The sequence below is a fragment of the Apteryx mantelli genome, chromosome Z, assembly GCF_036417845.1.
Source record: "Apteryx mantelli isolate bAptMan1 chromosome Z, bAptMan1.hap1, whole genome shotgun sequence".
NCBI lineage: Eukaryota > Metazoa > Chordata > Aves > Apterygiformes > Apterygidae > Apteryx > Apteryx mantelli.
The window spans coordinates 71864827-72153184 of NC_090020.1; the positions used below are offsets into that span (position 1 = coordinate 71864827).

The window sequence follows — 288358 nt, forward strand, 5'->3', positions numbered from 1 at the left end:
AAGAATCTTAGTCCCTGCATATTGCATGCAGAATGGTATAACTACAGTTCATGTCATGCTTCAAACAGAAACATGAATATTTTCAAAAATCTGAAAATGTGATGGGTGGCCAAGAAATGCTCAAGTATTATTCTGCTAAGTGTCATATAATGCCTGGACAAATGTTTGGACATAGTTGTGCACCAGTAACAATGCTGCATTTTCAGAGGTCACAAGCACCTGTGTTTTTTAATCCACTCTGCTGATAGTGACCAGGATCATGTGAACTTCTTAGGAGGAAAATCTGGTTGAACAAGAGTTTTCTTGGTGAAAAGAAACAACAGCATGCTGAGTTTTCTTGTAGTTTCTCTTAATCTATTCCTTCTTTTGGGGAAGAGACTGACGTGTGTTCTGCTGTGTTAGTCCCAGACTGAGAACAGCATTTCAAAGCATGGGGCGGCCTTGAGAAGATGCTGTGGCTCTTTCTGTGTGCTTTCTGTGTGAGTGTTTCCTTCTGCATCAGTGCAGTGTGCCACAAGAGCAATGAGTGTGCAATTCAGTTCTGTGGGAAAGAACTTTAAATATCAGACTCCAAGTACTTCAAGTGAAATGCTGATACTTGCTTCTTCAAACAAAAGAAGTCTTTTGTTGTACGCTGATAGAAGCAAGCCAGTCTCCAGTCAGGCTGTCTGTTGAATGCTATGTTAATCATACTAATGTATGTCTTTAAATGTATTTAAAATTACACTTGACAATTTTCACAGAGCTGCATGGTTTCTTGTTTTTGAAGTTCTTGTTCGTAACATGATGATTTTTAAGCTTTTTCAGTTTTCCTTAAACTCGGTTCCAATGAGAGGCTGATCAATCAGAAGGTGCCTTAGCTAGTAGGGATGACAGCTTCTTCAGATGGGATTAATAAATGCTACCTGGTAACACAGTGAATCTCATCAGTGCAAACAGTAGCAGCACATGTACAGTACAGCACAATATAATATAAGATGTTCCAGGATTATCTAAATGGTGGTATCACTAACAATGTCCATTTTGCCTTCTAAGTTACCTGTTCTGCAGAAGTTGATACCAGGCCAGGGACATGCAGGAGATGCTGCATAAAACTGAATCATAGCACCATGTGTCAACCTGTGACACAGAGACACCAAAATAGAAAGCAGACACTGCTCACATGCCATTTCCTGGAGCGTTTGCAGTGAGCTGTGTGTAGCTTCTATTTACCTTATGGTAGCTCACCTAGGCTTTGCTGTCCAATATCTATTTTGAGCTGTGCTGAATCCTGTCACACTCAACAGGAGATGAACTTGGAGAAAAGGAACAGTTTATAAACTATAAAATCTCTTGCTGCAACGGAAAGAAAATGTGTTGGTTGTTCATGACCATGTCACACCAGGCAGAAACGCTGTAATCATGAGTTCCATAAAAACAGTCTAAATTATGTGAAGTTCTTATTGCACTGTAAAAGATGCAGTAAAGTTAACTTTAATCTAATGATACATATAATAACATTATGACATAATTCCTATGCCTTAATACAACTGACCTTTGTATCCTTTTTGTATTCCAGGCATAACTTGGTCATGCTTTCCTAGGCACAGCACTATGGCATGCACTTTTGAGTTTTGAGTAGAGCCTTTAAAGTACATTTCAATAATATGTATGTATGTACATCAGGCCAGTTTTTCTGTAGAGCCTCTGAAGGGAGACTTGAGAAGATGGCACTGAAACCGACTATGGAAACTTTGTAGGAACCTCTGGAACCAGTCAACAGAAGAATTTGCTGTGCTCAAGTTTCCCCACCACTGTGGAGATGTGGATTTGCCAGGAGATTGATCAGCCACTAATGTTGGCCAGGCCATGTGGTATGATCACTATCCTCTCCTTCAGTTACAGCTGTGGCTGTCCCTGCTTCTTGCCCTCAGCATGTTCCTTAGGCTGTGCATTTTAAGTAAGGAGGCAGAGAGGCTGCATTTAGGGAAGCAGTGCAGAGCACAGAAACTCCCTTTCAACACAGCAGATTATACGGAGTCAGATTACAACTGTTGTGTAAAAGTCATACACCCTGCTTCAAGTGGGCTGCTCATTTTTCTAAATAGGACAAAGGCAAATGTAAAAATAGGATCTGAATTTATGACCTAGAAAACCAAGAAGGTTAGTAACACAGTCTTTGAAGCAATTGTATACGTGCTAACTGGGTCATATACATTTGTGGTCTCACAGTTCATACAAGGAAGTTATAAATAGATGGCAGGAGGAAATAACATAAGAAGTGACAAATGGGAGGCAAAGCAGATACAAAGGTGCCCCTTTGATTCTGTTCTTCCCTTTTTAAAAAACTTTGTAGACAAAGACTTCCAAATCCTGAACCCTGGTTTCAATAATGGAGTAAATGCAGTGACCTTATGATTTTCAAAACACCTCTGCTATAATTGATTCATTTCAGTCATAGGAAGCTTAGCAGGGATGTGGAGAGTTCAGCTGGTTGGTAGAAAAGACTGTGGTTCAGGGAGTTTAGTGGGAGCAACCCTAACCTAACCCCTTCAATAAAAATTTAATCATCTTCAGCATGTAGGTCCATCAGTTCTATGCTCTGCCACTGCATTTGCTGGACTGGAGACAGAGAATGCAAGATGGGCTAGTTCCTCCTTTTTCCTAAGTGACTAACAAAGAGACTTGATGGTAGGATCCTGTATGTGCTCTAATTTTCAGGGATGGTTAAATCTGTGGAGATATTTATTCCTATATAACTGAGGACAATTTTTTTTTTTTCCTAGATATCATGGAAGGGGCTGATTTTTGAATAGGATAAACACACAAATGCCTCCATCTATTAAGTCATTACATTTCTGCCTTAACTAATGGTGTTAATTACTTTACAGGCAACAAATTCCTATTGGATTTCTAACTCCAACTGCAGGGGGGATTTCCTACTTCTTTTCTCACATGAAACTGCCAACTAGTGTTCCTGATAAAAGTATTGTTTTATTTTGTCCCAGAGGTGGCTGCACATTAGCAGTGACCATCAAGATTTTTTTTTTTTGATCAAGAATTCCAGCGTTCATTGGGTGCATTGGCATTCATTTGCATGAAGGACGCTCCATAATCTAAACTTAGTTTTAATCAGCTTGTAAAACCTCACCAACCGGCAGGATTATCCTCTATCACAGCATTTTACAACAGGTTTGTGTAAGAGCTCTCAGGTTTCATAAAAACAAGATACTCAGCACTAGGCAGGAAAGAACTAGAAGTTCTAAGTTCCCTGAAACTCCTGAAACAATATTTTGAAAGTTTGATCTTTCATGAGACATTTTAAAAACTTTTTTAGAAGTAATGTTGCAAATACTTTACTTCAGGATGAGTGATAAAGGGCATAAACAAGCCCTAGTTTCTCATACTGGTTGAACTCATATGTAATGTCTTAAAATATTCTGAGTTATGCAAGGTTTCACTTAATTCTTCTTCAGGGATGAAGCTCACCCTGTTGCAGTGAGCCAGTGTAAGACCAGATGTTGCTTAGCTGCTATTTATATGCATGGGCTTCATGCTGGCCGACTGCTGATTGGACTTTCGTTCTCATCCTGAGACTCTTATTAACTTTCTGTCACTGGCTTTGCTTGTTGAAGGTCATTTCTAAATCTCTTCATCTCATTCTTCCAGTACTTGACAGGTTGCCTTTCTTGCCTCTCTCAAAGGCTTTATTTTGCAAAAAATAGATGGTCCAAAGCTCTATGTAACTCTGAGCCTATCCATACTGTGCAACGCCATACATCACTGCCTACATGCTTGAGCAAATGGAGCCCTGAAATCAGAAGGATGGCCATGTCAGCATGGTGCTGCCAAGCTCATTACCCGGGCATGGTATCACACTGGTGCTGCTATCCACTTCCAAGACATGAGCTGGTAAGCTGGTGCTGGGCTATGCCATGTAGACAGACCGGTTTGGGTATGTGCTAGCTCAGGGATCTCTGTTTTGCACACCCTTGCACAATATAGACATGCTTTCTGATTTTATTCAAAGGGCTCTGCCCATCCTTAGCTCTACACAGGCTTTATTGTTATAATCATGCTGATGTTACATTTTTCTAATTATTCTGTTGTTCAGTTGGGTGCAAATAAGTCTTTGCTGGAATACAAGGTGTTGTTTTTACTTGCACATGTTTTCAGTTGAGCACGATATGCTGAGGAGTCATGGACGTTCAGTCCTTGCCATGTTCCTGGCTTAACCACACCTTAAAAAAGCTTTTATATAATACAGCTTCAAAAAGAAGAATGTTACTAGATTACACACTGAAGTGATTCACCTCAGGTGCAGAACTTTGTGCAAAAGCCAAACCAATTGTGTTATGACATAATTTCTTATTTGCAGAACTATTCATGTGTTATTACACATCTTGTTACAGCACTGACAATTATCCTGGCCAGTCTGTCTGGGCTGTTTGGTATAATGCAGTGCTGAGTAGTGACCGGTAACAAGCATTTCTGTTTTATATGATCTCTGTTGCCTTTGGGTAGAGAATCTGTAGTATTGTTTCCTGTATTGCCAGAAAGCAAGAAAGATGTGAAAGTCCATTTTCAGAAACAGCAGAGAGTAATCTTAACAGCTCTTACAGCTTACATCCTGTGAACTGAAGCTGCTCAGCATCTCCTGGCATCTGACCCCTGCTTAACATAAATGCAGTGACTCATGTCTCATGTGACAGATTGGGTGGTATAGTCCAGGATCTGGACATAAATGCACAGACTACACCAGTTTGCTCATTCAGAGTACACAGTCACATGCCTGACTGATTTGCTGTCTACTCTGATATAGGAAGCCAGATGGTCATGGCCTTGTCGCTCTCTCTTTGTCTAGGCCAGTTGGAATTACAAGGAGAGGGAGAAGGACTGCAGTGGTACACGGAGGATGTACAGTGTATGAGGGAGGGAAAATCACCTGAGAATGAAGAACCTAACCACCTAACCCACAGGTGGGACAGGCATAGTTATGAAGAGCAGTTTGAAGTTTGAGTTGTAGGGAACCTCTGCTTTCTCCAAAGGGAATTTGTGACTCAGTGATCCAAATCTACAAGTTTTACTGACTTTGTTAACCCCAAGTAGTTTGGCTTGCTTTCTTCTCTTCCTCTTTATCTTGCATTCCTTCTCAAATTTTCCCTTCTGTTTTCCCCTCATCCCATCCACTCACCACACAGCTAAATCAACTAAGGAGAGGCCTGTACTCTGGAGTGGAATGTAATTTAGAATTGACTTTAAAGATGCTCATCTGAACATTCTTTGATACAAAACATGTCTATTTACTAAGCACAGGCCTAGATACAGGTAAATTTCTCTGCAAAGTAGGGGAAAAGCAGCGAATTCATTTGTGGTGCACTCTGCCAGTTTTTTAGGTATGAGAGTCAGGTCTTTTAAACCTAGCACACCTAACCCTAAGGCAAATCTCTTGAGCACAATGATTACAATTGATGAAGTGAATGGCAGTCACTCCATGCATATAGTAAAGATATTGCTAGGCATACCATGTATCTCAAACGGTCACTCATGACATGTATTTCTATGATGCAAACCTAAGGGAGGAATAAAAAAAGTCTTAAAGCTAGTCCAGAGAATCTGACTGCACAGTGTCCCAGAGAGCAAGCAGTAGGTAGTCATCAGCACAAGGCTGGGGACTTCCCCACCCAGAAGGCAAATGTTGCAGCAGAAATAATGACTTTCACTTTTGATAGCAACACCCACACAAGGACAAGCACATGACTAGTCATCATGTGATCATTTTGCACTGACACAAAGAAAAAATTAGACATCTCACTAAGATGGACGTTAATCTACCAGAGTGCTTTATTTATCTGAATATTTCTCCCCAAATCCTTTTTTGTGGTGCTGGATGACTTCAACATTTTGAAAATGTGAGCAGATTTTGTTCGTTTTCTGTTTTTCGCAGTGCAAGGATGGTGAAAATTAGCCACATAGTTGAGCCCTTGTGCCGGCCATGACTCTAGGAAGGCACCACAGTCATGTCAGAATTGATTTGGCAAGTGTTGATTCTGTACTTTTCACTGCATAAAACTGATAAAAACACATTCATTGTTCCATAGACCTTAGAATATGAAAGAAACTACATTTTAAAACAAAGAAATGGGAAAGGGAAGACATCAATATTTGAAAAGGAAAAATATATTCAAATTTTAATGATGGTGTTAAATAATAGAGGGAAAAACCCACTATAAATACCCCTGGCAATGTTCTTTTCACAGAATGCAGGATTCAAAGTCCATTGAATTCAATGAAAAGACTCTACTTGACATCTAAAGGCTCTAGATGATATATAATACTATTTGGATCAGATCTGTAGCCAGTGTTAATCAGCTTAACTTTTCTGGCTTTAACTGCACTAAGTCCTTTTACTGCATCTGAGAATTCTGGGTTAGATCCAGTATGAAATTGAGATATCCACAGGTTTGGTGCCAAAGTAGCTAACTCCTTCAGCATCTGGCTCCCACAGTGTTATTCTAGATGCAGATGCACTTATGTACTTAAATTTCCTGCACAATGTGTGGAAATAGCCAGGTGCCTGAGAAAAGTATCTCCAAACCCCATAAGCTGCCAAGAGCTGGCCAGTACAAAATGCTAAGCACAGAGCTGTGCTGTGGTGGGGTTTGTTGGATTGTAAATCTCAAATTAGTGCTTCAATTCTGTCCAGTTTTTCTTTCAGCATTGAAGTTTTTCACTGGACATAGTGCTTGGCTTTGTGGGGTGTTTTTTTTTTTTTTTTTAAGTACTTGGTCTTCCACTCATTGAGATCGCAATTGAAATTCCAGTTAAATGACAAATAGAAAGTACTCTGGGTGTGTGACACAATCTTCAGCAGTAGCCCACACCCTAGAATAGCATGCACGCTTGCAGACATGTATATGTATACTGGCAGAAGTATGTCAATCTGGCATAATAGGTACTGACATTGTGCCTGTATTAACATTTAATTGGTGGTAATTTCTTTTAATCTCCTGACAGCAGTGTGGAATGGATGTGGCATGTAGGAAGCACAGCTAGAAAAATGGCAAATAAAATGTTGGAAGTGCATACCAGAGCTTGATTCATGGAGTTAGAGAGTTTCTGTCCTTAATCCTCTTCCTTTATAAGGTGATTGTGGGAAGGATCACACATGAATTATGCAGTGGTCTCAACATTATTTGTCTGTGGGCAGGCTTTCTGAGGGCATTAAGGCTATTGTGGAAGATGCCTCGCCTGAGTGAGAAGAGGATTAAAGAATCTGACATGAACTAGACTATGCGAGCCCTGCAGTACAACCCAGTGTACAGACTTTTTTTAAAGACAGCAGGAAATGAAGCCAGTCTAGCAACTAGAAAGTATAGCCAAGTCTGCATCATGCTGCATTCAAACTAATTAGCTTTACTGGAAAAGGACTGTTTGGCAATATGGCAAAATAGCTTTCAGGGTCTATGGTGGCTTTTCTGCATGGAGTTGCAGAAATGCAGGCTGAAATGCATTCAATGCCCTTGAGTTCTCCTGTGTGCTATATTCCTTATCTATATGGCAAAAATATTTTCTGATTGCTTCCTATTTTTGCAGGCCACAGCTGTCCCAATGTCACTTGTTCCAGACCTCCTATGGTGGTCTTATGCAAAAGTTCCAGCTCACTTGGATCCCTGATACAGTTCTGCATTTTGCAATGAAGCTGAAATCTATCTCTCCTGCAGAGAGGAGTTGTTATGAGGAGTCCTGTTGTGTGATGATAGCAATGTCCTCTCCCAGAGATCTCTGGAAGCAGCACATTTCAGAACATGCAAGCAATTGGTATGGTTGGGGCATGTCACATATCAGTCATTTCAGCTAGTGGGTCCATTGTAAGGCTGCATAACTATCAGGGCTACAAACATAATCTATGGATCAAGAAATTGGGCATACTGAACAAGACATTAGAAGATCATCCCCTTCTAATGCTCAGTGTAAACATTACAAAGTTGAAAAAGGTAGATAATGCTTACCAGGAAGGCTACGCAGACCACCACCTGCTTTAGATGCCTTTGAAGGGTGATCCTTAGATGCTGAACACTGATATCTGCCAATTAAAACCTAAGTGCAAGAGTAATTCTACACTTCAGCTTCTCCTTGGAGCTACAGTATTGAAATCAAAACTGCTTTTAGGCACTCCCATCTACTCAGGGTCTAGAGCATGGAGGGATCTTTTGAAGGTTGGTAATATTTTTTTGCTTTTGCTTCAATCTCTGGAAAAGACAGCTTTTTGGCACTTTCTGTTTGATCTGTTGCTCACAACAGAGTTTAGAAGGGTGTTAGACAGCCAGCCTCACAAAGGAGTGTGCTTCTCAGCATGCTTCATTTTGGTGCCCTGTGAGCTAGAAATGCTTCCAGGCTTGGTCAGTGCTGGGACAGAGGCTGACTGGATGCTTTCTTGGAAGTAGGTGTCCAAATGCTGCCTAAAAGAATACCTGGGCAGCTGTAAATAGGTCTGATCTTGCCCGTTCAATATGTAAGGCTTGATCCTAGCATGAGATTACAGTGACCAAAATATATGAGCCCCAAGGTCTGGCTTCTACTTTTCCGGGTCAGAATGGGAAATCCAGAGCTGAGGGAGACATTTGCTCTCCATTTGGCACAGGCAAGGAAATATGGTTGCAAAGGTAGAAAACTACTGAGGAGGGCATGGGAGGGCAGGAAAAGTCAGAGCCAAGATGCTTGCTGCTGCTAGGCATCTTGGGAGATGTTGACTTGTAGGGGGCATTTGCTATTGGTCACCCAGAGTGGCAGCAGCAGGGGCAGGGGCAGGGGCAGGGGCGGCTTGGCTTTCCCTTGGCCCTTGGCTGCAGCAGGAGCATGTGACATACGCTGCAGGGAACTTTTCCCAGCTATCATCTCAGCTCCAAATATCTTTCTCCTCCTCCCATGCAGGAATAGGCCAGCCCTGTCTTCTCATCCTTGGGGCAAAGAAGTCCAACTTTGTCACCATCGCTGAAAAGCTTTGAGCTGGCTGAGAGCAGTGGTTCAAGGCTGTGGCTCTAAGTGTTTAAATGTGGTTCATCATGGTTCCAAGCAGGCCTGAAGTCAGGCAGAAAGGAAGGCTGTGGGTGCTTCAGGGCCTGTATGTAGCCCTGTAAAGCCCTGTGTAGAATAGTGCTCTGTACACAGTGCCAGACTGCTACCACCCACCTACCCCACCTCAGGATCACTAGCATGCCTGTGCAGTCCTTACCTACCCTGTCCTATGTGGGACACTTACACCCTGGGTTTTCTACAGGGAAAATAATACACTGCTGTATACACCATATGTGCCAATATATGCAGTTGCTTCAGCTGAGCAGAGGTTTTACTGGGACTCCAATAGGGATTTAAGTACCTAAATTCCACCTCTGTCACATTAACACTTTTGTCCTTGTTGATTTTATAAACAGCATCTATGGTTTTTCTGCCATTGGATCATGCACGTAAATCTCATTGTTATTTTCTATCACTAGCCCTTCCCAAGGTGTGGAAGATTTGCTAAAGACCTCTGAACATCATTCCCTAGATGCTTGACCTGGAAGGCCCATATTAAAGCAAATACACAAAATCCTTCAGTTTGACCTTTGAAAACAGGAGTAGCAAGCTTCATTGCTTTAGGCCACAGGACATACTGCTATGCAGTAGGAGGGAGCTTAAGTTAATGTTTCTAGATAAATACAACTGCAAAGAAAAACAGTTCAAATAGACTTCCTTCCTTCCCAGGCTTGCTTGAATGTTAGTTCAGAGAATCTTTTGAAAAGTAATATAAATTAGAAATACAAAATAGGAAAATACCTACCCAAACAATCACTCTGATTGCACGTTTGCTATGTTTTCTTATTATGCATATATAAAATATGCTGTAAGAATACAAATGACTTTAGATTAGATAAAATAATATCCAAGTTATGTTTATTAAAAATCCTTAAATACTCTCTTGGAAAATGCAGATCTCAAATACAATTTTATGTTTCAAAACATTTTAAGACCCAAGATGGTGGCTTTGTTGCCCATACTCTAGCTTTCAGCCTTGAATTAGGTCCCCCTCATGTGTATAAACAGGGCAAGTTGCAAATAAAATGCCTATTAACTGTTGTATTCCTGGTTTTCCTCCTGCACTAGTCCTCTTTAGTCCCCACAACTTTCTTCTTAATATTTTAGTGACTCTTCTCCCATGCTCCCTCATTTGCTCCGGACAGTCTCCTTATTCAGGAAGGGCTACATTTACAGGGTGTATTGCAATCTTAACTGGGCCCAGATTTTCAAGAGATGAAAGCAACCAGTCTTCAACATTTTTATAAAATGGGAATTGAACTCTTTGGGTGTTGTGACTGGTGCATGTGTGTGTGTGGAGGGATGCAAGTGCCTTTGAAGATATGATCTAGATGGAACTTATCCACGCTACTGTGATACAAATATACAATGCATAGTTACTGGATAATGATGTCAACAAACAGTAAGGCAATGAAAATGATTAAGGCTGAATTACACTGTAAAAATCAAGGTGCTACAACTGGTTCTGCTACAGGTACTCTCTGTAACCTTGGCCAAGTCACGTATGATCATGCTTTTGCAGATATCTAGTTATTGACAGTAGGAGTTAGACGCAGATGTGCTTTGGCACATCCCAGAAGGGTATTTATCATTGTCTTTTAGTGCCTAAACATGCTTAGATATTCTTCTCCTTAACCTGCCAATAATAATTTCTCCTTTTTCCCTAGCTTTTGTCTGTGTTATCTGTTTAGACTGACAGTTCCTCAAGGCAGGAACTGTCCCTTAATGCCCTGCTTGAATTCACAACAAATGCCAAGGGATTTCAGTTGATGCCTCAAGGCTTTCTGATAATATAAAATATTAAAAACAATAATAAAGACATACATACTGCCCAGGAGGAAGTATAGGGCTTTCCTCTTGCAGGGATCTTTTTATAGTGTTTTTCACTCCTATCTTAGAAGAAATGACTGTTTAGCTTTTCAGAGAGATGCAAATGGGACATTGAGTATCAATAATACTCTATTGCTCTAAATTTTAAAGAAAATGACAATTCCTATCAGAAATTGCTGACAAGGCGCATCTGTTTTCAATAAATGCATTACTTTCATATATGTCCTTTTCTTCAGAAAAGCTTTTCAACTTTTCTGTAAGCTCTTGGATATAATTAATCATGAATTGATTCCTTGGGGTTTTCAGCTTGATTTACCTTTAGAATAGCTTCAATGTTGACAATATGTACTCCCCAAAATGATAAAACCTGTTAACTGATAGACTGCAAAGACTCTCCTGACAGAAAAGAAATGCTCTTGGCATGGCACCCCAGTAACCCTTAAGGAATTTCATGTTATTCAAGATGGACAAGATAAGTCACTAGTGAAGTGTTGACAACCCTGAAATATTCTGGGTTATTAAGTCAAGTCTAGAAAGCATAGACCTTGGAAGAGTTTCGTAAGCTGAGGGAGCCAGGGGAGATGGAGAATTACATGCAATATTGTTCTTTTGTTGTAGACTAGCATTTTGAAATGTCTCCCTGCAGTAATTTTTGTAAACTGTGAAATCTGACTAAAAGATAGCTGCAAGGCATAACAAGAGAAATTAAGATTTTTATTTTGGTTCTTTTTTTATTTTAACTAAATCTTGTGGCACAAAGCACAAGAGCAGGTTTTGCATGTGAATACTAGCAGGGTGAAATTACTGGTTTGCATGTCACAATCCTGTACAAGTTTTCAAAGGGCTTTTGGTGTTAGTCTATTTTAGGACTATGGGATGAGGTTAGACAAAGATTAGCTAAACCTCAAATTAAGCCTAATATAGATCCAGGTTATTGCTATTTACCTTGACTTAGTAACAGGCAGGGTCTGCTGTCAATTATGTGTGACCTCACAGTGACTTCATATTGTAATCAAACTTGTCTGTAGCAGCCTGTAAGATTTCTGTAAAACTGCTTTTAGAGCAGATGTGTATCCTGGCTTCTGCCAACTGCTGTGAAAGCTGACAAACTGTGCTGTTGTCTGTTTGATAGATAGGCTCTTACAGTTGCTGAGGAGGGTAAAACAATGAGCAAAGTTTTCTATACTTTTTTCATCACAAATCTTTCAGGTGGTCAGAAAGTAGTCAGCATGTGTACTTGACGCTGAAGTAAGCTAACAGATGATCTGTGCATGGTCCTGAAACAAACTCTGAGCTGCAAAATGCCAGAGGTTTAACTCAGGTTGATCACATCTGAAATTTGATGGACTCTGAACAGCTCTGAACTGTTCAGTGGCCCTTTTCAAGTATTATGTGATTCTCAAAGTATTGTTTTATCGTCACCAGGAAGGTTTTGCTGTAAAATAAAAAACATTTTTCAGTTTAGTAGTATCCTTTGCTGATGATTTTGATATCTCTAAAGATGAGGATAGATTAGATGTGTCCTCATTTAATTCAGGAAGATTCTTACTTTAAGAAAGGCACAGTTTTATGCTAAGCTCAATTCTAGACTTTCATGTAAGAGAGCAGTCCCTTCTGAACAGTTGCCATTTCAGGTCTTCTAGCTAAGAAATATTTTGAACTGGGGTTAAATGCTGTGGGGGCAGGAAAATGCACTTCAATATTGTTTATCTTCATGGGGATCTTACCAGAAGCATGTACAAAGTGGTAGCTCTGACTCAAAGTTTTAGGACAGGCACCCTTTTAAAATGAGTTGCACATGAGCTTGTTAAAAAAGGATGGTTCTGAACATGCCATTTAATACTTACTTGTGGATATCTGGCTGTTCATGAACTTCTGACATGAGTGCTGCTGCCTGAAGACATCTACCAGAAATGTTCTGTGTAATCCAGGCAATGGAAAAACATCTCTTTGCATTGAGCTGCCCTTTGAAATGTTCTGCATTTTCCATTAAAATAACAACCATACATTGGAAAGATGAATTCATTTTAGCCTGACTTTCCCTCCTGCCCTGATATTTTGTGTGAAGCTGTTCTGCTAGTTGTCCAAAACTGCTGTCATCAGTAAATTTCATTTGAAAGCCCCCACCAATCTTTTTCAGGGCAAAAAGGGTTTTCTGATGGTTTTTGTATGAAGAACTCTGTGAAGAGTTACTGGTTATAATCAGGATTTTCTCTTCGATAGTCTACTCAACTGTGCTACAACAAAAGTAGTTAAAACCCAAAAGCACTTGTATTTTAAACAGCTTGGAAATATTTTAAGTGCAAAACCTTATTTCCCCTTCCTCTGGTGCATACTTTTCTTTTCATGTGGCAAGAAGCTGTGAATCATCCTGGGTGTAGATTCCAACCAGATATCTCTCCCCTGCTTATCTTAATGGGGATGGCAAATAGGAGTCAATGCGGAGTATGTGCAGGGAAATGCAACCACGTAAAAGAATCAAAATGAAAATCTACTCCTGTTCTGGCATCACTTTCTTGACCCTCTGATTTCCCCAGCTTTATGGGTATGATGATACTAGCTGTCTTTTGAAGAGTTCTCTGAGATTTCCAAAGTGCATGGTCCAAAGACTGAGAAGTCCAAAGGCCTACGTAACCATTACTTTACTCAGAAGAAACAAATTGCATGCACTGCATAAATGTAACATTGTCAGATATAATGGCAGTGCTGACAATTTTTCTGAAGACAAATGGGAAAATTGTTTCTCCTCTAAGACATTCAGTGACAAACATACTACTGAGGTCAGCTGAGATCAAAGACTGTCCTGGAATTCATGAGCAATTTTATGTTTTAAACCATTAGAGTTTGATACGCCTGCTTACTAAACTGGTTTACAGCTAAGCCTTGTAAATATCACAGATTTACTGGTTTATATGCTTTCATTTAAAATGGGTTGTACTTGATCTATCTTTTTGAGGGGACTGTTGTGCTTTTATCTTGCTTTTAGTAAAACTTCTGGGATATAACATCAGGTGTTGTTTAGGCAGTCTCAGAAAATATTATCACTACCTCCTGAACAATAGGTCTTTCTAAGGAACGTGTAAATTGTTCTTTGAAGTTCAAGTCAACTAAGAATTAAGGTAGTCATAAACAGTAAATAAAAAGGAAATCTGGGGTCAAAGGGCAAAAAAGATGAGTCAGATTTCTCTCCATCAGGGTTGAGAAAAGACACACAAACTGCAGATCCAAATCAGCGGCATTTCCTTCAGAGCAATCATACCATTTTCCGAACTGCAGCATCTTCTAGAGACTGCAGACCACAGAGCCTCCTACCATCACTGAGGACTTGTCTATGTAACCAAAAGGAAATGGAAAGCTAATTTAACAAGACATTAACACAAGTCAGTATCTAGTGCAGACAAGAACAAACCTTGACAACAGTGTCCTAACTGGAATACTAACGCAGGACTGGAAAGGGCCCCAGCAGCAAAGGATTCCTGCCTTGCACGCAGATAGCAAAAGAAGTTCCTCCTGTGCCACAGCCTTCTGCAGTCCATTATCCACAAAACATTTTCTGAAGCCTTTTAACAAGTCAAGACCTCTAGTACTAACCTCCTAAAGTCACAACAAAACAACCTGCCAAACTGCTAAGACAGTGTTCCCAGTCCTGCAAGAGCAAAGGATTTGTTAGGTGAAAATGCCCACAGGAACCTCGGAAATCAGAGAGTCCCCTTCTACAAAATGGTAAAACACTGTTGTCTTCTTTGCTGCCAGATGGACTTGGAGAAATCCTCCCTCCAGACTTAGTACTGCGAATTTAAAAAAACACTCCAAACAGACACCTGAGAAACTTTCCAAAGGCTCCCAGTTTCCTTTTCATTGAGGAGCATTTGTCCACTCTACCCAGTATCCCTTTCTGTCAGTGACCAGCCTCTCATGCTTCAGATCACAAGGGAGATACCACCATCACATCCGCTTCACCAGAGTCTGAGCTACCATCAAAAGAAATGAAATTCTTTATGCCTTCCGGGTGATGCACAGAAGTGCTGAGGCATAGTAGGATATAAATATTTTGAAATATACATCCTTAACAAAATCCTTCTAAGATTACTCAGGGTTAGGTATCTGTCCTGCTGTATGAGCCTTGTTCCTCACTCTAAGGAAATCGTACTGAACATCCCACTAAAAATTTTTTTAACAGTGCTACTGTTTTTGGTGCCTGATAATCACAGTCTTAGGGGCAACAATAATTATGGATATCAGAACTAGAACTTCCACAAGCCAGTTGCATAGAGTCTCGTTGCCTTGCATCTTACTGTAAAGCAACAGTGTGCTAAAACAATAGAGCAGGTTTCTCAAAAAAATTCTGCTTGGATCATGATGCTGCAAGTTCCATATGTAAGGAATGAATAATGGAGTCTCAGTCTAGGAAGGAACATATTTTCTAGATGCTTCTGATGCATCTCATTTCAAGGCCAGCCTGCCTCAGAAAGCATCTATCCGCATAGGAACATCCTTTGGGAAGCCAAATTACATTAAAAGCATTTCTATCATCTTCTTGAGAATTTTACTGAGTGAGCTAATTGTTCAGCACATTGTTCTGTTTTTAGGATGTAGTGTATGGGAAGGAGATGAAGAATGTTTTGAGAAAGCTGGATAAAGCTGTTTTTTCTTCCTGTGAGAAAACATATTATACACACAAACACATATATACAAGTAAATATAAAATCCACATCATTACCACTTCAAAACACATTTACTCTTTGCAAGTATTTGGAATGAGTTTATAAAACGTGATGGGATGAGGTAAATTCCCTTGAGAAGAAACCTCCCAACCCTGCATTAGCCAAGGAACTCCCAAGAAGGCCCTTATAGTGCCTCTCCCCAAGGGAGTTTTGAACAAATCCTAGGCTGTCTCTTCTCAGAGACAATGGCAAATTTCATTTTTTTACCCCTTAAGCTTATTACCAAAGACTAAGTGAAAACTGGAAGACAGTGAGTCACATGGGATTAGGAAAAGAAGGAGAAAGTGCGTCCAAATTTTAGGGCTTGACTGCGAAGAAGACGATCTCAGAGCTGGTTTTGACTTTACTTTACTCATTTAAAAATATTTTCTGTGGTGCCAAGATACTGATCAGCATATTATGAATACCACAGATAGCGCTGATATTGCTGACTGTGGCAGATCCATGGAGACCCACAGGTTTGCAGCATGCCATCGGAGTGACAGAACTCTAAATGGAAACACTGTCATTTTTTCCTCATGTCTCCTTTTTGGCTGTGGGTTTTTCCATAACAGTTAGAGATTCCAAAGGAAATAAAGCACAAGCAAATAAATGAATGGACTGTGGTTAGAAAAGGAAATGTTTATTCAAACACTAGAATAATGCCAGTTGTAAAAGTCTGGATGCTTCTTGTATGTTGCTGTTTCTAAGGACATCCAAATGGATAATATTTACAAATGGTGGGCAGTATCCAAGAAATCTTTAGTTTTATACCAGATTAATTTATCTGCTCTCAATGTGCCATTGGCTTTTGCTGAAAATCTATTGCTCTGTAAGCTTGATCTGTGCATGACTATTTTCATTCTAGCTTTTCAGATACAGAAAATATTTCAACTACAATTATGCAGAATCCCACCTATTAGTACTTTTCAGAGCATAATAAATAATAGCATATTATACAGCCATGTTAGAATGAGAAAGAAATGAATCTTCTTATTTGTCTTAAATACATACAAGCTCTGTGTGTGACACTAAAAAAAATCTGTTGTCATCATGGTAAATAAGCTGGTGTTTGTAAAATGGATATACTTTGAGCTAAAGGTGCTGTAAGATACTTCCATCATACACGCTAAAGAGTAATCCACAGCCATACTCATTTTCAAAGAATAACTAAAGTGAGCAGCTTGGAAGAGAGCAGCAGTTAAGGAGTCTTTTAAAGAAAAAGTTACTAAGTTACTTCCCCCAAACTCATACTCTTTTGCCAATTTCTTTCTCTTAGTTTAACCTCAGATGTCATGGGATTGACGTACACAGCCTGACATTATTAATAAAAACAACAATGCCAATAGTGATAACATATAATTGGGACTTGAGAAATGCTACCACTAATAACATCAAGCTGAGAAAGAGGTTGACTTTCTTTTGGGGAGTTTAGGGAGAACCACTCACCCTTTGATTTATGTACAGTTGTTTTAGGTTCAAAATTCAGCTCAGAATGTACACACAAAAATGTTGTTCTTCCTGTTAACCGATTAAAGGGAATTCCACTTTCCCTTGCCTTGAGGTAAATTTTCTGCAATTTTGTAATCATTTTGTGTTCACATGTGCCCTATATTCATTTGTTCTTTTATTTTTTTCCCATGCTTTACCTCAGTGAGAGCTATCTGGAAAGGTTTGCTGTGAAAAATCAGTTTCTGTGTACCTCCATTGTCCTATTTGGTGCTGAAAAAGGAGAGTGCCTTCAGTTCTTCTTGATTAAAGATACAGGACAGGATACTTCTGTTGCTGTTTGGTTTGAAATTTTGTAGGTGAAACCACCTGTTGTGGATGAGGCAGAACAGGATCTCAGGTCTGGGCCTTCCATGGCTGCTGTGCCTGAACCACGAGGATAACTTCCCCTTTTCCAAATTTTTGGGAAACATTCACTCTTATGTGGATGAAGCAAATGCTTTGAAACCTCAGCTATTCCTCCTAAATAAGTAGGGAACGAATTAAGCTGAAGGATGGTTCATATTGTTTTTAGCTCTCAGTCCGTATGCTTCACATATTTTCCCTATTTTTTCTTATCCATAAAGCAGATGAGGTAGCTTTTTTTTTACCTGAGGGAATCTTAATTCATTTTAGGAAGGAATGAATTCACAGTCATCTTGACCAAACATAATTTCTAGTTTCAGTCCCATGGCCAATAATGGGTCATAGGAGTTATTTTGGATAATGACAACCGTTTGCAATTCTCAAGCCAGAAATCATAATAGACCTGGCAAACCAACCATCTGTATTTGCAATTAAATGTGACTACACCTTTTTAGGACCTTTTTCTTCTCCTATATTAGTGAGCTTGACAATGCAGTACAACATATATTAGACATGTAACATGGGGAGAATCTTATTTCACTATTGAAATAGTGAAGACAAATGTGATCATATATTCTGTTACATAGCCTAATAATATCAGATTTGCGTAGCACATTAGGTAAAGTCAACAGTCTTGTTTCTTTAATAGTAAGCACCCAAACATCTATATGCTTAAACACAAAAGCTGAAAAAATGTTAATTTTCCTTGGAAGAGTGAAACTTATAAAAATGTCCTAAATTGTAAACTCCTTTCTTACCTACATCTACAGTTCACAAACACTTTAAACAATATGGTCAAAATTACATACCAGCTGTTTAAGTCAGATCACTTAATCTATGTTTGGTCATCTGTTTCACTTTCAGTCACCAACAGCCAGCATTGACTTCATGGCCCTGAAAAATTTCACTGCCAGAATGAAATGAATTTATGTCGATTTATGTTTTTGTACAGAAAGTCGTTAAAAATTCTGGGATAAGGATGTCACACATTGCATCTACAACTGGCAGTGTGTTCTCACTGAGCCTGGAGTATTTGCATCTGGAAAGCTAATCTAGGAAAAGGAGTCAGAACCAAAAGTGTATTCTAGCCCCATTCTAGCTGCATGCTGGCTATCCCCAGATAGCAAGGATTTTAGCTCAAAACTTTAGTTTTGGTCTACCTAGTCATAAGAATCTCTCTGTGGTTTTAAAATAAAATGGATAATTTTGCTTTGAGTTTTTGAGTTCCTCTGAGTTTGAAATTTGGGAGGAGTATGAAAAAGAGCAAGAACAGATAAACATTGTACCCCTTTCTCCCACTACAAAACTGAGCCTTTGTATTCTCTGAAATTTGACTCCCAAGGACATGCCATCAGTCAGGTTAACTCTTACGCACTCAGATCTTTATGCCAGCATGGTGATAGTGTAGCTGTAGCACTCTCCAGAAAGCACCATCATTACTTACTGATGAGTCAAAAAGCTGTAAACTCTTCGGATCCCTAATGGGGCAGGGAAAGTGCAACAGAGCAAACCCAGAAAAAGGAACAGGAATTACAAGTTCTGTGAACCTGCATGGGAACCTGCTGTGCTAGTTGGGCCCATTGTAATACCAGAGGGGTAGTTTTTAATACACTGACACTAAAACCAAGTTATTAAAAGGATGACAAAAGCTTTTAAGCTATGCTTAGGCCACCTACTCATATTAGGAAACAACAATCATTAGAAACAACAGCAGCTACATTTTTGAATAGTTCTGTGGAATAAGGTGGAGTCCCTTAGTAATTAATAATATTAAGGTTTATTTTTTAAATATAACCAAATCATGCGCACCCTAGGATGGCTGGAAGGATATCGTGACAAATGTTAATGGTGAAGCATGGTTAAAGGTCTGAGGGGTTCTCTAGCAGCACAGCAGAGAAAAGATGTATAAGTGGTAGCTGAACAGTTAGCAGAAACCAATGTTCAAATTGTTGTAAAAATGTAATTTCTCCACCAGAGAAGCCTTCCTTGACCTGGTGTGAAGCATAACAGCAGAGTGCTTTGATACAGATATTTTTACCCCATAAGTGAGGAAAGTGAAGAGGGGAAGATTCTGGGGCTCTAGGATTTGTTAGTGTGTTTTTGTGGAATACCTGATCTGTCTGGGAGCAGGGACAAAGACCCAGAAGTCTCCTCTCCGTGGAGAAAACCCTAATTGCTAGACTGCAAAGCTGTTCATCCTCTTGGACTCTACCTTCTTCCTTATGAATCTTTTTATTTCTTACTTTACAGAGGTACAGCTTTGCTGGTGGGGCAGGGGCTGCCCAAATGGCAGCCTTGCAGCCTTGTGGTTAGGGGACCTTCCTGGATACGATCAGTTCCCCCAAGAATATACCAAAACAACTTTGATTTCCAACTTCTTGAGTAAGCATACCAATCACTCGCCCAATTTAGTAAAAGCCAAAAGGTGGACAGGGGAGAAGGAGGAATACCAAGAAAGCCAGAACGAAGAGCAGTGCATAAGCTGGTGTGTGTCAACATGCTCTGAGGCACGTGGGCAGGGTGGGCGTGCGCTGCCGGGCCAGAGGCCACGTGAGCACGAGCCATTCTGGGCTCGTGCCTTTTCCCCGATGTGTTTCACAAGCTGACATGTAACAGGTAGTCGTGCCTCTGACTGTAAAAGGGAGTCTCTAACCTGGCATGCAGGGACATTGCCTCATCAGAAAAGGGCTCCTTGCACATCCTCCTATTTTGCATGACTACATTTGCATACAGCTCTGACCTACTTAAAAAAGAACTGCAGTTTAGATTAAAAAACAAATCTCTCTTGAAAAACTGCACTTCCATGAAAGCAGATGCATGGAATGGGAAGATGAAAAGGTCTCACAGTGCTGTCAGTTCCTTGCCCTGTTGCTAAAGAACTACACTTTCCCACAGACATTTTTTTTCTTTTTTTCTGGATCAAAAGCCAAGGGAAGAGGTAAAGTTTCTGCAGATCCCAAGAACTTTGATAAAATATACTTGGATCCAAATATTTCAGGTATAAGTACATAAATATCTCCACATAAAAAGTATCTTCACCATGGACGGTCATAATTATAAAAACAACTACCTGTTCCTTCATGAATTGCACAAGCATTTATAAATTTTGAATGGAAAACTCTGGACTTAAGGTAGAAACAAGGGATGTTTACAAATTCCAAAGTTCCCAAGTGAGGACCTACAATAAAAAGAGACCTTCCCACCTACATAACATACTGTAACTATGAGCATTTTCATTCAAGTGCTCCCAGCTATCTATGTTAAAAAGGTTTAGAAGAAATCTTGACTTCTTTTTATATGGAAAAGACCTGTAACACTACTGAATAAAGGAGAGCTTTTGATATGTTGATACTGAAAAAAGGCATGCAGTCTTCTAGAACTGTGATAGTCCTTGCAAGATTGTAAATACTGATTTAATTTATACTATTTATATCTGGTGCAGGGGCAAAGCAACCCATGCAGTCAGTATTGTATGTCGTCAGTGAGAAGGATCCAATAAAAGGATTACCTTGCAGTCCATGTGCCAATGCACTGGCATTGGTCAGCACCATCTATCATTTGGAAATATATATTCAGTGTAGGTATCAAGTCCTAATCTCTGGATGTTGTTCAAGAGAGTCAGGAGTTGGACTTTACTCTCATTTGTGATTCAGAACTTGGATACTATTAAGCTGAAAGCTCAATAATGCATACAGAAATTTCCAAAGTATTTAATGAGAAAACTCTAACTTGCAATGCATATGCTACAGTGTATTAAGGAAAAATTCCCTTCCACTGTATGCTAAGAAGATACATGCAAAATATTTAGGGTTGTACATTTATAGTAATATGCTAATTGTTAGTATTCCTGAGACAGCATAGATTTGCCTTCCTTGTACAACACCTATATTCATTAGAATACACTATTATCTATTAGTATATTAAGGTATTCATTTTAAATTTAAAAAAAAGTTAATAATGCCAGAATAAAAGCAACAGTGCCTGAAAAATTAGATTTATGATGCCTCACTGGACTTCTGTATCAATACCTTTAGTTAAGCCATCAATTTATGATTTATGCTGTACTCTACAGGATAGTGGTATTAGATTGGATCCAAAAAACTCTACCTTTTTCCCCTCCTCCCTGGAAAGGTAAGGATTGCAATACTGAACTTTTAGGCACTTACAAGACTCAACAGCTCTGAGTTAGATGATTATATGATGCGTGAACTGCCTAAGAATAGGACCCACAAATCTGATGCACTTGAAGATAGCAATGGAAACTACCAATGCCATGTGAAAAGTTTTCCCACACCCTTTGGAGATTTATACGCACACCTCCTCTTTGCATTCATAGCTCTATTCCAGCTCTTTATGAATGTCGTCTCTCTTACCTGATAGCCAAGTTCATGCAGAAAACCCAGTTTCAGTTCTTTCCTCTGCTTTCAAGAGCAACTTCTTCCACTTCTAGTTACAAGACTGTGAATCGAAGTGTTGCACATAGGTGGATGCAAGATTTTCACAGCTGCTATTCTACATTTTCAGAGACTAATTAAATATTAATTAAACAGTGATGAGAGAGGAAAAAAAAAGCAAGAGAACCACTTTATAATCTAATTGATAAGGTGTTTAGCTAAAGAATGGGCAACTCAGTTCCAAGTTTAAGGAGTACTTAATAATTTTAACTATTCGCATGAAAGGACGTGGGAACTCTGGTCTCCTTCTCCCCGTGTGACCTTTCCCATTACAACACCACAGATTGCTTTGCTTGTTTTTTCTCCTGTCTCCTTCCTCCATTTTCTCCAACAATTGAGTAATGAGCTATTCCACGTGAAGTAGAACACACTCGAAAGGAAACAGTTGGACACAGTCTTTCCCTTGTTCCTTTTTCTGTATGGTAGAGAGTTACTTATGAGGCAAAAGATAGTTCAGATCCTGCCAGGCAGATGAAAGAAATTAGTCTGCGTCTCCTGTGTTTTGGGTCAGCCTTCTAACCACTGAATAATGAAATAAAATACACTTTTTGCTCCATAAGCGGTATATTATGTGGAGGCAGGTCCAGCATGACTGTTGATTTAGGCAAACAGGGAGGAATGCCTTGATTTGTGATCCAGAGGGGCTTTGAGGTGGGATGGCTCAGCAGTGTAAGGGTTTCTGCAGTTCTGCATGAGCCCAGAAGCTCTCAGACGTGTAGAGTTTTATTTCTGAAAATTCAAGTGCCCTGTGTTTTTAAGTGTGTTTAATTAAGATGGCAACTGAGGAGCTACATTTTGCATTTGGAAGCTACAGAAAGAAACAGAGACTAAGTCTGTTGAAGAGACTTAATTTCGCAAGTCCTCTAAAGACTAAAACTCTCGCCCTTCACCTTGAGATATTTGGTAATGTATGATTCTGCTCTCTTGAGACTGATATTATCTTGTAAATATCCTAAGTATGGATGGAATATTGCCATTTAGCATTATATTTCTTTTCTCTGTAAGAAGAAAGGATGAAGATGTTAAGAATGAAGACTAACTGTAAGAATGCCCAGATGGAGTCAAACCAAAGCCCATCCTACATGGTATCCTGTCTCACAGTGTCCAATCTGACAGCTCTGGGAAGTCTTATAAAACCAGGACAGGTATGCAGTGATATCCACTTAATTTCTGTAATAATGTTACATCAGTCTGAGCTGGAAAAAGAAGGTGAATCAACAAAATGAAAAAAAAAAGGTGCAAGAACACTATTAAATAAATGACGCTAATTGGAAAAGTAATTGGTTCCCTTTCCTCTTTGCTCTTACCATAATCTGCAAATAAAACCAAAGCTGTGAATGCAAGCCGTGCTGGCAGCTGAATGAGCCATACAAATTGTCTATAGTCAGAGAGAATTAAATTATGCCAGGGTACTGCTTCCTGTTTGTTTACAACACAGATGTGGGATCTTAATTTCTTGGGCTTCGAAGTGCGTGCAGGCTAATGGGGCTAGGACAAAGTGGGCAGGTGGAAGGGGAAGGACCACAGATGGATTGAGCACTTGCTGAAGACTTTGTCAAAAGCTCAATCAGAGCATTTCAGAACTGATTCCTTCTCTGAATTTTTGCTTTTAATAGTGCTGCACCTGACTTCTCAGTTACACTGGAGTATATCTGGAATAACTCCACTGAAGTTATTTTATTGTGTATATCTTTGTTATGGAATTACACTAATTCTGTTTATGACAGATGCTGAATGTGCATGACTAAGTACAAGTTTTGAGTACTTGCTGTGTGTTAAAATTTTTGCACTAAAGTTTAATTTAAGCATGTGCTTAAAATGAAGTGAACTCTTCACTACTTTAATGAGACAAGGTTTTGCAGCTGAAGCTTTGCCATCTAAAGTTCATTATCTAAATTTGTCTAAGTTAAATGGCTTTGTTTCCAGAGTTACTGAGTACCAAAATGTTCATTGACATTGTATAGGCATGAAACAGCTTATTATTTAGGTGTGTACTCATCTAATGCCCAAATTCAAACTATTAATCGTTTTTATAACAACTGGCAGTGCATTTAGTATTTTCATTTCTTGGACTTCTGATGGGTTGATGTCATAAGATTAGTCTCATGTGATTAAAGGAAAAACATCAACATAGTATAAACAGCAATGCAATAAGAATATTGAAGATTAGCATGCTGTTTTAATAATACTCCTCTTTATCATATAGTGCATGAAGTTAGTATGTTCTGGGGTAGCCAAAGCTTCTCTGCGGTTTCTTTATGGGTTTATGTTTTGTTTCTGTTATGATAATAAAATTGCAACTTCTTCCTTTACAGTAACAGCAGCTGCTTAGGAAAAGAAGCAAAACGAACCACAGACAGTTGTTAAGTTCAGACTGTACACCTACATAACTTAGCTTTGTACCAGAAAGTTATGTGGAAAATAACAGTGAGTTCTTGAGTAAAAGACTGCCATTTCAGTTGCAGTATGCTGTGTGTTGTGAAGCAAATACTTTCAAAGTCTAACCACTTCCTGTATTTTGAAAGCATTAACCTAGTCACACAGGCAGTTCAGGAAGCTAGAGTATAAGGGAAATTTCCTTTTTTAAAATATAGCATTACTCCACCCTGCTGAATTGCATGGAATTGCATTTTTTTTCCAAAGAGACAAAAAATTCAATCGATCAGTTGTGTCTTATGAAACATTGTCTTGTTAAATCAGTTTGCAGCCATGCTGCATTTTGTCCGAGTATCTGCCAATTTGCTTAGATGGTAAGGTCTTTGGGCTTTCAGCTGCTTTCTTCCGCTGTATTTTTGTACTGCCTCATGCAATGGAGGTCTGACAACTGTCTGGGATTTTGCATTACTACAGAACAGAGAGTTTTGAAAAGTTTCTGAAAATAAAACCCGGCTGAATGGTGATGTAAGATACTGCAGCAGCTGGGCATTATGCAAGATGCAGGAGAGACCTACTGAGATTTTTGGTAAAATGCAAATACATGTGTTACCATGGTACAGGATCACTGGAAGGTTTGAATAACAAATTGCATTTGGCTATCAGGATTTCTTGTGCAGCTTGCATTTTCTTGCATCTTTATATGGATGAAATGGGAAAGATTTTTTGGCTAATCTACTCTAAAGTTAATTACCAGAAACTGAAGGTGCTGGGAGAACAGAGAGAAGAAAGGTAGCTAGAAGAGCTGACAAATGCTGGAACACATTTTGCAAATATTCTGAGCTCAGATCATGTCTTGCAAAAAGTGGAATGGTTAGCAAATGATCAGTTACTACATTCTTCAATTGGGTAAATGCCTGCTGTGCCACAAGGCCCCTGGAAGTCTCACACATCTCTGGTGAGACGGGGAGGCTTGATTTAATTAAGTCAAATGACGTGGTGGTTAAGCATATTCTGTCCCTCCTCAGTGGACCTTTCTCAAGTCATTTATCCCATTTCCTTATTCTGTTATTTTCTCCTTCTTCCTTCTCTGTTTCTCTTCTTTGTTTCAGTCTCAGAAGCACAGGTTTGCAAACCCTTCCCATGCCTGTCTTCAGTTTGTGTTTTCTCTGTCATGGATACAACAAAAATCTCTCATGGAAAAACACCAGAGCCAGGCAATAAAGAGCATTAATCTCCTCTCTTTTGACAGTCTTACCTGTACTTTCTCCTCCAGTCTACTTCCCTTAGGACAATTGCAAGCATTTCAAACCCCTGAAAAGCTTCAGACAGCTCCTACAAATCATGTCAGTCCGTCTTTCCCTCTGAAATTACACTGCCTTAGACCTAGAATGGGCAAAACTCAGCACCAGATCAGTAGCAGCTCTGGTATATCTTGGCTTATTTTTTAGGGGCATGTGGGGCAGGACCTGGAAGAATCCTTCCTTTCCAGGAAGGACAAGATAGTTTTCAACTGTGTGTGGAAAGGTTCTTGTTGACGGGTTTTTTTTGGTGAAAATCTGCCTTCTTTTATAGTTTTCCTTTTCTTCTAAAGCCTAAAGTCCTTCTAAAGGACACTGTTTACCTTACTTACCTTAATTACTTACCTTACTTACCTTACTTACTGGTTATCTTACTTTACTCATTGGAGAAATATAAATATAATACCATTAAATATGTTTCTAATAATGTTGTAAGACCTCTGACATGGCTGATTTCTGAGGTGTGTGAGGGAGTACAATTCTCATGCTTGTGATTTCATTAAGCATTGCATTTGTAGGTGGCTTTTCCTGTCACTGTAGTTTAATTAGACAGTACCATCTGACAATGTGCAGCAGCATTTGTGGTATCAGTTGAAAAGGAAAAAACACTGAGCAATGACGTTCAATTGACATCATAAGCCAGACATGCATACCTCAATTAGACACCAGTTTTAGGGATGGGAGGTTGTTGACTTCAGAACTGTGAAATATGTTCTTATATTTTTTCTTTCTATGTAGATTAACAGCGAACACATAATAACCACAGTGCAGTGGAAATAGCCTGTAAGAATTACTGATGTGCTAGTAGTAGCTGCAGAAGGAGTTCACTTTGTGTTCGCTTTCAATGTCATTTGTGGTCTTATAAGAACAAGGAAGTAAACTGATAATGTGCTCTTATGTCATTATGGTAGCAAAATAATCTATCTAGCATCCATGTAGATGGACTGTCAAATAACAGAAATGCACAAAGGTATTGTGGCAGCATTGTAGACATGTACGGACACTTGCCCGACCAGTTAACATTCAGATGCACCCATCTGGGTCTGTGAAGATGTCTGGATTAAGAACATTTATCAGCAGGTATTCACTTTGTCTATAAATTCACTCTAAATGTCATGTGTTTCAGAAAGTTAGGTATTCATGATGGTTTACTGTAATAACAGAGCTTTGGTCATTCTTTATCCAACAGAACTGAGGACCTAGCCAAATTTCTAGTCCCAGGTGTCCCACTGTACTGGGAAATAATCTGCCTAATGCTTTTAAACATCAAACTTTGAAACATTTAAGGTGATACCAAGGTATCAACTATGTTGTCAAGGTTAGGATATTCCTGAATGAAGAAGAGTAAAGCAACAATGTCTAAAACTTCAGGCCAGATTTTTAGCCTCATTGCACTTCTTTTGTGCTGTCAGGCACAGCAGAGCTGGAAAGCAAGTTAAACTGGCTGCTGAATTATTGGAGAAACCCACACGTGGGCAGACCTGGCATAGTGACTCATTGTCAAGCTTCCCTTTGCCTTAGGTATAAGTGCATAGCTGAGAGAACGCTTAGGCTATATCTGTGCTCTGACAACCCTCAGGTGCTGAAATGGCCCTTATATAAACCAAAACCAGCTAAAGTGGGAATTGTTATACCCCATGAGATGCACAGGGAGGATGCTGGCTGGGACTCTGGCTTTTATTCCTTCATGAGGAGATAGGAAAAATATAAAGTTTGCACAAACATGTAGGAAAACATTGGGTAGACAGAAAAGCTTGTCTGCACTGGCTTGTTTCTTTGCTCTTTACCATCAGAGAAGAATTTGATTGCCAAGCTAATTTGTCTTTTAAACTCATTTTAAGAGGTCATAAATGAAGTCATTGCTGAGGATACAGCTACACTAGAGGCACCAGTGCCAGGATCCTTTTATCTATCCGTCGACTGTGTGTTTCTGGAGTAGCTGTCCAGGCCTTGCGCCAGGTCTGCTGTGTGTGGGTGTGTGAATGAGCAGGTTATTACTGCAGTGGCTGGTGGGGATAAGGAGGCCTCTTCCTCCTGCCATGCCCAGACGTATTCACCTTGAAGGACTCAGTTACTGGAAAATGCATGAAAAAAACCCACTTTGTTGTTAGATTTATGTTTAAAGAAGTTTATACATAAATAAGTTTTTGAATTCAGGGATTTGTTGCAGAAGGTGTTAACCTTGTATGAAAAGCTAATGGTCTCACAGTGATCTTGCATCCACTGTCTATCTTTTCCCATAGGTGCTAATCTGGCTATAAGTAAATGAATAAGGCTGAATCTGGTCTTTTTTTAAAAAAAGATGTATAATGGATGTATAATGTAATAATGTATAATGTAATAAAGGATGTATAATGTAATTTAATCTTGCACAAAATGTCAATGGAAAGATTTGATTTGCATGGTATGTTATGTTCACAAAGCCTAGATAAAGTCCCTAAATAGCCATATGACTAACATCATTCTTATTTTTAGGTACTAGTAAACAAAGGCTATCAGAAGTTTTTGTCTTGCTTTGTCTTTGTCTCTTTTCTGTAAATAAGTCCACAGATGGGCAGAAGGACAAAAATCCAAAGGATGAGAACCCAGCCCCAGGTAACAAAATGTCATGTGAAAAAGCAAACCTATATGCCATTTATCATGAAGAATAATATCCTGAAAACATGCTGTAAAATAGTGTAGTATATCCTCTTATCTGTAAGCTACCCAGATTTCATGTTTACAAGTAGAAATATAGTCTTATCCTAACACCTTATCCTTATCCTAACAGCATATCCTGAACAACATTGTTCCCCTCTGAGGTCTGAAAATTATTAATCTTATAACACCCATCAGAAACAAACATCTCCTATATAAATCAGTTCTAACTGCAATCTATGTTTGGTTGAAATGATTTTAATTTAGTCGAAACATTTCTGTCTTAGTATCCTTTATCTTATCTCCTTTATCCTATATGACATAGTGTCAAAGTACTAGTATAGACAATACTGAAGGGAAGTGAAAAATAATCTCATCAATCACTTGTGGATTAGAACAGCTACAAAAGAACAGATCTGTTAAGTAAGAAGTTTGTCTTTCAACATGAAAATTCTTCTTTTTCAACAATCAAAATGGATTCTCTAAACCTATTTTTTCAAAATGCACATTGATGGATGGAGCATTTGTAAAAATTAACTTAATGAGGCATTCAGCTTTCCATGCCTCTTGGTTCTTCATCTCAGGAAAGATTCTTTTCAAACAGACTCCCATTTGCTTCCCACACAATTAGATACGTCAGTCCCTTCCCTCCAGTATGACAGTAGAGGTAATCAGAGCCCAGATAGAATTATTGCCTCTGTGATTTTGGGGAGGAGGGGAATGGAAACATATGAGATATTGCAAACTTTTACATTTTCAACGAAGAATTGAAATTTACCCCTACATTTCAAAATGGCAGCAGCTATTTTCTACAAAAATAAAATAAGAATGATTTAATTGAAAATCATATTTTTCTGCAAAAACCATTGCATGAAAAATTTTAAGCTGTTATAGTACATTATGATGAAATACACTGCTTAGTGAGTAGGAGGAATTTATATTCATGGGAGAAGATTTATATATATATATATATATATATATATATATATGGTGTATTAATAACATGAAGCTGATTTAGCTGTTCTGTATCAATGAGTCATATCTAATTTAAACTCCAAAATGTTATCATAATTTCAGTTCTATGCTTTGCTTTAAAGTGTGCCAGCACTAGAAAACCTGTGCATAAGAATAATTCCATGGCAGACCATGTAGTTCATCTTACTTATCTTTCATTGCCAAAGGTTGTCTGTGCAATCAGTGGAGACAGAGGAGGTGCTGTCAGGGGAGTGATTGACCCCAAATGCCTTTTATACCTCTCCAAGGATGATATAAATCGCTCATGGGAGGTATCCTCCTCTCTTCTTTGACTGTAGTGGTAACTTCAGCAACTACCTAGACCAGATGCTTATTTCCGATGGCTAGCATGAAATAATGTGCACCTCATTCTAAATATTCATAATTAAAAGAGACCTGCCACATCTTACGCAACTGATGATAGGGAGGCAAACTTACAACACTTGGACAAAAGAGGGAGAGACAACTCAATGTGTGTTTGTGTGTGTGTGTACAATCAATAAGGTTTTAATTATATTCCCCACACACTCCACTGGTGGAAAGCCTTAATCAAGATACGAGCAGAAGAAGGGGAAAATTATATTTAACATTAGCACTTTCAGGCAGGAAACATAGTCTCAGGAACATTTTAAAAGCAGAAGGCTCCATCCAGCATGTTCATTGTTTGCGGATCTCCTGCTGACTGCGGAGTGAGTGCCACACACTTGGGGCTTGGCTACAGAGAAGCCAAGGCACAAAATAGTTATGTGCTAATTATAAAGATCTGGTGTGTGCCTTTCCACTTTGATGCATTTTCTCCTTTGCAGTATTTCTTACTATTTTGCCTATGGAGTAAATTTTGTCATAGTCATGTGGAAACAAAGCAGAACAGTTGGAAAATCAAAGCAAATGCACTGCATGAACCTGCAGCACTTTATGAACTATAGGGCAAAAAGTATTTGCCAAAATAGGTTAGGAACATCGAAAGCTCAGAGACTTGGAACAGCAGTTGCATGATAGGAAGCAACAGTTAATGGCATGCCACTTCTCAACAGATGTGCCTGGTTTTCAGGATGGTATTCAATGGATACAAAAGTGCCTAGTTTTCCCAGCTGATCTCCAGTTTCTATTCTTCCCAATAAGAAGCTGAAATGTTGCACAGAGTGCCCTGGATCTGTGAAACTGTAATGAGATCTTACATGAAAAATATTAACTACATTTTCCAGAAAAAAAAAAAAGCTTCTTCAGAGCTTCTCCACTTTTTACCAACTGCTACCTCTGTGCTCGTAAATCAAACTATTTGAAGAACAGATATAAGTGATACCAACTCCCTTCCACCTTGACCTTGGACTTCTTTATATAGTCACATTTGTTAATTATGGGAGTAGCTGATGTTATCACCAGGACTTGTCCATTACTCTTACTTTAAACATGAAGAAAAACACAGGAGTTAAGGCCAGCATTTTCAAAGTAGCCAAAATTTAGCTATTACTGTGTGATTTACAGTAAGTCCCTTTCATAAAAAAATTGGAAGCATCTTATATTGAGTCTCTGGGTTCAGTCACTGACCCTTCTAACTTTCAAACCAGCTGAGCAAGCACAATGACTGCTGCATTTTCAGAGCTCAGTACCTCAATGCCTGATAGACACATTTAAGATAGATTAAGTTTCCCCAAATTAGGATGCTTCTAAAACAGTTTTAGGTGATTCACTTAAAAATCATGCAATGACAGAAATTAGGTATCTCTGTTGTCCAGTCTAGCACTAAACCCACTGGCTTATTTCTTCAGAAGTCCAGCACAGATTTCTGTTTGACAGTACATGAAAATGGTGATTTTTTTCAGTTGCCACTCAACTAAGCAGCAACTATCAAACTGTAAACACATATTTCTCTATATTGGTTTAGAAAACAGTGCCAGATTATGAACTAAGTAATCATGTTTTATCCAGCTGCCTTGTTCAGCAAACATCCTGAAACTAGTGAACCGAGCTTAATTTAGAAAATATTTGTTCTGCATATAGCTTCTTCCCCCAAACACATCAGCTCTGTATCATCAAGAAGTTTGGGTGTTTTTTTGGTTCATTTTCGGTATACACAACATTGTTGTACTTAGCAATACAAATTGCACTTTCTATTCTGTAATGTACAACACCATTCAAGTCTGGGACATAAATTAAAGCAAAATAAGGCTGATGAAGGTCTTAATTGTAGGGGTGATAAATTATGTTTCCAAGACTCTCCTTATGAAGATTTTGTTTTCCTTATTCATCCTGTATCTGCTTGAGGATTTTCTCACGTGCTCCTGAAAAGCAGCAGGCAGTCAGATCACAGGACAAGAGGGTTAGAAACCAGATTTAACTTGAAAAAATGGAGATGTAGTCAGAAAGATCAGGATGGCATTCTATGGGTAAAATGCAAAATGCTGTACTTAGGCCTCAACAAACAATTGCATAAATAAAGGATAAGGTCAAGTGGTCAGATTGCAGTTCTTAGATCTGGGGATGGTGGTGGATCCCAAGCTAGACGAGAGCATCAATATCGTGTTGCTGTGAAAAAATAAGCACCAGACTGGTCTGCATAGAGCAAGGCACATGAACTATACTTGTGCTCGATCCAGCATGGTTAAGGCCTCAGTTGGAACGTTAGCTCCAAAAGCTGGTGCCATATATAAGAAAGATTTAGACTTACTGAAAACAGTGCAAAGGAGAGCAACAAGAATGATCAAAGACTGATAAGGAAAAACTAAATGAACTGAGGAGATTAGCTTAAAGAAGAGAAGATAAGGGATGTTGGGGAGAAAGAAGTAGGCAGCATGGCCCCACTTTTTAAACATACAAAAAGCTGATGGAAAACTGAACAAAATAATTTTTCTCCCTCTTCCCATGGCACAGATAGCTCCTAAGATCCTTTCCATGCCTGTAGTTCTTACAGCCTGTGATTACTGAATATTTAACTGAGAAATTGTCAAATCATTCATAGTGGCTCACTGACTTGCCTCCTTACTGATCCTTCCACCTGAGAGTTGCCTCTGAAGAATGTAATGTCTAATAGGTGTAAACCTGAGAGTCTTCTCTAGATATATTAGAAGGAATTGCTTCTCAGGCCTAAAGTATGCATCCTTTCTCTAGACACAGAGTAGACACAGAAAAACAGTGGTACATCTGTGTCTGTGATAGCAGTGAGACATTAGTTCAGTCTTTGCATGCATTTGACCTCTGACATTGCCCCTGAGAACATGGCATATGTCAGCTGCTGGGAGATAGCCTAAAAGCACCAAGCTCATTTTTATAGATTTTAGGAGATAAAGAACTGATCTTCCACTCTAGCTTTCTTCCTAAAAGAGACCTAAAGTTTTATCCAGAAATAATGCATGATTTCACTGACTGAACAGTTATGGCGGGGCCTAAACAATCACTGAGCTAAATTTGAACCAGGGATTTAAAAGTAAAGATTTTTCTTGTTCCCATAATCATTCTAACCTTCTCTGAATTATTTAATTACTGTGTTCGTGTCTAATTAGTATGAGTATGCATGAGATTATTCTTCCTGAATGAAGCTATCAGCAATATTTTGTGATGTAGATGCTTTCATTTAAAATAATATTCTCAGTGCCAATAATCTGTCAAATTTAGCTAGTTTTTCAGTCTTTCATATCTACATAGGATAAAGGATCTTTTGCCATGCAAAATAGTGTGATACAGCAATGGGAATTCATGAGACTTCTGTATTAATATGTTTAGGGGTAGCTAAAACAGTATCACACACTGTTAACATAACAGAGAGATTTGCTTCAGAGGAAGGGAGACTGCAGCAGACCATGACTGTGTATCCTGCTTTTTTAAGGAAATTCAGTTCAGTTGTGCTGTGCTGCTGTAGTTCCACCTCTAACAACTTTGGAGCCATTGGCCAGATTCAGCCAAGCTTGACAGAGATGAGATTTATAAATGCGGTATCTGGCCTTGTGTAGCCTGATGAGCTGTCCTCATGGTGCAGAGACCATGTGTCCTGCTTGGCTCCAGTGTCACCACATTAGAAGCTGCATCTTGCACCAGCAGGCAAAATGAATGTAAATACAGGCTATGGAGAAGAGGTGGAGTCAGGGCATTACCAAGCAACCACGGGACACAAAGCTGTAGGGAATCAGGTTTCAGCAGTTCTGCTGCTCATGAAACGTTTTTCAGAGAACAGTCAGTGTGCCACAGAGGTCACAGATAGCTTTTTTGTGGGTAATCTTTATCTCTCTTTTCCGGAGGTTTTGGGTTGTATTCAAAGCAAGAAAAGAGAAACAGATTTGTATAACAAACTGGCTGATGCATATCTGTTCTTCAACAAGAAGGCTGACCAGCTATTAATTCTAATGTGGTTTAGAGCCAAACAAATAGGACTAAATCTCCTCCCACCCTGGCCAAGCCCGGATAGCCGAGCTTGGTGCCAGAGGGCTCCCAAGAGAGACAAAGTCAACTTCCCTGGGCCACAGAGAGTCCTCGTCTACAGCAGGGTGGAGCCCCAAGACTGTCATAGCCCTTCCTGCTTTTGTGTCCCTTCTGTGGGGAAAAACGGCAAGTCCTCCATGCTGCAGCAGAGCCGTGCTTCCCAGCTTGTCAATTCTCCATTAGTCTATAAACTCTCCAAGTCTTTCTTCACTAGTTTGACTGGAAATGAGGCTCCTTGGGGACATTTAGAAAAGGGAAGGGCTGATTGCTTTCTTAGGCCTACACATGTCCATCATGGTGAGAAGACTTAAGGAAGTGTGAAAGTTATCCTACTTCCAGTCCTCTGTAACAACTAGGGGCTAAGGCTGATCTTGTGGTTATGAAGATATATAAATGGGAAGGAGTGACTAAGATGTATTCAGATATCGTTCGTCTCTTTATTTTGCTTCTTCTGACCATACAAGTGCAGCAGTGGCACTTCCCTATCTTCCAGATCTTCAGTGAGGAGTAATTCATCAGGGGCTAAGCATGGTGCATAGGATGAATGTTTCTAGATGAATCACACAGACAGGAACACATCTCCATCTAATTTTGATCTGCACTTTTAGAAGTTGGAGTGATCTGAACTCACTGAACTCACACTTAGGCCCTGATTTGGACTCCTACCATACATACCATGAGAAACAGAGCAACTTTTATAGTGCTTCCCTTCATCAGAGTGGAAGTCTGAATGCTATCCCCCTGATAATCGATTGATCTGGTTTTAATTTGCTATTAGCAAATACCACATTTTTCTGTGGCTGATTTGCATCCTGCAGGGACCATTTTTTTCCCCCAAACTGATATTGCAACAGGAATAATACTTAGAACATTTATAGTGCTTTTTTCAGGCTTTTTCTATAAACAGTTTGTGAACGGCTTTTCTTTTTCTGGTTTCACTGCCTGTCTATTCTGGCCACCCAAATGGACCCTTCCTCTTAGGGCTATTTAGCTTCCTCTGAAACCTGGCAGTGAGCTAAGCCTGAATTTTTTCAAAAAAAATTTTTTTGAAAGAAAGAAATGCACAGCTCTGAAAATCAGTTCACAGCAGTTCTGCTAAACTGAAGTTGCAAATCGGATGCTAGCATATTTATTTAAATCAAACACCTGCATGTAGAACCCCAAATACATTAACCTACATGCCTGAAGATGCAGACAGCAGTTGATGGTGCAGATTAGTACCTAGGATCTTTACTCACCTATTGCCTTTAAAGTTTTCTATTTCTTGCCTCAGTACAGCCCCAGAAAAGGCAGCAATACTGAATATTAGCTGAGTTGACCACATTCTAGCCACTGTTTTCAAAGCTAGTAAAGTGTAGGGTATGCTCTTGGTTGCTGTCAGCAACTAGCAGTATTAACACTCCCTTCCGTTTTGCTACAACAAGAGGCTATTAGAAACCTAAGAAGTTTTTTTTAAGAAAAAAGAAAGACTGTTCATATAAGGCCTTAGAAGTGTGAGCAATCAAAGCTGGTACCGTAGAACAAAAAAGCATACCCTCACTTATCGGCATGTATGTGAAAAAGCTCAAAATGTAGTGTATTTACTTGGATGTATTGTTGCCTTGGGGGACTAATATTTAGGACTCAGAAGTTCCTATTCCCTGTAACCTGAGCAGAATACATCTTCCATTATACACTCCAGTTCCCTCTTGCTGGAGCCCCAGACACCTGCTAACTCATACAAGATACGGTTTCACCAGGAAGCCTGACTCTTGGGGGGATGATAGGACACAACTATCTAGTGTAGTACTCTGTACAACACTGACAACAAACAGTAACGGCACTCTCAGTGGAAAAAAAAAAAACCATTTTCTTCTAGAACCCCTTTCCCTCTGTAATTATTTTGTGTTGGAAGTGAGTATTCATGTTTTTGATGAAAAATAAAAAAATTTCAGAAAATTCAGGTATTTATGTAGAAAGCCATATGTAGCCAAGTTCCATTTTTTCTAGCAAAAGTAAACCACTAAATGTAAGTCGGCAGGACTGCTATCAGTGCAAAGCCCTGCTCAGACTCTAACTAACCCAAACTCACCAACTTCAATACAAAAGATTTCCAGGGACTTTACGTTGCCTTTAAGATAGGACAGGATTTGGCCCTTTATCTTTTCTTTACTTTAGGTGGTCCGATATTATTGCAGGTGAACTTGGAGAACACCTCCTCCCTCAGGCATATGACTCGGGCACAGAAAGTTACCTTAAACAGAAGTATGTATAGCATTTGATTATGTTTAAAATATTAGGGTTTGGTGGGAGAAAATATGCTTATTTGATGTCACCTCCTTTTATTGTGCAGCTCTCATTACTACCCCTTGTTACTATCACTGCTAGGACTTTTACCATTATTCTATCAATAACCTTGCAAAAATGCTGTGGTCAGAGTCCTCATGAAGACATTGTGCAGACTGTACCTTGAATGAATATGTACATATGACATATTTGAAATTGGTGAAATAGTTTTGAAAAATCTCATAAATAAATAGTTATAAATCAAACACAATGGAAAAGATAGCACGAGATGTTGGTGTTTGCTAAACAGCCTACAACCAGTCTCACAGTTCCAGTGTTGAACTGATTTGAGAGAGAGAGTCCTTTTCTGGACTTTACTGTGGTAAAGAGGTATCTATAAAGGGTCTTAGATAACAATGCTCACAAAAGAAATAATGGTGGTGATTGATAGTTGCCAGCAACTCCGTTCCACACAAGGAAACAAATTTCATAATGCAACAAAATGTTATAAGAGCTCTAATACTGTTTGAATCAAAGAAAGAGTTGGAAAATACTTTGAGAACATTATCTGCAATAATGATATCCCATTAGATGATTTTATAAGCCTTTCATGTTAATTTTCCACAATTTCCATTTTTTTCTTGGTATGAATATGCGAAAGAAATGCATTTTAATCTGATATACCTACTTACTGGAAGATTATTTTGTATGTTGTATTGGCTTGCCAGTCTGTTAGCTTTGTGTTGGTTGGTTAAATAAATCAGACAGAACTTGAGAAAATTAATACTACATAGCTGTGTCAGAGAAAAAAATATAGCTGTGACTTGACTGCCAGTGTATGCGTATATGTATTCACCCACATACTTAGTATATGTATGTGTAAATTCTCTCTTACACACACACAGGCACACACAGGTTTAATGTCCTTGGTTTTCTTCTTCTTTCCAGCTGCAACTGACTTAGCTCTCAGATATCCCCCAGTCCAGCATGTACCTAACTGTTTAAGGTATTTTATGTGATTACTATTTGTTGGAAAAGACATTTGCTGAGGTGCACAACATCTTTTTATTGAGGTGCTCCCCATATTTCCCAGCTTATAGCCTACTTTATCCTGAATGAAACTTCATTGGACAATAAGGGGATTTTTTCTAGTTTATGGGCTTTTTCCTGTAGACTGCTTAAGTTATTTCACCAATAATGGAGTTGCTTTTCAAAGAGAGCACAAAAAAAATCTTTTCTAATAGAAAATGTCAGGCAGCTGAAGTATATGGGTTTGTATCAGTTCTCCAGTAATAAAATAATCTGAATGACAAATAGAACAATAGTAAATAACCATTCAAATGCTTACCTCGTGCGCTGGTGAGTCACTGCACGAATGCTTTTGACATGCATCCTTTCTCTCAAGCTGCCTGATTTATCTACACATTGTTTCCCATGTGTCTTGGACATGCAAGGTTGGGAGGGATCTCAAGAGATCCACATAAGACATCCTCCTGCTTGGAAGAGGACCGACTATCCTAAGACTGTCTATGACAGATATTTGTCTTAAAATCTTCCAGTGAAGGACATTCTCCAATATCCATAAGTAGCTTTTCCAGTGCTTGACTCTCTTTATTGTTAAAAAGTTATTCTTGATAGCAGCATTTTTTACAGAACAAACTATACTGAATTCTTCTTTTCCAGCCCCCAGCGGGCATGAAGAGCAATTGAATGCCTTCATCACAGTGTTAATGATTTCTTCTTTTTACTCTTCATTTTCCTAAGCTAAACAATCCAAGTATTTCAAACTGCTCATCTTACCCTGAGGAAAGTTTTTGGACAGGGGACGAAATTTTTGTTTTAGTCATTGTCCAGTTGATAGCATGGTGGGTGTTAAGCCTGAAGCTGTTTTTACAAGACAAATAAATTAAAAGAGCAACAACTGATCTGTGGGAGTATCTTGCAGAATTAGCCTCATCACAGACTGACGTAAAACACACATACTTTCATAGCATGTGAGTATCCCTGTTTAGCTATTTAATCACAGCGATGTGTGGGGCATTGCAAATGGACTCCTTATATCCTATTTCTTTCCAGTTTATGGAAATTTTACCAAGATCATCAGGAGTGAAACATCTTCAGTCTCATAAAGCATCAAATTAACTTAAAAAGGGTTAATTTCATCAATGAAATGGAATTCTTCAGTTATTCTACAGCCTCAGCAGTCTGCTTGGCCCTCATCTTGCACTAGTTCATTGATGTCCCAAGAAACCTTTATTTAGTGACTTTACTGCATATAGTTCTAAGACATTACTATGAATTTGCTCCCTTTTCTGTGCAGTTTAAATTATTAATATACCATTTGAAAAATATCTGGATTAAAAGATAAGTTAATTCAGGAGAAAAAAATCCTTAAAGGTCTCAAACCCATGATTTTCTTTTCAGCTAAAAACAGATAGGAAGAAAAAAATCAGCTTAAAAACTCGGCGGCAAATAAGCCGTGAGTCATGCCATCTCCTTTGGAAAGAGATTAAGGTTATGTTTTATTCCAGCTGGTGTGGAGGGCAAACTCTGTAGTTCTCAAACTCCTATTGAATTAATGACTTCAGTGGACACACAAACATATTGGGTAACATGGGCTAACACCCACATGAAACCAACATTCCCTCTGGAAACAGGCTTATAGCTGAATTTAAGTTCGAGTGAGCCTTTCTCTGCTGCACCTCTGTGCCTTGCGTCTCAGCACAGGACTGTAGGGCCGGGTCCCCTTCTGGGGAGCAGAAGCTTCAGAGGCTGCAGACCCAGGAGCAGCCGGGTGCACAGGGAGGCCCTGGCACACCCCAGGCTGGTTGGAGCTCCTCCGTTTCCTGCCCTGCTGCCATCTCACCAGAGTGTGAAAATGGGGCATAGAACTGTAACCAGATCCCTTAATTGCACTAATTCTATCCCTTTATGTCCCTTCTTTCCATCTAAGAATTTTGCATGTAGACAGGATTCATCGTGACTGATTCATATAAACGCTGAACAAATCTGATCAAACAGACTGTAATTGAAAGGCAAAAAGTTTGTGTTAAAATTATTAATTTCAGGATATCCAAAAACTATTATAAATTATTATGAACATTAGTTTTGGGTCTGCGCTAAGTGTCCTGAATCTGCAGGAAATTTGCAGGGCACCGTCTGGTTTACTAATCCCCAAGCATGTCTCTAACAAAATATTTCATCTTCTTCCACAGAAGAGACATTGCAAATGATTCTTTAAATCACGAATTTCCAGTACTAATACTCTAATAATTCCAATACAGTACTCTTATGATGTGTTTTCTGAGGGTTGCGGTTGAAATAAGAAACTTGGAGGCAAACATTTAGCCTGAAAGACATAGCAAGTGTTAATAAAAAGCTGTAATATGCACAAGCCTTATAAATTCCACCCTCTCCAAAACAGGAAGTTCAGCCTGCAAAGTTAACAGCTCTACATTGATTTCGTTAACCTTTTAAAAATGTATCCCTTTCTCTCTGAGTGCTATGTGTAGTTGTCAGCTACCTTCCTTCTAGTTCATAATTTATGAACATAAATATAATGCACCTATTAGCTGATTTATCTCTGTAATTATTTTTACTATGTGTTTTAAACTACATTATTTTTATCCTAAACATTGATTTCTATTTGTAGAGAGTGAAATAAACTATTAGGTTTATTTGTATCAACCTTAATAATAGCATCTGTGCCTTGCTTGCCAAAAGCCCCATTAAAGACATATGTTTTGACTCAGTAGTTCCAGTGGTAGAATGAGTACCATTTCCTAGCAGCTGGAGTTAAACTGGTTACTGAAAATTAAACTAAGCAAACTGAGAACTACTTGCAAAGAACATTTTTTGTACTCTATCTAGGGTTTTGCAAAGTACTAAAGTTTGAAGCTTGAGCTTAAAAATAACTCCTCCTAAGCCTTATTTCCAATCAGATAGTACCCACAACTTGTTAATATGTGCATGAAGGAGGACATGTTATTTGAACATGGCATGTATTGGTGATTATGTGCCCACTAGATTCGCCTAGTAATGTATAATAGTTGCAGATGTTTATCTTGAAGCAACACTAATCCTGGAACAGTGCACAATGTGATTCATGAATGGAAATGAGAAGAGAGGAGCTACAGCTCTTTTTCCCAGTAGCAGCCTCACTACTTTATTTTCCCATCCCAACAGCATGGAGTTGTGAGACTGGATTTTTGCCCAGATGAAAATCCTGCCCATATATTTGACATCTGATTTTTCTTCCATTTAGAAAGTGTTTTACCAAGCAAGCTGATGGGGGCTGCTAAGTAAGAATCACTTTGATTTATGGTAAAATCTCAACATGTCCAGTAAAATTCTTGAAAAGTTTAGGGGAACCTTTGGAAAGATGAGGTGAAATGAACATGAATTCATTTCATGAGAAGTCTGGATCACAACTTACTGAGAGCAAAGAAAAGAAAACACTTCAGTGGCTTCTGTGAGTTACAAACAACACTTGAAAACACTGCTCTGAGGACAACATTGTCACAGTGCTATAAACAAGTAAAATCACAAATAAAGAAGAATGTGTACTTCAGAAGACATGCCTCATTTCTTTCCCTCTAATCACTAAAATTTACATGCTTACTATTAGCTGTGGTATATGCATCAACAAATTTGTCCTGAATCATATCAGAACTGCACTGAGCATAAAATGAGAAAAGAGCACATCTTTCTCAGTTTGTGTCTAATGTAAATTTGAAAAACGTGGTCATCAGAGCAAGGGCGGAAGGAAAAGCTGTTGCAGCCAGTTCACTAAAATATCTGCTAATATTTAGTGACATATTGTAAAATGCTCACTTAATTGTCATCTTGAAAAAACATCATAATAAGACTAATAAACCAACACAGCCAATGTCTAGAAATATCAGAAGAGGCTCACGTGAATTAGGAACCTATATTCCATTCCATATATTCTATTGAAAAAATAGAAGCTGAGTGCTTAGCTCCCTTAGCCTCCAGTCCTACCTTTTATATCTAGTATTATAGTTAAAAATATTTTCCCTGTGATGACTAGAATGCAGTTCTGCTTTCATCAGGGAAGTGTAGCTCTTCAGAAATCTGAGGGAATGGCTTCCTTAACAAGGTTCAATTTTGACAAACTGCGCCATTGAAGAAAATTAAATTAGATGTTACAGACAAGACTTTGTGATCAGAGGAGTGTTCCTGGTTTTGTACTTCAGAAGATAAGTAGTGTAGTGCAGGTTGATTCTTTTTTCATCTGGACGGGTCCATCTATATAAATACTGTATTATCACTTTAACATTTTTCAGAATACAGCTATACAATCAGAATTTATGAAGAAAGGAAGAGGGTACATATAAGCACTGAGGGGAATCTATCTGAAGTTTTGTTATTTATGGCTTGATACAAGATAAAATCTGAATCTTTCCCCTTTTTTATCATATGCACCCACATCACACACAGATAATGTGCTATGGAAATAAACCCTGTGGATTAGTGAGAAACAACATGTGCCTGCTTCCCCCAGCTGTTCAATGAAGTGGAAATGTTGAGAGATCTGTTATCCTCTCATACCCTGTGGAAGAATAGGGTTGCTCTTACATGACCTGTATACTATATTCCAAATGGCCAAAAATAAAGATAGGGTGTAGTCAGTATGAACAAGGAACAAGAAAAAAGAAAGATGTCCATATTGCTTTGGAGAATAGCTTCAGTTTGTTTTATCTACTGACTGGAATGTTATGAATAAAGTATCTTCTAACCAAAAATTGCAGCATTTCCTTCTTAAAGGAGGAATTGAATAAATAAAAATTTTTGAAAACTAGTTCTTTGCAGGGTTTTTTCCGGCAAAGTCAACTTTATTTTTCTATTTTTTGATTTGACACAGTCTGCTAGTGATTCACACTGGGCATCTGGGAACATCTTATAACCCAAGATGCTATTGTAAATGGATCATTGTATGATGGCATCTTGATATGACATCCAACACAGGAAATCTCAAGACAAAGTAAAATTGTTTAGTGGAATGCTAGTGGGAACTATGTACTTTTAATTAAAATCTTTGTCTTTTGAACATTTTTGTAAGAAAAAAATATATGATAGTTACAATTGAATTGCAATACTCTTTACAAATGCTCTCCACCCTATTTCAATTGTTTGTAACAGTGAGAAAACCCTTTGCGGCTGAAAATTAGTAGGCTTAGCTCCAACCGAGATTTGTTTTCCTTTCTAATTTCTCCTCCAGAAAATAAGTGCATAAAACCAGTCCTCTTACTCTTTATGATCCAGCAGATACAAAAGAACAAACCTGTCATTGCTAGATTTTCCAGCCAGGGGTTCTACTCTGGGAAGCACTTCTGATCCAACACTTTATAAGCTTAATCAGGGGTGCTCTGTCTGCAGCTGATGGGCCCTTGACATGACTTGGGTCAGGAGAAGCCTCCCCAGATGCCAGCTGCTGTTAACAGCCCAAGGGCCAAGGTAGCAGCCAGCATCCCTGAGGGATGAGCAAGACCATGCCGTGCTCCCATGTCCAATGCTCACATCTTCAGCACCCACAATTAGGTTGGGGAATAAATGTAAATTTTCCCAAATGTGGATTAATTGTGTTTGCTGCTAGTCTATACCAGTGACAAGAGCTGCAAAGTGTACTGACTGTAATTTCGGTTCCCTTTTGTTGACCACGTTGGAGCCTGGTGTGATTCATGAGCAGATCAGATGTCCTTGCCTCAGTCATAACAGCATCCCTCAGAAGGGCAAGGCAAAGGGCAGGGTCAATAGCGGCTTCATCTCCTTGATTTTAATTCACTTCTGCTTATCCACCTGACCCTGAAGGCCACTTGAACCAGCGTGGCCATGCTAAAGGGCTCTAACCTGACCTAAACTCACAAAACCTTTTCATTTTCCTGAAATACTTAAGGGGATTTCTCAGCAGTGGCTTCTGTGAAAGCAGCATAGTGTGGAGTAATAGAGTAAAGCAAGCAAGTCACTTTTGACTTTCGTTACCATCTCTGTCAGTGGCTGGCCCTAATTAAAATTTGTATCTTGCACACACAAAGCTATGTCACAAAAACAGCACTGCCAGGATTTTTAATACGAGCAAAACAATGTATTTGTCTTATGCTTGGAAATGACTGAATCATGTTGGCTGAATTTTCTCAAAGTTTTTTTCACTGGAGGCGGGTATCCAGATGAGGAATTTTATTCCAGAAAGTTTATGCTTGACAGTGTGATAAGGAATGGAAAAATGTCTTTTAAGGGAGGCATTAGGTACTGTCATCTTCACCTTTATTACAGTAGTAAGAAAGCAAAACATTATTTATATCTGATAATGATTTAAGGGAATAAGAGTTTATTATATGTCCATTTTACAGGTAGGACAGGGATTCTGGGAAGCCTTGTCCCAGGACTTGCAGCTGAAGGGCCCACTTGCTCTTGGAAGGCAGTCTGATGTGGTCCATGAGACCCCACTGAGGATGCAACATAAATTCATAATTTAAACTCTGAGATTTTACATCTGGATGGTAACATGTCGATCGCCCCAACTTCAGCAGGGTGCATGCTTGCTGCATCATATCATTTGCATGTTCAGTTCTTGTCAGCAGGTGGATTTGAACTGATTTCTTAGAAGAAGCCATTGAAGACTGGCCACAGGGATTCTCAGACAAAGCTGAGGTGTGACTCATGTCTTAGCCAGAAGTCTGAAAGTGGATTCTTCTCTGAGAAAGGCAGTTCTCTACAGCAAGGTTTTTCTGTGAATTATTCGTTGACTTCTGAATAAAATTACTCCTCCAAATTTTACAACTTCTACTTCCCAGTGAACATTCTAAGAAAGTAACATTGGCAAGAATACTTACAAAAACAGGATGTTTTAAAGAGACAGAAGGATTGAAGAATGATGGTAGATAAGAGAATGGTACTGAAATCACACTTCTTTCACTCTTCTCAGGTCACTTATGGCAGTAGCTGTTACAGACCACTGGAAAGTAAGGAAGGAATGAACCTCAAAATGCCCATGGTCTGTCTCTATATCTATACCAATCCTTACAGATGTTTGTCTAATCTATTTTTAAAGGCAGATGATGATTATTCTTCTTAAAGTTCATGATGATTCTCCAGGCTGCTCAGGCTCTATATTCCAGTGTTTATAATTGGCTTTAGGATTAGACAGCATTTGTTTGTGTTTCACCTGAGTTTTCAGGGCAGTGAAAGCACAATACTTTTTTGTCCTATTTGCCAAAGAGAAGGAGAACTGACTATCCCCTTCCTTTCCTGAGAGTCTTTTAGGTACCTGAAGGGACATATGTGCCATATTCTACCTCAATCTTCACTTCAGTTCCCAGACAACCACTTTTCTTCAGCTTGTTTCCCACAGCTCATGTTTTCCAGACCTCTGAGCAGTTTGCCTACTCCCCTCTGCACTCTTTCTGTTTCGTTCACACCTCGCCGGGACAGTGCCCCAAACTGGGCACAGCGCTGGGGCCTGCAGAAGGATTACTTCTCATCCTGTGGGCTATATTCTTCTTTATACATCCTGTCTTGGTGCTTACATTTTCTTTGCGATAGCATGATGGTGACTCTTGTTCTGCTTGCACTTCATTATGCTCTTTAGATCCTTTTCTTCCAAACTGTTACCCAAACTGGTTGTTTCTGTGTTCATGCAGGGGACTCTTCTTGTCTCCATGAGGCACCCTGCGCATCTCTGGTTTGTAGTGAGTATTGTCAATTCTAATCATTTTCTCTAATATGCCAATGATCCCTGACATCGCTGCACATGTAATAAACCTGCAGTCTTTTTGTTGCCCCATCATCAATAGGAATATTGAAGAGGACTGGATTGTGATGCTTGTATATACGATTTGTTGAAAATTTAATCTGGGAATATCCCAGTAATTGAAATTTAATTGGGTGATCTGAGATGTCTTCCTTTTATAAAAGAGCCCTGCATTGCCCTTTTTTCAATGTGTGAGTCTAATAATTTTCAGAGGTAATCACTAACCAGTTCTGAGGCTGCCTTGGCCAGTTCTCTGTGCATCATAGCTTGTCAGGCCCACATGTTTTAAAAAAAAATCCGTCTTTTGAAGATCTAGTTTCTAACCTGCTCTTTTCTTATTCAAGTCTGTAATTTTACCCTTTTGTCACTGGTATTAGCCAGCTCTTTCTATTGGATCTTTTTAGTGAAGATTGATACAAAAAAGACATTAAGACCTTTGACTTTCTCAGCATCATTTGTCAATATTCTTCCCACCTGTTGAATATCAGGCCAGTACTTTCCTTGATCTTCTTTCTACTTCTAGAACAATTTTCTTCACATCTCTTGTTAGCTGTATGTCATTTAGTGTCTTGCCCTTTCTGGTTTTAATCATGACTTTTTTTATGCTTGTCCTTAGCTATCTGTCCTAGTTTCCACTTTCTGCATATTTCCGTCATGTGTTTGAGCTCTGTGGAAGGCCTGTGTGCTCTTTCTATCTATCCCTTCCTTCCTGTGCATTGGGGGTTTTAATCTTGCTGTCATTTCTTCAAAGGACTAATAGCTCTTCATAACCCCTTTACACCCTTACAGTTGTCTATCTAGCCTTATTATCTGGGCTTCCTGAATTCTGCTTCTAGGAGTCCATTCTGTTCTTCTATTCTTGTTTCTTCATTTCCTAAAAATAAGGATTTTGTTATTTCACACTCAGTCTTGCCCAAGTTGTCTTCTACCTTGTCATTCTTAACTAGTTCCTCCCCTGCTAGGATTTAATTTAGGGAAGTGTCCCAACCAGCCTCCTTACCATCTATGAAAAAATAATCACGCTCATTCCAATTATTCTTTGCATAGTTCATGTTTTGCTCTGCTTTTCTGACAAATGTTTTTTTTTCAGATACTGTATGACACAGTGCATCAAAGAAAGTATCCAAGAGGCTACATCTGTTACATTGGGCAGCCATGATATAAAGTGGAAATTGGACTTTCTTATGAGCAGCGCCACAAATTCTGACTGCTCATGGTTGAATCAGCTGAAAATATCAACCCTATTTAAGCAAATATTGTAGAATAATACTGGAAGGAGTAATAAAAATTCCAAAATGAGTCACGGTCTGAACTGAAAGGGAATAGGATCAAGCACACTGCTTTTCGTAACAGTTCATCACCTTTTAGAAGAAACTTCCTGACCCTCCGAAATACTGGACATAAAAGAATGGAAACCAAGTGCTAATTTTGCACTGAGTAGTTATGAGGAAGTTCTTAATAGAGGGCATGCATTTATCTGGTATAACATGTCTGCTATTAAATCTTAGTATATCAGAGGGCTAAAAACAGAAAAGAAAATCATTTTGTAAAGCTTCTTTGGAAGGTCACGTGTTTGCTGACTGACACAACAGCCTGATGGTTAGTGCTGTGGGGCTACTGCTGCCTTCTCGTCTCACAGATAGCTATACTGAGGGGGCACCACCAAACTCAGTCCATGTGGCCTGTACTGTGGTTTGCTTTACAGGTTTGCACTCTATAAAACCTAATACTAGAGAACCTAATACTACTTATTTTTTATGAGTAGTAAATTTGCTGAAAAAAACATAAAACTGGGGAGGGGGAGAAGGAAGTAAAAATCTTCACAGTTTTGAATTAAAACTGGGAACAAATTATCAAAATCCATCTGACATCCACCAAAATATTGATTATTCCTTTTGAACTCAGTCATATCTAATCTGAATAAAGAAAGCATTGAGCAGTAGTCACAACCACATGATTTTGTAAAGTAGTCACTGCAGAGTACAGTGATGATTGACTAAATGTTTGCATGCATCCATCCTCTAAGATGCCTGAATGTTTTTAGAGTTTTTACCTCTAAATTTCCTTGCTTTTTTAAGTTTTTTGGATAAGTGTTTAATCTGAGGGGGGGGGTATCATATCAAAATGATGCTTAAGTTACTGAGATATATTCAGCCTTAACTCTGTCTCTTCAAAATGTTTTGGATGAGTGGGAAAAAATAAAATGCATTTCATATACTGCCTGTGCAGTGTTTTAAAGGTGCCTAAAGAGGGAGGGGAAGTCTGAAGGTAGGGGCCTGACCTCTGTTGTATGCCAAGAGCCAGACTTTCTGCTATTCTATTTATTGTAGTTCACATTGTGCTAGAAGATACTTTCTGCTCAGAAAATTGTTTTTATGTGCTCATTGCAGAACAGACTGACTCATTTTTAGCAAGTGTCTTTAGCTGCATTCCTAATTTGATAGCCTATATTTGTATTTATTTTTCATTCACTTTAATATAGTAATGGGCTATGATCATTTTTAAAAAGATGATTAGGCCTTGAGTCCTTATGTGTTAGCAGTTGTTTTCCTTTGTGGTAAAATATCAAATACAGCTGCCTGACATTGCTTTTAAATTAAATTACCAAAAGCACTGGAAAGGTATTATTTGCTATTTTTTCCCCTCAGTTACATTTTAATGTTTAAGCACATGCATTTTATTTAAGTGGAACCTGTCAGCAATGTCAGCAGCAGTTTTGCATAGCTAGTGCAGAAATATAACATTTTTATGGGAAGTACATATTAAGGGAAAAAAAAAGATGGTAGTTCATTTAAAGGGGATTTTCAGAAGTACTTCATAACAACCAATAACACAATACATATATGCAACTCCTAAGATACCTTTTATTACTCCAGTTAACTGAGGCCACCACATCCTTCAGTGTTTTTACCTGCATTAGTGGTTTCATGAGGTAGAAAGCATAATTTCAGTTAAAGATAGGGACCCGAGAAAAACAGTGGTTCAGTGTTGCTTTTATTTTATTATGGTGTTTTGCAATATCTGGTATTTTGCTGGAAAATTCCCAGGTCCTGGAAACAACATTAAAAGGATTGTAAATAAGAGCTAGCTTGAACATGTGACATGATTACCCCCCCCAAACAAAAACAAAAAAACAAACCAGAAGACAAATAACAAAGAATCTTTTTTTCTTCATTTCCTGATTTTTTCAGGAAATGCTAAGGAGTTTTGAATGCTTTGCTGTCTCTTGTGATTTAGAAGAAAGATTTAGAAGAAAGAGTGCTGATTTCAAGTTTTTCAAGTTTTTCCTTCAAGTTTATTAAGCTGCTGAAATAACATTGTGATTTACACTCCTGATTTCTAATGAAATCATAGAATCATAGAATAATTTAGGTAGGACATCTCTAGTCCAACTCCTTCAAAGCAAGCCCATCTTTGAAGTTAGCTTAGGTTGCTTCAGGAGCTTGTCCAGGAGAATTCTTCAGATTTCTCCAATTTGACAGCTCAAGTCGGGATGCCTCCAGCAGGTGAATGCAGCCAGGGAAGTGCGCATGGGCTGTGGCTGCAGTGACTATGAGATGGTGGAGTTCAGGATCCTGCGAGGAGGCAGCAGGGCACTGAGTAGGATCGCAACCCTGGACTTCAGGAGAGCAAACTTTGGCCTCTTCAGGGACCTACCTGGAGGAATCCCATGGGTTAGGGCCCTAGAAGGAAGAGGCATTCAAGAGAGCTGGTTAATATTCAAACATCACTTCCTCCAGGCTCAAGAGCGGTGCATCCCTATGAGTAGGAAGTCAAGCAAAGGAGGTAGGAGACCTGCATGGATGAGCAAGGAGCTCCTGGCAAAACTCAACCAAAAGAAGGAAGTATACAGAAAGTGGAAAGGGGGACAGGCCACTTGGGAGGAATATAGGAACGTTGTCAGAGTATGCAGGGATGTGACGAGGAAGGCTAAGGCCTGTTTGGAATTAAATCTGGCTAGGGATGTCAAGGACAGCAAGAAGGGCTTCTTCAAATACATCAGCAGCAAGAGGAAGACTAGGGAAAATGTGGGCCCTTTGCTGAATGGGGTGGGTGCCCTGGTGACAAAGGATGCAGAGAAGGCAGAGTTACTGAATGCCTTCTTTGCTTCAGTCTTTACTGCTCAGGCCAGCCCTCAGGAGCCCCAGACCCTGGAGGCAAGAGAGAAAGCCTGGAGAGAGGAAGACTTTCCCTTGATCGAGGAGGATCGGGTTAGAGATCATTTAAGCAGACTTGACACCCGCAAATCCATGGGCCCTGATGGGATGCACCCACGAGTGCTGAGGGAGCTGGCGGATGTCATTGCTAAGCCACTCTCCATCATCTTTGAAAGGTCATGGAGAACAGGAGAGGTGCCCGAGGACTGGAAGAAAGCCAGTGTCACCCCAGTCTTCAAAAAGGGCAAGAAGGAGGACCCAGGGAACTACAGGCCAGTCAGCCTCACCTGCATCCCTGGAAAGGTGATGGAGCAGCTCATCCTGGAGGCCATCTCCAAGCATGTGGAGGAAAAGAAGGTGATCAGAAGTAGTCAGCATGGCTTCACCAAGGGGAAATCATGCCTAACCAATCTGATAGCCTTCTATGATGGAATGACTGCCTGGGTAGATGAGGGGAGAGCAGTGGATGTTGTCTCCCTAGACTTCAGCAAGGCTTTTGACACTGTCTCCCATAACATCCTCATAGACAAGCTCAGGAAGTGTGGGCTAGATGAGTGGACAGTGAGGTGGATTGAGAACTGGCTGAATGGCAGAGCTCAGAGGGTTGTGCTCAGCGGTGCAGAGTCTAGTTGGAGGCCTGTAGCTAGCGGTGTCCCCCAGGGGTCAGGACTGGGTCCAGTCTTGTTCAACTTCTTCATCAATGACCTGGATGAAGGAACAGAGTGCACCCTTAGCTAGTTTGCTGACGATACAAAACTGGGAGGAGTGGCGGATACACCAGAGGGCTGTGCTGCCATTCGGAGAGACCTGGACAGGCTGGAGAGGTGGGCGGAGAGGAACCTCATGAAGTTCAACAAAGGCAAGTGCAGGGTCCTGCACCTGGGGAGAAATAACCCCATGCACCAGTACAGGTTGGGGGTTGACCTGCTGGAAAGCAGCTCTGCGGAGAAGGACCTGGGAGTGCTGGTGGACACCAAGTTAAGCATGAGGCAGCAATGTGCCCTTGTGGCCAAGAAGGCCAATGGTATGCTGGGGTGCATCAGGAAGAGTGTTGCCAGCAGGTCGAGGGAGGGGATCCTCCCCCTCTACTCAGCCCTGGTGAGGCCACATCTGGAGTACTGCGTCCAGTTCTGGGCTCCCCAGTACAAGAGGGATGTGGCACTACTGGAGCAAGTCCAGCGAAGGGCCACAAAGATGATTAGGGGACTGGAGCATCTCTCTTATGAGGAAAGGCTGAGAGAGCTGGGCCTGTTTAGCCTGGAGAAGAGAAGGCTGAGAGGAGATCTTATTAACACGTACAAGTATCTGAAGGGAGGGTGTCGAGAGGATGGGGCCAGACTCTTTTCAGTGGTGCTGAGCGACAGGACACGAGGCAACGGGCACAAACTGAAACACAGGCAGTTCCATCTGAACATGAGGAAAAACTTCTTCACTGTGAAGGTGACAGAGCACTGGAACAGGTTGCCCAGAGAGGTTGTGGAGTCTCCTTCTCTGGAGATATTCAAAACCCGCCTGGATGCGATCCTGTGCAACGTGCTCTAGGTGACCCTGCTTGAGCAGGGGGGTTGGACTAGATGATCTCTAGAGGTCCCTTCCAACCTCAGCAATTCTGTGATTCTGTGATTCTGTGATTCTGAATATCGTCAGGGATGGCGATTGCACAGCCCCCTGGGCAATGTGTTCAGTCCTTAACCACAGTCACTGTGAAAATCTGCTGCACCATGTGACTGTTGCCCTTCTTCTTTTGCTGTGCACCTCTAAGAAGAGGCTGGCTCAGTCACTGCCATAACCTGCCGTTCAGTAGCTGAAGGCAGCTAGGGCCCTCCTTGTCCTCATCCTCTCTGGGATAATCAAGTCCTGCTACCCCATCTTCTCCTTGCACACTGTGACTCCAGCCCCCCAGACTGCAAAGTGGCCCTTTGCAGGGGTCGCTGTGGTTTTTCAATGTTTTCCTTGTGCTGGGGGTCCAAAACAGGACAGTACTGTAGGTGTGCTGCAAAGCTGAGAAGAAGGGAATATCGTATCTACCAGCCCATCAGCTGTACTCTTGCTAATACAGTCAGGTATGTGGTTTGCCTTCAAGAGACAGCTTGCTAAGAGGTTTTGTTACAACGCAAGCCGATCAAGTTCTGTAAAGGCTGCGAGTCTCTCTTTTTATTTGGAACAAATACGTCGTTTGCCAAGCTGTGGTTTCTCCATAGACTCCCGTCAAAATCTGATGTTATTCATCTGATTTGACAAAAAAAGACACCCAAATAGGTTTAGCTTAACAGCTTCACATCTGTGCTTATTTGCTCCCCTTGACTGATTTTGAATAGGAAAATTCAGGTAGTTTGAATATACATGAGCTGAAACAGATGCTAATTTTAGAATAGTTTTATTCATACAGACAAGATTTAAAAATCAACCCAAACTGAAACCACAGATTCTGCTGTTCAGATAAAACAGAAGTCTTCTGAACTGAAATGTTTTCTGAAAGCTATTCAAAGAAACTTTTTATTAAATGGTCACCGCTCAGCCACCTCAGATCATCCTTTCAACAGGTAAAACTTACTGTTCATCTGTTTGAATTCAGGTTTAATTCAGAACACTGTAGTCTATCAATGAGAAAACTGAATATACATGCTCATCTGCAGATGTATTCAAGAAAAGATATATAAAAATGTCTGGACAAGATAAAGTCATTTGTTCTCCTAGATATTCTCTGGGTATTTTGGAGGAGGGTGCAAGAGGTTTACTTTAGAAGTATGGAAATAAGGCTTACTGAAATGTTTTCATGTGAATACAATATCATTATAATATATGGTGAATAATACTATTTACTATCCCATGAGCTGAATCAAAATTAATTCTTTCCAGTGGTCAAGTCTTCAGCATACATGTCTTTGTATTTCTTGGTGACATCTACTATCAGAAATACCAAAACAGTGGGAGAAAGATATTTTCATATATTCCTAGTTTAGCCAAAGCAGGAAATACTGAAAACATTGCAAGTCTCAAGTGTTCTCATGAAATTTCCAAGTTGGCTGACCAAAGAGCTGAGATGATTATGCAATCTGAACCACTGAACAAAATGTGTTTATCACTCGTCGTTATTAACAAATCGTACTCTCATTAAACAATCGACTCATTTAGTTGACACAGCTAGTGATTCGAAACGGTGCTTATCATGGCGATTGCACCTCTGTGGTTATGAAATTGTTTGTGACTTGCTCACCTTGACTGTTTGTTATTCATTATTTGTGCTGTGTGGTTTGTTACCAGACCCAGCTAGTACTGTTTGCACTTCTTGGCTGAATGACTGAAACTTCGAGATTTCTGAACAGTAGTTTGACTTGCAATATACAGTGTCAGATGAATAATAGCCTGCCTTAAAACTGATGAAAATTCTTGAATGTATTAATACTTGCATAGTGTCTTAACACTAGAAATTTATGATTATTGTGACCTCATAAGTCACAGGCAGTTAAATCCTGACCTTCCACTTGCAAAAGTGCCCAAGAGACAGCCTTTGCGGGTTTTGTTGTTCTTGCTGCTCTTTTTCCAGTCTATCATATGGACTGACTTAAAACTAGTGAAGTCACAATAGAAAAAAAGAAACAATAATTTGTTCTCAACTTTCACACAGCAGCTGAGGAAAAGATGAATATGCAAATACTTAACTGTGGTGATGCACACTGGTATACCTGAGGGCCCGTATTTAGATCTACACTGGGGAAACAAACAGGTCAGGGACGGTGTTGGTTGCTTGCTGGAGTCTTCGTTCACTTAGTTAATGTGAAGCTGTGGGTCCATTTAGCTGGTAAAGGCCAAGCAGATTTCCTGACAACACCAGGCACCAGAACTTCTCTCTGCTTCTCTCATCTGCAAAGCCTACGCTATAGAAACCAACTGCCAATACCATCGCTACACCTTAACAGAGATATTTTGTACCCTATTTTTAGCTACCCTGGAGAAATGTTTTGGAGTGCTGAGCTCTGCCAGAGTGAGCCAGTAGCTGATATGTGTTTGGACAATGTGCTTTGATGTTTGTCAGATGCCTTGAAAGCACCTTTATGCCTGGCCAGGTTAAGGTGAAAGCAAATAAAAGCCTCTTATTTATAAAATCCAAACACAGCCAACATGGTTAGAAAAGTCATGAAGAAGGACGACTAGAAGTAAAAGTAAATCACGCATGCATCTACTTCTCCAAGGCTTTTCTCACTGTCTGGTAACAGCTAGCAAGCTGTTTAGCCAGTTACCAAACCTGTGGCACTCAACACAATATTTATATCCTAAAGCTTGCAGTCAGTGGGGAAAATCACAGTTTCAGGGAGAGAGGACATTTTCTACTCAGTCCCTTTGTGAGTCAATCAAGGATTCATTCAGATTCATACCCTTGCTTTTCTGTGCCATCTTTTCCTTCTCAGGTAAAAACATATTCCTCTTCTTAATTGGAAGATAGATTTGACATATTTACTCCAGGATTCTTGACTGTCCTTGCACTTAATTAGACAATTAATAAATCCGTACTTTTATAAGTATATCAACTTTTCTGTCAGGCCAGGGGACATTCATAAGTTGTTCACAGCTTTTGAAACATTATTTTTCAGGCCAAACATATAATTTAACAACAACATTTACATGCAGATGTGATTAATCCCTGTGGCTCATTGCAGGCTCTTATTTGTGATGGGACCTGCCAATAATCAGCTTCTGGATGATAATTTCAGACCCCACCAGGGTCTTCTCTGTGCCTACTGCTGTCAGGCCTGATTTTGCCATGATTGCTACTTGCTCTGCCCCTATTATAATTTGGGCAATTCCTTCCTGGGTAAATACGTACTACCTGTGGTAGTAGAAGAAGCATGGCAACTTGATAAAGCTGTCTACACAGCTCAGAAAGCTAGGCCTTTCTCAAGGAGTCTGGTGATTAATGAAGCTGAAGCAATGCTGTTCAGAGGCAGGTAGCAGCTGCTAAAGCTGGACTGCTCCACACCACCATCACTGGCAGTGTAGCAACATTGGGGGATGTTCAGTATCATGATCCACTCAAGACCGCTGCAATATGTAAAGCACAAGCATAAGAAATCTAATAGGATTTTACTTTATGTTCTTCCAAATCCACTATGAAAGGAATACAAATAATGAATAAAATATGTATCTCTTGTCATTTATGGATATGTTTATTTTTCATGTTTGTTATGAAAAGGACTGTCTAATGAAGCCAAATTATTGTGGGTTTTTAGTGTCTTCATTACTCAATCATTTGCACTCCAGCTATCCTTGTGAAATTGTATGGAGTTTGTTTTTGCAGACTACGTACTTAAGGGACCTTAAGCAAACTGGTGCCTTTCATAATGCTCCTCCTGATAGCATTTTAAATACAGTGATTCATCTGATGGATCATTTAAATTGACTTAAATAAACAGAGACTTCCAGTAAGAAATGGAAATGGAAAAGGTGCTAAAGCAGCAGCCTAGGATTTTTCAAAAGGAAAAGAAGAGAAATGATTTACATTTTTGTTTTCACCTGTAAGATGACACCTCCTGGAAACATCAGGAGATATAACAACAGATTGTATCCCCCCCCCCCCCCCCCGCTGACTTTCTCACAGGTAATTGTTACATCGTCACAATTTAGATTCAAAATAGGACTGAGAGACATGAACTTGCCTAGACAGTTGGCCACTGTCTTTCCCATTGGTGATCACTTTTGACATGGAAGTTTTATTTTAAAATACTGCTTGTTTTTTCCTTTTAAAAATATGCCTAACCATGGCATAAATAGCTCTGCCTTCATGGACTGAGTTAGTCACTTTTGAACATCAAGAGCACCATTAAATTGTGATTTTACTTTTGCATTCACACGTTAAAACTTCCTTTCCAAACTTGAGTTTTGAGCTTAGGGGCTGCTACTATGTGGACACAGGCCTGCATTCAGGAACTGGGGGGTCCTCCCCTGCCCTGGTCTGCTTATGGGCGCAGAAAGTCTCCAGGACTCACTTCTTGAGCAGGGACGTCTTCTCATCCCACCCTGCCATGTGAAAGTCCGCCCAAGAAGTCAGTCCATGCCCTGCCAGTCTGTCATCCAACATCAGAAATGAAATATATTCCTGATTTTGCTCCCACAAGTTCTGCTAATGCTTCAGTTTATCCATCTCCTGTTTTAAAACTTTTGACAACTTCTCACCTACTTATTCAGAGAGTGACCTAAAAATGCAAAGATATCAGCTCTAAACCCTTCTCTCTAAGCTCTCTGACAATGCACAGCAGCTCATTATTAATTTTCATTGCACTAGCATGTAAATACGCAGAGGGAAACCAGGACCCTACTGCCTTTGCAGATTTCCAGAGTGGCTGTTCTCTGATATGTGGGCACTGTTCTCTGGCAGATGTACAGTGCCAGTCATCTCTGTAAAAATAAGCTAATCTATATAACCAGGAATGAAAGGTCTGTGTTTTATATAAATTCAGTCAAAAAGTCCTCAGAAATATTCTTTTGATTCTTTCATTTCTTTGTGAAGCAGTGATTGGTGAACTCTAGGTTGAGTATTGCACTGAGCATATCAGATAGATGCAGAATTATTAACACCAAAAGTAAAATGGCTGGATGTGCAATAACCTGCACCAGTGCAAATTTTGTGTGCTTGAAAATGGAAAGCACGCTCCAGAACTCTACTGCACGCTATGCAGACATTGACAAAACCTCTAATCACATATTGCTGCATTAGTTTTGAGGTATGTTCTCAGTTACTTTGCTCTGTTCTCTGCCTTCAAGCTTGCTGTCATCTACTTTGCTTAGTCTTACTCACATAGATATCAGTAGAAAACAGAAGTGTGTTATACTTTGTTTTTTAATCACATGAAATGAGCAAAGAGAGCCAAACTGTCATCAAAGGAAACACCAGCAGAGCAGATTAAGCTAAAATTTTGAGCCAATGACCTAATAGGAACTTGTCTTGTGAAGCATCTCCAGAAATTCTACTGATTGTGGTTAATGGGAGGAATTAATAATTTGAATCAAATATATTCTTTCCCCAAAATAATGTAGTTCAATAAAGAAAAAGCTGATTTTAATAAATCTTCAATTGAATTATTTCCAAAGAGGTTAAATAAATAGAGTATTATAGTTTGGTTTCAGCCAATCAGATTTCAGGGTTCGCCAGGCTATGTTTCATTTGGTTTTCACGCAGCCCAAACTGTGTTTTTTGATCAACGCGTTGTATATTGTTTCTGGTTAGCTGAGTGTTAGCTATTGGTCTCTCCTCTCCCTCACCTATGGGAAGTGGCTGCGTGCCTTAGCAGGGGCTGTATTATCCAGACATACAGACAAGCTGTCTCCTGAGAAAGATGCAAGTGAAAAGGTTAAGCATATAGAGCAACTTAAAAGGAAATCTTTCAGAAAAGTTTGAACTAATATGCCATCTAAGCCTTCCAGGTAAATATTATACAAACAAACATGCTGAAGATGTGAAAAGTAGATGCCTCAATGTTATAAAAAGTAATATATGTAGATTTTGCATTCTATGGAAGATTCAAAATCTGGGGATAGTGTCAGGGTTCAGAATGAAATGACTCCTTCCTTATTTCATCTAGCTTTATCTACTCAGTCTGCAGAAAACTGTCACCTTCATGCCTCTCTCAAAGTGAAATGGAGCTCAGCAAGAAAAACCAGATTTATACATACTTTAGTAAGGGCAAACAGGAATATCAATACTCAGCAGATTGCGGAGAGAAAAATACTAAGCTAAAACTGTCAGGGTATGACAAACTAGATCTTATGATTTTCTTCAGTTCTGCTTTCTAGTAGGGAAAGAAGACAAATGGAAACAGTAGGACAAAAAAGGACATGCAATGTTAAAAAGGTCAATTTAATGATGTCTCTCATTTCCTCCTGTAGTGCAGTTACATATACAAAAGAACTTGGGTTTGTATTTTGTCTTCAAAAGCAACATTTCAGCTGACAAAGACACACAGGTCGCTGTTAGAATTTTCTCAGAAGAGAATTGTCATGACAAAAAGGTAAGCAGTTTCCAAAAAATAAATAAATAAATAAATAACAGAATACTCCTGTAAGTCCTATAAAAGTGGGTGCAGAGATTTCTCTGATTTTTCAGAACTAATTTAGAAAGAAGGCACAGACATAGTAATTTTGGAATAACTTAGGGGACCAAACAAAACATATACTCACAGAAATAAAAGATATATTTACGAATTGAATAACACTGTATCAGTAGATCAATGGACAATTTAAACCTTCATCATAGCAGTATGAATACTTTGAAAGATCTGTAGAGACACTGTTTTTTCAACAGACAAACCCAGAAAAATGTAACCCATGCAATTTGTGTGGGATTTTCCATAACGCATAAATACCCTAGGAAAGGGAACACAGTCCTATGAAAATCAGTAGGAAATTTTATTTATGCTAAATACTGTATAGTCAGTTTTAAAATTTCCTTCCCTTAAGCAGGAAAATCAAACTTTAATACATTTTAGATTAAACAGGAATTTCATGATGACCTAGTTGTTCATTTTTCCCATGATGAGAGAAATCTTTTTGAGGGTCCACTACAGTGGTACAGCTATGATTTGAAGCCATAACAAAAGTAGGGGGGAATCAAATTAAGTTAAAGAAAATGAAATAACAAATGCACACACTCACACATGCATGCACACAACACACACACACACACACACACACACACACACACACACACACACACGCACAATGCATTTTGTGCCACAAATGGTCAACCTGTGGAGTTCTTTGCTGCAATAGATCAGTCTCAGACCTGATGGCTGGATAGATAAGAAGAGATGGTTAAGTAGCCCAGTATAAGATGGATATTAGTACTTCATTCTGAAAGGTTTAAGGAATTCTTAAAGGTTTAAGAACATGAACGTGTCAAAGGAGCTTGTGATGGACTGTACAGCTGAGTAATCGTAATGTTGGTACAAAATATGTAAGAGGTGATATTGGTGTGAAAAAAGTGAGCAAGAAACGTACACTTGGCAACATACAACTTAAAGATTTTAACACCTATTGGACTTCCTTGAAGGTTGGGTGGCCTCACATTGAAAATTTGGGATCATATGTATTTTCAGATTTTCCACATTCAGACTTGTTGGTATCACCACCTTGCTAATGATCAGCATATTGCTAATAATGAGTTTGTGATCAGACCAGAAATTGCTGACAATGACTTTAATTGTGGTAGTTCTTTATAGGATGGGTATTCAAATAAGATACTTCCTTTAATAAAACAATAATTAAATCCAAATTATTTTTCCATTTTTGACAAAAGTATAGTTTCCAGAAATGTCAAGCATCCACCCATATTATATTTTTTCAGTGTATGCAACATTGTTTCTCTAAGTTATGGCTAGAAACAGAGCTGGAGAGGCAAGATCTGCTGCAAAGAATTTCAAAAGTGGATTTGAAGGGGACTTTAAAAGTGTAAATTATGTAATTTTTTTTTGCTAGTTTACCAGCTCTGAAGAATATCCTATTTGATGCTTTACTTGGGCAATACTAGAATTGCTAAGTCTTTTCTTACCCGACTGTAGTTTATTAATTGTTTTAGGTTAATTGGGTTCCTGTTAAATTAGATCAGTTTAAACATGTTTCCAACTGAAGTGAGAGTCTATGGTCTTCTGAAGGATTTTGACTGTCAATTTTATTGTTTCTTTTTTTCACCTGGGAGAAATGCTGAAGAGGTTTTAGGGATTTTATCATGACCTGTCATGACTTAGTTGAAATGGCAAAAATATCAGTCATTGTATTGGAGTGGTTAACCAGTAAAAAACAAAGGATTAAGTACAGTCCAACTAAAAGTCAGGTTTCCTGTCAAATTGCTCAATTGTATTCTCTTTAGTCTATCATGACATCATCATTCAGCAGTTCCCCTGTCATCACACAGCCTTGGAAGAAAGACAAAACCTGAATTTATACTGCAAAAAACAAGCCAAATGAAGGGAAGATTTGCATTTGGGAAAAAAAACAAAAACAAAACACCCATATTTCAGAACAATTTTATGTCTTACAAAGACACAAAAGACTGCCTAAGTCCAAGTCTTATTTTTTTCCTCTGCCTGAGGATTTAAAGTGGCGTGAAGTTTTTCCTATACAAATGCCATAACTATGGAAGGAAAACAATATATCATGCATGGGCAGAGCTGTAGCGAAGTCAGCGAGCCTCTGTGTGGGTGTACAATACATCACAGCCTAGGGAACTATATTTCAGGGGCTGACTAGAGACTATGTTGTAACTGGGCCAGAAGTCTTGGGATGAGTGTGTGCTGGATGCTTCCTGCCTTTGATCACGGCAGATTGGTAGTGACTGCCAAGCCTGAACAAAGAGGCGGAGCTGATCTAGACCAAAGCCACAGAGGCCAGCTGCAAACAGAGACCAGAAACATGGGAATTTGGGGAATTTTTGATCTTTTTTCTTTAAGTATGGGAACTAGGCAAAGAAAACTAGCAGCTGATGTGACAGCAGAAGATGGCCAAAGGAAAGAGGATGCAAATAAAGTGTTTGGCTATGGAAGCTGGGCTGCATAGCTTCCTGATGAAAATTATCTAGGTGTGAAATGTCAAAGGATATTTCTCACTGAAGTGAACATTTGAAGACGAGGAATATAAGCCGGAGGTGATGGTGAGTTTTGAGTGGGGATCTGAAGACGCAACAGAGCTAAACAGAGAAAAAATCTACACAAACAGGTCAAGATTTACAACATCTGTTCATCTAAAGCACTTAAAGAGCTTCTTCATCATCTCTCCAATAGGAGTGTATTGTATTCTAACAAAAAAATTAAATTTTTAGCCCACTACTCCCAGAAGACATTTTTACACAACATCACTTCTCTTTGTATTCATAGTTTTGAGCCAAATTTCTTCATGACCAGCTTATACTTGTTAGCTCTTGTGCCAAAACTGTCCTGTAAAACAAGTAATCCTTTTCCCTCCTGGTTTCCCCTCCAGTAGGGATTTATAGACAGCAAACATGCTCTTAATTTTCCTTCAAACTTCATTTTCCTAGACTAGTCAAGGATCTCTAGTGTCCTCAGCTGTCCATTCCTCTGACCATCTTATTAGCTAGTCTCTGCATCTGATCTATTTTGAATCTTTATTGAACATGGATGATTGGAACATACAATATTGTAAATACATCCTCACCAATATCTTGCACAATACAAAAATATTTCTCTCCTTGAAAATCCTGGGAATGTTTTTGCCTTTATTTATAAATTCATCACTCTGAATTTTCATTGTTATCCTGTGGTCAACTCATATCTGTGGGTTTCTCCCCTCTCCCAATATTTCCAGCTAATCATAAACCCTCATATCTGTGGGTTTCTCCCCTCTCCCAATATTTCCGGCTAATCATAAACCTCTTCTTTGATCATATTCTTCATTCCCAGACCTTGCATGTCCATGAAATAATTAATTTCCTCCTGTCTGTTACTCAAGTTAAGAATGTGATTTATTTTTGTGCACTCTCCTACCTTTTGAGTTGAGTTAATGCAAATATTTAACAATCTCAGCCACAAGGCTGAGCATGAGAAACTCTACTAACATTCAGCCTGATATTTTCTCTTTGAGCAGTACCAGCTGTCATTTCCTCCTTAATCTTCCCAGTTTCTGATGTTTGCTGAAGGATACCGCATCCAGCTCATCTCTCCTCCTCCATGCTCCTGCCTTCTGCTGCTGAGCTGATTCCTCTCTAGCAGCATTCTTCTCTTGTTTTGACTCCTGGACCAAATTTCCTTGATCTCCTGTCTTTCTTCAATCCACAAACCTCAGTCAAATCTCCAAGTCATTCCACATACTCATTTGGTTTAGGGGTAACTGAGTGCGTCTAGTGGAAGTCCTTTCTTGTCCTGTTTTCCACGAACCCTTTGTTAGGAAGCTCCTGTTCTCACCATCACCCAGCCCTCTCAGCTCTGTCTGCCCACACCTGATTAACCTGTAATTTGTTTTTCTATGACTTTCAGTCCATCTATGCTGATGGCTAATCACCTACTTCTCTCACTATGTTGCCAATTTCAAAAATAACAAATGAGGATATTTCCTCTGAGCTTTTTTCTGTTCATACTTCTCCCCATTCCTTTAGCCTGCTTTAATATGGTCCTTCGGACAGTCATCACTCAATACATTCATGTTCCTAGGCAATCTCAAGTCCCTTTTCAAGGGCTGTGAAACACAGCCTCTAAAGTTAGAGAACACGCTATGGGCTGGGAGTAAGTCTGTCCTCAACACAGGGCTGCTCACCTGGGATGTTTGATTCAGAGCTACAGTTTTCATTTTAGTAGCTCTTGGAGCAAATTACCCTCTGTGGATGGGGTAGTGCAAAGGCAAGGCATTTAACCAGCCCTTCCCCAGCCGGCTGGACTGGGCACAGAAGCAACAACTTTGTGCCACCAACTTCTGAGAGACAAGGAGCAGGGGTAAAAGAATATGGGAGAATATTTATCCTCATCAGTTTGGAAAAGCAGGACAAGTCTGTCACATTGAGAATCATTACATTGGTCTAATAAACTCAAGGGAGGTCTTAAATATACATTGTGAGTGGCTGATAATTTGATTCTATATTTTCTAAGATTAGCTCACTTTATTTTCACATTTCATTAACATTATTACCTTTTAAGAATAGCTCCGTTCTTTTTAAGAATGGCTCCATATCAGTCCTGACTAACGTGAGTTCTGTGGGACTCCTCAGTGCAGTCAGTGTTCAAAAAAACCACCAGCTGAACAAAAGCAGTCTGAAGAGACTGACTGAAGTTAGTCTCTCATTATCAGAGTGAACGTCTCCATCATTACTTCTGTAAGTGAGAAAAATGTGATTCCAAGTATTGCTTCTGGACCACTGAGACAGCACTCAGTCATAACATCCTAGTGGCAAAATCAGAAACGTATAAAGTTGTAAACACAACCTTTTAAAGAACATGTGACTCAGAGCTGATACAAAGATTTCTAATTTCCTGGGTGAATAGAAAGTTTGGTTTGAGCAATATTCCTTCTGGATCCACTTAAAGTTTAATGCTCTGCAAACAGAAATGTTACTGGGGAGATAAATAATCCAGCTATGTGAAATAAACACACAGGTAAGTCATATACTTAATCGTTTTACCTATTAGAGAAAGGATTGACTTCCTCATGCAATATGATAAATTCCTCCATTACCTTAAATAACTTTTCCCTCTTCTTCCTCTTTTTATTTTCCTTGCCATGCTATCACCCTTTCTGCTGCTCTGGAGAGTATATCTTTCAAATCCAGCATGCATTTAATGTAAGTAAACCAAGGCATGAATACTTGAGGAAGCATTAAATCTACCTAAGAAATATCTATTCAGAAATGGCAAATATCATGTTTTGTCACTTTATTAATACTTCATCTCAGTTTTGAAATCTTGATGTTGAACCTGTCAAAAACATCCAGGTAATTACATACTATTCAATACAGTGACTCAGTTGGCAAAGTTTCCAAAAGACTTGGGCTGTGATATCCCTAGACAAGAATAATCAGTCTAGATTAATTATTAAATAAAATTATATTTAAAAAGGAAAAAGAATTACTGATATCTGTAGTTACTTAGGTAAAATTCCTTATCAGCTTGGAAGTTTAGACTTGGGAGTCTAAACTTCTATTTTTGAAGATGACGTAGGCTGCTCATGCCTTTAAAAAGCAGTTATGTCCTTCATTTATTTAAGATGTCTCAGAAAATCTGTTAGGTATATGTCTGTCTCTTGGGGCACCTAAATATGTTTGTAAATCTGTTCTTGGCTGCCTAAATTGTTTCTGAAAAAGAGAAACTGTTGATTTAACTGTTGTTTTGATGATGACCTAGAGGAATTTCATATAGAACTTGACTCCATTGCTTGAATTGCTGGAGGTGATAAAGACAAAAATTAAAATGCATATATTATATCTTGAACTGCTGCATATATTCCTTTAAAAAGTCCATACAAAAGGTTTTGGGAAGAAAAACAAGTGGTATGTTCAAGTATAAGCTGATAGGAAACCAAATACAAATAGTTGAACAGAACAAACGCCAGTGACTCAGTCAATACCTGGGCAGCTAACTGAATTTAAATTTCAAGTCACAGTTGAACAGCTGCAACAGTTTACCCTTTCCAAAATGCAGCCTAGATGTCAACTCTAAGTGAGACAGTCCCATGCTAAAATGCAGACGGTGTCACACTGAACAGACCCATCACAGACCAGTTCTCCCGACAGGGACAAACACATCTTCCATTTGTATCCCAGGAAAAGCCTGAGGACTCAGGAACCAGAAGAACACGGGACGAGCTCTCATGCTCAGCATGGTACCCGAAAGCGTGGCTTCTTTGCCTCAGCCAGCGAACTGCAGCAGCATGTGGGATCAGTACTATTGCTTTACGGAAAAGGCACTTCCCGCACTAGCTCGACACGTCGCTGAGCAGAGCTGGGTGTCATGCAAATGTGCAGGGTCTCTGCTCCCTTCAATGCAGGGCACCACCTTTTCAGTCACAGTACGGGCAGTAGGAAGAGCTGTATGTGTTAAAGTAATATAAAATACAGGATACATTGCCCCAGTGACCTGTAAACTGCATTATATAGAGCAGAGTCATCTATTCCTAACTACTTTAAGAATTGCTCTACCAGAGAAGTTTAACATCAGGTTGAATATTGTAGTGGTGGAGGAAGACGTAAACTGTCTGCCATGTGGCTAAGGGCTGGTTCCTGGCTCCTGAAAGCCTTGCCTTCCCATGGGGTGGGAAAGTGGTGCTGCCAGAGTGTGTCATGCCTCCCAGAGGGTGAACTGTCTTCGCAGGCAGCTTTTCTGGTAGGATGAGTAACGGCCACTCCAGAAGGTGAGAAGGAGCCTGGGCCTCTCATGAGTGTCATGGCATGGGGTGCCATCTCTTTTCTTCAGCTGTCGCACTTGCTGGTATGACTTAGGCATCGCTATATACTCACGCCTAGTTGATATTCAACTTATTTCTGTGAACTTGGCCATCAATGACAAAAGAAAAAAAAAAAATCTAATTGATGGAATTGTAAGTGCTGACCTAAATCCTATACAAGTCAGAATCACACAGAAGCAATTTCCACTTGGATCACAACATATATATCCTGAAATTATGCTACATTTTTCTCTCTGGAGATAATTATTTTGCTAAAAGGAATCTCTTTGGAAGACAAAAACATTGATTCCTTCACTGACTATGAAATTTGGTTTAACTAGGTGCTTTCTGGCAGAAAGTGTGTTTCTGTGAAAGACACAAATGCGGCCGTTTAGTAGGTTACCATTTGTTGGAGTCTAGAAATCCAGAGTGTGTCCCTCATCTGAAGTACCTTCTGCTTTCTTTAAGGAAACCAGAAGTGATGTGTTTGGACGTGCTGCTTGGAAATGATGATTGGTGCAACCTTTGCGTCAGAGATGTAGTCAAACACCACATGTCAAACCATCCCTAATTTCTATCTTTGTCAATAGGCTAAAGAATTCCTGCTGTTCAGAGAGTAAATGTCCTGTGAATTCTTTTTCTCTTCTTGGGCTAAGGATGGGTGTTGTAGCTTCTTCCTTAATAGAACCCAAATGTTGCGCTGATATATAAATATTTTATTCATGCTAAACAATCATTTTAAGTGTTGTTGAATGCTTTAAAATCTTCCAGGCATTGTTTCCAGTTTGTGTGGAGGAAGCAGGTTGGCTTTTGTTTATATATAATGCAGACACAGACAGTTGATTGTTGTTATATATTTGCAAACCTCAAGAACACAGTGGTGCAACTGAAGGGCTTTATGCAAAGCTCAGCACTGAAAGAAGGGACCTAGATTTTTTTAAAAGACCATCCACTTAGGTACTGAGATGAGGAACCAGATTATCAGCACATGTTGACCTTACATATTGTGGTGACAAATCCAGATTTTTGTTAAGGACTCCAATGGGATCTGAAACCTCTTGACAATTTAGATGTTTTCTAGTCTGCAGAAGGTTTTAACTACAATACTTTAATGTAATTTGTTTTGCCCACATTTGCAAGTAGGTTGTGTTCAGCTGACTTTGGTGTAGACAGGCTCCGTCGGCGATGGGTGGTTGAGGTAGGGCAGCTAAAGCCTGGTGCTCACTTCGGTAACTGATTTCAGACATTCTGGCATTGAACCTAGGGATCTGTTCAAGGGTTTTGAAACAACAGTGAAACTAAGCAGAACAAGTAACAGAAGTCCAGGGCAATACAGTAAATCTAAACATAAGCATACCAACACTGCTGCTGGTATCTGAGTGCTATCGTTTAAAGCCAGTTCAGGTATTTCTGCCTAGCTCTGTAGTGTGCCTTGCAGGCTGACTCAAATTAGCTCCGGCTCCCTCTGAAGGAAAGCTTCAGCACATGGCTGTGTCTAACAAGCATGGTGAAAAACCAAGGGTGTGGGCAGGGCTGACGCGGCTCAGAAGGCCGACAGCAGAGAAAACCACCTTCAGTTCTGTTTGTCCTTGAGGCCAGAGATGGCTCGAGGCCCCAGACAACAGAGGCTGATGGAAATGTGTCCTTTTTCCTTCCAGAGGGTATCAGCCAAAAAACATCTTGGCTTCAGGTGCCTGAGTGCAACCTTCTGAAACCTAATTCACAGCAAATGGCATCATCATGTGAATCTTTGGCAGATGATTCTTTAACCTGTGCTCTGAAATTTCACTCACCATGTTGTGCACGTAAAGGGAAAAATAAAATCAGTTATTTTCTTGTCTTCCTTTCAAATATGTTAACTTTTATGCTGAGTCACATATTGTTAATATTTCCTTAACCAGAATGGCATCAAAGTAACCTTCTGCTCCCTGCTATCACAGTAGACTGCTTTGAAAGGCCAGATTTAAATCGTCTATTCCCAAAACAATTATTCACAGATGGTTTCTGTGGTTGTGCGGTGGCGGACAGCTGATGCTGCTCTCCATGAAATTGTCAGTAAGATTTCTGTTCCCCACTTACAAGCAGAGTCAGGCCTGATCTGGTGTAAGAGTTTAATACTTAAAAAGTACCACCAGCCCCATGCAGCATCTTGGCAGATGTTCTTGCTGTGTGGACTGATAGCAGCTGTTTGACATTTAAGCTGTATTTTGTAGCATTATCCAATTCCAAGCACACTTGGATTTACCCACCCAACTGTTTACCCACTAAGCACACTGTCTTTGAACATGCTGTATTTATCAAAAATCCAAGCACAAGCTTATAAATTATCTAGGCTGATTTAAGAAAACAGTTTAAAATCTGTTTTTACTACAAACGAAAGCACACAACAACATGAACAGCTGTAGCAAAACAAAGAAATTCTGAAAGGAAGTTCTGCAACAACTGGTACTGATTGTTCCAGTGGGGAGCTCTTTCCTCTGACACCCAACATGATTGCTCCTGGAAAGGTGTTTTTTCACAGTAATCTAAGAGATCCAGAGTGCATGAGGCTAACTTAAAAAATAAAAAATTCTCCCTGCAAAAAACAAGAGTACGTGTACTCTGTCGTCCAAAGACCATCCACAGCTGCTTCTTTTTTTTTCCCCCTTTTGTACAACCCAAATTGTTTATGTAATTTCCATTAATAATCTTGATTATTTTCTGAATAGATCTATGTGTAATACCTGTCAGCACAAATACCTCTGCAAAAACTTGGAATCATAATCAGAGTATTTTTAGGAAGTGAATTTTAAGTTTGTGCAAAAATATTTGTATTCATTTTTCTCAAGTTTTTCACTGCAATATATGGAAAAAAGGATAGAAATTATGCTATTATGACAGAAACATATGCATTTATGTTGCTCAATTTAATCACAAAGCAAGCTGAAGAATTAATCTGGATCCAATGTAAAATCCGTTACAGCAACTCGTAATGAGTGACTCACCCCTCAAACAAGAGGGTTTCAAAAGTACCTGACATCAGAGTAATGTCTTTTATACTTGCTTTAAATAAAGTTGAAGCATTTGTGCTTTGCTAGTGCAGACAGAAATAACCTACTCCACCACAAATATTAATATCACTTCTTGAACTTTGGGTTTCTTTCAGAGTTGTGTCATCTTTCTGGCTGGAAGAGTCTGGGAGCTTCATAACCCATAGTCGGATGGTTGCAGGCCTGTCACCCGGGGAGTGTTTAATGGTGGGGATCTGAAAAAACAGTTACATTTGCACAGTCATTTTCTTTTTCAGAGAGGTATTTAGACACTGGGCATTAATAGCATCCTAGAACCGACATTTACAATGCAAAGAAATGTTTTTAAGATTAAAGCAACAGGAGTGTACAGCATGTGCTTCTTTTCAGTGCTTGTCTGAAATGATTGCTTTAAGTGCCAAGGAATAATGACCCCCAAAATGTGCAGTTCTGATTCAATCCCACATTAAGCTTTATGTTAAATTAATGTCACAGCATGGGGCATAGCATTTGTGTGACATAATATGAGTTGCTTTTAGATAACAGATATTTCTTTCTCTCTCTCTCTTCTATTTTTTTTTTAAAACACATTTCTTATAGTGCAGCAGGGGCAAAGCCTGTGAATTCTAATTGGCATGTGCTGAGGAGCAAACACTGCTCATTGCCATAGAAGGAAGGAGATGGAAAAAAAAGCAAAAATAGGAGACAGAGAAAAGCAGCATAAAAGAGGAGTAGGAAACAGAAAAAACAAAGGAGTAATGGAAAAAGGGATTGGCCAGCACCCCACGTTCCCTTATCTTTGCAACAAGCAGTTCAGAAACACATGTACGCACTTTACACAAAGAAGGAGAGATCAAAAATAGAGATGCGGTAAACAGTAAAAACAACATCCCACTCACGATGCTCTCACGGACAGATGCCGTAAGAGCAGTTCCCAGTGACTTCAGGGGCATTTGCTTGCACACGACTGATGTGGCCCCAGGGCCCCTTGGAGGCCAGGGAAGAGAAATGTGGCAAGCAGAAAGGAAAGTGGCAGCCGTAACTTCCCCAATTATGCAGAAGAAGTACCCCCCTGAGACAGCGCCAGGCTCCCCAGGAGCTCCCCCCATCTTGCTGTGATAGTCCACAGCATCATGAACAGAGCCTGGGGCTGCCTTGGGGGCAGACGCCCCCAGAAACGAGACTGACTCCAGGAGAGCTGCTTTTGGTGCCTACAGTAATTTTTTTCAAGGTAAATGCCATAATTCAGCTGCCGCAGAAAAGCAATAATCTGAGATCTGGACAGGTTTTATGGAGCGGACGGACCTTGGATCTGTTACTGTGCTGTGACCAGTACCCGTACCATGGCCCCTTGCTATTCCTGGCCAGCAGCGAAGACCACGCCATTAAACTGCTGCTCATTTCAGTTCCATTTTTGAAAGCTTAGCTCATCTGTTTTGCTCACTTATCAAATGTAAAGGGGCAAATAAATACAACTGAAGAAAAAGTTTGTACTCTGATATCCCTCTCGTACTGGCTACCCCTATCTTGCCTGATTTATGTTGTCACTTGCAGGGACATGAAAACCGCTTTTTATGGCCCTGCTGTGATGGTTACTTTTGTCTTCTACGTACACAGCGGAAGAACAATATTGCCTTAGGAATGGGGTCAGCTATTCCACTGGTTCATCCTATACAAAAGGTTTGTAAATGTAAACAAACAATTTTGTTTCTTTTTTGCTTAAAATAATGATGCACTTTTTTTTTTTTTTTTTTTAAACTGAGGATAGTATTCCTGTCCTTGGCCTTTAGGTCAGCAAGATTTAAAAGAAACCTGCTTAAAGTCTGTGTGTAGGAGCACCTTGATTAAGCTGTCCAGCATAAAGAAGTTGTGGTGGAGTTCCCACTAGCCAGCTTTGCTCAGAAGAAAGGCTGTCGTTGCTCTGCCGGTCTGCACAGGACAGAAGTAAGAGTCCAGTTACTGCCCATCGAGCCGTGAAGCTTGGCAACAAGAAGAAGAAGGATCAACGGTTGTGAGAGGACACAGGGAATTCCTTGGCAATGAATTCAGAATGCAAAAAATTCCCTTTGCTGCAAGCGTCATTCCTGTAAGCAAAACCCAGCTCATTTCTTCTCCTTAGGCTTTGCCTCCACCTGCGCTATTTCACTGGCAAACCAATAACGCTGCTCAGCAAGAGCACAGTACGTTTATACGCTTACCTCATAAGATAAGCTCCAACCTTGGAAACTAGAGCCCCTACTCAAGAAGAAGTCTTGTTTACTCTCTGTATCTTTTCAGGAGCCGTTCATAAAAGGTGGATACGTTGGTAGTTTCAGCAAGATTCTCATTCTTTACAGGTTTCTGCAGGATCTTGTTTGTGTTTAATGGGTCTTTTGGTGATAAATGACTCATATTGCTCTGAACTGAAAGTAACTGGCCTTTCTTCTGCGCAGTTCCTGAAAATGTGCCAAAGAACCTCACTGCTCTACTTTACATAGCTTGACTATATTTAGTATGTGCTATACCACAAACTTTAAGACAGTCTGTGAATCCTGCCTTTGTTCAAGAGATGAAATGATTGTAGGCTGTTGTCTCAAGGGAACATTAACATGCTTTACTGTCTCCTAGTTGTCCAGCTTCATATCTTTCTTCCTAAACCTTCAGCACTGTGTGCCGCATAAAAGCAATGTCACTGGTTCATATACTGTGTGGGAAGGGAGGTTTTTTTTTTTTTAAAGACAGGTTTTACATAATGAACCCTTGGGCAGACTTCTTCCTCACAATTTTCTCCTTTTATTCAGAGGAGATAAATGGGCAGATAGAATGTGAATTAGTTTCTTTGTTGAACTGTAAGGTGCTGGATTACCACCTGCTGGTTTGTAGTGTTTTGTACTAAAGAGATTTCATTTTTGAAAGGTGAAGCAAAACTACGTTGAAAAATTGAAAATTGGGGAAATTTTCTACCAGAATGCTTTTAAATTTTATTTTTAATTGGAATATACTTGTCAAAAATGAAACATTTTGTGGGAACATCAATTTTCATGAAAGTCTGGTGGAAAGTGGGCTTTCTGTTTATTAAAACATCTGAAATTGATTTATTTCTTGTGGTATTTTGGAAGTCTTGGTGTGGTCATGTGGCTCCTAAGCACCTCTAGGTTCTCCTTGAGGATTATCCCACAGCTCAGGAATCCCAGTTTCACAACTTCTCAGCATTTTAGCAGTCTTGTGGACCTGGCGCTAGGAATTTGCAGGCTCCTGAGCTACTCAGTATTTAGAAGCTTTGACTCTTTTAAAAAGATGAAAATGAAATATCACTGTGATTTCTGGAAATCTGGGAATTTCCCAGTGACAATTCAGTGGAGATATTTTGCATTACCTTGAGAAAGACTGTTGCTGTTGGAGTTTGATGTGTCCTTCCACATTGCATTACAAGCTGATTAAAACTTCTTACTACTATGCAGATTTACAGACCAGTCCATAATGGTCCATGTGTTACAATTCACTTTTTTCAACAGTGGTTTTGGATTTTGTTTCTTACTTGCTTCATTTAAGAAGATCAGACTTTCAGAGAACAGCTGAAGTTTAAGGAGTATCCCTTATAACTAGCAGCTCTGAATTAGAATATCTAGTTTAAATGTAAAGTGAGGCTCCTCCACTTTAAAAAATGTGGTCTTATGTAACTTTTTTTTATAGTCCTGTGTGAGATTTGAGCAAAAGAAGTCCTGGAAGTGTAGACAATATTGTGCAATAGCTCGTGATGTGACTTGCTGTTTTTTGTAGGAAGGGGGAAAGCTAGTGAAGTGCTTGCCTAAGCACATTTTAGGGCATTTTACAGGGTTACTGTTTGTACCTGGAATTTGTGCAAGACCTTCCCAGAAATGGGTTCACAGAAACAGATTCCTGAAGTGGCATATTTGGAAAACACCTTGAAAATTACTGTGATGATTTTAGGAGCTCTGCTAAGAAACTTAGCAGCATAATTCAGTGGCTGGCATTGTCTTCTGATACACTGGAGGTTCAAAACCTCAAAATGATGCTTACAGCAGGAAACTGATTTCTACCACTTACTCCCAGATTCTTTCTCCGACGCATGATAAGCAAAAGGGCTGTGGCAGTTTCAGCACATCTGCGCTTACGATTTTAACACCAAAATCTCTGTATTCTAATTTTATCTTAAGTATCTGAAGAAATGCGCAAATAGAAGCAGATGTCTTTGGGAACAAAATTAGCAGAAACTTAGGAACTAGTCCAGATTCCTTGGGAATCTGTATTTTCTCCGTTGAGCTTGGCGGGTCCTGCTTTTTACGCAATTGTGTTAAAGGGAAATTGCAACTGCTTTTGAACCAGCTGCCCAAAAATGTTAACTTAATTGGAGCCAATGCAAAAATGATGCTGCAGTGTTATCAGGGGACACGCGTTCCCCTTTTAGAAAAAGGGAAGCTGTCAGTGTCTGGGAGAAAGTGATGGCTGCTCGCTGCATCCTGGGAGAGGGACAGCTTTGACCTGCCCTGCGGCCACCCCTCCGGGTGACTCAGGAATTTCGCCGATGGTTTTGGGATGAAGCCATGCTCATTCCTCGGCTGGCAGGAGAGTCTGTGTGATGCCGGAAACTTCCGAAGATGGAGAGAATAAAATGGAAAGGGCAGGGCAGCTTAAAAATGTCTTAAAATAAAAGTGTTCTTTTAATCATCAAATAATTATAAAATGTCAGAAATTCCAGAACTTGAGAGAAATGTATTAAAGATGGCACTGCTCAATGAAGAATGACACACTCTTTCCAAAATATCATTCGCTTCCTTGGTATATATGGAGGTGGGCATACACACTTCCTCCCACTCTGTCTCGCCACTTTCTTGCTTTCCTGACTGTATGTAAAAAACATTAAAAAGTAGTGAATTAATGGAAATTACAGGACACTGAATTAATGGAAAAGCTCTCTCTGTGGACTTCTATTACTGTACACAACCATGCCATGTTAGTGAGACATGAGTTATTCTAATTTACAATCTTCATCTTACTAATCAGAATGAGTCATTTAAGTGTAAGTGTTTGCAAACTAATGCTGAGCCTTTCTGTACATGGGGCAGCAACTCATGAGAGAAACTCAGCATTCCAAACTACTTCGTGACCAGCAAGAAAACGGGAAGGGATGCAATCTACACACTAAAGATTTCCTGTTACATTGTTATTTTAGTGTATTTGTAGGACTACATTTGATAGAAATATTATTATTTTTTAACTCTGTGGGTAGAGAATCATTTTCATTTAAACATTACGGTGCTTACATAGATGGCCGATTTTTCCTTTCATTCGTTCCTTATTTCTATTTCACGTATAAAAAGCTTTGTGAAAAACACCGGTCATCTTTCAAGACTCCGTCAGTCACTGTGACGGGGTACTTAGTGAGATTAAATAAAATTCCCTTTTTAGTACTAATCGTAATGAAATACAGATGTTTGATGTCCTCCCTTTTTGTCAGTGGCTGCACTTCAGAGCAATATTTCTGATCTGCTAACAGAGCTGTAAAAAGTATAACTATATTCCCAAGGGCAACCATTTCCAACTGTATTTGCTCTGAAACAATATTTGTTTCCATTATTTGCTTACATGCAAGCACACAATCAAAGGGCTGTTCATATTTGTGTTGCATGATCGTTTGACCTTTCCCCCTGCCTTACTTAACTAAGGTATCATTTTTTAATTCAAAACATTTCCTCCCATGTTACTAATTCCAGACAGTGTGAAAAAAAACAATAATAAATCAGTCCACCATGTTGCCATGCATTTACTGTAAGATCTTAATTATTAATGCCCTCTCAAATAATTAAATTATCAAGGATTACTGAATCCCCCAAAGATAACAAGCTCTCTCTTTAAGGTCCTGAGAACAGAATATTCAGCTTTAATTGACCTCAGTGAAATTGGTCAAGTGCTTAGATGAAAGTCCTATCAAATGGCATTTAGGCACATGATCCTATTCCCAGAAAGCTGATTGGCATTTTGCAACTAACTGCAATGGAAATAGGATCAGATTGATCTGGTAAAGTATATTCCTTTATAAATGATGTTTAATAGCAATTTGGTTTGTAGAGTGAAGGACTCGCGCTCAGCCACGCTCCTGTGCATCAGCTGAGTCACAGCAGTGTCTGTGTGCACACTCCTTGTCTGCGGCAATGCACAGGGATTTATACCAGGGTGGTGTTTTTTCACTGAGCCCGAGCTAATTCAAATTACTTTGCATTTGCCTAGGGCAGGGAGCCTTCTCACGCACTGTTACCGCAGCTCAGCCAGCGAACAGTAACTTGACAAATAGCAGCAAGTAACTTTGATTGTTTATGGCCATGTTTGTATGCATAGCCATGACTGGATCAAAATGACACTTTGGAAAGCTTTGATCCACTCTGAGATTTTACTTCTGAACCTGACAATTGAAAAGAGAAGAAAATGTTCGGCGTAGGAACCTGAACAGACCTGAATGTTAAAATACTTTTTAACCAGGCTGCAACGTTGGTTTTGGGATGCCCTTATATACAGTGATTTCCTTTTCTTGTGTAGGATTTCATTTACATATAACCGCAGTGTATCAGAAAAGGCAGTTTTGCCTGAAACAGTCACATCTGCAGCCCATTTCTGACAAGCCAATGTTTTGTCCCCGGCTTGATAGACCCATGACGCAGGTTAAGGCATGGCCTTAACCGAGGGCCAGCGACACACAAGAGAACGACTGAGTTAGTGTCAAGATGCTCGTGATCTTGCTGCAGTGTTTATGTAGAAGCGAGCTGAGTGGGGGCAGTGCATGTGCCTTTTAATCCTTGGGGAAACTCCTCGAGCGCTCTCCTGCCCCGGCTTTCCAAGGCCCCGCATACGTAGGGTCCCTGCTCCTTGCCCCAGGACGTGTGCAGCCTTTGGTGGCACCACCATCGGCACGTCCCAGCGAGCCACATAGCCTGAAATCGCTGCTCGCCGCCGTCCCTGGCGAAACATGACGCTAGCCCTCTGGGCACAAAAAGCACAGTTTTCAGAGCCACAGGCACAACAAAAGCGCAACTTTTACTAAAGACATTTAAGAGGCTTTTAGGTCATCAGGCTGATGTGCAGTGCCACAGTGTGTTAGCAGTACAGCAGCTGATTAATCTCATAACAAATCTGTTGCAGATAAAACACGAGACAAATCAAAGTGACTTGTTATGTAATCCTGGAATTTTTCATGGTTGTTGTTGGCCTGCTGTTACCCAGCTACTGCCTGGTGATAAAAAACAATCACAGGTGAGCGTGATTTCATCCAGCACCTTAATACACTATACATATAATAAATAAAGCTCTTAATTTAGATTCTGACAAGCTAGTATTGTAATTCAAAGTTCGCTATATTTTCCTGTCACCCACACCTAGATAGATATAATCCATTCTAAACATGCAAGCAATTTTAGTGAGTTACCCGTCTTCTTTAAAAGAAATCCTCCCTTAGCATGCATCTAGTTGTGTTACCTTTCTACTGACAGCTACCGAATCCAGAAGATTATGCAGCCTTGCTCCGGAAGGTGAGCCCTAATTTATTCCCTGACATGCTTCTTTCTTGTTATGGTGGATAGGGATAGGGGAGCTGTGTCGCATATGCAGCAGAAGTTGTGGCTCAGCTGAAGCTTTTGGGACCACTGATGTTTAATTAGTCGAGATCTGTGTTTGGCTGTTACCTAGGTTTTGTTTTCTCTCTTGATTTTCCGTGTTTCTGTGCACTTGCAGTATTTCTAATCTTACCAAAGTTAAGAATGGCTGGTACCTGAAATACTAGAAGTAAAAAAAAAGTCTACAGAAAGATAAAACCTCTGAAAAGCATGCAAGAATCTTCAGATAATTTTCGGGTTTCCAAACGCAAACCAGCATAAATCTATAGCAATTTTGCAGAAGGGGATGAAACAAAAGCAGGATAAGGATTCATCACTCATTTTAATGCTAATAAGAACTTTGTTCTAAATATTGCATTACTGTTTCAAACATGTTGGCCAAGTTTACTACATTATATGCTATTAGATGTAGATTTTCATTAGATTATTTTTCTTCTCTCATTTTTTTCTTCCTGTTTTCTCAGTCTCTCTAAATTTAGGACTCTGGCCCCTCTCAGTTGAATCAAATCAGAAAAATTTAGTGCTGAGTTTTATCTGTCTGTCTGTATCACAGACAAAACACTCTAAACATATATATTACACAGCAGAGCTGTGTGAAATGATCTCGTATGCATGACATGAGTTTGCTTGCAGGTTTCATTAAAAAGCTGCTTGCTAAGAAGATCACTTCAATATGCTTCCTGAACCCAATTTTAGAAAATAAATTATGTTTCTGTATTGAAACTGAATGGATGAAAGGAATGAATAAAATGAATGAAAATTCCCAGGGAAAAGAGGTGAAATTCAATGAATGTGAGTTATGTAATCTTATCTTGGGGCTTTGAATTATTTGCCTCTGAAAGACACACTGTAAAATGTGAGAGAAACCCAGAAATAATTTGTTTGATCCACACAATATTTTTTTTTTTTGTAGAACAAAGAGCTAGAGGCGGCATACTGTCAGACACTCAAGAAGTGTTACAACACTCAGTAATGCAAGCCCCGGAGTGCCTTAATACAGTTATAAAATGGATCTGTGTAGCTATAAAAAGAACAAGTAAAAAGGATAAAACCTCTCTGAGTAATTTCCAGGTCTGCATCATAATGGACTCATGTCATTCTGTATAACTACTAAGCCATAATCAAAGAACAGTGATTCACCATTAGGCCATCAGATTTCTTGAGTTCACAGGGCAGTTAACAAGACAAAAAAAAGACAAAGGAATTTAGGAGTTGACACACAAGAAAAAACATTCATCTTATCTAGTGCTTTGGGTTATGAAGTATGTAGTACATGATACTTCAAATGTCTCACAGTAGACATTTATATTTCAGGTAAAAAAAAAATTAATTCTAGGCAGTTTTATTCTGACTCATGAGGATTCGCAGCTGAGTACAACTCTGGTCATTCTCATTTTTCAAAATGAAAGTTACTTGCTTCTGCAGAAAATGTCTTTGCTTCCAGAGACATTGCAGGTTTGAGTACAGCTGGCTGACTGTGTTGCCTGAAAGTTTATGTCCTGTTCAGTACTGTTCAGCTTTTTTTGCATCTTTGGCATACCATCTCTTAATCTTCTTATGCCTTTTAAAATAAATGTTCTGCCTGAAAAACCTTTCTATACCTTCTGGGGTATATTCTACATTATCTCTGAGGCCTTTCTCAAGGTTTCTTGGGGATTCTGTTCTTGAGACAAACTCTTCCCAGTTACCTAAAATGAATGATCATTCCCATTCCACTCGTACAATTTAGATCAGCGCATTTGAGGCACATATATGTGCCCGACACTGCATTGTTCAAATCCTCTCACCACCTATTTTATTTAACTGCACACCACTGTATCACAGCAAATCCAATTGTCACCAGTTTTACAGCAGGTGAACTGAAGCATACAGAGTTGAAGTATAAATCAAAAGATATCTGAGTACCGAAATTCCTCTGTAAACACCTTAATCACAACTGACCCAAGCTTTTAAGTTGTTTGAAAGTGATACCAATACAAAGATCTACATAGAAAGGAAAATGTCTGGACATATTAGCATGACATCTGGCTGCAAAATGACAAATAGTATTTAGCAAATACTATTAATTCATTTATCTGGGAGAGAATTCTGGCTCCTCACGTGCCAGACTCTCCTTCTCAGCTGTGGGCTGAGCTGCATGGTCGCAGGAGACCATCAAGGAAAAAATGTGTCTTACTTCCCTGGGAGTTTCTCTCTGGTTTTGCAGGGATTTAAGTGTAATTCCACATTTCATGCTAATATTTAATTCTTTCTAGTATGTCAAGCAAAGCCCAGAACCATGACAGTTTAATGAAAACACTGACAAGTTTGTTTTACACCATTTGACTGGTGTCAGCCTTTGAAACACTTCCATAAGTCAACAGCAGGAGAGTGAGAAGAGAGGGAACATTTGTCAGGCTTGCACAAGAGCACTGACATTGCTGAGCAGAGAAGGAATGAACTAAAAAGAATTTTTAGAGGCGCCAATGAAAAAAGGATTTGTTCTGTTATGGCTCACCCATTCCCATCCTGATTTACACATGTCATTTATGCCACCTGTCACTTTTAATTAGCTCCTAACAGGAAGGAGGAGAACCCATTAGTAAGAACACTGATTCTTCAGGCTGTAGATGCCTTTGGCATCCTGAAAACCCTGGAATAGCATCCCTTTTCTCCTACACTTTTTGCAGGTCAGCAGTCTGTGAGTTTTGGGGATTTTGATTTCCTAACTCCATTTACCACACACACATTTTGCCCAAAGGAAGTATATTTGGGCATATCTGGCACCTGGGCTATAACTTTTCTTGAAATGAAGCATTTCCTAGAGCGAATCTTCCACAAATATGTTGCAAAAGTGAAATAGCATTTTGTCCAATTAAACAGGTTTTGTCACCATTTAACTACCAATTGTGTTAAGAACAGGAGTTATTTTCTTTGACTGGTATTGTTTAAAATAGACCGTTTAATAGTTCTAAGTGGATTTAGCCAGCACGTGGAGGAGCTAGAAATGAACAGAACTGTTGGCTAATTGAAAATAATATGATCCATTATTGGTTTTCATTGGCTTTCCCAGTGGGCATTTCCTTCCAGTAAATGCTCCCAGCTAAATGAGATTTAGTGAATTTTGTCTGTGCTGCCAAGCATTAATAAATGACTTAAAAATCCATATATTCTTTGAAAAAATGGGGGGGTTGGGAGAGAAGAGAATGAAGTCCTCTGTCTGGAAGGGAACTCATTTCAGCCCTGATTCTGCTGTCAGGGAAGTCAGCAAGAGCAGGGTCAAACCATGCAGAACTCATAATTAAGTAAGTGTAATCCTTACAGGAGGTTTTTCAAGTCTTTCCAAAACAAAAAAAATTGTTATGGTAATGGCTGCAAATAATCAGTATGAAAAACATGAATTCTCTTTTGCCAAATGTCACACTTATTCCTGTATGGTAACATCATTGGTCTACTTCACAACAACACGATTTATTAGTTACTTTTTTGGAATGTGACTTCTACCATCATGAGGATGGCCTGAGTTATGAGTCTTTTTTCAGGAAACTAGATATCTCTCATTATCAATCACTTATAGGGAAGTAGAGGGATGAATTTCAAGACTCTTCTTCCTCTTTAGTCAATGCCCCACATAACCCCACATAACCCTCCCAGAAGAAGAATACATTATATATTCCCTTAATATTTCTAATGGTGTTATTCCCCTCAAAGAGACTAATTAAAATCTACAAAATAACTGGACAGAATTCTTTTATTTTTCATTCTCATGATCTGTTAACAAAAGTAATGACTGGCCATTGTACCTTGCACTTCACTTTGTCCTCCTGAGGCACCTGGAGCTGTAGTCCCAGACATTGCATGATGCCAGCTTCCTTCCGCAGCCCCAGTCAGAGAGGACTCATCAGCAGATAACATTGTGATTGTACTTTATTAGTCACTCCATTTTGGGGCCACTCACATCACATAACTCAACTCCCCACCACCACCACCATCAACACCTTGCCTATCAAGGAGCATTACCTTTGCTTGAAATACATTGCAGCTTCCTTCAATATTTATGCTTGGTGTAGTGATAGCCTTAGGAGCTATAGCCATGAACAAGGACTTCTACATGCCAGATTAAGCATAAAAAAAGATGACTGCCTGCTGAGAAAGGTTTACAATGACTACAGCCCTGTTTCCTGGCATGATGACTTCTCTCAGAGGGAAAATAAAATTACAATGGCCAGTCATTGTTTTTGTTTTAATTTACATGTTTATGCATATGTGCATGGACATAAGAAAATGTGGTGCATACATGTAGTGATTATTCCTAAAAAATTCCCGGTTGCCTTGAGAAAGGGAATGATATTACCTCAGTACTTCTAGTGTTAGTAGTAGCAATACCTTCTAACCAATATGACAACTGTAAGCAGGAGATGAAAGGAAAATACATTAAGAAATCAAGTGTTGACTGCAGGAGGTAGAATAATGAGTCAACCATATGGGAAATGAAGGTCATGAAATGCTTGCCTGCATCTTACTCTGGGAGTTGCCTGGAAGGTTAGCAATGAAACCTGAAACTATATGAAACTGGCTTGGTTTTGTATTGCATTGCAACTTTGAAATTCACAGTAGATTTCTCAAACCAGGCCACAAAAGGCCTGCAGGAAAGCAGTGTGGTGCCATGACTCTTTCAGCCAGCAGAAGCAGGAGCTGTAAGCCCAAAGGCTCAGTGCAAGCACAGTGTGGCTCTGCTTGAGGGCTGGCCACTGTACAGCTGAATTTGCACAGCCTGAACTGAGAGGCCCTGCTGATAGACCACTGTGCTGTGTGCACGCATCCAGAGAAGTCCTGAAACATGAGCCTGCAACTAGACAAAAATACAGAGTAATGAAACACTTGCTTAAGTCTGGACATGAGGCAATAAGGCAATCTCAATAGTATTTTTGTTCATTGGGTCCTATACCAACATCTTCCAGTAACCTGCATCTGCTAGCTTCCAGTTTCTGGCATGGCTTTTTGGCAGATTCAGTTTCCCTTTCACTCATGAGGGATATTTGGTTTCTGCCGAGACCAAAAGACTCTGTTTTTGATGGGGTACTGAAAATTGAAATAAAATAAAACCTTTCTCTTCCATTGTCAGTCATCCTTAAAGCTTACCGTTTTCATCTTCTTAGCATGTCTCATTGAGACCCAAGTCTGTCTTTGAGATCCAAGTCTCTTTATTGGCTTCTTCAAAAGCCCTTTTTAAAACTCAACAAAGTCTGGAAGGATACAGAAGATAGGATTCATTTTTCCTATGCTGCATGTCTCCAGCAAAGGTATCTACTTGCAAGGCTGTTGTTTAGGCTCTGTGCTCAGAGGGAAACCAGGCACTTCCTGGGAACAATTCATCTCATCCAGAAATTCTGGATGCACCTATATCACAAGCATGGAGAAACCTAAGCTGTCTCCATGCAAGCCAGCTTTGGTTTGAAATAGTATACCTATGACATTGTTACCCTGTGACTGTTCTAAGAAGGCTTATTAATCTCCAAATAAAATGTTATTAGGTTAGGCACAGAACTGCACAACCTGGCTTTGTTGCAGTTGTACAGGAACTGGTCTTTTGCACTGCTCCAGGAACATTTGCTAGCACAGGCTGGCAGCAGCTCAGGAGATCTCTGCCTGGCACTTTGTTTCACCTGGAAAACCTAAATAATCTCACACTCCTTCCTGACTTCTCCCTTCTCTGAAGATAGGTTTGAAGGAATAGAGCATAACAGCCTTTAATTCTCCTGAACCAACATTTCTGATCAGGAGCACCGGTCCTCTGCGCTGAATTTAGGTGTATGTAAGGCCAGACCTTGAGCTTGTCAAAGGTGTCAGCTCCTGCAACAAACAGTGGGCAGTTCTGAGATTTCTTTTGTCATAGTTATGTTATGCTTTTTGTTCTCAAGCATATTTTTTGTTCATCTGGGTTTTTTTGCTTGTTAGGAGAATTCATTCATTTATACACAACAGGCAATGAATGCCCAAAGGACACGCACTCAATGAGCCATAGTTTCCTATTATATGGAACACTTCCTGCAGATTTGGCCTTTTTGTTTGATATGGTTGTTGAGCTTATCCATTTCCTTTTTTATCCATGCTGATAGTGTGGAAAAATAAAATCTCAGAGCTCAGTAGTTAGTTACATAAATGTCCTATTGACCTCTTGCCCGGGCTGATGACAAGGGTAGTCCTGTAAGGTAGAGGTTGCATTATCTGCAACGACATGCTCTCTGCACTTTTCAAGTCCACAGTCTCATGACATGCCTGGCCCAAGCAAAGGCGTGCTGCTTTCCATGCACATCCCAGGGAGTAGATTTAACCTCTGGGAGCTGCACAGTCCCTTCAGCTCTTGCTGCTGCCCTGAGTAAAGAGAGCTCTGGGAGCACTGGTAGGACATGCTGGGAAATAGACCAAATTTTCCCCCTCCCAGACTTCCCCGCTGCCTACATGGGATATGGATGGTACATGTGGCACCATCTCACATCCGTACTGAAGGCACTTGCAGAGCAAACTAGAGCAGTGGTAGCCTATCATCTGCTTAGTACTGATGTGGAGAAGGGACCAAAGTACCACGGTTGATAAGTGCTCCCTAAGCAATGGGATATAGTTTCTTTTCTTGCTTGGACGAGAGTATTAATTATTTTCCATTTTACTACAATTGATGTATGTTTATACTCTCTCCCTCTTGGCCTCACTGTCAGCTCAGAAAAGGAAAACTTCTGATTTACTCATGTGAACACAGATGCACATGTAAATATTTATCTTAAAATAGTACATTCACATGTGGATTAGTCACTTTCTGAACAGCAGCATCTGAGACTTTCTGTTATCAATACTGGCTCTTGCAGTACTTTCTGCAGAATTTGAATGTACAGATATAGCCACTGACTGGAGGTCCAAAATATTTAACGAGAAAGAGAGCCTAATACAGCTTAAAAATCTCCATCTTTTCTAAGTCTATAATGTCACTTGAATGTGACTTCAAGAAGAATTCAGAACCTGATTCCTGGACCAGGATTAGCATTTCTTGTTCTCCTGCAAATCACATAAAGAAAATAAATGTGAGATCTATCTACCAACAATAATTATGTCTTTCAACTCTTTGTCTACTAACACTGCCAAAAAGTAGTATTTAAGATTATGCACAAAGTTGTATTTCTCCTCTATAATTAGAATAGAAGCCACCTGCAGTAACTGCTCACTGATGCCTGACTAGCGTTTTTTAATAATTACCTTTCTTGTATGTATGAATTTCTAAGACAGCTCATATGAAGAGGAAGAAAAGCTATGATCACACTCTCCAGTGATCATCAAATGATTATAAATGCAACAAAACTTTTCAGCAAAAATTTATTTTGACTATTGGTAAAGTTTTAGGTCAAATACTCTGGTTTTTAGGAGTTACCTCAACTTTAGAAGGATCTTACCTCTACAATTCTCTCCCTCTCCTTCACATTCCCTCTTTTTCAAAGGGAAAAAGGGTATATTATGCACAACTTTTGGTTGTAAGTTTAGCCAAACTTCTCACAGACAAAACATCTGCAGGGTTTAGCCTTGGCTACTTATACTGCTGTGAACAATGCTCTGATGCCAGCATCAGGAAGCATGAGATCATATGATGTTTATAGACCAGAATGGCATCAAATGTAGGAAATTGCCTAGTTATTTCCTTTACTAAGTACAAAACATTATATTTATTAGTCACTTAATTATGATTTCAAAAATGAATTTGTAATGATGGAGGGAGGACCATATTAGTCAATAATTAGGAAAATGAGAAACCCGCATTTATTAAAATAAGTCCAGCCCTTCTGTTTCCTGGATGACAAAAATTTAGGAAATATGATTTAATAAGGTATGCTATCTTATTTTGGAAATATGGGAACGAATTGTCCCACTGAACATGAAAGGAGTTGGCATTTCAGTGGGGCTATATTCCTCTGTTTAAAGAAGTTTTGCATCCTCTAAAGCACAGGCATTTTGACCATGATTCACATGCTTATATTTTTACCTGTAAGATATATTATTTTAAGCACCACACTATAGCCAATGAAATAAATGGAATATAACATGCAAGTAAGTGCGCATTTCACTGAATTGGGCTCTTTGAGCAGTTACTGAATATTATACCTTTTTCATAAAGCTTAACAAATGCATTAGAATAATACAATTTCCATTCTTCAAAGTGCTTATAGTTAATACTTTACTTGGAAATCAAGCTACTGTATTTTAAAACATTTTCTTAAACCATATCTTTTCAAATAAATATCATTTACATTACTGTTATGAATTATTCTAATAGTCATTTTTTCTGCTGGTTATACCTAACACTCAGAAAACTCATCTTTTATTTCTGTTTAATCTCTGTTAGTTAATGTCCTCATTGTTTACTATCCCTTTTATAGGGACGAAGAAATAATCCTTGATTCTATAAAAGTCATACTTGCCACAATCCCTAAATAAAGTTAACCATAAAAGAAATTAACATTTTTCTTGCTGAAGATTAAGTTATTGTTCAAATGGGATCAGAGATGTTGTTACACGTCACTAAATGTGTCACTTCAAGAAATTGTCTCTATAATTCAAGTATGGAAGTGAATTATAATTGTGTGCAAATTTAGATAAAAAATCTACATAACCAAATCCATTCATCAGCAATCACAAGAAAGAGTCCAATCTAAGAAGTATCAAGAGCTTCATTAATTCTGCGCTGAATACAGAAACAGGAAGTGAGGATATAAATGAGAGTAATACTTTGGGCAGAATGAAATTTGTATGATTAATCCAAACATTATACAAGCAGATCTACTGACTTCATAAATGACATGCAGATGTAATTAGGATTTCCCAATGCTTGTTTATTAAACTGTCCCTAAACTAGAGATCTGTAAATCAAAACCCCAAATAGTAAGATGTAAGCTGGGAATTTGTATGTGCAGCTTATATTTATGTTAAAAAAATTCTTATTTAAATTTAGGTTTTAAAAGAGACTTCCTTTAGAGGTTCTGAAGGAATTAAAACAGCTTTTAAAAACTTACACATTTTGAATTTATATATGTATATTACTTGTACATATAATTTAATTTGGCTTTATAAATATATTGCCATTACAATACACCTGCATGCACAAATAGAAAGAACAGTACATGAAGCAAATTGTAATTAAACACCATTATTTTTCAACTATTTTCTTTTTTTGGAATTTTTTTTGAATTCTAGGATTTTTTTTAAATGCTCCAAAACTGTAAATTGGGAATCCATCCACAGAGGGATTGCTCCCATCTATAAGCCCCATGTGAAAATGGCTTATAAAGAAATATATTTTCAAAAGAGTAGTCAGATTTTCTGTCATCTCAGACTTGGGAACACACTGTACAAAGCACTTAGCTGGAACACAAGGATTCAATAAAAAAAGTGGAGTTGGCCAGTGGATGGCAGTTCCAGTACATAAGAAAATGTTGAAGTTTCAAAATTTTTCATTCTGGGTTAGAAGGAGAAAAGAAACCATCCAAGCATTTTGGAATGAAATTGTGTCGAAACACTCCTTTTTAAATTGAAAAAGTCTGTTTTCTTAATTCCTTTTTTGTTTCAATGAAAATGAGCCTTAGATGCTATATTGAAAACTGTATTGACCCAGTGACATGTCTATAAAATGCTGGCCTTGGCAAAACATTATAATTCAATAAAAATATAATAAAAAATAAAAGTATATGATGTCATCAAGTTTTCTAGTGACTTGTAAGACAAAGTACCACCAAAATCTCAGTAATTATGCTTATAAAATGGCAATCATAAGCATTATAGCATCTTGGGTTAGGACTTTAAATTAATGATCTAAAAATTATAAGCTTGGAATCCTTTCCCTACTTTAAGAAAAGGGTGGACCCATCTGAGTAGCATGAACATAATTCATAATTTCCATTCAATTTTTGGCCAAAATCTGAATGCTTTTACCATCAACTTTTCCCACATAGGGATGATACTGCTCAAATATAATGACAGAGTGATGAGAAGAAGCTTATTTTATGGCTTTTTTTAGCACTGCTAAAGTGCTTATTCTTTCTAATAGATCAGAAGCCCTAACCATTAACCACACAAAATTAGTCACTGAAATCCACTCACCATCATGATACTCCTGTTCAGCACCTTCCTGTAAAGAAGAAAGCTTTCCACTAATACGTTCCAAAATTTTGAATGCTCTTAATGGTGTCAAATAATTTTTGTTTTAGTGATAAATCCAGCATATTCTGCGCTGCTGGAAGGCAACAAGGTGAGAAGAGCAGTGGCTGTACTCATGGGTTCAGCTGTAAAACCTCTACGTGGTGCTGCCCATCAGTGGTGGCAGAGCACCGAGGCTTTCACTGCATGCGATGGTATTCAGGGGTCTCACACCACAGACTAGACATCGTCTCATAGGCAGGAGATCGGAGGCTCTGTATTGAAACTCATATGGTGGTGATTTGGACTCCTTATCCTCAGTTCCCTGCACACCTCGGTACCCTATGAGCAGGGAGACCTCTCTCCACCAGTGACCCAGGAACCTAGGGAGACTCCCTCCTAAATGAGGTGCCGAAACCTGATCTGTGTGACTATCCCCCCCTGTAAATGCTAGCACTCAAAAATAGATGGTTGCAGGCTTCCTTTCTTATACCTTCCCCTTGGCAGCCACTGTTGGCCTCTACCTGAGACAGCAGCGAGCAAAGCAAGTCTTTGACTGGTCCCGCACGGCCCTCCTCTTATGCTCTTTGCTGATGGGCACCTCTCATTTGTTTTTGAACCAGGGACACAGAATATCCATACCCCATCTACTCTGAGGTCCAAGTAATTTATTCTCCTTCCTGTGAGTGTACCGCTATCGAACGCTTTGGAAGTGCAAGGCTCCCTGCCCACAGCACAGATTTCTTCCCAGCCTTTCTGAATCGGAAGTGGACTTACACTCTAAAGTGTGTGTGTGGGGGGTCTAACAGCTTTTCAAACTTCTTCTGGAATAAATAACTCCAAGTGCAATTGTTATGTTCACATCTCCTATATAAATCATAGTCCTTCTTTGAATCTTGTTGTCCTTTTGACCTCAGTGACTGTACCAAAGAAACACATACAAAGAAGTGTGCAAGTTTCTGTGTGATCACAGCTACAGCTCGCAGCCTCAGCAGCAGTTCTACAGTGTTTTACAGGAATCTCAAGAACTGTTTCCTTTTTATCCTTAGTTCAAAGAAATTAAGGGAATCAAACATCAGCTATTCTTCCTAACCACATACTCTTGTGGGCTACTTTGAGCATTAATGTTGCCCTTTGAAATTGGTAGCCTTCTCAGTATGCATTTCTGTAATTAGCAGCAATGATTAGGCTTCACATTTTTTAAACCAACAATACTTTGAAATGAACCTTCATCACATATCAAACATTTTTTAACGGATTTAGTGGACTATACAGTTCTTGCCAGGGCTTAGCCTGAGAATGGAGAGTGTAAGTGGGTTCTCAACACTTCTCTTTCAACATATATGTTGTACGCATAAGGTATTTTGCCTGTATAAACCACACAAAGCATTTGATTTTGGCTGTCCTACAGAAGAGGAAGGTATCTTCTCAATCCATGTAGAACTGAGGAGAGCCACAGTCCATCAAAAGCTAACTGCTACAAGACTGAGATGTAGCTGGTGGTGGCCATAAGAATATGTTTCAGAGGGAGGTTGGAGCTGTTGCCCATATGAGCTACGAGTCTGTTAGTCATCTACTGGAGTCTCTTTTAAGCGAGAGAAAACCACTGAGCAGCACAGAATGAAGTTTATTTATTCTTATGTGATTAGGTTAGGCTGATAGAAAGGTGCTGGTATCTCAAGGAGCCTTATAGGGACCTAGGAAATCCCAGTACCAGACTGGATTTTAGGCTAATTTCCATGCTTGGCTGTGACTGAAAAGACCAGTTAGCAATTTTGCCATGGCTGGCATGTTGCTATCTGTATTGTATGTCATCTCACTACATCTTTATACATATAAAAATACTATTAGACACTCCTCAACTGTATCTTTTACTGCATTTTGAACAAAATGTACACCCCATGCTAGGAAATGACACTTGGGACCAGATACCACATAATGAAAATGCTCAGGCCCGAGAAAAGGGTTTAAGATATTTATTGACAGAGAGTTTAGATGGTAGTAGCCACCACCACAGAGCCCAAAAATCCCAATTCTCAGCAGCGACTGTAGGGATGTAAAAGAAAGCATTTAACTTTTACTGCTGTTACAGCATGGAACAGACAAGGAGTAACAACTCTGTCATAAACCCCAAATGAATTATGAATATAATGACTGCACTAACTAAGGCCAGGCTTGAAAGCAGAGTTGTTACCAAGATGCTCCTTGACAGACTCCAGTGGAGGGAAGGAAACTGCCTGGTCTTGAATGAGAGCTATGGAAAAGACCATAGAGGCCATGGCTCTTCCTGAAAAGAGACAATCTGCCCCTTCCCTTGCCTCATCCTGGAACTTATGGTAGGCAGGACTGTTGGAGTTTCCTGGAATAGGAGGAAGATCATCCTAAGGAGTACATAGAATATCAGGTATTAATATACAGAATGTCTGAATTAAAATTATGCATTCAGAAGTCAAGCAAGCTATTTAATTTTCAGTGACAGGCCTTTAAGTCATTGTTTTACAAATACCATATGATTAAGTCATTGCTACTATGCCCAGCATTTTTCCTTTATTAAAAAAAAAATCTGTATGTAGTAATATCAGCTCAATAAGAGTTCAGTTTATGAGTTTTACCCAGACGATACTTGGTTTAACTTTTATTTAATTTTGTGGTGGCTGTAAATCAGGTCAGGAAAGAGGAGGTTAAAAACCAAAGCACAGACTGTAGAATTGCAGATCATTGCTCAGTGTCTTTGTCCTGTGACTGTTTAGTACATTTGGGAAGGGAGAGTTGTGCAGAAACAGCAGTAGTGGCAGAGGATGACACAGATTAGGGAGAGAAGGTGGCACAGATCAGCATCTCCCTGGGGTGCAGGGGCCTTCGTGTGCTGACTGTGCACACTGGCTCGGGCGGGTTATGGCTTCTGAGTCAGGAAGGGCTGGCAATCAATTTGACTGCAGAAATCTGGCATTACACCACAAGATCCATGGTGGATCTGGCGTAAGAGTTGCTGAGGAATCAAACCTCTTGGCAGTGGCAGAAAATGACCCCATGAGAGCTGCTGACGCAAACACTGTTGGGTTACCCCAGGTGTGAGCTGTCCTGCGGGCCCCCCGTGTCATGCAGCAGAGCAGAGTTAGATGTCTACATACAGCGTTATGGTCTGGAAACCCTTCATGTAATTGCCATCTAAAGTAAATTGTTTAAAACTCTGTAGTTACCTTAGTTTTGACCTCAGCATTCTCCAGATGCCTAGAATTGCAGCTCTGTTCATTTCTAAGACTGCCTTGTGTCCACAGCACTAAACACTTGGAACTTAATTAACGCTAAACTGGCACCCCAAAGCGAAGCATGCCTCTTCTTTGAGGCCTTGAAGGGATTTATCCAGGAGGCATTTGGACAGCAGCAGAACTAGGCACTTGACAAACACAGCTGACACTGTCGCTTTCTTTAAGAACTTGTTGTGTTTGAAATTCAACTCTCCTCCTGCTCTTGACTAAGGAGTCTGTTAAGGAAGACTGAGTGACTGACTCTCTCTCTCTCTCAATTTATTACAGTGTAAACAAAGGCAAATAAGTCATTTTTCTGAAGGTTGCACTGGAATATGGCAGCAGAAAACAAATACTGTCCGGCTTTTGGAAAAAAGATTGTTGGTGCCTACACTGGGAGGGGATCTGGGCTGTGAATATTGTGTGACTTAGGGAACTTCCCAGGACCTACAATAAGGAGCATCTTGAGCTCAGCACTTTTCATCACATGCTTGATCAAGCTGGCTGCTCTCTGAGAATAAAATTCAGTACTCTGCCTATTCTGAATGCATGTCTTAGGCATCAACTTTTTTCAGATGTTGCACAAGAAACCAAATGGTTCTGGGTTTCACTAAGAGCTTGTCTTTTAAATGCTTCTTTTTTAAATGAGCTTTTTGCAACTCTTGTTCATATTCTAGTGAGACAAAAGAAAAGCTTCATTTGACTGAAAGTCGCAGAATCATAGAATATTTTAGGTTAGAAGGAACCTCTGAAGGGCAGCTGGTGCTATATCCTGCTCAAAGCTAGCTTTTAAGTTAGATCAGGCTGCCCAGGGCCGTCAGCCAAATTCTGAGTATCTCCAAGGTTGGAGATGCCACAGTCTCTCTGGGCAATGTGGTGGTGTACTTGACTGCTCTCACTGTAAAACCTTAACTTCAAACCACTGCTCACTACACTTTGAGCCTGATGGTCCAGCCAGTTTTCTACCCACCTTGTAGTCCATCCATCCAGTCCATGCCTCCTCAATTTGGCTTGTAAGGATTTTATGGAAAAACACGTCAAAAGCCTTGCTAAACTCCAGACAGTTGCCATCCGCTGCTCTCCCCTTGTCCGCAGAATCAAAGACATCTCATGACTGAAGACAATCAGATTAGTCAGACATGATTTGTCCTGGGTAAATCCATGCTGGCTGTTCCCAGTCACCTTCTTCTTGCTCTCAGTTCAATGAGAGCTGACATTATATTAATATTGTTAACTTCTACAATGTGGGCTGACCCTTTAAAGGTCTCAGTTAAAGATTCATCTCTGATTAGCTTATTTCTCTGTCCCAGGATTACGTACGTGGCAATCAGGCCTTCTGTGTTAAAAATCTTGCTTGAGACGCTTTTACAGCTGCTCTATCAGACGGAGATAAGAGGTTCATGCTGGTGCTACACACTTCCTGACCAGAATGGTTTTAATTTGCTATGATGTAAATAAGTATGTAAGATGAAGGGTAATTGAAAATCTGACCCATGAGGCCATTCACTGCTTTATGTAATGCTGAAAAAGTAAAAATGAATGAAGAAGCCCAGGCAGAGTCAGTATAATTACCTACTCAATTTCATACAAATCATACTTTGCAATAACAGCTTGAAGATCTTCCTGAGTGAAACTCATATGATTGGTTGGACCTGAACAGATTGAGGATGCTCAGCTTTATGCTGATAGTTGCCATGCAAAGTGCTCTTCAAACACTGACCAGGGTGAGAGAACAATATAAATATCAGTAATGTAGACTGGCTGCAAATCAACCCATTTTATCACTCAGTTGCTTTTGTAAATCACTGAGACATGTGCTAAGTAAATCTGTCGCTAGCAGGAAAAGATTTACAGGGTAGAGGGAAGAAGGCTAATAGGACTAAATTCTGCCTTATTAGAAGTACTGGGCATAGGCTATCATCACACGGTAGCAGAGAGGCTCTGCAGTTCCTTTCCCAATCAGCTTTGAACTCAAGACCTGTCTGGCACATATCTTTTAGGCACCCTCTTCTCTTTTGCCATGAAAAAAACAGATTGTTCCTAATGACTTTTATTTTTCATGCAGGTAATTTGTAGTCATCGATCATTTTGCTCTCCCTTTCACCAATTAAGCCTTACCTTAAGAGTAGCACACCCTGTACTTTACATATCTTCATTGTCAAACTTCTCACCTGCAATGAGAAATACAATGTATTGTGGAGTTCATGAGAAAACAGAAAATATTTTACTGCTGTGTTAATAAGCATAAAAGTTACAAGATTTGCTGAAGTTAACAGCTGAATGAAATAATAAAGATCTAACTGTTGACCTACAACTTCACAGTCTTTCATCCTTCCTATAATTTGCTATGTCATCTGTAGATGAAAAGAGTCAGAAAACATTGGAAGAGAAGTGACTAATCTGTTTTGGCATTTTGCTATGCTATTGTATTTTGCCTGTTGGCAGGTAGAAGAGTGGCTTGCTGGAAAAAAAACAAACCACTGCAGTCTGACACAAGCTGCACACAGACAGCTGGAATATATTGTTACTTTACTGCTGAGGAACATGAGAATACATTTCTTTTTATTGTTTCTTATTTTTAGGTGAGAATTCAGTATGGTAGGAGAAGTGACAGTGCTGTATTTTATTTGAATGGGAAGTTTTAATTCAACCTGTTTGCCATTAGTTATCACTATAAAATTCCATTTGATGGAGTGGTCTAACAAAGCGGTTTAAGAGGGGCTGGCTTTATTAAAATTATTTATACTGCCAAACGTGTTTTGGAAATATATATTATCTCTTGATGGGCTCAAGCTATGGTTTATCCATTTTATTCTATAGCCAGGAGGTCTGTGAATTGAGGACTAGATCCAATTAAGGATTTACAAATTCAAGGCAGGAATTCAGTGAAACTGAAATATCTAATCAAAAACTTAACAGCAGGGAGACCTGGGTTCATGTAGCACTTCCCTGTATGACCTGATGCCCTCAGTCCTGCCTTTGTGCTTGTGCAGAGCTCCCCTGCTTTGGGCAGGCTGGTGCCAAGACTAATGGGGGTTCAAAAACAAGTGCAAGGGCTGTCTTCATCCTGCCCACTGAGGCTGTGCCACTGTGCAGAGCAAGGGGAAAAAAAGCTTGCGTCTATAGCCTGGTAGTTTAGACATCCAGCAGCAGGTGAGAGGTTTGGATCTGGTGCTTCCTGATGTGGCTCCTCTAACCATCCTGGGGCTGCTGAACCCGGCACCAGTGGGTGGTCATGAAGGAGGTGGCTGGGCCATTCAGCTGGAGCTAAGAGGGCTGGGTTTAAATCTCCTTAGTTTGGGAAGGAAATCATTTCAGGCTTCCTACTTCCCTAGGTGCTGCAAGAACCTGACTGTTGTGCAAAAGAGCAGCCTATTTCCATGACTTCCTGGAAACAAAATAACATATTCTGTTTTATCCTTTGAATGAAAAATATGAAAGGCACCTGCCTTCACAAAGGGGTTCTGGGCTGCAGACCCTGCATAGCTAAACAGACAGCCTGTGCAAAGCATCTCGGGCTCCGAGAAGGATGGGATTTTAGACATACCCTTGTGCTCAGCATTCCCTATTGCCAGGTCCTGGCAGAGCCTTCCTCAGCACACAGGCTTTCTGAATCACTCTTGTAGGGCTTCCAGCTCTGTGCATGCCCTATGGGAACTGGGCAACTCACAGGGGTTCTGGATTTGACCTTATGGTCAATGTACTTAAAAGCTACTACACTTTTTTTTTTTTTTTTGCTAGCTGGCCAACATGTGAGAATGTTAATGGCTTTTAATTATAAATTGCAATTACCATAGATTAAGAGAGAGAGAGAGAGATGAGGAAGCTTTGATGATTCTTGTGTCTGCTTCACATATGGGGATAATCCTGATTCAGCAGCTGGTGGTGTTGAAGACACATTTATATGAACTTCAGTATATTAAGCTTATTTCTGTCCAAGGCAATTGAAAGCCAGCTAACTCTATTTAAGATGGAGCTTCAGAATACTTATTCCAGCACACCCATTCTTGTGATTTTTCCAAAGTTGATCTGAGCAACTTGAGAGGTTTGTCTGCTTACTTTTCTTCATTTTTTTTAAATCTGTATTTGTTCTTTGCCCATTAAAAGACATGTCCACCTGTTTTAGGCATGTCCACACAGAGACATTAACAACCTTGATTTAAGCGCTAGTCAGTCAAAACAAGGTAAGACTTAAGTAAAGACTTCCCTCATGGAGGAAAAGGTGTTGTGGTCACACCCCTCCTGATTTTTTTTTAAATATTGTGACAATGGGTGTAAACGATGAATAATAATTACTGTAATTGGCTGGCATTCCTCACTGTATGAATTTTAAATCTGAGAATATTAAACACTTTATGCCTCAGTTCAAGTTTTCCTATAGCTGTTTGGAACATACAAAGCAGAAGACTGTTGTCCAAATATACACATTAAAATTTTTCCAAACAGACAGTGCTGCTGTATTATAAAAAATGAATCAGGCATTGCAACTTTTAACTGATATTAGCCCAAAACAAAGCTACTGAACTCAAAAAAACTCAAAGAATCCTGAAAGAGAGATAGAACATTGTCAAGTGTCATGAAACTGCTTGGCATCACTGTTACCTTCCTTCTTGTATTTGGTGGTAAAATACAGTGGATATGGACCATTCCATCCCTAAATAATGCAACTTCAGTTGAGCTGGAGCTCTAACTGGGTGTGAACTCCCTCTGGATGTGTCAAGACATTGCTATACAAGCATCCCAGTCTCTTGAATACGAGCTGGATTTAATACAAGTTTCTCCCCTTTATCTTTTTTCCTCTGTCTCCATCTTGCTGCAATTAACCTTCAGCTGTCTCCTCTCCAGGAAGTGTCATCCCTCGATTTCTGTCCATACAGCCCTGGTTAACTAGGCATCACCTGCAGCTCTTCATCCATCAGCATTGCCAGTCTCTCAGCAACAGTACAGCTATGGTTACAGCTTTCCCAAATTATGAGATCTGCTGACAAATCATGGGATTATTTTTGAAGATTACACTTTTTCTCACATTACTCTCTGGTTTCTGACCCATGTTATCACAAGACTGGCTCTAGCTGCAGACAGACATTGTGCTATTTATGGATAAAAACTGTGCAAGTCGACAGCAGTAAGGTTTTGCATGCAGACAGGCACCAGGTTAAACAAGAATCTTAGAGCGACCTACACTTCATGCTAATTTACTAATGAAGAAATCCCCCAGCTGCAACTCAAGTGAAGTGAAACTTTTCCCTGACCACACCAAACAAGATTTATCATGATCAGAAATTGGGAAAGATTTTGATTGGTTTGATCAGAGAAAAACATGGTAGTCATCATCTATGGATAGAAGTCAGGGCTGGTCCCACTGTCCTCAAACTCCTAGATGGGGTAAGGGAAGGGAAGGGAGCAAGCCAGAGTGAGGAATGGGTGATAAGGGAGATGGTGTGCTCCAAATCCACACTCCTTACAGAAACTCAGAGAAAGGGCTGAGCCATTGACACGAATCCTGGATGGGGCAGAATGATGGAGAAGGAGAATGAGGAAGGAGAATACCATGTTGACTGAGAGGGACACGTACACATATCTGACTCCAGGATAAGTGTTAGGATTGCTCAGTTTAAATTAGGAGCAAGCCAAGGGTGAGTGAAAGGAAGAAGGCATGATGCATCCTGTATGAAGCCAGGTACCAGCAGAGGTGTGGATGACTCGGCCGCGTACGTGACTCAGGTGCTAGGCATTCTGACGCTGACTCCTCACTGTGATCTCGGGCAAGTCACAACTTTTCTTTGGGTCATGTCCAGCCTCTGAGTAAGCAGGCTGAACTCCCACTGCAGTCAATGCAGTCGTATTTACATATGTTGGCCTGGTATTTCATTGAATGCTTTGTTTTGTACATCTGCAAATGACCATTTATTTGAAGAAATGCCAGAAGACCAACTTCTATAAAGAATTTGAAGTTGGAAATGCCAAGTCAAGAAGGGCCTGAGAAGGAATCAGCTAAATAAACACCACTATCAAACTAGTGATAAGACTTCTAATCCTTGTTAAAATCACTGATCCATTTTTCAAATAACTGAGCATCAGTACCCTGCTCTGAAGCAAATAGGTGCTTCAGGCATTTGATGCCTCTGTAAATCAGACCACACATTCCCCTTCTGACATGTTAACAGGTCATTAAGCCCTGTTGTGTAGTCTCAGATCAGCCAGCTGTTCTACTTTAATTAGTTCCCATGAACATTCAAAATAATTTGTTTTTATTTTTCTTTTCTGGCTGACTTTTCTATCTTGTGATGATAAACCACAAATTTCATTCTGATTTTTTTTCCCCCTCCAAGTAACACTCCCAGTGTGAGGATCAAACAAATAAACATATCATAAACAAATCATTGCTGTAGGGCCTTTGTTTGAATCTGTCTGGCTGTCCAAGATAACACTGATCCCAGCAGAAACTCAAATCCATGCATGACAGAGCCCGCCATGGGGCCCATACACTGAATTGATGGGTAACTGGTAGTGTTGCTATCGTTTCTCTATCCCATTTCCCCAAGCTAACTTTTTTTCTTTTCTTTTTTTTTTTTTTTTGCCAGCCAGGGCATTTTCATGTAATGAATTCCCTTCTGTAGCAGGGACCTAAGACAGCAGCAGAACGCTTGGTCTCTCCAGCTGTTTACCTATGACATGTAGTTTTTGTGGCTTTGTGTCTTAAATTTTGTTAGCAATGCTGGGAAAGTTTCCTGGTGTGTGGGTATATTTGGCATATGTATATTTAACTGGTTGCGGAATTGCAGAGAACTGGACTAGATGACACAGCCGGCCTCTTTATTCCTTCATCCTAAAACCTGTGATTAGCTCAAGTTAGCTATTGTTTTTTTAAAAAAAAAAGTGCACAGTGCATCCTAAATAATACAATAAGTCAATTTCTAGCTTTCTAACCATAACTGAACTAGATGCAGATACTTCCAAATTAGGGGGAACTTCCCATTTGGCATCTGAACTGTCCTGTGTTGTATAAATAGGGGCAGACAGGTGATGTTTAGAAAAGAGAGAGATGCTAAATCAAACAAACTGAAACTGTAACAAGATGGTGTACTTTATAATGTTATCTGAACAGCAGAGCAAAATAACTGTATTCCCAGAAACTAAATCCCAATAGCTGTAAGAAAGCCATTACAGAGATGACTAAGTGGTATCTCAGTGTGTGAACACTATGCGACAGTGATTCCCAAATTGACCATCAGGGGAAAGGGATATCAGAAAAGAGGGGACTTGACAAAACTGGAAAACATATAAAGCAGTGAACTGATATGCTTGAGTCAACGAAAAACTAAACACAGCTGACTACCATACCCAAGGGACAAACTGGAGTCTGGACTGTTCTGGTGACTCATTCTGCGTATGTAAAGGGTCTACTTAGGTGGTGATCCAAGAATGTTAATGTTTCCCCATCTTTCTGCAATTTTAGGGTTGCCTGTTTTTCTGTCTGCTGCTTCCCTTTAACATTCAGTATGAACTTTAAGTGCCAAACTCTAAACACGCTACTAGTTCAGCCTTTACCTGTGTAAAATATTGCTTATTCGATAAACTTCCCAGTTTACATGAACATCAACATACACAATGTTAACATGCACCAAAGCACTGGATTTTCAAAGAACCTGTGATAGCGCAAAGGAAAGGAGCTATGGAAATTTCTAAAACACTAACTTTAAAAACAAACAAAGTTCACTGTTTTTCAAGTTTGTTACAAACCTGAATTTTAAGCCAGACAGTCTCAGATTTGCAACACTTATTTGTTTATATTGAATTTACCCCAACGCTTGTAAAGCTTCAGATTGAACAGTATTTCTAGGACTTATAAACTGATGCATGTTTTTGGGCAAACAGCATGTGAAACTTAATGGTTTTACATAGATTGAATCTGAAATCAAGAGAAATTTGGAATTTCTGTCTGAGTTTTGAACTGAAATTTGAATTTGTTCAGTCCATTTCACATTCCTCTAGCAACCAGAAAACTAACTACCCTTTTTGTTTATGGAAAAAGCACTATGTGTACTTGAGAGCTATTTGTAGTGGATAATATGAAACTGTACAAAACAACAATGGTAAATTTAATATTTTTTTTCTTCTGAGACCACCAATAAGAAGAGCAGACTGTTTGCTCAGATTATATGTAAACATCAGCAGGCATTTTCAGATGACATTTATCACAGCTTGCTGCAAGTTGAAAACCATTTTCTGTTGCAGGAAACATACATTTTATGAGTTACATACCAAAACTATCTCGCCAGTTCCTCACAGAGAGAAACAGGTGGGATTCTCTAAAGTACAGAAAGTTCTGCCCTAGCTGCTCCGCTGCAGTCTGCAAAAGTCCACTGACATCCAGTGAAATAGAACTGGGCCAGTGCTCAGCATGTTGAAAATCCCACCCCACTTTGCACGTTTGCAATTTTGACACACTGGCAAAGGCATCGTGTCCCCTTTAACACAGTGGTGGAAAGAGAGAGCAGGTCGCCAGTAATGTTAAAAGCATGTTTTTGCAGATGATCTTTTAAGATGGTAAGGAATCATGCTGGCACACAGGGAAACAACTTTTTTATTTCACCTCATTATGTAATTCCCTAAAAGTGAACTGAAAACCATTTTATCTGGCAGGACACACTTCAGGACTTGGTATTTTCCTGGCACTCACTGAAAACACTGCTTTGCATCTCTAGCTGTTCTGGGAGCAGTGTCTTTTATGAGTCTTTCTGCTCTCCAAACAATTAGGTCACTGGCTCAAGTGTGAGTTGGAAACCCACCCGCCCACCACAGACAACGACAAACCAGATCTGACCTTTAGTATTCACCAATGTGATTCTGAAGGATTTCAGGTAGTTTGGGGGAATGGTTTGAATACCACACTGTGAAGTAGTGAACTGAAGTAGTGAAGCTACTGTAGTGAATGAAATAGTCTGAAATAGTTTATTTGTGATCTTTTTTACTGTGCTTAATTACAAAAAGAAAAAACTTACAGAATTATTTAATATTACAGGGTGATATATACAATAGTTACCTGGAGGTAGAAATACTTTGGACACGCATTGCCTTAGTCCCTGTCAAAGCACCCAGAATAATACAAAGCAGAGCTTGCCTGACAAAATCTGGGACTGATTAAAAAGAGAGGCAGAAGGTCTTGTGCATGGAAGAAGAAATAATAAAGCTCTGAAAGGGGAGGAAGGCGATCATAAAGAAAGCTGCCAAAACCTTTCCAGCAGGTCTCACCTGTAAATCCCTGTCTCCTCCCAAGAGCCTCTCGTTTTCCCTTCCCGAAGCCGCAGCCAGGCTCCAGGCTGCAGTCTGCCTTGGCTGAGGATCATCACTGGCCTCAGCCCTCCGAAGCAGGGTGCCATGTCCAAGCTGCCTTTCGAGATTGGTCCCCAGCCTGTCCATCTCCTCGAATCGTACCCAGGATTTCCTGAACAGCCCACCATATTCTGGATAATTCTGAAAAAAACAAAAATTTAGGAACCGGCTCTGCTCTGCTTTTCTTTTAGAAAATGATTGGTTTATCGCCAGTGGAATTGTGCTGAAAATCAGGGAATTGTTTAACATCTTAGCAGTAAAAGAAGTAAATGGACAAAACACTCGTGGTTCGACTCAGCTGGCAATGGATCTGAGCAGAAATATGAAAAAAAAGAGAAGTGGGAAAAAACTAGAGGCTGAAAAGCAGAACCCACCTGCAATTGTTGTTCAACAACTGATCAACTAATAATTGAACAGAGAACAGAGTTGAAATTATTTAATGTCTCTTAGTTGAAACAATATTATTACTAAAGTTAGAGACAAAATCAAGTAATTAATGAATCAAAAATTGCAGCTAAATAGTGGGGAAAAACCCTTCACATTGAAACTGGATTAAAACACTATCTGTTTTCAAGAAAATCAGAGTTAACATTGCGTGGATTCCAGAGATGGGCAATGTCTTCTTCTCAGTGACAGTAAAATCTAATTTTAAGATAATTTAGTTGTTTAGGTTAGATCAAACACTGATCCCTCAGTATAGTAAGAACTGTTCCTCTGTAGCACATTGCCACAGAAATGGCTCAGAGCAGAAAAGTGCAAAAATCCTCGTCACATGATGCTCATTAAAATAAAATGGTGAAGGTGATAGCAGCTGTTTACCGACCTAGCTTTCCTCCTTGTCCGGAAAAAAGAAGAAAGCAAAAAATAAATTTTAACGCTGTGTTTATGCCAAAACTTTGTTCTTATCTTGCTGTTGGTTCAGCTCCACATTTCCACTTGAGGCTGTATTGTGAAATTGCAGTCCAACTTTAAAATGAGAAAGGCCCGTCATCTACTGTGGTCAGGCTAGCTCACAGTTCATAGCTTTGTGGATTTTGTTTTTCAGCTATTCAGTGTGGTTATGGATGGAAGTTGAAGTTGATCCAAACAGAAAACACTTTATAATAAATGCATCAAAGGCTTTTTAATGCTAGGTTTAGAAAGGAAATGATTTTGGTAAGTGGGGTTGGGGGGAGGCCTGCACTTTATCAGTAAGCTTTTTAATGAAAATTTAAGTTTAACACTTCATTTTCTTTGGCACTTGGTTTTAAACTTTCCCTTCCTTCTCCTTCACTTTTTCTTTTCTCTCCTTTCCCTCCTCCCCTCCTGAAAAAAAGGAAAGGATGGAGAAAGAGATGGACAGTTATTATGGGCAGAAGGAAGAAAAATACTTACGTGGAACAGGTACCAGCGGGACCTGCTGGCTGAGTTTTTTCAGTGGATCACTGCAGGGTGTTTCAGCTCTGGTTATCTGCACAATGAAAATTTCAGCTTTCTGTAAGACCTGCATGTTCCCGCTGCTGCCCTCAAGATATGCTGATCAAGCGTAATCAAGTCTCCCTTTGGAAGACCAGATCACCTGTAACTTGACAATACCTGTTTCTCTTTTCTTATGTCCATTTTTTTAACCTCTCTTTTCATGAATGGAAATACATTCATTTTTCAAAAGGACAAAGGTTTTTTGAAAGGTAGTATTCAGACTCATGCAGCCTTTTGTTTTGTAACATCTGTTAAAGACCAGGCTCCTACATGATAGGTAATGGGCTGAGAACTTCCTTGTTCTCATTCTTGCTACTGAACTTTTTCTGACTCAAGTATATTGGGGCCATTGATGGTTGATGTTCTACCATTTACGATTCCAGCAAGAGATGTCATTTATTTTTATGATGCTATTTTATGCTTTTCATTTGGCTTGATAATTTATTAGCTGGTTTACTGAAGGTTGTAAGATTATTTACATGTCATGAAGGTTCATTGGCTGCCATTGCCTGTATATTTTCATGTGCATGTTTATGAAAGTAAACTGCATATTTTTACAAATGCAGACACATCACTTGGCCAGTTAGAAATGATGTAGGCAAGTTGACTGCAACACAGAAATTATAACTCCCTACTTTTTCAGGCTTAAGTGCTTATTCATGGAAATAAAGTACTTCAGCTCATCTCTTTTCTTACTAGAAGGTGGAAATGACCATAAGGTATGTTGGCCAAACAAAAAAATGCACTACTTTACAACCATTCCTGTGAACTAACATCCAGCTTCAGTAATACGCACATATAACATATAAATAAATAAATAAATAAATATTTTTTTTACACGTATATATATGTCTCCAGGATAAAGCAGGAGCTACTTTACTGAATTCACTGGCAGTTGAATAATGCAACAAAATGAAGGTACTGGAACCTTCCTTGATTTGCATGGTCAAATCTATATAAAATCAGTGTTAAACAGATTTGATAAAGAATTTGTCTCTCCCTTGCACTTACCTGAGGTTAATGACCACATGTGGTACCACATGTGGAGCATCAGGCCAACTTTTTTGAAAAAACGATTGCCTGCGATTCCAAATGTAGCAAAATCTGTCTGTGTTATCACTTAAATATGTTTGGATCTCCAAAACTACCTAAGATACCAGTGAAATCAAGAGCCTCTCAGGTGAGTAGAGAAATCTGTCTCACAGAAGGAAGTAAAATCTGGGGCAGTAGAGGCCATGTGCGGTGGTTAGACATGGTTAGATTGAGTAGTTAGGTCAGTTTGGCCACTCTCCATTGTAAATTACACACTAAAACAGGAAAAAACTCATTCACATATTTTACATGTCTGACAGACTTGTGAGTCTGTGCTGCACTCAACCAGCCAAGCAGCTCTACAGCTTCCTTGACTCCTGCTGTGACAGTTACATGGCTGTCCATCGTGTCCCTGCCAAACAAAACAAAGCTAATTTATCTTCTTTGTGGTTAATGGAAATACCTTCTCTTGTTAGGCATTCAAGGAGGTCAGCTGTCCAGTGAGACAGAGCAGTGCTCTTGACCCTGCAGCCTCTGGTATGACCCCAGCTGCTCCTCCATGGCCGTTGTTATTAGCAATTTCTCAGAGGAGCATTAGACAACTTGTAAAATGGTCTGTTGGTTTTGAGCTCCTCAGGATGAGAAAGGGCAAAGGAGAGCATTCACCAGGATGCCAAAAGGTTGCCAAGGAATTCCAGGCATCTCCCTGACAGCATAAAATTATATCCACTTGCAATAAACCTGTGGCTTAGTAGGTATCAGCCCTGTAAGTGTATTCAGCCAGGCACTCACAACCACAAATGTCATCATCAAATGGTTTTGGTTAATTGTTTTTCATAACTGCAGCATCTTTCACTTGGCACAAAAATGGAGCTAAAAATGTACTTTGACAGCTTTAGTGACCCTGAAGGCTGAAGTGACAGGGTATTTTAAAAAACAGCAACATCTTGCTGAATTTGTATACATTTAATTGCATATACAAATTGTCAGATTTAATACAATGCGTTGCCACAAGTGTGGCAATATAAATGGCAAATAAATGAAGTTGCAGAAACATTATTAATGACAATGTATATGCGTCACTGGCAGGCACTGCAGAACCTGCTTGATAAGACTTGCCTTCAGAGAGTGCATTATACAATCTTCAGAGAAATAGGACTGAACCTACCAAGGAGCAAGGTTTGATAGCTTCTCTGCCATGTGACAGCAAAGTAAGGATCAATTGTTTTCACTGCATTTTTAAAACAAAGATAAATGATTTTGGGGGGAGGGGGAACAGCAGTCCAAAATGACAGACTTCTGATATTTGTAATACTCTAAAGAATCCCTTCTAATCTTAATGATTATTTAATATTAATAGAGCCATGAGTGACCTGATCTTGTGTTGGAAATAGTCCTGCTTAGAGCAGAAGGCTGGACTAAATGACCTTCAAAGGTCCCTGCCAATGCATATTTCTATGACTATGAATTTTTGCTCTCCCAAAGCAGCACAAAGCTGTACTTCAGTGTTATATACCAGTTGTGTCAGCTTTTGTGGCTGTGAAAGGAAAATCAAACATTTACTTACCTATCCGACGGAGGTGTAGGGAGGAGTAGTTTATTTACACAGTGGTATGAAAATGTAAACTAGGTGTCACAGGACTATTACTGAATAACAGCCTTTGCACTTTAGAGGGGCTATGCAAGTGGAAAATCATTTGTCCTTCTGTTGCTCTGTATAGGGCCCTCAAGCAAATATAACTGAATTACTGAAGTCCTGTAAGCAATATTTTGGGGGCACAAAGTGGTTGGCAACCTATCTCTGCATGCATATGTGTGTTACGCTGTTACTGCAGGGAGGCTGCAAGCCATGAAACCGATGAGGGAGTTGCTCAGGCCCTTCTTTCCAGTCGTCCTTAGGCCAAACAGCAGATTACATGGAATAAAGTGGAAGGGATCCTCTTGTATGGGGTGAAATTCAGGGACAGGGGAGAAAAAAGATCTAATTTCAAAGCAAGGTCTGTCACACACACACCATGTTCTTTGGGGAGTTTCTTCAGGCTTTCTTTCCATGTGTGCTAGGAACGTCAGGGATGTTTAAATAATGTTGATAATGTGATACATCTGCAAAGCATTTTCAAGGCTACTTAGAGCAAACAGAATTCAAGTGTTTCTGTTCCCACAGGGCCCTCCATTAGCAGGGCAGTGCACTGGGTGATTTCAGCATGACTGTCAAAGTCAGAGACATGTGGCTTTGCTGTGCTAGTGCACTACACTCTGCTGAGCTCTCTGAACAATGTGGCTGTTAGAGGACAGACACAAGCAAGCACTATGCTGGAAGCTGAAGAGCAGGAGGAATTTTGCTGAAAAATGTATTTCCAAGTTTTCCATTTTGACCTTGCTTAGAGAGCTCGGAGATTGGTTCCCCATATTTTTTCAAAGTACTAAATAAGTCTGCAGAGTGACCTACCCTGCTCCCCCATTTACATTACCACTTGCAGATGAAGCGTTTCCCAGTGTTCCCAGCTCCAGGCAAAGGATATAATGTTTGGCTCCTCAAGAGACTTCTAGACAGCAGGTTAGGGTGAGACAGGCAGTATTTGACAGCAGTTCTAATTGTTGCAATAAGGAAATCAAATTGACGTTTAATGGAGGAAGGTTTCAGCACTAGGTATGAGGAAACAACTTTCTCATAAATTTCAAATTTTAAGACCTCCTTGACTGTTATTTTTCATGACGATTGTTTATTGCTTTTCAGACGAAAGGGCAAACTCATGCCATAAATACATTTCTAGAGTGTTCTCAATTATAAGGAAGCCTAATTTGATTCCAGTTCTAAAGCAAGATCACTCACAAGGATGATTATTTCTCTGCACTAAGACTTTCTGAGGAAATGTCTACATTTCTACCTTGATTGGCTTTTGCTGGAAGGGGAGAGTAACAGCTTCACAAATGGAATGACTATAACAATCCCTTCTTTCACTTCACTCCTCTTACTCTCATTTATTTATACTGCAGCAGCACCCACAGCCCTTAACTGAGGAGAAGTCTCCATGGCACTAGGCAGCATACAAATACAGAGGAAGATACTGAAGAGCTTGCAATCAAATAAAGCAATATTATGGTGCCTTTTCTTTAGCTACAGGAGAAGAGGCTAAGGCCTCAATTAGTTTAAGATCATGCTTAGCCCAAATCTACTAGATTACATTTGCAGTCTCTTCCTGACACTGTATCTCTTATGGAGCACTTGCATTAAATAAACCATATTATGGATTATGAGACAACATCAACTATGTTGATTCAAGTGAAAAAAATCAATATGAGAACTAAACACAACCTTGTGTTTGTCTCTTACTTTTTATAAATCCATCTTTTCCAGGTGTGAAGACTTCTTGTTCATCACAGGTTTTTCTCATGGAGATATTCTTTCAGAAAAATGAAAGTGAAGAGGGATCAGTTGAAACTTGAGGTAGGCCTGTTCTTGGCTCTGATGATGTAGAAACTACAGCGAGTGTTTTCAGAGGTCTGCCGATCCATATGACTTATTTTGGATACAGATGCACTTGACCTGGAATTAATATCATAAAAGTAATCTTATTGGTGCATTTTTAACTTGAACATCCTTCACCATCAAAACAAATCAATGGGATTTAAGAGTAGCTGCTCAGCTGTTTGTGAGAAAAGCCACACTTTATAGTGTAGTGTGCAGTGTTGTTTTAAATAAAGTTGCCTTCAGAGAGAATCATAAAATCAGGGATGTGTGTTTCTGGCACACTTTGCTTATTACGTATGGAACTGTATAAATAATGATAATTGGGTGTGGAGGAAAAGAAGTCCCCAGAAGTCCCAACAACAGAGAAAAACCTGTTCTGTGTTAGCCAAGTGAAAGACATGCCATGTGGGCATTTTATTATACACATCCAGTAAAACTAAAATACACAGAAAGATAAGTATTAGCAGAACAGAAAGTGCTCTGAAGATAAAGTCAAATACATTCCCAAATACCAATAGCGAGATTAAAATCTGTGTTCATAAACATTCAAGTTGTTATTATCAGTTTCCTGTCATTTAGGAAGAAATAAGCTGAAATAGATCTAAACAGGCATTATCAACCCGATTTGAGGCAATTAATAAGGCAGAAAAACTGTGTAACTGAGCAAATCAGGAGAAAAAAGAATGAAAAAATTCTGCTTTTCCCCTAACGCTTCTCAACTGAAACTTGAGGCTTTCAGGTTTTTGTGAAATTCCGAGAACTGCCAATAAAAGAGCAACAATCTAGAAGGCCTTTGCTTCATTTGTCCTAAGTAGGACACAGCTTAATTAAGCTTTAGCTTTCAATTTATTGCTTGCACATTTAAAGAACCCCATAAATATAAACAGGGTACAAACAATCCTTCAGAGATAATACAGAGCCAGCAGACACATACATCCTACTCACTCTTGATTTTTGGTTGTTGCTATTTGCAGCCTCAACAGCTCCCTCTCTGTGTCAGACATGAAGACCACATCCATCATTTGTGTCATCTTAACTACCACACATGCATGCAATGGCAGGATGAGCAGAATGGCCACGGCACTGCTCAATAGCAGAGGCAGTTTTTGCAGTAGTTTAGAAGAGGACTGCATAATTTTCCCACCCCTGTTAATGATGACAAAGCCTGTGTAAACAATTGCAACCCTATGAGTAGAGAACCTGAAGCTGCAACTCTTACTTCAGACAATATATAGTTGCGCCTATGTTAGACACTATGATCATTTTTTTGGCTGGGAGGCTCACTGTCCAGTGTTGCCCTGCACGAGGTGCTCAGGGGGCAGAATGATGGCCACAAAACAGAATAAACATGCTGAGGGGAGAGGAGGAAATCCTTCCCTCACACTTACAGAAGAGCCTGGATAGAGTTTTCCTTCCAAAAGACTGGGATCACCATGGTATGAGGTGTCTCTTTCAGAGTGTTATTGTCATTCTGCTGAGTAATCCCTTCCCAGATGTCAGACCCATTTATCCATTTATGCTGTCTTTTATCTGGGGAGGCTGAAAGTATCAGCTATTCTTATTTTCACATTTGGTCCAGTATGCAGCCTTTGCTCATGCTGACTTCTTCAGGAGCCCTTACTAAGTGTCTGGAATGGGGGACAAGGGAAGCAACTGTGAATCTCACGGGGCATCTCCCCATCCCATCTGCCTTGTCCTCCCCTGAAGCCTAATGCTATCAGGGAGCAGACTGCTTGCACATGGTCTCGTGAGTGCCTCAGGCAGCAAGAAGTAGGTAAGGCAGGTGGTGGGCCAGGCAGCCTAGCCTCTGACCCTGCAAAGATGACAGAGCAGGACTGATGTGATGGCAGGCACCTGGCAGCTACACTGAGGAAAGGAGGTATTGTGGAATGTTTAGCCTTCCCCTAAACAACTGCAGCAATAAATGTGGCCTTAGGTATATCTCAACCCCCAACCGGTACTCATGGCAAATACCTCTCTCACACTGCCTTCTCGCAGATCTGCTGGAGCCCTTTGAGCTTTCTCCAATCTGCTGTAATGTTTGCAGCTGTGTTCACTATTGCCTGTGTTGGAGAAATATAAGGGAAGCATGGATAGGGAGGCAAGGAAGTGAGGGTATAACATGACTGGAAATGGACTATATAGGTAAAACTGCTGCACCAGTGGACTATAGGCCCCAAATATTTTGCTTTCTCCTTGGCCAAAGAAAACTCTTAGCTGTGATGACTTGTGTAGACATGTGCTGTGAGGCTGGAGGGAGAACTAGCTCCCCAAAATATCCTGCTAGAATGACATATGGTATGCAAGACAATATTGCTCATTATATGTATTTTTTCTGTAACTTATTCTTCAGTTCAAGGTGTGTAATTTTAACAGAAATTATTTGCACCATCAGGAGTACGTGAACGTCTTACATGTCTTGGTATACTATATCAAAGTGCTTAGTTGATTAATTGTTGTGGAAGTGTCAGCTCAGACCTAATAAGTAAGTAACAGGAATCTTCATTCCTTTGCAAGAAAAAGCTTCAGTTAGCTTTAATTAAACAGGAAATTAATGAAGAGTTGCTAATTCTCTGCTCTCCAATTTATTTTAGTGCAGGCAGAACTTGTCTGCAAACCTGCTGTTTAACTGATGTAAACGTTATAGGTCTAAAATAATATTTCATAAATTGTGGTGCAAATCACAAAATTATAGGAAACATCATGAATAAGATGTATATTCATGATGTATGTATATCATATCATGTATATACAGTGTGACTATATAACCATCTGAATGATCAGGTGCAAGCTAGTCATTAAGATCTGATCTTTCAGGAGCTGGACATCCTGACCTACAATCAATTGGAGGCAAGATCTGAATGGGAGCACAAGTACCTCTACTTTAGGTATGTAGTTCTTGGTATAGCATCCAAGGCCCAGAATTCAACACCTGAGTTTACAGCAAGAACAAGTTGCCTCAGGATAGCAATACAAAAATCTGTGCATGGACTAGGGAGCTGTCTAGAACTGGCCAGCAGGGAACACTGAGGATGGGGCTGTGCCGCACCACCACCAGCAGCCCCTGGTACCTGAACAGGCTGTAGAGTCCAAGATCTTCTTCCCCGTGGGATGCAGACCATGGCATTGTCCTCTGAGGAAATGCCTACAGGTATGCTTTGAAAGTGCTAAAGCACCTCAGCAGCAAGTGTACCCATCTTTTCTATGACAGGAGACTGCCTGGGGTATTTATTCAGCCAGTGGACCCAAAGACTTAAGCCTGCCTCTCCTGTGCCTGAGAAGGATGTCCTAACAGCGGTCTGGGAGGTCGGCTTGGCCAGGAGGCTCTCTGTACACCTGCTTGTGTCTGTGCTGCTGTGGAGTAAGTAGCTCATGGGGTCCAGAAAGAAATACTCCTCTGCAAGAATCTGCTGACTTCTACAGGTGCTTAAACTAACTGAGAAAAGATTTTGTTTTTAAATACTGGGCTACAAGTAGGTGGTGAATTTTAGGTATCTGTTATGCATTGTATCTAGTGACTTCTGATGTAAGTCTTTGAGCAGGAACCGGGACTCCCCCTTCTCAGATGAGTACCTCAGGGGTGTGAATTACCTTCTTTTGGTTATTCCTTGCTGTGACCTATTATCAGTAGCTGTCACCTTATCACCTATTGGGGACCCAATTCTCAGACACTTGTCCTCAAATACTTGTTATTATCCCCAAGCTCCCAGCGCACAGGTGTGGAATCTACTTGAGGAGGAGGGGACAACTGTTTAAAAGATAAGTGCTATCTAAGCCTTTTACTAGATATAACATTGGCAGTTTTTACAACTCATTCTTCATTCCTTAAGGAAAACCCCTTTCCTTGTTTCAGCTGAAATGGATTTGAATCTTGGTAGCAGAGTTTTGCCATTAAATTACAAGAGGTAGATCAAAACGAAAAATTGGAGGCACACCTTCCCAGAATCAAATTGAAACCAAAATCTTTGCTTTTTTTCCCTCCTTAACACCCCCTCCTCCCTCAGAAAATGTACTTGAAAAATGCTATTTTTAGGTGATTTTAAAACTGTATTTAATTAAATATAAGGAATTTTAGTCTCAGATTTGTTTTACGATAAAATAAAAATTTCTTTCTGAAAATGTGAAAGCAAGCTTAAAATATCCATTTATTTTTGGCTTATGCTACCAAATTTGAGACAAATTCACTGATAACTTTGGTCTACCTGTGTCTGCATATTTTCATAAATAAAATGTTCTTTGGACCATGTTGCACTGCTTTTTATTCCTGATATTGCTGATGTAGTGCCAATTGCAACCCTGTGGAAATTAACAAGATTGATTCTTAAGTGCGATGTCTGTAGCCTAAAGCAAAGAAAAACACCCGCAGCTACTCATTCTCCCCTAGAGAACTTCAGAAGGGAGGGAGATCAAACAGGGAGGAACCTGATGAAGACCCTGCCAATGAGTTGACATGTAATAGAAATGGAGATAAAAGTTATGAGTCAAGGGGCAAGGCTATAACATGTTTATTTTACATGCTGTTTTATTATGTTTTTCTTTTGTTTAAAAAAGAGACATATCAGAAATTGGAAAGATGATTCTAGTTCTAATAGTATACAGAAATCTGGACCAGTACGGCCATTCTGTAGTATATCATCCTAATATAAGGCAATAGCTTCTAGCACAGGGATGCAAAAGTTATAGCTAAGAAAAAAAAAAGGAAAAAAAGACAGAAGAATTTGTCTCTTGTAAGAGCTGAAATAGAAAAACCTTTTAAAGAGTCTCATGAGGGCTCAGAAAAATTTACTTAAGGGCATCCTGTGTGCAACACACTGTCTTTGTTCACAATGTCACATTCTTTCTAAGAGCTAAAATAATAGAATCTGTTAGCAGAGCTGGAATCATTCATTAAAGCTACCAGTGGAGCAAAGAACAGCTGGTGGGAGGGGAGCATCTACCAGAGCAGAGGCTACTTGTAGGCTAAGAAGGGCAGCAACAAGAATTGGTAATCCTGGAAAAGAGTTACAGGGTTACATAAAAGTTCAGGAAGATTGTAACTAGGGCCCTTGACTCTGGGTGATCAAACCAAATCAAATGCAAACAGTTTTTGCTATGTTCGAGGCTTAAAAAATGGGAAAGATGCCGAGAATTTTGATATAAAGCCAAACTTTCCTTTCCATATTCAGGTTTATTTAAAGTTCAAAATAGGTCTACTGAAACATCAGTGCTCTATGGATGACTCAGGTTTGAGTTTTGCCAACAAACCCTTATCTATTAAACATTATACAGTGGAAGATTCAGCTTCACCTCTCTGCCTTTTGGCATTTTTCCACCCCTAAACTTTGATGGTAAAAAGTTGTCTGGGTTCTAGGAAAGTTCCATAAATGAAATGAATTAATAAAAATTACTCTGTTTGAATGGCTGTGGTCATTTTCCCAAACTGCACTCCTTTAGCAAGTCTCATAGATATGAAACATTTCTGTAAATAGGTACATCATTCAAAATTGCATTTTTAAAAATCTGAACATTTCTCAATGGCCTTAGAAGGGGCTGGCTGTATTTCATATATAAGAGTCAAGTCAAGCATCATAGAAACTGAAGAGGAATATCTTGAAATGCAATTTTATCTTGAAATGGAATTTTAAAATTTGTCATTTCAAATTTTAACTGGGATGGTAGGTCACAGTGTCACCTGTCCTATCACACTGCATGAACTAGCATTTTTGTGATTGTTTCCCATGCTATTAAATAGTATCTGAAGAGATCACATAAAGAAGAGCAACAATTGCAAGAGAGTTAATAAATGTCATCTCTTCTATGCTAAAAGTGAGAACTTTTATCTTCAAATGGAAGACTGATAGATACAGGACACTGCCATCATATCCTCTTTCACTGCCTTTTTAGGGTGACAAAGAACACATTGTCTAGGGAACTGTGCTGGGAAATCTGGAGAAGATGCAAGAGCATTCATCTATTCAGAAAGTTCTGTGAAGCAAAGAAAAAACAGTCTGCCAGCTACAGGATTCCTCACAATCATCTTCAGCTACTTATAGCATGAAAGTGTTTTCACTTTCAGTAATCTAAGCAGACACTCACACAGAGAAATCAACTCTATACAGTTAAGTATGTGTTCTGAAGAAAAGATTTCTAATCCCACTCTGCCCATAGAAAGCTGAAGATCTTTTGACCTCACACTAGCACAAAACAGGAACAACTCCACTGAAAAAGGGAGGAAGCTAAGGGAGGGTAGATACTTGTCCTTTGTATTTATTGGTCTTAAATTGGTTTCTGACATTAACCCTTAAGCAGTTTATAAATAGACAAATGCAATAGTCTACAAGTACAAAATATACCCAGAGACTCAGATATAGCCCAGAGCATAAATATACGTTGTGTTTGTTTATAATAGGTCTACAGCATCATTTTCCTGATATGGTCAGTGGGGACTTTGTAGAAGCGTTGATAAAGAGATATGAATGTGGTTATCCAGCAAGCAAGAAGTAGAAGGTTTCCAGAGTTTGAATATGCTGGTGATAACTAAGGAATGAATCTGATTTTTTTTTTTAACAATTAATTTGAAAATTAGTGCTCTTAAATGATGCAGGTAACTTCACCTCTAGCTCAGTGGTATTGAGTTGCCCAATTAGTAGTTGTAAAAAACTAGCTGTGAGGCCCCATGCATGCAGAGATTTGGTATACCTGCCAGAGGAACAGTACCAACTGTCATACCTCTTCTGCAAGGAGAAGAGTCACAGAATGGTTGAGGTTCAAAGGAACCTCTGGAGATCACCTGGTCCACACCCCCTGCTCAAGCAGGGGTCACCTAGAGCACGTTGCACAGGATTGTGTCCAGACAGCTTTTAAATATCTCCTAGGAAGGAGACTCCACAAGCTCTCTGGGCAACCTGTTCCAGTGCTCTGTTCACAGTAAAAAGGTTTTTACTTATGTTCAGATGGAACTTCTTGTGTTTCAGTTTGTGCCTGTTGCCTCGTGTCCTGTCGCTGGGCACCACTAAAAAGAGTCTGGTCCCATCCTCTTGACACCCTCCCTTCAGATACTTATACACATTGATAAGATCCTTCCCAAGTCTTCTCTTCTCCAGCTTAAACTACCCCAGGTCTCTCAGTTCTTCCTCATATGAGCGATACTCCAGGCCCTTAATCATCTTCGCAGCCCTTTGCTGGACTCACTCCAGTACCTCCGTATCTCTCTTGTACTGGGGAGCCCAGAACTGGACCCAGCACTCCAGACTGGGCTTCATCAGGGCTGAATAGAGGGGAAGGATCATCTCCCTTGATCTGCTGGCAACGTTCTTCCTAATGCAACCCAGAAGCCTTTGGCCTTCTTTTTGTTTGATTCACCAAGGTTAAGGAGTAGTCTGGGGAAATTTGCACAGAAGTTGCCTGTCTTGCAGCCCTTCTGGAAACAGAGAACTGAAATCCTTACGACAATCAGCCTATTACCCCTTTCTGAGAAGTTCCCTCTTTCTCATTTATATCCTCACCCTTCCCTCATTCCCAATCACACCCCTCTGGCCTTGCAGAGTTCGTTCCTAGATTCTTCTAATGGAAATCCTGAATTTATAAAGCCATTTCTTCTCAAGGAACTGGACAATCCCTTCCATCACGCTTCTGAAAATCTCCCAAAACCTGTAACTAAATTGTTAACTTTTAGGTATGGCAGATGATTTTGACTACTGCATCACAAGTTTTATGATAACAATCTTCAAGCCTTTCAAGAGGGAGGGCTGCTGAATGAAGTCACTTGTGCGTGCAGCCAGAATGAGGAGCAAGAGCAACTTGTGGAAATGTGTCCTAGCTTGTGAAATATTCCCTCTGCCTCTCAGGCCCCAGTTCTGCTAAAGCACGCAAATCTTTGGTTCCCAGCTAAGAACACATCAGGAATTTTATCGGTGATAAAAACTTGCTTTAGCGTAAGAGTGGAGACAATCTGTGCCAAACAGGGAGAGAGATCTGGTATAATGCATTCAGTGATGCCATACTGATATATTTTAATTCAAAATCTGGGCCAGGGTCTTTTTTGCTTCCAAGAAAAATGACAGGGAAGAATGCTTAATGGAACTCAAAAACCTGTAGTGACACTGAATAATAATACTAAATAAAAGGAGACAGGTTGTAAAAGAGAAAAAGGGGTTTTCAGATATTTTGCCAGTGGTGACATCCCTTCCCCTCCCTGCCCTCTGCTCCCCACACACAGACTCACCCGCCTCTCTCCTTTCCCCAGGAGAGAGAGAGATTTTGCAATATTTCCTTGCTGGAGTGAGCACTTACAAATAGTCCCACTAACATCTTACAGATACAAAGAAACCTTACACAATCAACTGAGAAGGAGAGATAAATCAGCTGAGCTAAGAAATGTTTTAGACCATTGCATTTCTTTGCTCCGAGTGCATGTGTACTCCATTTGCCAGCTGGCCCATATTCACCTATTTTCTGAACTATTCTCTGAATGGGAATTTGATGGCTCTCTGGACTCTACATCTGACCTCAAGTCTCCACAGGTGTGAAGTGCCAGCTGACATCACTGATGTGATGAGAATTACTAGATAATCAGTAGAATATGCATTTAAAACTTTGGGGCATTTGGCCCAGAGACCTGACAAGATTCCTTGTAGACAAACAGAAAAAAATGACCCTTTTTTCTTCTGATCCATGTGGTCATACGATGTAACACAACCAATGACAAGCAATGATCACAAGATCAGATGAACTGTGCCACTTTTGTTATGAACTTTGGTAAAGAATGTAAGGAAGCTTTCCTGTTTAAAAAAAAAGAAAACCCAAAGCAAATGAAATCATGAAAGAGGCACTACATAATTTTCTATTAGGTGTCAACTACTATTCATAAGCAAGGAAACAAGAAAACAGCCTACTAACCTGCTAAAACCCCAGAAATTTGAAGAATTATAGGTACATGTGTAGCTGCTGATAAGAATATTATTCACAAATATATCTTTTTTTAAGTTGAATTTATTCAGTTAAGCAATAACTTTGCAATATAAGGCATACATATTTGCTCCAGTTTCTAGTCACTACATTTTCTCAAGGGTACTCTGCTTAAGAAGATGTTGTATAATGAATAGTTATGACTTCCCCAACCTACTTAAAATTTTTAAGAGCAAAATTTACTCAAAATTCTCTGGAAGAAAGGAAATACAAACAAAAGATCTTGTAGCCTGAGCCATTTTGTGTGCTACAGGGAAACAATTCAATGAAGTGAAAGGTTTTTTTTGTTATGAAGAAAATTGGGAACTATCACACGATCTTCCCAGATGCAAAATTACTCTCTCCTGCCAGACAGCCCTGGCAATTTAGCTCGTGAGAACCTAAAGTGGGATTTCCAAAGGCTTAAAGATTTCGTTTTCTCCAATAAGCTCAACAAAATATTTTCCTAATTCTCTGAATTCTACTGATAAGTAAAGCTAATGGGCTAATCTCATCATCCTCAATCCCCCCAAAGATTTTTGATATTTCCTGTATTTCACTGGCCTGGAAATACTGTCACGACAGCTTCCATCAGAGTTTCCAAACACATCTATGCCCAGCTCTTGTTGAAACTAGGAAATGCAGGGGAACAAAAGTGACATTTTCCTGATTTTCAAACCAGTTCACTCTGATACCTGCATTCCTCAAAGCTCAAAACAGATTTGGTTCAGACTCACTTTAAAGACTAGACAGAAATTCTGGAAAAGTCTTATTCAAAGCTGAATTCTTCCTTGTTCCTTTGCAGATGAAGGAACGTAACTCAGGCTGGGGAAAGACCGGCTTACGCTGCTCAGTGACACATGGTTCACATTTTGTATAGCAGCTGAAGGATAGCTTGGGAGCTGCCGATCACCCCGCTGTGGGCTCCCGCGGTACGCTGCGGCCCAGGGCCACTGCCTGCACACAGCACAGAGGGAGGCATCGTCCTTGGGTCAGGAAGCTGTGCAGCATGGGAACTTTGCATCTGAGAATATTGTGGAAGGGCCAACCTCTTCTGAACGTACAGTGGTTTGGAAGGGTGTAAACATTTCGTTCAGAATTGGGGCCCTGCCTCTTCCTGTTTCACAGATTCAGCAGCTATCAGATCAATATTACTATTCTTTTAACTCTGCAGCTGGAGCTGCACTTGATAACCACAATGTAGGTGGTTTGGATGGGAGTTCTCTCCAGGGAGTATAAGCAACAATATAAAATCCCTTTATCCCAAAGTAACCTTTCCTAGCCTTCATTTCTATCCTCTTCAAGCCATAGATTTCCCCTTGATGTTTTTTTTTTCAATTATATTAAATTGATTTTGTTACATCTGCACATAATTATGTTTTCAAAACTGCAGCATGCAATTCTTGGCTTATCTGTTAGAACTAAATAAAATCTGCTTCTAATTTCTTTGTTGCATCTAGTACCATATAGACATGAATCACATCTTTCACCACTTGCCATGTAATTAGAAGGGGATATGGTAGCTCCTCATCCATCTTTCTAGCATGATGCTGACTTAATTTGCATTGTGCAAACACAAAGAAAACCATGGCATGCTCCTACACTGATAAGAATCAGTCATTCTAAATGGAAGAGTTGATCCACAACTCTACTCAGTTCAGATCCAAATAATTTTGAGACTGAGAGAGCCTATGATCTCCTCTTCTGTTTCTTGTGCTCTAATTCATCCAGGAATAGAAGTCTAAAGAGTTAATTGGTCTTTCAGGCTAACTGTAAATATCAGAAACAATACAAGAAACTGTTATTCAGCCTATTTTGGTGGTCACAAAAGGATGTGGATTGTTCCCTAGAAGGGAAGAAACTGATAAATAGTAGCTGGGATCTACAGAAGGTCTGATTTTCAGGAGATCAGTCATGTGGTTCTTATATACCCAATGTGCTTCCTTTTGAGGAACCACTGATTAAGTGCATAGGCTGTATCTGAATAGCTATATCTCTGTCTGGCCTGGGTAATCCTGGAAGCCTCCTTGCAAAGCTTCATTTAATTCAGGCTACATATAAATGTCAGTTGCCCTCACAGTGAGAGATGTTGATTCTCTTCATAGAAGAAGTCATGGCCACCTTATTGCCCAGAAGCATTACTGAAAGGATAGACAACAAACCTGGAAGTGCTCACTCCAGGCAGGCTGTACCAAGTGTGTGCATATAATACTGAAGTAGGCACCTGTGGAGATCACTAATGTACTCAGTACATGTATAGTTATTTGCTGAGCATAGCAGCTATTGTGCCTTAAGCCTGGCCCTGAATTAACTCCTGTGGGTAAATTAGATAGTTTCATGTTAAATTGGGTTTTAACCTCAACCAGGAAGCTCTTTTTAAAACACAATGTAGATGTAGCCCCTTCATTGTGTTTTTGACCACTTCATGACAAGAACTTATTTCCTAATCATTATTTTTAAAACATACATGGAAAGCTGATTTTTGTCCCTAATCTCAGGTTACTTATTTTATGAGTGCAATTCCTGTGACTGCATTGAATATGGTAATAATATAGACCAAAACTGATAGAAAGAAATCCCATACCAATGTAAGAAAGAACAGAATTAGACTCATCACCTTTTTAAAAAATAGCTCTTCCTTCTGTTACTTATTGTCTCCTCCACCTTGCCTCTCCACCAATATACCACTAACCCAGAAAAATCCTTGGCAAACTGGTTGGACTGAACATTTTTTCACCAAATATAGTATATATTTAGGGATAGATCCCCAGCTGTTAAAAGATCAGTGCAACTGACTTCAATAAGCAACCTTATTTTTTATTTATCAGCTTAAACAGCAATGATCACATGAATTACAAGAAGTACAAACCTACCAGGATATAATGATATTACAAAGATCCAAAATGCTGCTACCAGTATATATGGGCCTTCTTGTAGGATTCTATAGTGTTTCAAATTAATAGGAGAAATATACTGAGAAGGAAGGAAACCTTATTCATAGAAGACTAGATCCATGGTTTATTTGCTTTAAACGAGATTTGGGAGGATTTGAGATACATACCTAAAAATTGCAATGCTCCAAACTTTTACCATGAAAGCCATACCTGCTGCCTTGGTGGAACACTACATTCACAAGGAAAATTCACTGAAATTTGAACTTTTAAGGTCCTTAGGTGTCTTCATGTGCCCAGAACTGACCCAGTGTGATCAACACAGGAAGTAAGTTTGGCTACACATGGTTGGGATTTAGAAAGTACGGCACGAGGGAGAGAGGTCCAGTCCTGATTTCCCATAATCTTAAGAGGATACAGAAAAGGGCAGTTCAGCCTGTGGAGGAGCTGAACCACTCTCTGGAGGTGCCTTTCTTTCCTTTTGAGCTATTGACAGCTACAGGAAATGCTTCACTTTCATGCTTAAAGTTAGGTATTCTGCATCAATGCCAAAGCATTCATAAGCCTACTGTCCTATAGACAATCATTTCCAGAGTAAAACTAAATGTGTTGATAAGCCCAATCCTGTCACAAAACACAGCTGACAATGCAATGGCACCCAATGTCTTCCAGATTGGTGTCAGTGGTGCCACTGGCCACATGTTACAGATTTAGCTTCAAGGGGTCACTGGGTAAAACACTGCTGCAGTCCTTCAAGGACAGTCCACAATCCAGTATCTGCCCATCCTTACTGCCCAAATGACTGAGCTGCAGGGTCACAGCCAGCCTCATGTTCCTCTCTTTCTCTGACCTCCTGAATCTCTGGTTCATTGCTCACTGTGACACAACCCCAAGGGGAGTGAGAGGTAACAAATACCCGCTGCTCAGCCAGCTTCCAACACCCCTCCTAGGAGATGAGAGTGATGGGTTTTAGCTTCCAGAGACAGAGACTGGAACTGCATCTGGGTCTTCCCCACTGTAAATGAAGGCCCTTAGGCTGTACTCTTTTATAAAATGTTAACAATCCTTTTTTTTTATTTTATTTTAATGAGCACATTTCAATTTTTAGGGAGAATATCCTCCCCTGGGAGTGGATTCCAGGCTGCAGATAAACAGAGCTACCTGACCTGGCTTGGAGCAGGCAGGTGTTTTCACCTGTCAGGAGGCCAGCATATGGTGGCTTCTCAGGTCACCCTTCACAGCCTCTAGGTTTGGGATTGGGATTTCACTTTAGAAAAAAGAGGCCTAAAGTTTCAGGTCTGTAACACCTGCTTGAATCTAAGCCCTTTATTGATGGTAGCTAAGGGTATTCACAATAACAATTGTTTCTGTGGACATTTCACATTAAAATTCATGCTGCATTTTGAGTCCACATTGACAGAAAGCCCCTTTCCATCTCCTTTAATTTTCTTCTTGTGACAAGATAGCTTTTGAAATTACATTTGGACACATAAAACTAGAATACATGAGTGTTACACTGTTTCAGAAGATTACTCCAAGTATCAGTGTTGACAATCTCTGATCCCTTCAAACTCAGCCCTGTGAAATTCTGAAGAAAAGGGATTTTTTTTTGTTTGTGATCATTTCATGACTTTTGCTTTAAACAATGCCTAAGCCAAGAAACTTCTGGATCATCTGCAACAGGAAGCTGAAAATTTCAGAGACTTTTGTTATTAGCTGCGGTGCCTTACTGTAAATAATTAACATAGTTTGATGGCTTAAAAAGAATGCAAAAGCATCAGTTTCCATTCATCTATAATAAAAAAGGAGGAGGAGGAGGGAGCTGACAGGAGGATATGAGAGGGTATGAATTAAAGTTAATAAATAATGCCTACAGAGTTAGTCATCAGTTTAGCCTTGCATATCCCATATGCTGCATACTGCAATGTCTTATAACTATTTTGAAATGGGCTTGTCTTGTGTGGAAAAAAACATGGATCATATTTAAGCAAATCTTCAGAAGAGCTCACTTTGGATGGGAATAACACAAGCAAATATATCTAAACATTATTTTCTCTCACAGTTTCTTTTTCTATTTTTATTTAATGCGATATGATTCATAAATATTTGATGGGTTATGGCTCAGTAAATGTCATTTTGTTGGCTCTGGGGGGAACTTCAACTCTGAGTGTTGATCAGAATGATATATAGTCTCTCTGGAACAAGTAGGGCAAGTACTACATATCTGAAGGCCAGATTCTAGGTCTGTCAAAATAAATGTCAAAACCTCAATTGCATTCCAAGATTAAAATGGTCAAGCTATAGGGGAAACCCAGGTCCAAATTTTAGCAGTGCTGCAATACTAGCAGATCTTTTCTGAGTTTTCGTTATCTCTTCACTTGCTGATAGAGCTAGAAGTTCAAGCAATAACTTCCATAAACTATAAAGGTAAGTCTTACGTTACAGAAAGTACATAAAATGGCTTTTTTCACTGACATTTTAAAACTTCCTCCTGCCTAATACACAAAATTCTTTCACTCTGGCCTCAACGATTTGTTGACTAGGGCAAGCCTCCTTCCATGGCTTCATTCTCTTTCCTGGACCATGCTCAAAAGATGAGAAAAAGCTCTGATCTAAAAGAGGAGATCACCATGATTTGGAAATATTTTATGAAGCCTTTTGTGATTTTTGGTGGGCTGTTCAGAGAGCATTTAAGAGTGGCAAGAGGAACTGCGAGGATGGAGGCTGATGCAGCCTGTTTGCACAGTCACACAATGAACCAGTACATCTCTGTGGACTTCAGTCCGACCATGGAGGAAGATGAGAGAAGACACACTCCCCTTTTCTGTTGCCTTGTGCTGGCTTGTACACCTCATCCTCCCCTGAGAGATTTACAAGTACTGTGGCACAGGACATGCAAATTACTTGGGCCAACAGGCAGCTTGGCAGGCTTCCCAAATAAAATTTTTTGGGTTTCAGTGGGAAAGTTTTTGACTCAGAGTTTTCAGTTTCCAGAATAATAGAGCTCTGAAGGAGCACTTTCCCATGCAGCTATGGCTGCCTCACTAAGGGAAACAAGACCAGCATTCAGTAAAAACAAAGGAAAAAGAATAATATTAGAGGTACCAGCTATCATCCTACACACAAAAATCTGATTTTTCTTTGATGACATTTGTTGGGATTCATTCATCGAGCAATGAGAGCAGTTAGCAATGGAAAAGACTCATCTGGCTCCATGAGACATAAAGTTCTCCCTACAATGGGGTGATTACTATAGAAATGTTTTCACTAATGCTCGCTGGGAACTTTAGAAGATACTATTAGAAGTGCTGCTGCTTACATCTGCTTTCTACAGAAAGACTGTCAAGCAAATTGTCTCGTTATACTGGGAGATGTGGATTTTAACACCTTCAGCCCAAGGAGATGCTGAACCTAGGTCCCCTTCCCCTCCATGAATGCTTTAATTACAAGACTGTTATCTTAATAAGGAATAAAAGGAAGGGGACACCACCAGAACTTCTCCTTTTGCAGATATTCTATAGGAAAGTGACAGCCACCCATACATTTTGTAGGAAGCCCAACCCCATCAGTGCTTGTCAGGTGCTGCCTGGGAAAGCAGCCTGGGTTCAGGCCCTCGGGGAGCTCTGATGGAAGCACGCCAAGTTCAGGATGCAGCTGGGATGAGGTATGATCTCAGTGCCAACCACCTCAGCCCTGTCAAGGTGTGGGCCAGTCCTGGACATGCTCAGAGGCACTACAGATGCTGAGTGGGTTGGCTGTAAAATCATAGTTTAGGGCTATGGCACTATAATTTTGCTGAAATCCTGATTTACTACACCAAAGCTTTCTGGGACTGGTGGAGAAGGAGAAGAAGAGGAAGATCTAACTCTGGGCTTTTACAGATGCTCACAGATGACACTATCAAAATTTATTGTTTTTCTTGGCTTCATAAAAAATATCACTTGAATTGGTACATGCCTGCCAAATTCCTTACGAATAGGTAATGACAGGAGTTGATTTGGAAAGCTTTGTATTAAATGAAGGTCATTTTTCAAAATTAATTTCCTTATGATCGACATGGAGTATTTCACATACTTTTCAGTCCAGAACTACTTCTGACCACTTTAATCCTAATGTTTTTAAGTATGTATTGACCTGCGCAATACATATTTTCGTAATTTCTCTATTACATAAAGGCTTTTTAGCTGCAGTACTTTCAATCCAGCTTCTGGGACCAGCCAACTGTCTTGCCTTTGGCAGTGGTCAAACAAGGCAGTATTTCAGAAGAAGGTGATAGCTCCAGAATTTGCTTATGTTCAGTCAGCTGATCGTTAATACCTCACAAGAAAATTTTTATCCCTGGAAGCATGGAGACAGACAGTTGTAGCTGGATTAATGAGGATGTCACTAGTATTGAACAAAGGCACAATATTTTTTGAATCATTTGCTTAACTTTTGTACAACAGGGCCTTATGTAAGAATGGCTTTGTGTTACTGGATGACCGGTACACAGGACTGCCCTTAGAGCCTTCAACATTCATTTTGTGCCTCATTATCTAGCACTGTTCTAAGCAAACTAAATGATCCCTTCTGCTCACTTCACCTGGAAGCTCCTAGGGGCTGGTTTTGTTCCTTTTCGGTGTCCAGGCTCTCAGCTTTGGGTGGCATATAACAGGTAATGAAGAGCAACAGCAGTCCCCTTACACAACTCTGTGATGACACCACCTAAACATTGCTTTTTGAGCCAGCATCAGTAATGCAGCATGAAAAATGACAGCCTTTTCATCAGCCTAGTCTTTTTAAACCAGGCAAAAGAACAAGCACAATAAAAGGAGCCCTAAAATCCCACCTCTTGAGAGAAGGATATGTCAATGTAAGCCATATAGAAGGCTGTCAAAAGCCACTCATTCAGTGAAGACCTCTCCAGATGGGCAAAGGGTGTGTGCAGCATATCCCAGGGCCAAGGCATGACAGAAGCAGGACTGATTCACACAGCGCTACAGAGACTCTGGACTGTCTTGAAGCCTGTAAAGCACAGCCACAGTTAGGGAGAGCAAAAAGATGGTTAAAGCATGTTGGCTGTGCTAAATTCTGAGAGAACTTTTCCATAGAAGCACATCAGTGATATAACTAAGGAAAAAAACAGGGGAAAAAAATAGAAGGATTGATGATGCCCTCTCACCTAAGACAGATTTGGATCAGATTATCGGTAGGTGCTACATGACAGGGATCACAGAAATCAGTGGCACAATACGGACTAACATCAGCAGAGAGGCTGATTTTACATGTCGAGTGTACATACGTCAACAGTAAGGCCTAAGGGTTATGCAAGAGAGGTGAGTTACCTTGCATTTGCTATGGGTAACTGCATAAACAATAACTGTGAAGTAAAAGATATGCTGTGCATTCATACCTCAGCAAATTTTACATATTGGCTTTCTTGTACTTGTTTCTACAAGGGAGAGCTATCACAAGGGTCATCCACCCACCTGGCTCTAAGAAGCATAATATGATGTACTCCTTTCAGGACCAAACCCACTATCAAAGGGGACTCTGCACTATGAACAGAAATCAGTTGAGAAGAAAGGGAGAATAAGCAGGCAGAAGCTAATGAGTTTCTGGCAGAGAGATGCTGAGAGACTTGTGTGGGGGTTGCCTGTCTCTTCTGGATCGGAGGCAGCAGTCAAAGAGAAGAGGAATTTACTCCAAACTTGCAAGTAAACTGTACAGTTAAGCTAAGACATAGACATATGGGCCTTTTGCTGTTTTATACTATTCCCCTCCTTGATAGATATCATCAGGAAAGAAAATAATGCTTTGTTTAAAAAACTTGTGGAGCTATTTTAACAGTTGCTGGTCACAGGATGACGGAGGAGAAAGGCTTACAGGTGATTTACTGGGCCTGAGACATTGTTATGGTTAGTAACCAGGGATGGCTGAAACTGTGAGGCTTTGGGGGACACACTCAGAAAAAGGGAAACAGCAGCAAAACCTTTAGCGCCCAGCTCTGAGGCAGGCAAGCAAGATGAACAAGTAGCTTGCTCTATGCCATATGAGGACAGTGTAAATATAATGCTTATGAAAAGAAGAGACACAGGAACAACCTTTCTAGTTCAAACCTGCTCCCAGATTGTGTATTCAAGCCTTAAGGTATTATTTCATTTAATTATATAAACTGTTTTGTAAAACAGAACATGAAAAGTGATATACAAATGACTGGCAGCAGGAGGTATGAATGGCCATGTTGTTCTGATGGATTAAAAGCAAAGGAAAGCTTATTTTTGGACAAAAGAGCTATCCTTCAATTTCAGACAAATAAGGAAGGTCAAGATTCCGTCTTCTCTGGGTAGTCTTTTAATAACAGTCTAAGGTTAACTGACTTGATCCAGATCCCAGGAAAGTTAGTGCTGTGATTCTTGTTAACCAGGTGCTTAGAAGCTGGCAGTACTGAGAGTGGTGGAGGCATATACATTCATGTGCCAAAGATTATTTTCAGATTTTACATATTAATTTTGCCCAGTGAATTGTCCTGAACTCAGGAGAAGTGCTTTATCTAGGTAGACTTGCTCATGCCAATTTCCAGAACAGGGAGTCTTCTTTCAGCTGCTAAAATAAAGGTTTTTAAAGGGAGATCAGAAATGTCATGAGTTTAATTCCCGAAGTGCTTTTCTTCATTCATGTCATGTCATGTTCATATCAAGCTTGGGAGGTGCATTGCTTACAAATTCAGTTCTGGGATTCATCTTTTGAAGGCCTTTATCACCGGCACTTTTTAAATAAGAAATTTAAAGAGTGGAGGAGTTGATAAAAATAACTGTTTTCGCTGTCCCAAACTTCCCCCATAAGAGAATTGTTATAGGAAAGGTCTAGGTCCATATTTGGATACATCGTAAATTATACATTGCATCTAATAGTTAGAGAGGGAGAAATGCATAAAAATGTAGCCTCTTGACCCTTCCTTCCTCCAACAGCTAAAGTTCTCAAGAAAACATGAGCTATTATAAATATTCATAATTCCGCTTAGAGTCCCATTTGCTGCTGAAAATCCTACTATAGAATTTGCTCTTCACGCATGAAACAGAGCATATGGCAATTTGAAATCAAGACTTGAGGCAATGTATTCCTTTAGCGTGCAAGAAAATTCTTGCAATAGATGGTCACATTCAGACGTAGGAGAGATGGCTTGATTTTGAATCTGCACATTGACCCAAGAAATTGAGAAGGAAGTTAGCAGCCGTATAATGCAAAGAAAGGATATATCCTCTTCCAACCCCAAGATTTCATTCTGTGTTCATAAAAGTGTGTGGGAGAAATCTTAGCTTTGGTGTAATGCTGTTTTAAACCAAATTGAACTGTGCAGTATAGATTCCATTTACAGCCAAGGTGAAGCCTCAAGTGAGAACTCTTAATTACTATTCTCAAATGTACATAAAATCAAAGAGAAAATTCCCTGCAGGCAGATGAGGGCATGTGTTCTGTGATGACATCCCTGACATCTTGACCATGAAGTTAACAACTTGCCACAGGCATGTCCACACAAGTGGGAAAAGAGTTCCCCTGTACTGGTGGCACTAGCACAAGAACAACAATCTGAATTGACATTTTGGAGGACATTTCTCAGAGCACTTGAACTGGCAGCATGTAGGCTGCCTTTTTATGAACTACAGATAATATTAATAGGGAGTGACCTGGCTTAATACTGGACTGGTAGATTTTTTTCAAACAAAGTTAGCTGTGTAACATATTCCAGATGCCAGACTATTTATAAAAATGTACATAATTCATCCAGCCCATTTTATAGTTTAAAAATATATGCTGTCCCTTAACATTGTGCATTTTTTCATTCAGATACACTGCATATACTTGCCTTCACAATATTTTCCCTCTGTACATTTACTTTACTTGCTTATATCTGTAATCCTGTACGCAGTCAGCTGATGGTGGCTCTATCTTCATTCCTAGCATCCTGTAAAAGTATTTTCTTATAATGAAAATAGAAGTCAGGTTAACTGGTTTTCAGATCAGTGCTGTGCTGTGTCATATTTAAGTCTATAGCAAAGTTACAAGTCTAACACAAAGAGTTGTTAACTGATCACAGAATCTAAGACACTTGTCTTCTCAATGAACTGGCCCCTTCAAAATTACATTGAGACAAACCATTAAATAAAGTGTCACATTTCTTGGAAATATAGTCAAAGACCTCTCAGAGAAGTAGACTCTGACAGCCTGCTGTCAATTCACTATTTCCCATATAGTTAAAGCTGTATATTTTAAGCATTCTTGGAAAGAAACAGTTGAGAAAAAATATTTAATAGTGGTCAATCGACACAAATAAAGTGGAAAGCTACTGGTATGCATTTATTATTGTTTGGAATAACTTAACTTGCCCAAGGAGTTGGCAAAGAACTTGAACAATATTTATCTTTAGGGAGTAATGCATAATAAAGCCATTCCACATTTTTCATTGCATTTTTTTTTTTAATTGGAAATACTCTAATGTAAACTTCTCATAAGATTTACTCCTAACTTTATATTACTGAGGCTGTGATGCATATTGATACTCCAGAAGAGGTAACCAAATATGAACCTCGTATGTGTTATTGGAACCAATTTGATTTTAAATATTTTTGAAGCTGGAAATGATGATTCACCTGTTTGTTGACCCGAAGTGATAATTATAAAGGTCTTTGGAATCAATGGTGGAAAGAAACCGTCCCTTTATCTTGCATTTCTTTTGCTGTGCAGATTCCAATGGACAAACTTCACATTTCTTCTCCCATGATGGAAAACCCGTTTTTAGGTATTAAAATACCAGGTGCATAGATATCAGAAATTTCTGAATACAACAATGAGTTTACCCTAATCCTCAGAATGATCTATAGACATGTGGAAACCAGCACTTAAGGCTTTTAGGAAATATGTCCTGGAGCCATTTTTAACTGATGAATAACAGCACATAGATTAGAAATCTCTTTAGAAAGCAATCCAGTCAAATAGGTCTAAATCACAGGAACAGAGATGGACGCAAGCCACAGAATGAAAGGAAGGAGTTAAATTCATGAGCCATTCAAAACAGAATCAAAACATGTATTTTAAGTCCCAATTCAGGTGTTCAAAGTAAAGATTTTGTTCAGGTAAATTGGTAATGTAAATAATGTTTCTGAATTATCCTACCTGACAGACTTTGATTGAAGGAGATTATTCTCTCGTTCAGCCTGTTCTTATTTGTTCAATTCTCTCCCTATAATTGGCCACAACTGGGAACATGCAGCTGGAATGATGTTTCAGTGGAATGATGTGCTACAGGGAATATACAGAGGAAAGCAAACATAGGCATTTTTAGTCTAATACGTTTAGTATCTGGTCAGTCTAACAAAATTGCGATTATGTTACAAAATTTATTTTTAATAAATTTAACACATTTTAACAAAGGTAAGCTCCTCTTTTAACTTAAAATAAAGGGGATGATTTGTCTTGCAAAATGAAGTTCAGCACATTCATCAGAACTGCAGATTAGAAAGGGAGCAAGGAAACATCATTATATTAAAAGGCATAAGACAGATTTTTGGCTCACAGATTTTTGGTTCAAAATTAACAGCTGGGAGATAAACAATTAGCCATGTAGTAGTGTCACAACGGGTTAATAGACTTAACCAGGTACTAGCATTCACAACAGTTTAATATGGTCCTCTGATCAAACCCATGAAGCATGGTGACATACCAAGTTAGTTTGTACATCAAACTCTGCTCCTCACTTTAGAAACAGGAATAAGAGAGAATATATATAATACAGCAAATAAACATAGACATACTATAGTCTCAAAATATAGAGGGTGAGAAGATATATAGTACGTGAACAGTAAGTTCACTGCTTTAGACTGGCTGCTTACACAGAAATGTGGTATTCTGGGCCTCCAACACAGGAGGCTCGCCCAGGCCAAATATCAGTGGAGATGGTTATTAAAGTAAATCCAAGGAACTCTACAGAATATGGGAAAACAGCCAAAATATTTTAGTTTTTCCAGTGATCAAAGGTTTGGAATTATTAAAGCATTAGACAACCTCAACATAAAAAGACTAGTAAGCTGTTATTTTTCACAGATTACAACGGAAAACAGTTTTCTCTCTCTGGTTTAACGTGCAAATAATTACAAATCTGTACAAAACAAATTCATATTACTTCTTTCTATATAGGCTTGTCTGCACCAGCTTTCATAAGCTATTCACACAAAATACACCAATACACCCACCACTTTCCTGGTGAGGAGACAGAAGAAGGTTGTCCAACCCCTTTCCCCAGTCTTTTAAAGGAATGCCTTCACCCGTTCCCAGTTTACCACAGAGCCAAACTAGAATGAGGTACATGACATGAGATAACTTCTGAAAACTTGAATCTAATTCTTCTAAAGCATGTTTCTGCTGCCTTCTTTAGAGCTCTCAAACTGTTTTGGAGAAGGAAAGAACAAAATAACATAATCTAACACACCCTTAGCCTACTCCAGTCTGCTGACAAGGGTAACATTTTTCCTGGTTCCTCCAAAAAGCAACAAGTTCAGATCCCAGGAACGGGATTAATTACCTTCCCTAAGCATACAGTAGCAACTGGCTTATCTAAAAATGTATTGACTAGCTGGGCCATTCATTGCCTTTCTTTCTGAATGTTGCTCCCAAAACCCAAAGGAGAGGATACTTCTACTTTCTCCTCCACAGTCCAGACAAAACCCTCTGAGATTGCAGGGCTGCATGCTGCTGCATTGAATGCAGATGGAGGGACTTATAGCCAGAACATTTGGGGATCGAAGTACAAATGTCCTGTAGCACTGCATGTACGGGCACACACATATCCCGTTTGAGCAGCATGTATATAGAAATGAGATGGATATAAAGAAAATAAATGCACTGGCAGTCTGGAGACACATATTTGTCTGGCTCCAAAAAAATTGTGAGCATATTATCATGGGGCTGAAAAAAGTCTTCAGCTATGAAATTGCCTATGAAGAAACATAGATTTGTTAAATGTCAGTTCAGTTCTCCTTAGCTGACTCTTTCAGGGGCTAAACTTATGTCTTTTTAGCCTATTGAGGGAGGAAGAGAAATGGAGGCTAGGGGATGCAACCAGTTGGTGAGTGGCAATGAAGCTCTGACTGGATGTGTCCCAGCCAGATGGCATGGCCTCTGTCCAAAAGGACATTTCTGCCCAGCCTAAAAGAAGCAGAATGTTGTATCTCAGCACTGAAGGCCCGAGCACACAAAGCTCTGCCCTTCTTTGGCCCATGTCTTTCTCTATATGATGTGAGCCCCCTGACAGGCACATCCATGCTTACCACTGTGCTCTGGAGTGTAAGACTGAAGGGGCCACATGAGTCAAGTCTAGACACCTGTGATTGTGGATAACTATGCCAAGAAGGGTAACCAAAAGTCCACCTCACCCAACTCCTGCAGACAGCAAGCCACAAAATACCCAGCAGACTTCTATATGAAATATATGGCATATTTCCACCCTTCTCCAAGGCCTCAATATTTCTATCAGTTCACAAAAAAGAGAGAAAATGCTGCCAGTATGTTGAACCCCTGCAATAACAGAGAAGAATGCCCAGGCAAAATGTGTCCTGACAATCCTGTGACACAGACCATATTCTATATGATAGAGGAAGGGGAAACAAACAGAAATAAAACCCAAATTCAGTAAGCCTTGTCATTTGGACTTGGAAAAGAGTTAAGAGTTAAGAGCAAATCTGACAACTATTCTAACCACAATAAGCAAAGAACACCAACCCAGACTCACAAGTCTCTCAGGTGCACCATTAGAAACACAAACATGTCCCCCACACACCCTCCAGATGCAGTCAGTCTACCTGCACCTCTGAATGGAGGAATCCTCCTTCCTCCCTCTCTGTGGGGAAACATCACAGATGAAAATCTTTCAAGACCCAGAAGAACGATTTCTGCTTACCCACTTGCCTGTACTGCTCTCATGTGCATCTGCAAGTGAGAAGTGAGAATTTACCACTCTGCAAACTATACTGGAAGAGTTATAGGCATTACCAGCTGAAAAAAAAATCCTCTTTGTGCTAAGTCATTGATTTAACATCTTCCATTAGCAGGTACTTATGTATTTTGGCATAGTTTACAAGCATCATCATAGTCTGCAAATAAACTGCACAGTCAAATATTCATATTATCTGTGTATATACAATGAGATCAGAAATTAAGACAGGAACTTGTATAATTTTTCTTCATTTTCTTTCATTCAAACAACATCTAGTTAAGTACATAAGCAAAAACATTCACTGCAGGTTAACCTAGCTTTAATAATTAGTTTTAGCTTTGTTTCTGTTTTACAAATCAAGTTACACTCAGTTGCTATAGGCAAGGACAATTAAAACGTGTTCCTGAACATTTGCAAATTACTTGCTGTGCTATGTACAAATATGATCTTGAGATTTTTCTTGCTCTAATTATGCATCGAAGTACCTCTGGGGTTTATAATAGAAAAGCAAGCAGCATCCAGCTAGTCTATCAAAATCAATGTTCCAGATGATTAAAGTAAACTGCATGCCTCAGGTATCATGCACAATTTTCTCCAAGACCGTACTGAAACTTCTGTATGTTTGGATGCTTTTTCAGTTTAATCTGAAAATAACAATACACGAATGAAACTTCACCTGGGAAATAAATGAAGCTGCCAGTGAGTTCATATGAGCACATGGCTGACTACTGATTATGCATAAAAGCTACTGCTAACACACACTGAGATACACAATGAATTTATTGCACAGTTTAGAAATCCTATATGAATTTCAACCTGACGCAGCTTAGAAAAGATCTGTCTTAACTTGCACATTTTATTCTTTTTCACAAAGTGAAGAATTCGCATTATCTCTAGAGAGACACCAGGTGATAGGACTAATGAATAGTCAGCTGCAAGCAGTGGAAGAAGCAATAGAACAAGAAAGAACTAATAAAAGAACCTCATAGAGGTTTTCTCCCTTTAGACAAGGTAGTCGGCAAAAATGGTTGCATCTGACATGTAAAACATTCTGGATATCCTTTTCTTCCTTAGGGCCATAGGAATAAAAAGCTGGGCACAAGCAGGACTCTGCAGGGTGGCAGAACATGAGAAGTGCTAAGCAGCAAGTCAATCTTTATCACATCCACTTTAGTTGGAAGCATTACAATTTTTAATTTTAAAATAGATTCCAGACCAAGTTCTACAAAAGTATGAAAGATCACATATAACCAACAGCACAGAAGAAAAAAATGGCCCCACTATGCATTTTATTTTAATATTTACTTATTTCTTTAAGAGCTTGACTTATGATTTCCATAATGTAAGTCTGGTCCAGTATGTTCCTGTCTCTTGATTACTTTGCAGGTAAATAGCAGAGGTGGACAGAACACACATTTTTTTTTCCCCTGCAAAAGAAACCAAAACACAGATGGGAAAATGTCTCCAGATAGAATTAAAATTAGAAATTTCAACCAAAAAAACTGGTGGGAAGATGATGAGAGAACAGAAAAGGAATTTTTTGGCCTGCTCCCACACTTTTGACTCCCCGAGCAGCAAACAGTCCAGGGTGCTTATGAGTAACCGACCAACAGAAGACCAGACAGGGAAATCGGCCATTCAGTTAGTCGGCCTGAACTGACACGCAGACATTCTGAGTGTCCAGCATTTTCCAACAGAAAACAAATCCATTAGAAAATACCTGACCAGCTCTATTAAATAATTAAAACTTTTCTCTAGAAGCCTTGAAAACAGTGTCTAATGAAAATCAGTTCATTAACTGATAATAAGCAAAATGCACAGGTTTCACTTGAGTTTTTAGATCTGCTTCCAAGTTCCCCAGTGTTCAGGGAAAGAGCATGAAGTACAAGGTCCTGACATGTTCAGTTCTTGACCCCATTCAGGGTTTCTGTCCTCCAGGAGTGTGCTCTCAGTCTGTATATATATATATATGAGATGTTTGAGTATGCAGCATTAGATATATTTTCTGCAAATATTCAAAGAACTCCTCATACATCGTATGGGTAATAATAGGTATTTCAGAGTAACATCTACTGAAATCAAAACAATTCATTGCCGAAGCAAACCAACAGGAAATGCTAAGAAGTGGATGATCTGACCACCCTCTTAGGAATTTCAATCATGCCCACAAGGCAGAGCAGAACAGACTGAGAGTGTCCTAAACAAGCTCCTTACGAGTTGGCAGGCCCACAAAAGGCAACACTTTGTGGAGCAGCATACAGACATACAAGCAGGATCAGACACAGCACCCTGAAGACATGGTTGTCCTGCTGCCTATCCCATAGGTAGCATGTGGGTCCCTGTGCTGTGATGTATTGTTTTGATCCCCTTTTCCACTCTGTAACCTTCAATGAGCTAACCTCCACTCCACCATCTAAAGCAAACTCTTCCTCATAAAATGGAGAGGGAAGTGGGTGACAGTCCAGTTCTAACCAATAGCCCAGCTGGTTAGAGATCTCACACAGTACGTAGGAGATGCAGGGCCACATTCTTCCACTGCCTGCATGGATCTGCATTGCTACCCCCATGAATACTTCATTCTCCAGCCTACAGAACAGTGGTAGAATTGGATTTCTTCAGTCTGTCCTGTTGAACTTATTCCCATTTCCATATAGAAAAGAATTTTGAACTGAGCTGTAAACAAAAAGAATGACTATATCACAGTGGCAAGGGCATTCACTTAAAGAAAACAAAAACAGCTGGAATCTAATCCATAACAACAGGAGACAAGAACAGTAACCTGCAGTCAGATACCCTATACGCTGGAGGTCTGGCACACTCTTGGGAGGTGGAGAATAAGATTTCATTGCACAGGAGGGGACTGTCACTAGCTTTTCTGAAAGTGGATGGTCCCTCAAAATCAGAGCTCTTCAGTGTCTAGGTCTCAGAATGGAAAGAGTGCATGGAAGGGGAATAAAGCATCGACTGAACAGATATCACCGAACAGGCCTGCCATAAAGAATGGTGGTGAGGAGTTCACAAATGACTCCAGCTACAATTTGTACTAGAGGTGGTATTTGTTAACACTTCCTGTCAGTGCTGGAAGAGCTCACATACAGTTTCAGTCGGTTCAGCTGAGAGCATGGGGAGCTATTGTCTGTGACCTCTAGATTTTTTCAGTCACAGCTTTCCAGGATCCTGTTCTCCATGAAATAAGCAAAGCAGCGACAGCTGTGAAGCTCCATACCAACTGCTGGATTTATGGTGGGTGACAGCAGTCAGTGCCCTGTTGTGTACCATGCTTGACCTAGTCAGGTTGTCTGCAACATATATTGCACTGCATGCCCAAGGGAGGATCTAGGTTAGGCTGAGGGAAAAACCATGAGTCTTCTCAGTCCTGACATGGTTCTTGGTGCTTCCCAAAAGACATACTCGCTGTGCACTTTCAAGGTCCCATGGTTGCTGAATGGTATTCTCAGAATCTAAAGTTTGGTATTGGGCGCAACAGGGACAAGCAGATGCTAAAGCTTTTTTCATAGCCTACAAATACAAGTTTATCAAATAATACCTTGTTCAGCCTGCCTGTTTGTATTTGCACAAGCTGAAATGTTCCAGGATAGACTCCAGTATAACAACCAGATAAACAGAACAGTCCTCTTTCTTTCTAATGAACCAACATATTACAGCATTAGGGATTATGGAACTACCCTGTCAATGACAAATGCGGTGTCTGAGGTTCATGCCTAATCTTGCACTGCATTTGCTGTATTGACAAATGAACAGTCGCAAGGGAAAGAAGAAACATTATGCTGTCCTTCAGCTGACAAACATTAATTTAATCTTTCAAAAATAAGTGGCACATCTAGTAGGAACAACATATACAACAATATGGAGTATTATACATATGTGTGTATATATTACTGGAGAGCAAATGATTCTTTCTCATAGGCTCTGGGAGTTTAGCTCTCTCTTAACACACACTTTTCTGAGTGACCCAAACACTTTTTGTGCACCTTAATATCCTATTTGAGCTGTATTCAGGAATGATGAGCCATTCAGTTAGAGCAGTCCTTCTCCTTGTCATTTTCTGTTGGATTTCATTTATTTTTAAACCATTCACTCAGAAAAGCTATTAGTTCAGATTAAGCCAAACAAGTAATTTACTGCTTTGAATGAGCAGGTAGGTAGGTAGACATCCCCTTTGCCAAAGAGGAAGAGTCCTAGTCTTGATTACTTTCTTCTTCAAACATGAGTGTCCATGTTTACAGATCTGTACACAGCAGGCAGCCTAGTCATCAGCATTTGGATGCTCTGATAATTTCTTTGGTTAAATTTGTCTAACTGCTAACACTGTGGCAAAGTCTATACTAGTAAATTAAACAGAAAACAAGAGGTTCCCAAGCAGTGGAACTTGATTACCTGGACTATTACAATGTCCTGGCACAGTTCTGGGTTGGGTCAAAGATTACCCTCACAAACAAATCCTGGACACCATTCAGTATTTATCACAGAATCAATCCCAATACAGAGTTTGGGTGCAGATACCTTGTGCTGGAGTTTAATAATATGGACAGAGACTATGGATTTGGCCTTGATGCTGGACAAGAGTCCCTGATGTATATAATTTATTCAAATAGAAGAGAAAACCAAATCCCAATGAATATAACACTGTGTTCTGCCTTATAAACTGTTCTGTTCCCAACACCACCTCATGAGGCTCCAAATTAACTGGATGTGTATACGCTGGGCAGGGACAGCCAGTGTATTGGAGGTCATTATTAGAATACAAAATGATCTGGATAAATTGGAGAAAAATGTTCTGAGAAAAGTAAAACAGATAAAACCAACTAAACACAAACATAAAACTTTCTTTGTCAAGAATATGCAACTGTTCCAGGCCAAGGTGGAGTACAGTGGTCTAGGTAGCAGTTTGGAAGAAAAGGATCTGGGGCTTACAAAAGATCATAAACAGACATGAGTCAACAGTGTCATGCTCTTGCGAAAAAGGCAAACAATGGCTCTGTGAACAGGAAGACTCTCTGTAAGACACACAAAGTAATTTTACTTGGCCTTGGTAAAACTTCACCTCGAATACCTTCACCTCTCTACTGGGGAAATATAGGGAATTTCCTTCTTCCTTCTCCTTCCTTCCATCTTCAAAAAATTGTGGAAGAAGAGAAGAAGAAAAAATGACTAGAAAACAAAAATATCTAGAAACATGACCTAGAAATTGAAAGTCATCAGTAGTCATCAGCAAGTCATCAGAATCAACAGTATTCAGTCTAGAAATGAGAACACTGGAGGACTAAGTGGTAATAGTCTTCAGATATGAAAAAGCCAGAAGGAGGGGAATAATCTTTTTCCCACATTGACTTGAGATAGGACAAAAATTCATGATCCTGACCTGCAGCACCAGAACAGGCTGCCTAGGGAGTCTGAGGATCTGCCAAGGGGAAGATGACACCTGTGTTAGGAACAGGTTGGACAGTACCTGCAGGGAATGGCATGGGCACCCTAGTTCGTGCTTGGAAGCAAAGACCTCTCAAGATCCTTTCCAGCTCTATTTTCTGTGATTTCCATATGTACTTTTATATCATTGGTGTATGTCTGGAAAAATGCTAGGACTAACATCTGACTCATTGTACTCCCACTTGGAGCATCTCTCCACTCAGTGTTGATTTCTTAACAATTATTTTGAGCTCTTTCAGTTAGCTAATTCTTGACTACCTAGTATTCACTTTTCCTGACAGGGCATAGTATGTGGCTCAAAACACATTATAAAACCTCTAGCATATAGCATTCATACATTTAAATCTGTCAGTTCAACATACAACTTCCTCAGACAATGCAGTCAGATCTACAGAAAAGGACTTACTTTTCTATGAAACCACATTCATGGCATTAACTTGATTCTTATTCTTTAATCCTTCAGTAATCAAACCTGTTGCTCCTCATGAGAACATAAGACTCTTAACACTGCTCAGAAAACTCCTTGTGTAGAGCATGACTCCAGTCCCCTTGGGATTCACAAACTGCCATTTGACAGGTAAAAAATGCAGGTGTAAAAATGAATATTGAAGTGTGAGAAAAACAACAGCAGCTCAGGTGTTGTTGGAGCCCCATTATTTGACACAGCAAAGCAAGTCAAAGTCATTCAAATACAGAGAGCAGTTCTAAACTCAGGATTTCTACTACATTTTTTGCTAAATCACCAGAGATGAAGTAAACATTCTGGGCTGTTCAGGTTCCTTGCAAATCAGGTTTCAATTTCAGTTTCATATAGAAGACAGGAAGAACAGAGAATATTTGACTTTTGAGAGATGTCACTTGTGGCCACAGGGTTCCTTTTATATATATAATATATATATGTATGTATGTGTGTGCATGTGTGAGTGTGTGTGTGTGTGTGTGAGTGTGTGTATATGCTTCTATCAGAAATGAAGAATCATGAACTGTCAGTTATAAACTGAGCTGCACAGACTACAACTATTCACCATGAGGAAGCTTGTGTCTCCCTTGCTCTGGAATTTTTTCATGCAAAGTCATGCACTTGGGCATTTTTGTTCTTTACAAAACAATAATATGAAGGAAATCACTGAGATACAGCTAGAACCCAAACAACAGCTTTCACTAACCATACCACACTTGGCCATATTTGATGCTATTTTGACTGACTGCTGACAGCTTCAAAAGATAAACTGTCATTTTATAAACTAATAAAGCTGCAGTCTGCTCCTACATACCACAGACTGGCTGACAGATGTAGATCTGATGAGGATCAACATCCAGTGCAGGAAACTCATTGTATATCAGATACAGTGCCATCACTTTGCGCTTCCTTGGGTGCCAGTGCCTACTCTATGGCTTTGATGACAAATTACAGTCATTTTTCAGGAAGTGCTTGGTGCTATTACAAACTCTTCCAAGTAAAGTTTTTGACTTGAGGAAGGGCAGAAGGATTGATTTATATGCAAGGCACTTAGCAGGACTGATAGCAGGACACTCACATCCTGCTTTTTGATCTCTTTTAGATATGCTATGTGATTTTTGGCTAGATCACATAAGCTGTGATATTTGTAAAACAGGTATAATACTAAAAAAGTCTTCTAGCCAAAGTGGATTTGTGGGGATAAATTTATTAGTATAATGAAGCTCTCAGAAACTACAGTGCTAAGAGCAACATAAACAACTAGATAGAAACTTTGCAATAGATGCTGGAAAATTCCCTGTGTAAATCTAACCTTGTATGAACTAAAAGGCAGAACAGTCTTTTCTGTCTTCCATAGAAACAATGGCCTTTTACATCAAGCAGCAGCAAAGTTCAGTCTTGGATAACTTCTTCTCTTTCCTTTATTCTCACTCTTTTTAAGTTGGTCAAAAAGTTTCTCAGCTTTTCTTTGGATTTGCTTTCAGAAGATCTTTCTCTAGATTTTATAGTGAAGAAGCAGTAATAATTTTGTGCAAAACAAAATACATTCCTTTGTTAACAGTACTCCTGCCAATTAGGCTAAGATAGCAGCCTTAATGTTCAAAAGGAAAAGAGCTATTCTCAACAAAAAACACAAATCTCTGAAAACAGCCTTTCTTTTCAGTTAGTGTGCCTGATTCTGAGCCTGTATCTTGATGAAAAATGAGACATGGTAAGCCACTGAAAAGCTTTTTAAACCACCTTCTCTGCTTTATAAGTGGGCTCAGAATAAGAGGGAGAATTTATATCTGGCCTCATCACCATATCGCAGTTACCTTCTCTGATAAAGCAGTAAAAGTGAATGGCTCCAGGGAACTGCTGAAGCTTCCTTCTGAAACTCCCCAACAGGAATCCCACTCACCACTTCCTTACACCTCTTTCAATATATTCATGCAGAATGAGCATATGTCAATCTATGCCCCAGGTAACGCCCTTCTGGAAAGTGGCTTGTCCACATTTGACACTAGAGGAGACTGGACTGATCTAAGGACATGAGAAGCGCAACCCCAATCTAGTTCCACTAAGTGCCAGACAGGACCAGGGGAGTTTTTGACACACGCCTACCAGGAACAGGATGGAGACCACCAAGGTAATTTCATACAAGCTGTTGCACAATCCTTGCATAAAAGCTACTTTAACCATATCCTTAATGTAATAGGAGAATATCAGACAACTGAGACTGATAAACAGACCTCACCACATCCTGATTAGTATTCCAATTTCTAGACTTAAGCTCTATTCATTGCTTTTTGCTGTGGTTCCTTTCTACAGTTCTTAGAGGAAAAAAACTGTTGTTCAACTGACCTGATATTTTGCAAGTCAAGTCCCCAATTTACAAGAAGTTGAGCAACGTTTTGGCAAGTTTTTGTCATTTTGTTTCCTTCTTTCCTGCATTTATCTTTGGCCAAAGCTTCTCCATGATTCTCCTGTCTGCACAAACTACTGTTTGTTGAAGGAGTCTTCACCTTCTTTTAAGCCTTCCTGAACTTTGCAGCTTGCTTTTTGTTTAGTTTGCTCTTCTAGCCAGTGTCTTTTCTCTTTTTTGCCAACAGCTTTCTGCTCCCGGTCTTGAGCTGTTTTCCCTCTTTTCTTCTCAAGATGTATTACAGCTCCTCAATTCCTCCAAAGGTTTTAGCATTTACTTTTGATACTCTGTTTCGTCCTTAGGGTGTCTCCCAAGTGAGACTTTTACAAATAAATCACTGTGCTAATGGGAAGAGAAGTAAGTGTGAAGGAGACATTCCTAACTAAAAACAGAAAATGGATTCCAGTTTTTCATGTGAAGAATCTGCATTTCTGTGTAATTCTGTGAGTACAAGGGGTGATTTCCATCCTTACCATCCTTTGAGAATTACATCAGTGAAGAGCAATCTGAATTCCTCAGGAACTCAGTGGGAGCAACGCAGATAGAAATAGGACTAGGAATATTATATTTTTTCTGATCCTGGTCAGTACAAGCTGAAATGCTTAGAAGTAAATTCATTCCACAGAAAATGGAAGTAATTCAGTGACACCTGAGCATAAAGCACAGACCTACACACTGAAATCTCTTTTTCAGCATGTTTGTATGATGTGAATAATGGTCAATATTGAAAATGCAGCTTATGGGTAAAGACTGTACTCAGTTTCCCAAAGTAGCTAACTAGCGCTCTTCCATTTGCAGCAGGAAAGGAGCAACATGCGACATGTTGTTTGAAATAGAAAGCAAGTTTAAAGGCTCGGTAACCAGGTTTATAGAAATGAAGCAGATATCCTTGTGTTGAGCTGAAAGTCAGATGAAGTGCCACACTTCCACAAGAATCATCTGTGCATACAGATACGCACATCCACACGCACTTTTGAACATGGCTATCTTCAGTTAGATAACAGAAGTCTGGGCACCAGCACTCAGAAATTTGTTGGCATTTTGATAGTCTGGCTTCCTATCAAGTATGCTTAGCAAAAAATTACCTGGCAGACTGGTGTTGTTTTTTATAATATCAGTCAGACACTTTAACTACTAACATTTAGTCTTGGAACATCATAAATCTTACAGGTTTTATATATTCCTCACATGTACCTTTATCCAAAAGATGTATACTGAAATATTTGCTCACTAGATTGGAGGCAGTATAAACTATCATTATTTCTGCATCACAAAGACAGTTTCTAGTATAGTGTAAAACTTGTGACTAATTATTGCCCTAGATATTCGCCCTAGTCAGCAGTATAGTAATATCTTGTGCCCTCATTATTTACTTTTTTCCGAATTAATGAGTTAATCAAACAGAAAAAGTCCCATATGTGGGTCCCACATGGACTCTTTTAGTAACTACCTTCCTTTGTAAAAACTGATTGTTTATTCTGCACTTCACAGTAATCAATCCACAAGAGGATGTCTTTGTCCCCTTTTACCCATTACAATGTCATTCCTTTAAGAGCTTTTGATAAGGGGCTTTGTTGCAGGCATTGTTCTGCTGTACATCTATAGACAAATGAGATGTGTCTGCCAACACTTTCTGATAAACTTCACCAGTACTTAAGACAATATTACCTGAAGTATTCATTTGTCAAAGCTCAGTTGAAACAAATGATCATTAACAGGTCTACACAGAGCAGGCCTGATTCTGCATCTCCTTACAGCTTGTACAGCTCTCAGCACACATGAAGAGTGAACATGTTTTTATCTGCTGGCATTTGTACAGAGAAAGGGAAAGAGACAACGGCTGCAAGTGGCAGCAAGGGAAATTCCAATTAGAAAGAAGGAAAAATGTTTCACAATGAGAGTGGTTCAGCATGGGAACAGGCTGCCCGCAGAAGCTGCGGAATTCTCATTCCTGGAGATTTTCAAACCTCTGCTGGACAAGGCTGTAAGCAGCCTGATCTGATTTTGAAGTTGGCCCTGCTCTGAACAGGACATTGGATTAGAGCCCTCTGTAGGTCTCCTCCCACCTGAATTATTCTATGATCCTGTGATTTCAGCATCAGTCTGCACAGGTGCACAGGACTAATTGCAGAGCTAAAGCAAGGATGGAGTGACAGTGGGTGTCAAAAAGGGGATGGGAGCAGCCAGGAGAGTGATAACTGATCAGTCTAACTTAAATTATTTGGAAAATATTAAAAGAAGCAATCAATCCATTATAATCACCCCAAAGATAACACAGAAGTAAATAACAACCAGTACTGATTTGTCAAGAATAATCAAACAAATCTAATTTGTATCTATGACAGAGTAACAGTCTTTGTGAAAAGGAGTACACAATACAAACTTGACTTGAAGAGGGTTTCTTTTCTCTGCACTATCTAGTTTAGTAAAAAGCCTAGATTCAGTTTTTGTTAGGTGAATGCTAGTGTTAATTGGAAAGTCCAGAGTGTAGTCATCAAGGATTTACTGTCATACTGCATAGTTATGTATGAAGTAGGATTTCAAAAGAGTCTGTCTGGGATTTAGTATTAGCCAGTATTTTCAGTGATAACTTGCAAGATAGTGTGGAAAGTTCACATATTAAATTTGTAAAAAGAAGCAGCCTTGAGTGCCTGCAGTTGTTTTGAAAAACAGGATCCAAATTCAACATGTTCTTGACAAACGGATTTATATGAAAAGTCACAAAGTATTATGCTTTAGTAGAAATAACTAGGGAATGAATGGTTAGGCTGCAGTTTTCCAGACAAGGGATTGGGGATTAAAACTGATTATAAACTGTGCGCAAGCAATGCCATATCATTGAGAGGAAAAATAAAAAATAAAACAGACTTACTGAGATGTCAAAACAGAAGTTTCATGTATAAGATAGAGGAAATAAACCTTTTGCTTCATGAACTGCAGGCAGGTTCTCAGCTGTTCCCCAAGAGAAATGCAGATCAAGTGGAGAGAGTGCGGAGGAGAGCTACAAAAAGATCAGAGGTCTAGAGAACATGACTCATGAAAAAAAGTGGTATTTGTTTATTCTTAAAGAGAAGAAAAACTGTGGGGAGACATGATAACAGCCTTCAAATATGTAAAAGGCTGTTGCAAAGAGGGAGGTAATAACGTCTACTGTGGATAGAGGAAAAAAAGGAGGCTTAAATTGCAGGCTAGCACATTTAGGTCAGACACAGGGACATCTTCTCTAACAATAAAGGTAGGCAGGTACTGGAACAGGTTATCTCAGGAGTCTGTTGAATCTCCCTCAGTCAAAGATTGTTGTTACATTGCAAAAGGGTAATTTTAAAAATAAATATCCTAAGTTCTACAACTAAACACAGTGGGTAGCAAACTGTGTCTTTAATGAGTCCACTTAATGGGAGCCTGTCTGCAACAGAAAAATATCCTGCATATATGTGCTGAATTACTAAAACTATAATTTAAAATCAAATACCTGACTGTTTGCAAGGTTATCTTTAAGCATGGTGTCATAGACTTTCCTGAGATCACTTGTGTGCATACAGATAAGCACATCTTGCAAACACTTGCAGAATCATGGCCAATTTAAGGAAACATGACTGTTACATGCAGCATAGAATTTGTAATAGTTTAAATGGACATAATTGGTAATAAGTACTTGTTAACACAAAAAACACTGTCAGCCCTGCAAGTATGTTTCTGGGTCAGTAATTCATTGCTACTAACTGTGGTCTGTGGTTTTTGCTGAAACTTTTTTAACTACACAGAGGCCTCGTTTTGCAGGCAAGAGAAATGAAGTGCATCCTGTTTCTCTCTGTCAGTTTTGAAGGCAGAAGGCAATTGAGCTGGGTTTGTAAGACTTTAAAAAAAATCTGTGTCATAGAAATAAAACCTGTCACTTTAACAGTGGAACTCAGGTTTTGCTCTGTTGTAGTGGAGTCATTGCTGACACTGATAAATTTGTGCCTTCAAATCTTTCCCCCTACCAAGGTTCTAGGGAAAAGCTTTGAATTTCAATTAGTTTAAATCCCAGACTGTTAGAGACCAATGGAAGGAGGAGCTGGAGCTCCATCCTGGCCTTCCTCCACAAAGGAAGCCACTGGCAGACAGAGCAAAATATGTCCCTGTCATGTCTCTGTCATTGTTTGTCCCTGACAAGTGGGCAAAAACAAACAGAGGTCTACGTACCCCTCCTTTCTGCTCCTTGAGCACAGCTGCTGAAAAAGCTGAGAGCAGCCAGTTCCTCTAAGGGCTACAGTCCCCATCCTGTTGAAGCCAAAGGAAAATCTTCATGGGCATCACAGAGAGAAGGTTTAGCCCTAGAAGTAAGTAGGGATTACCATATTTTTGTAATATAGGTGTGTACACTTCAGATAAATGCAGATATTGGTGAGAAGTCCATGTAGATTTAAGCAATTACCAGATAGCTGGGGTCTGTACTTCTGAGGAGATCTCCTTAAGTTTTCAGAAATGAACATACCTTTCCACCTTTTTCTTATAAAGAAAGTTATATAAAGAATACAGTCACAGCATTTTTGCCTGCTGTCTAATCACTCACTTTGGAAGACCTGTTCCCAGATGAGTGGCCAGGTGGAGGTTTGCTGGGAATGGTAAAGAGGGGAAAGAAGGATCCGGTTCCTTCTTTAATAGGCCATACTAAGACCATGAGGTTTTTTGTTTGGGGCTTCATCTAGCCCTAGAGCACTTGTTATCAGTCCAGCTCTCTCCTCGTGTTGTTTTACATGGGACTTGAGTCTATTGTTACTCCAGGGCAGTTCAACTCTTGAAGCAGCTTAGCTCTAGAGATCTTACTTCAGCCCCAATGGCCAAGGTAATGGTTGTCTCATACAAAGAAACCATCTGACAAATCCCACATGTAATGCCAAGATGCAAGAAGCCTGTTTACAAGTAGCACTCTGCAAGCAACAGCCACCAGCCCTCCAAAGAGAATGCTCTGGTTGCTATCATCATTCCTTTCTGCTGGACTCTGCTAACTCGGACCTCTTTTCATCACAGCTGCAGCTGACAGGTAGAGTGTGTGACTTTTTTATCCCTTTCATTTCCATCTTTGCCAGCCATGCTTGAAGAAGGCACCTAGCAAATTTAGGGAAGCGAATATGTGACATTTTTCAACTATATGAGTTTAAAATAAAACTTTCTTAAACACTGCAACAACTATTCTGAAGAGCACTTCCTCTTTAGTTCTGTGGTTAGATTTTCAAATAGGTTTACTTTGTGCATGAGTGCTTACACACATGCATTGTATCAAAACCAAAGCAGAAGCAGGCAAAGGATGTTTCTCAAATCATCCTTACATATAGAAAAGCTTTGCTCTCCTGAAGTTTCTCCCTTCTGGATATCTCAGAACATTTAAAAAAAAAAGCATTAGCATACCTTTATCCCAGCTCCTGTGTTTGTTCTGTATTCTACCTGTATTACCTTAGCTAAGTACGTGACTAAAAGAAATAAAAGTTGTTCAGCACAGACTGAGTATATGCATTGGAGCTGAAAACACACTGCTAAGTCATCTAGTTTGTCACCTTGTCCTGAAAGCATGTATTCCTCAAATGTAGTATAATTTCTCATTTCAGCCTAGCCCAATTTTTTATAGCCCTCTCAGTAGCACTTTCATTATGCTTCCTAGTAATACTCCTCTACAACCAAATCCCAGCATTTATTTCACAAATTTTCAGCAAAGCACTTTGTAATATAATTCCGTTCCTGCTCTAAGTATAGCTTTTTTGTAGTCAAGAGTTAAAATTCCATTTGTCACTGAGCTCTCCCCAAAGAAAATGGTTTTGTGGCCACCTGACTAGACTATTTCTGCATTATCATATCAATCAGAACATCATGAACAAATAAATGAAAGAACAAACAGTGAAAAGAAAAATCTTTTTTAGTATAAAAAGGGGGGAAATGTAGTTTTCTATTTAAGTAGTGATTTATTAATTGAAAACATTATCTATGAGAGCCTTACTGCTGATATTTTCCAGCATCTGTGTGATTGTGATAAGCCAGTATGCAGCTATCTTTGCACAGTATTTTACTCAACAACGAGACTTCTGTCACCAATTGCTGATCTAAATAACTAAGCTGTATCACATACTACTAGTTATTTTGTGTTTTTCAACACAGCAAATTAAATTCCCCTGGAATTTGTCAAGTATTCATAGGCAAAATATTTTAGGTCAATTTCTCAGCAGATGATAAAGACCACTTCCCAAAAGTAAAGGTGCTTGACTTACCTCAGTATTGTACTACATGTGGAAAATACACAGTTTAATGTATACAATGAAGAGTTTACATCATATAAAAAACAGGAATATCAAAATTGGGCAGTCTTAGAAGATGATAATGAAAGGGGATGTGTACATGCATGTGTATGCACATGCATGTGTGCATATGAGCTCCAAATAAAGATAGAAGTCTCACCACTTTTAGGCATGCAAGATCTCAGGCAGAGTTTCCTCATTATTTCCATGTTCCCAGTATGTAATCAGTCAACGTTTCCTACACCATCCTTTTAAATAATAAATTATAATATTGGAATTGAGATCACTGTTAAGGTCAAGTACTACTGGATCAGGTCATAGGAAAATTCACCAGGGAGGGATTTCATATGGCTGAGAAGTTTTACTGGGCCTGGTCTCTGAGAAAACCACAAACCATGAAACACATGGTAAATCATTTCTTTTTAAGTAAAGATTGAAAACATGGAAGTTTTATTGCTAACATTTTCTAATGCATATAGAGATAAGGCTACTTAATGCACAGCATCAACATATATTTCACAGATCCATGGAAATTCTGAAAGATCTCTTTAATAAAAAAGAGGATAGGTAGGATCCTACAATTAGATGGGCTTTGCCCTGGTCTGGTGTCATTCCACTTGATTGCAAGGGCCTATAAGGAACTCTAAATATGAGAATACTTGTCCTGGATTTTGTTTTTTATTTTTTATTTTTCTTGAACTAGTTCAAGATAAACATGCAAAAAAAAGATGTTAATACAAAGTATTTAGTAAATGTATCTAAAGATTAAAATATAAACAGGAAGAGAACTATATATCAAAACTGACACTAACGCTATTTCTACCTTCACTGGGCTCAAACGTGTGATCAAGCCATATGTGGTCACTCCCAGACCAACTCTACTCTAGCTGACGCAGAAACCATAGCAGACAGCTTTCAGTGCACGTCAGCCATGGAAACAACTATGAAGAACTCTGGAGAGATGTTTGCAGCCACTATCTTCATTAGAGAGTCTACATTATACTGAGTTTGTTTAAAGCTTGACCAACTGTATTCCCATAAACTGCAGCCACTCTTCCAACTACAGTGCAGATATTGCCGGACTTTCTGGATCAACTGCCAATTTACTGAATCCGAGCTAATATATTTTAAGGGACTTCTTCCAGAAAAGGAATGACAAAATAACATGTTCTTCCATTGGATGTGTGCTTTCATGTCTTTTTTCCTGATACATATGGCAACATTTTGCCAGTGTCCTAGTATGACTGTTCAGTGGCTACTGGAAGTGGTAATGACAGTTCACATATTTTCCAGTCTCATCCAGCTAATTAAAGCCTGACCAAACACTTATGTATTTGGTCTTATTTGATGTATACTGTGGCCCAGATACATAAAATCTGTCTTTCTAGAGAGGAGAGCTACTGGATAGACTTTCAGGGTGGGATTTTCAGAGGGCTCAAAATTAGCCTAACTTTGCCCGCTTAAACACAGAACTGATTTTTCCTCTGGTCTCTCCAGCAGTAGTTAAGCTGCTAAGTCACCCAACTTACAAAACAGCTGCCAGGTCCATGAGTGCAATGGGAGATATAATTGTCCCAGATGGCACTTTGTATAGACATTCTACTTATGAGGTACAATGAAACAGTAGAAGTAAAGACTCTATCTAAACAGCAAGGATGTTAACAAAACGATCAAGCTGCAACAAGGAACAAAAAAATTTTGCTCTGCCAAAGCATCGTGGAAGGTTTTGTTCCATGAAACCATGATTTTTTTTTTTTTTTTTTTGTCTCCAGCTATCATTATGATTTTCCTTGGTACTGGAAGTTTCTGCTTAAAGTATACTTGAAGAAATTCTTGGCAATAACTGCTATCAAGAAAACAACACATTAGTATAACAGCAACTTCAGTTCTGCTGATTTTGCAAATGACAAAGTAAAAGCCAAAATAAAAACCAAAAAGAATTTCCATTTGAAATACATATCTCCCAACCACAAAAACAAAATTATTAGGAACTGCAGTGATAAGAGCTTCCTGCTGCAGGCATATTAAACATAATTTTATGTTTCATTTAAGAACTGTTTGTGCTAAAGTAGCAGAAGTTTTTGTGTCAATGATAATAACCTTCCTTTTTGCAGTCCCAAAGCGAAAGTCAGAAACATTCCATTTCCTGATTTCAGCCACTGGGACAGAGAGGCTACCCTGCTAAGAGAGATTTTTCCCACAAACAATGCTATTCCTAAAAATCATTTTAATGGTTTACAGTAAATCAGACTGTTTTGATGATTAGCACATTGCTTTTAGATTGATTGCCTTCTACCTGGATTTTTGGCTTGTCAGTTCACAAGACTTTTTACTTGGTATGTAACTAAATGTACAGTTGGCTGTTCAAAATGTTGACTGTCAGGATAATGCCAGATTATGCTGAAATTATCATGCTGAGGATCATATCTTGCACTCTACCTGCTTTTTTTCCTTCCGTGAATCACTCTTTGTTTCAAAAACTTTTGATCCCTTTTATTCATTTAAGAATAAGAACTTGCCCAATAACAAGGTGTTGTTCAAGTCTTTAGTAAACAAGCACCAGCATTAACACCAAATGCGATATAAGGAAGTAAATATGCTTTAATGTGCCTTCACATAAGAACATTAGAAACTGGAGGAGCAAGAAAAATCATTCCCACTGTTTGTCCCCTCTTCCTGGTTTACCTTAGTCTCCTTTTCTTTCTTTATTACATTTTCCTAACTTCACTGATATCAAATTAATGTGGCTTCAATTAACGTGGAACTCCATGTTATTTCTTGCCGCATTTTATGTACTCAGTTTATATTATATATCGAAGTACATAATTTTGGATTGCCTATTTCAGGTACTCATTGAACTACGTGAAGGCTACAACCAGGTCCAGTTTTTTTGGGGAGGTTATTAGTTAGTCCATAGCAAGAGGGTCACAATGGTAAGCAAGAATACAAATAAGCTAACTTTTAAAACAGCAAAAGGCTTACACCAGGGCTGGGATCAGAAGTGTTTAATTTCAGCCTCTCCACCAGGTTACTTCTTTTCTAACGTAAATACGCCCCACTCTCCACCTGGGTATGCATAACTTTGTTTTTCATTTCTAAAACCTCTAACAGGAAACTAAATCACTGGACCTAAGCTCTAAATCTTGTTGTTGTAGAGTGTCATGATGAGATAGGCTGGGGTGAGCACCTATGATGTGCTGAGCAGGCAGTTCCTGCCCTGCACAGTTTACAGTCTAAGTATACCAAGAGATTTAGGGTCAGGTAAGAAAGGGGAATGAGGGGTTGGTAGCAAACTCCATGCTGTTTTTTTGATCACCTAGTCAAAAGAGTCCAGTCCAAAAAGCGGGCAGTTACTGAAATACCCATGTCTCTCCTAGTCCACTCTCAGAGCAGCTCATAGCAGCTGGCATTTCTGGCTGTCTCTTGGCAAACTTTCTTTCAGGGCTTGTCAGGACAAGGTAATATTTGGTCTTTGCATCAAATCCTTAAATAAGAGTGAGAGGATTTCCTGGGACATTTTTGGACTCAGGAATACCCTAGTGTGATCAGGAACGTTCCCCAGCATTACAGGTGAACTAAAGGTAAGCACCACTTACAACCACAAAATCTCAGCTACTTTTAAGTTATACTCTTATTTGCCCGCTTGTATAGGAATGAAAGTTTCAGATTTTTTTCTTAAAATAACCTCTGGCTACTTTTTTTCCTGACCACTCTGCTAGATGTCTCTTCCATTCGCCTCATATTCTCTAGCTCCCAAACTAAATATGTGGCATAATGCTTACACTTCATCCAGTCACTTAAATCATCAGTGTCTTTTGAACTCACTTGCCTTACATTTCATCATCCATTTCACAAGGTTAATATCTGCAAACAGAAATCTTGGTTCCATCAGTCAGATCATTTATTTATGCCACCTGGGATCAATCTTCACATCATTCTGAAATGACTAAAGTCCATTATGACTAACAACATATTCTATAATAGACTTACACTAGAAGGACTCTAACCAAATCCATTTTCTGATTGGTAGGTATTATCTTCAGGTGACTCCATGGAAAGATTTCATTCCTTTATTAAATAGTTCTTAGACAGTGACATAACTTGAAATAAATAATGGCTTATTTTAAATTGTTCAGTCTAATAGGAACATTTATCAAAGGCTTTACACAGAGCACATGGTACAACAGATGAGAATTTCCTGACTATATATTCAAGTAGATACAAATGGTTTCAAACTGCAGTAGCACAGTCTTGAAATGTGTGAAATGTGTGTGTCTATTCACATCACCAATACACATTTTTGGAAGTCAGGCCTTACAATGCCAATGTTTTAGTGGATTTCCCCCTACTTCCCTCCCAAAGGGAATCCACTTCCTGGTGCTATGGTAGGCTTTATGCAAAGCATGGAGAGAACCTCAAAATGGGCCCCACAGAGGCCACTCTGGGAGTCAGGGAGCTGCCTGAGATCATTTCAGCTACAGTAAGTTCTGTTTAGGCCCTGTCTGCAGGAGAGACAGTGCATCTTCCCGGAGAGATGACACCTCCCTCCAGGCTGTGTATTCCCCCATGCTGGACCATTTCCTGAAAATGTATGCTACACATAATTACTACACTGAAGTCAATCTCTTCCCTGAATCCTATGTGACAAGGTGGTGACCAGGGTAGTCAGTTTAATGAGGCTCTAACAAAGTTGGGTTTAACTCCCTGTTTTGCATTGATGTGCCTCAAGCTGCAGCTATAAACTAGACAGAGCCCCTTGCTGTTTTTCCTGAAAACTCCTTCCTCAGAAGTTCCAGTTCTAGCACCCAAGTTACAAGGGCAGAGAGCTGGGCTTGAATATCCTTCCAGCTGTGGAGAGAGTGGGACCCTGGTTTCTCGCTTGCCAGGCAAGCATTTTAACTCACTGGTTATTATACTAGAATGGTTGGTGACCACTGCTACTGCGTTTGAAGAAGGGTGAGCCCAGCCTGATTCTTTCAAAAGACACTGGTAAAGCCTGCTCTAAGGGGAGAGCTGAAGTCCTGAACCCAAATGTCATTGCCTCCATTGCAGCGATGGCTCAGACCACTAGCTCTGAGAAGTGGGAGATGTCCTATATTTGTTTTCTGCTGTCTCACTGTCACTGGATCCCTCCTCAGTATTTGGATTTCTTATGACTTTCTTAGGTCTCTCACCCTTCTTATGCATGCTATCTAGAGCAAAAACTCCCTTATGCTGAGTTTTGTATTCTCTGCTTGGAGTCCAAATGTGTAAAAAACAATCACTGCAGCACCTACAGTTGTGTAGGGGTGTAAGGACATGCTACCACCACGCCATGCGGTGGGCTGCCCCACTGTGGCTAGAATCACAATCACCTATGTCATTGTGCACCATGTCCGGGCAAATTAGCTTTCTTCAGAAATGAGACGTATCGGCCTGGGAACAGCAGTGCCCTGGCCTGCTGACATTGCTTTTGGCACCCAGGCAATATCTTTGCTGACTTGGTGGTGTGCCGTGTAGAACAACCTTGAACCTTAATCAAAGCTGTGCAAGGGTAAAGGCACAAAGCAGCACAGTTCAAAGGACAGCTCTGTTGTTGCTCCACAGCCTGTGTATATAGGAGCTTTTATTTACTGTCGGTAAGTACTCCTTGCCATAGTTGTGCCATAGGTAAGAAGGTTTATTTGTTCCCACTGTAACCCAGTCCCAGAGGATATTAAAGACATACTGTGGCAGCTGCACTCCATAAAAGCATCTGCCTTCTAAGCAGTCTTGCTGGTATTTAAAAACAAAGTAGCTTCTACTTACTTGGAAATGCCAATATTCCTTTTAGAGAAGACAGAGGGGAAAAAATTCATCCGGACTTTATGTTGTGCTGATTGTAGGCAAGGGAGAGAGTGATCTGTGGACCCAGTATTATGCTTCTCTCACAGACTGTATTTCTGCTGATGTTAAGCAGAGCTCACCCTGCATTGGGATTGCAAGGCAAGCAGAGGACCACAGGGTTAGCTTTCCACAACATTCAAGGAAAGGTGGCATGTGCTCCTGGTGAACTCATACAGTCATGTCGCAGAAAATAACGGTCAGCTTACAGTCATCACCACTACTCATTGCCATAAGGACTTCAGGGACAAACTCTGGATGGGACATGGAGCAGTGGTGGAGGAGAAAGGCTGGAGTTCTTGCCTATTTAGTGCTCTAGTTCCCTGTTTTGGGAGGTAAAACCAATATACCTATGGGAATATCTGTGTTCAATGGCAGTCCCAGTATAAGTCATATATAATAAAGAGTGTCTTCTAAGGAATAGAGCCTACACGCATCAGGAAGACATACATATGCATGTCTGTGAAAAAACTCATTCAATACACTCAACTCTGAATATTCAGAAAATCATTTGATTTAAAAAACAGTACTACATTTAAGGACTGTCATCTTACGAACTTGCTTTTTGAACCTTTGGAGAGCATGTAATTCAGGCTCTCAGTCTCGTCCCTGCAATGGCAAGAGCTGGAAACATACTTAAACAAACCTAGATTCTCTCGTGATCACCTGACTGTAGATGCTGGTGTATTAAGAAAATCCCCACTAAAATATGTCTCAAGTTCAGAGACCTCCATTAATCAAAGCTGACTATCCTGTCACAGTGTATATGTATATGTAGTAGATCTCTCTGCCAAACTTGCACTCTAAACACTTCTTGCAAAATGCAATGTAGTATAAGCACTGGCCTAGCAGTGCTGTTTCTTCTCTCCAGTTGTTATTAGAGGAGAATATTTTTGTTTAAGTATGAAAATAAATTAGCTGATTCTCCTGTTCCCTGTTGACTCCCTTGTATACTGGGACCTACTGGAGGTCAAAAGGGACAAGTTTTATAACAGCTTAAAAATGTCTCAATAGAAAAAAAAAAAAAACACACAGAAATCTACATCCAAAGAGCTAATTATATCCCTCTATTTGACTCATCTGTTTCCAGAACATAGCAGCCCTTTCTAATTTCTGAAGGTTAGGGAACAGGGAAAGAAACAAGAACTGTGGAATTCTCTTGCCTTTACTTTCAGACTTAATTTTCCACACTCTGATATATGGACTTCATTACAAGAACAGCCCCCCAAAAGTCACTTATCACATCTAACATCTATTGCTTTTTCTCTGGTTTGTTTGTAGCACTAATAGTGAAAAGAGAACCATTATCTACTCTTATTAAATACACAGAAAGAAATGCATGCAACATAAGAAAGATTATACAAGATACCCTTTACTCACTAACGAAAGCTGAACTAAAGAACAAGCATTACCATGTATTGAGCTGCTTGCCAAATTATCAACCCAATTGACCAAATACACCCAGCCTCAGAACATCAATAGAACTTTCCTGTGAAGTTATATACCCCAAGAGTAAGGATAGAGTGCTGGCAGGATGCCTTTCAGAAATACCACAGACTGCACAGCTTCCAGCCGTGAAGTAACCTTGAAGTCAATTGCTCTGTATGGGACAACACTACTAGATAGGCACTCTGGGATACATCCTGACCCTGATCCTGATATGCCCTTGACCCAGCAAAGGCAACTGACCCTAGTGAGTGTCTGTGTGACTGCTATTTGAGACTGCTGCATGAAATAATTATACAGAAATAGAATTTGGATATACACTTGCCAACTTAACATTTTAGAGCTGAACAGAAAAGGTTTCAATGTATACCTTGTATTTGCTCTCCCTCCTGCTGAAATCAGCTCATTTTCCCTGAGTAAGTTCAGAGAGAGCACAAGCAACGCTAGACAGCACACATCAACTAATTCAAAAGTTATGTATAAGTAGGCAACAGACGGCTCCATTTGCAACCTGCTTGGATCACTTCTGCTAACACATCTCAATATAATGGATGTCTAAGGCTATAGGGGGAACATTATTGGAGGCAACTTTAAGCCACTAAGGATCATTCTAAATCAAAGGCCAAAGTCCATCCACTTCATATTTTCAGAGTGACGTAAATTGGGCCTCAAATCTTCTATTATGACTGTAGTGGAATGGTCTTTTATCTATAAACATGAGCACACCACTTTCTGACACTCTAAAAAGTTCCACAGTGGTCTTTGGGGTTATTCTACATATTCTAATGCAAATCTATCCCAAATACAGAAAACATTTTCTATCACTCACTGCAGATCAACGCTACTTCTGAGCTGTCCGAACATAGGCACAGTTCTACTGTCCGTCATCTAAACAGAGTGTCTGAAGAAATTCTTCAGTAATGAGTCAAAACTGCAACTCACATAACTCCCACCTCCCAAGCCCTCATTAGAAACAGCATCACCTTCTCTAAACCAAACAGTTCATTGCTTGACTTGGGATTAAGCAAGAAAAAGCGTTACCAATTGTTAATAGTGTCCAGATTATTAGGAAAAGAAAAGAACAAAATTTCCACGCTTCCTCACAGGCCTGGTTTTTCCTTCATAAGCAGCTCAGAGATTCAACTCTTGAAGCTGGTGTCTGAGTTGGGATATAATAACAAATGCCCTTCAAGCTTCAATGTAATTGCAGGTACAAAAACGTCATTGTATTGAAGTGGACAAGACAGAGATCTTCTCTGATACTAGGGCATAAAAAATGATTACATTTGGTGGCAACTAAGCTGTTGACCTTGATTTGTAGCTCTTCATGTTATTTGTAGCTTAGCTACTTGAGAAACCACTTCCGCCTTTTTTAGGCACCACAGCAGCAATTGTTAGTCAGGGTTCTTGAGCGTATAGCCTGTGCAACGGGTTACGTGCAGCTGGCAGCCTTCCCTTAATCTGGAATTCACTGGAGCCAAAGTTTGACGGAGCCAAAACTTACTGATTCTTAGGTTACAGTGCAAGGCCTCCATATTTACTCAGGTTTGTGTCCAGGGCTGGGTAGGACCTGGTTGTCTGAAAACTTGTTTTTAATCTCTCTGTATGTTTTCAGAATGCATTCTGAGGGTTGTAATTTGGTCCAAAAGAAAAAAGTTACACCGCAGCAGAAAAATGCTCTGCCTTCCCAGAGTCTTTTCCCTTCCTTACTATTTCCTTAATAGAATGTAGTCTTGCCAGTACAGAAACTGTCTTTATTTTATGACTGATGCAAAGGTAAGTACTTTATTTATTTCCCTGAATGATTTCAAATTATGAATAAATCAGGTAAACATATATGAGACTCTTTCTGAATGCATTACTAAAAAGAACACTTAAAAAACCACAAATCAGTAAATCAATAAGGATAAAATGTTTCAGGATCAGAGATGTTCCAACTCAGTCCACAATAAAAAAAGTGTGTGACACTGCAGAAAAATCTGCTTCTGAAGTGGGATTTGGAAGACATATCCTAGGTCCCCGTTTGGGTATCTCAGTACTTTATGAGACATTATGGGTTAAAAGTGCCTTGGACTTGCAATGAGTAGTCCCTTTCTGGAGTCTCTGAAACTCTTCCCTTTGGGATTGAAAACCGCTTGAAGGGTTTGGGCTGGTTGGTTGGTTGGTTTTTAATTGTTTTTTTTCTGGATATTTTTAAATTTTTAGTTTTATGGATTATTTAGTTTTGTGTTTTGATGGGGGGAGGGAGACAGAGTAAGATATCAGCATGCCAGGACATTTCTCCAGAGAACATCTCCCCTAAGGAGAAAACTCCCAGTCATGTAACAGCAGCTAGCCATTACCTACCAGTTTGGTGTCACTTCTCTCCTCCTCCTCCTCCTCCTCCTCCTGCTCTGTGTTTTGGTTTGGAATATTCACTATCTGATGAATGATGGCTGCTCTTCACTTCCAACACTGAACAGTACAGTCCCTCTCCCCACTGTCCCCATTTTTTCCTAGTATCACCTAGGGCATCTCAGTGCTACTGCAAAATAGTTTTAAGATTCCATTAGTGTCTTAGATTTGGTGATTTCTCTGAAGATATAATATAGGATACCAAGGCCCCAGATAACATTTGAAAATAAAGGCAGACGGCAACGCAAAATGAGATTTTTCACAAGACAGGCATTATATAATTTCTAGTTGTAATTCTAAGTACTTAGGAGAAAAAGTGTTTGATGACAGCACTATTACACTGCACCCTTGCTTTCAGCTGGAAGTAAAAGGTAGACTGAACAAAAAAAGGTGGTCAGATGTGGCCTATCACCATCACTTGAACTGACTCAATCTGTCATTTTAAAATAATTTTCCATTTTATATTAGTTCAATTGGACTAGAAAAGTATTTTCAGCTTAACATGTTCACATTTTTGCTGCAAACTTATGAAGTCATACTTGATTTGTCAAGGCCTAAAAAGAAGGATAGGCTTATAGACCCAATTTAAGCAACAGGGCAAAACAAATGTACTCCTTGTAAAATAATTAGTTTATTTAAAGGGACCACTTTTTGCACAGCTCAGCTAATGTCAGGGAGCAATGCCAGGGGCTCAAAGATTCATTGCTCAAAACATTATTCACATGAAGTCCCACTGGCTTGTGGAGTAAGATATTGATCAGGGTGAACAAAGCACAGAATCTGATCCTTTCTAATTAAAATACGTAAGAAGGAGGCATGAAGAGCCTTTCCCCCTTGACACACCAATTTTCAGTGTCTCAGGATCTGTGCAATTGGGCATAAAACTATTAGCACCTTAGCGATGATGTGGCTGGCCAGCCCTGAGGGCTGATACTCATCAGATGGCACTCTTCTCCCTAACAGATCCTCATTCTGAGAATCTAGTTTGTCACTCTGATGTTATAGAGAAGACATCCTCAGCTCCCAAGATCTTTCAGATACACAATTTAGTTCTCTGTACATTTCTAGCTTTCCCTGCTGCCTTTCTCTGTTATTTTTGGGTCTTACATAATCTGCCATGAACTGTAGCTGCAAGGCTACTGCATGAGTTAGATTCTGCTTCTCAATTGAATTAAGCACTTCTTCACAGAGATTTCCTCGTTATTTCATTTATAAAAGCCTTATTATGTTGGCAACTTTTGCCACTCCAGTATCCATTAAAATAGTGCAACCATTTAAGTACAATTCCCTGCTTATCTCAGATGTAAACATCATGTTTCATTGCTTATTAGATAAACACTGCTAATTCAAACCAAGTTTTTGTTGGATCTGTGTATCAAAGTATCATTTACAACAATAAACAACTACAGCGATACATTTGTTGATGGGCACTAAACAGCACGATCTGGCTTTATCATAATTACCTAGATATTTTGTGGTTTTCCTTCACTCCCCAAAAACACAGGTATGGAGGATCAAAGACTCCCAAGACATTTCAGTCTTCCTTCATGGGAAGGGAAGAAACTTTCTATGCCTTCAAAGATAACTCCCCATTTTAACCCCCACCTTGGCCTGCTCCCCTAGCTATGCAGTTGAGAGAATTGCTAACTCTTGTCTGTTATAAAGACAGGCACTTTTCATTGGTTTGCATAACAAGGAAATTTTGACTTTGCTACTTGATAGCATGAAACAGCAAATACGTCACAGGGAGCGTCTATAGTATTTGGAAGTTTACTTTGACTCATCTCTTAGCTAGTCAGCTAAAAGCTAACACTAAACAAGATAGATAGTCTTTTGTTCCACTCACATACGCAATCTTGATAACCTCAAAGGTTGATTCTGGTTTATTTTCCATACAGAGACAACCTCACTGATTTCAAAAGAATTAGTTCTATTTTGTTTCTATCTAAGGAAGATTAGATTGAAGCATACATACAGTAACACTGGAGACTACTTTGATCCTTTAAAATCTTAAAGTGATTCAGAAAGCTTCAAAAACAAACACTACTTTGCTCACCAAGAAATAGAAAATGATGGTAACATTGCCTGCACCAAGGGAAATCCCAAGGACAGGGAGTGTAGAGTAGGGTTTTACTCTAAAATGCTAAGTCAGTGTTTCTTAGGGAAATCTTCCACTGTCTTGTCTTAACTGTGTCTCTAACACAGATAAATTGATCTTCCTGGACAAAAGTAAAAAGCAGGAAAAACTGATCTAATTCTTCACATAAAAATTAAGTTCTGTGGTGTCAAGGTAAGAAAATAACTATAGCATCTAAAATTATTGTCAAATTCAATTTTTACATTCCTTTAATTGCAATCAGAAGTACTATTCAGAAAGGTTAAACAAGAGTGCTTATGTGTGATTTTCAACCCAGTTTGCACAGCAGGATGGTCACATTACCATTAGAGTTCCCTAGAATGAGATAAACCACATTAACAGTCTACTGTTGCCAAAAAGGGGAGGCCCTGTTCCTGCCTTCCATCTCTGCTTTCTGGCCAGGTAAACCCTCTGGCTACAGGGCACATTGGATCTTCCAGGCCCTCACTATAATAACACAGAAATCTGAGTTTGAAGCTGATTTCCCAAACCACACCTGTGGATCACAGCAGTGCTCAGCTTTCAGCTGCTTGCTCTGGATGCTGGGGGAGAGGATATGCTCTGGAGAAGGAAACAGCTTTTCTCTGACTGGAAAAATGCTAGTTAGGCAATGCTATATGTAGGGAACCTGCCTGCGGTTTAAACTGGTGAGACATACTTGTGTCTGAATACATCAGAAATGAAAAATAAATTGTAATGTATTTTCAAATATAAGAAATGGTAGTTTTGGATAATTTTACAGATGTTGTAGTCTCTGGAAGAATTCAGAACGCTGTAGTTTGCTCCGGTCATGATTTTGTTTGCATTCAGGAATAAAAGTTAGTATTATACACAAAGTCCAAATACAAAATCTAAGCTCAGATCGGAAAAATTCAGTCTGGTTCTTATCTGTGATTCTTGGGGAAAGGCTAAGGAGGGAAAATGTTTCCAGTCTCCATTTTCCACTTGCTTGTAAAGTAAGTTTTGTTTAATAAAAAGCCCAAAGCTCTTTGGTCCGTGAATTATCAGTAACGCTATGTGCTCAGCCTGGAGGACTGGTCAATTCTCTGAGAGAAAAAGCAGATAAATATTTATATATTTAACATAAATAAATATAAATATATTTATATTTATGAAATTCTGACAGAACCAAATTAAGCAGGTTGGCAATTGGCTTGCTACTCTCAGTAACGCACTCACTGCAGGGAACTGCTGAGCTATTGCAATACCCAATTGATTAACATATTACTAGCTGCCAAATGGCTCTTCTCAAAACACTGGGGCTCTCTGTATATGTAATGAGGCTGGAACGTACATGTACATGAATTTAGTGTCTCAGTTTCAGTAATGAGAGGAAAACTTTGGTAAATAAACCAGCTTTGTTCTCATCTGTTGTACAGATTAAATACATCTTCTTCTGATTTTGAGAGTGCACTCATGAGAATTTACCGTCTGTAGTAAATATATGGTTGCATTTACACAACTGGAAATGCATTCGTTTGTGCTTAGGACAGAAAGCTAATAATTTATTGACACATTGTCTCTAGCAGTCATCAAATGGACACACATTTGATATGAAAATGCTGTCCGTTAAGGATAAACCTTAGCAAGGTTAGACTGTGTATGCGAAGATAATGAATCCAACTTTGCTTTGTATAATAGCGATTTGCTTCATGTTTTCATTGCAAAACTAGACTGTTTTCTGGTGATGACAAATTTAAGGAGTAATCAGAAAATAAAAAAAGAAAAGTTCTTATGAGACCATTTACTGGGACTGAAGTTCTGCGCTACTGCATTACTTCAGTAGCTGAAAAATCTTAAAAACCAGGTTAAGTATCAGGAAAATAAAAGATTTCAACACAGTTTTCCCTCCTCCTTCCCCCTTCTAAGGATGTTAAGGAATAAGTGCAAAGGATTTACTATCCGAATTTAATTTTTATTTTAAACAAATCCAAAGCGTAGCCGAAAACTTCCATTCTACCTGGTTAGGGTCCATTGTAAGCTTCAACCAATTTTTCAGAAAGCTACTATTTCTAACAAAATTCCAAGTCAGGCAAAGTTTTCCTGGCTTTGGTCTTTGTTAAAAAGACATCACACAGTGGGAGGAGGAAAAGGGACAAACCTGCATTCCTATAACATTACCACCTTCCTTCTGACACCAGTTTAAAATTCCCTTTGTAGATTTTAAACTTTTTTTCTCTCTCTCTTGAGAATTCATTCCACCCACAACACTAGTTAGTTTATGCATCAGAGTTCCTGTGTTATGTAAAAAATATAAACATCTGTACTTTCTTTTTGAACTTATAACAGAAGAAATTATTTACTGAACTAAACGTCATATTGCCAAATGCCTATATGATACCTGCAGGATTGGTCTGATTTCACTCTTCCCTTGAATGTTTGTAATTATTTCAAAATATTTGCCACTTGGAAAGAGTAGAATAAATGCATACACAGCTTCTTTCTCACACAACCCTCTAATTGTTTCTATCTGTAGAGCTCTGCAGTTTGCAACTATTAAATATAAAAACAACAATATGACCATAGTATCGCCCAAGTTCCACCAGAAAACACAATATGCAGCTGCTAGATTAAGAGAATCTCTGTGCCATACATCAGCCAGGAATGAATGATTCAGTAATTAATACTTTGAAAAGTGTTGAAAGAGGGTCAACTCTGGCGGCAGGAAAACAAAAGAATGGCAGAAAGATAAACAGTCTTTTACATAACTTATATTGTGAATATATGGTGTCAGTCTCTATCTATGAAGCAACCTTTACCCTTGTTACCTCTTTCTTATCTTGAAAAATGAACTCCTTAATGCATTTGGAAATTAAAAAGTGATATCTCAACTGAAAGAGACAGTGCAAGTCAACAGCTGGAAGAAACAACTGTCTTAGATCCATTTAAGAAAAGGCCTTGTGTCAGGCACTCAAACACTGACTGTACGAGTCTGTGAACAGGTTTATAATCCTCACCTGCCCTCTATAGTTGGTAATGAAGGTTTACACTGGAGCAGATCAGGTTGCACAAGATGTGAATTTGCAAGCAGGTTTGAAGGGTGGTGGAGAGAGTATTTTGCCATTTGAAGCAGAAATATATCACCTTTTAGTACTGAGTTATTAAATGAAGGTCCATTGTTATAGGAAAATATAAATGAACAATTCAGGTAAGAAAAAGAAGATGATAAAATTTTGCTGATTTATTTCTAATTTTCCACTGACATTTTGGAAAAGGGTGTGATAAGCTTTAGTTTTCCCTAAAAAACAAATGAGAAATGAACTATTATTCACATATTCTTCGGTTTAAAACCTTTGACCCACTTCACCAGCTCAACCACCACCACAGGGGTTAGCAAATTGCATAACAGATTGAATGTGAAGACAGCAGAACACAAGGGCCTGCTGGGATTTAGATGGTGCATGGGCCATTGGGATCTACATTATTTCCTATGAATAATGAAGAGGGAAAATTTTAACCACTAGCAGATAAAATAAGTGCTACAATCAACTCCAAGTCTAAGGTTTGTTCACAGGAATTGTGCCGCAAACTCTTTGTGAAATTCAGCTATGTCACTACAAACTCCTTCCTAGAAATCATTTGCCAGACAGAAGGATCTACACGTACATACCAAGTCATCTATTCGTAACAAATATGAAGATGAATAATTCAGCTTGCTCTCATTCACTTCCACTGTTGGCTAGGCCTTTCAGCTTTCTGTGCTTTTTTGGTCTATATTAAGTATTATTTACCACTCACATATCTGAATGCATCTGTATGCTTTCTCTAGGTCACTTCTGAGTCTTCATGTGGTTACGACATTTGTCAGCATGAGTCACTGTAAGAAGTACAGTGTGTGCACTGGAGTTAAATCAGGAAAGGACAGCTGCAACTGATATGAAAGGAAGATACCAGTTCTCATGACATTAAATGAACTAATATGGGGACTGTTCAGTTAATTACATCAAGATAAACAGAAAACAGCCAACATATGCAAAGATTAAGGCATCAGGCATGCTCATCAGTCACCACTCAATGTCACTGGAAACAGGGTTACCATGGCTCAGCCTGGAATTTCCAACACTCACTGAAACTCAGGGCCTGTCTGGTGGACTGTACATATGCAAACGTGTTCAGTGCTTCAGCTGTAGAGGCAGTATTTCCTAGAAGCATCCAACTCGCTATACTTTCATCTAAGCTGTGCTGCCAAACTGACGTGGATACATATGACAATACCAGATATCTGGCAGCCAGGAAAAAGCTACTGCTCTGACATGGCTGCAGTGCATTTCAGTAAATAAGTGAAAGTCTCCCTGAGAAAAAAGGACATGTCTTGGGAAACTCAGACACATGGCAACAATACTTGGGAAAAGAATATAATCTCACGTGAAGGAGTGTTACACAGTAAAGTATACAGAAGAGTTTTCCCTTCTCCAATACATGTGACTATTCTATGGTAATGCAAGTCACTTTGGAAATATCTATGCTGGTAAATTAGAAGTGATATCAAACACTGAGCCTTGACTGTCCACAATGATTAGTTGATAGCCCTTTTACTTCTCACCCATATAAAGCCTGGAAATGCTTCTGATAATAGTTCACTTTAAGGACTGCTTCCAAGACTGTGCGGAGACTACGAGAGATTGGCTCCCTCTACCAGCACCATCCACGCTCCTCCAACACTATCTCGGTAGGCTTTGAAATCTCAGAGCCCCCATCTCCCCCTATGCTATACCCTGGAGGCATGCAATATGTGCCCTCATTTTTTGTGCTGTAACACCATCACTGTGGTGGCCTATGCAACACAGTTCTCACGTTCTGTCAGACATTTGAACTGGAAAAGCACACGTTCAGTAATGCCTGGGGTTGCAAAGGTATCAAAGAGGGCCCAGAGAAGACCCAAGGTTATGTTATATGGATCCTGCTAATCAGCTAGCCATAAGCAGTGGGAACACAAGCCAGGCTGCACCACTTTGCCTTAGGGTCAGGGCACCCTTTACTTAGCAGGGCCCGTTGCGCAGAGTTGTACATCTTCATACACTTAGAGCATGCCTATACCGGTAAACTAACTGGGAACAGACACTGTTTTCTGACCTAGGGGGGAAATTACACTGAACAACTTATGTCCATATGGCTAAACTCTCTTCCTGACCCAAATCTAGTGGCCTTTTCCATTCTGTCAAATGCGAATGGCCTGGGCCTGGGTTCTTCCCCAAACAATATGCCAACATTATCAGGGAAACTGTTAGCTGGCACCAGCCAGTGCCATTACAGGGAGCACATTAATGGCAAGAATAACATCATCACAGTGCTTGTGCCCTGACCCTGCTAAGTTTGCCATGTAGCCTCTGAGTATATTTAACATGCCAGTGCAGGTGTTCTGCTAGGGAGAAGTCAGGAAATCCTGTGTGTTCAATTTTCCCCAAAGCCAGCTGGTAGTTTCTATTCTATCCACAGGCAGATGTGTGTGTGCAGATTGATTAAGCTAAAATATTTCATTGAGTTGTTATCTCTGCCAGTGATGGTGTGTGTGGGATGTACCTAACTATTGTTGCCAGAGCAAATTATAGTTCTAACTCAGGCAGTCATTGTCATCACATAAAATATTTGGAGACTTTAAAATTGGAAAACCATCTGGAATGTGTTGATTTGTACTTGCTTGTTTTTTAAGTTCTACTTTGAATGGCTAATAACTCATGTAATCTGTGCTGTGGAATGCCACACAGAGTTCAGTATGTGATTGCACTATTGTTTATTTCTGAGCCTGGGATATTCCCTGAAAGCACAATAGAAAGTAAACATTACCAATTTATCAGTTAAAATAGACCATACAGGTTCTAAACATAGAAAAATCAACTAAAGTCATATTAACCAAATGTAATAGAGAAAAGTCAAGAATATAGCCAAGTCGATATCGTCCTTTTAATTTTTGTAGACATCTTGACATACTCTAAGGGCATTTGAACTGTCATATTAACAACCGATTAAACAATTGCAAAGCTTGGCACATAAAAATATAATGACACAGGACAAGAAAGTGGCCATGGGAAAACATGCAGGCTGCATTTTGTGGTATTTTGCAAGAAAATCATGATCACTTCATCTGAATTATTGTTGTCTTGGACAGAGAAATACAAAGTCTCTCCTTAGCAATACACCATATATCACTAGTGGTTGTAATAACCATGTGAACTTCCAATCTCTAACAGTTATGAATATGGTTATTATGATGATTTACTTAGACCATTTGATTTGGGGCCATACAGCTGACAGCCATTTCCATATGATCCATGACCTAATCATTTTCAGTATGTCTTCTGCAATTGCTATTTCTATGTATTCTTTCCTACATTTTTCACAAAACAATTGCTTCAACTTTATGCCCTTGTATCTCAGAATAAAATTCTTCCTGATCCTCCCTCAGTTCTACAAATACATATTTTTCAACCAAATATAATCACAGCGCATCCATCTATTTTTATGTTTCATTATTTTATAAAGGATTAAGTATAGATGGTGTTTCTCTGGATGGTATTAATTAATCACTCATGTTATGGATAATGCCATAGATTTAGAAAATGTTCTGGATACAATCATTATTCATACACAGTATTTTATAAATAAATATTCATGGATATTCCTTGTAGAAAGGGGTATGATGCCAATTTTTTTACAATCTGAGGTTCAATTCTCCATTGTCTTGTTTTTTCAGATACCATTCCATACTAAAAAGCCTTCAGAAGCAGAACCAAACTACAATCTTGTCCTTCCCTCCATTTTCTTTCCTTGTTCAGTCATATTAATTGACTGTTTTACCTGGTGATAACTTGTACCAGAAAGGTTCTGGTTCAAAACCAAACACCTTTTTGGAGCTGTTTGTTGAAATCAAATTTCAGCAGTGTGAGATGAATACATAGCAGATTTAAACCATTCCTGATTTAGAGAGGAAGCACTGTGTGTGCTCTTTACTTTGCTATACAGGATGGAGGCCAATAAAAATCGTGCTCCCCCTCTCCTCATACACATATTCCTCTCCACTGGCTGATCAGAGACCTATTTTTTAATATTCACATAACATGTAAACTAGAGAAATAATTACTGGCAACCTTATTCTACAGGACCTTGTGCAACGGGAACTTTGCTGCAGACAGGAGAATGGACAGGATTTGGCTAAAGGGATGACTTGGTGAGCGTGGCATTATTTACCAGGGGACAGACAGCTGCCACCTTGCTCGCTCAGAAACTTGAAACCACTCTCTATCTGTGATGACAGAATCATTAGTTACATGACTGGATAAGAAAACCACACATTCTTTACATTTTATAGAAGCCCCATTTTCTAAATAACCACCACTGAGTGAGTACTAGAAAATATTCCTCCTCTCTCTGTTCAGGATATTTCCTATTTTGCTGACGAGCAACTAAGTAGTTATTTGTGTTTTCTTACTTCCATGTATGAGTCAACACTTATTTACCTTGTTACCCCTCCTTTTCTGACTTCCTCGGTATTAGTCTTTCTGCGTTTTTTTAATGTATTTTTACTGTAGTATTAGCATTGCAACATACAATTTTTAGGTCACAGGTGGTTATGACAGCCAGGAGAGGAGAAGCTATCACCCTTTCACTCATTTATTCAGTGGATACGGGGTTCCCCTCCCTAGCATGGAGGCCGCACTGGTTCAAATCTTACCTCTGTTTGCAGAGACTTATATCCACTTAAGCCCATTTTCCGGAAGACAGGCAAAGCTGTGCAGCCTGCCTGCTCCTGTGACTGGCTCTACAAAAGATGCACATCTGCAAGAGGCTGGGATGGAAAACTCTGCATAAACATTTAGAATGAATGCACTCTGAGTCATTGACAAGAAAGTATTGTAATTATGAATATTGGGTGATCATAAGTAGAGGAATCCATACTTAACACTGCTCAAAATAAACAAAAAACTGACACACACATCACTTTTTGTGACTCTGAACATGTCCTTCAAAACTCTCAGTTACTTGCCTTTCACTGTTTTAATTGGGTCTCATTCAGGTACAAAGAATTAACAAAATCACTACTTGTTAAAAGATTGTCCTCCTTAGCAATGTCACATCTCATTAGTTGTCATGAAAAACAAGTCACTATTTTCCTATCATCTTTTCTAAGATTTGGATATTTTTAAAAAGAAAATACATAATTTTTTTAAAAATTGTGAAAAATATTTATAGCTGTGCTGCTGCTGAACTATTCTGTTCCAATTAGGAAATATTTCTTCAGAACATTTGCTCTAAAGACAGTGTGTTCCAGACACTGTTTTCTGCTTCATGAAATAACAGCCAGCAGATAACAGAACTCCAATGAAATAAATTAAGACAGTGAACAATATTTAAAAAGACATGTATGTTGCAGAAGAACGCACTATCATCAACCAATCTTTATATTTTCCATAAAAGGATACAGTGTTCTAGTCTACACCAATTCCAAAGTTATAAGTTGACTATATAGCTGCTGTTTTATCAATCCTTAATTACATATCTATCTATATATATTTTTAGAAAAAAACATTAAAAGTTTTTTTCAGTGTGTCCACTGTTTCTGGATAATATACATAGATGTAGAAGTCTGTAGATGCAGCTCTGGGTCCAGATGAGTCATTCAGAGAGCATCTGTGGAGGAGGTGAAACAGAAGCTTTACCCACTTGGCATTCTCCCAAGGTGAGGAAAGTTCCAGCTAGCCTGTGCCTACTTGCATGAATGCCACAGGGGAAAACGCCCCTATGGTGCCACACAGGGGTGTTTCTCCTATGGCTTCCTAGAAGCCAGCAGTAGCATTCGTGGAAGACAGCACCTACCAGTCGACCATTAACCATCTAGTGTTGATCCAGATTAACCATTTGTCACCAATGAGCGATACTAAACAGAAAAAGAGACACCTACCAATCCCCCACCCCCACCCCACAAAAGAAAGAAAGAAGAAAAGCAGAAGAAAGTTGCAACAAATCCTGGACTATAGGACTGGATTATCACCTCTAGAGCTGAAGAGGAAATGGCCATTTCATACTGCAGTCACCTTCTACTGCTCTGAAATAACATTTTTCCTCAATAAATAACATGCTTCCCTCAGATGTAAAGCTCCTCTTGACTTTGGATCAATAAAAGCCAGGACAATAGCAAACAAACCCTGTTTTGTGGTCACTGCTCTTCCCCTGGATGTCTCATCTTTTTTTGTCTCATCTGTGATGGAAATACTGGGAAAGAGCTGAAGGTCTCCCAATGTGAATTACAGAGCTGGAGTTCTGCCTCTACTCCTACTCTATCATTGCATTTGGTGTAGTCTGGGCATCTTGCATGTAACCTAGGTCTACAAACAAGCTGCTGTCTTGTTGTAAATTCAGTGTCATTCCACTTCCAGTTCTGAACAAAAACAGGTAGAAAACATTTTCAAACATTTTATTTGAATATACAGCAATAATGGGAACAGGGATCAGTCTCTTAACAGGAGAGATTACAACTAGTGTTCATATGTAAATAAGTTAAGGTAATTTATGAAAAAGAAAATGCAAGATACATGATGTAGGCAAATTGGTTTGAATGTTCTTCCTTCTGAATCAGACAGAACTAGCAATGTGCTATCGCATTCACAGAAAGGGCAGATGTGCCGAAGATATTCATCTCTAAAGATATGGCTATTTTGGTCACTACAATTTTAGCAGGGTTTTCAGAAGTGGAGACTGGCACACCTCAGAGTCCTCTCTCATGATTTTGGATTAGTACACAGGTTTGGCCTACTTGTGACTCTATTTAGAAAATTTTAGGTATAAACTGTAAATTCAAATAATATTGAGTTAACACTCTGCAAAGGGAGTCTGTCAGGGAAAAAGGAGCAGAGGAGGGATAGGAAAAAGGTAGTGTGTAGGGGAGGAGATAAGGGAAGAAAAAGTAAGAAATACAAAGGAAAGAAAGAAAGCAGAGACCAGAGAGACAGTCTAATCAACCACTGGGCTGTATTCACTGTAACTAGCAGGGTCCCTCATGAACAGCTACGACATTGTCATTTGCACAGATAAGGTTCAGAGTATTTAACTTACTTTCCCATGTGCTCAGCAATATCCAGGTTCTCAGTACAGCCTGTTGCCTTGGGTTTTGGGCCACTAACCTTGTGATGTTGCTTCTAGATGGAAACTGGCTCCTTTGCAATTGCATCACAGAGTGAGCAGCTAAAATTTCAGTCTATCTATCTGAAGGGGTGCCATACCCATAGTAAACATCCTATTTTTATCCTCTATTTAGTTTAAACTAAATTAGTTCATATTAACACAACCCAAGCTTATTTCCTAGGACAAGTTATTTCATGAGGTTTTCTTTACTTATCTGAATCAAGAGTAAGTGAAGTCTCTTTGGTTGTTCTAATGGCTATCTACGGAAGAGATCTGTCAGTATTAATTCTAAGCATATGTGCTCCCTGCAATAGTTCTCCTGTCCTTATCTAACAGTTTTGAGTCCCAAAGTGACATTTCCTATCATTATCTTCCCTCCATGAATCTCAAGAGCATTTTGAGCCATCTCTATACCTGATTCTAGAGACATTTATCCTGGGAGAAAATCTTTTACACCCCTGCCAAAGCAATTTTGACAGATTCATTTTTATCTGCTTTATTTCTTCATAACACTAGCTGCCAATACTATTCCACCAGTATGATCATTATTTCCATATCTTCTGAAAAGTGTGTCCCCTTCCGCATATCAGCATATCAGTAATTATTAGTATTGTGCCATGCTATTTCACCAGTCACGGCTCTGCCTGAGCTCAGCTACATATCTCAGCAAGTAAAGAATGATAATCAGGTATTGCTTGTATCAGACATAACACTAGTCATTAATTATACAGTACATTTCAAACCAGATACAGCCAGTCACAATTTTACAATCTAAAATCCCGCAGACTACAGTTTTTTGAAAAATATCTTTAAAATAACTTCAACACTTGTCTGAATATAGTACGGTCTAGGTTTAGGAGGAATTTTTCTGGCTGTGTTTCCATTGTACCAAACAGAGTGGATATTTTTGAGTAAGTAATTGAAAACTTAGGGCAAGTTCTCATTTCCTAATTTGGTTCTTCCACTTTAGGCATTGTAATGCCTGAAGGTCAAGCACAGTGATTTTGAGCTCTCTCTCTTTTTAATCTGACTACCTGCTACACAAGTGAGTGTTAACACGCAGATGTTGACTACTCTAATCCCACAAACATAGTAATAGAAGCAGTTTCTGAAAATAGGTTTGTTTGTTTTTTTTTTCCCAATAGCTTCTTGTTAATTTTTAGACATGCACAGCAATAAAAGACAGCCCATGAAAACCCTGTTCAACACCAGAAAACCAGTTCTGGAAATGACTGCACAGACTGAATGGAGCACTGTGATGGAACATTTTAGTCAACAGAGAAATAGAAAAACAGGAAAAATGCAGTCCAACATACCACAGAGAGGATATTCAATATCACATATTAGAAGACATGATTTTAAAAACACAGTCCTTGTTTGTTCTTACTTGAAACTCAGAAGACCTTTCTTTACGGTTAGGTGGCATCATTCTGTTAACAAACTGGCCTGCAATGAATGGCCATGGCTGCTCAGTGAGCATATTCAAAAGCCGAAAAATCACAAGCTTTAGATGGAGGGAGACAAAATTACACCACTGTTGTTCCCTAAACTAACTCACAGACCTTCGCCTAGGTGTTGGTTTAAACCACTTTAACATTGTTTCTCCATTCATTATTTGGCAGTTAATTTTATACAGACAACATACACTTTAAATTGCATGCAAATCAAGGACTCAGATATGAAAACTAGCAAGTGAGATATTATATTACAATGCAAAATTGCACAGTGGTCTGGCTTTAGCTCCTAGTTTGACTGTTTCAGTGAATATAACCATTAGAAAAACTCAATTTATGAGGAAGTGTTATGAAAAACATATCTTTATTTAGATGTATTATTCCTTTTAATTCAACAGAGAAAGCAGACTTTCTTAACTATTTTTCTTTCAGCAGGTTCCTGAACTCAGTGCATTCATAAAGCACTCATCCTTGTAGGGGAAGTTTTTCCATCTGATTCACTTTCTAATTTGAAAACACAAGTAGTGTTTCTAATGCATTCTTTCTGCCACCCTTCTATTACCTAATTCTTTTTTTATTACCTAATTTCTTTTTTAATGCTGAGCCATAATCAATATATGGATCAATGAAATTATGTCTCAAAATGCATCTTTGCCAACATCACTACCACCTAAAACTGGTAGGGCCCTGTTCAAGAGAAAAGCAGCAAGCCAAATCAGCACAGGTGCTGCTAAGTAAACCTTGTAATACGGGCTGAAATTAGTCTCTGAGTTTTTTAGTCTCAGTTTTTCATTGTATATTATGGAAGACATAAAAAGGGTGTGCTGAGCTCAAGAGGTGATACTAGAAGCTCAGAATCTGCATCTTCCGTTGGCTCCATCTGGGGCTCTGGGCAATTCCATGGTCTGTTTTTTAAGAAGAACATGGAATAAATATTCAGATTACTACCTCAAAAGATTGCTGGTATATGTAATTGTACCAGGGCAAACTCATCCCCTGTATAACCCTGTCACAGTTAATCAACAGATGACTGTGGCTCAGTACATCTAAGTCTACCATTACTTCAGGGTTGGAGGGCTTTAGCTTCTTCCCTGTCAAAGTCCTCCTTGGATATAGTTTCCAGAGGACAAGACTGATGATTTTCAAGCTTGGAAGATTGGGATGGGCAACCAACATGCTATAGCCTTGCCACTCAAGACAAAACAAGGAGAAACAGGTGAAATTCATTAAAGATGTATTTAACTTCGATAGGGCCAGGATTTTACCTCAGATTCTGGTTCTGGTTTTGCCACTTCATCCCTCTGCCATTGTGTTAAGCATCTAGTGTAAATGATTTAAAGCTAATGAAGCATTTTTGTGGCAATGGGGTAAATATCAAGTTCTTTCTCTCCACTTCAAAAGCATCTGCTTCTCCATAGTTCTCCATAGCACTCTAAAAGCAGACTGAGGAATAGGGCTTCATTATGCATGAGACAAATTCAGTCTGGGCTCTACGAAGCACCTCAGTTGACTGAGGATTTAAATCATGTTAGACATTACTTTCTATATAACATTGTCACAAAGCAGAGTATCTTGTAAGCACTACTGTGACATTTTTCACCTCAATGTGATAATTCCATCCTTAAACTGCAATTATAAATTAGTGATGTCCTACTTAAATGGAAGCAATTTGGAGAAGTAATTGTATTGATTGCATACAGGAAAAATATCTGCGATGAGCCAGATATTTCCTTCTGGAAAGAGTGCTATATTTTAAAGATAAATGTTACCCTACTTATTTAAGTACAAAACAACATTAATAGCTGTTATAAATTTTATTTGAAAAAGGAAGGCTTTGATGGAAGCAATAATGTTTTTACTAAGGAAAATGATGAATTCTCAAGAATATTAATGCACGTCCTTTTTCCTATTTAGGCTAATTCCATCAAGATAATGGACTGAGAAACAGAAGACTCTCATGACTGAATAATTTGTGTATCCTGTCTTCACATAAGCAGAGTTAAAAAGGTGAGTGGAAAGATCAGAATGAGAGATCTGGGCACAGGCAAAATTTGGGATGCATATGGGTATCTGGAGCCAAAATGTGATCCAGGCTTCATGCATAACTCCAACCTCTACCGTTTAATACAGGACATGAACCAAAATATCACCCTGTCAAACCATAAATGTTGGGGTTTTAAAAACCAGATCCAAATTCTTCAGGCCAATTTCTATTTGAGTCACAGTAATTTTAACATGCTAATGAAATTAATTCACTGACGGAATGTAGTTAATTGGATATATTTCCTCTGCTACTGATATCTTGTCTGTGTGCCTATTTCTTCCACAGCATAGCCAGCAGGGAATTCAGGGTAAACACTCATTATCCAAAGCAAAGTGCCAAGACAAACTGAGAAAATAATTAGCATCAGGCAAAACACAGACAATCTTCAGACCCTGATCATTCAAAGAACAGCCTCCAGCTTTGTACGAATTATTTCAGGATTAAAGCTGATACTTGTTCCAATAGAAATAAAGAAAACAACAAGGAATGAGGTTATGAGTCCCTACAGAGAATCAACACCTGCTCCTGACTTTTGGAGTATGAGAAACAGGAAAGTAATGTTTATTTAAATCACTATGATGAGACTGAATCGTGGCTAAACTTCTAAATGTTATTCACATGGTTTAGTAAGGTTCTGTTCATCAGGCTGGCTGAATAAGGAGCTCACTTATGTGCGGGAGTAATACATTCAGTTATTCTTCCTGATTTCAAAACAATGAAAAGCCTGGAATGCAGAGAAACTGGCTCAGCTCCACTGCACAAAGCAGTGAAATGGATGGATGGTCATTCAGACCCACCCCGTCTCCCTGAAGCACAAGAGATTTTCCTATAGCTGTGCTCTGCTGTAGCAGCCTGTAAAGTACTTGATTGCAGGGGTAACTGCATGGCAGCATAAATACCTAGAACACCAGCCCTCCCTCTCTGAGAATGCAAATTTCAGCCTGTAGCCAATTTTCCTTTACAGTCTATGAATGTTGATCAAGATTTATCCAATTATCTTGAGAGGGGCAAGCAATTGTTCAACAGCCTAGCAAATATGTTCAGGAACAAACAACTTGGCAGTCTTCACAAATTTTACTGAGCTGTTTGCCTCTATATGCCACTGGATCATTACTTTTGGCACCATTTCCAAAAGATTGGCATAAAGATAAGGTGCTTTAAAGCAATAAACATGTGCCTTTTTGGCTCTTAATCATGGTAGATACACTCACTTTCACTGTGATTTCTGGATCAATAACCAACCTTCCTGGAATACAAATGACTGACTCCAGTAATTTTCTTCAGTAGATATCCAGCTCCTCTTATTAGACTGTGGATATTATAACACAATAATTCCAGCCTTCACCAAACATGTGACTTCCTAGATTTCAAGAGAGAGATTCTTTTTCACCATCTAAGCATCTTTTTATTTCCAGATTGGTTCTAATGTTCTTTAAGGAGTCTGTCTACCTAATTACCCAGTACTAAGAGAAAATTTTAGTCTTGGATGATCATTGTGAAGTGAAACAAAAGCAATCCTTATTTTGTACTTCTCCACAAAATCCCAAATTCTTGCTAAAGGAGCTATATGCTGAATAATGAAAAGAAAAAAAAGGCTTGCTGTTTACTTTTTCACACATCTTCAAAAACTTTACAAAGATTCTTTTACTCTATTTTACAGTGCCAGGACACAGGAAAGAAAAAAAAGGGAAACTGAAGTAGAGAAGTGACTTGGCTTGCCTAAAATCCCAGTTTCCTGAAGCCAAAGATACAACCCAGCTCATGGTGAAGTACCGAAGATAGCAATAACAACATAGTACAAATTCTTTCATGCTAGGAATTTAATAGATGATGAATCTCCTAAATAGAAATCTTGCTCCCCAAAAGAATCGATGAAAATCATTACAACTAATGTTACAACTAATGAAAATTCTGGCTCCGGCACCTGGTTTGTAATGGGATTATGTAGGACACATCAAAACCAATGGGTAAGGACAGTCCCACATCAGCTTTGTCCAACTACGAGTTATTTGGACACGAGCCGGCAAGACACGAGGATTAAGCCTGAGTGGCAGGGATGGTCATTGGGGATGGCCAACTGACCCTCAGCTGTTCAGAAACCAAGTCAAAGAATGAGCAGGGATAGTAATGCATGGACGTTGCAGGTGTACATTAACCACAACCATACTCAAAACTTCTCAGTCCTGATGCTTCTGCCTTAGCCGCTGCTGCTGAGATGTGCAAGGTGACATTATCTTTGCCCAGTCTCTCATCTAGCAACCTTGCATTTTGATTTACTCTCCTTTCTCAGATCATCGGTCTTTTCATGTCCAGATACCTTTTCCTTCATGTACCCTTAAAAACCAATCTCTGCATCAAAATCTCTGTCTCTGACTGAATCTTACCTTGTTTTTCTGGGAGACTGAAGTTCTAGATTCAGAGCAGAGGAGAAAGAAGAAAGAAGGAGGCTTTGGTGCATTAGTCAGTCCCAAGATTATGAGAAGCCATCCCTGTGTGAAGTAACTAGCAAAAAGACAAATGTGATTCGGCTACCTCAGAAGAGGCCCAGTAAAGACAGTGAGATGCTCATGGCTTTGGACAAGACACTCATGAGGCCACATGTATAGTATTAGGCAGTTTTGGTCACTACATTCAAGAAAAATGTAACAAACCTGGACTAGTTGCATTAGATAAGCAACTAAGATCTTGAGGTGAATGAAAAGCCTCTGCTTGCACATATACACCATACAATGGAGTAGCATGCAGCAATTCCTTGACTCTGCTGGTACATCCACACTGCAACAGCAGGCAGAGGTACTAGTAAGATCCAATGCTAAGTACTGTACTTTGGTTAACAAGCTGTGTTTCTCAGCAAGCTATGTAGTAGGGACCAGTGCCACTGCCATATTTACACCGTTTCAACAAATCTGTCTCAGCTTACAGATGTCTGTTCTTTGCCTGCTCTGCTTATCTGAACTCAAAGACCTCAGCTTGTTTACCTAGCATAATTTTTGCTCAGAAGGTGAATATAATTGCACTCTGTAAAATCAGAGGAGGAAGAAAGGTGAACAGTTGGGAAGAAAAAGATTTATATAAGCTACAGGGTGATGCTGGTATAAAAATCTATGGCATATCTAGTAACAAGGGACATAGGAGGTGTGATGTACAGTCTTTGCCACATGGGTGGTGAACATGGTCAGAGGAAACCGGGGTGTTTGGAATCACAGAACTATGGGAAGGAGACAAGGAACTGAAGGGTCCTGCAGAGAGCATCCAGTCCTCTCCACAGTGTCTGTTGAGATGTTTGTCTAACCTGTTCTTATAAACCTTTGATCACAGAATCTCTGCAGTCTCCCCAGGTAACACTTTGCTCTGCTTGTTCTTCAAAAACTTTTTCCAGTGAGTAATCTGAACCTCCTTTGCTGTAATTTAGGCCTATCACATCTAACCAGGTCCCCAGGGCCGTATGAAACAGTTTATTTCTTTTTTTTTCCCCAGTGATCTTTTACATATTTCAGATCACTTATTATATTTTCTGTCAGTCTTCTCCTCCCTAGACTAAACAATCCCAATTCCTTCTACTTTTCCTCATATGTCAGGTTTTCCATACTTCAGAAGAAACAAGGGTGATCTCCTTGGGGGTCTCCAGCTTGTTCACATATTTTTTTGAAGAATGAAGTCCAAATGGGAACATAGCACTCTGGCTGAGGTTCTGAAACAATTCCCCATACTCATTAGCTTTAAGGTAAAAATTAAAATGTTTTTGAAGGACTAGCTGACACACGCATCTGGGGCTCCATGAGACTGGCTTTGCTAACACTCTCACTTGATGTCTTTTCTCCAATTTTTTCTTTCCATTCAAGTGGTATTCTGGTTCATGATCTGATTGATATGTTTCTGAATGGCCATTTATGTATTCCCAGTTTTGAAATAAAATAATTACTTGAATTTTGAAAGGTAGACCTCCAATTTATTGTTTTCTTAACTTTCATACAGAGATCCACAACCTTACCATATGATACAACTGAAAGAGTTGTTACCTAGCACAAGTGGTAAAAGGTAACAAAACATCTGCTAAAAGACAATTCAATAACCTGCTTTGGAGTATTGCACCTTCTGGCAGCATTTGTTGTCTGGGTGCTAGTGAATGCTCCAACTGCTTTTTACTACGTACAGATGGTCCAAAATTCAGTGAAATGTTTTTTCCTAAAGGAAAGTGCAGTTTCATTGAAAATGAAATGTTTCCCTGGAACATACTGATTGATACTTTCAATGTAATCATACCACAATAACATTGCTGTATCAGTAAAGGAAAATAGTCTGACAATATAAGTATTTCAAGTTGACTATTGATTACTATTTATATTGCCTTAATATTGTAAAAAATTCATGGCATATAATCTAACTCACCTGAATAATGAACATGAACAGTTTTTATCCTGATGAAACTTCATGGTTCAGCATAGTTCAGTCATCAGCAGCTTAGAAATCTGATACTCTCAAAATCAAATGTTCCATGAGTCATAAATTTTAATGTTCAAAAGGTTTTGCTTCACTGGAAATCTTTACTTTCTGTTCCAATTTAAATTGGAACAAATATTTTTGTAGTGTCTGAATTATCCACAAAATGGAAATTCTAGTTTCCAGCCACATTGAGTTCTAAGCTTTCATGAGAAAGAATCTCATTAGAGAATCTTTACATTGTCTCTTAAATGTCTCGCGTCAAATACAAGGCATGATATACGTTCTACAGCTGCTGTGCATTATTAATTCAAGGCAAATATAAATAAATTTCTACGTTAATGAAATCCAACATTTTACCCCTGCAGATGATTGTGATGCTATGAGCATCTGTAAGACCACATAAGACCACATGTTTTGTCACTGAAGCTGTTGCCACTACAGAGTAGTTTAAGCTAAGCTAAGCCTGGGCTGCCATATGGTCGCACCCTCTCCATGTGCCAGTAACAGCATTCATGCAGTTGCAACGTAAATCAAACTAAGGTGTTGATTTGATTCCTTCTTTATTGTTGTTGGGCTGCTTTTCAGCCACTTGAACTACCTGAACAAGCTGACTGTGCAGTTGCATGAGAATATAGCTGGTATTAATACTTGTGTGACTGTTTACCATACCTAACGTATACATCCAGTCTTGCATATAACCTCTTCCTCAATGAAACAACTGAGCCAACGCCCCAGAAATCAACTGTGTCCTAAATACCAGGGTAGCTAAGTCAAGTTTTATTCTCATTAAAATCTGCAGTAAATTTTATTGTATGGAAATACAGTTATAAATACACTTTCCTTTTCAGCATAGTCTTTCTAAACTAAATGCAGATAAAAGGTGAGTTGTCTACTAAAGAGGAGCACAACATAGCTTTGCCACAAGCATGCTGTAATAAAACAAACAGAGGCCTAGTTTAATCAGTGTTGATTCTCTAGCAATAGCCACTTTCCTTATTCCCAAACTGTTATTATCTAGCAACTGAGCTATATTTGTAATTACATCTGTTTTTTTGATCTGTTACAGGAGCAGCTGTCAATCTGCTTCCTTTCCCATCAGTCTGGCTATTTGTACTTTGTCACAAATATAAGCTTCACGTATTCAGCTCTAAGCCTTTCCACATTTACACTGACACTTCGCATCATATGGATGTACTGATATATGTCCTGGTCCCTCCCTAACATCTATCCCTTAGCAGATCAGAGCTACATTCAGTCCTGCTCTACATCAGCCACGCCTCAGCTTATTTCCTGTCCCCCACTTGAATTTTTTTCCTGATTGCTCCTGTCCTTTTTCAAAAGCATTTTATTCAAGATTTTATTTGTCTGAGTTGTCTGAGCTCTGGGGGCTTAACTCCTCAGGATAGTTAAGTTGAAGTCAGTGAGCCTTCTCCATAGCTTAACTGTAAGCATGTGGCTGAAACAAGTCCAGAGAGCTCAGCAGCTCTCAGGGCAGCACCTCCAGCACTTGCATTAATATCTAATATGCCTGCTGCATGATAGGAAATTAGGGAGGGGAAAAAATGAAGAAGGTCTTCCTTGTAGTCCTCAAGTACCAAACTTTGCACTAAAGCCATTACAGGGAGCCTAAGCATGCAAAGTGGCACAATACTGAAAGCCATCATACCAATATTGCAAAATATTCCAACATCCATTTGTGATTATCCAACTTTTTTTATATAACACAACAGAAAAACATAGATACTGGTTCTTTCCCCCATAGCTGAAGGGGAAATGATGGACCATTTATTATAGCAATTTATATCAGTTGTGTACACATTTAAACCAATAAAACATCCTGCCAAATATTCCTCTAAAGCCAAAGTATTGTTTGTAAGGAGTGATAAAAGATTGTACTAAATATATATATAATACATATTTTAAACAAAGCCTCTGTTGAAGAATCCAGATATTTCTTTTGATGTTATACAATGCCTGAGAGTTAATTATGATACCTAGCTCTGTCAGTCAGATATCTGACTGAAGGGGCTTCAGTAATTAATCCCTTAACTGAAGGCTTCTAATTTGACTATGTTTGCAGTAGACCAGAGCCTGACACAACATATTAGCTCAAATATAAAGAAAGTGTTTGGGTTTGGTGGAAGGAGGGTGGGGGGAGCGCTTCCTGAAAACAGAATTTTTTTTGAAGTTGGTTGTGTTCAGTTTAAATTCGCATTAACATCATTTGGAACTTTTTCAATTTTAAAGAGAATTAAACAAAAACTATGTTGCCTATCTCAATTTCCTAACATATTACTTTTAACATAGAGCTAGTATTTAGTATCTGCTGCTTCTCAAAACATAGCTGATATCGGAGAAGTCTCACCTCTTACAAGAATGCAAAAGAAAATGTCAAAAAAAGGTTGACAAATTGAACATTTCTCTGTTAAGAAATATGTTCTACTTTTCCCTAAAAGTATAAAGCTTCTTAATCATTGAAGAGACAATTTAAAATATGTTGGGCCAAATTATAGGATGTTTACATTTTTTGTTTGATATTCCTATCACTTATAGCACATAAAGTGCATTGTTAGCAATCCTAGCACTTTTTGACAGCTTTTATTTGTTTTGGCAGTTCTCAGTGTACAGGACCAAAAAAAATATGTTACAGTGTTCCAGTATCTAAGCGCTTAGTCCACTCCAATGTGCAAAATCCAAGCAAACAAGCTTAACACAGGAGGACTTCCCTACAGCCTATGCAAGAAATTTAATGAATCATTTCCTACATACGAGTGACCCTTAGATTCAATTCCTATGCAAAGAATCTCACCTCTCATTCTCTTTTCTGAGGTTTTCCTATTCTCAAAGTCGCCACCACACTTTTTGATGGTTGCCATCATGGTGAACACCCTTGGAATGGGGCTGGAAATCTCCAGAGTTCAAAGTATCAGACGGCATGGATGGAGCCTTGGCTCCAGGAGATTCTCATCTGCTATGGATTCAGCATGGAGAGGGATGTTATAAAACACAGAGGCAGTTGTGCTATTATAGATCATTTATACACAGACACTCACCTGCCACACCTATCAATATTATTTGCTCGTGTTTACCCTCAGAAAAATCCTTACTTGCGCAGACAATCTCAGTGAACTTATGTGTGTGAAACGTAAGAAGGAGTTGAAGTTTTATAAACTACTATCACCCTGGCATTATTATTTGTATTAAATTATGGTCGCAACTAGATTGACATTTTGGTATATTATATCATGTGCCCTAAGGCTCTGTGCCTTTATCACCTGCACAGGTACCTTTTGCAATGCACCCCATGCTCCCTCATTTGATGCACAAGAAAAGGTTGAGAGAACTGGGTTTGTTCTGCCCAAACTAATCTAATCACTGTCTTCAGCTACCTCACTAGTGATTACAGAGAACACTGAGACAGACTCTTCTCGCATGTGCACAGTGAAAGGACAGGAAGCAAGGGACACAAGTTGCAACATGGGAAATTCTAATTGGATATATTTGAAAACAAATTCTTTACTGAGGGTGGTTAAATGCTTGAAGCTGGCCTTGCTTTGAGCAAGTGATCAGACCAGATGGACTCCAGAGGTTGCCCTGTGATTCTGTGATTTTCCTTTTTGTGAAAACTGGAACACTAGGGAGAGGTGGTGATGGCTAGTTTATTCTTGGGTTTTGTCCTGAAAGAAAGTAAGAATGTAGCTGGAATGTGTGTCTCAACCTAGGAGTTGGGAAGCACCTCTGCAAGCTGAAATCACCAGCCTAAAGACAGCCCCTAGAACCACGGGGTACTAGCTACAGTCACAGGACCCTCTGTACCAGGCACTGTACAGAACAAATAGCCCCTACTCCAGACACTTGCAATCTGTGTACAAGACAACAGACAAACAGGTGAACATAAATGAATAGAAGAACACAAGAATCACTGAAATGATATTGGCCAGCATGACGAACAAAATTCACAGCACTGCAACATTTTAACTTTTGCCACCTTTTCACTACGATAAAGAAGACTCTTACAAATGATATAAGAAATAGTGAGGTTGTTGAGCACATGCTTTCATGGAAATATTTGAAACACCAGGAGTAACAATAAAGCAGACGTAAGATTGGTTGTGAGAGGTCACACAAAATAAAAATCCCAGCAAAAGCCTTTAAGCTTTATCTCTGAACCTAGAATGAAATCCTTCAGTCAATGTCACCTAAAAACAACTTTAAGTGACATTTATCATGGTTTTTAAAGTTTTTCTACTTAGCCCTTCAACCTGCTTTTGAACTAGAACCAAGAAGTTACAGCATACCACAGAAAGAAAGTCCTGTCCTCAGTGTGACAGTACAGTTTTGAAGGTCATTGTATTCTGAACAAGCATCCAGAATTTTGGGGGTTATTCCAAAAAGGTCAAACCATGAACTTAATGTCAGGCACACTGACTTTTATGCAGAGCTTCCTACTGACCAGGTTGGGATCATGCCCACACAGTTTAATCTATTTTTTTTTTCCAACATATATTCCCAGCAAGTATTTAGACAGTATTAACAAAATTTTACAGCAATAATTTGTTCTATGTTGATCATAAGCACATTCATTTTATTAGGATAGAAGATGCTGATAGACTTTATTAAACATGCCTTTCCTTGAGGAAGAAGCAAGTCTATTTTTCTAATAACACAGCTATAAACACAGAACCTACAGTCCATAACTCCATTTTTGAGGAGACAGGCTACAAGTTTTCTTGATTAGATGGAGCTTCCTACTGGAAGCTATAAGCTCTTACTGAAGTATATCACAACTGCCATAATGTAGCAAAGATGTAATGTAAACCAGAAAAAATGAGGAAGGGTCACTGAGAGCCAAGAAGGCAAGACGGGAAAGATTCCAGATTGCTTTACTCATTAACACACCTACACAAGGTCTTAGTGTCCTTGCAGTAATCCCAGAGAAGTTGTAAACTCTAGGCTGAACAGAACAAATAGGGGCAAGTATTTCCACGAAAGGATATAGCCATGTAGCTGCAAATTTTTATTAAAAATTTCCCTGCCCACCAACATTACGTAATTTGCTCAGGCTCAGTTCACCCAGCTTCTTTCCATTTGTGAACAGATTTTATCAAAGCAGTAAAGACAGCAGTATGATAGGAGGAGGTATGCAGTGATTATGATGGCTGCCTAATAGATTATAATAAACATTTTGGTCCCTAACGGAGCAAAAACACCACTGATTTGTTAGCAATCAGTTAGCACATTTGCATGTTTCAGTGATTGTTTTACTTACTTAATGACAACAGAATTTGAACTTTTGCTTCCAGTCAGGTATGTCCTTGAGTTAGTTGAAAAAATGAGCTTTAGGATTCACTTTCAGAAGAATCATTTCAATCAGAGACAGGAAATTATCTTCAAAATTCAGCTTTATACAAGACCTGGCAACTAGTAACTTGTACTTCAGTTTTTCTTTGATCATAATCACTGCCAAGTGGAAAACTCAGAATGCCTTTAGATGAATACAGTAATGCACTCATATTTTCTTCCAGATAGCTTCTTTAAATTGTCCCTTAGGGGACAACTGTTTCTACAAAAGACATCTGACATCCAGCAGCTTGTCAATGTATAATAACAATCCAAAACCTAAAATTATTCTAAGCTATGAAGCAGACTTTTAGTGCTGCCTTGATAGATGGTATACAACAACATCCTAGACTGCAAGATGGAACATACACCATACAAAGGAATTTAAGTACTAAGCAGGCCACATATAAACTACTGTATTCAAGAATTATATATTTCCTGTTCCCTTTGGTTCAGAACTAGCTAATTATGTGCTCCAAAGACACTCCAGAAATGACAGAACACCACAAAAAGAAAAAAAACAAATCAGTCCTAAATCAATCCAATGCTGGACACCAAAGGCCCTGCCTTTGGTAACTTTTGTAACTTTTGTAACTTCCTTTTGTAACTTCCCTTTCATGAGCCTGAACTTGGAGGAGTTAACAAAAGCAGTCTCAGCTTTCAGCTTTTAAAGTCTCGATCCAAATGTGCTTCTGGACATACAAAAGCTGCTCTTGTTGCTCTTTTCTAAAGGCAAAGGAAAGATATTTTAGCTTTGTCCTACAGGATCTCTCTACAGTGTGTGAGACTATTGGTCATCAACTTCTGACATCACCTTTGCATATTAGCTTTGCTTTTCCTGGTCAGTGGTGTGGGTTGGCAATGGGAAATAGGAAACTACACTCCTGTACATTCTCTAATGCCAGTAGATACTGTTTTCCATGTTCCCTTCACAATGTTAAGATTAGCATCATAGCTCGAATATTACCTGATATAAGTTGATTAAATGATAAGACAAAGCAGGAGAAATCTACCCCAGATCAGAATGTTTCAGAATATTATGTGTGTTTTCTGATCATAATTACTGAGATGCTCACAAGTGATACGAAGATGATATATTTACTGTTCATATTCTAATATCTGGGGTCCTGTTCTGGGAACAATATGGAGATATCTTCAGAATGCCTATGTTTTACCTTCTGTGGTATATAGGAACATTTCTAATGAGTTTTGCTGCTGTCAGTTTTATTTTACTAAAGCACAGCTTAATGAAGAAATCTTTTAGGACACTGCAGCACACACAATGCATTAACATTCCTACTGCAATGGAGATTCATTTTGTGGAGACACTGCTATGGGAATAACAAAGTTTTACCATTCCCTGAAAACAATTTGCATGGTTGGATCCTCTACAATGGGTTGCACAGGAATGTGGGCATTACGTTATGAAAACAAACAGGAATTCCATAAAAGAAAGGTGCCAGAATCTGCTCTGGGGAGATGGCAGAAGATGATCCTCTTGTTGTGTAATTTGCTCTTATCCTACATTTTGGTAGAATGAACTCTCAGTTTCAGACTACATTCAGTCTATAAACTGCAGGGTCCCTGTGGATAATGTCTCTTACGCACTGAACCCTAGTAGGTTCTTCTTCCCCACCCACACGAGTATGCTCTGCAGCAGTTGGGAAAGGAGCGCATAGCTCAGGGACTTTGCAGTCTTCTGGCCAGTCACTCTCTTAAGCAGAACATGCCATACAATACACACAATACTGCTATTGTCCATCACATATATCAGAGGAACTCTTATGTTTTTTCATAGCTTATATTTTTTAGTTATGCCCTTCTACTTCTGCTGCTCTTAAAATCTGTCCGGATTCAGATATGCCTCAGGAGCAATATTACACATTCAACTTCCCAATCTCCTGCATTACTTACTAGTAAAATTTGTCACTATTGCCTCGAACTAAGCAGAGATTTTCCACTATTTTCTTGTGCTTGCCTGAAATGACTGCACTGTTATCTCCTGATCAGAGGTATAAATTGGGCACAGCAGAAGACTAGAATTGAAAAGTACTCTCAATCTTAATTTATGTAGAACGGTGTGTAAGGTCATTGTTTCTAAGCCAAAATGCAATTCCCTGATAGAGTGTAATTTATTAGGTTGTTAAGATGTAATGAAAGAACTGTTTTGAAAAAATCAAAGGTTACTTTTAATGCCTATTTTCTCAGTATGTACATAGCTCATATGAAGTCTTACACATTATAACATTTTTTTTTAATAATATTTGTATGAAACCTGGTAGTGGTGAGATGATGAGGGAAAGCTGTTTGTAAAAAGAAGTACCAATGAAAATATCACTTGCTTTATTCTGTCTTTTTTGTGGACATAACTACAACTGTGTTAAGCCTGCAGCATTGTACAGATATAGCCATGAAAAATATTGCCTAGGATACACATACTAAACTGGTCTATTCATATTTTGCTTGGAGGTTTCAGTTTTAAAAGAATGAATCCCCAAAGTATCTCCTATGCATCTTTATCAAAATGCTCTAAAGAGATGTATACAACATCTCTGGAAGACATTTAAAACCGGGAATATTCAGCAGTCCCGCCAACAACTTTGAATGGAGTGGAGAAGGGATGCGGCTATCAGTTTCTCCATGTAGGGTCAATGGGAAGTCACCAAATTGTCTAGAAGGCAATTTGGGACAGTTATGTGCTCAGATCTACTTGAATCACCTAATGAAGACCACTTGAATCTCTATTACCTGTTCAGGAAATGAAGGGATCCTCTTTTTACTTGGTCATCTAAATTAGACACTGTACATACCCCTTATAGGCTATATATGCATCTCTTCACTACCCCCACATGTGAACACTCATGCTCTCCTCTGTGGTGTCTCTTCTCTCTAAGTGTTCAGAGAATGTTTATTCAGAGGACTGAGGTAAAACGTACCTGTGACTTAGCTGGTGGTAGACCACAAAACAGGAAACTGATGGCAAAAAGAGTCACTTTCCATGCCTGGAAGCTTTTCTAAATATGAAATCAGATGATTTGCATATTTCTTCCCCAGAGCTTTCCAAAGCATGGAAACAAAACTGATGACTTGCTAAATTACTGAAATGCCTTTTTGTTTTAAAGCTAGGACATTCTATGGTAGAACAATTTGATTTCTCTTGTCACTACCTGAATGTTTACTCTGCAGAGCTTAATAGCAAACATAAAATCCCAGGGTATTGTTGCAGTTCTTTCACATCCTCATCTGATAGAAATGCATTTGAACTACATTCTCAGTGATAAATATAGCCAGATTATGCCTCTTTTGTTTTAGAGGACGCTGATTTTTTTAACTAGTTCAACATATTGTAAGGGTGCTAGATCTATAATAAATCATTTCATGTTTCTTACAGTAAGTGCAGTCAGTTATTTTTAGAGGTTAGAAAATTTATACAGGGGTTTTACTATACTAGGTATTTTCTGAGATTAAAAGGCAACATAATTTACTCTCCAACAATAGAGTTTAAGTTCCTTTTATTTTTCAGGCTCTAACACTGTGAGAAAACCTGAATTTAAAACCATGCCTACTGGTCTCAGACATGTGTGATACAGGCAACTGTTTACCTGAGCACAGCTAAATGCTTCTGTCAGCAAAGTAAGTTTATTTTCAAGTACTGCCAAGAGATCATTTACCTTAGTTGTCTGTCTACAGACAGCCAGAACAGGACAGCCACATTTTGGCATGCAAGTGTTGATATTCAGAAATGCAGCTTCCATTATCTTTGTGCAATCTGGAGTCTCTCAGCACTTTGAATGTTCAGTACACTTATGAAAGTGCCGAAAGAGAGAAGAGAATGTATGTATCTAACTTTAGAACCCTGCACATGCAGTTTTGGCCTCAGTTTAGCAGAAAGCTTGCAGCAGTTTTAGATGGTATCACCATTTACATTTCAGTTCCTCCCCTTAAAATAAAATAAAAGGCCAACGCCTTTTTGAGGTTCATGCTGCGATAAAAAAGACTAATAAAAGAATCTATTTAAAATAACCCCGCCAACGCAGAAAGATTTCCCTCCATCATGGCAATTTGTATTTCCATATATAAAGCCAAGTCCTGCTATTTTTAATCTACTGCTAGGAAGTCATACTAGGCATTAAGCAAACAAGCATCATGATTCCATGAGCCAGATTTTTCACGTTACCGTGGCTCTGTCAAAACAACACCAAATCTACTCCTCCAGCAGAAACGCCCTTCCAAAACATGGCCCAAGAAAGCCTGCAATTTAGTATTTGATTGCTCTTTGGCAAACTCATCCTGCTTCTTGGGAATGTCATAATATGCTACTTAATTGTGAGAGATAAAACAAAATCTACTGAACAATTGAGCAACAGCCAATTTGCCAAAAATTATTTCCAAGTTGATTTAGAGCATGTTAGAATATACCATCACAAATGAATATAATAAATGTGTCTAAAATTCCACTTTGTATTTTCTGTTTTTTTTCTATAGTGTTTACCTGTCATAAATGATGGATCTCAGATGACATGTTGGGGTTTGAGCCATTTATCAACAATCAGCAGTGGGGAACCAGCAGTATTCAATGAGCAAGTTGAATTGTTCTAGTGCTGTGAACGAAGTACAAGAATTCAGCACCCAATTTGCTTATGGTGACCCACCTTATTCTGGATTTTAATATATTTAAGTGACAAGAAGACCTGTCAATTCTCTGAGAAATGTGTGAGATTATAGTTGTGGAAATGTTTTTCTAAAAGTTTTTTTTAAGGTTCTGTTTCATACTTTGTGTTTTCCGAAGTCAAAAAATCTGAGTTGTGATTCATCTAAATGCATCTGAAGACTTCAAAAATACTTATTTTGAAGTTGTTATAACACCTCTCTATAAAACTGAACTAAATTTTAGCACAGTGCTCAGCCCACATCGGTTGCAATTTTGTATAGGAATATGAGCTTTAAGAATATTTTCCTAGCTATGCCTGGTTTGGAGGTAATCAGAAATATTGTCCAAGATTATATTCTCTCTGACTGTATGAGAGTTTGACTTTGCTCCATTTTGCACTGTGGGAGATCATTGTCTTGAAGGCAAAATATGGTTTCATATGTGCTTGAGTCAATGCAGAGATCTGAATGTTAGGACAGAGATTTCAAAAGGACTGCACTCCTGTAATACTGTAAGCCAATACGGACAGCTGCAAGGGAAAATGCTCAAGACTGTATGTCTCACTGACCAGACTACTTGCTGTGCTGTGAACTGTTTCAGTTTGACTGCCAGGCACCAGAAGTTGCAGCATGCCAGTCTGACTGTCACAGATGCTCAGGTTACCACCAACTGGGCTCTGCCAGATATAATAGGATGCATCCCATGACTGGCTGCTGTATAAATACAACCTTTTTGTTCATATGATTCTTTGGGGATCTTGTAGGATTTTTCTATAATGTCCCTAAATTTGAGTAGAAGTCTTTAACCAATGGGAGGATTTATCTAGAAAACACATTTTTCAAAGTTTTTCCTAATACGTAGGTAGGTAAATTCATATAGGTTGCTGTGAGACACAGCCAAGATGGATACCTGTGCTGGTCCTGCAACTGGAACTGCTGGAAGTGTACATATTAAAAATCCCTTGATCCTTTCTGAGAAATATCTCACCCATTCCAGTACTCTTTCTTCACTCCTTAATCTTTTCAGACCCTGGGATTCAGGACACATGTACTGTTAATGATTCTTCCCATTCTTAATTAGTTTTGTGACTTTGAACAAAACCTCTGTTTCTCCTCTCCCCATTTCTCCCCATTTAAAAAAAGAAAATATGGGATGGGCTTTATTTGCTACCTGCCCTTATGAAATATGTTGGCTTCTGCAGTTAGATTTCTGTGGTTGAAAAATCTGTGAATAGACTCACTCAGAAAAACTCAGAAATGTTTGAGGTTCTGATACTGAAACTATCAAAAGATTTTATATGCAACACCAGCATCCTTATTTGGCAAAGAATCTATGTTTAATAGACGTGAATAGTTTGAACAATGTAATTAAATTAAGGTTCATCACGGAAAAGTGCTCCACACAGCATCAACTCAGTGGAAGTGGAGGATTGTTTTGAAAAATTCAGTCAGCAATGAGAAAACCCTTTTGCACACTCTTCACTTAGCCTTGGCTCATATCACATGAAACTGTGACCTTTTTTGAGGTGGTTCCAAATTTGTGCTTAAAAATAGTAAATTGGCAAGCAAGGTCACAGGTTATGAGTTGCAGTGCCCACATTCCTTGTAACGCACATGATCCATTCTGCACTGAGACCCACTGCCTGGCTCTGCAGCCACTAGTTTTGGTACTTTTCTTCGGCATTTGAATTCTCCATGGGCTTTATTGAGGCTGTGCTCAGCCTCAAAGAGTTGACAGACTTAGAGATTTTTAATTTCTTAAATAAAAACAAAACAAAACAAAACAAATACTAGTTTCTCTCCAGCCGAATTTTTCCCCGCTAAGTTTTCCCACAGCTCTAATTATAAATACTGCGATATTTACCCGCAGAAATGTTATGGATTATTCTATTAAACCAGTTCAAAAATGATGACAAATGTTGCCCTGTGCAGCCATTCCTACCACCCGATAGTGAATCTGCCATCAACTATCTCCCTCCTGCAATGACTCTAGCTACAGCATGCTGTGTTAGGGACTGAATCCCCTGGCTTCTCTCCTTCTTCTGTGCTTGGAAAGTCATGCAGAGTTATTGGCCTTTCCAACACACACAGCAGATATGAACCCGTGCTTTTCACCACGTATGCTGCCCTGACTTTATGGCAGTCCATCCCAAATATATGGTCCTACACACAAGCCTTTGTTATGGCAACAGCAGCCTTTCTGAAACTGAAACTGAGGCCTAAGCCACTTGGCTTGAGCCTAATGAACACACTAATCTAATTCTAGAATCCAAAAGTAAAGAGTTTATTTGTCCAAGCACTATGGAGGTCAAAGGGTGAATAAATTTCTTGGAGAACTAACCCCTAAAAGACTTCTACTGTTTGTTCTTTAATTTTCTCCCCCACCTCTCCCCCCCCCCCCAAAAAAAAAAAAACCCTAAACCACAAGGATTCTGTCTTCAGTAGGACAGCCATCTAAAATGTTCTGTATCTGAGCAGGCACTGGGTGAATTCTCAAAAACTAAGGCAGAAGAATATTTGTCTGCGTTATTACTGTGGCCTCGCAAATCAGTGGCTTCTTCAAGCAAAACAAAACAACAACTTCAATAGCAGTGAATGCAAAACAGGGCCATGGGAAAGTTTAACTGCCTGGAAAGTAGACAAACTAAACTCTTTGAGGCCAATCAAATCCCTGTTTTAAAAAAAAATTAACTTTATAGTATAAAAACAACTCTTACCAGTCTGGGAAGTACAATAAAAGCAGTGGTCCCTTCTCTCCCTTCCTAGGTCTCCCCTGAAATGCCCTAGGTTTCCAGACAGGGCCATCTGCGCAGAGCCCCTCTGTCACCAGATATTGGCAGCCTCTAACTGGCTGTCTCATAGGTCTGTATGAGCCTGACTAATGTTACTTGGGTTTTGCAATGTTCAGCTGAATCTTGGGTTCCCATTAAAATATGTTTATGGGCATCAGATTCAAATACCCAGAGCCAGTCAAAGAGATTTTACCTGCTTCTGCTTTGGTGCAACCTGCCCACACTCCCCAAACAGATCCAATGTCGGTGTTTCCTACACACAACACTGGATAGAAAACTGGGAATAGACATCATGCTCCGCTTTAAACCACAGATCCTGAAGAAAGCTTTTTCCCACCCTGTTCTCCCCACTGAGGACACAGAGAGAGCACTAGATCTGTTTTAAGAGAAAGCAGATCTGACGACTGGGAGCATCATTTCAGTCACCATTCTCCAAACAGCTCCTCACACTGTCTGTCTAGTTGCCTATTAAGGGCTTGAGACTCCTATTTCCTCCGCAGAGATTCAAATGTTTCTCTTCTAAATGAAAAGCGCCACAAGGTATAAAACTAACTGAACATAAATGGCACAATCCAAAAACCAGATTGCAGAGTATCAGAGGCATCCAGGTGTACCTATGACATGGACCTTCAGAGAATGATAAATGTTGTTATCCATGATGGCATTTCCTTGTCACCTTGCAATGAAGAACAGACTACATTCTACATAGAGTGTTTACGAGCATGTACTTAGACTTTAAATTTATTCATTAATTTATTCATTAATGATAATCTTGCGCTCGAAGATTTTGATAGGTAGCTTTAACCCCAAATCTGGAAATAAGTACTAACTTCCTGAAGGACTTTTTGACACTATACACCCATATATTTGTATGTTTGTACATATGTGGGTAGAATATGTCCACAAACAAAAAACCCCACACTTCTATCTTTAACCTGAAGTGGTGCCAAAAGTGAGGTTTTGAAAATTAACCCGGAGAAGTGAGAATTACTTGGGATCAGTTGGAAGCCAAAAGCATAATGGAGCTCAAAGCATATGCGTAGGCAAAGGCAATCCATAATCTTAACATTAAAGAATCTGGAAAAAGTTCTAAAACTAGGACCATGCTTTCCAAAGCTGGACACAAACCAGAGGCTCTGGGAAAAATTTAGATTAGACAGCCAGCCTATATTTTGTTCAGCTAGTGTGGACAAAGCATCTAACCATTCTATTTTTAAATCCTTAACCAAGACCTTTATATGTAAACAGGACAATTTGGCTACCTTAAAAGAAGCTTCAACTAGAGAGTTAGCATCGCACACCTAGGATCCTTATGTTGCCACTGCCACGTTTCAGGCCTCCCAGTGCCTCCAAGATAGGTGGGGATCACAAGCAAACTTAAGTCTTAAGTGATGCAGGCAGAGAGGGTTGAAACCTGCTATGTAACTTAAATATCAGCTTAATTTCTTAGCCACAGCAGTATGGTGTATGTTCAGCAGAAATATTTTTTGTTTTTTATTGGCAATTCAACAGGCAGTTGAACTGATTACCATACTGAAACAAGTTACTGATTTTGCAGGGAAGATTCACAGAGTTATCACAAAGCTACCCATTCAAACCATTTTGATAAAACCAGCTTCCTGATCCTGAATATTATGCAGTTTTGGAATTATCTGAGCACCTTGAAAATGTTCCAAAATGTGCTGTGCTACATGAAACATGATTCTGCAGTTGGGTGTCTATGTTCTTTGTTGAATTCTTTTGATATCACACTGATACTACAGAAGATTACAGTTCTCCTTTAGGACTTTGGTTGATATTGTGGTAAAGTGTATACTTTTGTCTACATTTTATGTCTATTCTCTGGTTAAACTGGAAACAGAAGTTAATACTTGACCACCATTTGAAAACCACTATTGTGGAGTGATTGGCTTGATCTTGCAATTCTAACATCAGTTGTTAAAAATTCTGTTTTCATATGTACAAGCCACAATGTAGGTCTAAATAGTTCTTTTGTTACTGTTGTACTGTATTGAACAGCAAGAAATCATTATAAAAAGAGAAAGAAGATAATAAACCATACTTTGGAGAAATCTGTTTTTAAACAGGTCAGGAATCCCCACAGCAAGCCACTTTCCCCCAGCCCTCACAGAGGCATTTTACCTAGCTCCTTGTATGTCCCATTATGAATCTCACAGTCCAGTAGTTTCCTCATCCTTCAAATTTCATCAGTCTCACTGGTCTATCCTTCACTAGTTTGCCACATGGAGGAGCCTGCCTCCTTCTACACACAGGGTTATATATTCAGACCTGCACATCCAATTGGTTTGGGGTGTTGGCTATAGCCCTATAGCATTGTGTAGTGATCTAGCAGATTTCTAGATGCCTGACTGTTTAAATCAAATGCTCACCACCCATGCACAAAGCAGCTCTACATTGCATATGCTGTAATGTTCAGTGAGGCCCATGTCAGACATGCTGTCTCCAACACAAAAGATCCCACTTACATACTCATGCATCAGTTGTTCCAGAATAGTGAAGTGAATAGTTTTTAGAGGACCTCCCAATAAAGCTGACTAGAAAACCAGAGAAAAAGAAATGGAAAATTCCACATGTGTTTTTGTTGAAGTTTCATTTTCAGCTAATCTTTCAAAATGTAGTAAAAAAGTAATTGCACAGGCACAGTATATATAAACTTACCAGCCAGTTCAGAACAGGTTTTCACAGGACTGGTACTTGCCTTATACCTGCAGGAATTATTCCTATTCTACGTGTGCTTCTATCCATTTCGCCTGTGGGGTAGAACTAAAAATAGTTACCAAAGACAGTTTGTAAAAGCAAAATTGATTGCTTTAGCCCTACCCCTAAGTTTTCACATGCAGAAAAAATAATTTTTTGCTCTTCTTTACCCAGTAGAAGTCACTCAAGTTACCTCGACAATGCTAGTTCATTAGGGGCCTATTTTATGCTGGCTCTTAGACACTTCAGAACAAAGAAAATACCTTTGTGACTAGACCTAATCTACAAGATCTTGATTCTGTAAGTGAAGCTTTACAATGACATAAAGAAACTGAAGAGAGCAGTTTATAATATAAGAGTTCACATAACTTTCAGCTAAACCCTTCAACTATCATTCTGTCTGGAAACTTAGGGTTCACCTGAACTATAGACAATAACATAGTACAGAGTCATCAAAGCCAGTGTTAAAAATGATAGCACACATAGCAAAAGCAGCCTAATTTCAACAACAGATTCCACTGGAGCATGGTTATAAATGAGTCAGCTCTGAACTCCATATTCTCGCGGTGAGATTGCTTGGTTCACAAATATCTGTCATAGAACATCTTAAATACAATACAGTGCAATTAGCTGAGATTGTTTTAATATAAACAATTTTCATATGACCAAGATTTCCTCCCATATCCCTGCTTTCTTCCCATACCTCCATTTTCAGCACTGACACAGAATGAAAGCAAGAAATGTTCTCACTGGTGTAAATGGATAGTCACTAATACTTTCTAGCCCAGTAATTTTCTACTTTCAAGAGCCCCACATTAGGAGACGTGTATTTTCTAGTGGAAGATGTCCAAACACTTTCCCATTCAATAAAACATGCTTCAACAAAGAGGGGAGCACAGCCCAAGCCAGCCTCCCATCAGTTTTGCTTGTAATTGTTTAAGAAATTATCATGTGGTAAACATTAAGCATCCACTTTTGCTCTTAAAATCATACCAACTCATCTTGAAGACATTTTCTTGGCTCAAGACAGTTTAGACCACCAAGTGTGTCTGGGTTAGAAGCACAGACTATAAAATGGCCTTTCATTTGGCAGGGATGCTAAAGGACAACACCATTAAACAGTACAGCCCATCAAGCATTTTTCTTGTATTAATTCTCTGGCAAAAAAGCAATGGTATTACTCAGAACTGAACTAATCTTGTGTTTACTAATTAAGCTTGGTTTCAGAATCAAGTACACATTCATAGTCAAACTTCATTGAAGAACTTAATTTTAGAGAGACATTCATGGATATATTATCCGTGATAAATGAAAAAATACTGAGGAATCATATACCCAGAAAAATGTGATTTCAACCATCTTGGAAGTGTTTGTAAATTTGCAAAATATTTTTTTGGGGGAAAGAGAATTAAGGGATAAATAAACAAAAAAAAAGAGTAATGATTCTGCAGAAACTAGAACTGAGTCTCTCACACTGAAAAGTCACAGGATGCCCGGTAAGAAAAGGGGAAGTAAGTACCTCTGTATACAGCCTTTGTGCCAGAGCCACCGCTCTGTGCAAAGTACCAAAAGTTTTGACCCAGTGAGAGGGTAGCAGTCTAGTCCTGTTGACTGGCTCGTTTGTGTCATAAGAGGTACAATAATTCTTCATCCAGAGAAATGGAACGGCTTTAACAAGAAGAGCAGACTTTATCCCTTACTTTCCTACTCTTTTCCTACAAGCCACTCTCCTGGGTGGTCAGAGACGTAGGTTTATATGCCTAGACTGAGGATAGAACAGGGTAGGGAGTTCCAGTGCCAGCATTTCTGGACAAAATTAAATAAGATCTTGACTTCCTTCACTTTCTTATTGGAAGCTGTATCTCTAAAATCAAAGTTGTTTTCTTAATAATTGTTTAAAGGACATGTGTTGTTTGCCAGTTTTACAATATCTGTAGCTTTCTGACTATAGAATTAGAATTATCTCCAGAATATGTGACAGATTGTTGTCATAGTGAAAAGGACTCAAAAAAGTAGGAGGGCCACTACAGCAGACAAACACGGATCAAAGCAAAACAGATGGCAGAGCCACATGAACAAATACAGTATGTTGGACAGTCATTTTTATAAAAGAATAATAATCAAAATAATCTTTGGGTGATAATTTTAAAACTTTTATCTGAAATCTGAGTTTCTTGTGTGGACAAGGACATATTGCAGATTTGCCCCAGTCTCAATACGGCCAACCTTGCCAGAAGACCCCTCCCACCCAGAATTTCATATAGACCAAATTATAAGAATATTAATTTTTCAAATCCTTTTTGATTTTTTTCAGTTCAGGAAGTATTTTCTTATTGGTAAACATTTTCAAAATGTCTTATTAAAAGTGGGAAACAGGTAAACATTTTCAAAAAAATCTTATTAAAAGAGTGAAACTGAGACATTAAATCAAAATGTGTACCTCCTCCAAAACAACTGCAACTCAGTGTGATTTTTAAGTTCCTATCCCATGCAGCCAGCTGCAGTCTTTGTTCAATTGCCATTAGAAGGAACATGCCAAATGTTCTACAAATGTGCCAAATCAATGGTCCAGTGTTCTCTCTCTGGCAGTGATGACAGAAGACGCTATATAGGAAGAACGCATGTATACTGTGTGACACTGCCAGTGATACATTCCCTCATACTTCTCCAGCAGTATGATCAGGAATGTTAGAGGGAACATCCATTTACTGACTGCTTTGGACCTGTTGTCCATGATTTTGTCTGACCTCTTTATGGACATTTTTAAGGCGTGTGCCATTCACAGAGCTGCCTTGAGACCACCTTATATATATAATGTATATACATGTATATGCAATATAGGCTGAAGAAATCTCCACAGTACTTATGTAGTGGTGAAAGACATATTGGAAAAACAAGCCTTTTTTTGGCCCTGTTTAATTGTTAGTACCATACTATTTAAAGCAGAGACTGCAGAAGTTGTTTAAAACGTGCATAACATTTCACAGGTACTGTTGCCTCCAGCAAGATATCAATCACTTTTAGGATAATAAAAGGGCATGTGTCACAACTGGCAGTTCTTAATTTGAATGTCTTTGAAATGAGATCTGAAACTGTGCTGCTTTAGTGGTTGCAATTTCCAACTTGACAAGGCAGCTGAAAATAAACCCTCAAAGAGCAGCGATTAGTCCAGACTCTCCTTTTATCAACACATTTTCAAGGTCACTCAAATGTTTGCAAGTGTGTTTTCTTCTTTCTTGAGGTGAAAAGGCAGTCTCCAAACCTATCCTCCATATTCACAGGATTCCCTATAAAGCAAAATATAAAGAGGAATGAAAATACTAAAAGTGGTGAACTAAGATAGAAGTACAGTTTTTATATCTGACAGAATTTTTGCCTGCGAGCCTGTCAAATCTATTGCTAATTTTCTCTTACTTTGCATGAATAGTCTTGTTTCAAAACAAAGAGCTGTCTTGGCACTGTAATACCTTTCCTTTTACTTCCCTAGTTAGTACCCACAAATCTTTTTTTTTTTCTTCTCCAGAAGAGCTGTCTTTTAGCAGGAACAAACACTAATAACTAGAAGCAAGTTTCTCTTGCAATAGTTTTACACCTATACAACTACCAAGAAAGCTGTCTATAGAAAAGACACCAAAGAGAAAGCCATCCTCACCACAGAGAAACTGGTCAGGAGATCTACAAGAAGATCCACTGAGGGAAATACATGAACAGACAGAAAAAGCATCAGAAGGATCATAAAAAAGGAGAAAATTCAGAAGACTCCCAGAGTCCTGAATTACTGAATTCCCTATTAACAGAAGGCATCAAGGGTTTTTTAATCTTTCCACTTTGTTCAAGCCAGATGACTTGTGCTTCTCAAGGTGAAGTTAGCTGTTACAGCTGAATCTAACAGCTCACTGCAAACAAAAATGGAAAGCTCCTTTCTTTCCCACTTTGTCCCTCTAGTTCAAGCCAAATGTTCCTACTCTGACCCTTGCACCCACTCTTGCACTTGTCAGAGCCAGTTCAGCTCACTAATGTGTCAGAAAACTAGTCCAGTGCAGAAAGGGTGGATAGTTTGCTCCTGTGTTAGCAAGCCAAGCAAGTGTCAAAATCAGTGCAAAGAAAGAGACAGGACAGCACAGCAGGAAAGAGGGGAAAGGGAAACAAGGAAGGACTTTTGCCTTTTGGCAGCAGTGAGCCATGAGATTACCCCAGCTGTAACACCTAAACACCTCCCCAGAGGTTTTAACTTGGAGTTGCAGATTTCAGCATGGCCAATCCTGCATATTTCAGTAAGGCCAACTGAAGCATATAAAAGTCATACATCACTTCCTCTACCATGACCTAAAATCACAGTCTAGTCTAAAAAATAAAGAGATTTTAAAATCATGAGCTCTTTTATTGGCCTTCTGAGAATATGCTTTTCATTCTACCAGTTGTTGTTTTTCTACCACCATCAGGAACGAGCTAATAAAAACACAAAACAAAACAAAACAAAGGCAAGATTTTCACATGCCTTAAGAAACCAGAGATTTGGGTGTTTTTTTTCTTAAAGACCACACTAAATATCAAGAGACCTATGATAAAATGAATAGTTTACAAGAATGATCTTTCCACTCCACATTGTCTTCCATCAGAGGAAGCAAGCCAAATGATTTTTGGTGCTGGCCTTACCCAACTGTACAGGGCTGAAGAAAGCTATACCTCCTATTCTCATTTGGCCAGACCAGAAGCTTCTGTAAAAAGCAGTTTAAAAGAGCAGGGATATGAGCCAGTTTTTTTTTTTCTATTTCCTGCTTTTCATTTTTTCTCTCTTCTGCTGCTCCAGGCAGCCTCATACAAGTCACATTTATATACAAGTATATATTAATATACAACCATGATGAGTATACAGTAGAATTGCTCTTGATTTATATCAAATAAATGAAAATAAAGGCTATACATTTTAGGGGAAATCAAATACCAATATGTTTTTCTTTTTAGATTAGCATTTTTATAGCCTAACCTCCAGATGGTGAACAATTGTTTGCTAGACTCAACTGATGTTAGACAACAGCACTACTTTTTAATTACATCTTTGAACACACAGTGTATTGAAGTGGAGGAAATGAGTTAAAGCTAAAAATTATTTATTGGATGAAGCATTTAGTATGAGACTGCAGACAATTATAAGAATGTCTGCTTCTAGACTGAAATGCAGAATTGCTCCATTAGCTCAGTGACAGAGATGGTCTGAGAAGGGATAGAGCAGCAGCAGTCTCTCACAGCATGCTTTCCTCTTTAATTAGTGAGATATCAAGCACAATTCAAGTGTGTTTTATCAGTGACTTTACCCTAAATGAACCCTTGCTACTAGCAGTTAAGAAACTTTACTGCGGAACACAATGCATTGCAATTTGTTAAAAGGAAAACATATTTTGGAGCTAAGGGTTTAATAAACTTGGATTTTCTAAATCACATTTTGTGTAGACACCAAATCAGTTAGTGAAAATGAAGGTTGTTCTGAGTTTCATGGTATTTTTATGATATTCTGCATGCGAAACGCACTTCTTTAAGTGCTTTTCAAATTCATAGATTTGCTATAGTTGCTAAAGTTCCACCTCAAAATTGGTTAATAATTTGTCCCCACTTCTGTAGAAGGCTATTCTAGATGTGATTTTAAAATCACTTTTATTTCCTGGCCACATTTATTAACAGCCAGTTAATAAGTCAAGTCATGCAATTTAAGATTGTTTATTAGACTTATTCTCCCAATTCTGTTTTATAAGAGGTGAAGATACACAAGCAGGTAAAGCAAATTTCAATAGCACTAAAGGCTTAAAGGACCAGAATTAGTCCTTAAAGAAATTATATACTCTTAAAGAACCAATAGACAGAGCAGATACAGTGTAGGAACACAAGCAGGGGAACTGGTATGGGGGATCTGAGGAAGAGATTTTGCTGTAAGAATCCTATGAGGCATGAATTTTATTTGCCTTTAATTGTAATTTTAAGAATGACTGAGTGACACTGATCTTAGTTATTAGGTGAACCTCTTCAAATTAATTTAAAGGTTAGGAAATTAACTGTCTTATAGAAAAGCAAAGTTCTGAAAACTTTTGTAGATTTATTAAAGACACTGTATATATAGAGGGAGATCTGAAACAGAAAATGTCATCGGAATCCTTTTGAATGTCAGAGGGGGCAGGAGAGGATTGGGGTAGAGTAATGGGGTTGTAGCCACCCTCTCCCTTAATTAGCTCACACAGCATATTTGTTTCCTTGTGCAATGCAGACAAGGCACTGTATCCAGCTCAGGGAACTGGCATTCATATTGATTGGATTATGGCCAAGCTTCTCCCCGTTGTCTTCTGTTTCAGAATAGATCGGGAGAGAGAAGATTTAGAATTTATTTATCATAATGAACTGGAAGTAGTATATCACTCCCTAAGCCAGGAGTGATTAATTGGCTCTCTTGACCTTGCCATATACACACAGGCAAAAATGATCTTATCAGCCCTGCGGCATATACTCCCAGGGCATTGCACACGCCAGCATGATAGAGACTTCAGGGACTAGCGGTCTCCCCTTTCTCCCAGGGACTGAGTTGCGGACCCCCTTTTTTAACATCAGACTTCCTTCTCCACTGCCCAGCTGCTTGGGGAAGGAGAAAAATCCCCTCTTTGAAGTGTTCCTGACATCCTAATCAACCAGGGCTTAAAGTCATGATGGGCACTTGATTTCCTTGCTTCCCTTTCCTTGATCAGAAGGGCATTGAGAGGGCCATTAGTTCCCAGCACCCATTCTTCAGGGAGGCTCTAAAGTTACACCTCTCTTCCCTTCCTGCTCACTGTGTCTTTGAGAGGAGGAGGCAAGCTGACAAGCATGGCTGTAGACCTTTACGTGGTGGTATATAAGTGAAAAGCAAGCAAAAAGCATCCTAATTAAAAAAATTATATTTTTTGCATTTCTTATGCACTGACACTGCTCAGGTTGTCCAGCTCTACTGATGACCTTGCCTTTTAGAGGCTATTTGTAGACTTAAGGAAATGAAGAGGAGGTAGAAATGGAATTTCCCTTTTTAAAAGCTCATAAATCATCTAATTATAGAAACTGCCATTTGGACAATGGAACTCCACCTTCCAGAATGACTTTATAATACACATCTATTCCAAATGTCAACTTTAAGCTGCCCTAAAACCTTAACTTCATTACCTTTTAACTTACATTAACTGTTTTGTCTGATTAGGTATTTCCTCTTTCTCACACCTACAAGCTGGTGAGAATTCTGGTGGGATAAATACACAGTTGCAGCAGGTCTGCTCAGCAGGAAAGAGTGTTAGAGGTATGAAGCAATATATAGTAAAGAGAGCAGCTAACCAACATTGCTTGGTACCAGTGACTGAGCGAGGCACCCCTTTCACATACTGCTGCTTGTAGCCCTACTCCTGCTAACTCCAAGACAAGAAATCTGGGCCTAATCCCTCTGCTATTCTCTGGAAACTAGGGAGAGACCCTAAGCAGTACACAGCACTCCTTCATGTGAATGCAACAAAAATGATTGGAGCTGTTACTAGAAGTCTTGAGAATTTTACTTTCAAATAATACATCTCTAACAAATTTGAAAGTTACTTTCTGGTAGCTATGTCTGCACCAGTATGTCTGTGCCAGACACTGAAAAATAATAATTCACATCACAAAGAATCATAAGGTCAGCTTCAAAACTATGTATCAAAAATAGTACAACATTTTATTGGACATCTGTTTGTTCCATATGTGAATTCAAGTTTTGTTTGATAATCATAAAGGTGAACAACTTCCATTACTACAAATAAATGTGGGGTTCCTTACAAAAAACCTCATGACTCTGGAAACAGATGGAGCTTTAAAAAAATTCACACTGACTGCAATAGAATAAAATTTGTGTGTGGGCCACACAGCTAAAGTGACTCTCCAGAGAAATATTGCTGGGAAAAGTCACAGTTCTCATCCTGGCTTCCTCCTGGCAAGCTACAATACACTTCTTTCTCCCTCAGTTTATCTGACAGTAATATGGAAAAGATATTCTAAGATTCTGACGAAAACAAATGTGGAGAATGCAAAATGTCAGCAGTGCGCTTGACACATCCTAGACAAATCAAAGGCTATGAAACCTTCTACAGTGGACTTGCAATCTAATTAAGATGCAAGAGGAAACAGTTCATCAACATATGGAGAACTTAGTAGACTTGAATATACCAGATACAAGGCAGGAACCATAGATTGGCATGCTTTTTTTAATAATATGAGAAGGAGTTAGTTAAGGAAGCTGCATGGTACATGAATTAAGGATTATTCCAGGATTATTAAAAATAATTTAAAACACAGCACAAATGCTTAGTCCTGTTCCAGGCTTCACTGGGCACCTCAGTCTCCAACTTCAGCCAGGAAGATGTGTAAGAGATTGGAGTGTCTGCCACTAGCCCTGTAGACATACCCATAGATATCATGACTGTGATGAGGTGAAACGGGGATAGAAGACAATTGTTCCATTCTACTGAGTTTTTATATAAAACAAAACGGTAAGGAATTTTTGTTCATACAGACTAAACTAGAATAACTCTGAGATCATTTTGTTCCCTAATGTAAAATAAAAAAATTACAATATCTTTTCCATGCACTGGTAAAAAGACTTTGACCTTACTTCAGCATGTTTCTTATTGATATCTGTGTAAACTTTCCTGTGACAAATATAAATGCGGTTAATGAGATTTTAAAACACATGTTTCTGAGCCGTTATTTTAATTACATTACACTGGCTTTGAATGTGACCTTTAAAGGTCATTCCCTACTGACTCCTTCCTTTACAATTATTTAAGAGTTATGATCTACTATTTAAAAAAGAGAAAACCTTACATTAAATGTTAACCAGAAAATAATGTTCCCTGTCCCCTTCTTTATGGAACCTCTCAGGACTCTAGTGTCCCTTACTGAAGGGGCTAAACTGAGGTATAAGGATAGTGGGAATTTGCTACAGGTCCCCATTAAGAAAGAATAGAAAGCCTCATATCATTCAGATCTGCAGCCAGACCCAGTGGTCATTTCTCTCTCTAACATTTAGAAACACTTTTAGTCTCAGTGATATTTGGATCTATTTGCATCAGGACTGAAGTTAATATGGAAACACATATCAGCTGTGTTGGATTATCTCTTGATGATCTGCTGACTCCAACAAAACACCCTTGCTGGGTTTATTCCTCCCATGTGTGCTTTGTGAAAGCCCTTGCCTTAGCAATTGCATAAACACATATTATTGAACAATTTATATAGATCATCATTATTCAAATTTACTGAAAGTGGAATATTGTAAGTGGCCTAATAGAATAAAGTCTTTCAAAGATATTTCATTCAGTCTCATAGACTTCAGTTCATTAAAAATAGCAGGGATGAGGGAACACAAAAGTTTATGTCCTCGCAAAAATGCATGCTAACATAAACAAACGGAAAACATCAAGCAGAATAAACTGACCAGAAGTGAATCCCTCATTAAGGCAGTACTCAGAAAAAAATATGACAATATTTGCCCTGTCAGAGAAAAACTATTACTCCTCAGCCAAGCCAGTGAAAAAGATTGTGTGACTGCTCATCTACTTCAGGGAAAAGTCAGGTTTAAATAGTTTCTCTTAGTCTGGACTTTTTCAGGTCTTCTGGCCATATTTTATGTTCTGTATCAGGGGTCTTGCATATCTCCTCACCTCATAGTGCTCTGATTCATTGCTCTTAGAGCCTGTTATTAGTACATATAATCTGGTGTTCCACATGTCACCTACAGAAAGTTACTACTCCTCCTCTAACTTCTGTAAGGGGGAACTTTTCAGAGGAATGAGTTAGGAGGTTTCTTTTAAATATTTACTATCTTGTAACAGCTAATTTCCATAGTGACTCTTATAGAATTACTATTTTTTTCTTGATTTCTATTTTTTCCTGTCCTTTTTTTATTCTCAAATGGCATAAATTGATAGAACTCATCATGTATGAAGCACATTTCTCCACAATATTTTTCACAATAAGTTTGTATCAGTATAAAATTTCTATCATATTTTCAAGAATGTAAGGATATATATTAAGATCTTCACCAGTTGGTAAAGCCACATATACCTCTAGTTTGTTCAGTCTGGGTATTACCCATCAGTGTTTCCTGTGATGGAAATGGCCACATCTATTGCAGAAAATTGTCAAACATAACTTCTAAATATATTTATTTGATTTAGCTACCTTTTATTGGGTGGCTTTGGATCAAATGAAAAGGATACTTAAACACTAGACGTATATTCTGATCTCTCTTTATAACACTTACTTTCTAGTGTAGCTATCATATGCAATGGATTGACAGTTTGCATACCTAATTACTGACAAGCCCTATCATTCTTCAAACATTTTTTATTCAGAGGCTATGCCATTGTTTGACATAGAACTCCAAAATCAATTGTCATATGATTTATACTACTTCAGCAAAAGATCAAAGCTTTTTATCTGGCTTATAATTAACCAATTCCAATCTAAGGTAAAAAAAAAAAAAATACTGTAAATACCAGAAGAACTTAGCAGCAAGCCAGCTTTTTATTGAAAATAGTTCACCTCTTTTGCAATAAATGATACTGTTGTTTCTAGGAAATGATGTTTCATTTCTGTAGTATCACAGCCCTTTTTACTCAGAGTGGATGGAAATGAGTTTTCCTGTTCTGAAAAGCATTCTGAATTTCCATACTATATGGCCTTCCTCTTCTTTTGTTCTGCACGGTGAAACTGAGATCTTTGGATTTTCATGAACATGACAGAGAAGGAGCACATCAGGCCAAAGGAGACAACAGTTCTTTTGGACAATAATCTAGCCATGAGTGCCCTCAGCTTGTATGCAGAGAATGAACTCAAGCCATGGCTTTGCCTGATCCCCTGTGCCAAATTTCAGGAGAAACTCACAAAGTAGGCCTCAATAGACCAGCTGTGTCTACTGCAGCTGTTCGCATTGGATAGTTAACTATTCACAAACCCAGAAAAACAATGATTTGACATGCCAGCGTGAATTTTCCTGCAATAGTGGCAAACAAGATTTCTGTACTAAGAAATGCCGAATTATTTTTATGCAGCAAAAAGCAAAGAAAAAATGCTGTCACAGTTTCATAGCTTAGTGCATTAACCTCCCCAAGGTTTGATGTTTTTATGCCAGATAAAAGACAGACTTTTACTTGTATCACTCACAGCCTAAATTAATGTTGTAAGTGCTAGTCTGTCTGCTCAAGGAAAGGGACACTGCAATTTTGACCAGAAATGTCTCCCTAGAGCAGAGAGTTTTCCGAGAAGGTTCAATGGGAATTGGCAATAAAGAGGTGTCCATTTCATTTTTTTCTGAAAAACAAGCCATTTTATTACAAAGCTTCCAACTGTCTCAGGAAGTTTAGCTAGAATTTCTGCTTCCAGCAGATGTTCTGCTTGGATGACTAGGAAGAAGGCAACTCACCAGGCTGGCCTACACTGCAAAAGTAGGGCACCCACAGAGGTTATCCTCAAAAGGGATCACTCACCTAGGCTATACAAAGGGTAGGTCTGACAGAGCAAACTTATGTGCAGCCAGAATATGCCCTCTGGAGGCTGGTATGCTGCCAGCCACACCTGGGCAAGCTATCCTCAGGTAGCCTTTGGGCTGTCATCAGGACAGTCAGATGGCAGATGATAGGCACAGCTGTGCTCCTGGATTCTTTGAAGACTGGCCTTAGAGAGAAACATAGATATAGCCAGTCTCTTTACTGATGCTTAAATCAAAAACTACTCCACCTCAAGAAAAGAATTTCAATATGACAAATTCTTTCAAAAAGAAAATAATTCTATGTGAAGATCTACGTGGTCTCTCTGGTACAGTGAGTCTCAGCTCCAACGTGCCTCCACACTAGAAGGTGCAATCTGACTCAGTTATGTCTAATTAAGCGTTACATATGACAATGTGCATGTCAGGTTTAGAACATATATTTCTATTGTGCTCATCACTGCAGTACCTACCTGTGCGACACAAATACTGGTACATGCCCTTCCTGGTAGATTAGACATCTTTGTGTAGATGTTCAAATGGGTTGTTGATTGAACAGGACTTTCTTTATTTTCCTGTCAGTTCCCTATAATGAGGAAATACACTCAGGGTATTTGCTTTGCTTTTCTTTTTTCACTACTCCTCATTGTAAACAATATGTATTCACTCATTTTATCAGTACATCTATTTCCCTGTCCATTTGAGAGCTCTGTCTGTATTATATCTCTCAATATTGGCAGGTCAGCTGTGCATTGGTTTCATGAAAACTCTTTTTACACTGCAATAATCCACAACAGAAGGAGAACGGAAAATACAGCTAAAGCAGATTTACCTTTAGATAAGCCTGGGAAATTATGCTCCTAATAACACCAAAGATCCTCCTTCAGTCTACCACAAATACCACTGTAAAGCATATGTTCAAGTCAATATGGCAGTAGTCTTACCATACCAGCATCTTTGTCCTTGTTCAGACACGAGTAAAATGGAAAATAGGCCTGTTGCAGGTTAAACTGTGGCCAAATACAAAGGTAGGGCTGGGGGTACATTTCCAAATGCATCATATTTCTTTGGAAACATGGAAGTTTGGATCTGATATGAAATATCATCAGAACTCCTAGCGCAAACCAAGCTGCAGGGCCACAAGTCGCCTGGCCAATCTGTCAGCCTGTCTGCCTGCCTCCCGCTCGGCCGCTCAGCCTGGTCTCCCATACTCCCTGAGCTGCTCTGTCCCTGAGCACTGGGGGTCTGCAGTCTCCCCTTCCAAAAGAGATGAACTTAAGTTACATTGGCATCTATAAGGAGAACTGAATTTTCCTTTCTTTTAATAAACTGTATTGAGGACCATTTTCACTATGAGAACCAAGCCTCTCCCTTGAACTCGGTTTAGGTTGATGTCACAGTATTGGCAACCAAAAGGCTAGTCTGGGTTTCAGACAGATATAATGGGAATGTCTGGCATAGCCAGGTTGTTGTGAGAGATTGGGAATAGATTTAAAGCAAGGTATGATAAACGTTACAGACAAGATGGACACAATCTCTGTCCCCCTTCCTTCTCCACATCCACGCACATTCATACTGCTTTGATCTGTACGAAGAGCTGACTTGTGAAAAGAAGAGACGGGACTTGGATGGGTTTGCAACATAAATTCTCAAAGAGGGAGAGGGACACCCACCAAAACCATCATATTGTGCCATGTTTTGTAATTGTATATCTGCTGCCTTAGAATAAACATTCCCAATCTAGTGCCCATAATAATTTAACTACTACTTTAACTACTACTACATTTTACTCTGAACCCCCCCCCAAAAAAAAAAACAAACAAAATTAAACTTAAGCTCCTGCCAAAATCATTTACAAGACAATTAGTCAGCTTCTAACATTTCCACCAGGTCTCTGCTTATCAGGCTTTTATGCCAGAACATGGGACTAGGGCAAATCTTACTGATGCATTTCAGAATTTCTTACCTGGAAAGGTCATAACATGCAATAAGATCATAAAAGCCATTGCTGGAAGAAAAGTGCCTTGAAAATTTTATACAGTCTTGTGCAAAGAAAATGTGGTTCCCCAGCTCCCCACATATCTTTAAGATCCCTCTATCTCTCATTATACATTAAGTCAGTATTAATTTTAACATTGGTATATTTCTTATTTTTACCTTTAGAGCCAATGAAGAACTTGGAAGGTACAACAATTTTACTTCAAATAAATCATTGCCAATATTAAAAGATCCAGATGACCATCTCCTGTCCTGGAGACAAAGCCATAGCAATGAAGCCATATCCTACATGCTGAATTTCTCTTAGGTTTTTGATATGATTGATGGTTTAAAAAATATGTCTGCTGTAATTATTGGAATAAATGGAAACCATCAAACCTGAAAAGGTTTAGGCCACATCCTTCAAACTGTAATCATCTGCCCCCTGCCCAAAACTTAAGTCTCATTATGTCCATGCTATAGAAAGCCATTGAGAGAGCCGGCAGGAAGTGACCAGATACAGTAAAACCAGAGATCTGCAGATTGTGGAGATTCAAGAGCTCCTTGGAACACCTCACAAAAAGGCAAAAAGGGTAACTTGGTTTCTTCTTCCTTAGTCTCTATCTTGGGGCTTTTTTTTCTGGGCAGGTACAATCTGGCCTTGCACCAGTATAAGGACCTGCTTTTAAAATGTGAAGTTCTATACCTGTCATAAAAACTTTTATGAAATCATAAGGATGGAGACTGTGCCACTGAGAACTGCAAATGGTATCAGGCAGGTTTAAGCAGAACAATGGTCCACAGCGACACTGAGCAACCTCTGCAGCTGTGACAGCCTGAGCTGGTGCAGGCTATGACCCAACAGCATGGCAGTAAAGTGGCAACTCAGGAGCAGTATAAAAACCGGGTCAAAATGGCTTTGCACCTGAGCCACTCATCTCTGCTTCTCAGCTGGGCAAACTAGCTCAGCAGTGGTGCCAAAGTACCCCACCAAACTGCTTTCCATTCCCTGGCTTAGGCTGTTTCCACCGTCTCGGACATCTCTGCTGAGCTGAGGAGAGGCCCCCAGTTCTGCTTCAGTGGGGAAAGAAATATCCCATAAGCAACCACGGGTCAAATTCTTCCTGAATTGTTTACAGTCAGCTAACATCAGGGATACATTTGTTCCTCTTTCCATCCAGACTGTTTTGTGTTGTTGTTTTTTTGTAATGTTGCTGACAAGCACTTCTAGCTGTTACATAACAAAATCTCTTTTCCATCATTAAAAAGCAAATTTAAAAAACACAACAAATTTCCTCTCTGGGTATATTGTAACACAAGCATACAATTTTATTTTTCAAAAACTAAGAGAGAAACTCCTTCCTAGACTACCTCCCACATTTTTGTTAAGTTGTGGGCTTAACTGCCTAAGATTAATCAAAGGAAAGAAAATAAAATTGTAATATTTTGAAAAAGTGCATAGCATGCCTGTGAGATGGGTAGTTTCTTATGCATAGCTTTGCTAAAGCACAGGCCGCAGTTACCAGAAAAGACAAAATAAACTCTAAACAGAGGAACATGTTAAGTTAGTAAAATGCATTATTAATAGGAACAGCACAGGAATAGCAGGCAAAATCCTTTGATCAGAATTAAAATAAGGAGATTTCAACCATGACTGGACTTTAGTGTCAACACTACTACATTAACACAACAGGAACTATTTGCTCTTTTCCTTTCTTTCATTTCAGACTGTCTGGAGATCTGAGCATATGTTCAATTTTTAGCTCATGTTCTGAATATCTTCACAATACAGGTGAAAGATGATATTGCAGCCATTTTGCATTCCTAATGAAATCCTTTGTACAAAAGATGTCATGGACCCTCTCTGCGGATCCACTAAATCAGCCTCCGTCTATGTGAACATGATTCACTTTTTCTTCTGTTTTCTCAGCACACAAATATTTTGGTCCCCCTACTGATTGCACAAATCAGAGCGCTCACTCAGGCAGTTACATAAAAGGAATTGCCCGTGAGTCGACAACTAGTGATTGATTACGGAGGGGATCACTACGGGGGAGCATGGCTATGCGGAGAAGAGGAATCGCAGCGGTGTGGCTAGGGGAATAACAAACCTCTCAGTTAAGACTATTATTCCTGGCTACTGGAAAAAATCTTTAGAGCTTTGTCACTTAGGTGAAATTTAAACACTATTTGAGAGAATCTATTTTGAATTGGAAACTGGCATCATTCCTAGCCCGTCTTTGTAGCCTGGAGGTTACAAAGTTATGCCAAAGGTACATTTACCCACCCCAGGTGTGCCAGATACAGATTAGGTAGGCCACAGAATGTTTTAACTTTGCTGTTGTATAGTAGGCTTTCAAATGCATCTCTGTTTAAATATTTGCCATATAACACAATCTAATTCCTGTACCCAGAGACAATGAATATGCAGCTCAAATCACTAACAGCAAAATCCATCCTGTAGCTGAAAGGCAATTAGGTATTTCAAGATCATCCCACCCTTTAATTTTTGCCAAAATAAACACTTCACTATGGGGAAATCCATATGTTGTTTACACTGTATAGAACACACCTCTTTGGCTGAACAGGGCCTTTGGAAAGATTTGATTGTCAAGACAGAGTGTATAGTGTATAGAATGGTATGACATACCAATTTTTTTCATCATTTTGTATCTATGATATCAACTATCTGGCATCTGTGTAATCCTGAGCAAGATAGTATGACTTTATTAAATATATGAAGAAAATTCTCACTTTCATGGCTATGATTTTATGTACTCAGAGAAATTCAGATAAGACCTTTACTGGAAATGCTTGCTCCTTGTAAGCATACTCTGTTTAATTAAGTTCACTGAAGTTAATTAAGTCCACTTGCATTTTTCTTTTGGCTAACAAGCAATTTCATATTTAATAAGGGAATCATATTCATATAGGCATATGATCATCATAAAAATAAACAAAAAACACTTAATGGTTTTTCGTCCCCAGCCCTAATTAATTGACTTAATATGGCAGGGCATCAATACAGAGAGAGCATGAAAAACTTGAAATTGGGCAAGTCAATTAAATAAGTTAAATAAGTGCAAAGTTCTGCAACTGGGGCAGAAGTACTGTGGGCACTGGTTCAAGCTGGGAAGTGACTGGCTGAGCAGTAGTCCTGCTGAAAATGACGTGGGGACTGGAAAAAGCCCTAAGCAATATGTGATTTTCCTATATAAAAGGAAACACAATATTTTGGCTATGTCACCTCATTGAGGTCCATGTACTTTTTGTACAGAAGCCAGAAAGTACAATAACTGTTTACACAAAGGTTGTTGTACGATTACACTAACAGTAAGTATACAGAGTTTCTATATTTTTTAGGCTCCTTCTGCTTAGGGCTAATGAGGTTTTAATACCAATTCAATGACAGAAAGACTGAACTGAGTATTTTTCTTTCACTTTTTGGGACAAATGAACATGACTATGGTAGAGGTTGTCAGCTTTACCAGGAAATAATACGCAGTTCAGGCTTTCTTCAATGAAATGTATCAGTAATTCTACCTATTTCTCTGATTCATCCTCATCTTTGACACACATTTCAATGTTCTAATCTCAAATCATCAAAAGATGACAAAGCTTAGCGAACATTTCATTTTAGACAAATACTTCTGACTCAATGAAAATATTTCACTTAGCCAAATGTCTAGTTTAATTGGAATGATATCTCCATGTTTGACATGTTTTTGCTGTTAGTTGGAAGTATTTCTCTCATGATAGAAAATAATGTAAAATTCCATGACTGTAAACCAAATCCTCCTGTCCTTCCTTAATTGTTACCTGTCAGTGAGTGTAACTAAGAAAGATTTTAAAAAAGCCTGAGGAATTTAAAGGTTATATTTATGTAAATAATAGAGTGTAAGTTATTGGTAATGTCCTGTACTGTATTTGGCTGTGAAATGATACATGCTTGTAGCAATGTGGCAAAATGTCAGATTCATGTGATTGTACTGTTTTTTTTATTACCTTTGTTACTTAATAATAAAGGCAGGGCACAGAACCCACATTTTACTGCTTTGTAAAACTAAATAACTACATGTAATTTAGTTCCTATTGCTTCTATCTTATGGTCTGTATGCATTTTACTTCTTTTTATTGTCCCAGTTCAGTGGCTAATGCATGACTCAGTTCAAAGGGGAGGGATATGCTGAAAAAGGTATTATTTCATTAATCTTTCTTTAAACAAAATGGAGTGTGGAGACTGAAATATAACTAATCTTTGTTATTCATTTGAGATAGTGACTGTTGAGATAGAGTTTAGGATCTCCAGTGTGTAACAGGGAAATTGGTGATATCTTATCTTTCCATTTCTTCTTTTTTATCTGAGATGAACATGAGCAAGCATTGCTGTACGTACAACCGGTGTTTAGTAAGCAATAAGAAATGTTGTTAGACCTACAAATCCAGAAACAATACAACAAAAATCTATCAGCACTTTACATGCACATACAGATATTACTTTGATCTCTAAAACACTTGGGTAACATTGCCTGTCCTGTACTGAAACACCCAATCATTACACCAGTCCCAGGCTACAGTCCAAAATTTGCATTAGGACGCATGGTGAATGATGGAGCAGGTATGCTGAGTTTAGAAGCTGACTTGATTTTGTTTCCCCATAAAACATTTTGAAACTTACTCCATTTCATGCATGTGAATTTGCATGTGAATTTGGCCATTGCTTTTAAACATATTGACTTAATACACAAAGGATTGGCCCCTGACCATATGAGTTTCAGGCACATCGCCTATACAGCCTTTTCAGGTTTGAAGATGTGTTGACATATTACATTTTCCTTCCTCGGGTATACAGTGGAATACAACCCCCCAGTAAAGCATTTTAGTAGAGTTCAAGTCTACATGATGTGATTTCTTAGGGGACCCTTTCTACTACGTATCTCCAGCTGCTGGTTCAAATACAGAAGTCAAAGCTGCTTAGTAGTATGTCTACTGGCTTGCAAAAGAGCTTCTGTTCAGTGGTGGTACATTTGACATATCCATGCAAGCTACAGCATTTACCCAATTTCCAGCATCACAGCACAAGGAGCTGCAGCATCCCCAGTGGCCTGATAGGAATCTGAAAGCAGAGACAGCAGCCTTATAGGAAGCAGTTCCCATTCATTGAATGGGAAAAAGGGAATCCAGGGTTTGCACAGTTGATTTGCCAGCTGTGGACCAGGCCAGTTTCCCCATAGTTTTGGCTTGTTATTCTGTCTCACACCATGGAAATGCTTCCACAATACATAGGGCTCAGGAGCAGCCCAAAGAAGCATGGGGAAGCTAACGCACCATGCTGAGGAAATACCCTCTGGTGTGAAGGCAACAGCCAGCAATCAAGCTGTTTGGACATGCTTCTTCATACCGATTACCAGAGAGCACTTACATTGAAGATTCCCACTTTGATGTTGGTCCCAAGCATGTAGACAAGCCCAAAGGAAAAAGCTGCTGAAAATGACACATTATCCAGGCTTAGCTGAATATCATATGGAATCAAGTGGGTGAATTCTGCCCTCTGCTAACATTGGTGAAATCCTTTTCTCTTCTGCAAAAAAGTCCTCTTTGCTGAGTTAGTTTGGATTTTATAGTGAGTGTAAAGTTTAAAGGTTTATGTCTTTTCCTGAAATTACACTTAGCTGGGATAAACTGCATAAAGTTTGTTTACATGCCCCTCCTACAATTCTGCAACTGCTGTTCTGTGAATCCTGAGAGGGAGAAGTGTATCCAGAGGCCTGCGCCACAGATGAGTTGAACTTGGTCCAAGCACAGGCAAAGGGGGGACAATACTACTCACTGTAACTCATCAGATTTTGAGTGCCATGAAGCAAGGCTGGGAGCAACAGCATCCCAAGAGAGGCATCCAGGAGAAACAACAGCTCCTAACTCCCAAATTCAGTGGGAGTTTCAAGCCTCTGTTTGCAAAGGGCAAAATACCACAGATACTATGATGAGTGGCATCTTGATTCTTTGCCATGTTGTGTCTCCCAGCTAACTTTTAATCACATGCTTCACTGATAAATCATGACAGAAAAACATAATCTACCTGAAAAATTTGCTAGCATTGGCCTTATGGACACTGCCATCGTTCTGCAGTATGCCAACATCTTTCAAAGCCATAAACCTCATAACACTTTCAGATTCCTAAATTAAACATTTTGGTGGTGTTTAAACTTGCTACTTTAGGGAAGTTGGTTAACACAGTGTTTGCTCTTTTTTTTTAATTAGTTCATTAAAACATAATTTGTGGCAGGGACTTTCAGAAATGCTTTTTTGAGAGTCAGATATATGCGTTTGGATTTCAGGTGCCTATGATGACTCAGTTTTGTAACCTTCTAAAAACAAACAAAAACTCCCTAAAAACCCCACTGCCTTGTTTTTTGACTAAATCAGCAACAGCCTAGGAAAACCACAGACTCATCATGCTCATATTTAAAAACAAAAATCATTAGCCCCAAGCAAGTTTAATTAAAAATACTGAAGAGTTTATAGTGCAGGAGAAATAGGTCAGGAAGGAATAATATAAAACAAAATTACTTCTTGAAAATAGTCCAGGAAAAGCCAGGCAAGTCTGAACCTAGTTATTAATGATATCAGGGAGGAGATGGGATTACGAAGTGTAACAAAGTCATGGGAAAAACAAGGACATCTATTATCCAAACATAGCTGCAGAGCATTCCTGTTGGGTATTTTGTGAGGAACATTGCTTTTCAACATGCGGTTTGTGGTACTCCAAAAGAAGAGGTTAGACTTTTGTCTTGGCCTTTTTGCCCGAACTGTTATTTAGCCAAAAACACTCTAAATAATACAAATTACCCATTCATTCTTTAAAATGCTTAGCTTTCTGACATTTGGAACAGAAGTTTCAGTAGACATCTGCTATGCAGTGTTGAATACTTTTTCTGTATAATACTAAAGTATGCATGACATTAACCTTTCACGGGTTAATGTCTAGATTATTGTATTTGTTATTAGTACGGATAGCTTGTAAGTAGTGGATCATTCTATCACCAAGATTCATAAAATCAAACGGATACATTTTCTCAAGTTCTTCCATGTCTTTTAATGATATCTCAGGAAGTTCAGTTACATTAGAACAAACTTTTGTAAGGAACAACTCTTACTTGTTTCATTACCAAATAAAGGCTTTATCATGTCTTCCCGTCTCATATATCAATACATCTTTCTTCTGATCAAACTACTATTTTCTTAAGATGTTGGTTCTTGATCACACTAATCTTCAAACAAAAAAGGGAGACTTCAGGGTCAATAAAGTCACCTTTGAACTCCTGGAAGGGAACCTGCTAGAAAAGCACAAAGTGACTTCAGAAAAGTAAGCTACTGATCTGCTTGACCTTTGATGAGAGTCATTCAACCATGTAGGATATACAGTTAAGTGCTTTTGTCAATTGCTTCAACTCACGTGTCAATTATTTCACTTTCTCTTCAGTTCTGAAGTACAAAATGTTTTCCACATGGGTAACACGGGAAACTTTCTCCCTCTGCAGCTTAACTTCCCCATTTTAGGTGTGTTGAAAACTAATCTCTGTTCTTCAGTGTGCACATGAGTTCTGCTTTTGGTTACGTGATGTTTCCATCCATGCTGGGTGCTGTGAAATGTTTTCTACAACTTTTAGCTCTTTCCCTATCAGGTTGACTGTGACTTAATACTGTTATTATTAAGCTATTAATGACATATATCTGTCAAACTGAATAGATATCTTGATTTTTACTTACTGTTTCAACCTGTCCCATACTGTCCCATTTGCCCTCCTGAACCATTTAAGCATGTTATGGTGGTTATTTACAGAACAGGCCTGTTCATATTTGCATGCACCGATTCAGAGCTCTGCTGCACACCTGGCTCGAGTCCCACATCAGAGTAGACCCTGGAAACAAGCCCCTTCCTCATCCCAGACCTATCAAGGAAAGGCACAGCTTTCCTGTGTCACTTGAACAGCATGAAGGAGACAACTGAAGGAAGTCAAACATTTGAAGCAAAGCCTTCTAAGCAGTATACAGGCATCCCCTCCTCCAGAGAGGGAAACTACAAAATGTCAGCGGAAAATATTTTAGGAGATCCCAAGGTGGGACGGCATTTGAGGAGGGCTAATTGGAGAGCTATGGTGCCGACAGGGCAAGCAGAATCAGGAAAGGCCAAATGCTCCTACTCACTCAAAAGAATGAAGACCAAAAAAGAGCATGACAGATGACATCCTGGGGAAGCCCTGAGATGGGACTGAAACATGGCTGCCAACTCCTAGGATGGCAAAGAGTATTCTCATACTGTCTGTAATGGCTGACCTAAAGGGTTCAAACTCTTCCCACTTCCTTATGTAAGATGGAAATAATACCATCTATGTTTTTATTTCCTGTATATTTTTTAATTATACTTGTAACAAAACAAACTCTTGTATAGTAGCAGTAGGGCAGTTTTATGAAATCCAAGCAACCATTTAGGCTCATAACTTGAATCAAACTGTCCTAGCCCGATAATCCCAATAGAGCAGGTCTGTCTGGTTGTCTAAAGCAGGGGACATTCAAGGGTGAAAGTGGTAATCACAGAAATCACAGAATGTGCTTATACACATTGATAAGATTGCCCCCTCAGTCTTCTCTTTTCCAGGCTGAAGAGTCCCAGCTCTCTCAGCCTTTCCTCATATGAGAGATGCTCTAGTCCCTTAATCATCTTAATAGCCCTCCGCTGGACTTGCTGCAGTAGCTCCATGTCTCTCTTGTACTGGGGAGCCCAGAACTGGACACAGTACTCCAGATGTGGCCTCACCAGGGCTGAGTAGAGGGAGAGGCATCTCTTGTGTTTGCCAGTGTCTACCCCAGAAAATGACACAGTTATTGCTATTTCTCTGACTTATTCTTATACAAGAGGATGTGCCTGTCAGAGAGTACACATATAATCTGTTTGCTTATCTGGATACCCTACTTTAATAACTTAACTACTACTAATAAAGACTATTCTACCAGCATTCCTCTGCTAGGTGAATAAACCATCTATGTCATCATCTTGTACCCACTAAGTGTGGAAGATGAGCTGTGGGGGTTTTCCTTCCCCTCCTTCTTTTGCCACCTGAAGGACCTCTAGCCTGCAGCAAGCTCTCCCCAACATTACCAGGGGTGAGTGGGCCTATGCAGCCTCTCTCCTAGGTAAGACTCTACAGGTCCTCCTTCGCCAAAGGCTCCTTTTCTTCCAGAGCCCCTAAGGACGTTCTCCTTTCTCAGCCTCAGCAAAGAACAATGCAAAGGAAAAACGTGCTCTAACTAGGATAGTGCCAGGTGTCCAATGATTAGGCTGTGGGTGCTGCGTATGTGGCACGTGCATAGAAGTACCGATGCAGACAGCTTTCGGAGTCTTTGAATACAACAGCTGAGGACATGTAAACACCACACATGCTCAGAAATTAAGAGGCCAGGATAATCAAGATGAATATTTGCAAAATACTGGCACCTCTAAAGTACCACTAGAGATTTTTACCTTCAGCTAGACAAACCCCATGCCCAGGGACCAGTCTCCACTCTTTCAAGACTTGCCACAGACCACATCTGCAGGGTGATGGTGGCAGGGTTTGCTGACACAAAGGCATTGCAACCATTGTTTTGAAATCAACAGAGGAGAGGATAGGAACTTTAATGGTAGAGAGACAGAGATGCAATACTGATGCTTCTATTCCTCCTTTGAGTTACTGTGTTCAGTACAATTACTCTTCCCTGCTCAGCTTGAGAATAAGCAAGTTTTCTAACTTCTCTGAAGTTGGTGAGTGTTCACTTACTTTTCTATCAGGTTTGAGTAGTATTTTTTTTTTTTTTTTACTATTCCCAGAACACACACTGCTTCCAGGAGTGCTGCAAGACTGATGAAAGAAGAGATCAAGTGTTACTGCCAGGCACAATAAGACCCCAGCTGACTAAAATCTCAATCACCTTGTGGCAGAATGAATTTTGGCAGTGTTTGGAAGATCCTTCGCACTTCCCATCAAGTATTTATTTCTGATGCTGAGTAGAATAGTACTAAAATAACAAATAGCACATTTCTGGTTCATTATTTTCACTTTCAGCACTTTCATGTATGTGGTATTTTATAGTAACTAAAAAAAAATAGAAGCAACTAAAATATTTCCTAGAGTTTGCATTGGAAAAATTATGTCCCTATTGTATCCTGTCTTTCAGTTAGTTACACAAAAACTTCACTAGCTGGCTGTCAAGGAAATCATATATATAGAAAATATTCAGCTATAGAAGCTACAGAAAAGCAGCTATGTCCAATGCTCTCAAAACACCCACAAAAACTTTCATTTAGAGGAGAGTATTTCTATTAATTCAGGAAATGAGCTGTTTACTTCTTCCTTTGGACTCTATTTCTCTAGATTACATCATAGCAATCAACATACCTAAATAAATCTACTGAGTTCATTGTGGCTTCCCTTGAATTTAAGAGCTCACCAGTGCTACATATATAGGAAATGGTGTTTTGAATGGAATGAATTCTTGGAAAGACAAGTCTATGGAAGTATAGTTTTACAGTTGCTTATACAATCTGTAACTGGAAGGTAACATGAGCCCAATTTAGTGCTCTGCACAGCAAAGTAATTATATAGGTTATTCTTGTGTGATGTACGACATTCATAGGAAATACAGACTAGAAGAAACCACTGACTAACTCCGAGCTCTTGCATGGTGCAAATCTTAAACTGATTTCTATCTTATTGGGTATTTTTTTATTTACTTATTTCAAGTGGGCATCTGCTTTTGATTGCCAAAGATCTACCACCAGCATTAGCAAGTTCTTCCAGTCATTATTTACCCTATGAAATAAAGATATAGATATATAGAGATATATAGAGATATATATATTCTTTTTCCTCTGTAAATGTAAAACTTCAATTTCCAGCTGTTGAATTTTGTTTCTAGCAGATTGAAAAGCCTTTTATTATAAAACTTCTGTTCCAGAAGCAACTACTTATTAATATATACCAATTAAGTTCTTTATTATTCAACCCCTTTTAAAAGGTAAAGAGCAGAGCTTCCTGAGCCTTTCATTAGGATAAATGTTTTCTAATTCTGTCATTATTAGGATGGCTTTTCTCCATGTATTGATAACCTTCCTAGTCTGTGATACTAATACTGGGCACAGCATTCCAGAACTGGGTGTTGCCAATGTCTAATACAGAGGGAATATATAATGACATACTCAAAATTCTTGTTCATACATTTCAGGATCACGTTATTTCATCTGGTCGCAGCTTTTCATTAGAAGTTCACATTCAGCTGACTAGCCATTACAACCCTCAAGTTCTTTTCGTGCATCACATATTTCCAAAAATAAGACTCCTTATCTTTTACGTATGGCCTACATCCCTTATACATAATTCTGCAATTTGAATTGAAGACATATAGGGGTAGTAAACCAGCTCAAAGCAAACTAGGTTACAGCTAACTGATACAAAGCAGTTACTAATGCTTACTGATTCCTCAGTTTTTATCAGTATTAATTTAATGTATTATTCTAGTTCACTATGCCAGATCATAAAAATGAGACTAATTATTCCATAGATAAGCATATTCCACTTTCTCTCTCTAGAATGCAATATGGAACTCTTCCTCATGGAGGATGGGAACACAGGCAAGTCCCAGCTGAATGCAACCACAAGCGCCTGACCAAAGTTTCAGTTCTGCTGTTCTGCTTGCACAAGTGGTAATCTCAGTGGCGAGTCCTTCCACCCACACATCATCCCACTGATTTCCATTCACTCAGGAACCATTAGGCAACTTTATTGAACAGTGAGTTCACTCAAAACAATCAGCAGCAGATAATTGCAGAATGTGAATAAAAGCAAAGTACCTTGAAAGATGGAAAACATTTTAATGATGCACCAGAATTAATTTCAGATAAGTGCGGAATTTGATCAAGCTAGAATTAATTATCAAAGCATCTGTGCAAGGAAAACCATAGGAATAAGAAATAATAAAGTTTATGCTGCCTTTATTTGGTAAATTGTAATACTTTGTATTCTCACAAACCCTATTTATGAATTCATTAGGATTCTTACAAAGTGTTTTACTGCTCAGAATTATTCTTGTGCATAACCATGTAAGCAGCTTTGTAAGAATGTAAGTCAGATGAATCATTTCACAGAGCAGAGAAGAAAACAACAGATTGGTCAAACTTACTTTGTTCTCGCAGGAATTTGTTTCTGCTGTGCCTCTCTTGCTTGCTACACGCCCTTTGAGATTTATGCTTCCACCTCCTATTTTTGAGTATAATTGTTCTAGGAGCAGAGGCTATAAAATCATCTTGGCTAGAACCTAGAAAAAGCAAAGATGCAGATTCAGTAAATAAGTCTTATTTGTAAGCAGAGTATCTGTGCAGATGGTACTGAAAATGTGAGCAAGCTCCTTGAAGCAGAAATCGTGGGAATATTTGTGCTGCTATAGCACACAACACAAAGATGTCTCAGTCCTGATCAGATGTCAAAGAACTGCCATATGTTAATTAAATAATGAATAACATTGTAATGGCATAGCTATTATGTATTTTCTAAAATCTCCTTTCTAGCTTTTTTTCCATTTTTCTTCTTCATCTTTTCTCTTTATCGAGTTCTGCCCACGCCTCAACACCTGATCGTAGCTATCTAACATATAAATGAAATGTTTACTGCTGGTGTTTACAAATGCTTCTAGCAGTCTGGAATAACAACAATGTTAATTATAAATGATGAATCAGAGATCAGATGTTAGTCAGCAAATTCTCCTGCTATTTGCAGGGTGATATTGGTCTGAAGTCTAACTTGCTCATTTCCTGCCTGATGGTAATGAAGCATCTGAACCTTGGATGAACCTTAGGTTCAACTCCAAAGAGCCTTTTGTAGAAGAACCATCTTCCTCCGTACATTAGAAATTCACAAGCTGGGATATTTTAAAAATCATGCTTCTGGAACCAAGTATTCTCAAATCATATTGAAAACAAGAAATTTTTTCACCAAAAGTATTTCAGTGACAGGCACAATACATACAATTTAAATACCAGTTAAAAGTGCATCTGTTCCAGAAAAACAGGTTGTTTGTTTAGTTTGGGGGATTGACAGAAATCATGCTTCTAAACCACAGCTTCAGGAGTCAATACCATCTTTCTTTTTCTTAGTCAAAGCACAAAAGGCTCACAAAAACTGTTTGTTTGATTGGGGTGAATATATACAAACATATATTCTATGAATACAGCAACCAAAAATTCCAATTATATTCCAAGGAATATAATATTTAATATTCCAAGAAATATTAAAGTATTTTGCACTTGTACTGCAAACTCTTAATTACATTATGGCAAGATGGTCCATAAAATACAAGAACAGCAAATTTTATGCAACACCACATAACTTCTGTTCTATGATGCTATTTCAATACTAAGCATACCTCATGCTTGGTATTAAGAAAGTATTTCCCTTAGGAAAGGGAACCTGCTACAAATGTGGTCAACAAGACACTCTTAGTAGAATTATTTTGATAAAGAAAATGTTATTTCAAAGGTGTCTGAGATTTAGATATTTAACTAACTTTTTATTTAAAATGAAAAATTTAAATTTAAAAATACTCAAAAAATACATGTAATACCATGATGAACTTGGCGCCATTTCAGCAAATATTTTTATTTCAGCTGAAATGCATGGTCACATGCTATACACTTCTAACAAGACTCCCCTGATCCACTGTAAGTTTTATCTTTCATTTTGGATTATTTGTTTCCAACATGTTGGAGCGCTTGTCTGTCCAGGTTTTATTGTGGAGTTTCGCCTTCCTTCTACACACCTAACCACAGAGGCATAGTCATCCTCAACTAGAATACGTAGGGTTCAGAGAAACAGCAGTGTCTCCATACACAGCCGGTTCACATCTCTGTTATTGCCACAGAAGACCACAGACTATCTTCCATACAGACATCTACAATAACATAGCACAGACTGACAGACAACCTTAATGCTACACTTCAAAGATGCATTTCAACACAATACAGATACCTAATTTGTTCAGTATTCTGAAGAGCAGAAATAGAAAAACCAGTGTGTTGACAGCAAAGGCAACAATGCTTTATATTTCAAAGGGGAAATGAAAATAACTTAGCTTCTGGATCACTGTCTAAGCACATGCAGAGCAAATCAAAACAGTATTTCAGGTGGGAAGAAGGTCTGAGCAGGAAAAAAAAATGTTGAACTGGAAGAGAAGTCTTAGCAGAGAAAGCAGCAGAGCTGAGTTACTCTGGCACGTAAGGGAAGGAAGCTGCATAGTCTGATAGATTGTGCTGTAGCTTAGAAGCCACCCCAGCTCTGCTACGTTAGGTAAATTTCTTGTTTGGTTGCCTGTTTTTTTTTTAAAGCTGTGGTCCTGAAGGGTATTTGTTAGGGAATTTAGCCACCTAAAGAGATTTGGGGATATGAAAATGATACAACGGATTTTACATACCAATAACAGCAATCAATAATATCAAATTGGTAATAAAAGGATCTTAGCGTGGGCAAAACACAGAGCTAGGGAGGCTGTTTCACATAGGAATTGAGGCAAAAAGCTCATAACTATATAATGGCTGTGTTACACATTTCTTTCACCAGTTTAGGCCTGATGCCTCATTATAACAAAAGAGGAAGAGGAAATTCAGCCATAATAGCTGTAGCTGCAATAACTTGCAATTTAGTGGTTACAAAAAGCTTAATAAAGCCTCTCTTTGTACATCAGATGAATAAACACCTCTTCCAGTAAATGGTCATATACTTTATCCCCGGATGCCATGCTGGGCAGCATTACTGCTCCAGATGTCATTTGTCAGTATGACATGACAACAAACTGTTTCCTCTCCTAGAGAAACAAAAGGACAAACCTGTGCGCTTGTCAAATTTATGTCCCTTGCATGAGGGGAGAGGACAGTGATTACAGCTTCTCTTTGCTCAGTCTGTTCTCTGGATGCTTTAAAACACTATTTTTAAGGTGCATTTATGCTTTATTCTCCTCTAGGAAAAAAAACAACTTATCTTCAACCAACTTAAATATAGCACACACGAAAAAACCCCCAAAGAAACCTAGTAGTCTTCAGATTTGTGTGCATGTAAATCCAAGCCTATTTACTACAAGCTACAAGAAGGAGTCAATTAAACAAGCACTAGAGAAAGAATGCTACAACTCCAGATAATTGTATGAAACAGTCTATGAAAGCAGCTTGAAACCAGCTATGAAATAAGTCTGCACTTTTTGTAGCTGCATTTTCTGAGGCCTAATTCCTAGTCCACTGAAAATCCCATTCCAAAACCTTTAGATTATTATAGCCTTCTGTCCCTGTAATTCAGCAGCTCTGCTTGTACTGTTGTTTTCAAATCAAATTTCAGTCAGGCAGTATTGCTGGGAGAGGAATGCTACAGCTACTTTTTGTTTTCAGTCACCAGTAAGGAGAGGTGCTGTTAGGAGAGAAGAAATCTGAATGAGAACTCTGGAGCCTCAAGGATCTCCTGAGATTATTCTTTTTTTCTTGCAGCTTTCTCTGTACATTTATAATTGCCACTTTGCATAAAAGAGAACTGAAGTTACCTTACATTGGGATATTGCACTGAACACAATTTACAGATCAGAATTCAAATCCTGATGATGCTGAACAGTACTTAAAGCCCACGGCCCCTTTTGATAACCCACTGTGCTGGCACACACCACAGTAAGAGACCGCTTCCACCCACATACATATCTAAATAGGCTGAGCAGATTAGGAGGAGAGAGAGCATGAGAAGATGTTGACTGAAGGACCTCCAACACATCAAGAGGAAAAAACAAGAATTAAAACTAGGGCTCTATCAATTCAGCCCAGCTGTTTTAGCACCTGAGCTCTGCAAGTGAGAGCAGGCTTTTGCAGATACATCTAATATTTAGGATCACCTGTATGCTACACATCCTCATCATATGATCCAGGCACAAGTGACACTGACTGAGAGTACTTCAATGAAATGCTCCAATATATTTCTGTATGAACCTGGTCACAGAACGAAACAAGTGCACTTTTTTGTCTTCAGCACTATGCTTCCTTCCCCCCCCCCCTTCTTTAAACACAGGATCCTAAATTCAGAAAGTGAATCAGCTGAGCAATTCCTTCAATTTTGTTGATGGATAGAAAACAATGCAAGTTCTGTCCTTGGGGTTACAATTATATACATGTATGCACATGTGATTTTTCACATAAAATGTTAAGATGATGAAACTGGTTATAAGAGCATCACTCACAGTATAGGGTGCTTACATTTAAAAATAACAATAATGACACAAGGAAGAAACATAATGCAATGTAGTACTTCAAAGATGTCATCTAAATAGAAGTGTTCCTGCCTAGTGCATTGGTTTGTGCCTTCTCCCTCTGCTACAAAATGGTGATTAATGTTTTTTTATTACACTGTTGAGTTTTTCCTAAAAGCAAAAAAGCTTGACTGCTGAGAAAAATTTTCACTAATGCCGCAGAAGGATCAATCTAACACTCTATGAGTGTTTCAAAACTTCCCTTTCCCCCTTATCTTTAATGAGAGAAATCAAATTGAAATAGAGTCAACTGTTTGCTGGAGCTCTAGAAGTGGACTGGGCTACCTCCTGCAATTCCAGAGTTTATGCCTGCACTATATTCAGGATGGGCTTGGCTCTTTAGATTTGATGGAATGTTGATTATTAACAGACCTATAGGAAAATTCCTATTCTTTACATTAGCTTAAAAAGCTTTAATCTTATACAACATAAGTGAAACTGTGCTTATCACAGCCTTGATCTCTGCTTGAGAATTTCTAGTTTTTTATAACTCAGAACATATAAATCAGCCTTGCTCTAGATTAGCTGTTCTGCTTCGATACTAACAGCATGTTTATTTACCCACAGCTTTTTAACCTTGACATGACAGATATAGTTTAAAAAAAGAACACAAAACCCTCACTGTTCACTTGAGAACTTAGACAAAATAGCAATCGGTAGAAAGATGACCTGAGGTAATGACATTTGGTTGCAAATGTAGTTCTGGGTACAGATAAAGTAAGAATTTGAGCCATTTATCAGGGTTCTGATTTGCATTGACAGGTCAAAATGCAGGAATCTCCCATAGGAATTCCTTGTTTTTTTTCTGCCTTCTCTCCCAGGCCTGCTCTTTCTTTGCCCATGCCTCATATCAGGAAGCTAGTCTTCAAAAAGTACCACAAAGCGGTTCTTCATAATAGGATCACATTCTGCTCAAAGGATGACTATTTCCCTGCACTGTTTCCCTAAAATGTTTTCCTTAATCTTACGTGTTTTTTGGAGGATAACTGTAGCACAAGGAAGAGTATGTAGTTCCTCATTCAACAAGCAGTTCCACCACTAAAAACAGTGACAACTGAATGGTTTTCTTTCGGGATCCTCTGTACTTTTTTAGGGTTAGACACCTACTGAGACAACATATTCACAGGCAGCTCCAAGTTGTTAAGCAGAACTTCCTCCCAAATCAAGATTCACAGAAGAGCCAAAATACAAAATGTACAAGCACCTGTAATGAGGTTTTCACAGAGTCACAGGCCATGGTTTTAGACCACTAATCAGCACTCTCCATAATAGAAGGAATCCATACAAGATGCAGATTCCCAGTTATACCCTGTATATACTTTCACAGAGTCCCTATCAACTCTTCAGTCCAGGCAACAGAGCCATCTTCACTCCATGGGCCTTTTGGCAAATACTCCAACCAACCAACTGGCATGTGAAAAGGAGGAACTGCTGGTAGTGACGTATTGCTTGAGGTGCCACCCAGCTAATGTATCAAGGTCAGCCATTGGGTTGTGCTGTTATCCACAGCCGAGGTAAATTACAGAGTACCTTGTTTATGAATTGCAGTGGGACTGGACATGAGTTAGGTGTTGTCAAGACTTAAACAGTTCTGAGCCTGTCCAGAAGCAGACCTCCAGGCTACGAGAGAACTTTTAACAGGAAAAAAATATATAAGGACCTTAGGACTCTAGATGCCTCCTGGGTTAGATGCAAGCTGAGAGTAGTTTTGAAGACCTGGAGTTGGGATGTCGGTGCCCCCAGGACTCACATATAAAGTGTCCAAGGCTTTTAGTCATATTAAAAGCTTTCAGCGTTATGTGCTTCTTGCTATCTGGTCTCTCTGATGAACGCAAGCTGACCTTGAAGCAGAGAGATTTACTGGAAATTTTTTTTTGCATGACTGAAAACCTGGAATGCAGTTCTTTACAATAACTACACTTGCAGCAAGTTTAGACAGTTTAAAGCTTCTACAACTGAACTCCTGATTTCCCCAAAATAACAAAGAGAGCAAAAACAATACTAAGTAAGGTACTAGCCTTATTTTGATAAAGCTGTTTGTTTTAAGAGACAACCTGCTCGCTATTTACATTTACCTGAGGAGCCTTGGTTTGGGTTTACACTGTGTGATATCTTTATTACTCCATCTTTTGAACTCTTATTCCACTAAGGTAAAACCACTTCCTCTGGCTGACAGTCATTATCCTTGGTAAAACTTCTTCTGAAAATGGACTGCCAAAGGATTTTTGATAGTGTTTTCTGATATTACTATTTTCTAATTCTGTTTCTGATTCTGTTTTCTGATATTACCATTTAAATATTATTTACATTGTATGTTTAAAAAGCACCTTATTAATTAACTAAGTACTGAGAGCAATGAACTGGTTGAAAAGATAAATCATTTAAATTTTTATTCAGACTGCAAACTGAACCTCAAATCTTGTTCTTTCTGGGTCTGCTTTTGGGAATGAGGAAAATGCTATTCGTAGGGTATATTTGGCATGTCTACTAAACAGGAAGTACCATAAGTATTACTTTTCCAAATCAGTCAGCTCTGTGCAGCAGAAGAAAGAGATTAGATGCTCATTATTTAGATGCTCGTTCATCTCCAAAGGACCATGAAATCACTTTGGATGTCCACCCATCATCACTGTTTAGATAACTTATAATCTTACTAGCCAGTAACTACTGTGGTTGTTATTTATATTATTTATCACAGTGAACTTACTCATAAAATTTTATCACTGATGTCAACAGAATTAAAGTTCAGTTTATGCAAAGTACCTCTGTAAATCATACCTTAGATGGGCTAATGTGCTGGACACTGCCCGTAGCCTGATCAAGGACATACTGTAACATTCTTTTTATACAAAGTAGTAAAAAAGTAAGGAAATCCAAAATTACATTAGAAGAGTAAACAAAGGTCTATCATTCTATTAACAAACCAAAGGACAAAGAAGTCAAGAATATTATAAAATGACACAAACATTTGAGTCACCTTGGAAGTACAAAAAAATTTTCATGTCCTTCAACTAAATTGCAGAGTTCAGAAAACTGACCTGGAAGGGTATGCGCAAAGCTTTCTAAAGCTGTGTATCACGCTCACATGTCAAATAATCTTTTGGTTTTGATGGGGATTTTTTTGTTCAGGCACACTAAGGTTGCACTGCAGCTGATACTCTGTCTCTCTTAGCTAGTTTAACAATTACACAGCTTCCAAGAGCCAGACACCATCTTCTCAGCCAAATTTAGGCTTAAATCTAAAAGCTTGCATTATTGGCTTGTACGACACTCGTTGATTTAATCTTGCTACCCAAATATGCCACACAGACTGTCTTCCCAGAGCCCATATAAGAAAATCCTTGTGTATTTAGATCTTGTTTGAAGAAAGTCCGTGGCAAAAACCTCATCAACTTATACAAGAATAATACTAGTTCCAATATGAGGCTGAAAAACAATGTTTAAAAAAAAAAAGGTCTCTCCCACTGACTTGTTGATTGCATTTTCTTAGTTTATAAAGACAGTACAACCAAATGATAATTCTGTAACCTCTACTTTATACCAGTCAGTGAAGCAGAGTTTTTTCACCTCTGGAATCATTGCCACACATACGGTATCTTGACACAGATAAAATGACACAGTTGCAGATCTTAGTTTACTGATTACCTTTAAAAATAAAGAAAAAGAAGAAGAGAAAAATCTGATACTGCCTATGTCCACTGTGATAGGAAAAGTAGCAGTGAAACAAATTGCAAAAAGAAATATGAAAGTCTGGAAAACTTTCTTAGGACAAGGAGAATGAAGCTTTGGAACAGATTGTGTGGGAGCTTATGGAATCTGTCTTTAGAGGTCTTTAAGGACATCTCTCAGTAATGGTTCGAGTACAGCTGATCCTGCCTTGTGGCAGAGGGAAAATTAAATGAGGTCCTGAGATCCCTTCCAGCCCTATTTCATGTGATTAGCAGTTTTCCCCTACTACTTCCCATTTTAAGGACAATGTGTTTGTGCAACACTATCTGGTGAACACGTTTTACAGCATGTCTCTTTCATACAGATTTTTCAAAAGGGTCTTTGTCAACAATTCAGTTTATGATACCCAGGCCACAGAAGTTAAGTTCATTCTTACATAAACTTTTTATCTTTCTTATAGGCAAATATGAGAATTTTGAAGGCCAGAGCAAGGAGGTTGATTAAAAAAAGAAATAAATAAAGGCCTCCTTCCCCCGCAAAAGCTGCTTTTTCAAAACGATTTCCTCTCAACTCTTCACATAAGTTTAAATTTACTTTTCCAAGGTAGGGCTCTTAATAGTTTGGTTTTGGTTCCAATAAAACTGTTTTTAAATAAAACTAAAGACTATCCTTGAGGATTATCAAAATTTCTTCTCTAGGTATTACAATTTAATCAGTTATTTATCAGACCCATAGTATTACTTTTGATCTGCTTTAATAACCTCAACTTTGAGGAAAACTGTCACTTCTGATAGGACGTTGCAGGCCAGTTTTCTTCTTTTTTCCTTTAACCATAATCTTTTTTTCAGTTTCTTCAAATCACTAAAGCACAAGGGTGGTAGAAATTGGTTCATGTCAATATTATGACAGTAATTTCATCACTCAAGTAAATGTGATGAATGGCAATCAAAATCAAGCTCTATTAACTAATTTCTGAGCTCTCCCACACAGGATGCTGAGAGGCAATGCAAATTTATCAAACATCATAAAGGCTATTTTTTCGCTTTAAGCTAATAAACTAACAGTTTCCAAAGGTTAATCACATGAAAATTCTAAAACCCTTGCACAGTGAGGAAAAGAGCAGCAAGAAAATAATTCATTATGAAATACTATTTGCCTAAAACAAACTTTTCTCCCTGGCCCTTAAAGTGAGTGTACAAATAAAGTATCACATATAATACTTTTGAATTCTGTCCACAAGTATCCATCTACTTTTTAGTTCAGCGACTTGAGGATGTTGCTAATGCTTTGTGCCAATTTTTGAGAGTGGGAAACCTGGCAAAACTATCCTGGGAACTAACAACAAGTAATCTGATCTCTAGGGATCAAGGTTCTTGTTTTGACCCCAGTTTTTGAGCAACTGGCAGTTGTATCTTCTGCCAAGAAATGAATAATAGTCACGCATTTATTGAAGTTTCTTTATTTCGTCTCAACTGGTATTTTTCCTCAGAATGAACATAAATCTTGGGATACACTTCAAATGGTGTGCAGTTCCCATCCACATTTATGATGCTTTAGTCGCAAGCCTATTACCATTGCTTAACAACAAACCTATTTTCCCATTATTAAAAATAATTGCCTGTAAAAATGAACCACAGATTAACAAATAAAAATATTTTTAAAAACTCGATCACACTTTCAACCTTACTGCCCTAGCCCAGAATCTCAGCATCAGGCCCACATCCTGCTGAAACAAAGGAGTAACAAGAAGACTAAAAATGAGCTTTTGTGCCGTGAACAAGTATTTATGAAAAATCTAAAAAATTAATATGTTTGTTAAGGAACTCATTCTGCACACTTTGCATGTCTTCCAGTGAAGACATCAATGAAAATTCAAGCCTGAAATTGTCATTTGACCCTAGAATAGATAGAGGCCATTCAAAATTGACAGGATGAGGCTGCTAAAATAGGCTTGCTAAAGAAAACCTTGCCAATCAACTAAGAGAAAGTCATGGCTGTGAAAGATTAAAGTGCATGTGCACCCCCCCACACACATGCAAGCAAACTTTGAGAGCCTGATTTTTGCAGTATTTCACTATCTTGCTGAATATCAGAGGCTTTGGTTACTAATGGTCTTCATTTTAAGGGACAGAGACACTTCACAATCAAGACAACATTTTTGATTGTTTTTAAAGGTTGAGACAATTTTGTGCACTCCTTGTGCACTCTCTACCACCTGAGTTCAATAGAAGTTAGGTTTCTAAATAACTTTGGAATTCCAGCCTTGCACATGCCAAAAAATCTAGAAGACACAGCAGAAACTCACAGATATACACACAAAATCATGGAAATGCTGTTTGGAAGCCATCCAGGCCAAGCTGCTTGAAGCCAGTCTATGAACAGCACTAGATTGGAGATGTTCAATACTTGGCTAGACAAAGCCATGGCAGACCCAACAGCAGAATTTCCACGACGTTCCTGGCAGCCCCTTCCAATGCTCAACCACCTCCATGGGAACAAGCTTTTCCTAACATCCAACTAGAGCCTCCCAAGTAGCAATTTGTGGCCACTGTCCCTTGTTACCCTGTCTGCCACTTCAGGGAAGAGTTTGGCTCCATTTTCCTTATAACACCTCTTCAAGTACTTGTTGGCTGCTATTAGACTGCCCCTTAGCCTACTCCTTGCCAAATGAAAAATAAGTCCAGTTCCCTCAAACTCTTCTTGTAGGTCAGGTGCTCTAGGTCACCAGCCAAAAGCCTTTGAACTTTGAAAAAGTTTCTCATCCCAATTGGAATCTATATAAAAGAGCCATTCCTGCAATCAAGAACTTGAGGATTCCATTTTTTATTTGAATTTTCAGACAGTTTGTGCATGCACATTAAACTCAGACATCTGAACATTCACCATCAGAATTCAGGTGGTATTCACCTCAATTGATTGCTTGAGAGGTTTGACAGAGAAAAAAGTAAATGTGTTTTCCAGATTTCCCTGTAGCTTGACAATAAAAGGGACTGAATAAACAGGAGAAACTAAAATTTGAATCAATTTCTGACACTCACAACTGACCAGGGCTATCAGTGTCAGCAAGAGGTAAGGATAGAGGGACATCAAAAGCCTGTCTTGGGCCTGAGAAAGCACTTCAGTAATCCTATTAGTTGCACCATATAACACCACTACAGAGTAGCCATAATGATGACACATTGCTATATTTGAGTAGAACAGGTGCTTCCCTAAAGATTTCTTAAAAACGTGAAACAGACTGAACTTTAAGAATGTAGTAGGAGGTTTCGGGCAATAGCCCCTGAAACATGTTAACATAGGTCTGCTATATATACAGAGCTGTAGACTGTAAAGTCTTTTCTTTTTTCCCAGCACACTAAGTCTTCTATTAAGTTATACATTAATCCTTATTCCTTTCAATTTTTAATTATATACAGCAAATTCAAATTTTAAGCATTTTCTAAATTTCATATACTGATCAAAGAAAATTAAGGTTACAGAGCCAAGCACTCAAGACTTCGAGTGCCAGAAGTAAAAGCATTATAAATTATCCAAACATTCAGTTTATTTTATCATGTACTGAACACACCTTTGAGTAGTGTATCACAAATAAAACAGAGATCTGTACTGTGCAGTGAAAATATACAGTCCTGAATGAATCAGAGCCCTCCCAGAAATGGTACACATATTCAGAAATGATGGTTAAGGTGAAAATCTGCCTAGAAGTTGGCAAAAGCATGGATGCAAAGCGTTTCAAATGAATCATTCTTGCGCTCAGACTTGCAATTTCTGAGGAAAGCATTTCGTCAGAAAGTTTTTGAAGTGTTCTTCCTTTTCATTCTCTCCTAGGCCTCAGCACACAGTTTTTTTCTTGCAAGTGCTGACTCTTCTGTAAATCACCCTGAAGAAAATTATCTTTTTTGACATTTTGATCTTGTCCATCTTGTCTCAACAATTTCTTCCCAGTCTTTGTCCCTCCTGAAATACATCTCTATCCCTTTTCTCACTTTGTAGCAGTCATCACATAGAAGAAACAGCAAAGGTGAAATCTGGCTGAGTGAGCATATATTTTTCTAGGTATGCATAGCAGGGTGCAGGTTCATTTGGTTTGTGAGATACTGCATGCCAGACCAGTCAGAGGTAGAAGATATGAGAGAGACTATCATTTAAGCTGATTTTAGTTGGCCAGTTACAAGAAGCACAATTTCTGCATATGCAGATTCAGACTTTCCAACACTTGTCAAAAATTTTTATAGGTTTATGAAGGAACACTTTCTGAGCATTTTCCTGATAGAAAGGCCACAGCACTCTAACCAAGTTTCAGCTCTTTGCTCCCAAGTGTGGACAGCAGACTGTCAGTCAAAGAAAATGTTGCCAGGGTTGTTTGAACATTGCAACACACTGCATTTTCTCCAGTGTTTTCTTGGAAATGGCTAAACTGTTTTGGCTGAAACTTTCTGGAAAAAGAATAAATGAGCCCAATATCATCTAATGGTAGATTTTAGCCTAAAAGCCTAATATTTGGCCAAGCTAGAATTAAGCTAAGATGGAGGTATTGTTACGAGGAGCTTTGGTAAATCTCAGTAATAGGCAATGCTGCCAACACCTGCAAAAGGCAGTCCATATAAAGGCCAGGGAATTAATGATCACCGATAACACGGGGCTCCAAGCCAAAACACCCAACTGGGCAGTAATGGAAACTGACAGCGGGCCTTAAATTTGAAACAGCCCAGAAAACTGGTCAGTTCTAAGCATCTTGGCTGTCCTTGCACTGTGTGGTATTATGCTCAGTCTATCTGCCCTACTATGTATACAAATAGACACACACATAAAGTTCTCAGTTGATGCTTTTTTCCAACAAATGAAGGTATTTCAGTACAGATGCACCAACCACCAAACCAAGCTCAATTAAGAAAAAGTCCAGATTCAGCAATCATGAGACATGACTTAACATAGCAGAAATGTTTCTGGTGTTTGCCTTTATAATTATAGAGGATTATTCAACAACAATACACAAAAAATTTTGCCAGAAGTCATATGGCACTAGGTCAACATGTAGTATATTTAATACCTTTATGTTCATACAGGTTCATATTCGAAAAGAAACAAATACACAAAAAAAGGCACCATACAAATTTAAGCTTTGGTGCATCAGGTTGTTAACTTTGCAAAGTTGGAGTGAAATTACAGCAAAGTAAAACATGTTTTTTATTTTAAAAAGAAAACCACAAAATAGCTTTTTGGGAATATTAAACTGAAAACCTGGACTAGAGAATTTTATGGGTTACTGTGGTATGGGCTTCTTAGGCAATCATACCTCATCTGAATTCCTCAACTTATGGTGAATAAGATATTAATATGAATTTAATTAGAGTCAATGTATTATCATAAATCAAGAATTAATCATTAGTCCCTAGTAATTTGTTTCATGAAAATCATAGGTAAGTTAATGTTAATTTAGGGTCTGAGCCATCAGCATCTGAGTATCTTTTTTTTTTCATCCTAAAGTCTACACTTAAATTTCATAACTTAAGGTCTGAGAGAATTACTGGATGGAATTATATGCAAGAGGCCAGATTATTAGACTTAAAGGTCCTTTCTGGCCACAGGATCTATTCCTCCACTGACTCAAGAGGTAGAGAGCAAGTTTACGAGGCCTATATCCCTATATCCCAGGTGGGCAGTTCAAAGGGTCACCTGCAGCTGCCACAGAAAGTAATTGTCAGGCGTATGGTGCCCACTGCACACAAGCAATGCAACTAATCCCTGCTCAAGTGCTATCCTAGACTTACATGACTATAAGGCTTTTAGTCTGCAGCTGGCTCACTTTGAACTATGGGGAAGACTATCCGTCCTAACAGATCATTGTGCCATGAGCAGTATACGCACAGCACCTTTGGGCAGCAAACTAATTAGTGCATAACATGACCCTATACTGGGCACAGCACGTGCGCACCAACACAGACTCTATATCATACCTGCAGACTTGCAGCGCAGATTCTTCTATGTTGGAGCAGTACATCCAGTCTGTCGGAACTCTGCGGAGCTGGGTGCTGTTGCCAAGACCTTGCAACCACTTAATCAAAAGCAGACTTGATGGTACTGGAAGGCATAAAGATTCATGCACAACTGGCAGTAATTTATAAGCTTAAACAGTAGAAAAACCCAGTCTGGGAAGGCTAGATTTACAGGGGAACTTTGGTGGCCAAATACCTATTTGAATGCCTAAGACCAGAATTTATGTATGAACAGCATTCTCAAAACCTACCTAACTCCATAGACACAAACTTCCTTAGTAAAATCATAGAATAATTTAAGTTAGAAAGGACCTCCTGAGGTTATCTAGTCCAACACCCTGCTCAAACCAGGCCCAGCTTCAAAATTAGATCAGTTTGCTGTAAATATTGTTGCTTTTTAAAAATCTCCAAGGTTGGACATGCCACAGCTTTTGTGTGTACTTGTCCAGTGCTTAGCCATCCTCAAAGGGAAGAATTTTTCATATATCCATTTGGGATGCCCTTGCTTCAGTCTGGGACTGTTGCATCTTGTCCTTTAGCTGTGCACCTCTGAGCAGATTTGGGGTCCATTTTCTCTATAAGCTCCCATCAGGTAGTTGAAAAGACAAACTGGAACCATCCACTCCTGCCCTCCCCTGCCCCTAGCCTTTTCTCTTCTGGGCTAAATAAACCTTGTTCTTGAGCTTCTGCTTGATCATGCTCTCCTGTTTCTAACTAGTAACCCTCTGCTGGACCTTCTCCAGTTTGTCAACAGCTTTCTTGTACTGGGAGGCCCAAAATTGTGCACAGTACTCCAGGTGTGGCCTCAGGACAGCTGAATAGAGGGGAATAATCACTTCCCACAACCTGCTGGCTATGCTCCTGCTAACACAGTCCAGTACACAGTTTGCCTTCGCTGCTGAAAAGGCACACAGCTGAGTCACATTCCCCCACTTTCTGCTGCTGCCTGGTGCACACACACACACACCTGCTGAAGTCCAAGCAGTCCTGAGCAGATAAGTATCTAGTTCAAACCCAGACTTTGACAGAATTAGAGAAAATAAGCATTCATCTGCTTATCTTGCTCTGGTAGAGTTGATCTGGCAGATTTACTTGATGCAACACAACATAAAACAGCTGGATAAAAAGAAATTCCCCACCTTGCGGATATAACAACCTAGTGGTTAGCTGACTCATGCATACACATTGTGGAAACTCTGGTTCATCCCTCTGACATGTATGAAGGGTTTTGAACTTGCGCATCTTCAAGGAAAGTGCTTCACCTCTTGACTACTCCAGGCCAGGAGTTTGTTGGAGGGACAAGCCTTAAATGATTTGTCTTAAATTAAATTTTGATGAAATAGAAAATGAAACAAAAGGTTCACGCTGGGTAATCTCTAATCACTAGTCTTTATAATCACTCCTACTTTCTCTGCTCAAACAAAGGGGTAATTGTTTCAAGTGGAACAATTGCAACAAGGAACAGTGAGAAGTCTCCACCAGCACTTCCTGGGAGGTAAGAGAGGTTAAAATCCCCCACCTCTCCACACTCAGGCTTGGAAATTTAGAACATAAGTCTCCCATACTCAAAGTGATTATGTTTGCCACTGATTTGCTGATTTAAGGACACCATATCTGACCCTGACTTTTTGCGGGGGAAAGAAACAAAAAAAACCCAAGCCCTGCCATTTCTTTAGTTCATAGAGGGAAAAAAAGTGGAGGATAGCTTTGGGAGATGGCTCTGGGTTGTGTCTTTTGAGGATACAGATAATTCAGTCTAAATGTGAAGAAATATTTAACAACTACTTTGAAAAGAAAACTACTTGAGGTAAGCAAAAAAAGCCAGGTAGATGTTAGCTCTTTAAAATCTTTTGCTTATCAAATGTATAAGGAGAGCTGATCAACTAAACGGGAAAATAACAAAATATTCTGAAAATATTTCTGAACCTCTTCCTATTTACATTTTCTTTTTCTTTCTTTCTTTTTTTTTTTTTTTAATTTTGACTGGAGTCCTGACGCTAACTTTGACTACAATCTGATCAATACAGAGAGAGTTCTGTGAAAGGCTCTATTCACAGAAAAAGCCTGTATATTCTGCCATTGCTTTAGTTTGCCTCAGTGGAAAATTACTAAAAAAAAGAAGTTAAAATCAAGCAAACAAAGACGAATCAAAGGAAAGAAAAATGAAGTATGTATTAGACTATAGAAAGGGACGGGCAAAGACAAAGAGAAGGAACAATCATTTCGAGTGTTTAACTTTGTGTAGGCTACTCAGGAAATGTCCTGAAAGTTCAGCTGCGCACCACTTCCTCCTACAGAGTCTAATCCAAACAAATGAGGATGACATATTTATCTTGGCATCACATGCCCCTTGACATTAGGTCTGGCTCTAGTCACAATTGTTTGACAGTGGTAGAGGAGGGCTTCCACACCTGCTGAGCACTTGCAACCTCAGTTGAAGTCAGCAGATGCTTGTGGAGGTCTTCTCAGGCTAACCTAGGCTGCTCAGTTATTTGTAAGCAGAGGAGGAGGCTCCCTTTAAACTATTTGCATCTCCATTCTTCACTCAGCCTGCAAACCATAGGATTGACAAGGCTATAGCAATACTTGTATTTGGATATCATGTTACAGTAATGTGCTGTGGAGGCTAATACAAAGGCTTCTAAAACCTACAGTTATCAACTTGGTCTGTACAATGTATACTAAATACCTAGTGCTGTTGCTAACAATAGCGACACAACTGATGTGAAAAAGACTATTATTTGTTCATGCTAATCCTAACTAGGGAGGTACCAGAAGTCCCCAGAAGCCACCAGTAAACTTTCCTCAACAGATAAAAGGCACTTCTGGAAATTCGTATCTCATTCTCAGATTTTCCGCTAAGCACAGGAAAGGTGCTTTGCTGGATTCACATTGCATAAAACCCAGTCTCATTAAGGAGGAGGTAGTACTGATGCTCTCCTTTCTCTCTCCTTTTTTTTTATTTAAACCTAACAGTGCCATGTTTACAGAACTCATCCAGGTTTCAGGAGACTTAAATTTAAATAGCTTCTCAGCCTCTGTCCCATATTCTGAAGAAACTAAATGTATTCTGAGTGTCTAAATACTACTCTGTAGGATATGGAGCAGGGCCTGAAAATGATGTCTGCCTGCTCTCAGCAGTGTCCTAAACAGTTGGCTGTAGCTGTAAGTTCCCTCATTCCCCTGGACTGATGACAATTCTATGCAAAATGATAGAGCTTCCACAAGAAGGTCTAAGAAAATGCCAAAATATCGAATAAGCCGGTGTTCAGAGCTCCTTGGTGGGGTGCTCAGGTGAAAGGACAGCTGCCCTCTCCACAGAGGCATTCCTGCCGCTCAGCTATTGAACAAAGTGGGATGCTGGCTGAGAAGGGGCTAATGTGTTTCCCACACACCTAAGCAGAGGTGCAAGTTACCTTGAAACCTGAAATTAAGTCCTGAGCTACTTCAGCATCTCCTATTGTCTCATTTAGGTAGCTCCCTATTCAACATGAAGATCTTAAGAGTTAAGCCCTTTCCATGTGCTGTACACAAGCACAAGAAAGTTCACCCTGTGGGCTCCGTAGGTAGCAGGAAATGGAAGAGATGAACTAAGTCTTTCTTTTATTGTCCTCTCCATGTCTCTACCCAGAACAAGAAGCTGCCAATGGCAACTTCATTCATCATGAGTAATAAAACTGTCAAGGACAATAGCATGTCTCATGAGAGCATGAAAGAGAATCGTCTCTGCATTTGGCCTGGTCAACAGAAAATCTCCCACCAAGAGGTGACTGACAGTGAATTTGGCAGCCATTTTGGCATGATGAAAGACATGGAAAAAGAAATATCTACATTAATAGAACAGGGTCAGAGACAGGGGAAAAAAAATGAAAAGTTGCTATACTCCACAGGAACAAGAAAATTGGTAAATTGCACTAGCCTTAAGCATTTATTAAATGCTCAGTCTCCACAGTAATTAGTATGGAAAAAATATAATGTGTATATTAACCTTTAAATGGGTTGGGGGGGGTGCAGCTCTGATTTAAAAGTGTGAGGGGTACTGCACAGCCACAAGTTCACGGCTGCAAGTGCCAGTGCACCCCACTGCACATTGCAATGCCTGTTGCTGCAGACAGGCAAGCAGTTAAAGCCCTGGATAAATCCACAGCTGTCTATATCTGGGAACTCAAAATAAGTTGCCAGTATGATCTTGTAGGCACTTGGGTCTGGGCCTTAATACATCATAATTCATGGTTTGACTTGGAGGCAGATGAATTTTCATTTCTGGACTGAAGTCCAACATGCTGAATGTGCTCATCTAGAAACAGTATTTTCAGGAAGAAAATTGTTCCAGATATTTGGAAGATGGCTTTTCTGCCTGGGTTTTCAATAGCTAGTTAGTGGGTTCCACACACTTCCAGTGGAACAGACAGTCACATCAGTAAAGCAGGTCTCAGAGTTTGCCAGATAGGAACCTGCTTCAAAAATTTTATTTACTAGAATCCCAGTTTTAACATAGGCGATCACCATTTTCTAGAGTGCCAGATTATATTAGCTAAATTGATTTTGAAGCAAACAAATTGAGCCCACAGATTTATTTGGCTACTGATCAAGCCCAGTTAATGGATTTGGAGGGTTTGGGGGGTTTTGGTTGTTTTGGGGGAGGTTGCTTTATTTTTACTAAAGTATAAATGCACTGAGCTGGCATATGTTGTCTTCTTTTGAAACAGAGGCAGTGCAGGGATCATCTGCGTTAGTTTACCAGGCCAAGGTGCCAACATCTGCTATTGTACCAACGTAACTGTTCTGGTGAGACCATTTTCATAAAAAAGTGAACAGTTCAGAATCCTGATCTTTCTGATGAAACAACAAAACTAATTGTCAGCTGTAATTCTGCAGGAGAAAGAAGGGACAGCAGAAAGCATCTGGCAGAAAAGAAAATAGACTATATCCAAAAATGAAAAGATTTAAGAAAAAAGGACAGAGGAAAAAAAAGAAAAATAATTATAGAGACAAAGCAAGGAGTCTACATGCACAGTAAAAACAAAGCTCAGTGAACCAACAAAGATACTCAATCAGTTGCATTCAATTTTCAAATTGTTAGCGACATTTATCTGACACTTCATTGCTAACTTTATCCATTAATGGGACTTTTAGCTTTACAGTTTAAGTTTCCTTCAGTCACCTCCACGTGCTAGTGTTCAGCAGAGACATTTACAGTTCTTTCTTCCCCTTGGGATAACTTTTTGAAGTGGAACAGGAACTTTTTGCTATTCAAGGTTCTATAGAGCTCTTTTGCCTCGACCAATTACTGGGTGTCCATGTGCTTTTGAACAGAAACAGGGACGGAGGGAGGAAGAGAGGGAGGATTTTAGGAAGTCTGAAGTAATTACTACATATGAGTTGTTTTACTCATTACTATCACTATATCTAGAAACAAATTAACAATGGGGTATCACTCTGACTTTCCTAACAAAATATGTGTTTTTGTGACTAGAGAAGAAAACAGCAATAGAATAACATTATTTTCAAATTTCCATAAAGAAACTAGCCTAAACTTAAGATTTCCCAAGTTGTGGCTCCCAATGGAAAGTCACTGAGTTTTTTACCTCCATAAACTATTTGCCAGAAGACTTTTCACACACAAACAATTCAACTTTTCTAAAAGTAGCTTTTAAAAAGCTATTTTTGTTCCCACAGTTATGTCTCCATGAAAACCCCATCTTGTATTATAAGCAAAGGAATGTGATTCATACAAGTAAGACATGTTAGAAATGAAGATTGTAAAGCAAAAATGAGCCAAGATTTCTAAAATAACTCCAGGGAATGACAGCCTCAAGTATCTGTACATCATATTAGCCTTCTATTCTACCTCACTATTGCAACATGCCCAAATCATTCAGAGGAGATACTCTTTTCCCCTTGAGAAAACTGCATATAGCACAATTGCTTTCTTGTTTAACTTGTACTATTTGGAATGATTTTTTAAGAGAACATCTTTCTGCTTTTGCTATCAGTTAGAGACTACAAATTATTGATTTAAGTCTCTCTAAAATGATGAGTCAGTTTTCACCACTAGCATGCCTACATCAAAAGCAAGATCTACAGGCCAGGGTTTGCAATGATTTGCTTTGTGACATTGGGTCTTTGTCCAGATTTCTCCCTGTTCAGCCTGCTGAATTCAAAACTTTAGCTGTGTGTGAATATCATCCTTATCCCTGGAGGCAAGAGGAACATACCACCTTTGTACCCAGCTCTGGGAAGGGAGGGGAAGGGTTGTGTTTTTGTTATTGTTTCCTGAAAGAAAATAATCTGTGAGAACAGCGTGATATGAATTTATCAGCCTAGATCTCTTTTACAGAAATCTAACATGGCTAAAGTTTCCCCACTCCCTCATAAACCATTTATATAAGAGCTGTTTATGACTTCTCAGTATTGCACATAACCACTTCAAACCACAGTACAGCCATTAAAGTTCACCTCAGCTCAGCAGGTTCTGGCCAAAACAGCACTTGGCACTGGCTCTCTAGGGGAAATAGGGCCTCTGTAAGAGATGGTGGTAATTTGGTGGCTATCTCGCTCAGGGTTAGTTAGTACTGGCTTCCTTCCGCAGGACAGCACAAAAGGGTGCTGTGCTAATGCAGGTGTTCAGATGAGAAATATAAACTACCTCTTCCGTGAATAGAAAAAAAAATACTATGACTCTCCCCTTCTACCCCAATCCCAGCCTTCAAACACAATGGTACATTTCCATCAAGAACACCAAAGGGGCTACTTCCACTATCAAGCAGCATTTTCTAACACTTTTGTTTTTTTTTCTGAAGGATACGCAGGTATGTGCAAGCATGTGTCTCTCTCCGTCTGGACAGCCTATCTCCCAAGGAACAGCAGCAAACAACTAATCTGCCATAAACTTTGTCAAACCCAGACCAGAGAGACTGGTACCTGGAGACGGGAAATACTACCACAGATCCCATGCTTAGGAGCTTTGGCAACATTACTCATACAAGCATGATGTTGTTATCTCTACTCATGAGGGAGAGGAAGCAGAAATCAAGAAAAGCAAGAGCAGAGAAGTAAGGGCTAGATGCTTGGTCACAGCAGGCTGATCACGTTCCACATGCTGAGTGTCAGACTGGGAATAAGGTTTTTGTGAGCTTTCTTCACACACCGTGGAAGCCAGGCCTGGAACCCCTGCAGCACTGTCAGGTGTCGCAGTCTCTCTGCTTTTCTCTCTACTAGATGTATATAGTCAGGAGACTGCTGCGACCTGTCAGCCCATAAGGCCTGGCACATGGGGCTGCAGAGCAGGCAAGGCACTGCATGTCGGTGCTGTAGGCAGAGAGTGTGTTACTAGAGCCTGTTAACAAAGAGGCATATTTCCTATTCTCCCACCTGGTACTTCAGCTCACACAGCAAGTCCCCATGGAGGTGGCCATCACGGTGCTGTAGGAGAAGGAACCCACCAGGTCTGCCAGAGAACTCAGCACCAATAAGAGTGAGGGGAGAGATGCAGCGCAAGGATGTCCCCTCACATACGCTAAAGAAGTCTAACCTCTTTAGCAACCTTAGCAGAAGGCTATTCCAGACAAGCACATAGTGACTTGTCAGTGTGTCCTTAATCTAGGCTCCTTCAGGATGGACTGAAACTCTGTACTTTTCCTTTAGAACCTTTCCCAGAAGATCTGACTAACCAGGTACTCAAGTTTGCTGGGGTGTTTCTGTGCATCTAGAGGGCTCAGTAGTTTAGATACAGTCCCAGTAGGGCTCTTAAGGTGGAGGTTGCTTGGACCTTGCTCTGGACCAAAACAGATACTGGTCAGGGCTGGCCTGACTCCTTTTCATTATACTCAACTACAGAGACTGGCAAGCCTTACTCTCATGTGCCGTAACAGATGAGTCTATCGTAATAAATTAAACCAGCCCAGGGTTTAAGGTTCAAGCCCTGACATGTAACCATTCCTACAGTGTAGTTGTTAATGCAGCTCCTGACATAATATTGGCCTGTGCCAGCCAGTATTTGCCCCAACACTTCAGGGAATGGGAGCAGTCCTTGTCTCATGCTGATAGGCAGCACAGACAAGGCCACTGAGGATTTTTTGGTAGTCTGTGAGTAGACAGGGCTGTGTAGATACGTAATCTTATACCCAGGACAGAGTTCTGGCCATTTTACTGGTAAGGATATAACTGATGAAATGAAGCAGCGTGACTTGCCCTCACTCTGCTGCCCTGCCTCTCTTCTCCTTGACTCCCCAAATTCCATCAATTTGTTCTTGTATCTAAAATTTTCTTCCACTTTTAGATTTTTCAATTAACTTCTCCCTAACAGGATCAAATCCAAAGTAATCCACTTCAATAGTTTCTTCCACTTTCATTAAAAAGTAAAACTAAAAAACCCTGTTTCCAGCTGGGTTGTGTCCTGGCACTGCTTTCCAGGCAGTCATTCACCCCATACCTGCTGGTCCTTTCCATGCTACTGTTACTTACTAAAAACCCTCATCACTCTACTGCTAATCTGGCAGGGGTAAATTCAACTGCAACCCTCTAAGATGTCATTTTTCTCTTTTCTGTTACTTCTCTTGCTTCTTACCGGGCTTCAGAGCAAATATAAACATTCCTGAGATTCAAGGCCTTCTATCTTCCCCTGCCAATCTTTCTCTCCTAAACCAGTCTTACAATTTTATATCAGATTGCATGAATTGGATAATAGTCCAAGTACCCTTGGATAATAGTCAAAGAGCTTTTCTGAGCAAATAGCACAAAATTTCCTGTCTAATGAGGTAGAATGTTCTAAGCCACTGTCTTAAATTACCTGATTGTCTCTATCAGTGGAACATCCTACCTGCAGCTTTGGTTCAGCTTTGTTTCATTTAAGCAGAGATGTTTTTCAGTAGCAGCAGAAGTCTGTTTCAGATGTGTAATGGAACAACAGTGACATCCATTGGCTAAAGTAAACCCAAATTGGAACTGTTCATTATACATGAATTATTGTTAATTAAATATAGTGACATAAGTTGTTCTGCTTCGTTTTTATGTGATCTATAATTACTAGTATTTTCAAGAGTGTCATAGAAGTGAAGTTAAGTTTCACATTTTTTCTTCAGGTCTTACAAGAGGAATGATCAGTAAACTTAACTTGCCTAGAAGAGAAAACACTGCAAGATACTGATAACAGGAGAGATCTCATTTCCTGGATATTGCAATACCATGAAAACTTAAAAGCTGAAGCAAATACTAAAGACATCCAAATATTTGTGAGATGCAGATATGATTATCTGTTTTCTTTCTAGCTGGTAGGTACTGGTTAAAGGCTAGATCCCAACTCCATTCTGAACTAAGAAAACTGATCCTTCCCCCCACCCTTTTTTTGCACATTAGAAGGCATTTTCAGTAGTTTTTGTAGCTTTTCTAGGAAACTGCTCTATGTTGTCAGCAGTTTAAGAGGCTGTTGACATCAAGACTAGTCACAGCATTCTAGTTACCCTTTTGGCAAGTCCTAAATACAGAAATAGTATAAATTTCCCCAAATCTGTTGGTACGCTAAAGACAGCATCAACCATTTGGGATGCAGAGCTGTGCTGCAGACTCATGGCTAAGAGATTATCCGCCATGATCCTCAAGTATTTGTTTCAGGCTGCCGTTTTCCCCAAGAGAGAATCACCATTTTTAAAGGTATAGCTTTTTTACTTAGAGATACGGTTCTTCGTTCTCAGAAGTAGGTTTTTAAACCTGGTTGTATTAAAACACATGGCATCTCCTTACAATCAGTTATAAATCAGTCCAGACTACGCTACATCATCCATCCTCTTATATATCATAAGGGAGTCCTATGCCCCAGTCTTTGGGCCATCAGCCACTTTTATCAGTAAGTTTTATGTTTTTAATCCTGTACTCTTTCAATATCCTACCAGGAAGAAATTACAAAATATGAGGCCAGCAAGTTATGGCCAAGTGTTGATGTCAATCTATAATCCAATTCCTCATCCACCTATTTAAATTTGCACTTTTCTAGTTTCTCAGTTTAAAAGTGTTGTGTGATACTGCATCGAATGTTTTTCAGAAGCTCAGTGTTACATCATACTATATCTGTTACTGACCAAAGCTGTCACTGAGACAGAAGAAAGCACATTTGTTTTGCAGTATCTATTCTCCACAAACATATGTTGACTGATGGAGTTACATTACAACTTCTTTTTTGTCTTGGAGCTTCATTAATCTACTTGTTACACTCCAGGCTCTATCCTGGCCTAATCCTGCCACCCTGTTCATCCTTTTTAGCATTTGACACAAAACTAACTGTCTTGTCTTTGGAAATTCCATAGTGTTCTAAGATTTAGTAAAAGTCAGTTAACGGCCCAGAGAGCTTGTTGGCCACAGCAGTCCACATAATCAATATTCTAAATAAAAACTATATCTTCAGCTATGATAAGTTAATAATCTTTCTTGTCTTTTCCTCTAAACACAAAACAGAAATATTGATTAGATCCTTCTTGACCTTGTTCCTGATGATTCTAATTTCTGAACACATCAGAATACAGACCAGCACTGAGCATCGTATTCTCTCCACTGCTTGCTCTCTGGTTATATGTCACAGTTTCTTGAGCACAGTTTAACGTATGGTTTTGAGCAGACAGTTCATGGCTGAATATTGCTATAATGCTTATTGGAAAAGGAGAAGATGTGCTGTCAAAATCCATTATCAGATGACATTGAGCTTTTTTTATTTCAAGAGTATCTTATGGAAATCTGCAATGACTTGTATAATTGAGATGCTAAATCACCTGATAACATTATTCTTAGTATTATTAGGGCTAAAACATTATATATGATGACAAACTGAACTTTACTTGCAAGTTCCCCATGTTTCAATTTTTCAGGCTTCTTATGGCTGTAAAATGATTTCCTTATTTATCCTCAACAGTCCTTCAACTGACAAACTTCCCTACTAACACCTTTTTGCAATGGAAGTAAAGTTACAAAAGTGACTTTCTGTTTCAGTGTTACTAGTTTTATTCCCTCTGTCCCTTCCCACAGCGGAACACAGGGATGGATTAGCTGAACTCTTAAAATAACATTCATTCCAATTTTCTACTAAGACATTGCTACTTTTTACTGCTTTAGCTTTTATTTTCATAAGCACTTTTACTGCTTCTTTCCTGGTGGTGTGTCAGAGAATGTCAGTGTCAGAGGCATGCCTGGTATCAGGTATCAGAGGCATGTCTGCTTTGGCTTGTATCCATTCCTTTCTTCTCCCTAAATACACAAAATTACACACAACCTTACCCAAGTTTAATACTGGTTTGCTTTCAAACCTGCAATGATAGCTGATCATTGTATAAGACACTGCCACTCAGAAAAAAAATCACAACAGATCCATCTGTGATATGATGGCCAATTAATATATAATATAATATAATATATTAATATTATGTGTCAATATAAAACTTACTGATGAATATGAGCTTGGTAAAAACTTTGGTTATGGTTTACACAAGCATCCAGAATGCTCTTAACCTTAATACTCATTTTTAAAATTTGATTTTGTCTTGGTTTATAACAATATGCTACCAATTTCAAGCAACCAGTTCAAACATTTCTTACTAAAAATCCTGTGAACTGTTCACATGAGGTCAGCAAGTTCAGCTGAGTTCAGAAAGGTATGAAGCACGCTGTGTGAAATGCTCCATTATACCAGACCAGACCTTGCAGAAGAGGTGAAATAAGTGCCGTGCTCATTCACTTTGAGCAGATAAGACAGAAGGATAGACCATATAGGAGGCTCGACAAAAGTGATAAGGTTGGAGAAACAGGGAAATAAAGAAAAAAAGAAAAATAAGACTTAGTATTCCATAGCCATACCCTTCCATTTTGGAAATACTTTTTTCTGAAGAAGTATATTACAATATACTGACTTGTTTTAAACTTGTTAATTTCTTCTAAAACACTTAGATATATGTAGAGATAGACCAAATCTTGTTGAAAGCTGAGTTAGAAGTACAAAACCCAGAGGAGCAGTTTTGTGAATCTAGTCTTTTCCTTTCATAAAAAGTGATAGTTCTCCAAAACAGTGATAGTTATCCAAAACTAAGTGTTATATTCTGTTCTATCCAAACCTAACTGTTTAGACCCACAAATATTCCAAATTGTATGTTAGGAGTGCAACAGAAACACACACTCTTTCCAGTTCATCTTTTAGCTCATCAGCCACATCAAAGAAATTAATTATTTGCACAGCACTATTTGTATGACTGGCCTGTTGCATGGGAGGAAAAGTCTATGGGCTTGTATGGCTCTTTACAAGTTACTTATTAAGTAAATTGTTGGGAATTTTGATTTAAGCCTATTAGTGAGAGCATTACTTGGAGAAGGACAGATGATGAGTAACATCTTCCAGCCTGCCACTTTCAAGTTACCTGGATGACAGTTGAAACTGATTCAAACCTGGATGTGACTAGGCATCTTTACAAAGTATAAATGTACTTGAAGGGAAATCACTGTCACATCTACTTTATTTTGGAATTGATTTGGCACTAAAAATCAACATGCTGCTTGACAGAGGAAGCTATTTCTCAAAAACAGTCTTCACATAAACATTTGAGCTAGATCATTCCAGCTTTGCATCTTCACTCAAGAATGCAATTTAGTAATGCACTAACAGGCAGGCTGTGGTGAGAGGGAGAGATAAGTAGTGCAGGCACTATGGTTCTGCTTGGACTACGCTTCACTTTGATGTTCAACTAAACTTGCAGAGATTCAGCAAGTTCAGAGTTCAGAGAGATCTCCTCCAGCCCTGTGCACTACCTTCCATTTTAAGCGTGGGTGGAGGCCTCTGGAGACTTCAGCAACATCAGGTTCAAAAGGAGATAAGTGTGTTCTTAAGTACTTATTTGAACAGAAATGCTTTTCTGAATCAGAGACAGACAGAGCAGCTAATATCTCAAAAGGATATGAGAATATTTCCTGATGCTCTTTCACTCATTTATTTTCTACTGAGGAGGGTATCAGGATGAAAACAAGACTTTTTCTTTTATGAGTTCATCTGATCCCTCTCTGATGTCTTAGTCCACATTAGTAATCCCTGGTATGAGGCAAAACAATATTTTTTCCAGCAACTGGATGTACTATTAAAGACAAGGTCATGCAACAGAGTGTGGAAAAAAAACCAACAGATGTTCTCCAGTCTACACTCAAGTGTCTAAAAAGTGGGGAAAGACTTCCTGATTAACATACAAGAACACCATTTTCATGATTTCCCCTTTATTTCACTGAAGTGATATAATAAATGTTTAGCACTCCCAGTAACTACATCTTTAAAAGCTTTGTTTCTATTGTTGTTACTGATCTACTAATTTTCCTCTTTTTGGAATAAGGGGACATGAAGACCAGGATGTGTATTTTTACTGTGCATCCTTATTTTCTCCATTTTTCAGGTGCTTTGTAGTAATGTAAGCAAACACCGTTAACCAGACTAAGGATGTTTGCTTCCCTTCATCTAGCAATAGTTACACATGCTACAGAGTAGAAAATATGGGCCAGAATCATAAAGCTGTTCAGACAAAAAACTCTGATACGCATTAAACTTCTAATATTAAAAACTGAGAAATGTTAGCACATTACTATTGTATACCAGTATCTCTATAGCTGCAGAAAACCTGACTGAGAGCCCACAGATTTCAGAGAAGGGTTTCTTAAAGACATCAGCAGATACAGAATCAGGCCTTCAGACACTGCTAATACGGAACAAAACAGAGCATGTATTGTAACCTTAGGCCCAGATCCTCAAATGGCACCTAGGAACTTAATTCCTACTAGATCCCTGTGGGAACGAGGAGCCAAACAGGCAATATCCTAAAAGTCTTTTCTGATCTGAGGCCCAGATCACTTAATCCCTCAACACAGAGATGAGTACTTACCTCAGAAAAGCTACATCCATGGAGAACAGCACTGCAAGACAGGCTCTCTAGGGGCGAAAACTTCCAGTTGCAGAATATACGGCTAAAAATTTCCCTTAGCAAAGTGCGCAGTTTCTCCTTATTGTTTCTCAGTGTTTATTTCTTTGCCAGTTCATCACAAGTTACTTTTATTTAAAGCATTATGCTTTGAGGAGCTTCCACATTAAGAGACTATACAAATGACTTGGCTATCTGCTTTCTATCTAGCAAAATAGAGGCTAGTGGGAGCAAATGCTTGAAGAGAAAAGTAAAAGAACAAGTGCTATTTTCCTCTGTGTACCCTCCAGGTTTCCAACAATTTATGGTCAAGGGAATTCTGTACCTTTGTGTTACTGGAGCTTCCTTCCACTAATTTGACTAATGGCTTTCAAAGCCTAAATTTTCACTGTCATAACCTCCTGTCTCATGAGACCCTGACAGACATTTGGACAGTGCAAGCAAGTGAGGGGGTTAAGTAAGATCTACCCCAGAGAGGTGCACCTGGGCAGAGAGATGTACAGCACAGCTTCCTGTGTGGGAGCAACAGGAGGAAAGGCTGAGGGACCTTTCGGCAACACATTCTGGCCCCTTAGCATAAGCCATGTCAGAATACTGCAGCCAGTCTGCAAACACAACGTAGCTTTCCTTGGACTGTATTTTTGCTTGGACACTTATTGCTAGAAGCCTTCTTGGAGGCCTGCTCCCCTGGATCCCAAAACCCTGCAGTGTGCAGTTGGCACCTCTAAAGATGCCTCTGCTCCCGCAGCTTCAGCGCATCGATTGGCAGCCAAAGGGTAACTACAACTGCAGCACATTCAGTCCCAACCACCCACTAACAAGTGGCCGAGGATTCAAATCTTTCACCTAACTCAATTTTTAAACAGAACTGAGCCATATGCTCACCATGCATCAACCGCATCTCTTGTCAAATGCCACTTCCATGACATTTGCCTCTCCACCATCAGGTGCTGCTCATAAGTATACATTATTGGCACAAATGTCGTTTATTGCAAATAGTGCCAGTCCTTGTTTACACTGATGCAACTGAGATCAAAGTGTGTCCTTCCCACACACCACCAAAACAAAGAATACAGGACAGATTATTTTAGTGTGATGTCAAGTCTTCAGAGTCAATTAGAGTTGTTACTATTTACAGTTGTCAGAAAAAAAAAAAGGCTGAATGAGGATGCTTGACAAGGTAAAGAGGAAGATTTGCATGCTGATATGCCTAGGGAGAAATATGTCTTTAATCCATAATGAAAGGCCTGTCAGCAATGTCATGGATGGTATAATGAATAGGAGTTGTAGAGGCTGCTTATGACCAGATAAAGGATGTGACCACAAAGATGGAAAGAAGGAGGTCACTTAAATGAACCCAAGAGATTTCGGAAAGGAAATTGAAGGCAACTTATGCATGTTCACTCATTCTCAGAATTTTTTAAGGAAAAAGTCATTCTATAGCAGAGGAGCAGCAAATTCTGGCAGCAGAAGGCTATTTTTTCCAAGCCCGTTTCTCCACCTATTGCAATACAGGCAGACAATTTGAACTACAATACAGAAGTTTTAAGAAAGAAAATGGTTACTGAACACCACACACTAGCACCAGGGCTTCACACAGTAAGTCAAAATGAGTTTTTCCATTGACATCAAAGGGTAAAAATTTATTTCACAGAGTGCAATTCTGCCCACAACACATTTAGTGTACACCTACTTTAATATCTAGCATTCTAGAAACACTGAAGAAAACGTCCTCTTAAACCATGAATAGGTAACTCCCCCTTTCCCTCCTCCTGCTTCTTAAATGCTTCAGTAGGAACAGCATATGCAGTGATCTGGAATATTACTTTTGCCTTTTCTTTACAAGACTCAGATTCTTTCAAAATGTGTCTCTGGCTTTCCAGGTCTTGGGACAGGAGGGAACATCTTAAATTTAATTTCAGTTGCCTCTTATCAAAGAGGAAAAGAAGTCCTCAGCACAGAAGGCTACATCTTGGAAGCAAAGGGATTGTATAAGAACTGTGAAGAATCAAATTATAGCAGCTCTTTCACAGAACGTTAAACAGAAAATAGTTCTTCAGCTTTAAAGAAACAAAGGGGTGGCGGGGGGAGAAGTAGAATTATTCTCTTAAATTTTTACCCTGTCTTCACTGCATAATCAAAATGATTACTTCATCTCATTATTAACAAGGGTAGAGATGTTCAGTTTAAAAGCAAAGAGACTGTCTTGCAGAACAGAGCCTATGGAAGTTTCCAATTTGAGAAGCAGAACCTAAGCTCAGTGTGGCCAGGTCAAAGAGAAATGACAATTTCTTAGAGTAGAAGCACATTGCAATCTGGATATATTAAAAAAATTCTTCCTATGAACTTAGGTAGTATCATATGTGGAAAAAAACAATATATGGATAAAGTAGGAAGAAAAAGTTATCAGAGCACTCTGACCTTAGTAGCAGTCAAGAGAAAATGTTCTCTGCAGAATAAGTATTGAAGTAAGGAATGATGAAAGAGAGAGAAGCAAACATAGGAATTGGGAAATGCTAGTGGGGTTCACTGAATGCTACATACAGGGCTGGTCATCTGTGTTCAGGGGAGGTGGCTTCAGATTGAACTGATGTATTTGAGAGCTCTTAGTCTCCTCTCAGACATTCTTGGAGAATGGAGATAAGAATAAAACAAATAGAAAATTTTTTTAAAGCTACAAGATAGCACAGAAAATTTACAATGACCATTAATAAGGCTGGGTCAGAAATTAAATGGGAAATTTAGCCATCAAATCATTAAGCTTCAACATAGAACTTGATAAGTTTGTCATGGACTCCAATCTGTTTTGGGGGCTAAGGACATATGCCAGGACAATTCAAAATGGCATCTCCCTCAGACTGTCTACATCTTCTTGCAGACACACTTCAAACTGAATGAAAATCATGTAGTTGGTGCTAGCATCACACAAAACTAAGGATAATATGTATCTCAGTAGGGAATGGAGCTCATATCCCCACCTCTCTCTCCCCCCCTCTCAAAGTTAAGTTTCCTTATTTATTTATTCCTGTCTTTAATCCTCAGGATTCAGAGCAGATCTCTACTGCTTCTCTTACTGAATCACATTTATAAGGCTTCCTCAAGCCTGAAAAGTGCTAGAATTCTCTTATAAAAACATATGGGATGTTAACTCACTCAGTGGCCTTACTCAGACCAGGAGTACCACTTAGCTCATTTTACTGTGGCCAATAAGTGATGGCTAAGGAAGGCCTAAGTACCATCGTATTTGTCCAGTTCTTCCACAAAGTATTCTCAGCCTCCAGCACTTTGTGGCTCAGGAATTGCCTGAGCCACAGGTACTATATTTGTGCCTAAAAAGCAAGAGTTTTGTCTGTGGTTAGGGAGAAGCTTTCCAATGCAATTTGTTCAAAGCTGCTCATCGGAGGAATGTTTGCAAACATCCATTACTGCCCACTATTAACAGCAGAGCAGGCTTGATGGGTAAAAAACCCTGGTCTGGGAAAGCAACTGTTCTGTTCCCAAGCACTGATCTTTTCTGCTTTTTATAGATAACATTCCTCCCACATTCCCTTTGCCTAGTCTGTCTTGATAGTCAAACTTTCAAAATATCATTAAAAGGATTTTTAAAAGAAAAAAATTTCTGCAATGATGGTTTCTTTTGGGAAAAGCAGACAAAACAAACAATATTACCTTTTCAGAGTGATTTTCCTTTGGAAGCCAAGACAGTTTACAGAGGAGACTGGGAGATTTGTTAGCCTTATTTTTAAGGTGAGCAATATCTGAGAAGAAGTTTTGCAAGTCTGAATAGACCCAGTTATTGGGATGAGACTTGGTATCTAATCGGGTTATAAAGTACATCAGGCAGAGCTGGGGAGTTAACATGGCTATGATTTATGACAGATTTTTTTTTTAATCATTATGTCAAAGAAGCTACAAGGAGAACAGGACGACTGCAAAATGGTTTTGAGCAAGCAGAAAAGAAAGAAGCCCTGGACAACACCAAGAATGTTAGGTATTTTGTAGAAGAGAGTGAAAGAAGGTGAAAGTACCATGGACATGAGCACATGAGGTCTGAAGCCAGCACAAGCCAGACAAGCATAGTGGGATTTAGCCATTGAAACAAACAATTTCCCCATAAGAAGAAGTATTTTTGGTGTTTCTTACTGGAATTTGCTCCCCACCCTACTAGCCCAACAGAACTTGTTATTACTTGAGCATCAGGGCATACTGCCAGGTCAACTTTCCCAGGCTTTCCTAACAAGAGTTAGTCCCTGCTATTTAGAAGTCCTAACAAGCATAAGATACACTTTGTCTGCTTAAAATAATTAACTGTGGAGGCTTTTTTTTTTCTTTTTAATTTTAAAGATAAAGCTACTCAAAAAATCAAGAATGGAGTTTACTTTTTTTTAATTATTAAATAAAAGTTATACATAAACAAGCAGTAAGGGAAGTTCTCCAAAAAGGTTTTACAGGTCAGACTGCATGATGGCAGTCCTATTTGGCTTTGTCATTTATGAATCAACGAATCAAAGAAAGCTGAATCAAACATAAACCTAACTCCAGTGGAGGACAGAGGAGAGAGCTACATGCCTGGCTACAACATCACTTACCATGGGAACAGGTGCTTTGCTGATCTCTCCCTACCCCATTCCCAGTTAGTTCACATTCATCTGATTAACTACACCAATTACATCACATGTGTCATTCACAACAGGACCATGTCACCCAGCAGGATCATTCTCTACCCATAGTAATCACTATGGGTTAAATGAAGAATCCCATTTATTAAGCTACTGAAGAAAGAGCTATAGTTAAAAAAAATCATTTCTAGGCTTACTATCACTTAGAGTAAGGTTTAGATGAGTGCTTATTACACTACTTCATGTGTCACCAGAGACTGGAGAACATGTTTTGGCAAACTTGCTGTAGAAAAATATATTGCTGTCAGTCACCAAATGAAAATCCTCCCATAACAAGAGGAAGCTAGGTTCAGGGTCAGCCCTCAAAGAATGTTACTTGTAATCTACATTGATTTTGTCAAATAAATCTGGCCAAATGTCTTTACATTGAAATTTAAAAGAATGTATTACAAAGTTTCCTTTTGAAGTAGCACTTCTAGTTTCAAAATTCACCTGTTTCAAGGAATAGAAGAAAAAGGAATTTTTAAAGGATTAACAAACAAAAAAGTAATTTACTTCAGCAAATTCTTGCTTCTTCAGCTTTTTCATCTGAGCATCAAACTCAAAGAGTGATTATTTCCTATTGCCCTCACTACAGTATACTGTGACTCTCTTCCTCCTCCTCCTCTGCATCTGCAGTCTGGCTCAGAATTGCTTTACAGTTGTATGCTTCTTATTGACTGATTCCATCAGGCACCTTCACCTCTGCTTTCACCTCTGTGTTGGGCCCTCTGCTTTCTTTTCTGAGTGAAACCTTGCAACTGCATTTCATTGCTCCCTCCCTTCCAGGACTCCTTAGTCAGTCATACAAGAAAGCAGAAGCTATCAGGCAACACATGCTGCTACTTCAAAGATTAACTTGAGGGCTATTTCTCTGGCAGTTAGCTGCCCACTTAGATTCATAATTTAGCCATTAAATAGTAACTAGACACTGACCTAAAGACAAAATAGGCATGAAGGAAACAATGATCCTTGAGATCTCCCAGCTCTAATATTTTAGGGGTATATGACTCAATTAGTCAGTAAATGAACTAAAAGCATTAATACAGCATTTCAACGTGCATTGCCATCAGCTCAAACGTCTGTGAAACTTACCATGCTGATTTAATCACCTTGTTGCTGTGTGATCTGTTGAAGACATTGCATCATCCTTCACTGCCCTTTGAAGGCATGCAACGTAGCAAGAACTTTCAGGAATTCTTCCAAACATATTATAGTTACTCAGAGTTGCACTTTTAACAGAACTGACCATTAAGTAACTACCCAAGTTTCAACTGTACGCCAAGTGAACAGCAATAACTGCCTTTGGAATCATGCCTGCCTTTTCCACCAAAGACAATTCAGAAGGTGCAAGTGCTTGAATACTCATTGTTTTCTGGGACTTGTGTTCTCTTTAAGAATCATCCTAGTACAGAAGTTGATCAACTAACATTAAAGGGCGAAGTTGTAAATGGAATTATTTGTCATAATTAAGGCTAACATTATTAAGTGTGTGTTGTTATTTATGTAGTATTTAAAGGCCACGTAAAATAACTTAATTTACCACAGAGAAAATGTTTTTAATTTTAAAGTCATCTGATTAGCATCACAAGTATGATATTGTGTGAAGTGTACTGTATTTTTTCAAATGGAAATTTACTAGGTATGTCTGATGCAAGCCTTTGTAGGTCACGTGAAATATTTCCTTTCCAGCTTAGATTGCTGGAAATGGCTATGGTTTTCCCTGTCATTTTCTAACAATGCAAGTAAGCAACATGGATTACAGTCCAGTTGCCAAGAGCACTCCCTGTGCCCCATGCTGAAATTCTTTCCCTTGGTTATTTCATATTGCTGGACAGCAAACCACAGGAACTTCAAATTACAGGAATTCTTACAGTTTATTCATATTAAAGTCTTTTGCTCCAGTGACTTGAGGTCTGCTATTTTACACTGCAAATCATTCCCAGTTCCCAAGCCTGCTGACTCACCGATTCATACTGAATCATATCCAGTGGCTCCAACTGGTTTTCATCTTTAGGTACTACTTGTTTGCCTTTGAGCCAATTTCTCAAGCTTTCTGTATGCAGAAACCAAAGACTGCTGCATGTGAACATGAACAGGATGCATGCTAACCATACCTGTCTGCACTCAGTTCCTTTTCCCCAGAAAAAGAGGTTTATTTCTAATGCATGAAAAAAATCAATGCATGCATGTCAATGCTGTTACCACAAAAATGTCCATCAGCCCCTTTTTTGCCCCACCCCATCGACTTTGGCACATTCTCTTTCTTTTGATCTACCCAGGAATAAAAGTAGTCATTAGCATTACAACGTAACACTCTGGACTATAACTCTTGAGTTCTCATAACATCAAATTGCATTGAGAAAACACTGCATGATCTCACTTCATTTTGTTAAAAACTTGGAGGTCAAATGTTTATAGGAATAGTGACTGCAGCAACAGCTTAAGCCTAATGCAAAACAGGTTGGAACCACATGAACCCCTCTGTAGAGCTTCAGTACCTAGGTTTATGCAACTGCCAAATTTCTCCATTTGCAATGCTTAAGTAGATCCTACCAGCTATGCTGAACTGTGGAGTTAGTCTGGGGATGTGCATTTATTGAAAGTTAGAAGTGGAAGTGACAAGGAGGCAAAAAACACATTTCCCAAACCCTCATAGCCCCAGACCTCACAGGATCACAGAAGTGTTGTTCAGAAAGCCACTCCATGTTCTGTGCTTTCTTCCCATTCTCCAAGTGGAAGTAGGAGTTAATTTGTGTGACACACACACACCCTTGCCTACCCTGGCTTGTAAGGACATCTTCTGCTAGCAACTCTTCTGTACTCCTGTGGGACAGCCTTTCTTACCCTCAGTATAGTTCAGCTAGAAATGCAGAAGAATCTAACCTGAAACAGGTGACAGAAGTAAGTTTGTCAGACCAGAATTTCCCTTCTTTCTCAGTATGAACAAAGAAGTTGCCATTTCTGATGCTATTTGAAAATGTTCTTCAGAAGAGAGAAAATTTTCCTCAGCATAAGTATTCTTTCTTCTAGGATATTGCCCACTTCTCATCCAGCCAAAATTTGTTTGATTACCCTGAACTCAGCTCAGTATTGACAACACCACTTAACTCTCTGAACATAATCCTTTATGCCACCATGACTTGTTTCAATGTTCTTTAGCAAAGTCATGGCAAAGAAGCATAATTCATTAATACATCCCTTATAATTAGGAACAGAAGAAACATGGAGTAAAATATGAGGGCCGGATAGAATGGTTATAGAGGTGAATGGAAAGATATCACTATGGACGTACCTGACTAAGCCATCCACGTTCCTATCTACAATAGGCTAAAAATCCATGGGCTTCCAGCACAGCAGTTTGGTCTCTCCAAACTCCTGACATACATGCTTGCATGGAGAGCTAGAAAATAGTTAAAAAGAATCACAGAAACAGTTGTTGGGAGGGACGTCTGGAGTTCTCTAGTCCAACCTCCTGCTCAAAAAGCATTACCAAAAACAGATCATATCAGCCATGGCCCAAAGACCTGCAAGGATGGACATCCAGAATCTCTCTGGGTGAGTGATCTACTCCAGAACTGTACTACCTTCTTAGTGAATGTTTTTTTCCTAATATCCAAGCAGAGTCTGCCAAGCTGCAATTTCCAGTGCTTGACCCTTGTTGTATCATCTGGAACTACCAAGTTTAGTTCTGTTATCTGTACTACTACCTGACAGGGTTGTTACTAGATCACCCGTTAGTCTTCTCCTCACCAGATTAAGCAAACCCCGTTCCCTCAAACTCCCTTCACTAGAATGTGCTCTAAACTCCCGGCCAACTTACTACACCTCTGCCAGACTCTTTCTGGTTTCTTTCCTTTTCTCTGGAAATGAGGGCCCAAAACAGGACTCAATAATCCAGTGGTGGCCTCCCCAGCACCAGGAGTGAGGGCAGAGCCAGGTAATATGAGTTTTCACTCCCACAGACCCATTTGATAATGGTACAGGGCTGTGGTCATATCACAGGCACTGCAGAAGAGACAGGAGGCTTACAGCCATCTTCCCTATCAGAGGTGTTTCAACAGAACTCATTTCTGTGAGCATTGATTCAGGCCAAAAGATATCATTACAGGCAATTACTTAGTATCTCAGACATCTTTCATTCCTTTTTGTTCTTCTCTTTCCTTCATGCAGATACTACTTGACTGATTATTTTTCTTTTCCTCTTCTAGCATGGAAATTTATTCACAAAGAATTAAGGGAAGCAAATTACTGTCTATTAAGATGTTGCAATTCCTAACCACAGGATTCAGCATCAAGAAGTAAAGAACAATTATTGGAACATCAGGGCTTAACTTAACATTTCAGTACTTGGCAATACATTCTCTGAACTGACAGGGAAACAGACAGCCTTGCGTAGTATATTCATACTGGTAGCTCTAAAATAGAATTTAACAGAGTTTTAGGACTTCGATTTTTAAGAAGCATTATACTGGCTTTTAGACTAGGTGCTCTGACACTAAAATGAAAAACTTTACAAAAAATTAGATACAATTTTTGGATTAATTTACTGTTGTTAAAGCGTGTGTTGGCAAAGGCTTCATGCTTTACATGGATCTTCACAATGGTTAATGACATTTTTTGACTGATTAGATCTTTATAAGTTGCCCCAGCAGCTGTGTTTGGAGAAAAGTAGAAGTGCTTATCCAGAGACCAGCTGATAGTCCTTCCCATTGAGCAAAGTGGGAAACAGCCTAAAGTATTGAAGATATAAATGCTATTTGCAATATTCAGATGTCAACCTGGGTTACTCTGGGTTAGTCCAGGACAGACCAAGCTTCAGAAGCCAATTCAAGCTTCTTCAAGAGAAGAGAACAGCGTTCACTGGAATGAAAGGGTCGGTGCTTCTGACAGCACAGGTGTGTAGCATCTGTTTGGATACAAGAGGTGAAGGCGTTCAGAAAGAGAGGTCAGTTTTGGAACTGGAGACCTTAAAACCACACAAACCCTAGATTTGTCAAAAGAGGAGATTCAATTAATCATCTGCATGACATGACATTTGCAAGCTCTGCAGTTCCTATATTGAAAGTATATGTAAATACAGAAACCATGTAGGAAATACAATAAATAAAAATCTCATCCTCATTGCTGTCCTTTCCATATATCAGCAGGTTTACCACCCTTTTTAATATTTCACCACCCATAATGTTTGTTCAGGCTACAGAGCATTAACTAGTGGCTGCTGTTTTTCAGATCTACAGAGCAGATGAGACTTCTTACGAGAGGAGTCACTGGCGCTGCAGCACTGCCATCCTTCCCAAGAGACACAGCGCTCTTTCTTGCAGCCCGAGCTCATGGTGTGGAAGAGACTTCTAATACCTCCTGCCTTCTTATAATGAAAACACACAACTACCGAGGGCTGGCCTGCCCCGACGCTGTGCCACAGGCAGGCTGGCACCCAGCGTCACCACAGACCCCAGGCAGAGCGAACGCTTACCGCACGGCCGGGGACCCGGCCTTCCTCGTGCCGGCCGGGGCGGCCTGTCCCTGCGGACGAGCTGCCCCAGCGGGGTGGGCGCCCCGAGCTGCGCGGCCTGACCCCCCAGCGCCCACCCCGGCTCCGCTCCTCCTCCCGCACCGGCTCTGCAGGCGCGGAGCGACAGCTCACGCACCAGACGGCCGCTCTGGGTTTGCTCCTCCGCTCCCCCTTGATAAAAGGGGTATAAAAAAATGTTACAGTCTTCGTTTTTGGATCTGCAAGCCTCTTTCTTCACACCCCCCCCCCCCAGCTGAGGTAAACGTGGTGGCCTAGCCCCCACCTGCCAGCGCGAGCTGCCGGCCGCGGCTCGCGCAGGGTAGCTCATACCGTCTCGGAGAGCCCTGCTCTCCTCCGCCTCGGGCCTACCTTCCCTCCAGGGAGGCGTGCAGACGCCGCAGCTTCCTTCAGCGCCAATCCAGGCACTAAGAAATGAACAGAAACAGGCACATCTCAGAGAAGATTAAAACGGGAAGAGGCTTCTGCCCCGCTGCGCTCTGCTTTCTGTCCTTTGCCCCTCTCCGGCAGGGCACTAACCCTTGGAGGATCCGTATTTTCCTTCGGAGAAGTCAGAGGGAGGCAGCCACGCTTCCTCCCCCCGGGCCCTCCCCGGCCCCTTCCCAGCCGGCCCTCACGGGCCCGGGGCTTGCAGCCGGAGCGGATCGGCCCGAGGGCGGCTGCCGCCCTCGCAGACCCACGGGCCAGACCCCTGCGGAGCCGGCCGCCCCCGTCCCGCTGCCAGGCCTTTCGCAGGCCGCGTAGCGGCAGGAGTCAGTGCAAATATTTACTTATCGCGGCAGGTACATGTAAACAGCAGTGCATTAAACCAATTCAAACCCCACGTAAGCAGCACAGACAGATGCACCCCCCCCCTCCAGAGTATGGCCAGATTTTTGGCGTCTGCAGTGACGGGGGATTAAGTGACCAATTAAGCCTCTCAAAGCAGAGTGTTTCCAATTAGAAGAATTCAGAAAAAATGAAGTATTTAATAAACAACAGCAAGTCCTCCACAGGAATCATCACTGAAGTTGGTTTGCTGCCCTGGCTTTGGTGGAAGATTGATGTTGGCATTCTCTCCCTGTCCCCCCCTCCCCCCCCCCCCCAAGCAAAAGAGTTACTTGAACCAATTCCCCAAGAGGACAAATTTCACAGTAAGAATGGTTGTTTCCATAGGTATAGCTCTCTACATTATTTGCCAGCATAGCTCTGTTCACCAGAAACAAAGTTTTAAGTGCAAAACAGATACCAGTCTCCACCAATTTCATCACTAACTAGGTGATACTGCAAGAGAATCAGCCTTATGTGGCCCCAGCTGTGAACTCCTGGTGTGTTCCCAAGGTTTTCCAGGTCTAACCCGTCCCATTCCAGGGTTCTCGAAGAACAGAGTTAGTCTGTCAGAGCTCTAGCATCGTCTTTACCTACCCACTCGCATGCCGTGACTGGTAGTCACAGTTTGTCTCTAAGCAGCTCAAGGAGCAGGAGCCCAAGAGTCTGTTTCTGACTGGGGCTTGGGGAGAGCAGAGCGTGGAGCGGCAGGTGAGGTCATTGCTCGCCTGCCCTTCACAAAGCAGCAGTTCAACCATCTCCATTTACCATGAGGTCTCTTACAGTAAAACAATCACCAGTTTTGGCTTACCTCAAAATACTGCACTGCAAATTGCAAATGGACGCTTGCAACTCAGCTGCCCATACATTACGCCTGGGCTGACACTTAGAGGCTGTTATCTCATCAGTCACCGCAAGGCATCTCCACACATGAATCACAGCACTAACAAAGGATTTTAGAAATCAAATACAAAGGGTTAATTTGAAGAATAGATAAGCAAACCTTACAGCATACCCTGACATTTGTCGCTGACATATTTGACCCATTGTCACATAAATATTTTGGTTTTTCTGCTACACAAAATCTAGGATTTATGTTTCCTGGCATTCAGATTACTGTATGTGCATTGTTTTTTTTTTTAAATACTACTGCTCTGTCAAGTGTTCATTTTCCCTCCTTTTAGTTTGTTATGATTTTGGGCTTTCCGTGCTTTTTTCTAATTGGTCATCTCAGAGTTCTTTAAACATAATAAAATCTAGGAATTAAGGAGACTTTGCAGACAGGATGCAGGTACATTCAATCCACTGCACCCCTGTAATATCAGACCCATCTATGTATGTCCTTGGAAGTTTACAAGACCACATTGAGCAAAGCCTCGAGCAAGCTGATCTAATCTCATAGCTGACCCTAACTTGAGCAGGAGGTCGGACAGAAGATCTCCTGAGATCCCTTGCAACCTGGATTGTTCTTTGATTCTATGTCTTTTTGTTGTGGTCATTTCTATGACATCTGAGCGTCTTTACTCATGCATTAAGCAACATGACTAACATCTGTCACATATTGTTTGTTTTTTTTCCCTCTCCCTGGGGAAGACATAGGGGAGAGTCTGGTATTGGTAGAGTGTTTTGCATTTGTTTGTTTGTTTAGCATGCATGTTGCCATGTGTTTACAACAGAAAACACAATGTCAGAGAAATGCTTCATGGAGTCAGAGTGGAAGGTGTAATGATTATAATGGTCCCCAGAAACAGCAGGAGTCCCTCAGACCTCCAGGTAAGAGCGTGCTTCTTTCTTTATGTCACAAGAGCACAGCTGGACACGGTTTTCCTCCTAGATTTCTTTTTCTCAGGCTTAGGAATGTCTTGAATGTGAACAGCAGGAACTTGAACCTGATTCAGAATTCAACAGGGAGCCAGTACAGACAGTAAAGGCTACGTCTAATGTGGTCATGATAATACATGTTGCTGGGGAGAGTGCTACTATGTTCTGTGTTTGCTGAAGATGCCTAAGAATTGATGGTTTCACACACAGACGCATTACACGTGTCAAGGTCATCTGGGATGAGAGAAGGAAAAGGTTCAAAAACTCAGGACAGGACAGGATATGGCAAATTGAAACACACTTTTCCACTCAGAAGGAGAAAGGAAGAAGCACTATGCAAGGTACTACATGTTGAATTTTCCCAAATGATGGACTAAGCTGAACAGGTGATTCAGAAATGTATATCTGGTGTATGTTCAGTGGAAAGAACCTGTGCATTGGCTGCAAGCACTTCAAAATAGCTTCTTCTGTCTACCAGCCTCATCTTACTGGCTCAAATACAGCTTCAGGCAGTTGTTCTTCATACAGCGCTAATCTTTTCTAGGATTAAGACTGCCTGAAACTTCCTATTCTAATAAAATCTTGTTTTCACTTACTTACTTACACACTTGCCAAACTTTTTCCAGGGGGGCTGAAATTTCACATATCGATGATGAATATTTTGGCAGAATTTCACCCCTGTGTCTTTGAATGAGACAAGGAAAAATATGTTTTGCCTTTGTTAAAAATATAGACAACTCTTCTATGAAAAAGCCCTGCAATCCCTTGTTCTTAGAGAGACCATATGAAGACTGCTAAGAAAGTGGTCAGCCTTTTTCCAAGACAGATTTTTTGTTGCTTCTGTGAAAACACACGCATATTTGAGCAAATTATAACCCTCTGAAGAATCTCAATTCGTACACAACCAGTAGTTACTAAAAGATTTTCTCCTTGTGCTCTGTTCTCTTGTAGGCTCACCACACTATGCATTCACCATCTCCAAAAGGCCAGAGATATAAGGCAAAAGGCCCATAAGGCTTCTTCCATAAGCCATAAACCATAAGGCTTCTTTGGGCAGATTGCTAATATTGAAAACAGCAGATTTCTTCTGCGCAAACCAAGTTCTCTTTTCTGGCAAGATGGATGAAGGTGCTTTGTCAGTGAAAAATAGGTGCTAAAATGCCAGAGAACTAGACTGTTCACAGAAATCTTTCTGATTTTTTACAAGGAGGCAGGGAGAAAAGAAATCACAGTATGGACTCAGATCACAGAGGGAATAAGAAATGCTCAATTTGGGTAAAGCCCAGAAAGGCATGACATGTAATCCTTGATTGGGGATGGCTAATTTTGCATTTGGCAGTTGCTTTCTTTAATAGACCTTCATTATCAATTGATCCAGATGATTGCTTCATGTAACACTTCTGTCCTTGCTGTTATATATTATTCTGCTAAGCTTGTATGTTATCTGCAAGAGTTTTGAATGGTGGTTTTATGTTTGCTTCCAGTTCATTGGTGAAAATGTTGAATGGACAGGATCTACATCAAACCAGACAGAGCCATCTCAGAAATGCTTTGACTAGGTTAGGTATCCACACTGATACCAACTCAGAGATCTCAGCTATATTCCAATCTTTTAATTGCTTTTCAGCTGAGTCTCATTTCAGTGAACTAATTAATACTAACTAGTTAGTAATTAGTTAACTAGTTAATAACTATTAAGTGAAGACTGTTTTTTGCACCGAATGGAGAGGTCTACTATGGAAAAAACAATATAACAATGTGCGATTACAGTCTGTATCCTAATGCATGCACAAGGGGAAAAAATAAAGTTCCATGGGAAACCTTAATTCTGGCATTTCCTATTGTTTCTTCATCATTTCCCAATAATTATTCATTATTACTATTACAATTCACCATACCTTGTTAAACAACAATAGGAAAGTTATTATCTTTGGCTCATTTCCTTTTAATAAAGAGAGGGAGAATCCTTTAAAATCCTGTCTTTGCCATTTTCTTCTATTGGTTTTTCAATAAGCAGATGGGAACAAAAACAATCACATCAGGCTTCTAGCACTCTTTTAAGACATAACTATCAGAAATACACATTATTGCCAGTCTTGACCTTGGCACAAAGGTTATGGCATGTTTGTTAAGTTTAGTTTATTGTTGGCAAAAACAATGCCACTTGTTAACCAGATAACCAATTAAGTGCTACAAATCCCTGTTGAAACATTTTCCTGTTTTCCCATGCGTATAAAAAGCTTGTTTGAAAGTTTCTGAAAAGTGTTGTGGGAATTGAATGGGCCCAAATACCCTTAAACATCCCCAATCAAACTTGTGAAGCAACTGGATTAGGAAAAGCAAGAAAAAACAAGAGTTTCCAAGTTTGTATGTAACCCAGGAAGTTTTCTCTGCTTTCTCTAGGGATCATCTTCAGATAGAACACTATTAAAACATTTTAAAGACAAAAGAGATGAAGAGCAAATAAGCTGCTGAGTGTCATTTAAAAAGAAAATGTGTCTTGGAATTTAGGAAGTGCCAAGCAAATTACAGAAAATTGGAGAGCAGAAGTGAAGGAGTAGCTGGAACCCATTGTGAATGAAGCCAGCGGGAGAGGTGTAAAACAAGGAGCAGGTGGCCAAGAGGTGAGAGAGATATTGAAGAAAACTGATGGTGAGTCCTGAAGCTCAGTTTAGAGACCTCGAGGAACTCAGAACAGGATTAATGGGATCCCACCTGCTGGACTGACCTGGGCTGAAGTTTCTGTACTCCTTGCACTTAACAAATACAGCATCTCTAAAACTATGATACAGGAATGACAGCAACTGCTGGAGGTAGTGATTAAAGATGTGAATTCAGCAGAGGTAAAAAAATTCAAAGGCTAGGACAAATGTTGATGGCGCACAAGTAGATGTGATTAGGAATGTCCTTGCTAGCACCTGAAATGCTTGAATTGTTCTCCAAGAGATGAACACAGTTATGTTTTATTTTTAGTTAAAGTTTTCATTTCAGCTTTGCATCAGCTTTGCTGATACATATCAAAGTGATGGTGAGTGATTTAGGCATATTGTTTTTCTCTCAAAGGCCAGTTCCCGCTGATTCAGTGTTGGCTGAAATTTGACTTCCATCATTGTTCTAGAGTAATTTGCAGAACAGCAACTGTGAGGAATATTTGTAAAATAACCTGCTTCTGTTTATTTGTGTGATAAACTTTTGCAGCAGGCAATATCTAACAACATGAAATACTAGAAGAAAATGAAGTACAGACTTTCCAGTGATCATTTTCCTAACGTAGGCTATCGGATGAACTATTCGTACCCTTTGGCTCAGAATCATCTGTAAGTCCATTCTAAGGTATATCATAGGCAATCAGAATCACACTTATGTATCTATGAAAAGATACTTTTCCTGGAAGTTCCTTAAGTTTTTTCCACCCTTAAAAATTCCTAACGTCACTGAAGACAAAGGAAGATCAATGTCTTACATTTAAAATTATAAAAGTAATTACTGAGCATGTTTTCTGTGGAAATTTTGGAATATTCTTTTTTACTATGTTCTTTTATAGGACTGTATAATGTAGAACAAAGGAGTATTCATCTTAATTTCAGATTTGTCCCATGCAGTGTGAGAAGGGGGTTGTGCAAGTCTTCAGAAAAGCAAATAAGAAACTTTTCTTCTTCGCTTCTAGAGATTTAGACAAGACAATTATTATCATTATTATTACAAAGGAATCATGATGACAAAAGACTTTAACAGAGTTTTCTGATTTCTCACTTTTAAGCAAATGTTACTGAATAAAACATTTTTTAGTTTGTAACAAACATTGTGAGTCTCCCCAGACAGTAGGTGCAAAACATGTAATGTATTCTTATTATCTGAAACTTCAGCTCTCAAAGCAATGAGGAATCACTGACTTGACTGGAAATAATATACCTGAACATCATTTGTATAACTGGAAGAAGGCAATAAGGATGTAATCTTTTCTTGAACAAAAGTTAAGACAATAGGAAACTTTCCACTGTACTGTTATTACTATGTTGCTAGTCATGATGCTGTAAATTGAGTTAAACTGAATAATAGAAAAATGGATATAAAAGATGAATGTCAGCTACATATTTCAAGCTGTTTTCTCATTTCTAAGCAAATTTCATACTTTGCAAAGCCATTTTAAACAAAACTTTTCTAATAATGTCAACAAAAATCAAACAGTGGTGAAAGAGGAATAAAAGTGAGGTCAGTGGTCTTACTACAGTTACATATACTCACATCAGAAAAAAACAAACAAAGCAAATATTGAGGGAATAGCCATGACCGAACAGATTTTGTTCAACCTGATTCTATGGGAAATGTTGCCAAGACTACTCACCTCAGTACCTATACTGTGATCCAGCTGTTCTATTTCCCATCTTGTTTTAGCTGTAGGCCACATTTCTGAAAAGACACAAATAGTCAACAATCAGAACAGTGTTTTTTCTTGGTACACTTTTAACAGTCACAGTTTATTTTTAGTTCTGTAACTACTTAACGGAGACAAAACTGAAATTGGGCCTTTGGTCCAAACATTCCTGTGAAATATTTATGATTTGCTTGTCCAGAACTCAGAGTGATATTTTAGTTGTACTCAAAGACAAGGGATTATTTTAGTATTATTGCAATGACAGCAGTATGTTAGCATAGTCATATTTTGCTTCTAACTCAAAAGCAATGTTAAGATAGCCTTTGTTTCACCATCTGCTTAGAAAGCACATGCTAAAAATACATTGGACAGTTTGTCTCTCCTCTTCTCATATTATAAAATGCTTTTATGCAGACACCCACGCCTACACCCACTCTTCTTATCTGTGCAGCTATTGCACCTTGATTCACTGTCTTCAAATGTTAGGGTAGTGTAAAACACATCTGGTAGTGAACACTATAAAAAATCTTGGGGTTTTTTGGCTTATACTCAAATAATCTGCTTTTGAATCTGCTTATTTCTGAATGGGAGTAGTCTCATTGATTACAAAGTTATATCTTAGCATGTAAACTCTTGAAGGTTAAGCTGCAAGACCCACGGTAATTAAAACTGATAAGAAATATTGATAACAAAGCAGTAAATAAGCATGTATATTGTGCATTGTTCCTATCACAATAATCTCAAAGTAGTTATGCTGCAGTCAGAATGCTTGTCTCTTGTATTGAGCAGCTAAAAAGTTCGTTCGCGCAAAGGAGGAACACTCAGCCATAATAGAACCAAAAGACACTGAAATACATTAAAATAGTAACCCTTACTTTCAAAATAGACATCCAGTTAAGTATCTGACAGGAAAAATAACTCTCTAAAATAGATTTGCTCTCCATAGCAGAAATTTCATTTTAACTTTAGCAATATTGCAAGACCGTGGGAAGTGTTATAAAAAGAAAAATTCACATGCATACAAACACAACAATCCTTCCTCCTTGATAAGTGTGTCATTACACAGAAATAAGTGAAAAGTACTGCTCAGACTAAATCACAATTTCTTCATATTCTAGTGATTACCACCATCTTTTTCAAATTCATTTATTGTCACTGTTAACCTATGGAAGTCATTTTGAGGTTTTAAGAGTCATGAGTTCCAGCTGAATGAGACTAAATAATAGAGTACGTAACACAACAGAGCAATTTGTGGAAAAGAAAAATAAAGTGACTATGGAGGTTATGGCAAATCCTCACCTTACACAGGAGAGCTCAGACCTTTTCCTACAGCTAAAAATATTTAGTTTGGTCTGCTGGCAACCCTATTAGAATCTGTAATACAATTACACTAGCCAAAGAACATTTCTCTTGTAAGGATTAGTTATATGAAAACTTCTGTGTGTTGGATGAAATACTTCTTTCTACCTGTCTCATCCATTGCAATTATCCCAAGTCAGACATTCTAAAATCATGATTTATGTTTTTGTTTTTTATACAATGGAGGTTCATCCCTTTATAGTGTTTGTGGTGTCCATGGATCGATCATGTGTTCCAGCTCTTATTTTGCAAACACAACAGCTCTAAATCTATTTTCCTTAAAAAATGACCTCCTCCCTAAAGCAAAGATTCAGGAAAATAGCTTTGGCTTTAAAATGCACTGAATAGTATAGGTACAATAAAATCGTACAGATTGATAGCTTAAAGCGATGATTTAGATTCCATTGGAAATTTGCTTAGAACTGTTAAACATTTGACAGAAATTTCTGTCCCCAAATATGTGATTTCAAGACTTCATTTCCTTCTGAGTTACTGTCTATCCATATGATGGGATTCTTTCACTGCTATGTACCATGCACGGGGCAAGGTTCTTCTGAATTTCAGTGAAACCCCAGCAATGTCAAAGAAATGAGCCTGAGTTATGGAGTATTCCCTACATTTCTGGCTCCTCCGATGGGATTATTCCTTGAGTATTATTATTCAGCAGCCTCACAGAAAGTCCAGTGTGGAGTGTAACCATACGAATCTCTGTAACACCGCCAACTAAAAGACAATGGGACTGACAAAGAGTTTGAAATCTCTGGAAAAGCAAAAAAACACTAAAATGGGATGTTGGGGAGACCATGTTGTGGCTATGCATAGTGAGCAGAAGGGATTTCTTTTGAATCCTTTCCACCCTGAATCCCTGGCTGGATATGTGTATATACACCTGAATAAAGCATCATTATGACTTAAGCCAATAAGGATAAAGGACCCCATTTTGATGGTGATCATCCATTTAGATTCAGTTAAACCAATGAAGTGATACCTGTTTCTATTAGCTCAAGGCCAGGCTCAAGCTGCTTTTCTTGTATGGAAAAATATGGTCTGCTTAAAATGGAACACTTTGCTCTAGGTGCTTCTTGGTGGGCGTTTCAGTGTATCTGTTCAAAGAACTGAAATCTCTTTCCTGAACACTATTACAAGAGGATTTATGTTGTCAGCTAATGACAAATCATTCTGTCTGACACCAACAAAACAGTAGTTTGGCTATTAAATTAACAAAAGTAACATTATGTTATGTGCCTAATGAGCTGGAAATACATTCAGTTTGCACTCCACTTGCAATGCAAACATTAAACAGCCATCCAGACCTGTACTTAGACTAACATTTATCAAAATAAACCTTAAACAGAGATTAAACACAATTTATCTCAGGCTTATTAGATGCTGTCTTTTTTTATTTGTATTGTTCTTTAGCTCCTAGACAGAACAATATAAACTCAAAGATAATGGGTAAATGAATAAGTGGTAAATGGGTTTAACAATAATAGGAAGTACCTAGAGAAAGGGAAAACACTCTGTAACTCAGACATTACTTAATGAAACTAAGAGCCATGTAACCCATTTGAACCAAAGCTTACACTTCAGATGGGTTTTAAAAAAGGAAAAGGAATGGAAAATGTGAAACACACTGCTCTGGGGCAATTATGACACTTCTGTGAAGCAGAAAAAAGTGGGCATGTCAGGGAGTAAACAGAGCTGAATCAGTTACTGGCCATGTCACACTGAATGTGCTGATTAAAATCCTGAAGTTATCGGAAGAAGTTTCCCAGGTATGACGTTCACCAGTTATTGCTCAAGTCTGGGGATTAGTAGCACAGTGTGCTGAAATACTCTTTCCATCTCATCAAATATTCACCTTCCCGAAGTTCACTTGCCCCCACCATCTGTGCTTATATAAGCAGACAGTGCTTGCTCAGCCACTCCACTACAAGGGCTTCCACACACTATTTCTATTTCCTAGTTTAGGTAAACAGATTTGTCATTCCCACTGTCACATATTTAACATGACTAATTCCACATGGATTATGCTGACTTCAGCCTTTAAAAGCCATAACAGTCTGATGTCTTCTAGCTCTCTGCCTCAGAATAATGCTTTCAGTATCAGTATGAAAAGGTTCACTCCACTGGTACGTAACACAATAGGCAGCAACAATTTGGGGATTGAATCTGGTATCATAGCTGCATGTGTCCAGCACTGTCAGGTTGGTTTTCTGCTGTACACTCTTTTGAGAGTTGTTTCAACAAAACAGTCACAGCTTTAGATCACTCTAGCTTCTTTAGGAGAGTGAGTTTGCATAAGTACATTATACCCATATTCAGAGAGCTCTCTGTGTGCTTCGAAGCATAGTCATTGCATGTCCCTGCATGGTTTGGACTTGGGTATGTTGAAGCAGAAGTTTCCACTGTGTGCTCACCTGACATATTTGGCAATATTCTCCCTTAGTCCAGTTGCTTAGCCTTAGCCCTGAGGCTGCCACTGCCTCCTTGTATGGACCCAGGTATTTGTATGAGAACTTGTTCAGGTGTCACAGAGTCATAACTGGACCTGTCATGGAGCTAACGAAAGACCAGCAGAACTTATTGATAGGAACCCGTCTCTCATTGACAGTAAACTTCTAAAAATTTATTTAGGCCTTGCAGTAACAACCTAACTTTACCATGTTGTGAGCAGCAGTAATGCTGAAGCTTGCTTTCTGTAGTCCAAGTAAGGCCACTGTGCATTCATTTACAGTCTGTTCACATGGTAGAGCTTCCTAATGCAGTCAGTTTTGTAGGGCATTTTATGTCTCAAGCTACTTGTTTCATGTCCTGCCAAATCAGATGCACAACTGAAATTGCCCAGGCAGATATCTGTTTGTGCAAGACACTGAGGTGGAATGAAGACCTGAAGGCTGGGATTTATCTCACTTATTTGAGATGTCTACAACATAGATTACGACATCTGAGATAGTTGTCCTTAGCTCCCTTGTGGAGTGATTCATCTGACTTATTTCTAGACATCCACTTTAGGGTAAGATGACTTAAGCCCCAGAAGTGTTGTTGTTCCCTCCACTGTGTATTAAGGATGCCCAAGGTGACTAACTCAGTGGGGGATGTTGACATTATCAGATGATTTCTCCAGCAGGCCTTCTGAACTTAGCTCTTCCACTCACTCCCATTTAATAGAACAGATTTTACCAGGTACTAGATAATTTCTTTTCCTCTTTCTAGAATAGGTGGCAGATTTTCATTCAGTTATTTGTGCACTGAGCACAGCCGTTTCTCTCAGACAAAACTAGATCTCCAGAAAAGAAGTTAGTCTCTTTTATTTGTCTGCACTATTCAGAATTGTTTTTATTGAGCAATATCTTCTACCACTACCATAGATTAATTGTTCTTCATTGTTCATCTTCACCTCCTTTTCCTAGTAAGAGGTTCACATAGTGACATGTAAAGAAAACGTTAGTAGAATCCGCTACCTACTGCTAGTAAGGTAAACTACTTACCCACACCAGTAGTTCCTATACTGCCAGAATAACATCCCAGCCTACCTGGTCTCCAATATTCTGCTGTTTAGATATGTATCCAGCTATAAGCTGTAGGAAGAATTTAGGTAATATGCCATCACTGATCCCTTTAAAATTTCCCTGGGTTGTCAAGGATAGAGGAACATTTTGGTTGTAAAGGGATGTGAGACTTTTAGGCTGGACACAAATAGTCCTGACAGCTTAACACCTCTGCTAATGTAGTTCTAGCTCTTCTTGCATACCTTCCCTCCTCTGGAACTTGTTGGTGAGTACTAACCATATGTTATCCAACTTCAGTGGTGGATGCTGTGGAGGGCAGAGCTTGAGGTCAGAAGTACACAGACTAGGAAGAGAGTAGGCTATTCTGGTTAGACTGGGAACACAGGCCTAGAAGGGACATCCTGGGATATCAAGTCCAGTTCCTTGTAACTGAAGCCAATCATGTCATATAATCCCTCTACTATACTCAAACATTCTACTTAGTCTTTCTAGACTGAAAAGAAAACAAAGCTAAAGCTGAAAGCCACAAGAATTCTTCGGTTTCAGAAGCAATCTCCATCTGCACTGAACACATGAGCCTAAAGAAAACAAGTGGCTATTGGTTTCCATAAGTCTATTGCTCAAATTCATTATTTCAGCACATATATTACCCAGATGTCTCTCTTTATCCTAATCTTGACATGATTTAATCTATTCTTAGAGACACCAGTATAAGCAGACACACAGAAGACAATGCCAAATCCCAACACAAAATGACTGGATCATACATTTGTGCTGGCAACATGAAATTTACTAAAGGGCATGATTTTTAATGATGGCAATTAATCACAGGGGGAAATATGTTTCAACTTCAATGGCCATTACACGGGGGTTTTTTCATTATTTTAGAGGAGCACTACATCAGCTGAAGGCCAACAGCTCATAAATCTAGAAAGAAATAAAAGTTTATTTTCTTTGCCCAGAAATAGGAATTTGGTAATCTTCAAATACTATTTCATATTTGTTTTATGTTACCACTGTGTTCCATGTGCTAATATTTCTACATCTAATACATCCATCCATCCATCCACACACATTTGCATGTATAATATATAGAAAAAGTTTCCATTTTTGTTTTTCATTTCAGTCTATGGGAATAGAAATTGGCTCACTCAGGAGAACTCATGCTCCTGCGGTAGAATTAAAAGAGTGTAATGATGAGTATTTTCCTACCTGGAAAATCATAGACTCTTTGAAATACTAACTCCATGCACCTCTAGTGGAGTATTACACTCCCACCTGTTGATATTTCAACTCTTCTTTCTATCTATTTCACATTTTGCCCTCTTCCCCAAGGACTGTCTCCACTGTTCAGTACAGAGCTATATTCCATATCATTTCTGCACTGTAATTTGTCAGGTGTAATAAAAACAAGAAATTCCTCCACAGGCTGGAAATGCATCACAAATGTCTCTCTTTCCATTGTGTCTGAAGAGAAACATGCTTGTCCAAATTCTGCCTCAGCTGTCACCACAGGCAAATCTCTGTGCCTTATTTAGAGATAACATAACTTCCCTACTCATAAAAGGCTTGTAAAATGCCATATTTTTTTAGTTGTAGGGTGTTCACATAACTGTGAGGATAATACAAGGACAAATAGCACATTTTGCACAGCGTAACAGAGAGTAGTTTGAAGCTAGCTCAGGTATCTGCACCACAGTATCAGTATGTCCAGAAATGTCTCAGCAATTCCATCTTGGTTTCATTTCTTCACATAACAGCTGAACAGATGTTTCACTGAAGGAAATGCTATCTCTTTTTTCTCATGTTCTAAAGACAATAATACAAAACCACCTTGTTTATAACAACATAATTTGTTGCTCAGATTGACTGTGACATTCACAGTGACTATTTTCCTAGAGTTTACAAGCAAAATCCATTGTTAAAGACAGATTTTCTTAACTAATATACATGATGGAAAATGATAGATAAGAAAAATAGGACAGATATAGATCAGTTTGCATCTTGATCTTTATATGCATTTTAAGGGAATTAAAGGCACATGAAAATTATTTATACTGATAAAGATGAAAACACAAAGCATTTCAGCTACAGGAGAGAGAGACTGTACACTGAGGGCATGATCTTTCTAACTGCTGCTCATGCAAAAATTACTCTAAATTTTACCAAAGATTAAAAAAAAATCATACTAATGAAAGATGGCAAAAAATAAGTTAGCCATCAGTTTTGGAGTTGAAGTGATAATTCAGAGTCCTCCACAGTGAAACTTAAAAATTGTAATTTGTTTGTAAAAAATAAAAAGAATGCAAATATTGCATTATAGGTATTGTATTTCAGAGCTATATTGTATTGCCTGAGCAGAAGTATATAACTATGTTTCTCACAATGTTACGTAGCCCTCTCTGATCCATTTCTGTGAGCCGTCTGTCCGTTTTTACATTCTTTAATTAAGAATGTGAACATGCAGCTCATTGTGCTTGGGATGCTAATACCCTCTGGAAATCTACCTGGGGAATATACCAGGAAAATTATGACAAAATATTATCTTGTAAACACATTCATGTTCTAGACCATATTTATGCCATTCTGGGACCCTCCTGATTCAGAGTTAATCCTGGTTTTACCAATTATAAGTCATTAATTAAAGTGGCTTTGGCCCAGTTCTTTATCCAGGTATTAGACCAAAAAATCCCTGAGATCTCCTTGAATGTGTCAGTAAGGATGGAGTATTTTGAATTTCATCTAATTATTTAATTTTAAGATTTAATTCCAATCTAATATTGAGAAAACACTATTGTTTTGTAGATTTGATACCATGTAAATTCATTCTCAGTTTCATTTAATATCAAACAGTATTTTTTTTTCATTCCATTTTAGTTGCTGTCAAGTTCCTTTATTATGCAATACTGATCTAGACCATATGAGGACCTAAGAGGGTATCACCTACTTCACCTACATGCCTAGCCAGCTTTACATGATTTACCCTTGGTTCTCCTCTGGGAATGGTAAAAGCCATCCAGTAAGGAAGACCATTAAAAGAAGAAGACAAAAGAAATCACAGGAAAGGAGGAAGAAGCCAAAAAAGAAATAGCTAAGATCAAGAGAAAAAGATCTGATAATTGTGCAACAGAAATAATGTGGCTGAGGAAGAAAAGATGGATTGGTTAGTCATTAGCAGCACAGTTTGAACTAAAGTGAACTTTGTAGATACCAATATTTCAGGCACAACCCAGGTTCTCCTCTGTGCCGCTCCCCTTTCCTGGCTCAATCTCATCAAATATCATTCCAGATAAAGAGCAGCTCCAGAGTCAAGCATGAGAACATGATGAAAAATCAAACAGTGGTAAATACAGACTCATCTACTTTGCCAATATGACCCATTTCAGCAATATCTCACCAAACTCACAGGCACCATATATTTTATCTTCAGTTCGTATGCTAATATGGCTATAAGAGCTACTTGAGGGAGTTATTGACTCAATAAATTATCCCAAATGTTTGCAAATACAAGATCATTTTTTCATGGCCTTGTGTTTCCATGATTCTCCTTAGTGAGGACAGCAGAATCCCTGGCCAGTTCTCAAACACACAGATACTATAGGAAGTTACCGGAAGTAATGTTTCACATTCATTTAGCACCATCAGATTGGAAGAACTGATAATGTATTTCCAAACTGAAACAGATGCATTGTCACTCCCATTTTCATATGTCAAAAGCTTACAAACAACTCTAGTGGATCAAACCAAAAGACTCTGAAAGTGGCCAAAAGCGGACAATTAGAGAACATACAATAACAGAATAACACATAGTGATCCTTCCCTTGAATACTTTCCCAGGATACAAAGTTTGAAAATTTCCCATCCATTTCTAAATTCTGCTTTTATCATCACTGACAAGATGACAGTTCCTTATTTTAACACTCTATTAAGAGCACTGACAGCTGGGAAGGTGGTTGTCAGCCTCAGATTAACAGAACTTGTCTATTCACAACTTGCAGCTAGTTATCTGTAGGGCACACATGGACTTTCTGTTTTTCTAAGCAATTCTTTATCAGTTAAGAGCCTGATTTATTTACACACGTGAGCAACTTCATTCACACGAGGAAGAACATTTTATGGGAGATAGGTACTATTATTTATTATTAATCAGTGCCTTATGTGCTGTCAAGTAAAGATAATATTTTCACTCTTGTCATGTACATTCACACTGCAATGCCAGTCGGCAGTAAACTCAATCTTATTGCTGCATATGAAAAGTGGATAAACTCTGTATTGCCCAAATTTGAATAGATATCATGTACTCACTTTTACTCTACCCTCGCTCTGACAGTGATCCTATTGAATGCAACAGAACTAATATTAAGTAAAACTATTCAATATCATCATGATCTGGCATGATGGTCACCTAAAACCAGGAAGAAAACAGCCTTTCTCCCGGCCAAGAAACACACTGCATTCTTTTTGTCTTACTTTTAGTTCCTGCTGAATTCCCTGAAATCCTTTTCAAACTCATCCTAGAAACACACCTCTCCTATTCAGCACAAGTGACTATATGGTCTGTCTTGCTGACCTGTCCTGTTTCCCATCGTCTGTCAGTCTGATTCCCCCAGTATGTCTTCTTATGTTGTACTGACTGCCTTTCTATGGTGTGTTCGTTGGTATATAACAGAATAGGATCCCTCTGTAAGGACAGAAATCCATATCCTCACTGCAGAACAAGTGGTCAAATCCATATTTAACACAATATAAAGCACTACATAAAAATCAATCATGGTAATTATCTTTTAGCGGCACATTCTCAAAGCACATCACTGAGCTTAGGATAACCAGTTCAGAAAACAGGACAAGATGTAGCCATAATGGGACCAAAAAAAAAAAAATGACAGCATATTCTCCTCCTGTCCATGTGATCCAAAGAGATGCCAAAACAGTCCAAATCCAAAGATCCACCATCCAAAGAGATGATGAAACTCTAGCATCATCAGTGCTGGAGTAGAGAAGAGAAGGGAAACTCTGCATTAACTTTATCTCCCTCAATAATTCCTCATCTGGGGAAGCTAGCACTCACAATGCTGAATTTTTTTGACCCAAATATCCAAGCAGACCTGTTGTGATCAAAATTTAAACTTGATCTCTTCAGTCTGAAACCAGCAATCTATCCAGTAGGCCACACTGTGTCTACTTAGTCCAGGAGGATGGCTTTGGATCTGATCCAAAACACATGGAAGACAACAGAAGTCTTTTGTTGACAACAGTGACCAGCTGATCCTCAGCTCTGTGGTCACAGAACTCCTATAGGTCTCAGTGGCAGCAGAATAAAGGTGCCCCACAATGAAATAAAGGCAAATATTACCTTTATCAGAGGCAAGCTTGAGTAATTTCATCAATCAGTCAGCATAAAAGTCCTCTTTCATATCTTTAAAGTAGATAGATGTCCTCATTTAAACAGAAACAATGAAAAAAAGAGGCTCCACAGATCCAGACTCTGGACATGGGTTACTGAACTAGTCAAAGTTGTCTCAAACTCTGTTTGAAAAATAAATGTTTTGCTGCAGTCCTCAAGACTAGGGCAGATGAAAATATTGTTTGAGAACAATCCCCATAAATGCTGTGAATGTTCATGTGGGCTGCAAGTGCTTGGTTTTTCAAAAACAAGGCACTGCTGCTATCTGACCATTTTTAGCAGTTCCTCCTTTCTTCTTCAGTCAGCTATAAACCGTTTTGCCCTCCAGTCCCTTTTGGACGCAATGCCTCTGGCTGTGCAGTAGGACTGGCAGCTTGCCATTAATAGGCATGTTATTTTGGAAATTAGTGGACACATTTCAGATGAAAGAAAAAGTATACCTCATTCCTGTAATATGTTCATAGAAAAATGTGTCTTTGAGGCTTGGAACTGAGCTAATTTTCTTTTAATAAACAGAGTAGTACATTATATATAAACCAGATAAAATGCAAAGAAATTAGAACCAGAAAATGCTGGAGGGTTTTGCAAGGAAAGAGGCTACATCACCAATTTGTGCACACAGCCAGTTCTTCCTCCCATGCCTATGTGCTCCCACCCCTGTGTGTAGAGAAGCTGCAGGAGGACTACAGAATAGAGAAAATGTGTTAATGCAGGTTTGGGCTCTGGTACCATTGGAGAACTATAAAGCATGTGATTTCTTTGGCCGATTTTTGCAGTGTTATAAAAATTAGCATGAATATCATAGCAAAGGCAAAATGGCCAAATTCAGACAAAAGCTAAAACAGTATAAAGTTGGAGTGAACTTGTTGCCAGATGATCTTCAGCTGATGGCGCTTCATTTAGTCCATTAGTTTTGATGAATTTACTCTGTATTTGAAATACTGAAAATGAGATCAAGATCTATCCTTAATATAAATGTTACAGAAAAAAGTACTTCCTTCTTTCAAATAATCTTTTATTATTTTTTCAAATTTTTTTCTTGCATTCATCAAATGAAACAAGCAGGGCTTATGAAAACCACCAGAATATGACTCAAAATATCATATTTAGTGACAATCATACCAGACATGAAATGTATCATGGACTCAGGACTGCACCAAAGCACCTCCATCCACTTGGGATTCAGCATGTTGAGTTCCCAGGAGGAAGAGAACAACTCCTCTGTACAGTACCCTTGAGGTTAGACACCTTGCACAGTTTGAGTCAGATGCAGATTTAGATCTTTTCCAATCAAATCAGCTTGAATCCATTGTTCCCATATCAAGACCGTATTTGTAAATTCAGGCTATAGTTTCATTGTACACATTGTAAACAACAAAAAGACTAGCAGGAGAATACAGAGGCAAACAGCTCAGAATTAGGCTCTACTAGGCAGAAAAAAGTAGATTTAGGTCTTTGTTAAAAGTGAGTTTATAGCATCCTGTATTTTAAAGATTAAAAAAGTATGAAATATGTAATAAGCACTTTATTAGTTCAATTAACATTCTTGGTCTTGAGCTAAGGAATGTGTTGAAACCTGCAGGTAATCTAGCTATAAGACAAGTTCTAAAAACCACTGACCCAGAACAACAACAAAAATACAAAGATATCTTAACTAGGTGTTCTGTTTGAAATAGTACATTGCCTCAGGTACATTTTATTAACATAATTATGGCTGTCTCTAACTAAGAAAAGTCAAACTAAAAGGTGGTGCTAACATTACCCTGCCAAGCTGAAGAACAGTGCATGCACCCTGACAATACAGAATACTTGATATTTATGTTTGTATACAATATAATGAGTTCTGGAGCCAGATGGTCTGATTTTGTTCATGGTGCTAGGTTTCTGGGAGGTATACACATATCCAAGTGATATAATGAAAGCCAGAAAAAATCTACTTCATCAGCATATTTTCTACTAAATAAAAGCTGAACTGGGAGATAAGGGAGTCTTAAATGGAAAATTTATTTGTTTTAAGAATTTCTGCCTTTTGAAACTAGACTAAATAAAAGCCCTCATGAAGTACAAGCATAGCCAGACACCAAAGTAATTAAAGGTATAGCTTTAAAGATGAACAGATGAGAAGGGAGGAGATTCCAGTCTAAAAGATGTCCCATTTTCCCCCTCCATTCTGTCAAACCCCGACTTTTTCATTTGTTGATAAACTCAAACTCCAACCCTGTCCTCTGAGCAAATAAGGATAGCATACCTATTTTCAGTTGTTTCCTCATGTAGTCAAACTTAGTCAAAACTAAGCTGTCAGAGAAAAATTTTTATCCTAGAATAACAACCCAAATGACAGAGAGAAGAAAAATAGTGTGGATGAAAAATGAAATACTAGACATTTATTGCTTTTACAGACTAAGCGTATACATTTCCTAGAAAAATAGTACTTCTAAAGCCCTCTAAGCTAAGGTTTATTCGAATATTTTGTTCACTTCTGCAAAAACTACATTTGTGATCAGATGTGTAAACTGTTTAAAACATCAATATTTGACTTATTTCTTTGCTTGTTATATATTCTTGGGAAGCCAGAAAAGGGGATTTTGTTCTGGGATTAAAAAACAACTCTCAACCTGCTAGGACAATAGTATACTGTATTTTCCATGCCCTTTAGTCTTTTTTGCCATGAACCACCAATTAAACCCATTTGTGGAGTGTTATTTCCCACAGGGATGGGCACACTTTGATCATAAAGAAATTGCAAAGCTACAGAAATTCACACAAAACCATATTCAACTATTTGGTTGAATACTTCCCTGTTTATTTTCTTGTGGGTTTCTTTATCCTGGCAATATTAAATATTTTTACCAATGTAGAAGGTCATTTTCAAGAGACTTTATTTTGGGGGGATTTTTAGCCATTGTTAGGATATACAACATGGTTTTAACACACTGTGTTCATGTGAATATTTCAAGGATGTATCTGTGGATATGGTGTTTCCAGAAGATAAGTTCCAAGCCCCCTTTTAATCATGAGAAATTTAGAAGTGCAGGATTAAAGCTGACCATCTCAGACAGGCTGTGCACAAAACCATATTCCTGCCTTTGTAAAACTCTTCCCTTCCTTGTATGAACCATATTGAAAATACTTACCAGAAGGCACTGGTTCTGTACATTTCCATGCTAAAGGTGATTCCAGGAGCAGTGTATGGTTTGATGCCACACTGTATTTGCTCTCCCAAGTGCTCTGATTTCAGGATTTGTATAGGCAGTTTTCAATTCTCCAGGCTTCCTTTCTACTCTTTCTTCTTATTCCAGGTCTTCAGCTGCCCCAGCAGTGCCTGTCTCATTGACTTCTGGAAGAAGAAGCAGTAGAAAGTACATTTCTAGCCCTTCTATTGGATCTGCAGAAGAGGAGGACTCCTTGTGAAGCTATTCATTAAAGACATTGTCTTTTGATAAGTGTATCAGAGAAGTTGGAACCTGAGTTTTTACTTTGAAAGATAACTAGTGATTAATTCTTTAAAAATAGAAAGGAAACAGAAGTTTCCAGCAATATTTTGATGTTCTGCATTAGAACCTCGAGAGATAATGGTCTGTGATAATATGACAGTAGCCTAATTTCAATGATGTGTCAGAATTATTATTAAATTTGTCTATATTTCAGTTATGGGCATAAAATTTCACTTTTGTCTCTACTAAAGTTGACTTTTTACTATTCCCATTTTCCAAACTAGCAAAGAAAAATAGATTAATTTTATAGCTGTGCTGAACACCTCTACTATAGTGATGCCATGGTTCAAGAATTCCTACTCTAATTCATTTTAGAGTCCATAGACAAATTCCATTTTCTTTAATATCTAAACCACTAAGTTTGAGGCCAGTATAATTATCTCCTTCACTTCTGCCTAAGTCAGAAGAGTGGGAAGGTTTGTTATTTCTCAAGGGCTTAGGATGTCCTGAAATTGGATTTATTGTGGAAACCAAAGCACAGCCTAAAGTACCCCTTAGATATGGAGTAATTGCTGTAAGTCTACAACTTTCATAGATTTTTATATATGCAATTTATATACAATATTTCAGGCTTGGCCAAAATGAGTTGTCCAGATCGTAGCCATATGGTCCAGAGCTGTCCATGGCCGTGAAATTTAGCTTTAATGCTGGCGTTATACATGTGGGTGGTAAGAGGGGAAATTTACCTCAGAGATTTTAGTACTTTACTACTCTGTTTTCTCATAAACAGCTTTCTCTCACCACATAATTCCCACTTGCAGTTCTTCTATGTCTCTGGTTATCTAAAGATTTATTATTAAATATCAGTACTTCCAAAAGGATGGGAGTCAAACTTGTGAAAACAGAAAAAAAAAAACTGAGCACTTTTCTTCAGGGTAGGGTTTGCATAACCCAGAAGAGAAGTAAATGAGGTCTGCAGCCTCATATACAGACACGAGAAGAAGAAAGTACATTAATTGCATACATGCCTTATTTGATTGCACTAAAACCAGCAAGGAGGAGGTAGACTCTACTTGTTTGTTTTTGCTTTGGCTGAAGCTGAATTAAAAAGTCTACATGAATCAATCTGAAATCTGAAATCTTGGAGACACAGTATCCACTGTTGAACCTGTGGCTCCCGCTGAGTTTATGTCTAGCTGCATGGCCCTGACTCAGACAGAAGGACTTTAAGAACTTGCCACCTACATGAAAAAGTCCCAATACCTGCTAAGGCAAGAAAATCCAAACCTCTACTGCTGGCAGTTTACCAAGAGCCAGAGGGCTACATCTAAGTAGCAAAATAGAAAGAATAATCCAGCTCTCCTTTTCCATTCAGAGTTTCTCTGCTCCAAAAACAGCAGCATTGCTATGCTGGGGAAAGGAACATGAATCACGACGGAGAAACTGGTTCAGGATTGTATGGGTCTCCAGGAGGCCCATGTTAGAAAGGGGCTATATTAGACTCCGCAACTCTTCAGCTGACAAAGCTTTCACTGAGGAAGGAAAGCTACCATCAGGGGAGTTAAGTTGCTTACCTGCTAGGAGGTTTGACCAGCCAGAGGATCTAGATCAGAAAAATTATTGTCCTTCATTCGTTTTAGCTTTCATTTGTTAATGAGTACTCCTAAATATGATCAGTCTAACCCAACAGATCACTGCTGTTGTTAGATGAGTAGTTTTTCCAGGACAACCATAACTTTCATTTATCCCCAAAGTTTTCAAAGATTTCATCGTGTGATAAGGAAATTATCAAAATATTTCTGTTGGTTAAGTTTATCTAGGACCTAGATCTCACCTTATATCTTTATTTTCCTCTATTCTTATGCTTCATTTGAATTTTTGTCAATAAAATGCTATTGTTTAAGTCTGTGTCTTGTCCTGATGGCTCCAGTCTTGTGCTGAAAATCACCAGTGAAGGAAAATAAATAATAAGGCATGTACATACATTATCTGGACATGCATTACCACTTAGGTAAATCAAGTCAGGCACCCGGACTAGGCCCAGGCACCTGGAGAGGATGCAACATTGCTTCTATTAATTAAAAAGATGAGGAAACGTAAATGGTAAAGCAGAATATTTAAAACAAAGAAAGGTTTATTTTAATGACAGCAAATGCCTGAAAATATCTAAGAATTTCCAATGTCTCATTCACAATTCTCCTTTGAATACGAACGAAGATCTATGGCAGCTAACATTCAGGTTATGACATGGAGCACAGGTGCTATGGCACTGACTTTGGGAGAGACACACAACCAACATACTGCATGGTTGCATTTGTCAAAATTAATTCTGTCTGGGGTGTGATTTTGACATATCAACTCTATAATGGACAACTCTGTAATGCTAGAAATGGACACACCCAAACATTGGTGACATTCACATCCAAATCTGAATCCCAGCTTTTCAACTGTCTTCAAATTAATGAGTTAAATCAAAAAATATAGATTGAAATTTGATCATTTGGATTTCTGTCTAAATGAACAGTACTCATTAAGATTAATGAAAAACTCTGAAATAAGAGCTCAAGTGGTGTTATAAAGTGAGGAAAAACAATAAAACTAAGTGAAAAAGTGGAGACATACATGTTAAGAAAGGAAATAGGAAGATCTTTTAGAAGAGTTGATTAGGTGGCTGAAATACAATCAGGAATGAAAAGATGCTTGCTACTCATGGCAAAGTGAATCAGGAAAGTAAAAGCAGAAATTAGAACTAAAGTAGCAATGTATAACAGGGAGTTGCATTTCAGGAGGAATTAAAAAGTAGGAGTAATGTTAAAAAGTCAAGAGAAAATTCCTGATGGAGGGATAAAGAGTTTGGGTAAAATATGTAGGAACAATGAAAAGTGTAGCAGTGATATCAGTACGCTGAGCAGGGATTATGCAGAAAAGGCAGAAAGGTTTTGTAGATTCTTGTCTTTTGTGTGTCTGTGTATGTTCAGAGAAACAGCAGAGTACAGCAAAGGTGATAAAGTCCTGTCCAGCCCTGGAATTATTAAGGAGGATGCTATGTTCAGCATCATCTTTGGAGATAAATTCGCTAAAATCAGGAGGACTTGCACTCAATAATCCTAAAAGAGCTGGCTAAGAATATCTCACTAATGTTAGTTTTAAATATATCTTACAAAACCACGGACATCCTAAAGACAGGTTGAGGGCTAATGTGCCATTATTCACAACAACAGCAAAATGACCTAAATACATATCACCTGATTAATACAGGTGAAGTATGAGATGAGCTAATATGGAATGCAAATGATGAAAGATGAAAGGATGGGAATATAATTATTGCTTGTTAACATCGTGTTATAGAAAACAGATCTTGTCAAACGAAACTGCTTTCTCCAATCAGACTACAGGTTTGGTTGAGGTATAATGTGGAGGTAACATGCTTGGACTAATGATAAGGTGTTTGACTTGGTACTGCATGACATTCTGGTTAAAAATAACACTGTGCAATATCACTAACATGCCAAATAAGCAGTTTAAGAAAGACTGATAGACATCAAAGTAGATGCCACTGAGAAATAAACATGGAATGGGAGTTTTTAGTTGACTACAAGGATTGTGGTTCTCCAATGATAATCAGACTTTTTATTAATAATCTGGGTGTAAATATAGAAGTTTCTGCCAATAAACTTGTTATTGGCAGAACTGCACATGTTCTCTGAAAGATAGTACTCTAATAATAATGTTGAGCTACAACCCAGTAACATTTTAACTCTACTTGCCAAAGTGGAAACCACTATGTCACACTGAGACCACAAGCATAAGGAGTCTCGGAAATTAGATTAACAGGGTATCAGTCAGAAGGCTGCATTTTGCGGCTCTGAAAGTTTGCTCTGACACCAGAATGTCACCCTGCCAACTATTCCCTGCAGCAAGTGGGAGATGCGTCATGACACATCTCCTGGTTGCTGCAGCTTGACTTTTTGTGAGAGGAGGAGAAGGGGGAACTGTAAGTAAGTTTGCATTTTCAGACTCTCACATCTGGGAAAAATACTCCAAAGTCCACTATCCTGTTTCAGATCAGTATAAGAAATTTCATATATCACCTCCATTAAAATTCCCAGACTGTTTTGAAAATCCGGAGGTTGAACACAAACAAATTATCTCAGAGAGCAACAAGTTACTGCACATCAACTGTCCATCTGCTTAGAGCTACAGTCTGAACTTCAAGATTTGCATCTGTAACTACTGTGGAATCAGGAAGATCTTAAGGTCTCACTTAAGCAGTGTCAGACCTTGAAGGCCCAGTATTTCGCACCCTGCTAGCACTTCTGGTGGGTATCCCCCCTGAGATGGGGAACTGTACCTTTTATTTCTAGAGGAGAAAAGACATGGTGGGAGGAAGAAAACAAGACACGTTTCAAGTTCCAAGAGGACAATACAATTAAAGGCAGACATACTTTTCTAGACTTTGCTGTTAGGCACCTTGTTTGATCAGGGGCCTCACGCTGACAATCCAGTCTACATCCTCTCCTAGGGGCAATGTGTCCTCACTACAAACCAGGCTTTGTTTTATGGATAGAAGATTTTGGTGTGCATCTTGGCCAACTATCCTTAAACCTTTCTAACTGCAGACCCTTTTAAAAGATGCAAAGGCTCAAATGAGCTAATGAGAATGATAGCTTTGTTCTATCAAACGTGTTTTAGAAAAAGTCATGATCACTGACTCTGTGTCCTATAGTTTGTAGAAAACTGGTCTCTGTGTGGATGTCTTATTACCTTACTTGTTATTTACAATCTGAAACATGATTTGAATAGGTGAAAAGCTTATATTTCTTTATTTCCTTCAGTTTAATCTCCCTGTCTCAGTCTGAAGCTAGATTAATTGTATTTTACAGTACAAACTATTTATCCATTTGTTTTACATTCTGTTCTGTGTCACTCAGACTAATGGGTATTATGGCAGGAGTGGACAGCTGCATTTGAAAATTCTGCCTCAGGAGCCTGTCTGTTTCTTTTAAATGAAATAAAGGCAGCAAAGGATAAAACTGAAAAATGGAGGCAAAGTAAATCAATGCTCTCATGATAGGAAACGCCTGCCAGAACTCTTATTCAGCGGCTAATTGGTTTCCTTTATATACAACGCCCTAAACCTTCAGCAATCTTTAAAAACACATTTCTGCTGATTCTCATAGCATTAAATCAAAGATCTTTCAAATCTACTTAAAAAGCAAATGCTATAGTACATTTCAATCCACAAATATTCAAATCAGTTAAAACAAAGAAATTTCAAGTATCACAGATCTTGTATACTCTGCCTCCTCTCTGTGAAGAAACTTGGATACAAAAATTTATTTAACTGCCTTTCAACAACAGGATAATATTAAAAAGGGAGAGAGAAAAATTCTAGCAAGTGAGTAATAATAAGAGTTGCTAACTAGAGACATTCACAAGTTTCGAAATAAAAATTTAACATTCAAGTTGGGGGGAGGAAGAGGAAAGAAACACAGTTTTCCCTGCTCCTATTTCTGTACCACTTTTATTAACCTTTCAAACTTTCCAAGAATATTTCTACATATGGTATTGTGGGGGGGGATATATATTACCACCATGCTGCAGAGCAAGTTCTGATCACCATGGGGAAGAAATTCACTAGGCACCTTGTTGGTATCAATCTTCATGCAAGATATGCATATGATATTTCTGCCTTATTCTGCACGGAAGCAACTGCTGATGCTAGTATTACTCATATTCATGATGCAACTCCCAATGTTACATCCTGCTTTTATCATAGTCATGCTGCCTTATGATAACATGCATGTTCATTGAAATAAATAGTCAGTGACATTCTGATCACAATGGCTTAACTGTAGAATCAAGCTTGCACCTCCTGGTTGCCAGGTTTTTGCACTATGTATTAGATTTTTCTAACCCTCATGAAGAAAATAGGCAAAGGTTCTACAGGGGGCGAGTAATGCGTTTTGGAACGTAAGATTCAAACTACTCATTACAACAGGATCTGTGTGGTTTTGTGGTCACTGACTGTGTGTGGGCTAGTCAGCAGGGAAGACAGTGTTGTATTTTGGACAAGATCTTCTAGATAGAGCAAGGAGCTTACAGTCAACACACACCAGCAAAAAACCCATACAGAATGAAAGAGTCCATTCTCCCAAGGATAAAGAACATTCTTTTATGCGTTATATGGATTTGGACCATGGAGCACTAAACCACACTGCTGCTGGCAAGAAAATGGCCTCCAGACTGAGGAGAGTATTCTCCTCCTTCTTCTGCTATTCTCTTGCTCCATCCCTCACAATTGCTTGATGCTAGAAATGTAACACTGGTGCTCGTAACAATTACTGTTACAGAAGAGAGAGAGAAAGGCACTGATGGAAAGAATCACATTAGCTTCATGCATATGTGAGGAAGAAGATCAAATGAGGTTAAAAAAGACTGATTTTAAATGATTTTTAAAAATATTTGCTATGTGCTTAAATCTCACAGTGATTAGTGTAGTGCAGATGAGACAAAACACACTAGGGAGAAGAAAACAGAATTGATATTTGATATTAAGGTTCCTTTTCTGAATTCAGACTAGTTAACAAACATATAATGTTACATCTATGTATTTGGCTGAAGGTAATGTACAAGAATAAAGAGAAAATTATGTCTCTGTTTCTACCAAAAGGCTTATGCTGGAATATGACACTCAGCCTCATGTCCATATTTCAGTAACTATACTGAAGCTGTGAAAAAAACTGTGGAAGAGAGCCAGAAGAAACTATTTGAACTGAAAAAGTTTCCTTATAATGGGAAATAATTGAAAAAAAATCATCTCTACCACCAAACAAAATAAATACTGAAAACTGTCCTGATTACAGCATACAAACAGCTTCACTATTAACAATTACTGGTTAGTAATAATATAAACTAAACAGAGAAAGGTAGAGAAAAGCCAATGCAACTGCAGTTGGCATATTCAAATTGTAACCCACAAATGTTTCTAATGTTGCAAATAATCAGTTGTTGGTGCAGTTGTTCTACATTTTCAGTAGAGTCCTAACCAGGACTGCATGCACTTCCAGTGGATCAGCTTCGGTGAATGCACATTATTAGAACTGGCTGGAATATATTAGCACCTGGTATGAAGAAGAACAGATAACCTTTTAGTGCTTTCCGGCATAACTCTATGATAGGTCTGTCATAAGAGTACACTTCTCAGTTAAGACAAGGCCTGCTCTGGTTCCCCACTTTCCCTGTATTTGATCATGTATCGATTATTTCCATGTGGTATCTCAAAACAGCAATTCCTTACTTCAGAACACTATTAAGGATGTATTTAACATAGATATAACCATGGAAAATCTGATATTATGTAATCTACATGCTCAACATTTATAGTTAGAAAACTATCTATAAAGACATTATTGGAGACTATTGGATTATTGAATAGTTATTTAGGTTATTGTACACAGAACAGCTTCTGCATGACTTGGTGAATAAAAATGACCTTGATTTACCCTGATGAACATTTTTTGCCATTTTAAGTGAGAACACCTTTGAAGTTTCATCTCAATTCTCTGTCTTGCCCATTAAATAAAAGTCTTTTCATTTGTCCATTGGCAGAAGTTAACTAAAGACACACCCCAGGTTTTGTACTGAGAAACTCTATGGATACATGTAAATAGCAAGCTAAATCATGATCAAGTCTCTGATTTTATAAAATAGTTTTCCTGAGTGCTAAAGAAACTGATTCAGCCATTAAGGAACCACAAAGGGAAAAGATACATCATCATTTTAACCATCTTGATGCTTGAGGTTGCCTCTTTCCCACATTCCTGGATCATTTATTAGCTACATTCACGCATTTTTGAAATCTTCCATCTTTGCAGGTGAAACCCAGCAAACCAATTTACAAGTGCCTAGAATTACATGGTATGGAGAACTAAAATCATGCACTTTTTGGCATATGGAAACAGGTATCTTTTAAAATACGCTTTTTCAGATGCAATGCTGCTAGGAATCTGTAATCTACCAGCAGACTTGGCTTTCTCTAGGAAAAGCTTAATAAACAAGGTGAATTCAGCCCAAGGTTAGTACTCCATTTGTCAATGTATTAGAGGGCCCATCTGGTAATATTGTGCATCTGTTCTTTAAGAAATGGCTATTGTCTGCTGAATTAAATTGTTGTGTCAACAGGGTGTCCTGTGCTCTGGAAACCTTTTATTAAAGGGCTGAAGATAGTGTGAAAATATATTGCAACATCTAAGTTACTGTACTATTTCCTCTTCTTTTGTTGTGGTCTTCAATCAATCTTTTCTTTAACAGACTGGCTTCTTGAATGAGATACTAAAACATTCACAAGACATTTCTATTGCTGAGTCTGTTTAGATAAAAAAACAATTACTTTTCTCAGATTATAACCCTCTGCTAAATTGGCCACTCTTCTACTTTATCTGAGAAAACAGCAATGCTGTCACATGAAAAGGTGTGAGATATTATGTAAAATAAATCTCATTGATAGGCTTGATCCTCTACACCTTAGGAAAGCCATTATGCAGAGTCTTTGCTGCCTACTATATGATTAGTGTTTCCACTTGATAAGGATGTGGTGCCTGGTGATTCCCAGCTGTAAAGATGTACTCTTTTAGATAATTAACAAATGCCACAACCAGAAAAGTGTGAGTCAAGCTCTATGCATCCTTCAAAAGAAACCTGCTCGAAACAAAGTACTTATCACTGTGGCCTTTCTGTTTAAATGAGGCAGCAGTTTTCTCTTGTGCCACAGAATTATATTTTGCACCATGTTCCTTTGCCTTTTGGTACTCAGACTATACTAATAGCTTTCTCACACCCTATTCCCTCTTGAGATTTAAAACTTATTGCCCCATAATTTTAGAGTAGGACTTACTATATTGAAATATATATTTAGTCAGTTGAACTATCTTGACTTTCTGGAGTACTCGCAGCCAGAAACTCTCATACCTTGCTCTTATATTTTCATGGAAGCAGAATAGGACTATTGGTTTATAGGAAAGGGCCAGCGTTGAATGTGCCTAAAAATTCCAATTAAGCTTATGCCTATTCAGTGGTAAAATCAAATATAGAACTCAGGTTGACCACCAGCTCTGCATCCTATTCACTAGACAATATTTCTAGCAATTTGCCAAATAAATCCAGAAGTTGGTTTCTTTTTGATGCACTAAGGAGCAGTCGGTCAAGTATGCTTTAACCTAGGATAGTTTGCTATTGCTTTTTCAGCTTGTCTTGTCATTCTTTTATTATTATTTCAACTTATTCAGCTTATTATTCTTTTCATTTTCCCTAGATTTTTAAACCAGTGTAGACAAAAAATCTCTGTTTCACAAGGCAACACTCAACACTAAATGAGGCACCATGTGAATTATGGATCTTTGTACACCTGACAGGTGTTTGACACAAGTACTGACTGTGTTTGCACCCCTGCACAGTTCCACTGTCTGGGCCTCTGGTGCCTTTCTCTGTGTTACAGTTCTCCTGTATTTAAGACATACTAGCATGTCCAAAGACAAAGCTGTCCTTTCCACAGTACAACAACGATAATTAGAATTTTACAAAGCTGACAGTTACTTGTTTATATCAGTGTGGTCATGTTTTCCAGTGGACTGGGTATTTAAAATTCGCCAGTGCTGGACGTACTTGTGCACTGGGGAGCTTTATTCATCTTTGCAGAGAAGATTTCATCAGTCTAAATGTATTACTTACCACTTTTGATAAATAGTTCCAAAAATAAAGGTGCACAGTTGCAGGATGATGTGTCCCAGAATTCACTGCAGAAACTCATCACATTTACCCTTAATTTTAGATGTTGCAGTCTTGAGGGAACGAAATCCCTGCTTTGACAAGATTAAATTCAGAATGCTGCTGACACATTCAGGCTTTGCAATATTTACAAATATTAAATGTTTTAAATTACTTAATGTATCATTAAGCACATTTCAATTATTTGCATTATTATTATTATTATTTACAGACATTTTATAGTTGTAGTCTCAGAACTGAACAGTGTAGCTTTTGCTGGACATGCTACTTTGTGAAGATCCAAGTGTCATCACTCTTATGGTATCTTGGTTTCTGAAATTCACTCCTTACCTCAATCCACCAGAACTGGAATTCATAAACCTTGTGGGTATGCTACAAAGTCTCTCTCCTCCACAATGCAAAGGGCAGAGGAGTTTGAATCAAGCACCTGAGTCAGACTGTTTGAATGCCGAATGTGGATAGCGCTCATTATTGTTAATTTAGAGCTATTATCTTTAAGCAGATGGTTCTGGTAGAGCAGCTATTTGGTGTTTTTGAACTTTTCTATATCTCTATTTTTATCTACCTGGGGCAAGTGGTAAATACTTTTAAAAACATAACAAAGAGGAACTGGACAGGCCAAGAGATTAGCAATATTATGAATGTGAAAAATGGATTGGTAGTGACCCAAATTTTTCATCATCTGTGGGCCCTTTCATGGCCTGCGTAAAGCAAGTTGGCTCTCTGTCTTGTTCTACACATCACAGAACCATGGCTGGCACCAAATCGTATTGTTTTTGTCAGAGGAGAAACAGGTCTGAACATTGAGCAATCAGAAATTCAGCGTGTGGAGCAATACTGGGAAGGCTGTGCTAAGCATGTCTCTGCAAGGCTCTTCCTTTTGGCTCCATGTTGTGCTGCATTTTTTTTTTATTGCCCATATCACATCTATTTGACTTAAGATGATAAATTCCTTGGAGAAGGAAACTGTTTTATTTACAAAACACAAAGCACTCTATAAACTCAAGGACGTAATAAAAAAAGCATTTGCATGGTCATTCCAGTTATGTTCCCTGGTTAAGTTCAAAGCAGGGAAAAACAGGAGACTCCCCCACAGATCAACTGAAATCAATGTTTATTCCTTCTTCCTGGATTCTTCCAGGTCAGCTTTAGGAAAGTAACTATGATTCTATTGCAAAGGAACCAGAAGTAAAGAAAGGGCACATGTGGCTCACAGTCATCTGCATCTTGGGATCTGGAAGATGTAGACGTAGAGATGTGTGCACCTAAAAATGGAGATTAGAGGCTGGTGAGCCATTACACCACTGCTGTGGTGGAGAGTTCCTGAGTCAGCCAGGCTGCTGCCTTGGGGTTTCTTGGTAACCATGAAATAACTCTGTTACCATGCTACATCTTGTAGGAAAATGCCCTAAAATCCACATGAAACTGCACTTCACTAGGTTTGTGGTTCAGGTATTAGGAGTGAAAAGAAATTGGCCTATAATGTGCAGTAGCAAGCACCCTAGATCAAGTGAGCCATGTGGGGAACTGCATCAGTTAAAATGAAACCAAGCTAAACCAAAATAAAATTTGTTCTGCACTTTTGCAGTGAACATATTTTAAATGTCATGCAACACCAGAAGTGTAACATTGATGCTATAACTAAGCAATGAGTAAAATAGCTGAAGCATGAGCTGGGGGTTTTGACATTACAGAAAAATAAAAAAAGAGAATATGATTGCCCAAATTCCCATATTAATCATTGCGTTCAAGTAAAGCATATACCTTGTGTTATAACAAATCTCTGCTGCTATCTCTATCTATCTGAGAGATAATGTGGGCAATATTGTGCTTAAAGCATAGAATTCACCTTAGTGAGAGACAAGAAAATTAGGAAAAATAAATCACAATACTAGGAAATTATTTGATATTAAGAAATAGCTCTTCTACTACAAGGCTTTACAGCAATCTTCAGTTAATAGTAGATAGCCTATATTTAGCTACCCCATGTCACACAGACGTGTCTACCTCAGAAACCATACAGGCCATGGTAGCTCCCTAGGAATGCAGCTCTAACAACTGTCTGCAACCTAGCATCTCCACCTTTTTACTCTCCCAAGTTTGCAGTTGCCATAGACTTTTTGTGCTTTTCAGTCTCCTCCATCTGATGGCATCAGAGCTATACCATCATGGCCTAGGTTTTTTGCTACAAACTTATTTTTGACCTGTTTTTTTGCTACAACTTATTTGTTACAATGATGGCTGCCTACAAAATTCTGCATCTTTGCAAGCACTTTTAGGAGGCACCTGCAGTGAGTGGTACAGGGGCTGAGCATGCTATCTTTTGTTGTATTATTTTATTAAAGAATATTTCCAGTAAAAGTTGTGGAAGGAAACTTTTGAAAAACAGAGCCTATAGGGATTATCACCTGGTTTTGTCTAGTTTTTTTTATATTTCTCTCACCTGGACAAAGAGTTTGGTTTAAGGGATCATTGCATTATTATGTAAAGATTTAGGAGTGGTCCTAATCTATGTGAGAGAACTCGTACTCCCCAGGAGGGAGTCCAGCACACAGAACCAGCGAGAGGCAGAAGGAAGGCCAAAGCGTAGGTTTCAGTGAGGCTAATGGCACAGCTCCTACCGATTTCAGAAGGGCTAGGAACACAACCTGTAGTCTGAACCTGAATCTGTTGTCCTAGGAACAGCAGTGCTAGCTGCCCAGGTGCCCCCTTGCCTTACCACGAGCCATGGTTAGCAAGCCAGTGGCTTGGAGAGGATCCTGCAAGCCAAGACTTGTGAGAGCTGGCGCGCTTCTTGGAAATTGAGGACTACATATAAACTGACACAAACAAAACCTTCCAATAATAAAAATCAAAGTAAATATGAGAAATACTACACACAAAACCTTTCTGTAACTTAAAGTTGCTTTCCTTGTCGCTCCCTTCATAGATGAGAAAGAAAGGCCTGTAGTTAAGAAGGATCTCTGATTCACTGTGGGGAGACAGGATGAAGGTTGGATGTGGCTACATATTTACATGAGATAATAACATTTTGCTGCAGATCTGATTAGAACTCTAAGGACATTGGCAATCTGAGTGGCTTAATATGATTTCCCACTATGAAAATGTAAGGTACTCCTAAGACTTAGGATTCTTGATTTGCCTTTTTGTTTTCTTCTCTTTCTTTCTGCCTTATAAATAGTTGGGTAGAAAGAAAAAAAAAAAAAAAACAGCAACACTCAGTGAAATTCACTGTCTTTTGTATCATGGAACTTAAACTAAGAAATAAGAATGAAGTACAGAAAACTTTCTTAAGGGTAAAAGTTTATCCTTTTAAATGTTCTCCATGGAGAAACTGTGTTGACTCATCTTCATTACAGCACAACAGAACATGACTTCAGACCTAAAATGATTAGCGTTATGAGTCAGATCACCAATTGTTTTAGATCTAAAGTCATGTTCCAGCATTGTCATGTAATGCAGTAGACTGATGTAGCTGGGGAATAGGGCAGGATGGTTACACAAGGAGACAAATGTAACTCTCAAGGATATTTGTCCTGAAAAAGGAAAAATGCCAGAGCTATGTGATTCCCAGCTTTGTGACATACCTAAGTATCACAGCTCAGTTAAACTCTTCTCTCTTGTGTGAAAAAAACCCACCTTGTTCAGAGCTATGAGGCAGAAACAGGACATGGGTCAAAAAGAAAAGCGCAGTAGGAAAGCACAGTTCCTACCAAAAATCAAAGGGAATACTTCCATTAGTTGACTCAGACAAATCCTTTGGAAAACTGGGAAAAGAGAAAATAACAGATTCTGAGCACAAAACTGGTACAAAGCACCATATCACTGACATATAGCCTGTGCCCAGTAGACTTCAGCAGGTGTGGTAATTGAGGGTTACCAGACTATGATTAATGACAGCTAATTTTGAAGTACAGATTAGACTCTTTTCAGGTATTAAGGCCTGAACAAGGCCTAATTTGCAAGAGTGCTCCAAGGCAGGAAAAGAGCTCTAGAGCTCAGCACCTTTGAAAATGTGACCTTTGTGTTGTAAAAGCATACATGGGATTCTGATCATAGCTCTTGCTGTACTTGAGGAGTACCATCAAATTACAGATCAAGTTTAGTATAGCTATCTCTAATATTTTGAAATATTTTAGTATACCCATAAATTTGCCAGCAAAACCTGCTTGAAAAGTGGGACAAAGAAACAGGCCTTTTCTAAAGAGCTTGCAATGCAAATCTGAGGCAACAACAACCACAATAAGCAGGGGAGAAAGGACTGCGCACAAGGGGATATCGTAAAGGAAAAAATTAAAAGGCTATGAATTCCCAAATAAGACACATATCTCTCCTGACAAAGTCAAATAACTTGCTGATTAAGTATTTTAGTTTTTACCTTTGAAATAACGCATTTTTTGAGGTGGACTACACAAATCTCAAAATTGTCCCCATTTGAGTTTTCCCAAGAAAGATGGCTAAATTAAGGCAATTTCATACATATTAAGTTACACTTGCCAAACCTCTCAAGACAGTATTCAGCAAAAGCAAGAGCGACTCAATGCTCATTCATAACTATACTCCCACTCTTACTGAGCCAGTAAGCTTATCTCTGCAACTTAATATCAGTCATCTGATTTTTAGCTTTGATAACAGGGCAGATCCCATCCTCTTTGGCCTCTTTTTGCATTCACTTTAAAAAGGGATGTTTCAAGTTGTTTCCACATGAGTAAATTCCACTCCTCGCCTGCAAAGCTCCACAAACGGAGGTGTGTCTCCAGGTGAGGCTAAAGATTAAGACAGGAATTTGCCAGAGCCCCAAGGCAACGGGGTTGGTGAAACAGGGGTTTGTTGCTTTAGCTGAGATCAGAGCACCACTCTCTGGACAAACATTTGCAGCATTTTCTTACCACCACATGGTACTCATTCTTGTGCAGTTGTTCTTTAATATACTGCATCCTTTCAAGAATTACTGAAGAAGGGATGTCATATCTTCAGCACTGGCTACCTTTCTGCCAAATCTGCTTCCTTTGTGCAGCAATAATCTCAGGGCAGTGATTGGCAGGACTGGTAAAAACCACTGTCTTGAGTTAGCCACTTTTTTTCTGGAGGTCCAGTGCTGTGAGAACAGTTGTAGCATCTGAAAGGCTTGGCAGTTAGAATAAAAAATTTAAAGGGAAAAGAATGCTTTCCCTCTCACCCTTGGGGAAAGACAAATTGTTCTGAGTAGAACCAAAATATTTCCCATCCCTTCTGCCTGGTTTTGGTATGTATTAAAAACAGATCAGTCTGCATTCATAGGTGTTGAATGGTATACTTCTGATGTTTGTCACAAAAATATATTTACTGTTGAAATGACTTCAAAAAACTAAGGTTGCCTTCTCCAACAGAACTGCCAGTGAGCGGCATTTTTATGGCCTCCTAAGTGAAAAAAGAGAAAAGCAACAATGAGGGAATGGCATAGAATAGAAGTGGAAATGGGTTCACTCAGTATTCCTGCTGAATGTGATTTCTGCCCCACTGAGCAAAGCTACTGAAGTATTTGTGCACAAAAAGAACAGAGGTGCAGCAAGTGTTTTGTGTCAAACAGATAATGAAAGCTGTAACTACCACAATTTCCATGAGTACCACAGCAGTATTTTGGAATAGAAACTTTATTTTCAAGGATGAAAAATATGGAAGAGGCACGATGTGTTATGGATAGCAATGCATAATGTGAGAGGCAGTCAAACCAGCATCTCACCACAGCATCGTCATCAACAGACAATAAACACACCTAAGGTGGGGAGGTGACATGTGCAAGCAGCAGAGAAAACCTCTCTCTCTCTCTCTCTCTCTTAAAGGACAGCAGCCATATAACTGTTCTAGCATATTCTTCTGCAGCACAAGCAAAGGATAACCAATACTGTTGGTGCTGGTACATCAACGGCAATAAGTAACACAAGGGATGCTTTCTATCTTGCAGGGCAGACAACAATACTGAACAGATGTAATTTCATTTTCTCTTTTGCTGACAATAAGGATGAAAAATGTGCAATAACCAGGCAACATTAGCACATATTCAATAGGACAACTAACATATTCCAGCTGTTTAGGACTGCCATCACCAAACCATGTCCTGGCCTCCTCTCGTGGTGTTTTGCCCAAGTACTTGAAAATTTATAGACTGGTTTCACGGAGAGACTTTTTCAGGTCTGACTTGGAAAAATGCAAACACAAATTGACTAGCGCCAAGCTGTGAATGAGCATTTAAGTAAACAACTGAGGAAAAGCCATTTACCTCTGAAGCTTATAAAAGAGGATATGAACCACAGGGGACATAAAGTAACAAAATGTTATTGAAATAGGTTTTTGTCTGAGTTGCAGTAAAACTGAAGCTCATTCAAATCTCTCTCTTACAGCAGTTTTTACTTTTGTAAGACACAGAAATAATGAAAACAACATTTATTCATATGTGTACCAACTGGCATGTTTGTTTTCTTTTAAACATAACAGAAGTCTGATTCAATCCCTCTGCCTCTGTAATGAGTTTAGAAGTGCTATTTTTTTTATTTTTCTGTGTTAACAGATCTACATATTCCATTGTTCTCTTGGAGCTATTTTAATGCTCTGGCATCACATGTGAGAGATGACCGAAGAGTATCTATATCTCTCAGGATTAAGTACCCTTAGCCCCTTTTATACTAGCTGAATTTACCCGTATGAATGAGGATCTAGCATCTCACTCTTCACTATCTTGAAGTTGAATCTCAAATTTTCTCTAAGCTCAGACCAGAACTACCAAATACATCACCCCCATTTCTCTGCATATCCACCCAGGGTTCAGACACCTACAACTATTCATGAGCAGTGATAGAAGAAAAAAAGATTGTGAGAAAAGGTAGCTTCCTTAACAACTTGAACCTGAAGTTTGGGAAGAAAGAGACAAAAAGATATAAAGGAAAAACACAAACAGATATAGACTACAACCTGAGCAGAATTATCTAACTTGCTGTGGCAGTACCAGCTGGGTTGGATGACATTTCTTCAAATGGCAAATAGAGCAGAGCAGTACTGATTTAGCAAGCAAACCAAGGTCCTTTTGTGAGTGTGCATCTGCGGGTACATGAAAATCAGAAGAGATACTGCTTTGTACAGAAGCGCATGCTACCATTTTGTTACCCTAGTTGTCACGCACTCAAGCATATGCCATCACCCTGCTATGCAGGACAGATACCCACCCCGGATCCCCTTTCAGCAAGTGCCAAACTTCTCCGAAGATTTATGGGCTCCATTTCTGTATTTCAGGCCCCATGTGTGAAGTCTCACTGATGCCTGCACTTAGATGCCTGTTCCTCCACTGCCTTCTGGCAGCTCCAGGAGGAGAGGTTCCCATGCTGCGTAACTGCTTGGGTATTTGGACCCCCTGAACATATGGCATGGTTTTGGCCTGTGCCAGTTAGCTCTTTTCCATATAATTTCTAGGTA

At 39.1% G+C, this 288358-nt stretch overlaps 2 long non-coding RNA genes across 2 annotated transcripts; both read right to left on the reverse strand.

Moving 5' to 3' along the window:
* Positions 1-86539: 86539 nt before the first annotated feature.
* Positions 86540-102919, reverse strand: LOC136995383 (uncharacterized). Its single transcript, XR_010886959.1, has 4 exons — positions 102872-102919; positions 98422-98497; positions 96967-97188; positions 86540-86844 (listed from the first exon to the last, which is right to left on the reverse strand). It is a non-coding gene; the product is annotated as an uncharacterized lncRNA (long non-coding RNA).
* A 3-nt stretch (positions 102920-102922) lies between these two features.
* LOC106499522 (uncharacterized) lies at positions 102923-212603 on the reverse strand. Its single transcript, XR_001295200.2, has 3 exons — positions 212485-212603; positions 123979-124104; positions 102923-103084 (listed from the first exon to the last, which is right to left on the reverse strand). It is a non-coding gene; the product is annotated as an uncharacterized lncRNA (long non-coding RNA).
* Positions 212604-288358: the final 75755 nt, after the last annotated feature.